Below are 261,534 nucleotides of genomic sequence, written 5' to 3' on the forward strand. Positions count from 1 at the left end.
GTAGATTTTCTTTTCTTTTCCCGCCCTGCTAATACACTTTTGGTAGGCATATGTGCACACTCAGGTCGCCACTGCTGGCGCCTGGGGCTTCCATTAGGCAGTGACTGGGCCATAAACTTTCAGGCGGTACCACGCGTTTAACACCTTTGTCTTTAAAGCGGTGGGCTGCAGCTGACGTAGACTCTGCGTTGTCCGCTTGTTTCCAATGGATCTGGGGTTAAAAAAAAAAAACTGAAATAAAGACAAACTATTGGCTCTTGGGCTTCAACATCTGTGCAGCCGGCGTCGGATCGTGCATTCCTCGTCGCCTTTTAACTGTCAGCTACGCATTACCTCACTCGTGGCCGGCCTGCCACTTACCCCTGCAGTTTAACTTTGGCGTGCATGCTCTCTCTCTCTCTCTCTCTCTCTCTCTCTCTCTCTCTCTCTCTCCTGCTATTACGTCCGCTGCTGGTAAAGACGCGGAGCGACAGTGGGAGAGGGTTGGGGGGGGTTGTACAATTAAGAGCACATTGTAACGTCCTTGCGTTGCCTGCCGTGGCGGAAGAGGAGTGTGCCGTGAACGCGAATGACCGTCGGTGGACGAGAAGAGGATAGACAGAGATATAGAGATAGGGTTGAGAAAGAGAAAGAGAGAGAGAGGGGAATCACTCAAGATGCCTCGTTTTAGCGTAATTTGTCCTGCAGACTGTGCCCTTCCGGCGTGTTGAGGGCTTGCTGTGAGCCTGTAGAGAGAGGCTGGCTGGCTACGCTATGCTGCCTGACCCTGCTGTGTTGTGATAGCGTTAGTGTCCGATTGTTTGGATTGAGGAAGGCTCCCATCAACCCAAATCAATGAGGATTCTGAGGCCATTCCTTCAGAAAGGAGCGCATATGCTGCAGTGTTTCTGTGGACAACGATCGAAGTCGACCACTATCACCAACGGTGAGAGACAAATACAGCGCCATAGCTTTGTAGCTACCTTTGCTTTGCATGCTTTCTCTCTTGAGTGATGTGGAGAGAAAAAAGAAAAGGGGGAGATATAGAGAGAGGTGATGAGGAGGGGGAGGGAGGGTGAGTGGTTTCATTGGCCACTCGAATGTGTGAGTAACATCTTCCGAGTCTGCAGTGGAGAGTGCCTCTCCTTGTGCTCCTCGCATCTGTCCCGAATGTTGTGTGGTGCGGAAAGCTGCTGGCAGTCGGCTCTCCAACCGCACCACTCCGGAGAGGGCTCCAGATACTTTGCCAGACCGAGCTCTGTTTTTGCAAAGCAGCGCGTTCCAGTGCTGCATCCGAAGCGGGCCAAAAAAACCGGACAATGCAGGGACCAAGTCATTAAACTTCAGGGGCCTTGGAGAGGCAGCGTTGCGTTAGGGCCCCAAACAAGCAGCGCCGTTCAGCACCACGGATAGCGCATAGCAGCAAGTATTTCAGAACAGGGGCTCCAAACTTTTCATGTTTACATTTATTTATACCAAACCCGGGCCCCAAGTTCACTACATTTTGTCCCAGGATTCCCATTTGACAAGACATAGTTTAATCTCAATTCCCCCCCCCCCCCCAACTGCCTCTACTCTTTGTGGAAAATTGTAATTGAATGTCAGTTGATAACATGTGAAAAGTCTCCCTTTCTTCAATTATGTCGATTAAATGAAACTAGGCTACTCCTTATTTTCCTGCCCAAACTCCACTTAGACTCTAACTACTTAAACGCATGTTGAAAATCAGGCGCAATGTTAAGTCTATAGTTTCAGGGCAACTGCATTTACTCTCATGGGGAATCAACATTATCTTTCATAGTGACTTATTTTGCCATCTGTCCAGTATAAAACATGCTGCGCCTAGAGATGTGAAGTCTCAGTGACACACACACACAAACACACACACACACACACACACACACACAAATACACACAAACAGCACTCAACAGTCTTTGGCAATACGCCTAAGATGCCAGCCATGTCCTCTAGTCATGTGTCGGCAAGTCACTGCATTGCTGCTGTTGTTTCGCTCATAACATAACCACATCTCCAAAGTCATTAAAAAAACATCCTTCCGCATTTCCAGCGAGACACAAAATGCCATTTTACTGGGAGACAAAAAACGCAACACCCACTCCTGTCTTCCTACTTGCAATACGTAGGATCTCCTGTAGTTTCAGCTGGAGCGGGCTCTCAAATTCAGGGCAGACAATTAGAAACTCCATTAAGCACAGTTGATTCCTCTGAGGTAGTTGGACCAAAAGCAGCACGCACACTGGGATCTGTAGGACTCGAATATAAAGCACCGCCAGTCCTTATCCTGCATCTCTGTTCACTGTTAGATGAACCTCTTGACCTCAATCAAAACTTTATGAGTCAGCTCATAGGTGTTGACACATGGACGCAAAGCACAAATGCACAACTCTATTTAAAGCTGTCTGAGGTGAAGCCATGTTGGCTTTGTTTGAAGTTTGTTCCATATTTGTCAGCTTGTGAGCTCATTTACAGGTTGAATCTTTATTTTCTATTTGATTCTATATGTTTGAATTGTTGTTCTTTTGCAGGAACTCCTAAAGAGGAGTTCTGTTGTGTCTCTGCTGCTCAGCCAAGACTGTAACATTGTCATGAATATAGAGCTACAGTATGATGAAGGCATGCTTTTTGGATTTTGAACAGACACTACCCCTGCTCATGGATGATTAAACAGACAAGATTAACTCGTACCTGCACGTGTCTGTATATTTTATGTCAGCAGACATGATTGACTCAGTGTGTAAATCACTCATCAGACAGAGAGCGATCACACACTTAACTTTTCAGAAGACAGGGGCCAAAACCCCGGCAGGTAATCTGACTCCATCATTCACTGCTCTGGTTTTTTTGAGATCATGCAAAGCAGGAAGAGCAGAAAGCCTTTTGCTCTCCAGATTCAGGCACCGTGCCAAAATCGCCTCCCAGGGATTTTTCAGTGAAAGATGTTTCTGAGTAGGCTTAAATGTTTGCACCTGCTCTCCTTTGTAATGTCAAGTTTGCGCCTGGCTTTTCTTGTGTTAGTGTTTAATACAGTAGTTGGGCTGTCTGGATTGCAGGATACTTGCATGGTGGGTGGCATTATGGAGAAACGACCACTAACAAAACCTTGTCTTCACCAGTGATAATACTTATTTCTTATAATGGTACTGTAATAGTTGTCATTTTTTCTGTTTCCATGTGACTGTTTAAAACATCAGGTTTCATTTGGGAACAGCTTTGTTTAAAGTCAATCCTGATGTCATTGTAGACTTTTTTTATCGAACCAAACACCCAAAACGGATGCATTCTTGTCAAGCACAATTTGTTTAAATGACTAACTTAATTAAGTCCTAAGTAGCAGTTGATTGTCATCTCTCTGCTTGTGTTTGTCTGGTCATGGCTTCTTGCTTATGAGTAAGAACAACAGTTAAGACTGGTTGCTGAAATGCAGCGCAATGGTAAAATGTTGAAAAATGATCTTGTTTGCAATGCAGGGACCTCGCTTTAAGAATCACTTTGTTTTTGTACATTGATACAACTTGGGCATGTTGTGGTAATGAGCATCGCACTCATTCTCACACATCTCTCCTCTTTGCCTCCCGGAGACTTGGCAAGATAATTTAGCAGACATTACGTGATGAAAACTAGTTCCAGCTATTTTGAGTCAACAAATGTGTCTGGTGTTTCAAGGACACACTGGAATGAGGAGATTCAGGGAATGGAAACACCCACTAGTCTCTCTCCAAACACCTGTGGTGCATTCTTTTTCCACAAGGGGGCAGCAGGTATAAAGGAATTACTGTGAACAATCAGTTCACCCTGTAGTGGTGGGATCTGAGAGTGCCACAGGGACGCTGGGTCTTTGGTTAATTTCTTTCAGTTTTCAGAGATACTTGGTTTCTTGTGGTGCAGTGTATGCAACATAGTTCATAACTTTTAATGAGAAAATACAAGAACTAGCACAGTCTGATCAAATGAAAACACAGCCAACTATACACTCTAACATGGAGACAAATGACACACACTGAGGATCAAAAACACTCGCACACAGCACTGTTTCTATAAATGAACTAGCAAACCTTTACAGGGTAATATAATTTTGATTGACAATTCAGATGATCGCAATATAGTGCACCCCCGTAGCAGCAGTGTTTTATTGCTTGTGGACATATCTCAGCTGGAATGAAGTGAACATCAATTCTTTCTGGTAGAAGGAGGAAGCCTAGCAGATCCTCATTAGGGAATACTTTATCTTTTCCTGACAAAGATATATGTCCTATGTCTCTATACCACTCCACACCACAATTCTGAGAAAGCTCACTTCATAATCCAAACCACAGTCCTGCATATCTGCTACAATGATGAATGTCATATTGAAGTTAGTATTGATATTTCTTTATGCTGCAATGACATATTCATTTCTACCACTCACTGGTAACTCAATAAGAATACAGAGCTAAATTAAGGGGTTTTATCTGCATTCACTCTGTCTGTCTGTCTGTCTGTCTGTCTGTCTCTCTCTCTCTCTCTCTCTCTCTCTCTCTCTCTCTCTCTCTCTGTCTCACATAGGAGCACACATTGTGCTTCACATTCAACACTTTCATGCATTATATCAAAATATTATGTAAGTGGTAGGGTGGTGGGGTGGTGGGGGGCAGACAGTGGTAGTCAAAAGGAAAATCATCTCTCGCCCTCTCTCTGGATCTCTCTCCGGGTTCGATTTGGAGAGAGAATGTCAAACCGAGTCCTAGAAAAAGCGTCTAAATGTTTCATACTGTTTCATCACGGGGAAGAGAGAGGTTTGCTGTGCTGCTGAAGACTCACATGTTCTTCCTCCCACAGTTTGTGTGTGTGTGTGTGTGTGTGCGTGCGTGCGTGTGTGTGTGTGTGTGTGAGTGAGTGTTGCCTGTTTGCTCCCCAGCCCATGCAATAATAAACAGTGAAACTAGATGCATGCTCACAGACACATGTTGGTACACATAGTTTGTGGCTTTGCATTGATTTACCTTCATTCTAATGACTTATCCTTAATCATAAGGTCCAGTCCTTACTGTAATTCTAATGAAAACATTTACTTTGTGCTGAATACAGCTGCAGTTTGCATTTTGTCCACAGATGTGATCTATGATAGACACACATGCAGCAGTATGTTCTCACTCCATCTCTCCTGGCTCAATGAGTGTTAAAGGGTAGTTTTCTGATCTTTGGTGTTGCAGTATTTTTTATGGTTTATGATAAGGACTATTGTGCTGTTGCTGAGGATGTTATTCGTAATGTTTTGGTGTATCATGGGGTAGACCATGTCATTTCCATAAGCCCTAAATCACATTTATCCATGTGTTGTGTCACTGTCTGCGTTGCAGTGTGCCATTTGGTGTTTTGGGTGTGTATTGAAAACTGTTGCAGGTAATCCTTTTAGCCAGATTTAATATATTCTTTATGGCATGTGTTTTAGAAAATAGGCTACAACTTAAATATAAGCGATGAGGATAAGAATGCTGTGCAGTATCAGCCAAAGCTGATTAAAATGTTTCCTTTGCGCGCTTCCTTCTAAAGAACGTAATGCGGAATCCCTGCTGCCGACGTTGTCCCAAATTGGCTTGCAACTTCTGATTTAAATTCATATAGACAACTACGAGATAATTCGCCCCCTTTTTAGATGAGAACATTATCCAGAAGGACTAAAAATCACACGCGCGTGCACCCACTCGGCATTTCCCCCTTTTTTGTTTTATATTCAAGTCTTTTCGTTGTGGAGATCATCTGTCTTTACACCCCTCAGAGAATTCCTAATATGAATCTCGATCACGTATGAGTGCGTTAAAAGAGTTAAAGAGGGAGAGAGGGGGCGAGAGAGAGAGAGAGTGAGAGAGAGTGAAGGAGAGGGGGTAGAGGGGGGAGGCTTTGGACCGTCCACTCTCGCTGTCGGCGATGTAACACACAGAGACAGCATCCACTCGGGACGCGCTGGAAATAATGCTTAGGCTCCTTTATTATTTGTGCGCTACCACAAAAAGCACTCTGGCGTGTGTTCGCCCCAACTAATTGTTGCTTTTTCAGACCAGCATCCCTCCCTGCAGGCTTACAGTAGGCTACATTTCTGCAGCGTCCTTGCAGAGTAGCCTCGGCTGCATTTAGAGGTGCTATCGACAGATCCGGAGACTGGGCTCACATAGCTGGGCTCCTGGACCAGCAGCGGGCGGTCTCATTCATCGATGTGCATGGAGTAAATAATTAGGGGTGGGAGGGGGGGCAGGGGAGAAAGTTAGGATCCGATTTTTTTTTCTCCAGCCACGCACGAGGTTGATGCGAAAAGGCGTCAGGAACCCAGAGGATAGGGCTCGTCAGAGGCGGCACTGTTCACCTGGAATACCTACCTGAAGCTCTCCAATGACACGCAGCTGCATCAACTTATCAATACTGTTGCATGTATTCACGGCTGATATGTCGGCCCCTGTGGCCTAGCCCGTAGTAAAAGATCAGTCGCTGTTGAGTCGAAGACCCGAGTGCCATAAACTCGCGGCAGCTGAATTAAACTGTCCCCACCAGAGGATGCTGCCCTGAAGTGCAATGATGGCCGGGACTCGGAGGATTATTCTGATAAGGATGACATTTGGTTGAAAGACTCGTGGACCGAAACATAAAATCAGCTCTCTCGGTTTATTGTGTTTTTTTGCGCCAAGAAGCTGCACCAAGATCCGATCTCTGCCGAACCACACTCTCGGTTTTCAGACTCGGTTCGGGGAGATGGCCGCGATCGCCAGCTCCCTGATCCGGCAGAAACGCCAGGCGAGGGAGTCGAACAGCGACCGGGTCTCTACTTCGAAACGTCGCCCCAGCCCCAGCAAAGACCCCCGCTCTCTCTGCGAGAGACATTTCTTGGGGGTCTTCAGCAAAGTCCGTTTCTGCAGCGGCAAGAAAAGACCCGTTCGGCGGCGACCAGGTCAGTGCTGTAGATTTTTTTTTTTTTTTTACTGATATGTGTTATGTGTGCGTATGGAAGCGGTTTCCCCCCAAACCCCCCACCCACCCCGCCCCTCTCTGGAGCAGCAGATGCATTATACTGCAGTCGAGGGCTCCAGTCTGAACCGTAGGAGAAGGTAGATTTTCTCCGCGGTGCAAAAAATCCACCTGTTCCATTAGGTCTTCTTGTTGTCTGTCGATCCACCGCACAACACAGCCCTCCCCCATATACAGAACAAGAGCAGCATTAATGTATAGGAAATCATCTAAATGCTGTGACGTTACCCCATTAGATATTATTATACTACTCTGATCAGAATAATCAATAACCCTGGAACAAAAGTGATATCCCAGTGAAAGCTTGAGTAAGGTTTGTTCCAACAGCTATATAGTATATTTAAGCATTCGATTTTGCACACTTAATATTTGCACCATCCCCTCCCCTGGCCTCCCTTTCGTACACACATAGCCTACACACACAACTTGAATACACCTAAAAATGCTGCTTTATATTTCCTAATTCAATATGACTGCAGATTATGGTACAGAGGGGAGATAAGTTGCACCGCAGTGCACCAAGCCTCATTTTGAGATTAAATGTTTTAATGGTAAATGTTTATTGCAGAGAGGGAGCTTCACTGCAGTGAAGGGAGGTATAGCTTTAGTGATTAAGAGCTACTGTGGCTGTATTGATAGACATAGGCTCCGTGGCTACTACACTCCACGGTGTAGCCTTCCCCTTTGTGTTCTCCTGGGTCTGCCCTGGTGCACAGATAACAAGCCAGCGGTGCAAATCACCCCTCTCCAAATCCAGATACATTTGTCATGTGATGAAGGACAGCCAGGTCCCCTCAGAGTGCTGCAGACAGACTGATGAGGTAGGAGGAAGAATAGACCGACATCCGTTTTCTAAGGCAGAAAGGCAGGACAACGGAGACAGGCACCCACTCAGCCAGACAGACAGAATTAAATCCCTGTCGTAGCACAGCCAGACAAACAGTCCCAGCACCAGTCAGGCCTCCAGACACTGTTGGGCTGGTAGGTAAATCCTTTCAACTGACCCATAGTCTAACCGGCTAGATACACAGCTCAGAGACAGGCAGGCACACATGCTGTGTTTCCTCTAATTGATCATCCTTATTTCCACTGATGCCTTTCCATATATTTGCATATAAACAGCCGATACACTGGAGAATTTATGAATTCTGCCTGTTTAAAAGACTGTTGTTTTTCCTTCTATCCCCCCCTCGTAAGATGCACCCTCGAAACCTCCACAGGTGTCCCATAAGGGCTGCAGGCTAGGTCAGTAGCTCAGCCTCCATCCGTGTGTGCTGTGTTTCTTCTCGTCTCCACCCCATCTCGCGCCCATGTCGACTCCCCCTCGGCCAGGGAGGTGGGGAGGGGGTGGGTTTGGCTTTGGGGAGGGACAGAAAGGGAGGGAGGGGCGGGGGGCTTCAACACCTGTCTGACAGCCGACGACCCTCTCCCTTGCTGATTTCTTCTTCTTTTTTCTTTCATCCCTCCTTCTCTGTGGCTTTCTTGAATTTATTTCGTTTTTTCTTTTTTTCTCCCCGTTAGCTATTAGCCAGTCGTTTGTTGCTCCTCTGTCTCTTTCCTCTCCTTGTCTTTGGCTCTGCCTCCTCTCATTTTGTTTCTGCCTCATTCTCTTTGTCAGTCAACGTCGGATCAGTCTTTATCCTCGCTCCTTGTTCTATGTCTGTAAATATGTGTCCAGTACTACTGTGTAAGTGTAGTAGAGGATAGTTACTGTAGTGTCTATTGGTGTATATGGATATGATGTGTTTCTACCTGTCAGACACTACATCAGAACAGGTGATCATTCACCATTTCATGGTCATGACGCCATTTGTCGACGTACTTAAATGTTTTTGTCCTTCTGTATTGGTATGAAGTAAATTTATTGACGTTGTAATAGCGCATACACACACACAGGATGATCTGCTGTATGTTGCCACTGAAAGACATTTTTCATGCACAAACACATGGCGTGAGCTCTGGAGTTTAGCTGGAAGCCTGTTCATGCCAGCGCACACATGAACACACACACACACGCACATGCACACTCTCTGTTAAATGAATGACTGATGAGCCGTCAGCGATTGCCGGGGTCCACATTCAGGCCTTAATTAATGGAAGTGTAGTTATCACATGTGATTTACTGATGTGCACGCTCCCATGTGCTTTCACACACACACACACGCGCACACACACACACACACACAGATGCATTCTCCTCACCCTGCCTGTGATGGATGATGAAGGGCTTGTCCAAGGAATTGATGGCCCCACCCCAGGGGTAGGTGAGTTGGGGACTGATGGTCACGATGATGCACAGTTGAGGTATACCCAGCTTAGTCATCCAGCAGGCTCTCTTCTCTGCACACCACTTGTCTTCCATATAATAAACAAAGCATATACACCGGTAATTATTGCAGTGATCAGCTTTCAAGTAAAGACTTAATATCTGCTGTTATTGTTGAAGACAGATCTGGCTAAAACTTGGATGTTTTTTTCTCTCTAAGTTTTGAAAATGTTTCTTTCTGCCAAATCATTTGGGGTTTTGTGTGCCTGACTGGACTGCACTGAATTGCATGACCTCCAAGTCCAAGTCTTATGACCTTGGAGGACAGTCAGGCTCACTCATATTGCTTTATTCCAATCACATCATTTATCAGAACACATTGCAAAGCAAGCATTTTCATTTACTGAATGTTTATTTAGGCATATAAAATGAAACCGAGCACCAATTCAATTGTGACAAAATGCACAATTTGTTTCTTTTGCCTGGCAGAGAATAAACAAAGGATTAGTAACATCCAGCATCTGAATTGTCTGATGTAGCTTGTCTCAAAATCTCTGCCATTGCAAAAACAACACGTTACTGTTCAGCTGTATCATTATTCACAGTAAAGCTTACTGTGCTGGTTACGTATACATATTCTCTATCTCTTCTTCTGCACTCAAAATGAGTTTCATAAATCTCAAAGCTTTACCTCCCCAGCATGTCAAAAGCCACAACCTAAGTCTTGTTTGCGCTAATGGTGTCACCTGACTCATGCTGCTGCTTTTACACAAAATCAAAAGACCTACGGGACGTTAGACAGACAGAGAAGACCGCACATACGGTTTCCCTCAGAAAAACACTGTTTTTTGGCATTGCCTGAGGCCGAGAGGCTTTCTTTGCCTCGAGCTAATCCTTGTTTCCACCTGCTTCCCTGAAGTGTTGAGTGCGTCGAGTAGCACTCTGGCCAGGCGCCAGATGTCACAGCCTCAAAGCTGGAGGTCGGTTCAGGGATATTGCAATGAAAAAAAAACTCTAGAAACTTCAGGTCAGTTTCCTTTAGGTCAAAAAAAGCACTGGAATCATTTTGGGGTGAACCTGTTGCCTTTAAAAACCCAGAATATGGTAAAGAGAGCATTTCATTGAATTTCAGTAATATCAACCCAAAAATGCACAGTTGCTTCATACCAAATAAAGAAACAATTGGCATGTCAGTGTACATTACAAAGCGATTTTAAAAGGGTTTCCAAATGATGAATCATTTTTCTGCACTAGATGCAGTAAGACATTATGAGAAAGTAACAACATTCTCATAGATTTTCCATCATGGTGTTCTAATTGTAAAGGCCTTCCAGTCAAACCCTATTACCGTATTTTGGCAGTTTGTGGTATAACAAATGCTCATTACAGACTGCCCATCATAGTTGTAGTGATATTCATCAGTTGGTAAGAGTTAAATAAAGGAGTTTTTGTTAGCAGGCAACTGCGGAGGCTGGATTGTGTCACAAGAACAATAAAACATTTTCAGTGTTCATTTTTAGAATGGTTAATTATAATTGAGTATTTCATTGATATAGTTAGAGAATCACTTCATACAGTCATCCAACACTTTTTATAGACTTTAAAATATCTGACTAAATGATGGAAAACACACCAGTAAATGTTTTCAAATGCATTAAGCGATTTAAAGGGTGAAAAGTCTATAATTCTTCTGCTGATACACTCCATCTTCCAAAGCCAACTTGCCTCTTGTAATTAATTAAACACACTGTGCATTTTATGTTATTTGTTTGTAAAACATTTTAGCATTTTAAAAGGCTTGATAAGAACAGCTGCGTGTGTGCAAGGTATTAGCTATTTTGTGTTTTTGTCACAATTATGAGAACGTTGCTCTGACATATTCTTGGTGGGGATGGGGCTGTGGCTTGGTCGACGGTTTGTGTGTACGCGTGTGTATCGTGTGTATGTGTGTGCATGTGTGTTTCAGAGCCGCAGCTGAAAGGCATCGTGACACGACTGTTCAGCCAGCAGGGCTTCTACCTGCAGATGCAGCCGGATGGAACCATCGACGGCAGCAAGGACGAGAACAGCGACAACAGTGAGTGGAGCATTATGGAAGCTGCAGCTTCCAGCATAAAACATTTAATGGCAATGAGTCACTTGGTTATATAATATATTACCATTTACCATTTTATGTGCTGTGCTTTATCATTTTTAATTCTTATATAACTGATGCCAGCCTAAAGCACTCCAAAATTAGAGAAGAAGCCTCTTTGATTTGGATTATCACTACAAACCCCCCACAATTTAAAACTATTCTCCAAATCCTCTTTTATGCATCTGGTTATTCAGTAGTATGCATGAGATATAACTGTCAACTAGTGTTAATTTTTTCAGCCATTTTAAAATTTAGTCTTAGTCTTTGTCCTGTGTCAAATGTCAAAAATCAAAAGTGTTTTAGTCTAGTTTTAGTCATTAACCGTCATTTTAGTCTTTTCTAACTCAGTATAATTTTGATTAGCATTTTGGTCAATCTGCTCTAACCAAAATAGAGATATGATTTGAATGTTAGCTTTGTTCTCATTTTTATTGCAAAGGAGACATTAACTGATCTCAATTCCCAGGTGGTTAGCCTTGATATGCCGTTCGTAGTGTTTTTTCCAAAAATCTTATAACCACATTGCTTGCCGTCTGATATAATTAGGCACTCAGGTTTTTTTGTCTGCCTCACAGTATTTGAAATGGGACAAAATATCTAAGCGCCTCTTTCTCCCTAGCATGTTGTGCTGCTCTACAGTACAGTAACGCTTTCCCCGTGCACCAGCCGTCGCCCCGGTCAGCCAGCATTCAAAGCACAGAAAGAAAAAAACACAGCTGAATGAACACTGTTCACTGAATGAAGAAATGAGAAAATATGGCCTGCAATATTTTGTCTCCTCATTACACTGACAAAAAGAAAGAGAGATTTTATTAATGTTTTTATTTTATGAATTACATTTTAGTGTCATCATTTTTCGTCAACAATATTGCATGTTAATATAGTCACAGTCAGTATTTAAGGACATTGTTGCTATCTCATGTTGAGGTGAGGGTTGTTTAGTTGTTTGAAACCTGCAACTTCACGTCTAGATGCCACTGAATCCTACACACTTTAAAATTCCTATCCCTAAGTGAAATTAATTCCACTATCTTTGCCCTTGTGTCTCTAAGTAAACCATTTCCCCTGAGTACACGGCATGGTTGTAGGTGTCGCGTTGTTTTGATTGATTCAGCTCTGAAGCATGTGTGATTATCACAGCATAAATTCCTTCCTGGAACCACCAATCGCCTGGAACAACTTTAGCCCCGCAGCTTCACTCATTGTCACAAAGATCCCTCCATGATCCACTTCTTTGCAATATTTCACCACCGATCGACTTTCCACAGTGGATAAATAGTCTCCAGGGTAGAGTCCCCTAAAGCCTACTATCTCACTGGAACAGAAAAGGGGGAAATCAGCAGAGCCTGTAGCGAGTCTTCTAAATTAAAACATATGGGCTTTTGTAACGGTTTCAACAGGAAGTGAAGTATCAAGGAATAGATATATATGTCAATGGAGAATGGTCACCAAAGCAATAATGACGACACTCTCAGTCTGGAGGGCAGCCAGACAGGAAACCAATCTGACCTTTCTTCTCTAAAACATTCTGCCAATCTTAAAGTTAGCCAGAGCCGAAGCAGCTGGACTGCAGCAATGATGTGGTGAAAGGACTGTCTCTTCATGTCACTCATCATTTTATATTTTACGAGTAGATAGATCTTCAGTACTTAGAGCATAAACATAATGCATTTCCTCTGTGCACCTTTAACTCATTGTGTTCGAAAAGGGTTTTGGCTGATGAAGTTTTTGTTGCATGTGAGGGTTTCCCCACCCTCTAGGTAATCCTCTTGTTAAGCAGTCCCGCTGGCCCTGGGACGGAGGAATGCGGTGAATAATTCAGCCAGAGGAAACTAAAAATACCACCTTCTCCGTTTGTACACGATGAATAATTCCCTGTATGAGATGCCTCGAGCTCAGAGACGGTCCGAAAGAAAACACTGAAAGACAGCAGAAGGGAGCAGGAGGTACAGCAAGGGAAACTGGAAGTGTCCTGAGCAGAAAGAGACAGAAAGAGTGAAAGACAAAGAGAGAGTGATTAAGAGAGACAAAAATGGATGTAGTAGATTTGGTATTCAGGTCTTGCACAGAGCTATTGATTGCCCGGCTGGATTATTAGAATAATAGATTACCCCCACCCTTGAACCACACCACCCTCTGACCTGCAGCATCCTCAGCAGCGGCAGATGGAATACAGTAATTTATTTTCAGGGGGAGGTTCAGTGGAACTGATGCCATTTTTGGAGCATGATGCCGCCTGCATACTAGGTGTGACCTGAGCCCGGAGTGCGCTTCTTTTGAATTTGACTTGTTTGACCCAAAATATTCAGTAAATCGCGAGAAGTAATAGAATAGACCTGCTTTTACGGTAAGTATTGCTGACTTACAAATAACTTAATTTACACCCATGTTAAAATTTGAGCAATTATTAATTTGATCGGGGGGGTACGGTGGTGCAGTGGTTAGCACTGTCGCCTCACAGCAAGAAGGTTGTGGGTTCAAACCCTGGTTGCCCTGGCCTTTCTGTGTGGAGTTTGCATGTTTCCGTGTCTCCCTGTTGCGTGTCTCCCTGTGTCCGCGTGGGATCTCTCCGGGTGCTCTGGCTTCCTCCCACCATCCAAAGACATGCAGACTAGGTTAATTGGTGGCACCAAAATTGTCCTTAGGTGTGGATGTGAGTGGTTGTCTGTCCTGCATGTGGCCCTGCGATGGACTGGCGACCTGTCCAGGGTGTACCCCACTTTTCGCCCGATGTTAGCTGGGATTGGCTCCAGCCCCCCGCAACCCTGTACACAGGATAAGCGGTTGACGATGGATGGATTAATTTGATCTTCATCAGTTGATTGCCTGCAGTAATTACCTGCACAGACTGAAGGTCTACAAAGATATTGCTGGTTATGACACCTGAAATATTAGGCGTTCGCACTCCATCTGTCTCTGATGCTCGGGGTTGATGGATGGAATGAAGCACGCTTCACTTTTTTATTAGTTGAAGACCCAGCCACTAATTTCAAGTACTACTACTATCAACTCTGGTGTGGGCAAGGAGTGTCGCCTGAAATTGAATTAAAGACATTATTAAACACACACCTACTGTACTGTATATACACCAGCTCTCCCATCTGTGTATTTGCATTTCTTTCTGGATTTGGAGACGTGTCCTTGGCATTTGAAGTTTGGCTTAGTGTTTCTCTAAACCTTTCCTGCAGGGTCTATTTCCTGCTTTGCCAATATCCCTCACATCAAATGCACTTCCTTTAGCCTACCTGCAGCATTTGCTTGTAGCCGATTACTGCTCCACTGGAAGCCGTTTCAAGGATTTTGCTTTATTGGGTTGTTTGAACCACTTTCACTCGCCATTTGACGATATAAGATCGCTGAAAATCCCTTAACTTTGTCCCTGCACCAGCCTATAGCCGCTCTCTTTCCTCTAGACTGTGAGAGATAGGACTGAGGTTATTAAGGGAGGGGAATCGCCTTCAGAATAGTCATCAGGTACTGTAATAGCAGTCAATGCAGCTGTAATTATGGAATCCATCAACGGCTGGAGCTGCAAAATAGAAGAGACGGACATTTAGAAGGTAGCTGAAAGATAGCTCCTGTCAGTTATGTATACAGAGTAATATTTTGGCAGGCGAATTAGAGCAGGGACGGCAGATCGTAATAATAGCAAAATTGTGTACCAGCATGCTATATTCTGTGTCTCTTTTGCTCTATGACTGCGTATGAGGAGGAGGTGCTCTGGGCTGGAACACACTTGGGTTTTAGTGACTCGTGACAGAACTGTGGACGGTGCCTCTGAGAGACACTCCCAGTCATTGGAGTGGTAAAGGCAGCGGCCATTAAAGGCAAATGGAAAGAGGAGCGGGGGAACAGACAGAGGGGAAGGAGAGACTTACAACAGAGCATCAGAAACAGAGAAGTGATGAAAAATAGTTTGGGAAGCCCGAGAAAACAAAATTTAAGATGCTAATGGACTCACATTCTGCCTTTACACCCCAAACATCCAGCTCTCAAGGGTATATTTAACTGCAAGTGTGGCCACTGTGTATCAATTGTCCCAGTGGCCTGAGGGCAGAGTCAAACCATTGGCAGGCGAAAGCAGCACGTCGATATTTATTGAGTGAAATTGAATCTGCTCGGAGGACAGACCTGTGTTGGCACGTCTCCTCTCATCCCCGCCAGCTTTATCTGATAGTCCCCATCGCCACTTGCAGAACAATCATCCCAACAATACAGGGAGCCTGCAGAACATTTAGAGTGTCCTCACACCGTCACCAAATCAGAGCCCGTGAAAGTCACAGTGCAGTCCACAGATTCAACAGAACTTACCTACAGAGATAACAGTAATGTGTTGAATAAAATTAGACTCATTGTTTACACAAACAATAAGGCCTCTTAGATGATTGGCCAAACATCTTCCATTGACCAAAAAACCTGTTTAATTGTTTCTTACAAACTAATTCTAGATCAGCCTGGATGAACGAAGAATCTTCATAGTCAGTAATTCGTTTTTTATCTGAGTCTGAGGTGTCGTCTGGTTCTACAGGGCTCTACATGTTGTGAAACAAAGCTTATTTATTTCTTTTCAAATATTATAATATGGTCATCTGCATGATTTTATTAGACATTAAAGGCCCTGAAAACAAATTTTCTAACCTTAATTAGCGTATTATTGTGATTGATGGGGCCCAACAAGAACACACACAATGTTCTGCCAAAGTCACAACGGTTTTGGGGTATTTCACACGGGAGATTTCTGTCTGGGCTATTTCATCAGTGCTCTTGTCAATGCTTTGAAGTGATCAGGGCTCAGTTGGAAAAAAGTGATGTCACAAATGTCCATGCACCAATCAGTACTCAGTGATGAATATATGAAAGTGTGATGAAAGCTGTGGGGTTCGCCACTGTCGCACCAAATCTGATCAAACCCCATCAACGCAGTCCTGATGAAGCAGATTAGCGTTTTTATTGAGCTCTAACTTTCACAGTTAATTGTTAAGTGATGGATATTTAATTTTACAGGGAAATACTTTTTTTATTTAAAACCAGGGGCTTTATGATTGGCGCTTTTACGGCTGTTCCTCTGTCTGTATTGGCTCGCTAATGCCAGTTACGTCTCTTCAGAACCAGAGCTGTTGCAAACAAAGTCACGTAAAAAGTAGTAACTGTATTCCATTACAGTGCAGAAAAAATAGACGTAAGCAGATTACAGGTACATTTTGTAAAATCGGGGGGTTACTCATAGGGATTACTTTAAGCAGAAAGTTTCCATGAAATGTATGTTTACGCCCCCACCTCGTCATGCAAACTCCGTGCAGACTGGTTTCAGCTCTCAGTGAGTGAACACGACAGCTGGACCAGGGCCGAGCACAGCCTCCAAGACTGACAGAGGCCAGTTTGACCACTGGGAATACAGTACCGAGGTGGTTTTCTTGTGGGGTTTGGCTCTTGGCACCCTGGGGCTGACTAAGCTAATAGAACTGCTAGCAGCACAGCTAACCGACCGAGCTAACCAGGAAGATAAGTTAGACTACAGTCAGCGGTTTAGCTCTGTGTAAGTCATCTCAGTATGGATCCCCTGTTGTCTTTGAGGCTGTGTTCGGTCCTGTTCATGCTGTGCTACGGTTCCCAATCAGGTGCCACAACCCGCAATCACCGGTTTCTAATATTTCTCCATAAAATATGATTCAGTTTCACCAAAATCAGTGAAAAAATATGTGTTTTTGTACAGTAATCAGTGGGGCCGTCATATGTTGTCCGATTGGTTGAGGGCATTTTTATTCAGCTAGCTGGGTAGCTGTTGACGCGAAACAATGATGCTCGTTGGATGCTCTGCCATCTGTTTTTTTCAGTTCATCACTTTCGTTATCTGTCACTAGAAAGTTTTGGATTTCTGCTTAAACGTTAATGCTTCATTGTCACACTGAGGTGCGTCAGTGTCCCCATTGTCCATGTCCTGTGCTGTTGACTTTAATGCTGACAGATAGCCAAAGAACAGATCAGAGAGGCTGTCGTGTCCACACGAGTTAAGTGAAAACTCAATTGTCCTATTCTGTCCTTTCTGTCTGATGTCTCTCTTTTGTCTCTGCCTCCTTGTATCTGTCTGTCTGACCCTCTCTCCCTATCTCTGCTCTGCTCCGCAGCCCTGTTTAATCTTATTCCTGTGGGTCTCAGAGTGGTGGCCATCCAGGGAGTCAAGAGTGGTTTCTACATCGCCATGAATGGCGAGGGCATGCTCTACAGCTCGGTAAGATCCAACCCCTTGCACCAGTCGCGCTGTTAGGTTGTGCATGTGTGTGTTAGCAGCATGTGTACTTGTTAATTTACACGTGTTGTGTTTTGCTCAATTTGTTGTCTCTTTTAATATCCCACTGCAGCAAACACTCAGCCCTTCCAAACCCTTTCATCTCTGCTCTATTCGAGAGCTCTTCAGATGTGCCTTTGTGTTGCTGTGCAGCACTTATTTCCCCCCGTTTGTTGTTGAAGCAGCACCGCACATGTTTTACATTTAATTTGACATCAACTGCACTGCTCAGCCTTTTTTAAAAATTGCTTCTTCTTCTTTTATGGGCTACTAATGGAGAGACATTCCACTAAATTTCATTGTCTTTTGATGTGGATGGTTTTGCTTTGTTCAACTTTAATCCTGATTTCTATTCAGGATTCTTGCTGTCACGAAACGATACTACACTGGAAAAAATATCCTTTTTAGATTAATTTAGTCTAAGCTGTGAAACGCTTCCACTTGTTTCTGATCAAGTGGTATTATCTCACCACATTAGAGATACTCCTTCGAGTAAAAAAAAAAACACTCAGTGGGGGAGTAAGTATTACGAAGACGGATATTTTATTTCCAGTGTAAGATATAAGAAGCATATGGGCTAGTGTGGGCAGCAGATGCACGGATGGGGATGGACACACAGCCACAGATGTCAGTTGGAGGAAAAATTAAGTCGTAGCTGCTTTGCATTGAGGATGAAGACATGCTTCCGGAGCATGTTTGTGGAAATGAGTTGCAGTGGGAGAGAGTGTGTGTGTGTGTGTGTGTGTGTGTGTGTGTGTGTGAGAGAGAGAGATGGGGTGGGTGCATGTGCAAAGATATGAAGACAGGAAGATATCCCTAGTTGGCATAGTTATATAACCTCCAGTCTCATGGTTCTTAATCCAGTTGAAGAAAGTGTTACAGAAGAAAGGATGTGAAGGATGCGTTACCCACAAACCTCTGCTGAGGGACTTTTGTGATGGCGGCCAGACAGCTATGATAAATGAGCACAAACTGCCCAATAAACCTTTTCTTTCTCAAAATACAAATCCTTGAAGGAGATGGTGAAGCTAGGGTCTGTCATATTGCAGCTTTCATTTATTGATAAGGGAACTGCTTTACTGCGAGAAAGACAGGAGAACATTTGGAAATAGACTAGACAAATGGCGTGCATGCTGCATTTTAAATGTGCAAAGTCTAGTAAATTTGGTGCCATTATTTCAGAAGAACAAGCATTCTCGCTCAGTACAACTTGAGCACAACTCAGTGACTCGACAGATGTATGAGCACTCATAAGTTCAGAGAAGGACGTACAATAAATGCACAGGCTGTTATGACTCACCCAGGTAGACGGATTCATTCATAACTAAAGGCTCATAAACAAGCGCACAATCCACAGCCCTACTACGAGGCTTAAAATAACCCTCCACCCACCTATCGACGTCTAAATAAAGTTTGATAGTGTCCAGACAGAAATCTTTTAATTTCTTAAATTAATGCCTATTTGCGTCATTTTGATCACTGTAAACTACTAGTGATTCAGAACGTCAGTGTCAAACAGCAGCTTTCAGCTCAACAAACAAGACTCTCTGTTTACCATTTTAATCATCATTTTTATAGGCGTGGGAACACATTTTTGACCTTTCTATCACCGGGATAGGGGTTGTGTGTTTTTTTTGCAGTAAAATTTGAAAGGCCATTTTAATTAAAGCCACGAAGTGAATGCAGTTCATGGCCATATGGAGGAGGTTTGGTATCTCAGATGTGAAGCATGGGAAATTAGCATGCATTGGCAGGCTGGATCACAGGGAGACTTGTAAGTCTTGGAGAGCCACAGAGTGCTCATAAAGAGGCTAAATTAACATGCAAACCACTGGGTCAAAGCACACATAGCCTCTGTTTTTCTCTCTTATTCCCATTATTTCCAAACACAGGTTATAAATGTGATAAACAGTGTGAGAACTACTGAAGCATTTCAAGAGGAATATAAAAAAACATTTCTATTCTTTATTCACACTTTTATGAGTGCTCTCATGGTGCAATCAGAGCTATAAAAGAGGTCCTTCACTTTCATTTCTCATTCTTGCTCACATTTACTTTTATTATTATTTGCCCAAGACTTTATCCTCTTCTCCCATCTCCCTCTCTTATTCGCTCTTGCTTTCCTCCCTCTTCTTCAAGGTCTCCATTACACTCTTTTGCGTCTTCAAGCTATAAAGTTTTTCACTGCTTACTTTGTTGCCTTGTTTTGTCTTCCTAACATCTGAGAGCAGAGATGCACGCCGCCCTCCTGGGAGACAATTACTGAGGGATATCCTCCTACGTCTAACACTCCCTGGTTTTCCTTTTTCTCTCCGTGCTTTTTTGCACTTGTCTTGTTAGTGAGGGAATGCGACAAGCTTTATCTTCTGTATGTTTGCGATGACTGTGAGACACTTTTGGAAGCCTCTATCTTTAGTCTTTCACATAGGTGTCAGGTATTTAGCCATTTTTTAGTGGTCAGTTTACTATTACTGTTGAGCAGTTAAGTGGAGCTGATGTAGCCATGGGTGAGCAGGGTGATAACGCTTGTGTGGAGTGTTTAGCAATGAAGTGCGTGGGGGCTGAACATCTACAATGAAGAGCTCCCTTCCATTATTTATAACACTTCCCAATATGACCTAGTTTGCTGCATGGCAGGAACCACTGTTCTCTCTCCTTCTATCTATCTAACTAATCTATCTCTGCATGAGAAACATCCTCACAAACAGTCCACAGCTGCACTCACAGGGGCCTCCGAACGGTCCTCTTACTCTTGCTTTCAATTGGCTACTAATTTTACTGCTTCTCATTTAGAAATCTAGTGTGTCGCAGTAAAACCTTCACTGAAGGCCCCGAGGGACGAGTGAGAGAGACAGAGATGGTGCGGAAGGTCAGGGAGAGCTTCAGATTCAAAAAGCTGTGGGTGGGGCTGCATTAGGGCTGCAGCTAATTCTTTTTTTTTTCAGTGTACTGCTTACTATTTAGTTTATAAAGTGTCAGAAAATTGTTAAAATGCCCGTTTCCAAAGCCTAAGCTGACATCTTCATGGTGAGATTTTTGGGTGAGAAGCTGCTAAAAGCCAATGACCTCAACAACAAAACGACTATCAAAATTGTTTGTGGTTCATTTTCTGTTAGTCACCTAAGTGACTGTTGTATTTTAGCAGTAGCATGCACATTATAAAGTTGCATGTACATGTTGCCAGTGCTAATGACAAGTAATGGATTGATTGCTATCTGGAGGATAAAAGAGAAAGTGAAAAGTAAAAAAAGGAGTACAATGGAGAGACTTAAAGTTTGGCTAATGAGGGTTTTTTCTCCAGAACAAGAGGAGCATTAGCATATGTTTATGATTTCATTTTAGACATTAACCATCAATGTCCTCTCCGGGGGAAGTTAAGGAAGGACAGAACAGAACCTTGCCCGGAAGTGATCGACTTTGAGACTGAAACAGAGAAAAAGATCAACTCAGAGGGGAGGAAAGGAATAGAAAAAGTGACAAAGTGAGTTTTTCAGTTTAAGTAATGTCTAGACAATATCCGACCTGAATCTCTCCCAGAATAATAATGAGCTCTTCGGGAGTTCCATGGCAGGCCTGGGATTCTCACTGAGATCAAATCTCTCAGATAAACCAGTAGCACAGACCCATATTGAAATGGAGACGCCCCCTCCACATCCTCCGCATCTTTATCCAAAGCCAAAGGACGTCTTAATGCAGAGCCGGAGAGCTGCCTATACTCCTCAGATGTATCTGATTTGGATTCAGGATGCGTTCAACCCAGTTCTCTTGGCAACCCAGTTTCATATCCATTATATCTTGCTTTGTGTTTCATTTTACATTTCCCTACACCTGCACCCCCACCTTACTCAATCTCCACAATGCACACACACACACACACACACACACACACACACACACTTGAATGTACTGTTTCATCTGGGATTTTTCTGTTGCTGTTTTTTTATTATGTCTGATGTATCTGATCACAGCCGGATACCTTTGTTGCACCCCATACCACTCTTTCTTTCCGCATTTTGAATTTACATTCAGTGTTTCTCACCAAGTACCTGTAGAATCACATTTGTGTATTTAAAGTAACTGTTTATGAATTCAGCCGGCAATGTTTGATAAAAATGTATGTTTAATTTTTGTGCGCTAAAACTGCTTAAACATTTATATTCTGTCCCTGGTATCATGGTGTTTGTCCACCGGCTCTCGGGTGGACCTCTGTGTTTGTTTATCTTTAGCTACCTACTGAGACCGCTAATGGTGGCAAGTGAGCAGTCTCACGAGCCCGGTTTCACCAACAAGTCCTTCGCCTTTCTCCTTCAGATCACCACAGAATATAAATAGGCGTCCTTGTAATCAGTTTACTATCACTAAGCACAGCCCGGAAATGTGACACGTCTGTATTTTCATTTTCCTTGTTTTGCCGCGGTAACAACTTTGGATGATTATGTATTCCTGGCAGAGGATACGACGGGGCAAACCTGTTGGCATGCATTCTAATGCATGGCAGCATGTGTGTTGCATTGAGTTTGTGTCCATTTGCCGAATGTGTACTTCAGATTTTTTTCCTTCCCTGTGTGGTTCTGTGGTTCATGCATGTCCATTAGAGAGACCTCATTAATCACGAGAGACTCCGACTCCGTCTCTTCACCGCATATTTCCACTCAGTCATCCACAAACAAGGCACTCTGTCAAAGACTTCAAAGTCACTTACATTCCACCCCTATCATTCCCAAGCCACAGCCAGGGTGCTTTCTAAACTGCTCCAAGCCATTGCACAGACAGTAACAGAGTGTTGTCCTTGTGGACAAATTTAGAGGGGATTATACAGCATGTCAGCAAAGCAAAGTGGCTGATTGTGAAGGGTAGGACAGTACAGCACACTTGTGTTTGTGTGTGCGTGTTCGGCCTGATTTGGGCTCCCGATAGATGAAGATGGGAAAAGGCCTGCTGGTGTGTAATTTATCACTGTCTGCCCCCTATCCACTCAAACACATATGTTCACACAAACACACACGCAGCCAGACAGACGCGACATGACCCCCAGTGCCCCAACTGAGAGAGGAGATGTCTGCTGTTTGACAGTGTGTCAGCAGGCACAGATAAACTCAGCCGCCAGCTCTCCACAGAGCTTGTCCTCCCACCTGCTGACCAGCGAGACGTTTCCACACCGCCGACCATGTGACCTCACCTTCCCCGAGTCCTTTACATAGCCTGCTATGCACCGCTGTGTCTTAAAATGGATGGTCATAAAAGCTGCAACTAGTTTTGCTTAACTGTGGCTTGCAATGCGAGCTACACACACAGATACACATACTCTTCAAACAGCATTAAGGGTTTAAAGCTGCACTATTTAATATTTTTAGGTAAATAATGGATCAAATTACTATCTGTAATGTAAAAGGTGCTGCTGATAGTGACAAACTCACAGAGAATTACCACCAAACTCTGCGGTCCCCATCAGCTCTATGAGCCTTTAAGTATCTTTCAACCATGACTGTACTGTTTTGATTCATCTCAGTTCTCCTCAACCCTTTATTCAGTCGCAGCGGGCAGCTGCTCTAATAAATAGACTGTATGCAACCTGCCCAGCACAAAATGGCAGACAGACAGAGTTAGCAAATAGCTCATGAAAGTAGTGTTTAGCATGTTTAAGATTTAGTTGGTTCACCAATACAACTTTTATTTATTCAGGAGAGCTTCACTGAGAGGAAGTGTAGGAGCAGTACTTTCTTCTTTCGCTAAATCTTACGCAACTGTGGAGTAGACAATCAGCTTCATGCGCATGCCCAGTGTATGTGAACGGCCACAAGATGTGTGTTTTCAGTTGTTTTAATAGAGACGGAGATCAACTCTGATACACAGCTAAAACACAAGGTTGAGTGGAGATCGTTTTTGTTTTAAAAATGTTGTATTGTGGATGTAGCCTTAGAGTTGTTTAATAGAAATGCAGTTCCTTTATAAGGGGCAATTTACCTGAATTACAAAAATACATATTTCCTCACTTACTGCTAATGTCTAACGATGTAGATGAGGTTTAACTTGTCTAGGTTCTGAGATATCTTTTTCTGAGATTTCTGCCTCCAACTCAATACAGTGGAGGTGAATGTAATTTAGTTTGTGGTGGTTTAAGCACTGGAAAATTACATTAAAAAAAATTTGTTTCAAGCTCAGTGTCATCCTTATTTTGGACAATCCATAGACCACACTGTGAGCAGTTTTTATTTGCACTATTTCCTCAATAGAAAGTAGTGGCTGAAAACTATCCACAATAATAAGTAACAAGCACTACATTTTTCTCCAGGGACAATGTCTTCACATTTTTAATGTAATATTCGTAATGTTTCATGCTTTGAGCATCACAACATAACACACTAAACAAACTAAATTCCTTTCACTTCCATTGTATTAGAGTGGAAGCAAACACAAAGACTGATACCTCAAAAGCTGGGTGAATAAAATCCAAACTATCGGCAGATAACTGCGAAAAGGTTTTTTTAATATATAATTTGGGTGGCCCGGCGATGGATTGGCGACTTGTCCAGGGTGTACCCGGCCTTTCACCCGATGTCAGCTGGGATTGGCTCCAGCCCCACGCGACCCTGTACGCAGGATAAGCGGTTGACGATGGACGGATGGATGGATGGATGGATAATTTGGTTGAGCCAACTCTGTAATGTATTATTTCTGAGCCTCTCCTCCAAGTATCATTCTTTATCTTTCAGTCTTTTAAAGGCTCTACCACTCTCTCTATCTCACACACACACTCTCACTCTCTCTCTCACACTCTCTCTCTCACACACACACACACACACACACACACGGTCACCTCCAGCGGGAAGCAGAATTGAGCTGTCAATCAAATGGACAACCCAAAAAGGGCACAGAACTCTGCAGGAGAAATGAAATGCAGCACCAACACCAAAACACACACACACACACACAGCACAAAGCCTGCCTAACGTGAGATGGCACAATATCCACCAAGCCAGCTGTTCCACATCACTCGCATCTATTTTTGACATGCACGACTTCCCCGCCCTTCAAACTGACTCTCGTTAGTTTCTAATTTAGCCTCTTGCGGTCAGGAAGCATTCAGACGAAGAGGAGAGCAGAGATGAGGGTTAAAGGTGATGAGGTTTGGCATCCACCTTGTCAGCGCACGTTAATCAGCTCACCTGCTTTATTAAGTATAGATTTTGTTTGAAAAAGTAAAGACACACATTTTCCTGCCTATATTTTAAAAGGTCAGTGCCACCATCTTATCTTCATTAAAATTAACAAATTACCCAAATGAATTCCTCATCAAGGGCATTTTTTCAGTCTGTTGAACTGTCATGGCAATAATTTGGCACCACACTCAGTCCCGACAGTGTATCCAATATCTGGCTCTGCCCATTTTTCCTGTCATCCCACTCCACCTCCTGTGTGTCCCCTTGATATTCTCCTTGACTTGCTGCTTTGATAATGAAGCAGAGAGATAAAAATCTTCAATTGTTCACCATTATTCTAATAAAGCCATCATTCTCATTACTTAGATTCCAAGGATATAAGTGTGTGTGTGTGTGTGTGTGTGTGTTGTGTGTGTGTGTGACTACAGTATGTTTACTGACCTTGGCAATATACACATGCTAGTGATGAGAGTCAATATTGGCAGAGTGAAACAGACACAGCTTTCTGTTTTTACTCTCTAATTACACTTTTTTAACACATTAAAATCATCCATCTGTTTTGTGGCTGGTTAGGTCTGCATGTGTCTTTGATATTTATGTGGATACAAACAAAATTTTGTGTGTGCGTGTGTGTGCATGCATTGATTCATGGATGCATTAATGTGCGAGCCTACATGCGCATATGGATATCTCTTTTGCAGGAGATGTTCACGCCAGAGTGCAAGTTCAAGGAGTCCGTTTTTGAGAACTACTATGTGATCTACTCGTCCACTGTGTACCGGCAGCAGGAGTCTGGCCGGGCCTGGTTCCTTGGCCTCACCAAGGAGGGACAAGTCATGAAGGGCAACCGAGTCAAGAAGACTAAGCCCTCGTCACACTTTGTGCCCAGGCCTATCGAAGGTATGAGTAATCTATTTTCTTTTTAATGCTTGGTTGAATCCTTTTTGTGCTTATGCCTGTACTTCCCATGTACTATACATTTATAAATTGGGTATAATACGCAATTACTTTGAAAAGATATCATATTTCCTATCCATTACATCACAATGTGGTATGAAAGTTGTTTAGTTACAATCGAAATTCAGTACAAGAAACATTTTGTAGTTGTTGCAGTGTTGCAGCGCATTCTAAGCCACAAGATATTAGAGATTTGACTAAAGCATTATATTCTCAGGCCTAGTTTTCATCAAACCAGCCCCAAAAAACAATCAAGAAGGGTACTGAAAAACTGTTTAATTCTTGCATTTAAAATGTTTTGAAAACCATCTACTTTCAGATATTGCAGTAACTTTTAGCGAGAAGGAGAGATATCTAAACAATTATCTTGTAACTGTGCATGTACTGTGATGGATAACCTTTCTGAACCAGGTTTTAATGTCTCTGAAAGTTCCATTATTGAAATTAGTGGAACAGTGGTCGCTCTGAAGATGGGAAAGAATAAACTATTTATGAAAATGGCAATAACTAAATATACTATAGGATTTTTCACTATTTTTTTTTCATGTTCTATGTATTTTATCAGGTTTTATGTACCTTAATCTGTGTGCCCAAATCTCTGTGTGTTCTATGTTCTACTTACCTGCAAGACAAATTTCCTCTCTGAGTTTAAAGGGTTGACAGTAATTTAAAGTATACACATACACAGTACATATATATGTGCAGTTAATATGTTAAAAAGCCCTCTGGTACGGTCTTTCTAAATTCTTATATTTACTATGTATAGAAATAAAACTGGAATGAGATATACAGGTATAAAAGGATCTGATGACTTATTAAAGGAATGGTTTAGAAATACCTTTTCACTTTCCAGCTGGGAGGTAGATGAGAATATCCACACTACTCCTTTGTCTGATGGCTAAATATGAAGCTACAACCAGCGGGTGGTTAGCTTAGCATTAGCATAATGACAAGAAATAAGATAGCCTAGCTCTGACCAAGGATAGAAAACAATCCACTTACCTGCACCGGTATCACAGGTTATTTAGAGAGATTTAGGGGTGCTGATAGGTGGAATATCCCCTTTTTAAAGATCCAGGCAAGCTTTCCCCTGTTTTCAGTGTTTACGCTAAGCTAAGCTAAGCTAAGCTAAGCTAGGACACTGATCTTCCCATGTAAATCTCAAAAAAAGCCAATTAGCGTATTTCCCAAAAGGTCTAACTTTTTTTAAAAGTCTGCATCTGTTGTTGGTTTTTCAAGTATCAGGCCTAAGAATTTTCTTTTAGAGCATTTCATTAGCAGCTTATTTTTAAATATTGACTCTAACATGTTTCTAATGAGAGCAGTGTTTGATAGATAGTATCATGAAAACCCGTCAAGCAACGTGATAAAAGAACTGCTGACACGGTCCTAATTCCCCATCTTATCCCTTCCAGCCTGGTATAATTGTCCCTCCAGCCTCGCACCTGACCTTGTCCTCTGTCTTCACATCCATCTCTTCAATCTGCTCTCCATTGTCCCCTTTCTGAGCTCCTCCTCTCTTTGTCCTCTCGTCTCCTCTCCTTCCGTCTCTTTCCTCTCTTTACATCCCCACTACAGTTTGTATGTACAGGGAGCCGTCAATGCATGAGATAGAGGACAAGCACCGCTCCAGGAAGAGCTCAGGGACTCCCACCATGAACGGAGGGAAAGCTGTCAATCAGGACTCCACATAGCAGCAGGGGGAGGGGCTTCCAGCAGGGGGGAGTGGCCTCATCCTGACTCAGAGGGAGGGGCCATAGGAAAACTCACCTCCCCCCAAAATACATCCCCTCTGGGAAAAAAAAGAGGGCGTTGCCACGACGTGGAGCTATTACAGTACACCCAAGACATCAAAAACAAAACTGAACTCTTGCCTGTGAAAACCTTTTAGATGAATTAATATGAAACCAGAGGATATATGGATATATATATATATATATCCATATATGGAGAGAAAAAAAACATTTTCAATCAGGACTTGACCAACATTTTATGCAAAAAAAGAGAAAAAGCTGTGATAAACAAAGGAATGGTGGTCTCTCTTCACACAAATACAAATATCTATCATTTCCAATTTATGCTGTGAAAAACAAGCTTTAATACATGTTCAATTTTCATACATTGATTTCTTTTTTAAATGCTATTGCACTCATATGCTTATTGTGTTATTGTCAGTATTAACTAGAACATCATCATCATTACTAATCTGTTGATCCTATCATAATTATTCTGGCTTTTCTTTTTGTTTTTGAGACTAAAGAAAGTATTATTTTTCTTTTCAATTACTCTTGTGTCTCTCATAGTTTAATCCTGAATGCACTGTCATACTACCTGCTCTGGTATGAGGGTAAGACTGAATGTATTTGATAGTTCTCTGTGTTGGACTCCATTGGATACAGAGTGCTTAGGGTGGGATGTAATTTACTCAGGTGTGTACTGTAAGTGTAACTAATGTGACTAATTGGACGGATAGGGCTGTTTGAAATACTCTAATGTGAACTTCCCTATGTTGTTCTGCTGTGACAGAACAGGAATGATACAAGCAATATAATAGAGAGCAGTCTAGCATGTCTCTAAATAACATTCATACCAAGCTGACGGCACATCTCTGTGGTCAGTGTGTTCGAAGGCTGACAGAAAGTTGCAGAAGTAAGTAAGTCTGAATCAAAGGAAAACTGTTTTGATATAGCTTCAATATACTCTTAACATTTGCAAGGATTAGTAGGTTTTAAATAAAGAGATGTTCATATTTGTCAAAAATGGCAAAGAAACTCTTCTTTGCCATTTTTGACAAATTCTCTCCAACAACTGAGAGCAATATAACGACCAGCATCAGCACTATGAGCCATGGCCAAAAACGGTCACTTCACATTTGCGCCTCAAGAAACACAGACCCCTTTCTCGGCTGTTAGCTAGGATATAACAACAACTCTCAAAATATATCTATATAACAGTATTCAGGCTTTTGAACTATATTGACAAATCATGAAATAATCCTTGATTAAAAAAGCATTCTGCTGTTTTTTCTAAGCAAAAGTAAGGATGAAAGTTGTTTTGGCAGGCCTGGCAGTGAAGATATGTGTTGTCTAGTTTTCAAGTTCTACTATTTCTTTTATTTTTCTTGTGAAAAGATTCAACTCAACACTGGTGGACAGGGTGTCTGACTGTTTAATAATTTACTGACCTGACTTGTTGATATTTTCAATATAATTTCACAATCACTAAGACTTTCCCATCACAATGTAAGCAGAATGTCTCATTGAGGAAACCAGTTCATCTGGATTTAGCCAGGTTCGGTGAGGATGATTTACTATCTCAGTGAGAGTATCTCACTGTTTGTTTTCTCTGACATGGTAATCTGTACAGCGTCCCCCCTTCACCCCCCGGTTTTGTGACCCATGAAATGAGCCATTTGCTGCATTGTGGAGGAAAGCTTCACTATATATAAATCAACATGCTGACAGGGCTGTATAAACAAGGTGAATTGACTGGTACACCGTTCCATTCCTAATCTCCAATTAGTTTGTCTAACTCAGGAAGTCCTACAATTGTTCCGTGAATGGGGCCAGAAATAAAGGCTGGCTGCTCATTGTCCAGCACCCATTGCACAAAGCCTGGCCACTGGTGTGGTGTTTAAGGAGGTCTGGATGGGGTCTGTGGTGTTTTTATCATTACAGGTGGTGTACAGCTAAGCCTAGCCAGGATTCGGAGGTTGTAAAAGGAATGACGGGAGCCGAGATAAAGCATGAACATCGCATGACTGTAAGAGTTGATTGGTTTGATTTTGAGGTGAGAGCTAATAAAAGATTGCTTTAAGTTTGGGGGAATATGTCCAAAACTTTTTTATGCAACGTTTTGATCAGTATTTTAGCGAGAGTTTGTACATGTCTACTATATCTGGTTGAAAATCATATGCTAAATTGGTGGTATGTAGAGTATATAGCACACATTCAGCTGCACAGAGCAAACCGCAGTGTTATATCATCATGGATCTATGAGGGTTTTCCACCTGGGGCCCGGGTCTATAGCTGGTGCAAGTTACCTGCAAGAGCTAATGGTAGATTAGTTCAACTTCCATAGCACCTACAGCATAACAGTGATACATACAGCATATTAGACGTGACACTGGAAGTCAGCAGGCAAGACCAGCATATATAGGTATCTTTTTATAGAGGTTTATATTGGTGCAAATGAAATATACATGGACTTAAAGCAGTGCATGAAATTGGATGTACTTGATGTCAACTGTTGACAGCAGAATGAGAGGATTTAAGAAATGGATGAATAAAGCAAAGAGGTAAAAATAGCTGATGTGGGAGAGCGTAAAGGAGAGCACTTTTTTGGGGGGGGGGGTTATTGATGTATGAAAGGGTTAGCAAAGGCTTTGGTTGTATGTGATATTAAGTATAATTTATTATTTTTATGTTTGCAGATTATTTCACTGCATTGGAACACGCTCATATATGCATTATGAATTGTGAGATGAAATTTAAAAAATATGCATCGAAAATAAAAATCAGAATGAAGTTAGTGATTGTTTAAGAATAAAGACTATGTTATCAAAAACGTTCACCTATGCCGTGATTGATTCCATGTGTTGTTGATCATGACTGACAGCTGTAACGCGTGCCTCTTTCATCAATGTCACTCTTGTCAACAACAAGAGAAGCAGCAGGATAAGCAGACAAACTAAATCCATCACCGTGGGTTTTTATGCGGTTCACATTCAGAAAATCCAATCCGTTTCCTCCGAGTCAATTCAGCAGAGGTGATTTATCTTCTCACTAGCCCCTAAATCCGATGTGTCATTTTGGGATGGCGCTCCTTCGCCCTTAATTCTCCCGTTGTCATGGAAACAGACCTTCCGTGCCGTCTGGAAGGAGAATGAGGAGGAGGAGGATGAAGGCTCCCACTGACTTTCAGGACGTGGCTTGTCTTCTCTCCTGTTGATGACTGCAGCACAGGGAACAGCAGAGTTGGAGGAGAGAAAGTGTGCAGAGAAAGAAGGGAGAGGGAGAAAAATACAACAAAAAGATAAAAAGAATGTTAAAGGCAAATGAAAATGGCAAAAGAAGCGAGATGAAAAGTTCTCCATCTCCTGATTTTCATTCTAAGTTTTTTTTCTCTCTCTCCATACAAATGCATATTTACACACAAGCTCACATATATTCCAATGGGTCTTCTCATGTGCACACTTGATTACAATTTATCATCTGTTTTGTTGATTTATCTTCACATCACAGGACTCTCCACTTCAAAGAAAGCTCCAACATATAATTGAAAAATCTACAGTCATAGTAGGGGATTTATGAGTCTTAGGCACAGCCGTGCTTTGAGCTAAATATTAATGCTTGTATGGCAATATGCTCACAATAACATGCTGATGTTTAGCATGTATAATGTTTACTAGGTTAGCCATCAGTGTGTTAGCAGGTAAACATTTGCTGATTAGCAGTAAACACAAAATTCAGCTGACGCTAATGTGAATGCCAAGTTTTGCAAGTCTGCCATACTCAGACCCATGCGTACATGGGCAAAAAAAACAACCTGCGGTTTCTGAGGTAATGTGTCCTCACAGAACATATCGTAATAAGACCCACATCATAGATTTCCTTGTTATCCAAATGTGTGTAACCCCAGAAACACTGAGCAAAAACGCCTCATGATTTTATCACAATCAATATACCATCCTGTTCACTGCATCCACCTCTGTAATTAACTTTTTCTAAGAGCAGAAACAAGTCAAGGCCAGCTATTCATACTCCCATGGGAGTTGGGTCATCTTTTTAGATACACATAGGGAGGGCAAGGGCTGCAAACAGCTTGAAGGCCGCTATACTCTCTTCTCAGCTACAGCTGTGGCCTCTGCTACTCCTCTAACATCTACCTGTCCTCCCCCAACTTTCCTCCTGTGTGGAAGAGGCAACCTTGGACTCAATTGCTGTGTTGCAATTTTACCTGGGAAGCAGATGTACTGTTCATAATAACCATGATAGCATTGCTGTGAAGTATAACTTTACTTACATGTATTATTCAAATGTATTAACATGTTGGCACCTATTTAGAATCGGCATAATAAAATAGTGAATCTACCACAATAATAACTTATCACTCACTAGAGTAAGAACATTGAAGCTTCAAAACAAAAATGAAAAATAATTTAGTAATGCATTTATCTTAATTTCAAACAAACATTTTCAAAACTAGGTCCTAGCAACTTCCATATACTCTTTGTGAGGTTTACGTCCAAACATATTCCAATTTAAAAAGATGTTCAAAGAAATTATATTCCACAGGTACAGAGAAACTTGTGGTATGTGCATAAATAGTGTTGTGTATGTGTAAACATATGTATGTGAATACAACTTTTGAATATGTATTTACTTTGATAATAGATTTATTATCTCTGTTAAATTATTTTGTAGCCATTTCATTAAATATGGTAGTACGGGTATAATGGGGTAGGAATATAAAAGTTTTACTTCTTCCTACTCCTTTTTGCATATGTAAATAGAGGTTATTAAGCTGCCAGATTAACTTGTGACCACACGGTTCATACACTTCATGCGATTTTGGTATTTTACTTATTTCCAACACAAATAATTTGCTGTTTAAAACAATTTAATTAAAAACAATTGTAGCGCTACAAATCAACGAAACCAATGTTGACGTAATCACGTGGCAATAGTGAAGTTGGAAGATCCCACCATCAGCTGCACAATAAAAAAAATCCTCCACTGCTTATGCTTATAACCCAGACAAGAACATAGAGATGTCAAACAGTTATTTTATTTAGGACAGGCCAAATCAAATTAGCAAAATCTGCAATCTGCTCTTGTCCCTGGCAGTCGTAGTAGCGTACCAGATGATGTGATGGAGGATGTGAGGATGGAGACAGGAACATAAAAGAACAACCATTTAATGTGGCAAGCCGGACTCAAAGTCCACATTGGGCCTTGCCACACACACCCCCACACCGCAGAACCACTGTGCATTCAGTCTGAAATGAAATAGATAAATTAAATTTTAAAAATAAAGAATGCACCCTTTATGAATTTTCATCCTACCCAATGATCCACATGTGCTGCTGAAGTGTCCCTTTCCCCGCTGTCTGTTTGTCCACAGATGCAGCACAGTTCTATTAAGATATTCCAATTTCACAGTGGGTTAAGTATTGGTAAATGTTTTGCCTCGTTTCAGCAGCAGCTCTGCTCCCTTAAAATACAAGTTAGTGTTATTTGTGTCCTTTACATGCTTACTAAAAGGTACATAATCTTGCTTTGCAGACCAACACACCACAGGATGTGGAATCCTACTGACTGGGATGGCAGACCATGTCACATATCCATCTTCATAAATTGACTTCTTTTACCCAATGACAGCCTTTAAGCAAACAAATAAATTAACAGAAATCATTAAACTTATCTAATAAATGCAACAGATGAAAATAAATCCTGATCTTGTTAAACCCCTTCATTGGTTTTAGTGGAAGTGGCTTCAAATGGGTCTGCAAACAGTCTGTCCTTCCATTTGATACATGGACCTTCACAGATAGGATACTTCAATGTAGCTATGTGATTCTCAGAGTTGTAAATACAGTTGCGTAAATTGCAGTGATCGAAGTGCACTTACTTTAAAAGTCCAATGTGTGTTCTTGCAGACAGCCCCAATGAGATATCCCACTCCATTACATCAAACTGCAAGTGATCATTTGAGTTTTTAAGACGCAAAAATTGTATCCAACACCTTTAAAAGTAACTATCATCCTTGTCTTTCTCATCCATCTTGATGTGCCATTCCAAATCGCTGTCATTTCAAGTGTGTCAATCACTGACACCCACATAAGGTAAGCATAACAAGCTACACAAAAAACAATATCAAATTAATGTGCATATCAAAGAGGAAAAACAGAAGCAGCTTACAAAACAAGACTTACCTCACTCTCCAATTCCCTCCCAGGTGCCAGGCTCTAGAGAACTGATGTATGCAAGTTATATGAAAGTATAGCATTATTACACACTCTCTCTCTGGCAGGGCTGGACGGTGGTTGAAGAGGGGCATAGGGGAGTTACGAACTTATTAGCTTGGCTGGAATCCTCTCCTCTGGCTCTGTGAAGGGTGTAAATTGTACAATACCAGCCACTGTATCAGTTATAGCACCTTATCTTAGTCTGTAAGTTATGACAAATGTGTTTCACAGTGCAATGAATTATAATGCGTTTCTGCAAACTTATATAACTTATCACAGCCAGATGATTTTAGTTGCTGTTATCAGATGTTTTGTTTTAGGACATCTCCAACTTAAAGTTGTCTACCCATCCTTCTTCCATCTGGTCTGTCCGTATTTTGTCTTGTGATTTGCGTACTTTTTGTTGTACGTTGTTGTACTACATGTTACTGATTTGTAACCCTCAAACACCTCCTCCCTAGCCATCAAAAGCTTCACTTTTTTCTTTTGTCACCTATAGTAAGACAAGGCCAAGTGGTGTTATATTCCAAGGCGCCATTTATCCAAGTAATGACCACAACTCCGACTCCAAACAAATATCAAAATCAAATCCCTTTGTCACCCAACCACATACACAAGTGCAGAGGTTGGTGAAAATCTTCCAGAAATCAGTTCCAGCAACATAGCAGAAGTTAGTTTAAAAATAGAATATAGTGCCACTTACCTCAGTCTATAGTCAGATGGTTATCTTGCCTATTCCTGCAGTCTACAGTTAAGTTATGCCGTCGAGGCAACTTGGAAATTTCCAGCCTCCAACTAAAAAGGTAAAAAGTGGTACCATGGATTACCACTTGAAGTCAGAGTTCCTACATGTGAACTCTGAGAAAAAATATCAATGCCCACTAAACCAGAAGCAGCTGAATGACATCACACAACAATGGCAGTTCTGTTATAGCTGATAAACTGATATATAAATTTGGATGTATTTATTTTAATACAGTTTCATATAGTGTTCTCTCCGTGTGCTCCAGCTTCCTCCCACCTTCCAAAGACATTCAGACTAGAACAGAACCTCACCAACCCCAAACTGAAAATCTAAGAGGGCTGCCCAAAGCATCAACAGTGAAAGCCGTAAAAATATACTGTATATCCCACTTCTGTCTTTGTGTCTCATTAAATCAGTTGTAGGCTACACATAGTACTGTCCAATCTGTGGACATGTTGCTACAGTGTATGTGCAAAATAGGTTTGTTGTTGCATTTGTAACCAAGTCAAATAGTGAGGGATTCAAATCCCCAAATAGTAAATCAGCAATTGCCATGGGTTTCCCACAATAAAATCCAAAGATGTGAGTTTCGACCGGAAGGAATATTTATTTAAACAATTAAGATCAGGCTTTGGGCAATTTTATTCGCTGCACAAGCACAACAATAAAAACAAATAAGCCAGAGATGCTAAGGGATAAAAGCACACGGTTAAAAACGCCTCAGCATCTGCAGGGACCAGACCTACCTGTGGGCCACCCAGGTGCTTTAACACCACCACTCACACCGGCGCGCAGCCACCTAGACACAGCAAGATACACACAAACGTCACAATAAAACTAAGTAAAGCATGCACACAGCTGTCATACCCACCACCACATGCATTGAAGGGGAAAGGGGTTCCCACAATCCACCAATCTTTCTGTCCAGCAGAACACTAAAAGGGGAAAAAAACGGCTAAGAAGCTGAGGAAAATCATACAGCCAAAAACAGGGACAACCGCCACACCCCTAGTAGACCCCGGCAGTTGGCAACCACATTCACAAGGGCCCATCCACCTGTAACAATTCTCATAAAATAGACATTACAATTCAAACACAAATAGCAGCAGTTGATCGGGCAGGCAAAACAGCAGTGGCTAAACAACCCTAAAATTACAAGAATTTAATTAGTTCAGTTGTCTTAACACATACTGCCAAAACATACTTGCTAAATACCTGACAATATTTACCTCACACATTGCAGTTAGTAGTCAACCCAGCTCTGACGCCACCTCGGTTATGGATTGGATGTTTAGGCCCACTGCAATGTGAATCATGTTATCAAAAGGCACACAAACTAGTAAACTTGGATAACTTTTAGACAACATCTTTTTACCTCAACGTTAACCACTGCCTTCTCTGTGGTGGACCTTTAGCACGACAGGCTATTCAGCTGACGAGGTTTGTCAAGCAACAATTTGGGTTTGATTTGTATCAGTTAGCATGCTGGTAAGTGTTGTATTAAGGCAGATGCAACCTTTTTTTTAAAACTATGCCGAGGATGCCAAAAAATACCCATAACGACTTCATCCTTAATTTTAGTGCATTATTGTGTTTTGTAGCCCACTGAGCCAGTGAAGCTCTCTGGAGCTCAGCTTCAGACGGAGAGACAGACAAGTGAACACACACCAGCAGCTTCTCCTGCAGCTGCTGATTTAACACCTTTCTTAAGTGTCTTTCTGTTATCACACTGTTTATCGGCCAAGATATGTAAATTATCTTTCCTCTAGTTCCATCACTGGGACAAAATTCCCACTTGCAAATAAGAAATATGAGAATCTAACATTGCTAATGAACACATTTATGCTCCCTAGACCCCAGAAGATGAACTATTTCCATTTTCAGCACTCCATAAGCCTCCTCTAGTGCCACCCTCAGGTCAGAATATCATGTTTGTATACAAGATAGCTTACATCTTACTGGATTACAGGAGCTGTGAAATTTGATTATCCCAGAAGGTTGCCTTTGAATACTGTTATCATGCTGTGCACCTAATATAAATCGGTTCCCTTGAGTTGTTCATTTAACAGACAAAACAGGTGGTGGTTTTAAAACTACACTAAATTACCTTTGACTGATTATATGGCTTTCATTGCATTTCAAAAAGTTACCGCTGGCACAGTTTACAACATCTCTGCGGTACAAAAATCCCTTCACCAGGATTATGTCAAATGGATGTCTGTGTGTTGTCTATGTTACTTCTACACTAGTTCTGTGTCAACTGTATCTGCTGTTCTTTGGGCTGTGTACAACACTGTAATGTCTGCAATAAGTATTTGGCTATAATAAAGGTAGGCTATAGCTCAAAGACAAAGTTTAGATTTTGCAGTTGGCTGGGTCAACACCACAGACATCTATTTATGGCCCCAACTGTTATTTAAACAGACTTGTACATGCGTTTATTTGACTTTTGCAGACTTGGGAGCACACAGAGTAATAAATGTTCCTGATCTTTTATCCCAGGCATTTTTTATTGCTCTCTGTGTACCTCTTTTTGTCCTGTTGTGTTGATCTGTGCCTCTGCCACTGGGACTCCACTTGCTTCTCTTTTCTCGTTCTCCCAAGGAGAGAATGAGGGAACTCCTACTCAGAAGTGGGGCATTCAGTTCTACTCATTAAAAATAATTGGTCTCTGTTCAATTAAGGCTCAGTGATGCTTCTTTGATCTCACTGGCTCAGAGTTTTTTATCTGCATCTTTTACATCGAAATCAACTGCTCAGAGTTGGCAAAAGTATTGGATAATTGGCTCTAATGTGTTTACCTCTGGACGATGGGGGAAGGGGGGAAAGAGGAGCTGCTTGGGAGTGGTTATACATGCTTGAATGAAATGAGTTCTGATGGTTAAAGAGACGGAATTCAAACCTTTAAGCCTCTGCTGCAGCACCTTGTGAGACCGTCCACTATCCTGAGATGCTAACAACAGATCACTTTACCTTCTCTTTGCCTCTTTTTCTCAGTGATTTGCTGCTTCTGGCTTCTCCTGTCTGCAGATGGGTATTGTGAGAAATACTGCAAGCTAACTCGCTCATATACGAGACACATACAGGTTCATGCACAGTGCACACATGCACCCACACACACTGTAAGCCCACTCACCCAGCCACTCGCCCACTCACACACTGGTTTTATTGTAGGAGCTCTGCAACATGAGCATGTTAATGTGCTGGCAGAGGGAAGCTGTTCTGATGAATCCCAATAACCCAGGGACAGAAAGGATACTAAGCCAAGCTTTGACTGCAGTTATGCTCAAACACTTTTTCCTTAATAATTTTCTCTCTCATCTCCTTGTCCATCCTCTTTGCCTCAATCCTACTTTCTCACTTTCCTAATCTCTACCCCCTCTCCACCTCTCTATCCAATTTGATACATTTCTCCTCAATCTACTCTTCTTTTTCCTTTCTTCCATGTTCCACCTACAGTCTTCTTTACTTGTTGGAGGTTATGCGTTAATTTAATTCTTACCAAGTTTACCTCACAGTTCTACATGCATGCATAATACATACATGGTGGAGATCGATGCATTTTTAACAGGAAGGCCTCCAGGATATGCATTGCTGCTGAGCTACTTTAATGCATGCTCATCAGTGCAATAATGTGATGTTATAAGTAAATATTTTATGCAGATCAGCACACATATGTACGCATGAATCAGGAAATATGCAAAAACAACATATGGATTGCATGCATGCACATGTGGCACACACAAAAGATGTTTTGTCTCATTACAGATTGCAGGCAAAACTACAGAACACTTAAAGATGAAAAAAATATGCTTCAATCATGGGAATAACAATTGAAGGAACATCAAAGACAAAATGAAAGGATGTCTGTAAAGTTGTTGGTTTATTGCTTTGCTAGGCAAATCTTTGAAGATCACTTGAAAACATCAAACACACTGCAGACATTTATTACATTTAAAGTCTATCTGGATTTAACAAGGAGGAGTACAGCCTCTTCTAATTGAGTGAAAATAATACTAACAAAAGTGGGTCCATATAGAAAGATTTTTTGATGTGTTTGGTGACTGAATGTGGGTGACCTTGACTGATTTAAAATTTAAAACAGATGCACAATCAAACACAACACTTCAACAGGCCAGTGGAGCGAAGTTGGTCGTTGAGGACGCCTGCCGAGTTTTTCGGCTCCCTGTAGGGCTCTTTTAACTACATCTCTTTGACAAGCAGTATACGTGCAGCTGCTTTTTCCACTGTGGCTGTTGATTTTTTGATCATTAAATATTCAGTGCCCACTTCATTGTGTCCACCTCCTCCAGACTGTCAGGTGTACTGCAAACAATGCAGGCATGCAGTAGTAAGAGGGTCAAATATTGTTAAACTAACTACAAAAATGAGAAGTGGCTTTTAAAAAGACATGAATGATGGCACAGTTCTAAATAGTTCCTGCGCCCCAGATACAGCCAATATGTTGAGATTCACCACATAAAACTCTGTAAAGTTTACTGTGAATTTTGAAATAAAACAAAATGTAAAGGGAGACTATGTAACTTGCTGGTCAATGGCCGCTGTGGCTACTAGTGGTATTTCTGGGATAACGCTAAAACATAGTGTAACAGTAGCACAAGTACTTCGAGTACCGTCATTATCAGCAAACTGACTCAGTAATGTCATGTACACAGCAATACCATTCCAAAGTTTGCTAGTATTAACCATTATATGCTGTTGGCCATACCAGGCCAAGTAAGGCTGTAGCAAAACCCCTGAGAGTATTGAAATGAACAAGTTTGTGTTTCATTGCTTATGAATTCAACTTTATATTTATTAGCAGAAGGATGTGGTAAATGTTCTTTCACATGTAGTCTAGCTTTAAGAAAATAAATGGATAGCAGGATACAAACAAGCCAGATCAGTGCAGAAGCTGTGTTGCTAATTGTGGTGAAGTCATGCTTCAAAGAATTTAGGCTTTAGTGGCTAGGTATATTTAATAAAATGAAAGCTGTGTCAGTAAGTAGTCATCATATACATTCTTACATAGTTTGCAACAGTGGTCCACTATTTTTACATTCAGGCAGTACCATTGAAGACAGAAGCTAAGCAATGTTCACTGAAAATTATGAAATAATTGAATATCCTATAAACAAAAAACATTTATCTGAGCATGAACAGCACAAAGCACTTGTTTGTTTTCTTTATCTTGAGACAAAATGCAGTTGAAAACGATTTTATGTGACCGTAAAGCAGCAACAAAGAGAAGGCTATATCAAGAGAAAACTATATTAGCTATAATACTTGAGACTTCAAATATCCATTTCATGATTTGACAATCTGGGACTTCAGACAGAACATAGTTAGCAGGCAGTCCAGGATTTCCAGAAGAAGACTCTGCAGCCGGGTCTCCGAGTGTGAGTTGTATTGCCACTTCCCAGTTCTCGTCGATTCTTCTCCTGTTTCTCTGTGCCTGCGGGTCCTTCCAGGATAATTCCATTTTCGGATTTGGAGAGTTTAAAAAGCAAGTCTAATAAATTCTGTTTCTTTGTCAATTCCTATGAAGGAAAATAGTAACATGATGTAACATTTACAGACTCTTACATGTCAGTAACTATACAATTTTACTTCACCATGTTTGCACTTTCAGGCAAATGGGAATTTCTACCAAACTGTAAATCAGTTTATCTTTTGTTACAGAACTTTTGTTGCTCAAAGCCAGAAAGGGTAGCGCACTCTAATCTCTAATCTGTAATTTCATGGAGGTGCAGTGCCGAGGATAATCAAATGACAGATATTGAGCAGGTTAGCTCTGACAGCATCTAGAATGACTTGCTGAAAATAAAATTAAATTTTTACTGGATCAAGATCAATAAAATATGTGTGCATAAGCAGAGACTTTTTGAAAATCTGTAGGCAGGGCATTCTGTGGCCTGCAGCATAATTGTAGCTGGGATTTGGGACCTGGTTTCAATCACTGGAAGGACAATTCTTCGATAGAGATGTTCAAACAAAAATTCAAACAAAATAAAAACTGTATCAGGTAAAAGTAAAGACATCTTACCTGGTTGTCCTGTAATTTGTCGAGCCACGACAATGAGTTTTGCTGTAGTTGATGGTCTTTAAACCCCTGCTCCGTTTCTGTATTTTCCGCAACACATGATGCAAAACACAAAAGTGCCAAAATGCACATGATATGGGCCATTCTTACAATCTTGGGTGTGTGCTTCTTGTTGGGAGAATTCTTCTTGGTCAGACACCACAACATCTGCTGCTGAGGTGCACCTTAACTGTACAGCACAGAGACATGTCTGTTTTTAAAGTGGCACCTAGGCCCAAAAAAGGAGGAGGAGGGTGCAGGGTATTTGACTAAAAACCATCCCCAGTTTTGTGTTTGCCCCCATCAATGCACTGAAGCATGTCCTATGTAATTTACAGCAGTCATTAGGAGTGAGACAAAAGGTCTCAATAGGGACATTTTCACCATCCCGGTCTCCATCATTTACATAAACACACTGTAATCTGGTTGTATTAGTGAAGGTCATCCCGATGCTGTCATTGGCGTAACTTGTAAATATGAAAGATCCTCTCTGCCTCCTTGTTTAAAAGCAAAGCCCTGTAAGCAAAGTGCAATGTGCATTCATGTAAAATAAAACATTAATGGGGGAAACAATGACTTCATTAACCTTGCCGTGCCATAAAGCTGAATCAATGTGCAGCTCAGAGACACTGGGCTATCCAAAGGCCATAAAGGTCAGCTTGTCATTTGTTACACCCTTGTGAGTCTGTTCTGGGCATCTTCTTAATGAGATTTCTGCTTGGTTTAATTTAACAGTTCTACTGTTAAGTCATATTTGTCATAGGCTATAATTATTTTGTAATGGTACAAGCTGCAAATGTGCAACTGCATAATGTGGACAGAAAATTTTGTAACCCTTCCATTTAAAATCATGCTGTTTTAATGTTAAAAGTTTATTAGGTTATACATGTAAAGGCAAAGTGGGTCAAAAGACTTAAAATGGTAAATTGTAAATTCAGTTTACATATTAATATAATTATATATAATTTACATATGCTTCACTTCTCCTTCCGTTACTAGTAGCGGAGTGTAGTGTTAATAAGTAAAGTTGATCTCAAATGATCAACAAGGCGAAAACAACAAAAACGTTAACTTGGCCGGAGTGTTGTAACAGCAAAACAACACTTTATTGTTCAGTCTTGTTTAAGTTAAATAAACTCTTTCCAGGTGGGTACAGCTGCGAGCAATTACTAAATAAGAAAAAGTCACTCACAGGAAATTGTTATCTTTATTCTTTACAATTAAATCTGGGCTATCCCTCATATCGATCACCATTGGGTCTCTCTATTAAGGTGCAGCTTAATTCCCTATAGCATTAGGCTTAAAGGTACAGTAAGCAATTCTGGAGCAATCCGACGGCATGAAGAAAATCATGACATCAAGTGAAAAACAAACCAGCAAGTTTCAGTGCACACACAGAACGGTAAGCAAGTGGACCATGAGGAGATATTCACTGAATATAACAAAAAGAGATATTTTGGATTAGAATCGCTTACTCCAGCTTTAAGTAATGAGTTTGAACAGTGGTTCCAAAAGATTATACCAACATACATACAGCCAGCCAGTGGCGCCCCAGAAAATCCTGGGGTGGCATACTAAACCAAAAGCCATAACTGAATTTCAGGACTTCTATTAATGGAGTTATAAACTGAGGTTCAGGAACAGGACCACGCCTCTCTCACTTATTCGACCACCCGTGCTTCACTCATTTCATCCACCCCTGCCTCTCGAATCCAATCACATGCACTCACGTATATAAGCTGTCTAACCCCTTTTCTCTCCTGTTTCTCAGTTCTCACATCCCTCCCACCCAAACCCTGCTTGCTTATCTCTTCTAACGGGTGTTGCGATGGCCCGGTGGGCGGCGCTGCGGCCTCACAGCGGAAAGGTCCTGGTTTTGGACCTGTTCAGCCCTGGCCTTTCTGTGCTGAGTTTGCATGTTCTCCCTGTGTTTGCGTGGGTGTCCCCCGGACGCTCCAGTTTCCTCCCACCATGAAAGACATGCACGCTAGAATCTATAATTCTGCCAATCATTTTGTCTTTTTCTACAACAGGAACCACAGGGGGGTTCATAAGACTTGCCACTTATCGAGATGAACCCCCACCCTGAATCTCAACCCCTCGGGTTTCTAGCCGCTCCGGCTCCTTCAACCCTCTTCTCTCAATCCCTTTTCCCGACCCCTCCTTTCATAACTATTCATCATAATAAACCACTATAAAATCTAACATCGCGCAACCCTGTACACAGGATAAGCGGTTTTAACCACCAATTTGACCAGTGTCATATTTAGATGTAAAAATGGTGGGGCACCAACCATTTCAAAACATAGATACCAGTAAAATTACAATACTCTCTCTTGCTACTGTGTTTTTTAACAACAACAAACAGCATGGCTCCACAAAACACTTAACATGAGAGAGCGCGAGAGAGAGAGAGAGAGGAGTGCATTGACACAAGTTACAGTACCACTGTCACAAACCTAAATTAAGAATACATTTTTTAAGCGACACAACCAAGCTCAGAACAAATGAGCCTACAGGGCCATAAGCAAACAGCAGTGATCTCAACACCACTGCAGTCAACAACGACGCGCACAGACAACTTTTAAGGATCCAGACCCTTTCTATAGCCGCTTTCCACAGAGATCCTGCAATCAAAACGGAAAGACTGTGCGTCAATATATATCCCATTCCCAGCTCCGTACCATTCATACAGTGCAGCAAGCCAGCAAACTGGCCTAATAATCCCGAATAATAAGGCAATATGAAAGTGGCTATATGATAACAACATTATGACAATAATCGTAATCCGTAGCCTAGTCTCAACCGATCCAGCACAACACAATTAGCCCATGCAGGGACCGCTGAGGCCTCACTTGAGGCCTTTGAATCTGCTTCTTCAGGATGAATCTGCTGCTGAGGTGTCAAGTGAGGAGAAAGGCGACACAGCGGTTTTTCCTCTGGGCAAACTTCTGGATGACTCTGAAGTTTTTCAGACAGTCCGCCGACTTGTTATGGTCCCACAGTGTTTGTTGTGCTGCTCAATGGAGCACCTGTTGGACAGCGATGTTTACCCTTCCAAGTAACGTTGAGCCCAGTTTCACAGCATCGTCCAGATGACTCTCGCTGTTCTCATGTTTAGTGATCCTTTTAGAAGGATGAAGATCAAAACAGACACAGGATGGTCTCGCTCGAAGCATAGCGTTAACTGCCAGTCACACACGGCGCTGTCAGGGGCCCCAGTGTTTGTACGACGTTAGCTTGCTGTTAGTGATGGTGCTAACCTGTTGCTATCTGCAGACATGGGGGGCCGCCAGGAATTTTGGGCCCCATGACAAAAAAAATTTTATTGGACCCCCTCTGCGCAGCTGTTGTCACCACTTCTCTAGGACTTAACTGTCCCATCAAAAGCTTTACATAACTCTAATTTAAGTAGATTTAGTAGTTCTAATTTTAGTAGTTCAATATTAGTACTAGCACAATATTTACTGCTGGCGATTTGTACATGCAAGTCTGCATACAGGATGTACTTCACTATTTGCTTCTTAAATAAATTGCCCTTCATGATGGGAATAATAAAGTCTGTATCTGTAGATGTCATTAATGGCCATAATTCAATCTTAAAAATTTTTTTTTTTGGTTTGAATTTCTGTCATTAGGAAATATTTCATTGTCTTTTCTCCCTTGAATGAAGCTAACTTGCCTGTAATTAACACCATGCTGCTCACCTTCTTCACTGGGACAGGGAGGCTACAGTTATGGGGAGACTGGGGTGCTGCTGACTCCTCTGTTGTTAGTCTGCTAAAAGGGGCAGGGACAATGATTTAATATGAACATCTTACTAAACGTTTCCCTGCACTGATTAAAAGTTGATCAAATGTTGGCTAACACTAGTCTGTAGCTAGCTTATTTCATTGTGGACATTAATGGTGCGTTCCAGTTAACAAGTCAGAAACCTCGCTCGTGGCCAGCCGTTTACAACTAGCCAGATTAGCTATCGATACGCCGGTTGATTTTTGATGTGGTATTTACTCATACTAAACACTGTAGCAACACGACCACATACAGCTGCTGGACAGCACTTTGTGTACGAACATTTCTATGAGACAAGTACACAGAGCAGTATAAACTAGAGCTTTCACTAACTGTTGATAACATAGACAGTATATTACTGGACGAAGCCACCCCGCTGATTTGAATAGAGAGCAGTGAAGCCAGTTTTGGACCAATAAAATACTACTACAGGGCCACTTCCTGTTGGCACCAGCGTCTACTGCGCATGATCGCGCAGCATAACCGTGGTTTAATGATGTAGAACAACTGTAGAAGCACCGTAATTCCGGTAGCTGTATAAATGCGTCAACAAAAACTTTCATGGCTCAGTGTGTTTGTCTGACTTGGATCGTCACTGTTTAATCAGCCCACCTACAAGGTTCACCTGTCAAACACCGAAGCAGCGTCTCTTATTACTCTGAGTAAAAAGTAAAAACAAAGCTCTCACACAGTACAATACACAAAACTGTGTAGTAGCTTGACAAACTTATTATAAGCTAGACAGGCTACTAACTGTCTCTGTACATTAATTAAATTACTCTTTTCTTTTTCTGCAGCTGGTCACTACCTCCACAGAAAACACACACATTCGGCACAACACCGGTGTACTCCGATGCCACCGATTTGCTCTGTCTGTTAGTCCCGCTCCTTAACTAGTCACAATTTTAGAAACGTGATTGCCCTCTACATGGATGAATCAGAGGCCTCTCCTAAAATAAACATCATAGTCTGTCACACCTCAGGGTCAGAGGTTACCCTCTTAAAGTGACAGAGCCTAATATGCGAGCACTTTCTGCTTTTCACCTTTTAACTGAAATCAAGGGGTTACATAATATATACAGTATATAACATTCTATGCAAATGCTTCTTGCCGGGGGGAGGGCACTGAGGTGGCCACCCATTTTCTTGGTGGCTGTGGTGGCGCATCTGCATACAGCATACAAAAATGAATTATGGTGCAGTAGATAAGACACATACCTTTAGTGTGAGAGACCCAGTTTCAAATCCACTGTGAGACACCAATGTGTCTCTGAGCAAGACACTTAACTACTAGTTGCTCCAGAAGCGTGCAAGCTCTGACATATATAGCAATTGTAAGTTGCTTTGGATAAAATGTATGACATGAATTGATGCCTATAGTAATCATTGAGAGTCTAACAGGAAGAAGGATTTCTCTGTAGTTTGTATGGAAATTCCCTTGTAAACCTGCAATGAAATGTTCTTAATGGAAAGTTTCTAGAATCTGATTATTGACTCTGCCTGTTGCAATTCTGAATTGAGATTTGACCTGAAAGGGGCGGGGAATCTGCGTTTAATGGAAACTAAAGTTTTTTTTTTCTTAAATTCACAGTATAACACTATTCAAAGCAATTACCCTTCAATACATAAAATACCTGTAAAATATGAACAGATGTCTTTCTAGTCCATGTAACGGATGTGGTTGGATTCAAAGCACATATGTCCTTCTCAAGTGGGAGACAACCTTGAAGTGCATCAAAATTTCAACAAGTCGCCATTCTAACCCAATTAGAGAGGTGTAGAAGCCTAATATAGCTGCCTAAACAATTAGTAAGTGCACTGTCGGGAGCAGAATAATCCTGTTAAGAAAGCTACTGAGAGCACTTTAAAGCAAGAGTTTTTCTATCTATGCTGACAACCGTCTGTACCAGGCCATGTAAGACTTATTTAATTCAAGGTGGCATTCAAGGAGCGGCTGCTTGTGGCCTTTCAGATGTGTTGGAACTAGAGTCCTAATGAATTGAGAATTTGCCCCAAAATGTCAAAAATTAATTAATCAGCGTGATACTTTCTCACACGTTTTTAATTCACACTAGAGGGTTCAGTTCTTCTTCAGCTGTTACATGTGTTAGCAGGCTTACTTACATAAGCATATGAGGCTGTTTGTTATTTCTGACTCTGAGCAATCGATATCTTGGAATATCTGCGTGCCAAAAAGCAACAGTATTTTGAACACAGTGTTGTTTCAGGACATTATTGTTCCCTTTTGCATCTAGCTATATGGGGTGTTTGCATCTATTGATCACAGTGACAGATACGGATGAGTGGACTTGAATGACGTATTGCTCGACTGAGGCTGAGTGAATACTGCAGAGAAATAAGATGTTGAAATGAAAAAGAGGAATGATTCTGGATGGAAAATGATTTATTATCTAGCTTTTGATAATAGCTTCTTTCAAACCACTGGTCGCATGTAGAATCAAGCGGCAGATTATGTAAGAAAACCATAAAAATAATAATAAATTCTGTTTATTTGTATTTTATTTTTAATATATTTTCCTCCTACTGACAAATCAATGAGAGTATGGGATGTAAAAATCTTTTTTCCACAATATGTCCTCTCTCAAGATCTTAATGTGCATTGTTTTGTCCTGAAGCCACAGAGGCAGCAGCATGATTGCAGTGTTGCCTCCCAACAGTTCATTTAGAAATGTATTGGAAAAATTTAGTCATAAAATGTCATCTTTTCCATGCACCATTTAACAGGCTGAATAGCTTTTAGACTGAGGAAACTCTTGAATTACTTGATATTTGCGTGTGAAAACACAACAACGTAACAACTCCAAAGCAAAAGTGTCTCATTTACAACGTGCTGCTTCTCCAGAAGTCATAGGAACATGTGTGCCGTTTGTTGTGCTTGACCTCGTACTTACGTCATTCATTGACTGGACTGCACCAGTCTTCTCAGGTTCTTTGGAACAAAGCAGCATGTCAGTGGCATCAGCACTGTATAGATTGATTAATTATTTCACAGTAGCCTGGCTGTCATCTGCACAGATTAGGCCATTTAATGTATTAACCCACAAGTAGAGTGGGCGTTGTACTTTTATCAATAAAAAGGTATACATGGTCACAATCTAGGTTTGTCTAGGTCAGAGATAGCTTGTTTTCAAGATATCACTGGATTATTTTTAGTATTGATACCTGTAACATAAAAGAAATTGCACAAAAGAGAAGCATGTAGGATGAAACTCTGATGTTTTATTGATTTTAATGTACATTATCATCAGATCTTATACAATAACTGCCATTAAAAATAATTGGAGAGAGAGTTTTTTTTTTTCAGAGATAAGATTCATAAACACAGGTTTGTAACATGAAAGCAGTAGTTTAACAAACAGATATGCACACTAGACACAATTTTTTCTCTCATTGATCATATTTTCATAATTACATTGAAAAAATGGATACTTAATGTTAACAACTGTCCCCGCGTCTATCATCTGTCCCAGGTTGCCATGGTTTCCTGCAGACTCGACAACGGCTGATGACACTTTGTAAAGAAGGTGCCTTCACTGTCTGAGGAACGGGTTTGCTATAGGCGAGAATACACACAAGACAAATGTTGGAAATGTAATTATAAATCCTGAGTGGAGTTTTGGATTTGCTGTATAATGGCTTAGTATAAACTATCATGGTAAAATGGTTTATTTCCAGAAAGTTACCAAATACAAAAAACACATCATTTCTAAGACAGAATAAGAATTTGATTCTTAGGGTGGGTTAAAGTCCGCTGACAGCATTGTGATTATTATTATTTACACAGATGGGAACAGCTTACCTGAACATGTTGTTGGGGTCTATGGAGGCTAGCCAGTAGCTATAGGAATCAGGGTAATAGTTACATGTTCCCCTGCCGTGACATTCGATGAAGGGCACTTGGTGGAACCTTTCCAAACATGAGCCAGGAGAAACCAGGGGCTGGGAGGAGCCCTCTGCTCCAGCACCCGTTTGCTAAAATGGATGAAAGGATGAAAATGACATGAAAGATTGCATATGAGTAGACAGGGTTTCAGGAGAAAAAAACACTGATTTCTTTACCATGACAAATGAGTATCCAGCCCATAGGGACTCCCATCCTCCGGGACAGTCAGGTATCAGAGTTGTCTGGCTATGGACGGCTATGACATTGGAAGTGGTTTCACACACTGAGCACCTAAACCGCACATGCATACAGATACCGATGTTAATATTGCCATGATAAATTGTAAGAAAACATTTCAAGTTAATGAAAATCAAACTGAATAGAACTGAAATTACATTTCAATGAAAAGAAAAGCAACTGTATTTTGTATTTGCCTAGGAAATATACAATAATATAAATTAGTCTGAGTATTTGTGTTTGAACCACCTGCTGATGTAGGAGGCAAGCTTATCCCCTGTGATGGCAACCATGTTGGTAGGCATAGGCGTGTCAGTGGACAACCAGTAGGAGTAGTCGTTACGAGATGCATAGCGGCAATTACTTTCTGTGTCACAGAACAGGAAGGGCATGGTAGAGAAACGAGGGAGACAGCTTCCCATGGTGCCTGAGAGACAATTTGTCAGAACTGTCATCAAATAACAAAGCAAAGAAACAGGTTTTTAAGGTACAGAATCTACCCAGTGTTTCTGTTCGTGAAGGTTTCCTTGCTCTTACCAAGGTCCTGACCATGAGCTCTCTCATTTCCGTTGATGAAGAGGAAGGAGTAGCCAGAGTACATGAGGCTGGTGCCAATAGGGCAGTCAGGGATTTGGATGCTCTGGCTGTGTCTAGCTATCAGGAAACTGTCCACAAAACCTAGACAACCTCTGCCTGGCAACCCGGGAAGACCCTTCCGGCCTGGGACTCCACGTCTGCCTTCTGGACCTGTAGAGGAAACACATCATTAATTAAGAAAATAAATCTATGCAATGAAGTGTCAAGTGACATCATGTGGGAGGATTTTTTTTGGTTAAGCCGGTGTACTTCAGTCTTGTGTCACTGCTAACTCTCACTGGTGGACTGTATTTTAGTAATTTATATGCTGGCAAGGAACTTGAACGGGAGGGTGTAACTCAAGGTTCAGGTTTTCCCACTAAATCCCTCATTGGTTTCCACCCTCATACACAGGTACATTTGACAACAACCTAGCCAGGTACTGCTGCTGATAGTTGAACCTGGGTTCACTTGAATATTTTGCCATTGAACCAACCATATGCCCGTGATGTGTAGACACAGAAAGATATCAATGGGAATTCCTGTCGTCATCATCCTAACAAAATATCAAGCAACTTGTGCAGTCCTGCACACACACACACACACACACACACACACACACACACACACACACACAAACTTTAAGCCTCACACACGCACACACCTGGCAGTCCTGCTATTCCTTTGTCTCCTTTGTGGCCAGTAGATCCTGGCTGGCCGACTGGGCTGGTACCACGCTGTCCTTTGACACCTGGCTTGCCTGGGACAGAAAGATTCAATATCACATAAATGTAAAGATGACCAGCTTGGTGGAAGTGGCAGGATTTACAAATACTGCAGATCACACACCTCTACAGTTATTCATTTTCATAATATAGTTTTAACAAGCAAGAGATAAATGGTCCATTTAGCAAACAGACAAAACAATAAAAATCTGGTACTGAGCAAGGGTTTAATCGCTTGGTAGCAAAAATTAGGTGCGGTATCTTTGGCTTTGAGGAGTATGAGTAACTAGAACTAAAGCATCTTAGCGCATCTTAGGGACCTGAATGGCCTGTAGGTCCTGATGGTCCAGTACTTCCTGGGGCTCCTCCATTGCCAGGGGGACCAGGTAAGCCAGGAGGTCCTGGTTCATAAATCACTTTACCAAATGCTGGTTCCCCTTTGAAGCCTGGAGGGATAGAGCATGGGCAATTAGAAAGCTATTTCCCCAAATATATAATACCTGTGGTCCATGGCTGATCTTCTGGAACGTCTAGAATTTGTAAATTCTAGAGTATTCAAGTGCAAGACGGGTTATCACAGTGATGGGCGATATATTGCATCTCTGCTGCTACTCATAACTGATTGACTGGATTAGGTTTAGAAGATATTAACATGGCTCATTGTTATTGTTGTTGTGAACAATAGTATGACAGACTTTTGCCGCACCAGGTCGTCCAGGAAAACCTTTCTTCCCAGGTGGACCATGTGGACCTGGGATGTATCCAGGATCTCCCTCATTACCTAAAACACACATGTCACACGTAGGAAGGAAATTAGCTGAAGTCACACACTTTTTATCAGGTATCATAGAAGAAAAGCGGAGAAAAAGAACAGAAGAAATTCAGTCTTCATAGATCTTCTTTTACTCTCTGTCCCATTTAGATTTCACCTCAGTTGAGGGAACATAAATCAATCGTGGACTGCTACTCTTCTGTGGTGACAGATCTGCCTTTGTCTGGGGATGAATTCAAAGAAACCTAATCTGTAGGCTAAAGCTGAAATGAAAGATTACCAGGGGGCCCTTGGATTCCAGGTGGACCAGGATCACCTCTTGGTCCTGGGCCTCCAGGTCTGCCTCTTGCACCCTGGGGAGGCAAATGAAACAATGAAAGGTCAAAGATTAGATTTTAAGTATTGCAGTAAGATTTTGAAGACTCAGCATTAGCCGTTCTGTTGTGATGTAACTGCAGAGAATGCTCAAAAGTAATCTCATTTTGGTTAATATGCTGAAAGAAAAAGCCACACTGTAGAATGGATTGTCAGATTTTTTTGTGTGTTGAGTGCATTTTTAACAGCACAATTTTATCATACACTTTGCTTGAAAAGAAAATCACACCTTTGTTGAATGAATGCAGAACGTAGGGACTTTATTTTCCTTTGTTTGGACTTTTTTGTCAGACATTTGTAAAGTATTCATTGCTGGGGTCACTTACAGGTGGTCCTTGAAAGCCTGGATCTCCAGGGGGTCCACTATAGCCTGGGCTTCCTGTAAGACCTGGGTCCCCTCTGTCTCCTTTTAACCCAGGCACTGTGGGACCTGGAGGGCCAGGTAGGCCAGGGGATCCTAAAAATACAGCAGGGAGGAAAGCGATTGATGATTGCTGATTGCAACTGAGAACTGAGCAAAAAAATAAGAACGATACTATAAAGTAAGAACCACTAGCAAAATACAGTATCTTTCTGACTTAAAACACCTTTAAAACTATTGATGTTTGTACATAATGCAGAAAAATCAACACCAGAACAGCAGGTTATTTCCCACTGCTCATATACCTAAGAAGTCTGCACCATAAAGCAAACACTTGAGGCCCCGCAGCTAACCCTGAGTGGGTCACTTTCCTGCAGCACAGAGCATGCAAACATCTGTCATAGTGAGGATACTTATCAGTTAAAACACAAAACAACATTTTACTTCAGAACACTGATTATCAAGTTAATTCTATAAGTGCATTTGACATTTGACTCCACATTGCTCATTGTAAATTTGATTTCATTATCAAAATTATTAAAAAACCCACCTGCCCACTCAACTCAGATTGTTACACAGATGTACTGTGACAATAGTTAAAATAAGCGTATCTTTTATCCATCTTATCTATTATTTATATTCTAAATTGGTTTCTCAATAAGCAAAACAGATGACATTAATAGTGATTACACGTTTATCTTAGCAATAGGACTACAGTATCTTTTATCTTACAGGCGAGTATTCATCTGTTTATCTTTTGGCATATGGATGAGCTTTATGAATACAGGCGGGGCCTGCAGGGGTATACTTTACAGACTAGTAAGAAGTGTTCTATCATGGTAGTGAGCTACTGAGTTCTGAGTTCATGGTTTGAATAAGTGTAACTTTTAGAAAAGGGTGTGTGAGACCCTTAAGTCCTCCAGCATTACATCCTCACCTTGGTAACCAGGTTTACCAGGAAGGCCACGGTCTCCTTTTGACCCAGTAATACAAGCCCCTTCTCTTCCTGGCAGTCCTCTTGGACCAGAGACCCCAGGTAGACCAGAAATTCCTCTGTCTCCTTTCGGTCCAGGACTCCCTGTAACAGACAAGCCAGGGGGTCCAGGGTTCCCAGGGGGACCTACAGTACAGAAACACATACATGTGTACTGAAAAGTGAAGAAGGTGTTTTGGTTGGCTGTTTTCACATACTTCATCATTGCATCGTGTCTGTCTTTATTCACACACTTTTTGTAAAGATTTAATATGAACGATCATAATTGTATTATTGTTCATTTGTTCACACCACAATAATGCAAATACTGATGGATATGAGTAATACATGAGAAGGTGGATTTTACCTTACATTTTTTTCATTATTCAACTTCTAGCATGTGGTGTGGTGTATTGTTTGTATCTTTTGAGTACAACAGGAGACCTCAAGGTTTAGTTAAGTGCAAAACCCAGACCATCATTCTGAGGTTTATCAAACACTGCTTTTGCAGACTGTTCCCAAGTGCGAAAATGTCTTTCACCAAATGCACAAAACTTTCTAAGGCAAGGCAGACACATTTGGGGCCAAACAACTGTGGGGAAATTCTCCAAATGGACCAAGTGTGAAAATATAAATGTGACACGATTGGGATATTAGTAAAAGTCTTGAAAAGGATGATGTAATTTACCTGAGACTCACCTGGTTGACCTGTGTCACCAAGCCTGCCAGGCACCCCTTTCATTGTGACTGCAGAGGAGAGATGGGAGGACAGATGAGTTTTGGCTGCAGCCATGATTTTGAGAGTACTGGTAGATATAAAAGAGACAAATGTTCAACAGGCCAGTAATTCTGACAGAAGAAAAATTCGTATTTATAATACTTATTGGTTTGTAATATAAAGGAAGCTAAATGAGCTCATAGAGCCATACAGAACTTTTCATGCAGGATTCTACTTACTAGTATCTCCTTTTTGTCCTTGCGGCCCCGGAATCCCATCCCGGCCCTTGTTGCCTTTAGAACCTGGATAACCACTGACACCCGGCAGACCTGGGTTACCTGAAGGAAAAAAATATATGAAAAAAGTATGGCTGGGATTAAACTTCAAATAAGTAGAAATTAAATTAAATAAGTACAAATAAAATATAGCTGTAAAAAGTACAAAAACTGACAAATGCAGGTCTATTCTACAGTAAGAGTTTCACAGTGGGTTGTAGTTTTAAAATATGTTGATTGATTTGGTGAAATGGAAGGCATCCCACACAAGTATTTCAAAGGACTTTGCCTGGTGGTCCATTAGGTCCTGGGTGTCCTTTACTTCCTGCCGGCCCGTCTGAACCTCTAGGCCCTTGATAGCCTGGTGAACCTGGAAGAGCAGGGTGTGGACAGGAGTGGGTTGGAGATGTTAATAGAGTATGTGCAAAAAGTACAACCAAACATAAGCTGCCTTATTTTTGGGACTGGTGGTAGTGACCATTTTGTCCAACAGGTCCTGGGTTTCCTTTCTCTCCAAGGTTTCCTGGTAGACCTACAGCCCCAAAAACACCAGATTCACCTTTCTGACCTTTCTTCATATTGGTATTACTTAAACCTGGTTCACCCTGAGGACAGAAAGAAGAATAAAGAGAAAACAAGAGAGATTATCATCATTATTTATAATTAAAATATTTTTTTGACTGTATTCACATGTTAGTATTTTACTAGATTGAACGCATTAGTTACAAAGACTCAAACTTTGTTCAGTCAGTCATCAGTACCTTTTGTCCTGCTAGTCCAGGCCGACCATATCCATAGAAGTTAGGCTCTCCAGTAACTCCTTTGTGACCAGTTGGACCCGGTGCACCATTTGGACCTGGACCTCCAGGGATTCCTTGATCTCCCTTTATTCCCTTTGGGCCTGTAAGAGTTAAGCAAATCAATTATTTTATTTAAGATACATTAAACGAGGCCTCATAGCTGTACAACTCTTGTTTGCTTTAATTTGTGATTGTTAAAGGTGGGAATATGTATGAAAGAGGGAATGCCCGTAAACCAAATTTAGGTCTTACCTGGAAGCCCTCTGACTCCTGAATCACCTGGGGCTCCAGCAGGTCCTTGACTTCCTTCTGAGACCACTGGTCCATCAATACCTGGATCACCTGGTGGACCTGGACACATAAACAAACAGTACAGACATGCAGTTTCAAAAATGGTTAAAATGGCCAGATAGATTTAATGAACCAAAATAAATGTATTGTTACAAATGTGAAACTAATTTCAAACCCCTTTGTCCAGGGCCCCCTAGTACTCCATCTATCCCTCTCTGCCCTTTTGGTCCAATACGTCCAGTCTCTCCACAGACACCAGGAAGACCAGGGTAACCTGATAAAGAGAGAAATAGAGTTAGAATATCACAGTTTAACAGCAAGACTTGCAAAGGATGCATTTATGACTTTTTACAAAAATCAATTGAGTTATATTTTGTGAAACAACACTATCTCACAGTAAGTGGATGTAGAAGGTTATTTTTACAAGTAGAGTTTACTGAAATGCTTACCTGGATCGCCGGGGTCCCCTGGTGGCCCTGAGATGTTGATTAATTGTTGAGGGCCTCGCGGACCAGTGGAACCTGTTTCCCCTTCCATACCTGGAGGACCCTGGGAACCTTTGGCTCCGTCTCGGCCAGGGGCACCTATAAAAAATCATGGGGCATTAACTCCACATAATTTACCACATATACAATTATAAGGACTTACCAACAACTTTTTGAGATCTGAGGAAAGACTTGGTTGATATATAAGGATTTATTTGTCTGGGAAGGTGTGTTACCTATTTCGCCTGGGGGTCCTATAATTCCAGGCAACCCTTCTGGGCCATATCCTGGTATCCCATCTAGTCCAGGGTCTCCTCTCAGTCCTGAAGAAATCCAAGAGGAACATTTATAGAGAGGTGTATCAATTCATAAATTATTCTTCAATTACAGAGTACTTTTTCACAGTCACATTGAATAATTTTGATATGTACTTTGATTGGACATCTTTTTTTGTCAATACAGTACATGGTTAAGGCAGTTACTACTAAAAAGTATTCAAAGTTGTTTAAAAATATCATCAAAAGAGAGTACTGGCCTCTCAGAGAAACGATACCATACCAGGTTGACCAGGTAGGCCGCTTTGTCCCTTGATCCCTTTTTGTCCAGAAAGCCCGCGTAAACCTGGCACCGATGGCCCGATGGGACCAGGATCACCAGGGGGACCAGGGCGACCAAACCCTGGCAAACCTGCATTCCCCTTCTCACCTGGCAAGCCATTGGTTCCTAAGAGAGGGGACGCAGGGAAGAGAATGATGAAAAGGCACTTATTTTTTATAAGATGAAACAGTTTGTTAGACAGTGTTTAACTATGGGGGAGATGTCAACTGACATTTCATCTTTCATCTTTCACCTTCTGCATTCATTGTCCCTCTGGAGTTGACAGTAAAGTACATCACATGACTTCATTATACACTGACCTGGATGTCCTGTATGACCATCTGGTCCTGGTGGTCCCCTTTGTCCAGGTAAACCACCTTTACATGAATCTTTATTACCAGGTAGCCCAGAGGGGCCTACAGAACCTTTGCTTCCTGTATGTAGCACACAATAAAATGGTAAATAGATGAACATGTGTTTGTAAGAGTATGTATTCATGAATGCAAATTTATCTTTGTGTGTTTGGATGAACCATACAAAATTATTACTTATTACGTTTTTCTGTCTGTCTGCGGGCTATAGTTCTATATTTGATTTATGAGTACTGTACCTTTTTCTCCAGGAAGACCCAGTTTGCCAATAAGTCCTGGGCTTCCAGGTAGACCAGGACTCCCAGGATCTCCTACAGGCCCCTGAGCTCCATCTTCTCCTGGAGGCCCTGGGGGGCCTATAGGGCCAGGGTATCCAGGGCCACCCTCACCCTGACAATAACAAATATTCAGTGTGCTTACAGTATGACATTGTTCAAGTGGTGTGCTGTGCCAGTGCTGTACTACTATATATCATGACTTCTCAACAGTAAAACACACAGGGACTCTAATATCTGACTCTGACTCTAATAGGTCTGTGAACAGCTGACTGTTTTTGCAAAAACATTCTGTACTCAATTTAATTCCCTTCAGGGCTACACTTTCATTATGTTTTCATAAACAAGTTATGGATCAGAAAGTGCTTCAAATACACAAAATCTGCTTCAAAGACACAATGAACACTTGAATGTCCTGGAAAGATGTTAATTCATTAAAAATAGTGCATCTTTAGCGATTCTTTATTTGAAATAGTAAATAAAAGGTACAACCAATAAAGTAATCACAAATTTATTTAACAATCCCACTTTTCTGCTTTTCTTCTTAACGTTTGGTTTAAGAGAAAAAGCAGAAAAGTGGGATTTTCTCTTTTCTCTCCATAACAGATGTTCCATTGGATCACTCTTACAGGAGTAGTTTGATGAGACGATTGATACTACTCTCATGTCCATATGATAAATATGCAGCTAGCCAGCAGTTGGTTAGCTTAGCACAAATACTGGAAACAGGAGGAAAGACCTAACCTGGCTCTGTCTAAAACTAAAAAACAGATTTTGAGCCAGGCTAGATCCCTGTTTCAAGTCTCTAAGCTAAATGGCTACAGACTGTAGACCGTCTTTACTGTACAGAGAGATTGGTATCAATATCCTTAACTATCCTGCCAGAAAGCAAAAATGCCTGTTTCTGTAAAAATAACACATTTATGCTGTACGCAAAAAACTGCATGGTTTTTGCCCAACATTCATGTAGATATCTTGAAGTGAGAGGTCAAGGAACCCCTTTGAAAATGGCCATGGCAGTTATTCCCTTGACAAAATTTAGCCTAATGTTGGAGTGTTTTTCAGTTCCCATGACATGGTTGGTACCAATGGATGACTTAGATTTGCTACACCGTCTGACAGACCTAGTGTCCTAGTGGAGTTTAAGAGGTTAAGACAGTAAAATTATACAATTTCAGGTAGCTTTCAATATCACTTCATTGTCCTGTTTTTCAATGGCTTCTATATGACCTGGAGTATTACCTTTTCCACATAATGGCCAATAAAGTGCTATATACACTATATGATTATGTATACTACCGTATGGCAGACTATATATAACAGATTTTGTTTGTGTCTCTGACCTTCAATCCTGGAGGACCAGGAGCACCTGGTTGACCTGGCCGACCAGGCAAGCCCGTACCTGGAAATCCTGGGAGACCTGGTTGCCCCTTGTCACCTGGGCAACACACACACACAGACAAGTACACAGTGATAGAAACATGAATACTTTTAGCTGTTCCACACTATGTTAGGGAGGTACCAAAAACATCCAAACCAATAAAACTGCAATACTGATAATACATCTTATGTTCTCAAATACTTGAATCTGAATGAATGTTTTTTATGCTGGAGCTCACTAGCACTGGATTACCTTTCTGTCCTAGGACCCCCGGCCTTCCAGGAAATGACACATCGCCTCTTTCTCCTTTCTGTCCTGGAAAACCTGGTGTTCCTGGGATACCTGACACTCCTTGATTACCTAGATGTTTGTTGGTAAGTGTGAGACACTTCTATCCATCCCTCCATTAATCAATCCATCAGTGATACTGCCATGCTCACCTCTGCTTCCAGATGACCCAGGCAGACCTTTAAATCCAGGTGGTCCAGGAAGTCCTTTGGCGTGGATGTGGCTAGGTTCACCTTTCTGGCCTTACAAATGAAGGAGGGAAATAAGAAAGGCCATAAGTCTTTCTGGCTATCTACTTGTGTGTTTATGTATAAATATCTTTGGCAACTTGTATTTTGGTCAATGTTTCTTTACCTGGAATTCCAGTCTGTCCTGGCAGGCCAGGTACCCCAACGTCTCCCTTACTTCCTGGAAATCCAGCAGGGCCATATCCCACTGGCCCAGGGTAGCCAACTGTTCCCGGTCTGCCTAAAGGCCCTGGAGGACCTGGTAAACCACGGTCTCCCTCTGCACCTGGGAAGGGATACTAGAGAGTGGATTGAAAACTTGTTCCAACAACCACTAAACCACTGGCTGAGAACTATGAAGCAAAATATTCTCACCGAATCCCCTGGAGGCCCACGATTGCCTTTGCGACCCGGACGCCCGGGAACCCCAGGGAGGCCATCTGTACCAGGCCCACCAGGCCGTCCTGGATCTCCGTTCTCACCCTTCATCCCAGGTATGTCGTAAGAAGTTTCCCCCTTTTCCCCTGGTGGGCCTGGAAATCCCATTTGACCAACAGGACCCTTCAGAGAAGAATGATTGTTTACAAATACAAAACACCAAGAAACTACCATTTTAAAGACATCTTTCTTACTGGTCTTCCAGGTAAGCCTTGACGTCCTGGAAAGCCCGGATCACCTTTATCACCTGGTCCTTGATTGTAGCCTGAGTGGCAGAAACATATAATATATATATATAATACATATAATACATATAATATTGATGTAGGACAGAGTGGGTAGAATGAGTGTCTTTGCATGCAGTGACTAGTTTTACCAGGGATGCCAGGTGGACCACGGGGACCTGGAGGTCCCGGGGGTCCTGATCCCAAACACTCATAACAGGGCTCCCCCTTCACTCCTGTAAAGAGCATAAGCATAGGAATATTTTCCCATTGTCCCATGTTTTTTTTATTCTTTGTAGTCCAGACTGTGGGAGTGACTTCAAAGGACATAGTTAAAGGGTTGCATAAACTGCTATGTATCAACAACTGCACGTAATAGTCTACAGTTTATGTATGTATGTCAAACAAATATGAAACACATTAAATGGTAAAAATTAATTTAGGAATAACATAATACTTTCCCACCTTTCATTCCAAACGTCCCATTATATCCCATAGGTCCAGGTGAACCCCTGATTCCCTTTATTCCTGGGAAACCCTTGGTAATCCTGTTTACTACAAGAAATGCCAACCAAGCAAGTCCATCAGTTTATTAGTTATATTTTGCCGTATTTTTCTTGTCATCATTGGTGCATTTTTATGCCTACCATAGACCATATCAGATTTACAGGACAAACCTCCAGTAAGGGTCCCTAGGCTTAGAAATCAAGCCTACCTTGGAACATGTTCTATAAATGTAAGTCGCTTTGGATAAAAAATGCTCTCTGTTGAAGAGAAAAAATAAAATGTTCTATAAGGGGACCATATAAATATGAACATTGTGCAGCATTAAAGGCCCTCACAATAGTTACAAGCACATTTTAGCCGATAGTTGTTTCAGAATTTCAAAAATCCATGTAGACTAATGACTGCCTCTGCCCTATAAGCTCACTATGACAGAATAAATTATATAAAAAAGGAATGATTTACATTACTGAAAACATACAGCACTATCACCTGGTGTATTACAGAATTTGAAAGCAATATCAGAAGTTGTATTAAAAGCAATTGTAGTGTTTAGATGAAATAACTTCATAAAAGGAAGACATTTATACATACTTCTGTCTTCAGGAGGTCCAGGGGGGCCCCTATCTCCAGGAGGCCCTTGATCACCAGCATCCCCATTAAGACCTGGGAGTCCCATATATATATCCCCTGGCTCCCCAGGGTCTCCTTTGGGGCCTGGAAAGCCACTGGGACCCTGTGCGCCTGGAACATAAATCCCAGACGCATGGCCTGTATAATGTGACAGAATGTGAGCAATATATCTGGGGAAACCAAAACTCATACCTCTTTGTTCGTTGCATTTTAAATACAATTTAATATTAAAAACCATATGATGTGAATAGCCTCTTAACTGCATACCTGGAGGTCCATCAGGTCCAGGAAACCCCACAATACCTGAGAAAATAATAGTGACCTGTGTTAGTTTTGTATTATCTGCAGCAGGAAAGACTAGTTCATAGAGTTATAACCACCACTACCACTATAGAATTTGTTACAACTTAATCGTGGCAGACCCTGACTTTGGCCATTGCTGTACTGGTCTCTGTCTTTCATTTATTATACTATACAAACTATTTGGCTTATTATACAGCACTATTTTTCTCTACCCTGATTTCCAGGAAGCCCAGGTGGGCCTGGGGGGCCAGGATCTCCACGGTATCCTTTGAGTGGTTCAGTTACAGGCCCAATTATCTGTAAAAAAAAAACACAAGGAGCATTATAAAATCATGGTGGAATAGCTGGATTGACTTACACTGTAGAACAGTGGTTTCAAAACTTGTTTATACATTGGCACCCCATCACACCAACTTTATACATCCCCCACACATATAACACATGTACGCTTGTCATTCAATCAGCTCCAATCATAACAAAAGTTATCTCATTGCACTTCTAACACAGACTAGGTCTAGACCATACTCTTTGTAATATTATTAACAGAGACCCAACAATTCCCACCACAAGCAAGCACTTGGCGAAGGAGGCAAGGAAAAAATCGCAGGACCATGAACAGGACCCCCTAACTCAGAAAAATTATTGAATGATTTAGATAAATAATAAAAATTCAATCAATTCATCAAATTATCTTTAGAAACAGGTTTTTCTGTTTCCTATGCCAATGAAGCCCTACTGAACTAATAAATAATATAAAGCTGCAGCATCCAAGTGTGGGGTAGCTACTCTACATGAAGAGCTGTAAGCCGAGTAGTTTTCACTGAATATACTTGTTTTGGTCATCTTAGACTGTAAGAGTAGCCTTTGTTAGACTGCAGGGCTAAGCTGTATCAGTAGTTCAGTTTACAATGAAAATCTTTGCACTGCTATTTTTTTTATTACAGTAAAACATGGAAAAAATACTCTTATGGCACCCTTTGCCCCTCCCCAAGGCACCTCAGCGTGCTGAGGCACCCACTTTGGGAACTAATGCTGTAGAACATACTTTTAAAATGCACAAGAATAATTTCTCATTAGTTCAGGTTTCAAAATAGAGGACAAAGACTAACATACCAGCTTGGCTTGCTGGATCTTGCCATTGCTTGCATTAACACAACAACACAGGATTAATAAGAAGAAAATGATGATAAAACTCACATCTCCAGATGGACCAGGCAGACCACGATTTCCCTTTTCACCCTACAGATTACAGTATACACACAAAGCATGATTATATAGTACAAAACATACCAACTCACTAAACTGGGTATTGCTTTTAGGACTAAGAGATCTCTGACCATCCCTCCTGGTGTCCCTGGATATCCCGGATCACCTCTGCGGCCAGGCCTTCCCTAAAGAAAATTATATTGTATTCAGAAGTCACACACACACACCACGTTATACCTCTGCATAACACATACACATAAAAGAACAGTACCCTCAATCCAGGGTGTCCAGGATCACCATCCTTCCCTGACTTTCCCTGTAATGACAATTAAGGACAACAGTGAGGAACTGATAGGTTCTGATTTCTGTATAGAAAATTGGTAACAAAGGGCCTCAGATATCCTTTGATTCACGTGACTTTATATCATAAAAACAATCAACTGTTGTGATTGAGGGTAGGCACTTCTTTCATTATGTATAAATAGATGTGATTGGCCCTTTTTGCCCTTGTTGTCCTCATGTTAAATAAAAACCAAAAAAAAAAAAATGTATCTAGCTAGCTACATGGCACACAGAATTTCAGGCCAGGCTCAAATTTGATATCCAATGAAATCACAGTGAGCACACCCTTTCCTTTGTTTCAGCGCTGCCTTCATTGTAAATATGTGATAATACGGTGCACTTTAACTTGGACTGAAGCTATTTTCTAGCAACACAATTATCATGAAATTGAGTATGTAGAGTGATAAGGTAACTTTATTTTTCTAACACGGGAGGTATTTGTCCTGGTTTAAAGGAGTTGCTGCATCAAAACTACACCTCACAATAAAACACATTAAATAAGAACACATGTGGAAACACTAGCCTGAGATAAGATAAGAAGGAACATTACTCACAAAGCCATTCATTCTGTGAATCACATACAATTTTATGGCATACACCCCAAACCATACACACCTTAGTACATAAATTACATGCAAACAAACACGTCTCACTTTACATGCTGATAAGCAAACACACAATTAGAGAAAACCTGCAATACCCTCCTGTCTACACTCTAGGAGTTTCCCATTAATAAGTCTAAGGGACAGAGGGACAAATGAACAATGGTCTTCACAGTGAGTTTAATGCTAAATTACTGCCCTCTGCTGGTCATCCTTTTTATTGAGCTATTCCCAATGTGTTATTGATGGCCCTTCAATGCAAAGTGAAGTGGTGAAACACCTCTTGTTTGGAGGGAGAAATATATGGTGCAGCAACAGACAAATATATATAATAACACAGCATTTCTTTTTATTGTGGGACACCACTATATTTCATATGTATGTGCAACCATTAAGGGAGGCTTAAAGGTGATGGCAAATGGAATAAATGGTATGAAGTATCTTACTTCTGGACCCTCCAATCCTTTGTCCCCCTTTGCTCCTTTGGTGTAAAAGCCATAACCAGGGTCTCCCTGAGAACAGATTGAAATAAGGACAGGAATCAGAGCGAAGTACAAAACGTTAACAAGGCAGAACAAATGTCGGCGAGGAGCTTTGGACATTTAAAAAAGCGCATTAATAAAATGTGTGATGTTTAATGCTAAGTAGAGAGTTGCAGTGGTGTGAATGTTAACTTACTGGTGCGCCCCTGCAGCCCTTTCCCCCTACATTTCCTTCGTCTCCTTTGACACCCTGAATAAGAAATAAATCTAGTCATTAGTTGCAATGACAACAGCTGCCGGTCAGCCTGTCTGTCTAACATTTTTGTCCAAAATAGACCAAGATATTTTCCCAACAACTAGCCAATTTGCCATACGATTTGTAGTAGACATTCATAATATTTTTGGTGACCTTTCTTCTATTGCCACCATCAGGCCACAATTTACAGCTCTACACAAGAAATATCAAACTATAATTGAAGGATTACAATGAAATTTACTGAGCACATTGTCTTTCCATTTTGGACACTTCATGAGCCACTTTCAGGTCACCTTGTCAACAGCCTCCAAATCAACTGATCTTTTCCTTTCCTTAATTTTACTAAGAAAAATTTGCATGGAGATTGTGTGAAAGCCTGCTGCTTAATCAGTCACTAAAAATTTGAAGGCTGCTGTTCCAACTTGTGTGACACTATTCACTCATGCACTCATGGCAGTTGCAATAAATTGCTATAAAAACAAGATGAGAGGATTAACTACAATAAATGTTAATGGATATTACGTAATACAGCACCACAGATGGATGTATATAAAGATGGACGATACATTATTGATGAAAACCATTATGCATATCACCTGAAACTATAACTTTTTATTGCTTCAATGTAGCCATGATACTGCATTACCCCCATTCATACAGGAATCACCACTCTGTGGAATATGTAGCTGCTACAGTGATTTGACCTCAGTCTGCTACTGTACCTTTAACAAGAGAATCTCGGAGAAAAACTCCCTAATCCGACCTGGTGGCCCTGGTAGGCCTAGTGGTCCCGATCTCCCCTACATCAAACAAATTGAGATCATCCTCAAACATAATAAACACATAATGCACACAGAAACTGTTACAATCATGTCACAGAAATGGTCAGAGGTAAAGAAAAAACAATAGTGCAGTGTTATCAATGCTATCAATGCTACATCATCTTCTCTTAAATTAAATGTAATCTTATTAATATACTGCAACAGTGTACTTAAGAATACCTTTGGGCCACGTGGTCCTGGGATACCGCCTATGCCTTCTTGACCCTGTAGGATGAGAAAGCATTTGTAACTTGTTTGTAGAAATAAGCTGGTCTCTCAGTCTTTCTCAGCAACTCCCTTTATTTAGCATATTTCTAGGTTTTCTCACAGTTTGGTTGTGCTCCGGTTCCCACATTTACTATCCTTGTTGCTGCAGACTCCCACAGATGGGTATCTACGGCTGTGACCCTCCTCTAATACACTACATCCTATCACCACCAATTTCACCTGTGTGAGAGGAGTTTCACAGGAAACCTGGAGACTCTACCCCTTGCAGATGTTCCCGCTACATTCCAAAATATTGTCCTTCCAAAGAACAAGCACTTCGGCCAACCAGTGGTAGTCACTACAGCAACAATTAGGAAATGTTTCCACTTTCCCTGATAGTGTGAACACCGCCAACTATGATAATTACAGAACCAGGCCAAAACAAAAACCCTGCAGCTGTGGGTTTCCTCTGTGCCACTGAGACACGCAGCAAATACTCACACTCGTTGTCACTGGTGTAAGCTGTCATGTATACACGAGAAATATTTCTTAGCATTACCTTAGATCCTGGAGCCCCTGGACGACCAGGAAACCCCTGTTCATAAAGAATGCGGACAGTTATATCAAGCATCACATAAAAACTTTTCCAGAGTGCTAAATGTACTCTGTGCAAAGCAACCACAAAACTTTACTCACGACAGAGCCCCGTGGTCCAGGATCCCCTGCTGGCCCATATATTCCAGGGGAACCTGGATCTCCCTGAAATATAAGGGGACATTTCCTCTTAATATAAATACATATAGAACAAACATATTACTAATCTATTAGTTTTATTTATTTTTAATTTATTAATAAATCTAGTTCTACTTTTTATCTATCAAATTTATGGAAAGTGTCCTGTAATGGAAAATATTGTACAAACAAAACTGTATTGGTATTAATGCAAAAATAGTTACCGGCAGTCCGTCCCTCCCAGGTGGCCCAGGTGGCCCTGGTCTTGCGTTCACTGATGCCCAAGATTCTCCCTGTGAAATGGAGGGAGTACATTTATTTAACATTTAAGTTACTGAATTTTGTGTTAAAATAGATGTTAAATGCAGTTATGTAGTAATACTGCGTGGAAGATGTTATACTTGATAGTTGCATATTGTTATTGAATTATAATGACCACATTCAATTTCTTGGGGGTCATCTCTATAAAATGATCACATAAAGCAGAAGCGAAAAATAAGTGGAAAAGCAGACTGAGGGTTTAGCCTGGATTTGTAGAACAAGGGTTACAAAAAACAAACCTATTCCACATAGGCTTTGCCTTCTAAAGGGTTTCACAAGGCCTCAGAAGCCAAGCTAGTTAAAAAGTTAAAAGTATCCACAGCCATGACAACACAGCATTAGAAGTGTCAATGGCCAGGAGTGAACTCGCACGCAGTACTGTCTCACCCTCACAAGTCTAGTTCTGTGAATGGGCCTGAGGAGAACCAAGTATGTTTCCAGTGAATATCTGAACCCTGACTCTCCTTTGGAGTCATGCTCCAACTGCTGCAACTGCTGGACTCAACTTGCATACTCCAATGGAGGTTTCTATGAGCAATTTCTTCCCAGAAGTATTTATTCTGCCAGGACTTGTAGCGTGGGCGTTTCTCCAAAAGTCAAGGTACAGTACTGTTGTGATGTCATAGGTCAAATCTGAGAGTTTTTAAAACAATTCATAGTGACAGCCATAAATGTGACCGATAATTCTGCAAGTTACGTGCTTCCATATGTTTTTGGCACATGGTCTACCATGATGGGGTTTTTTTTACTACGGGAACCACACAAATATCACAGAAAGTGCTCCTCAGGTCTATAATGGTACACCAGATGAATCTACTTTGTTTAGACTTAACATCTGGAGAGGATTCTGCATATGTAGTGTTTGAAGTTTTGGGAGATGTCTCATGTCTGTATGGGTGGGTGGTGGCACAGTCAAAACAAACTGTCCATCCGCCATGTTAAAACACATAACTCCAGTGGGCATCATAATCAAAGCTGAAAAATTGGAAGAGTGCAGTTGCATGCATAGTGTGTACAGATACCCAAAGATGACTGGGTCTACTGATGTAGTAGTTCTCTAATGTATACATTAGTAACACTCAATGCTAGCATTCTTGAGAATGAACACAATAAAAGTGGGATGACAGACTTGATAGAAGGAAAAAACAAAGGGAATGTTCAAAGAAGTTGGTCTCACATGGACTAGGTACAAAATGAGCTCTGGAAGCTTGGGAAGGTAGAGAGGGCAGCTGCCAGAATGTTTTTTTTAAACTTGGGGCATCAGGATCCCTTTCATACGACGCGCTGCCAAGGTTACACGCTCGGCCCGAAGTTAACTTCCGTTCTGTTTGTTTATCACTGGGTTTGTGTTCACTGGCTAATATGGTGAGTGATATCCAGTACAGTGTTTCCCATACATTCATTTATTTGTGGCAGCCTACCACATTATCAGCGCTGACCGCCACATATTGATTTCCGTTTTTTTTTTTTTAATATTTAAGATTGGAAAACGCTGCACGCAGCGTATATTCGCTTAGCACCTCCTCTCACTCGCTCCCTCTCTGTCTCTCTCTCTCCCGCAGACACACCCCGCCGCGCTCGCCACAGTTACGCTGTCTTCCTGTGGGAAACACTCACTGCAGTAAATCAGACAGGTCGGTAGAAAAACATTCTTGTCTCAAATTTTTGTTCAACTGGTCTGGTAGTGTGACCTTATCACATTTCAGTTTGGCCAAGTAACGTTTCTTTTCTTCGACTGGCAGCTAAGGTTATTTACTTGTTAGGGTTTGCCGAAAGTTAAGTTTGGGCCAGAGTAATGCACATGCGCAGTACCGTTTGTTTATGTTGTTACAGTTGAAAGCGTCTTGTCTTAAAAGGCAGTATTTGCTGAGCAATTTTGCAGTTTCACCCTTCCTAAATACAAAAAGTACTTAACAAATGGCCCCAGGCAGCACAGTATTATTACCTTAGGTCCAGGCAGGCCAGGTGGGCCCTGTAAAGTAAAGCCGAAGCTGAAGCAAATTTTGAACATATTCATTAATGTTTCATTTTTAAGGACAGCACCAAACAACAAAAGACTGTTGGTTGAAGTGTAACATATCAGAACACTATATTTGATTAAAACAAAATGTAACATTACAAATAAATTGTTTTGATTTTGTCTTACAGCATGTCCATCAATGCCAGGGGCCCCGGGAACACCAGGAGGTCCATCTTCTCCCTAAAAGTACGTAATGTCTTCAAGATATATATCTCACAAGCTAAAAATATTACATGGAGGAACATGGACATGCTACAATGTAATATTTTCTTACATCTGTTCCATTGCAGCCTGGGGTCCCTGGGGGTCCTGGAGGACCTTGTAAACCTGGGAAACCCTGTAAGAGAATATCAGCAGAAGTTCAAAAATTAGCATATGCAGGGATATGTGCTTACGCAATACATTAATCAGATGTTGAACAGAGTAACATAGATGTATAAGAGAGTAAGACACCTCACCGGTAAACCATGAGACCCAGCAAATCCGTCTTTGCCCTGAGGTCCCTGTAATGAGGATATCAAAACCAGTATCCTTTTCAAAAGGCACATGAGCTAATGAGTGGATACTTGCTTTGCACTTTGTCTACACACATACAAACACATATTGTACAGGAGTCATTTTAACCATAACATCCAAACAGACACAAGCTTGCATAGCACAGTTATGTTACCGGATCGCCTATTTGTCCCTCGGATCCATCAGGCCCAGTGTTTCCCTGTCAAAGAAAGCAGCCTTTAATTAATCTTAGTGTACACAAGGAGAAAGTGTAATTCATTACGGTCTATACACAGTCATTGCTGCCCTTTGACAACGGTATTGGATTTGGGGATGTAGAGAAGCCAGGCTGAAATTCTACCTTTAGTCCCATAGGCCCAACAGGACCATCTGATCCTGGACGGCCCTCTGGCCCTGGGGGACCTGGTACTCCTGGAAAACCTTTGTCTCCCTATGTGTGTGTGTGTGTGAGAGAGAGAGAGAAACAGAGGGAGAGATAGAGAAAATGAAACAAGGGGGCAGACAAACAACAATATGAGATGCAATTTCAGATTTTACAAATGTTCTTTTAAAGATATTACTTTGTTGAAATACCGCTGCATACTTAAATAGTACTATGAGATGGTTGCTTAATCAATAACATACCTGCTGCTGAATAGCAATTCAATTCAATTCAAATTAGCTTTATTGGCATGAATGTATAACAACAATATTGCCAAAGCATCATACAAACTACATAAGAACAATCAACCCTATATATTTCATTAACAAGTAATTAAAGCGTAAAGTAATTCAATAGCATATCATTTCATTTCACTGATGATGGCCAGTGTCCATATACATTTAAGTTATATTCACATACATAATATGATCACGATTTTCTGTGTTTTTCAACTGACCACGGTTGACATAAGCTTGCTTACTCCTGTGTTTCTAAATGTTACTACTATAAACAAACATTAAAAATATACTTTAAATTGTTGTCTAGTGTTGGTCCCTGTTAATCCATAGACTAGAATGTTTAGCAAAAAAAAAATTAAAACAATTTCCCTCTCAATCACAGTCAAAGGTTAATAAACAAATTGAATAAATATAACTTGTAGTTTTAATGAATGTTTATTTTCTATAAGTGGACACATGAAAATTGACATAATCATTTGATTTGATTTGTATTTTCTCTCTGCCGTGTATTTTGAATGGGCGAATCTAAATGTCTTTCCTGATTGCATTTTGCATACTTTGTTGACTGCCTTTCGCTAGTGTGAAATATCAGTCAACACCTCAAATAAATGGAATCTATAGAATCACAGTTTGCAGATCATTGCTGAGTGTGAACTATACAATACTAAAGAGGTTAGTGTAATGTGTGTTCTGCTCGCTCTGCTTGGTGCTCACTACAAATTGATTTAAAATGAAACATCTGGTCTCGCTTGACAGGGTTAAAGTAATTATGAAGAATATTGAGATATCTAGTGTATAACTGGAAAACTGCACCAGAAGCACATGCTGGCATTTGATTGCTGTACAGTGTTGTGTTTTTAATGCGATGGTGAGGTTTGACAGAAGCACCGTGCCCCTATTTCCAGGTCTGTTTTGAAAGCTTTTCAAAAACAGTGAGACCTGGTAACCAAAGAGTTTAAATGAAAAATAGTACTTATAACAAATACAATAGGTCTTCTTCACAGAAGACACTTTGACATGTCACAGTAGGAGAAGCACAAGTGTAAATAATAACATTAATGATGGTTGAATTCCATTTAGCTGCTTCAGTTTCAGGGTCCTGGTAGTGTGCATGCTGGTTCACTGTGATATTAAACACAATAAAGCCATTATTAATGTTATTAGAAACACCTGTGCTTTTCCTGCTATGACTACTATTTAATGAAATACACTATGTATGTCACTCAGATTATTTAATATAGTTAGGGGTTCATACATTTTATTTTAATTACAATAACATATTGAGCTAGTACACCGGTTCATACTATAGTACATGTACATGACCTGCTGTGTAATGTACTTGAATCATGGGTATAAACAAAGTAATTGTGACTAGAAAAATGAAACAATTTTGTAGAAAGTTATGTTAAGTTTTAAGATTTTTTTTTTTCAAAACTGCAAGAGGTAGAATTATGTCCAAGTAAATCTGCAGCATTGACGAAGTGTTTGACAGAGACGACAGATGATCTACTCACCCTGCTGCCTTTCACTCCTTTACAGTGGCACCTTGATTTTCCAGTGCACACACACTAAAAAGAAATGATAACATTGATCATTATGTATTGTGTACATTTTTATCTTGTATTGATTTAGAAAGAAGTAGTTCTCAAAGCAAACCCTGATTCCTAATACCACTGTAAACCAATTTCATTGCTATCAACCATTAACAATATTGTGGAAACTGGTAACAATTCAAAGCAAGCTGTACACGAACCACAAGTTCACCTGAATCTCGATTTTGACCTCTCTAGGGTGAAAGCACTCTGGTTTTCTTCCCTGTTAATCAGATTCCTCCAACTTTAGTTCTCTTTACCAATTGTACCCCCATGGTCATGTTCAGCCCAGCCCCACCCTGGTCCGTGCTTGTAAAATATCCACCGCGACACGTAACGTCATTTCAAGTTTTTAACCAAGTAAAGTCTGTGCGAGTGAACCCATGCACATAAGACGACCGCTACACCCCTTCGCCATCGTCCATCCCAATGTTTGAATGTAGACATCGTCCCAACCCTACTGAACATAGTATTTCTGCTGCTCCCTGATAAAAGATACCTGCTAATAGGCCTACCTGTTCAGAAAAAAATATATATAAGAAAACTGGACTCTGATGGTAACTTGTTTTAACAAGCTAGATAAAAGGTAATGCCCTGGCAGTGGCAAATAGCTTTGGTTTAATATTTGATTACATACATTTTTAGGTAATATTTTATTGCTGCTTTGTAAAGGGAATAGCCTACTGCTGGTAAAAAGCACATTATTTGTTTAAAGTGTTTGCAAACCACATGTTATTGCACTTTTTTGTATATAGCAGTAGGCTACATTTAAATTACAAATGCCCAATACACTACTTTAGAATTCATTATTCAATTTTGCACGTAACAATGCGATTTATCGCAAGAAAATCATGCAATTAATCGTGATTAAAAATTTTAATTGTTGCCCAGCACTGATAATTACTTAACAAAAAGTTGTTTCAGATGCATTACATTTCCAATTCACCTTAGCCTTGTGGCGATCCAGCCATAAACCAGAGTGCTCCTACAAAAAGGGGGAACAGTGTCTGATACCATTTTTCTTTTAAAAACTTTATTTATTTTTAATAGTTGCCTTTTACTGTAATTAATTAAATTTCCTTAAGCACATGAAATGATATGATTGGACAAAATTATCTTGCTATGGCTATAACAGCAGCTGGGCTCTAAAAGCAGCTAAATGTATATTTCCATGCTGTTTAGCTGATGCTTCATCAATCTAGTGATGTGCAGAATAGTTTAAATATGTTAACTATTAAATAAATATCTCTGCTACCCTCTCCATCTAGTGCTGAATGCATGTTTTGCTTATTTTCCTCCTACCATATCCCGTCCCTTTTCCATGGCCTTCCATAAAAAAGCCCACCAACATAGCCCCGTGAAGAATACTGTATACAGTGAAGTACATGTGGTGCAAACAGGCTGCAAAACCACCCAGAATCTCTTCAGGATACAAGATGTTTGCAGATAAGCACAGACATTGCAGTTACAAACAGACCACAGTGTTGTATATCAGAGTTAAGGATGTGGAAAATGAATGGTGCTAACATTATCCACAACAGGATATACACAAGGAACATGCTGTTACAGAAAGAGACATGCTTTCCTCCAAGAAACAGTGATTTAATGAGTTTTTGTGTGGGACCTGGGGATTACAGCAAGAGAATGGTAAAGTTATACTAAACAGCATTATCCAAAAAAAGAAAATGTTACTGACGCATTGCTTGAAAGGGCAAGGTGAGACAGTTATGATAAAAGATGAGTGATAAAAAATACTGATAGTTTTTTTTTTAACAAAGCTCACCAGTAAATGCTCACCAATCAACCATCATAGCTCAGCAACAAACTTTAAGTCTACAATAAAATAAATAACAAACAACAGTATGAACCTGTGAGTATTACAAAGACTGTCCAATTTATGTACAGTATATGAAATAAAAAAAACAGCCAATACAATGTTTCTGTTTCACAGTCTACCTTAAATCAGATCTTGCTACAAAGTTATGTCAGTAAGGTAAAATGAAATATCTTACATTGTTGGCCCCAGTGCCCATAAGCATCACAGCCAACAGGATCAGAGGAACTATGAACACTGGCCTCCCCATGGCTTGTCTTGTTCCAGTTGCATCAAAAGTTCACGAGTAACCACAGATACCGAATGTCAGCGTCCTCCTCGACAACCAGCCTTCACATTACACACATCCACTGCTGCACTATGGGCGATGTTAGGTCAGGGCTTCAGTTAAATTAAAGTTCTCCGCCCCGGTACAAGTAGATAGACAGTAAGTAGACAGGGCATCCCAGAGAAGTTGTTGATCTTGACCCTGAAGAAGGAGGCGGTCTGAACTTACTGTTGATGTCAACCCCAATCTCCTCATCCTTCTCCTCCCATCTCATTCCATTTTCTCAATACTTAACAAACGGTGGCAGTTACTCTGTTTGGTTTGTACTAATACAGAGGCAGGAGATTAGTTTGAATCGGCTTGGGATGCACTGAAGCGTTCGTGAAGATTCACTTCAGCTTCTGAATTTGGGTGAGTTGTGAAACTTGTTTACTGTGCACGATGGACTGCTATCTATAGACTACATGGAGAGTAAACTTTGCCTACCGAGATTACCTATGTGAGAGTACAGCACAGGGAATTTCTTTGTCAGTTGCATATTTAAATTTTTAAATGACAATGGCATGTACTACATTTAATCTCAAATGAAGCCATTCTTTACTGTCACATAATCCCCTCATTGCTATGGCTCAGAGGTGTCTAAGGTCTTAGTAGATGTTTCATGCCTCCATTTTATCCGCCACAGGGGGCAGCACTGAGGCCAACATTCACCTGTAACCAGCCTGATGAGATGAAAGATGGGATCCTCAGTTTTTGTTAAAGTGACCCTTTGCCCCCTCAGGTGAGTCTCACTGCAACATCAGAAAATGTAGATCAGTGTATCTTTTCAATTTTTAAATTCTGATCTTGTATCAAACAAAATGATCTGGACATTTTATCAGAACAAAATATATGATTGGGTATAGAAAAAATTACAAAAGAATACTGTTGTACTGAGCCATGATGAACCGGAAACATGTATGAGATAGCCTATGTCACATAACGTTTGGTTGGATTCGCATCCCCTACTTTGTAAATCTATTTACCTGAAGACAAACACACTTCTTGCCTGTTTACTCAGATATTCAACACATCTACATACTTGCATTCCAATATGTAGACTTTGTATAAAAACTGACCTCCACTACACTGCAACACACGACAACAGTTGCACTCACTCAGACTGTGGTATCACCTGCAGTGTGAAGAGAGTTTGGACAACATTCTTGTTGCTTTCATACTCTAGGCAAATTCATTAATAATTTAGCAAGTTGAATTGTCAGATTTTTATCACACAGTTTATGTGTGTTATGTGTGTTTGACAGTCATTTATGGTTGTGTAAAGGAAGCAGTTAATTTATTACCACTGTTACATTCGCAGGTGGATCCTTGTCTTGGTCATCTTGGTGCAGCAGCTCAATGCAGTAAGTGAATTCATTTGAATTTAAACCTTATTTCACTACTATGACAACCTTAAAATCTAAAAACCTTGTAATTAAAAATTTCAATAAAGTTTTATTGCACAATATACTGGCAATAAAATCATACAGTTTGATCAAACAGTATATTTCTGAAAATAACCATTAAGCATGGGCATTGTAAAATGCAGCAGACAAAAACAGCAATCAATGTTCTCTTTGTTCTAGATTTTGTTTTGAATAAACTGCAGATCATTCAAAACAAGAACAGATTTAAGACTATGTTTAAACTATTTAGTGGAAAGCACCTCAATAGAATAAACATGCTTTACAAAGTACTCTGAAGCACATGCATCTGCTAAGCAGTAAAATAGTCCTGACATAAACATGAGTTGAGATTTACAATGTTTCAGATGTTTCCAATATTTCGTACATATTGAGAAAAATATTATATCCACTTTACAAATATACCCTGAGTTGCCATTTTATTACAGTAAGTGTACACTACAAGCTAATGCCAACCCAATACATCAGTGCACTAAGAAGGCTATTATTTTAACCCCTCAGTGCAGTTCACTAACACAAACTGTAGATCAAAATTTACTATAGAGTTAAATCAACACTTCTATGGCACATGCAGTGGTTTCAACTTTTAATTTATCTTGTAAAGTTTAATTAAAACTTCATTTTTGTAAACACTGTTGCTGCTACAGTAGCCAGGAATGTAGTTTAGGCCTGTCATAAACAACAATCCATCAACAATCCTCAATGCACACTGACTGGCTAGTTCTATACATGAGTGTGCTCCTATTTGTGTACACAGCCAGACTTGCTACAAAATATTTCTCAGAGAAATTCCTTGATGTACTTGATGCAACTGGAAACTCTACGTGTTTCTCCCTACGTGTTTCTAGTATTTGTCGCCATGTAACTTTTGCCTGCACAGTGTAAAGGACTGCTTGGTGTTCTTATGGTAATCAGCTAGACCGAAACATTGGCCTGGCTGATAAATTGGCCAAGTAGGTTTATTGCGTATATCAGTATTGGTTTATATGTCCTGTGTCAGCTGATAATTAACAAGAAATTGCAATATATAAATGCCAAAAATACACATTTAAGTAATTTAGAATCAGTGTCAGTATTACAAAGTTTGTACACAAAGAGCAATGAGTTAATTTTTTAACTGCAAAATGTCCTGCTCATTATATATCAGGGTTAAAATTCTTTAAAACAAACACACAAACAATCATATTTATTTGAATAATGATCACAAATATTTGTATTTTGAAAAAAAAAAAAGGCTGATAATATTGGTACTGTTGTTTTTTTTGTGTGTATCTAGTTGCGGAACACTGTTAGCTGGATACTAGAAATAACTGAATGCTTAGATATATACATTAGCTGTCAACATACATATTCTCAGCAAGCAAGCTAAAATTTATGTTAGAGACCAACAGGAGGGGGGTAGGGGCGTGGCTACCAGTATATTCAGTGTCAATGATCATTAACATGCCTGAAAATCAAAACACAACGCTAAAATTAATTATTTTTGTTTGTTCATGAAGTCACCTGTCTGTCATTAGGAAAAACAACTATGGATATGTAACAGTGGGTAAATCATGATTTTTTTCATGATTCATTTTTATTTTATTCATGTGCAGTGTCACATGTGTCTGCGCAACGAGCATGTTGGATGTTGGGCTTCTTTGAATAATATCACAGAGAGTACGGTCTAGACCGGGAATAAGTATGCGCATGTGCAGAAGGGATTGACTCTGCTGAAAGGGGCATAACTTCAGGTGACAGCCAATCATAACAGACTCTACCGCGAAGGTGGGCGGCTGAGGACGTGTGTGTGCAGACCAAACAGTGTGTAGTGCCCAGGCCGACACCACAGTGTACGGTGCAAGCTACTATTAGCCTTTTTGTCTAAGAAATAAATACACAAAATGCCAAGAAATACCAATGTTCCTGACTAAACTGAAAAATACAACTGCACACCTGAATTCAGGTTTAAGTTATCTCTTCTGCTGAAGTAATTGCCTTATCAACTGATCGTAAAACAACAGACTACAAAAAATAAAACTCACCAAAACTATCTTGGTTAGTTCCCTCTTGCTCTTCTCCTGCTTGACACCTCGCCTGAACCCAGTCCTGTTCGGGGCTGCTGTAAATCATTTCCCCTGTCGTCTGTCTAACCTTTATTGTTGGGCTGTGTTCGGTCCCGGCTCCGGTTCTGGTAACTTGTCAGAAAATAGGACTGCTAAGTTAGCTACAGGGCTGCCTGAGCTAAAGAGTTCACAGCAGTTAGCAGCGGATATGACCTGATATGCTATTATCTTCTATCTTGGAGTATGAACTTGACTGCTGGAGGGTAACATTAGTATTATTCTTACACATTATAACTTCAAAAGTCAATAACGTCGACCTGATATGGCAGTGATATTAAACACTGTTACCTCAAGGGTTTGCCAAAGTCCTAAAGTGTGTTGAAGCTGGACTGGACATAGCCAACTGTATTTTCTGCTGCGAGACATGAATGTTTGTTTGGACTAAAAGAAAAAGTGGATGTGCGATAGAACACATCAATTTCACCAGCAAAAACTCATCCAAATATTTAGTATACTTTGAGAAAACATCATACACATCTCTGCACTGTACTTAATTAGTAATACTCGGCCTCTGGAGGTGTCGACTCCAGAACTCGTACTCCAGGTGTGGATGCTTTGAGCATGATGAAGCGCTGTGAACTTTCTCCTCAAGGTCATAGCGCTCATTACTTATTAGTTTGTGTGAGAACACTGATTTGTTTAAAGCTTTCTAATCAGGACTGTCCAGTTTCCACAGGGGCATGTGTTAATTCTCAAGGCTTATTCTCAAAGCTGTAAAATACTCCAGTATGCCCAAACCCCACCCTGCCTGCTGATGTCCTCTGTCCTCTTGGACACAGCCTTAGCCAGTCTCCACCCCTCTCTCAAATGTAGTATTGATCAGTCTTACTGCATATGGCATATGGTTTGTCTCTGTTTGTTGTTTCAGGGGGGGATTGAGGGCCCATGTGAAGGTAGAGACTGCTCTGTATGTCAGTGTCTTCCTGCCAAAGGTGCACAGGTATGAACTCTTTTCATGTTCTTATGTATTGGCAAGTTATCCTTAATTACTCTCCCAATAGTAAAGATGATATTTAGAATATTGGGTAATATTCAGTTAAAAGAAATTCAGCTGTGCCCCATCTCAATTATGGATGAAACAAAAATGTGATTTGAAAAGTAAGAACCAGAGATTATTACATGACATTGTACCTAATAGGTACAGTATCTGTCACATCAACTTATAGTACCTAATAGTTTTTTTCCAATAAAACACATTTGTACAGTGCAACAGTTATTCAACCATCCAGGTACAGTGTCCAGAGGTGTATACAAGGCATAGATAACTTAATGTTCCTTAAGGGAAAAAGTGTTCTTTATCCTATGCTACGTGTCACTCACGAGAGCAGTATTTTATTTTTATAGGGTGCCCCAGGGAAGCCAGGCCAGCAAGGCTCCCGGGGACCAATGGGCCCAAGGGGACGTGAAGGGCCACCTGGAGAGAAAGGCACGAGGGGAGCAGAGGGATCACATGGGCCACAGGGGCCCAAAGGAAGCCGTGTTAGTATGCATGTTCATGTGCATGTTGTGTGTTTGTGCATTGTGTCTAAGATAGAAACAGACAGAAAGCACAGCTAATCATCGCAATAAGACTACAGTATTAAACTTTTTCAAAATAGTGTATTGCCCGTGATACAGAAAAAAATAAGTGAATATTGCAATCTAACCCTGTAATGAATGCATGGTGCCTTTATTTTTTTTTAATTCAGGGCAATACCGGTGCTCCTGGATTTCCTGGTAATGATGGCTCATCAGTGAGTAAACCACTGTTGTTGTTATTGTTATCTACAAATCAGAAAAATACACATACAGCTCACACTAACAACCATAATCCCTTAGAGGTGAGTAACACACTGAGGTAGGGCTGCATGATATGGTGAAAAAAAAGAAAAATCAATAAACATTGCAATTATTTTGACTGATGTTACGTTTTGTGTTATGATTCACTATTAGTGGGAATGACCATTTTTGTATCATAATTGTCATTTTCACTGAACCCCCCCCCCCCCCCCCCCCCCCATTACAATCACAATCATGTGACGTCTGTTGGAGTCTATACCAAACAAACATGTTTTATATAGACAATTTGTAAACACTTCATTCTAATACTGTTTTTCACACATTTTACCTTCATCAAAAAAATTTCAGCTCCTGTGTTTTTGGATATTGCACTTGGCAATTGCGATATTAATAATATTTTTTTAATAATTGTGTCGCCCTATTCTGAGGGGATTGTACTTCCCAAACCTTGTACAGCTCAATGTTGAGTTGACATACTTGCTTAATTTTCCACAATCTCCCACAAAGAATATAGAACCTATCCTTGATAATAAAGTAAGACATAAAACACCCTGTAACTGACCGGTCCATACATTTACAGTTACAATATTAGAGACTATATGGGTCCTGGTTTCCTTCTATGTGTAAAGCAACTCCTCACTCCAAGTGTTTGTGTTTAATAAAAATCTAATAAAAGTTGCTCATCTTAACCACTATATAAACATTTTTAACATTAATTATCAGGCAGGTCATAATTTTGACTTCCTCTGCTATGCAATTATACCACCATAACTGTACTATATTGTTCAGGGCCACCCTGGAGCAGGTGGAGAGCCTGGATTGCCAGGAGTGGATGGCTGTAATGGGACAAGGGGTCGACCAGGAGTCCCTGGTATTTCTGGTTTAGATGGTCTCCATGGGCCGCCGGTGAGTAGAACTCCCGTTGTGATATTATATTCTGTAGCCTTTTGAAGAAACCTAGGGGTTCTGCAGCACAGGATTTATCGCCAGTGCCTGCATTCAGTGGCAATGCAGGATAGTGTGACAATCAAATATCGCAGAGATAAGTAATGTTATGAAGGTTTGTGTGGTGGTTGGACATGTACACGAGAGGACTGAGTGTCCTACCTCCTACCACCAGTTATACAATATAAAACAAAACGTGTATATATATATATGTAAAATACTGTATCTGGTCTTTAAATTTCATTAACTATTAAATCAAATCAAGTTTTATTCATCACATACACAATGATACACAGTGCAGCATGTAGTGAAATTCATTAGTGTGGAGCTCTAATGAATGGAACAATAGAAACAGTATAAATATAAACACATTTCCTGTCTCTTCTTGTCAGGGATCACCTGGACCTAAAGGAATTAAAGGAGAACCTCTGTATGGTGCTGCCCTTCCAGGACTTCCTGTAAATTCCCCTAGTCTAGAGAAGCTCAGATTAAGACTGACTGGCCTTCTCCTATGTCAAAACCCATTTGTCTTTGAGCAGTTTCATAGTTATGTGTAAATATCCTCATCTTCAATTCTCATCTTTGTTTCATTTTATCTTACAGGGGGACCGTGGTAGAGATGGGAAACATGGTCTACCGGTATGTTTCCTGTTGTTGTATATTATGCTAATAAATGAAGCAGGGATTAAGTGTGTTAAATCTTCCACTCCATGCTTGTTCTTAAATTGACTCAATTTCATGTTTAATCTTATTCTTATTCTTATATTATTATTATTATTATTCATTGTGTGATTTCTTTAAACTCAGGGAAGACAAGGAGACATTGGGCCTAAGGGCCACACTGGCCCTCGTGGCTTTCCTGGACTTGAGGTGAAAATGTTGGAACTTTTTTTATATAGATTCTTTGTATGGGTTATTATTAAGACATATATTTCTGTACACGTATAATGTGCCCAAATATTTTAGACCACTTAGTAATATTTGTGATCTATAATAAAAGAAGAAATATTAAATGTGAAAATGTTTCTGTGTGATTCCATTTAGGGCTTGGAAGGACCTAAAGGTGTGAGAGGACTACCAGTGAGTCAAAATCTTTGCCAGTGCATGTTGTTAAAAGAAAATCCTTGCGTGCATACACACATACACATCCAGACAAACACAAAACCATACTAAACTTGTGGCTGTTGTGTAGGGCAACCCTGGAGGATCACTGGCAGGCGATAAAGGTGACGATGTAAGAAACCATTTTGGCCTTTGACAGCTATGCACTGGTTTTGTGCTGTGTCTGTGTGTGTGCATAAATATTGATGCATTCAATTTACAACCCCAGCAAACATCTTCACTCCTTTAATTCCATATACCAGGGTGAACAAGGCCTACCTGGCCCACAAGGACCAGAAGAAGTCATAGAATTTCCTCCAGATGTCCTTCCACACAAAGGTTACAAGGTGAAGGCAAAGCTTTCTTTTGTGTTAATAAAAGGCTGCTGATTTTAAACTACTACATAGAGCTGTAAGATAAATCCAACTTGATTCATGTATTTAATGTTTCTGTGCCATCCAATTAATTTAAATCAATCCATACAGCATCATTGTGTTGCAGTGCATTCTAATTTAAAAGTTGCAAATCAGACCTTCTCCATGCTGTCATCTTGTTTCTCTTTTCTGCTTCTCAGGGAGACCGCGGTCTTCCTGGACCATGTGGACCAAAGGGCATAAGCGTGAGTTTTATCCTGTATGTTAGCATACAGTATGTCTGAGAGAAATTAAACGGTATTTGATTTATTGTATTTATCAGGGTGGTAGAGGAGACTGCTACAATCAAGAAATTAAAGGAGAACAAGGAATCCCTGGTTTTCCTGGTGCTCGGGTAGGTGACTTTGATCTGACTGCATCATGCTTTTAGTCATTCACATGCATACACACGTGCAATATTCAACCCATTATTTCCATCTCTAGGGTCTTCCAGGATTTCCTGGTAGAGATGGACTGCCAGGACTTGAGGTATACCTACATTTACTCATTTAACTGATGCTTGTGTCTTATCCACTACAACTTGCCACCCGCCACCTACAACATGATTAAAGGGATTGTTCACTGTTGGAAAGATGATATTTTAATATAACGGCTGTCTATGCAGTTAAAATATTGGTAAAAAAATTGGTACTACATGACCAGAAAAAAGAGTTAAAAGGGCTGTGGTATTCTCTTTTGCTCAAAAGGTAGAAAACCAGAATGCACTGGGCCCATTGCCTTCTAAGGCCACTCCCACTCCTAAACTTCCCCAACTCCATCCAGCCAATCAGAGCTACTAACATTAGCCTAAATTCTGGTAACACTGCCAGTATATTTCACACTTTGACGTTGCCATGTTTTTAACAAAACATTGACAATATTGCACTTACTGTTCTACCCTGCTTGCTTTGGTTGCCTTTTCCAGTATCTTTTTGGGATCCTGAGGTATGTCTTAAGCACTCCCCAGTCCATATGTTGTCCAAAGCTTTGGTGAAACACACAGCAATGTTTGTGATTTGACGTCTGTTTCCATTGGTGCATATTTACCGCAGAGGCACCACCAGTTGTCCCTGGCACAGGCAGCTCTCTGCCAGGAAGCGCTGGGATGTTAACCATTGTTCATTTGCAGATATCCACATTGTAATAATACAAAGCTGCTTAAAAAATTGTTTTTATAAGTTTTATTTTTTTTATATATATATTTTCAGGGTTTCCTTGGGGAGAGAGGACTTCCAGGTCTCATTGGAAGAATTGGACCAAAGGTGAGCTTTGCATAAACATCAAAGGAATCTGCATCACAATTTGAACAAAATTTTTACTAACAAGCCAGTTTTCTGTAAAAGTGGGCTACTATATTGAAAGCTTATAGTGCTACTGGGAGGAAAACGTGAAGTTTGATAATGATGACATGAAGCTACATACTCCAGAAGGAGAAATGATTGCTGGCATCTTTGTGACACCTGTCTTCCCCTTACAATTAAGTTCTTCAAATATAGTAAAAAGTGAAGAAAAACAATCTTTCCTCTGCTGCTCTCTGGTGGTTGTTCTGTGGTACAAGACCAGTAATCCTTGATCACTCTTCTCATCCTCAGAAAAAATACATACATAAATAACATTTTTAAATTCCTGACTGGTTTCCATCTTCCTTGTTTCCATTTCATCTTTACATCCAACAGGGTTACCCAGGAGATCCAGGTCTCCCCGGTCCTGTGAACTTTCACAATGGAAGTGATGCCAGAGGTGAGACCTTTGCAGTGAATACACTCTCCTCACTGGTTGGGCTACATGTTGCCACTATACAGTTTTTATTTGAAATATGCTTGAAATACTTACCTAGGCAGATATTTTAGGCATGTGCTGACCTGGAACTAGAATTACACTCAAGCGGGGTGATTTAAGTATACTTTAAAATAGCATCAATATGTTAAAATGTATGAACTACAGAAACGTCTCAACCACTCCTGCAGCTGCAGTGTTTTTGGTATGTCATATTTTCACCAAAATGTCTGAAACAGTTTTTCTTGTAAATTGATGCCTAAAATTCTTAAACCCTCCTGTTAAGTTAGTAATCAACTAACTCATGTCTATGTACCAGGTGCTAAAGGTGACCATGGGCATCCTGGATTGGCTGGACTCCCAGGTGATCCTGGGTTAATGGGCATGCATGGACCTCCTGGCCCACCAGGGTTAATAATCCCAGGTGAGAGTTCAGTCTTTGTCTCTGGTCTTTCAGGTTACTCCTGACTTTTTATATACTGTATATCAATGAGGATGTCGTTGACTCTGGTCAGGATTTAATCTATTCCTCTGCCCTGTCCTCCACCTCCACCCACCACTTATATTGGCAATCATAGTTCTCATCAGCAGTTTATTATTGCCACAAAGTTTCAAACGCAAATGAGAACCCAAGCAGACTTTAATTGGAATTAAAGCAAGGAAAACACAAACGCTATTCGCTCCATGGAGGGAAAATACCAGTTTCAGAGTCCCTGGCACATTACTTCCAGGAGTTACTTTCGATGCTCACCTGTCTCCAGCAACAATTTCTACTTTTCTCTCTTAGTCACTTTCCTTCAACCTGACAAACATTCATGACAGATGTGGTGCTGTTGCAGATTAAAGTATGGTGCTATCAAACTCTCAACTACATTCCCGGCTGTAGGACTACTAGGCACTGACCCAGGATCTGGGTCTCTTTAACCTCAAAGGTCTGTGTTTTCGTTTTTTTGTTCCTTCCTAGAGGAGCCAGGTCTGCCTGGTCCACGAGGGCCCCCCGGTCCCAAGGGCTATAAGGGAGAGCCAGGAAGGTACAATTACTTTGAAAGCGTTCCGTTTCCAGGACTAAAGGGAACTAAAGGACCCCCCGGACCTAAAGGTGTCACAGGCCTCCCAGGTCCTCCAGGTATATTATCCTTTCCATCATATTAAACACAAAAAAGATTCTTATATGTGTTAGTTAATCTCGCAAATATTCATTGTTTGAATAATTGTAAACGTTTTTGCGCATGCTCATTTGAATGTGGACTTACCTTCTGGCTTGTGTCTGGGTGTTTGTCTGTGTGTGATTGAATCAGGATGTGGAGGTGAGTTCTCAAAGACTTTGAATGACAAAAGTGCACTAATATTTTTGTCAACTTTTTATAGCTTTTTTAACTTGTTGGCTGATATTTATGGCTGGTTGATCCACAGATTACTACTGTGAGCCTGGAAACCCAGGGAACCCTGGAGATCCAGGCCTCAAAGGATCTCCTGGATACAAAGGACTCAAAGGAATCAAAGGTGATGCGGGACTGTTTGTATGCATTAGTTGGTCTTACAAGCAGAGACTGTTTTCTTCTATGTGCCTACTGACCTCTGGGAATTACTGGAACAAATGTGTGATGTGCTATATTAACACAAATCAGCTGGACCAGAGGTTCCGTGTCCTAGGACAGTCACTAACGTCCGGCCCAGCAAAGTGTTGCGATGAGACAGGACTCTCATGGGTGAAAAGCACTTCCACTAGTACTTTTTCACATGTGCACAGGAGGGAGAAACATATGGGCTCATTTGAAATCCTATTTGGCACACCACGTCCTGTGGGAGTGGCCAGCTGCACCAAACTCTGCTGGAAGTATGGAGTGGTACATAAGCGAGAGCAGTATTGGCATTGGATGTCCTCATCATGCCTACACTGCCCATACTACTCTCGCGCATGTACCTCTCCATTCGTCTGGAGATTCACTCTCACTCTGGACCCACTTGTATGTTTACAAGTGGATAGAGGTTCTGCAAATCTTTAGGTACGAGATTCAAGATACTTCCTTCACTCTGTTCAATCTCACTCTCTTTATCTTTTAACTCAATTATCTACTAATTTCTCACTGTGTAAGTATTTATCCAGGACCGGAGCGATGACCAGGGCTCAGTTGAATGCATCTTCTCACTCACAGGGAGGAATCCACTATCTAAGTTGGCCTCCGCATTTCATCAGAGTCCAGATCATGCGTCCATCCCATCTGGGGTGCCAAATTGTCTTCTCTGTTTATTCTTTTTTATTAATAAATTCTTCAAAAGACAACGGTTTGTTGTAACTCAATTATTTGCTCCATCCCCCACCGGGAATATACAAATTTCACGACACTATAGTATCATTTTATCAGCGTGTGTGGGTGGGTGAGTAGTTGTACAGTATACAAACTTGCTGCATCATAGTCATAAGTTTTTGCCATCTGTGTGTCTTACAGGCTGTCCTGGGGAATGTCATTGTCTGTCTGATCGGGGAAGCATAGGGCCCCCTGGTCCAACTGGTTATACAGGACCTCCAGGATTTCCTGGAACTCAAGGAGTTAAGGGAGACCCAGGACTGAAAGGAGATGAGGGCCCAAGAGGACCACAAGTAAGGATAGCAGGACTGAAACTATATGCATACAATTTTCTTAAACATGTTTAAAAGGCTGTTTTTTGTGATAGCCACAGAAACACAGTTTTGTATTTGGCTTTGTGTTTTCTTGTAGGGCCTTCAAGGAAGTCCTGGTTTAAATGGACAGAAGGGTCAAAAAGGTGACTATGTGACAGATGTTAAAGGTGAGCACCAAACAAATATTTTATTGATTTTTTGTTAATGTTCAACACTACAGTCAGTTAAGTACAACAGTAGATAGAAATAAAAAAGTTTAAAAGTAAGTTGGATTTGTTTGTTGTTAGCTTTGTGCTTTTTGCCAAATAAGAAAACCAAGTTCTCTGTTTTCTACATCACAATATCAAGGGTTTTTTAACTTGATAGTCTAACGTCTACAGTTTGTTTTTGTTTTTGAAGGTGCCAAGGGTAACCAAGGAGTACCTGGACATTCTGGTCCTCCTGGGGTAACAGGCAGGCCAGGACGTGATGGCCCCCCTGGCCCTGCTGGAGACCCAGGACCACCTGTGAGTTTATACATTTCAATCATACCAGGTTATTTAAACTGGAGTTATAATATCAGGTAATGTTTTTGCAGGGTGCTGGATATGCTGGATTACCTGGTCTCAAAGGTGAGCCTGGTGCTGCAGGACCCAAAGGGTTTCCAGGGCTTGTAGGGCCCCATGGTCCTGATTTCCCAGGCCCTAAGGGGCTACCTGGACCAAAAGGAGATCAGGGACATCCTGGCCCCCCTGGAATTCCTGGGCGACCAGGCCCTCTAGGTCAGAGACTGGGTTGAATTCAGAGATTCTCAGTTGGTGTTAATATACCCCTTCACACATTGAGCCATCAATGTCATGTTCTCAGAAATGTTGAATTTGTGTTACCAGGTGAAACTGAGGTATGCTGTCATGAAGATGCAATTGGATCACCTGGTCCTAAGGGTGAATCGGGTGAGCCAGGTAAGTCTTATGCTTGGGCCACAAAGCCTGTGTGAGCAGCGCGTGTGTGTCACAGAATCTCTTGCTTTTCCTTTCGGCACCAATGTTTACAGGTTAAAGCAGTAAGCCACGTTGCTCACGCATGGCTGCAGTGACACTTTAACTAGAGAGTCTGCATCTCAACTATTTTCTCTGTGTGACGCACAGTTCTCAGCAAAAGTAGACAGTGAAAATGATCTGTTGATAGTCATATGGACAAACATTACATTAACATTATACCTTTCACACCAGTTTCAATGACTATATCTGTAGTGTTTGTCATAGACATGAAAAAATTTATAAATATTTCACTCAACACCTCCTGCATCCATTTCAAATTAAACGCCCTCTACCGTTTCTATGGACGTAATCCCTTAATTTGTTAAGAATGCTTTATTGTATTGTATTCATCCAAGGCAAACTCAACGTAGAAAGATAGGGCTGGCAGTAACTGGGTCTGTGTGGACACCATACGGCTGCGAGCTGCAGCAGTAGGTAGAGGTAGGCAGTGTGATGATATCTTGACATCACTGCGTCTGGGCACTGTAAAAAAAATGACATCTTTTAGTCAACGGTGATTGCTACATTGGTGGACAGTCTAAATCCCGTCTCTATCTGACTTTTCGGCGAATAGTTACATCTCACTGCTATCTACTGTCTTCTATCGTTTTCAGAGTTAGATAGAGTGGGCCATACAGATAATATTACAAGTGATGTATTTGGAAATTATTAGCTCAAAATTTGATCATAGAATTGGTTGGACATATTAAGCCAAGTGTCAAGAGAAAAACATGGTTTTAAGACTCTTGAAAGACTGTCAGTCCATGTTGCAAGTCGACTTAAATTTTTCTTTGGCCCCTTTTAGGGATTCCAGGTGAGCCAGGAAGACAGGGTCTCCCAGGAGCTCCAGGATACCCAGGCCAGAAAGGCATGAAAGGAGATGACGTTGAAATTGGAGGGATCAGCCTGCCAGGTAATGTCTAAACTCAAATGTTATTAAACTAAAATTATGCAAATCATGCATAAGATCTTTCTGAATTGGAGGGCCCAGATTCAAGCTTGTGTATCATCAAGCATCCACACTGCAGGACAATGGTCAGTCAGTAATTAATAAATTATACAGTTGGGAGGGTTGTTTGTGTGCTTATAGGTCTCTCTTGTTTGTAAAAGGACCTCGAGGTTTAAATGGGGATCCAGGTGACCCTGGTCCCAGGGGAATTAGCCTGGATGGCCCTGTAGGCGCTCCTGGGTTACCAGGACCCCCAGGCTGGAAGGGTACCCCAGGAGATGTCTTCTCTGCCAGGCCAGGTGCTACTGGCCCACCTGGCCGCCCTGGGGCTGTGGGGACTAACGGACCCCGTGGCATTCCTGGATACCCAGGGTCTCCAGGTAAGTTTCATTTATATTTAGTTGAACACAAACAAAACACTCAACAACCAGATTTCTTCAATTTATATTGAACTTCCTATTCTTTACTGTACATTGGAATTAGTTGACCATCGGTGACTTGGAATTACAGGAATACAGGGCCAGCCTGGACCACCGGGTTTTAAAGGAGAGCCAGGAGTCAATGGTGACCCTGGAGCCACTGGTTCCCCAGGCCCACCCTGCACTGTGTGTGACCTGTATGGACCTACAGGCCCTCCAGGACTTCCAGGAAACCCTGGACTGAGGGGAGTACCAGGTGAGCACACAGCAGCTGTAAAAAAAAAAAAGAAGATGGATATCCAGTATATTCGTGAATATTTTATTGTGAAGCCACCATCCAACCCTCCATGAACATATTTTCTCATTTCATTTTATAATATTGCATAGGCAACATTGGTCAAAAGGGTTTTAAGGGAGATGAAGGTCTACCTGGTCATGGACAGTTGGGTCCACAAGGTATCCTTGGCCCTCCCGGTTTGCCAGGCCCAACTGGACCAAGAGGCACCAGTGGTCCCTCAGGAGATCCTGGGATAGATGGCTGGCAAGGACAGAAAGGTGACCAACTGGCCTGTTTTGATGAGAAATGTTTATGAAAGGTGTTTTTTTTTCCCATTTAAGATCATGTAAAATCTTTTCAGTATAGAATGTGAAAGGTGCAACACCATCTAGTCAGTTAATCATATGACTTAATCCCCAATTTCATTCACACACAGCAGCTGGTTGGCAGTCAGCATACTTTTATTGTCTCAATCAGCTTCACTTGTTCCTCTGAACACACTACCTCTAGATCCCACCACCTCCAGCTTTAGACTCCAAGATGCGGGGGTTATGTCACTGACCAATTACAGGGTTCATGTAAATTGTATTAATTGTGAACTAGTCTGTCTTGATAGAAATATGACTTTCTTTTAAATTCATCTAGGTGAAAGAGGATACCCTGGCAGGCTTGGGGTCCAAGGTTTACCAGGTCATCCTGGCCCTCCGGGACCCAGAGGTAAACAGGGAGAGAGGGGGTTTAATGGTCGCCCAGGTGACACAGGAGACCCAGGACTCTCTGGTAATAAAGGTAAGTCTCTGTATACATACCATGTATCTGATAGCTATACTCAGTCTTGCCAGGCACAGTGGCCTAGTGTTTTAGGCTGTCAGAACTCTTGGCTTTATTGTACATTATCATTGTACATCCTTTTTAAACAACAGTTTTAAGCCATCATAAGCCCATAACATCATGTAGCTAAAAGCCTATGCAACTACTGTTTATAGCTTTATTATTCAATTATTTTACCACATTTGTGACCAAAAGTGAACTAGCTACAAATGCAATTAACAATCAACACTCATCAGCATTCCCTGTGCTTCTACTTAACAAACATCAGATTTGCAAATACATTTACCACCTATTACCACCTACCGACAGTATAATAAAAACTAGACAAACCATCTTGCAGGCAAGAACACTTAAGTTGAGTTCAATTATCGAGCCACATCATGTAAATGGTATACTGATCCCCGTGACGTAAAGCTAGCGCGAACCCAAACTGGTTTGGTAGCAGCAGTGATCTTCGCCAGAAAAAACTACTTTCATGTTCTACATCTTACTGGCTGCCTTCTTGGATATACAGTATATATTTTAATTTCAAAGGTTTTATTTATTACCCTCTGGGTCCCAATATTTTCTAAAAAACTCCAGATTGACCTGACAAGCATAGCAAAAGACATACAGTACCTTTTGTATGGACATTTTAGGAGGATTTGTTGTAACATTCTATTCATTAAATATTAATGCCTTAAATCATAAATCACCCAGGAGTCTGTGTAACACTGGATAAGGATGAAATAGGAAGGCAGAGAGATTAGCCAGTGTGTTTTCTCTTTTATTTAGGTTATTGCATTGTACTTTCAGTTTACTTTATGAATCAGACTGGCATGCATTTCATCTCAACTCAATCCAGGTTCACGTGGTCCACCAGGATTACCAGGACCACTTCATTACGTGAATATAACAAAAGGCCCAGAAGGACTTACAGGAAGGATGGGGCAACCAGGACTACAAGGACCTGCAGGCAATGGAACTCTCACTTAACTTGTGCATCTTTTTTAAACAAGATATTTGTTTTTTAAAATTCCCAGTCACTTCACTACATACTATAGATTGTGATAAACATTATAGGACTACATCATTTTTGTTTTGTTTGGTCATCTACAGGCTTAAAGGGCTCAAGGGGAGTGCCAGGTGATTCAGGGGCTGATGGATGGCCTGGTCCGCCTGGGTTTAAAGGCAGCACCGGTGCTCCAGGCAGGGCAGCAATACCAGGACCTCCTGGATACCCTGGAATCAAAGGTTTCCCTGGTCCAAGAGGATATCTTGGACAGCGTGGAGATCCGGTACTAATTTTTAAATTTGTCCAGTAGACAAGCACATACACTGAAATAGCTGCAACTTCAGTCCCATAGTGCACCAGCAGCATATCATTCCACTGTAATGCACAGCCACTTTGTGCCAGGACATGTCTGTCATCTTTAGTGAGGACTACCGCATGGCACGGCTAGTAATATATTGCTTATGTTATCATCTACCCTTGAATACATTTATTAGTGGCTTTACTGTACATCATTTATTATATGTCAGTCTCAGAAGTGATGTCAAATAGTTTGAATATGTTGATGTCTGTTAAAGGGAGATCCAGGGCCTAGGGGACATTCGGGTATCCCAGGGTTGCCGGGATTTCCTGGGCCCAAGGGTGAGTCAAAAGAGAGAGAGATAATGTGGTTTAGCTGATTTTGAGGTCCCAACTTTCATGTCATTGATAAAAATCCTATACAACAGGATGTGAATCCATAGCAGATTGGATCATATATAATGTTGTGAGGTTTATCAAAACAATATGATGCAAATGCAGTTAATTATGTAAAATAAAAAATCCCAATATCACAGGATTTCACACCTGTCATTCAATTAGACTGAACCTGATGGAACCTGCCCATATCTGTTCCAGGTGAGCCAGGACAGTCTTATGGACAACCTGGTCTACCTGGACCTAAAGGATTGCCAGGGGAGGATGGACCAAGTGGTGAGTTAAGAAAATACCACACTGAACAGAGGAGCTGCATAGAAAATACTTAAAGAGGTGGTATTATGCTTTTTGGCTTTTCCACTCTCCTTTATTGAGTTATATATCTTTTTTGTGCATGTAACAGGTTTGCAAAGTGAAAAAGTCAATTACCTCACCTCCATCCAGGTTACAAGGGAGCTGAGGGATACTAAAATGTAATATGAAAATGTGACAGACTGCTGATTGGTCAGAGAGAATCCTCACTATTCACTGCATCATTGCGTGGCCAGACAGAGGCCAGCAACAGAATTTTTTTTAAAGCAAACATTCAAATTGTTTGGCCAATTTTTATGTACAATTGAGCAGAAATATGGTGATTTTTGTAGTGGAACAATGATGTTGTGTGGCTGTGAACTTGAGTAACTTATACCATCTGCTAGGTTACGGTCGCAGTCTGAAGTGGATTTGATTTTGGATCACACTACCTTGTTTCTTACGACCCGCCCTTCTCTGCTTCTGATTGGCTAGTAGTTCTTACCTTGGAACTGCGCATGTGCAAGTCCCAACAAAGATTTTGTACAAGTAAGATGCATCACTCTGTAGCTCAAGAGCGGAGCGTACAACACATAGGGTGAAAAGAGGAGCTGCAGCAATGTGCAATATGAGAAAAGTATGGTGTTTTTTGAAAATTAAACCATGTAAACCTGTTCTGGTACAACCCCTAAATAAACCTGAACCTGAAAATGAGCATAATACCTCCTCCTTAAAACGTCTCTTAATTAAACTTGTCTTGAAAGACGTTTATCAGTGTCCTAGACTATATACAGTAAGTGGATATATTACTAGATTTATATCCACAAAATTATTCCTCAAGCACCCAGAGGGAGTCCAGGAGATCCAGGTGACCCAGGACCCCGGGGAAGGTCAGGACAGCCTGGACAACTGGGCATTCCTGGGGAACCAGGAAGACGAGGAGAACCAGGTGATTTCCAGTGAAAAAAAATTAACCTTGCTGATCTTCACCTTTTGAATGTTGGAATGCTAACTTATGGTCAGATTCAGGAAAAGAATCAGATCATGCACCCTATCCTGAGATGTCACACAATTGTTTATCAGAGAGAAAAAAAGTAAAGTGTAAGCTACATTGTGCCAGTAACCAGGACCATTTGTTCTCCAGTAATATCAATAAATAAATCAAGTAATTTGAATATTGTGCTTATAAATGTTGGTTTGAACTCTTTTATGTGTCTGTCTACAGGTTTCCCTGGGCCTCGTGGCACATCAGGTCGTCCAGGTCTTCCAGGTCTTCCAGGTCATCATGGAGGTCTGGGACCACCAGGCCCACCTGGCCCATATGGCCCTCCAGGTATTAACATAATGTTATTTCTCCTATTATTAGACAGGCATTGTTAAGTGTGAGTAAATAAAATTTCAGAGGATACATGGAGAAAAGGAAAACATGCAGCAAAGAAATCTGGATAATGTACTAAAGGGAAATGCTCTTGAATGCTGAAGACACCCAACAAAATTATGTTGTATTGTAATTTTTTGTTAGGGCCCCCTGGGGAACCAGGCCTGGATGGACTGAATGGGCTTAGAGGGACAAAAGGAATGGAAGGAGCAAGCGGTAAGAGGGGTACCGCAGTTTATCATAATTTTCAATATAGTTTAGTAATCAAAAGCAAATTAATTTTCATGTCTTTTAGGGTGTGTCTGTTGGTATAAGATGTTTGTTTATATAGTAAATATGTCTGTACTGGCCTAATTGCCTTAAACAGAAAGGTTAATTTCAGCTGAAGTCTTGGAGTTAGTGTTGTAAATTAATTAGTGTAATTTTATTTATTTGTTTAGGACACATCAGAGCATAATATGTTATGATATTTTACTCTGTCACTTAAATGTACTAATTTATTACTTCAAGGCATAGGTATCCCTGGCCCTCCAGGACCAGATGGTTTTCCAGGAGTAAAAGGTCTCAAGGGCCAGGGAGGGCCTTCAGGAGCCACTTTTCCTGGGGATAAAGGACAGAGGGGCCCACCTGGCGACACAGGTATTATATCTATTATTATCAATGGTGCATCTACTGGTTTAATTTCAGAATCAGCTTTATTGCCAAGTATGTGTATACATATAAGGAATTTGACTCTGGATCGTACAATGCTCACAATGTGCTTACTTATTCAATTATATAATAACACAATCATACAGTAATACAATCAAAGACAGGCCAAAGTATAGAGAACTCATATATATATATACACAATATAAACAAAAACAAAGTAGACAGATTGAGACAATAGTGCAATAAGCAGAGTGCAAAGGATGCAGGAGTTAATTATTATTATTACCATTATTATGTACATGTCTGAGGTGGATTTGATGTCCAGGGTGAGATGGATCTGCAGTGATGTTTCCTGCTCGTTTCCTAACTCTGGAAATGTAAGTCCTGAATAGAGGGCAGGTTGGCACCAATTATTTTTTCTGCAGTCCTCACTGTCCGTTGTAGTCTGCTCCTGTCCTTTTTGGTGGCAGGTTGAGCTTCCTGAGCTGGTGAAGGAAGTACAACCTCTGCTGGGCCTTCTTAATGATTGAGTCATTGTTGGGTTCCCACTTTAGGTCCTGGGATATAGTGGATCCCAGAAACCTGAAGGATTCCACAGCAGACACAGGGCTGTTGAGTATGATGATGGGGGGCAGGGTGGGGGGGGCTCCTCCTGAAGTCCACGATCATCTCCACAGTTTTGAGCATGTTAATCTCGAGGTTGTTCTGACCGCACCAGAGAGCCAGCTGATCAACCTCCCGTCTGTAGGCCGACTCGTCACCGTCCCGGATGAGGCCGATGACCGTTGTGTCGTCAGCGAACTTCAGGAGTTTGACAGATGGGTCTCCTGAGGTGCAGTCGTTGGTGTAGAGGGAGAAGAGGAGGGGGGAGAGCACACACCCCTGGGGGGCGCCAGTGCTAATACTCTGACAGGTGGAGGCTGGCACAGTGAGATGGGTGAGTTTGGTGCTGACGATGTCCTGGATGATGGTGTTGAACGCCGAGCTGAAGTCAACAAACAGGATCCTTGCATATGTCCCTGGAGAGCCGAGGTGTTGCAGGATGTAATGAACTGTTGAAGATCTGTGTGAAGATGGGGGCCAGCTAGTTGATGCAGATTTTCAGGCAGAAATACAGTTTGTGTTCTTCCTTTGTCTGCGTGTGTTCTCTATGGGGGCTCCGGCTTCCTCCCACCATCCCAAGACATGCAGGCTAGGTTAATTGGCGGCTCTAAATTGCCCTTAGGTGTGACTGTGAGTGGTTGTTTGTATATGTGTGGCCCTGTGGTGGATTGGCGACCTGTCCAGGGTGTTCCCCGCCTTTTGCCCGCTGGGATTGGCCTCCCCACGACTCTGTACACAGGATCAGCATTTGACGATGAGTGAGTGAGTGAATACAGTTTGTCTTACACAGGTGTTCAATTCAGAAAACATACAATTTAGCTCATTTTCTGTTATCACAGCACCCCCAGTGTACATCCACAGTGATATAGTGATTTCTTACCATGCGATAGTCTGTTACAGTCACTTGCTGTTTTTCAATAACACTGTTCCATTCATTACAGTATGTAGTCTGAAAAAAGGTATACAACTTTCTGTATTTCTTTCCTCAGGTCTTCCAGGCCTCCCAGGCGAACCTGGTTACCCTGGCAAAGAATGCTCTGTGCCTTTACCAGGACCCTATGGAGATGTAGGATATGAAGGACCTCCAGGACCTCCAGGTGCGTGTGTACATTTTCTTAGCCTTCAGCCTACATCTTAAAATTTTTTGCTGATGAACTGACTCCAGTATGGCTTCCTATATTTCAACAATCTCTGGACACTGGTACTGTTCCTAGCCTCTGGAAAAGGGCTGTAATCATACCGGTAGCCAGGCCCGTAGTAAATAATGATTTTAGACCGATCGCGTTAACGTCTGTGATTATGAAATGTTTTGAAAAGTGTATTGTGTCAATGTTAAAAGCAGAGGATAGATCCTTTACAGTTTGCCTATAGGCAGGGGAGGGGAACTGAAGATGCTATTATTAGCATTATGCACCTAATTCTGAAGCATTTAGAGAATCACAAAGCCTATGCTCATTTACTTTTTATCGATTTTAGTTCGGCCTTTAACACCATTCAAACACCCTTGTTAATCTCAAAGATGGAGCAGTTGAGTGTAAACCAAGCTATCATAAAGTGGTACTCATCTTTTTTAACTGACAGAATTCAGTGCGTTAAAGTAAACAATTGTCTTTCACAACAAAGAAAGACTAGCACAGGTGTCCCACAAGGCTGTGTCAGTTCTCCAATTCTTTTTACTTTATTTACAAATGAATGTTCAAGTAAGCATTCAAAAAACTATATTTTTAAATATTCAGACGACACAGCCATCTTAAGTCTTCTCGATGAAGACAATAATATTAGAGATGTATACCTGCCAGAAATAAGTCAGTTTGTTGAGTGGTGTGATAAAAATGATTTAATAATAAATATAAAGAAAACAGCGGAGATCATATTCGATCCAAAAGGTATTGGGGACCATCATCAAGTGGTCATACATGACCAAAACATCACCCAGACGCAGACTTACAAGTATCTGGGTGTTTATATAGACAGCTCACTTATTTGGAAAACTCACACGGAATGGGTTTGCACATGGCTGCACCAGAGACTATATTTTTTACGTAGATTAAGTTTTTATGGGGTGAATAAGAAAATTATGATGCTGTTCTACAAGGCTGTTTTAGAAAGTATTGTTAAGTATGGTGTTACAATATGGTTTGGGAACCTATCTATACAGCTAAAATCCAAATTGTCACATCTGGTGTTGACAGCACTTAAAACAGTTGGAAATGAGGAATCTTTGAATCTCCAACAGTTATTTGAGAATAGCACTTTAAATCAGGTGCAGAAAATTGTGGGGGACCAAACTCACTTTCTGCACTCTCAGTATGAATTGCTCCCCTCCGGCAGAAGATATAGAGTTCCACTGTGCAAACTAAACTGGTATAAAAATTATTTTGTTCCTGTGTCTACACGTATGTTGAATAACAGTCTATCTTATTAATTTTAAATTTGTAAATTAATTGTCTTTCCTCTTTTTATACTTTTTATACTTGTATATTGTATATTTCTATGTACATGCAGCAACCATGCAGTCCAAAACAAATTTCCTTTCGCGGACAATAAAGTATACTACTACAACTACTATGTATGTTAATCTGTTTGTTTATGTTCAACTCCATGAACATTTCCATCAGTCCACAACTTTCATTTTGTGTTTGGTTTTTCAGGTCCTGTTGGGGAACCAGGCCTTCCAGTCAGCAACATTTTCAAAGGAGATCCAGGCCCAGTTGGCCTTCCTGGGTTACCAGGTCATAAGGGGGTTAAGGGCCTCCCCGGGCCTCCTGGATCTCAGAATTACCCAGGCTTTACAGGACCAAAAGGTACATTAGAGTGCAAGGCCGCTGCCATTAGTATTTACAGTATTTACTTACTCTAAATGTTGCTGCACTGACAGGTGAGAGAGGTCCTGCTGGTCCCGGGGGTCCTCTAGGACCCAAAGGTCGGAAAGGTGTCCCTGGGCCTTGGGGCCGCAAGGGAGTAACAGGCTCAGCGGGAGATGCAGGTGAGTGACACCGTAGCTAAGAGATATGCCCGGTATTCTTATTTTATTTGAATCTTTTTTGTATTTTGGCTTTAATGGACTATTCATAGTAGAAAGTGACGTGGGGAGAGGGAGGCAGGTCTCTGGTGACTAAAGCCGAAAACCTCACCGTTTTTTGTTTCACTTTCACACTGCTGAAATGTTGTGGTATTACTACAGTACATCAATGTATTTATTTATTTTTTAAGGTGTCAAAGGTGCTCCTGGTGATTCCATCAGTGGACACCTAGTGTTGGCTCCCCGTGGACTTCCAGGACCACAAGGTTACCCAGGATCTGTTGGATTCCCTGGTGATGTGGGTCCTCCTGGTTTTCCAGGACATAAAGGCAAGCATGTGTACTATATTCTTTGTCTATATCTGTGCCTGAATTAATTAATTTTTTATGTTCAGCATGAAAAAATAAAGGAACACTTAATCATCTCAGTATAAACATCGTGTCAATTCAATTTCAGGGAGATCAATCTGTCTAGTTAGGAAGCATAAGCAATTGTGAATCAGTGTCACTTGTTTTTGTGCAAATGAAAGTGAACAGGTGCCCTGGAGATGTAACAGCAAGATAACCCCTAAAAAGGGAATGGTTATGCAGGTGGTGGCCACAGACAATTGCTCTCTCCTCTATCCTTCCTGACTGACTGTTCTCTAGTTTTGCATTTTTCTAGATCTGATGTGTGATATAAGTGTTCCCTTAATTTTTTGAGCAGTGTATTTGTCCTTGTTTGTTTGTATCTTTGTGTTCCAGGAGAGAAAGGTCCTATAGGGTCTGTGGGCCTCCCTGGTGTACCAGGTCCTCATGGTCTTGATGGTCCTTTAGGAGATCCAGGAGATGTGGGTCAGCGAGGATTCACTGGACCTCAGGGTGAATAATTAGATTCACAATCTTAATCCCTGCCAGAAGCGTTACAGTCTCCTTAAACGAGACACTGAGTTTATGTAGAAAGGTCTGGATAACGTTTTGGCCATTCACTCAAGGCTACAGATGAAGTGATTGACATCCTCCAATTGATAGCTAATTTCATCTCTACTAACTGTTATCTTCCCTCCCTGTCACCCAAAATGCTACTTGTTCAACCCCTCGATCCACCAGGTATCCCAGGTCCACCAGGGGATCCAGGTGAGCAAGGCCACAGGGCGGCATTGAGGTCAAGCTTCCTTTTGGTTATCCATAGCCAGGCAGTTCAGGTACCACGGTGTCCTGAAGGCAGCAGTCAGCTTTGGGTGGGCTACAGTCTGGTCTACTTGGAGGGACAAGAGAAGTCTCACACTCAAGATCTGGGTAAGGGTCTGCATAAAATTATACTTTGTTGGTGTCTTAAAATAAGTCTGTGTGTGTATAGGGTTGCCAAAAAAAACCCTCTTCCTGTTTCTCTTTTACTTTCTCTCTACTCTTTTACCTCCTCTCCTGTAGGCCAAGCTGGCTCCTGCCTCAAGGTTTTTTCCACCATGCCTTTCTCCTACTGCAACAAAGCTGCCTGTCACTTCTCTAGTCGCAACGACAAATCTTATTGGCTCTCCACCACCGCTCCCATACCCATGATGCCACTCTTTGGCCAGGAGATTAGCTCCCACATCAGCCGCTGTGTGGTGTGTGAGACTGTTTTGCCCGCAGTAGCTTTTCACAGCCAGGATCACACGGTCCCTGCATGCCCACCTGGCTGGAGGAGTCTGTGGACGGGGTACTCTTTCCTCCTGGTGAGTGTGATACAAAGCTAGGTTGGTGTGTATGAAAGCAAAATGCTATCAACTTACCAAATGCTGACTCTTTTCTCTTCAGCACACAGGGGCTGGTGATGAGGGTGGTGGCCAGTCTCTGAGTTCTTCTGGTAGCTGCCTTAAGGACTTCCGGACTCACCCCATCATAGAGTGCCAGGGTCCCCGCGGTTCCTGTCACTACTTTGCCAATCTCTACAGTTTTTGGCTGACTACTGTTAGTCAGACAGAGCAGTTTATCACCCCGAGTCCTGGCACCATCAAGGCAGCCGACCAACAGCGACGCAAGGCCAGTCAGTGTCATGTCTGCCTCAGAAAACAATGAAAGACCTCTTGTCAATTTGAACTTTAATGACTTTTAGTCCATTTAAGCTATTCCATTTTCAAACTCTAATTCTAATTACCACGCAAGGGTACAGATGGGGACAAACAAAATGTGGCTTTGCAATATATACACTGTTAGCTTCATCTGAGCAACTGTTTTAAACCATGTTGCAGTCACTGTGTGTTTTTTTTTTCTGTCATTACTTTCAATGAGGTGCTATTTCTAATCATGAATAATGATAATGATGTTTGATAATCGATCACCTACCTGCTGTACCGTAACATTATGTGATAACCCACCTTTTCAGACTACTTTTGAAATCCTATCTAAATCATCCTTTAGAAACACTCAGAAGACATTTCTTCTTAAGTGGTGCTCCTCAATTAAAATGCTTTAAAAAGTTTTAACACTACAAGTCATTCAGAGTTGAAAAAACGACCACCTAGATGCAAAAATCCCAAGATAGGAGAAAATGAATAATATCAACAGGATGCATTTTTTCATCGCAGGTTTCAAGTTCATATTTATTTACTTCTCTCAACAGAACCCAAGTGACAATCAGAATACAGTACTTTTATCCTCAAACATGTTTTTTCCTTTTCTTTTTTTAATACGCAAAAACAAGAGAACACTCAGTGCAATAAGACAGAGGACTCTGACAGTGCGGTGCTCTCTCTACCTTTTCACAGTGCACATTTATACACACAAAAAGATTGTACATCATCAGTATTACATTTCCAACCTCCACCCACCAAACATCATGGATAGGGTAAAGTGAATGTCTTAAAACAATCATTTTTAAAGATTCAACTTGCACACAGTGTAGCTTGGCACACACAAACACACACAGCTCTCTCCCTCACGCACACATACAGGTACAACACAGAGAGACCTCTGTAGCATTGATTCTCACCAGAGATGGGGGTACTGCACTTTTACTCCAATCTGAGGGCTTGGTCATTTGTCAAACCCATACTATTTTGGCAATATCAACATTGTATTTTAATGTGCTAAAGAGAACTGATTTAGATGATGTAAGAAGGAGGCTGAGGTAGAGGGAGAGAGCAGGGGGAGAGGGACCTGTATGTAATCAGCCTGATTATATGTAATGGAATATGATGGGTAGTGCAGTTTCTTTTACTAATTTTTTTTTAGTTTTTTTTTTTACAAAGCCTCAAAGATTTGTAGGCTCTTGTGCAACCCCTGTCTGCTTGACTAGGTAGAGCTGTTGCCATGTTATAGGTCCTTAAATGATTTGATCACTAAAGTGGTTGCCAGCCAATTGAATTGGGAGTATTGTCAGAGGCAACCAATCATGGATGACTGCATGTCACACACAGCCAGCCTCCTGAGGCTTTATCTCCCCGCCAATAAATTCAAACTTACATGGCACAGCTACCTTTTAACATTTTCAAAAATATATATATAAGCATAATCTTGAAAGTTATTCCTTAAGCAAGTGCATATGGCTATTATAATCTGCAGTTAAATTAAGAAATGTTCTAAAAGCTCAGGTGTTGATTGTACGGGCTGGTTGGCATCAAGTATTTACACTGGTGTCATGGTGCTCGCAGTGTGCACAGCAAAGTAAGGGCGCTGGTACTCGCCAGCTATTGCCCCCAACCCCATTTTAAATAACCAACTGTCCAAAGTGCAACCTCACCCATATCTCGCTTTAACAGGCTTTGGCTGGTTTTGGAAATTATACAGTTAATAATGTATGTTCTAATTTACTACCTCCCCAACCCACCTTCATAGTGTGTCTTTGAATACAACAGAAACATTTCACACTTTCCCCGCCCCCTAAAACATGCCAGCCAACAGGTTTTCCTAAAAAACGATTCAACCACTTCGAAAGGCTTTGACGTAGTGACTACACAGTTTCATACTGTAATATACAAACTGAAGCACACAAAGTTTCCTGTTTCTGTTCTAGAAGCAACTGTTGTACATTCTAGAACATACTGGACCAGGCATGGAGGGCGCTGGAATCTAAAGCACGTTGACGTTAACTCCTTAACTTACAATACAACAGTGATGTAAAGTATAGACAGAATTGAATAGTCCATTCATTTTAGTGCTTTGGGCACAAAACAAAAAGCTGGGCATAAGAAAATTATGCTACTACAGTACAAGTATTGATAGATTATGCTTTAAAATGTAAAATAACCAAAACAAAAATAACATAAAAACAAACATTAGATTGCATCTACATCTACTATACATAATTTAAGATGCTTTTTAATCCCCATCTCATTTAGAAAATATCTATTCATCAAATATCTATTCTACTAATTATATTACAAGAATCCAATCACAGGAAATAGAAAAATATCAAATATTACCAGTGATGATAAGAAAACATGACAACCTGAACGAGCAGAAATATTGCTATGGTAACCACCATTGTCCTTTGACATCAGCGAGTATCATCCCCCTGGTGCTCTTATTGGCTGTCCTGATGCCCCTGATGTTGCAGGGAAGAATCAGCACAACCCAGAGGAAAGATGGAGTGGGTAATCAGGGGTTGTGTGGCGGGGAGGTGTAAATGCGTTGTTACTGTCAGATGGCCGTGTCCCAGAACACGGTTGTCTGTGTAGGGTAAGGGGGAGGACGGATCTTTTTGGCCCCACTGCTTTTCCCCCAGCCCGGGAGGACAGATGCACTTTCTTGCTTACACTGACTCCGCTCCTGGTGCCTGTCCTCGTTCCTGTCCGGAGGAGGAGGCCTCTCCAGAAATTTCTGCAGGTGTGGATGTTGTCTGGAGCGGATTTCCATGCAGAGGGTGCGTTTCCTCTCGATCTGTTCTAGCATGGTGGTGTCTCCACAGATCCATGGCATCTGGGGCATCTGAGGGACAGAGTCAAGGCATTAAGCGAAGCGAATATAGTTTTCGAAATTAATTGCCCACATTAAAGCCCCTAAACTCAGCTTATAAGTATTTCTTTATAAAATTATAAAATTTTTCATGACTAAATATGTGATGATAAGGTAAAGAAAAACATGTTTAGCTATTATTCAATGAGAGTTTAACAGTCTACTTCATCAAGACTGTGTGGGTTCAGTTTGATCAAATTTGACTGAAAGTAACCAAACAGCCCACTTTAAATGTAGCTAAATTCTGCGTGACTGAGCTCACTGTGCATTCACATGCTCCTCGGATGGTCCCATTTCCAGAGTTGTGAAGTTGTTCTGCTGACTTCAGTGTGTGTTCATGTGCTCTTAAATCAGAATGTGGAATGAACATGGACGCTACTACAAAGATGTGTTGGACTGGCATTATCAGAGTAATAAATAATACATGTGGTCCTATATTTGTCCAAATTTCACTTCTCTCCTTACTTCTAATAAACCAGACAGCTACCACAACTACTTGTTCTTGTTCTTCGTACGTATTTAACGTGGTGACGAAACAGGCAATGTCCATGTAAGAGGACCTGTGGTGTTTGTAGATAGAAATGGCTCATTCTAAGGAAATAAAAACATAGCGGTTCATTATTTAAGGTCTTTCTACCCCACTGAAAACATAGTTATGTATCTTATATTGCATTTCTGTCAATAGATCCCCCTAAATATTACAAACTGAACCTTAGAGGACCTGACATCACTTTTTTCTAAATCGGCCCAGCCCAATTCAAACCAGTGAGAAGAGCACAGGGGGAAAAAATATTTACAGAAATGTGTCTAGTGAAATTGAAACCTGTTCTAACATGTGTATTTATGTACTGTAGGACCCAATTACTCTTAGTAAGAAGCAATAAGTTTTCAGGGCCTGTAACAGCATAAAAATATAAGTAAAGAAAAACAAGAAACTCTGCATACCTGACTTTGATGTGTCTCTGCTGCTCTCCTTTGTGGAGTTCCCACTGGGGAGGGGTTAGCAGGCATAGATGGTGAGCGGCCATACTTAGGTGCTGCTTTCAGATCTACAATGGGAGGGAAAATCACATATTTGTCATATGTAATAATAATCATTAAATGCATTTAAATCAGCTGGATGCTTTATGCCACATACAAAAGGTTATATTATCAATCCTAGATTCTGTTATGAATTTGACATCTTATGACTCACCATTTCCTGTTCCCGTGGTCATTGGTGGACTACCAGATGATCTCCCATGGTGAGTAGGTGTTGTTGTGGATGAATGCTGCCCTGACATTGTGCTGCCATTCCTCTCATGTGCTTTCGATTGGTCCATGTTGTAATGTGCTCTGTTATCTCGTCTGGGCGTACCATCTGATCTGTATCCTCGTTCTTTACTATCACACCTATACTCCATAGCAGAAGGGCTCTTTGTGCTCTTGACATCACAGTGATGCTGCTCTGAGCCATTCAGACTTCTGTCTTTGCTGTCCCGTCTCACTTCAAGCCCAGTTCTGCTCAGATCTTTACTGTCTTGTCTGGGTAAAGGAGGAGGAGGAAGATCTCCGTTGTGGCAGCTCCGATCTCTCCCCTCAAGCTTGGATTCAGAGCTGTAGCCAACCCTGTCCTTGCTATTGCTGCTTCTGGAAGTTTCTTGTCGGGGTAGGATCTCAGGCGGCTGGTCTATTCTACCTTCGTGTCTATATTCTGTGTCATTCCTTATTCTCTCTTTGCTATCCTGTCGGGGTAACAAATCAGGACGATGGTCTTTGCTCTCATGCCTGTATTCTGCTCCGGTTCTAGCTCTATCTTTGCTTTCTTGTCGAGGTAGAAGCTCAGGTGGCCTGTCTCTACTCTCATGCTTTGACTCCACGCCGTTCCTGGTTCTCTCTTTGCTATCCTGTCTTGGTAAGAGCTCAGGTGGCTGATCCAGCAGTCTCTCTCTGCTTTCATGTCTACATTCTACACTGTTCCTTGCCTTTTCCTTGCTGTCTTGTCTTGGTAACAGCTCAGGTGGCTGATCTAGCAGCCTGTCCCTGTCTTTGCTGTCCTGTCTCAGCAAAAACTCCATTCCGTGTCCCCCACTCCGATCTTTGCTGTCTCTCCTTGGCATCAGGTCACCATTGCTGATCCCTCTGTCCTTGGAGTCTCTTCTTATCAATGGGATGTGCTCTACACTGCTGTAGCACTGGTCCCTGCTATCCCTGCGAACAGGTGGTGCATCTACACCACTAACCGTACGGTCTTTACTGTTGCGTCTGTGCGGCAGTGCCTCTACTCTTTCTTTGTCTTTGTCTTTGTCTCTGTCTTTGTCTTTGTCTCTGTCTTTATCTCTGTCTTTGTCTTTGTCTCTCCGATGAGAAGACTCTTTGCTGTGCCGATCCTTGGAGTCTCGCTTGGAATCCTTGCTGTGACTGTGGCGCTCCTTACCTTCGCGTTTGGATTCACTGTGAGACTTGCTTTTGGACTCGGCTGTAAAAGTACAAGGGGGAAAAAAAGCATTCAAAATTCTTAAATGATGTAGTTGATAATACATTGAAAATATTAGCTAATAACTAGCTAATTACATAATGCCATTGATTCAAAATAAAGTAAACTGGATTGTCAATTGCATGTTTGTTGTTCTGCTTCAAGTTTTTGCACTACCATCATATATCCTCTAGGTGTCACTCACTTCTCACTGTGGCAGCTGCAGTAAACGACAGGAGTTATATGAGTCAATAAGAGGAATAACAGGCATTAGGATTGTTTTCATTGTGGTATATAATAGTATAATATTCATTGTTTGTTCAATCAATTCAACACATCTTTCGTTATTAATATATTTTTTCACTGTACTTTTCTTTGACCTTGAAGTCCATAAAATAATACACATGAGTGTATCATGAAATAACCATGGTTACCAATATAAAACATATTCTTAAACATTAACCACTGCCATCAGATGTGTCTGTGTTTAACTTTCCAATTGTTTCATGCACAACTACATTGTGTGCCCTGACTCTTCTTTATGTGAATACATATAATATTCCATGCTGTGTGCATAGCAAATGCTAATATGAAACTGTATGTATGATTCATTGTTCAATAAAGACATTATAGATCATCACGGTGCAAATAAAAAATGTATGTGGATGATTGATCTTCATGTTGGCTGTGTCTCTATAGGGTTTCTATATGGGCTTTAACATACAGTACCATACACATCCCTTGTCTTGTCCTGCTTCATACATGGCTTTTTAGTGTCTGTGCATGCATGCACGTGTGTGTTTGTGGTACGAGAGGGAGTGTGGCGATTAACCAGTTGGTAAGTGGGTCAGACTAGCTGTTGCTGCCACAGAGAGGAAAAAAATTTACCACAATTCATGGTGTTAGATTTGAGTGCTCATTACACTGTGTGTGCTTGTAGCCAGTCACACAGCAACAAGCACAACCTGTCAGTCCTTTAGCCACATGTGTGCTCATACACAGGTTGGGATAAAAAAGTTAAAAAAGACCTGTCACTACAGCCCACCTGTGATTTATAGAAAGCATATGCATACTGTTTACAAACTAAATGGGCTAGGGAACAAAATACTGTCAAAGAACTGGTATGACAACACTAGGAAAACCTAGCATCTGAATGTACCCCTGAACAAACACTCTAATCATCATTTAATGTAAACCAGTAATTTGACAGATGTATTAAAGACAATGCACAGAAATAGCAGGATTGAATGGCAAATATGCACCAATTGGCACATGTACACACCAACTGGAAGATATATTGGTGAGTCAAAATAGCAAGAAATCATATATTGCCTCAGCTTCCACTGTCCACATCAGCACAGCTTCCACAGCTGATTGGTTTAATCGTGTGTAGGGTATGTGCTGATTGGACAGAAAAGAGAAACTGAAATCCTCTGATCAGGTGTAGATTCGATTTCGTAGCCATAGCCATTTCCCTTCAGGAGCTCATTACTCCGTTGTAGACCGGCATGCCCTAAGCTGTGATTGGCTGCATTACCCATGGGGAGGGAATCTGCAAATAAGAAACAGGGATTTCTCCTCCTTCCACTGTTGCTATGTTGTAGTGGCGAAGAGTGTTGAGTAAGGATGGATGTGTGGACTCTTTGTAGTTCTTTTATCATTTATGTACAAAATGTGTTTAACACATCTATGTTTTGGAGCATTTAATTAAAGGTTTTAGTTAATTTTTTTTATTCCTTCACATTGTAAAGCCCATCTCTGAAGAGGAAGTAGAACTAGAGTTCTATGTCAACTAACTTAAATTTCATGTCAAACCTCACTCCAAATCATTAGATACTCTATATGAATTTATCAGTGAGCCTTTTCAAATAATGCATGACATGCCTCTACATCAACTACACTATCCTTCATGCATTTATGAAACACCCTATTACATATTTAGTTTGGTTTAATGCCTACAATCTTGATTTTTTTATTTGTTCACATCAGATTTCAAAATATGCAGGCTTAACGTGGTTATTTTAGCAAAAAAAATAATGGTTGCATTATGCATGAGAACGAGAATGTCAATTTGTGGCTGACTGATAATGCTGCTGACACCAGACTTGAAATATGAAGCCATGATTATGTAACCATAAGTAAGAAACTTGTGCACCTATATCATGATGAGCAAATTATGTTTTTCATTTTGGCAGAGTCTTGAGTGTGGCATGGCTATCTGTATTTAAACATGATGTTTACATATTTTATAAGTAATGCTGCCTGATGGCGTAATGCCATGACTAAGTTTGAGGGACCTGCTGTCCGCTTTAGCCTCTAATCTCCTCAGATTAAATCATACGATCTGTATCAGACTTGGCTCGCTGGGCCTAGATTAAACAAACGGAAGGTTGCAGAGAGCACCACAATCACAATGCCTGATACTGTAAAAGTCATGCATTCTCTGCACAGCCTCCTAATTTCGCAGGTTTAAACCCACATAAATTGCACTCATCATCAATGATTAATTATTGCTGTTTGCTGCAGAGTTTACTGCAACCAAAGCATTTAGACACAGACACCATCCATGTTGAGTTTCCAAAGACACTCTAGGATGTTATCCCTGCTCTCCCCTTTGTTTTTCTGAGACTTTACAGCTTCTTTCTAGTGTTGGTAGGGTTGCTCTATTGTCAGCTCTCTTAACTAAGTCAGTCTCTCTTATGAAATGAAGATATGTACATGCAGGGTAGAATAACTGAAAGGAGATGTAGTCTCCTCTCTTCAGAAATCAAAGACATAAATAAATAAATAAATATATACACAAATGTTTGTGGCCTTTGGTTCACTATGTTCCAAAATGATGAGACAAACGGGTGAAATAACTTACTCTCTCCAGGCTCTTTAGACTTCCTGCCACTGGTGTTTTTCTTCAGCATGTTTCTGCCGGTGGTGAATAGGTTGGTTAGTTCGTCCAATGGGCTGGTGGGTGTCCGTGACCTCCCTGTTGACACATTCTGCATAGAGCCATGGAGTCGACCCACACCGTCTTGAGGTGGCGAGCCTTTACCATGAGGGGTGGCGGACGCGCTCCGGGGCAGACCCCCAGGGAATGGCATTGGAGCGTCAAAGGGAGGTGTACGCATGAGGCTCAGGGGGGTGAGACAGCGGCCCATGCTGACCGGCGATGGGCAAGCAGAGTGGCTGCGCTGATAAGAGGATGAGGAGGAGGATTTGTAGAGGGTACAGGGTAGAGGAGGCGCAGAGGAGCGCCCAGATACGGTGAGGGTTGGCGTGGCAGTGAGCTCCCTGCGGATGTGTGCAGAGGAGGGTGGCTCGGTGGAGGATGTTGGGGATTTGCTGTAGGATTGGTTCTCCAGCATGGGCAATTTGGTTACATCTAGAGGGGTGAGGGGAGACTCATCTGAGTTGGGCGAGCACTGGGCTGGCGCCGGTGGAAACACCAGTAGTGGAGGTCGATGGGTGAGTAAATTGGGAAAGGGTGCAGGAATTTCACAGAGGGGAATGTTTCGAGGTGTGGAGCAGCGACTGAGAGGTTCAGGGTCATAGGGTGCCGGGGTTGGGCATGCGGAGCGACACCCTACAGGGTCAGTGCGGTACTCCATATCATCCAGAGCTGGGTACTTCATCTCCTCGTACACAGACTCTCCCGGCTCCTCATCCTCACTCTTCAGGGGTTCTCGTGCTCCGACATCAATCCCACCCATCTCTATGTAGACAGGTTCATCTTCACAGTCGTCTGTAGGGCTCTCATCACTCTGTGGAGGCGAGGGGTTGCGTTCGCAGGGGGAGGCGACGTGGTGGAGGGGTTTGGAGGGGCAGACCCCGTTGCCTCCATGGCTCTTGATGTAGGACTCATCGAAGGAAACACTCAGTTGTGTGTTGGGATTCCTCTTAGGTTTGGGTGGTGGCACCCTCCTGCAGTCCTCACTGCATCCTTGAGCTGCTAAAGGATAGGGAGAAAGAAAGTCTAATAAATCCACTGGGGAAAATTACATAAACAAGCACTACCTAATAACAGACAAGTTTACAGTATATCATTTGTTTTCTGGTTTATTCATTTGTTGACCATGATGCATAATTGTGTGTCATTTTGACAGGTATTTGTTTGTTGTATAACACTTAAAATAATGCTGTCCCATGACTCTTCCGTTGCTGCTTTCTGCACAGATATGGTACACAACACAATAGTGAATTTGACAAAAATCTATTTTGGACAATAATTTAACATTAATCATTAAGTGAATCATTCATATAAAGCCTATGGGTCAGATGTAGGTCACCATGTATAGTCATGAGCAAAATCTTGAGTCAGATATGTGGAAATAGTTGAGGCATATGCATATTTCTAGGTCACATATACGGCAGTGGAGCAGTATGTGAGTATAGTATCTGGGTCACACACACTCTGGAGCTTCTTTCTGATAGTGGTGACGTAGCATTGCAGTGTGAATCTCTTTAGATGTGGCGCAGTGGACTACGATGTTCACGTTGACTAGATACTACTGTACAGTACAGTCCTAATGCTAGTTTACTTACAGTAGACAGCGCTCTATACTACTGAGTTGCTCACAGTGTATTTCTAGGTCAGACACTGAGATGTTTGGATAGGAGTGTCCCCTTCTCTGATGGGCAGGGGGAGATAAGTGTAGTTAAGAGCCGGACCCTGTCTGAAATCTTCAAACTGCAGATTTTACACCTTTAATAATTCAGATGCCAGATGGTCCAGACACGCGCATACTTCCCATAACTGTATGACTCACCACCACAACTACATGCACGCACGCACGCACGCCTACACATTCTGAGAGAAAAATTAGGACAGGCATGTACACATTATATAGCACACAGTCGCACAACCTATGAACTCAATTTTTCCAGAAAAATGGGAGTCTGTATGGGTGTTGTCTGCCTTGTTTTCTGTTGTGTACAGCTTTGCAGAATATGTTGCAGAAAGTTGTATACACAGGTTTAGATACAAAGATTAGAGTATTTTATCTTTGTTGAGAAAATAACTAAATAACTAGTGAAAAAACAATTCCTTTCAAAGCCAAGAAAATCCAGAAGGTGAAACAAAACTTAAAGACTGGAACTCAAATCAGAACATTTCATTTTGTTTTGCACAGACATTTTGGATTTATCCAGGTTGATGTTGATGATGCTACTTTGAGCTGAGGATGAAACAAGCCTGTTGGTTCTACATTTCATCCTCATTACCGCTAATTAATAAGGTGTTAACCAAATCTTGGTTCAACCCAGATGTGTTCCTGGTATGTGTTTAATTGGACTACTCACATTCTCATGTACGCTCTCCCCCTTTCTGTGTGTGAGTATGTGTATACAGTGGTGTAAATATGCCTTTTGTGAACAATCACCAAATGCATTATTACACTTACAATGACAATTACATTACAATTACAGGTTTGCATCGCGGACCTGCTGCAGGATTGATGATGAATCAATCCTTCCAAACATCTCTTACTCCCTGTCACTTCTCTTCCTCTCTCCATTGCTCCCTCTTCTCCCCCTCCCCCGTAGCGGATGTGTTTACCCGCAACCCCCCTCTTCCCTCTCCTCCTGGGGAAAACGAATCTAGGTCAATCGCTCCTCCTGAATGAATTCTACTCTGACAAGCTCCTCCCCTTCCCGCTACAGCGCCAGCTACAGAGCACGCAACCCTCCCATCAGCCAGGGACACCCCCACACTCTCACTCTGATTGGCTCCAAAGCCTCAGACCTCAGCATCTCTAGTGCCCCATTGGCTTGAGCTGCTCAGTGATTCTGTGATTGGCTGGGCTGCAGGGGGTCTTGTTTCTGTGGGATGGTTGCCGTGGTGCCCAGGAAGATCTGTGTGCACATAGAGAGATCCCCACCAATCTGAGCCAGGCTGGGCGACTCCCTAAACATCACGTTGGCGACTCAGCATCCAAACTGAAATGGATTCAAAGCATCCTGCAGCCTCTATATATTTTTGCTCTCACAGCCTCAAAGACTATTATTATACTTTAAATGTAATTTTAATTTTGCAGCGCATGTGTCATTGTGCTCAGCACATGTACTGTGGGTGGTTTATTTCTAATACAATTGTTTGGCTGTGTGCATTGTTCATTGTGCAACAGCAAGGATTGTATCTGAGGCTTGTTCAGAGAAACATTCCTTTAGCTTAATTAATTCCTGTCCCATTCATTAAAGCCTTTCTTACACTGAGATGATGAACTATAATATGCCCTCTTTTTCATCCATGGCCAAATGGGCATATTGTGTTATTTTGCTTCAGAAAAATGTCTGAAATTGCTGCAGGGTGCTTCTATTGGATCTTGATCAAGGCATCTCAAAATTTTGGCCTTGCCAGTTTTAACTGGAAGGAAGATTGTTTGGCCTTTATTGGTAATTTGCCTTGTAGAAATACTAAAAGTATGTCAGTTTTAAATGAGGTTATAGAACCATCAAGACAATTCTACCTTCTTTATGTGCACTGTGAACTTCTACTTCATACACACAACTTTATGTATTATATCAGGACATTACAGGAAAATGCAACAGTATTCAGCCTGGGAAATCTAGACCATGGATAATAACACCTGATGATTAAATGCACATGCCAAAATAAGCAAAAAATCCTTACATTCATACACATTAAATATTCGTTTCCGCTGAAACTGAACATGCACCCAAAATCTTCTTTTACTCTTCAAGAGTCTTACAATAAAATGAACATTAAATTCCTGAGTAAATAGAATCTGCCAAGGCCTTAAAATGCAGCTATTACCAAACACAAAAGGATGTAGGAGGATCTATTTTACAAAGTTCAGAAAAATGCACCAGTTATTTATATGCATCACAATATGATACTTTCACACCTGGCTCAACGTGTTAGCCAGATCTCAACCTTTTGCTATCTGATATATCTGTGTGGCATGGGGAAATATGTGAACAATCTGTATAGCTGTTCGTCTGACAGTAACAGTAAGTAAAAGAACAAAATGAAAACTGAAATAAAATTACAGCTGAGCCTTTATTTTTGCAACCTATATTCATAGATTTTGGCATCTACAATTGCACTAGCCTGTGTACTCAGTTATTCTGGATTATACATATAAATTGGTCCACTGTCATTCAAACATAGTAAATAATGTTTTTTCCTAGCCAAATGTGTCCAGACAGTCAGTGTAGTGCAGCACAAATCTAGTCAGACTCTTAGTCAGTATACTTTCATACATAGTTGATTCAGCTGTAGTTCATCATATTTTTATTGCTGTCTAGTGCACCCCAAATGTTTTAACCATGGTTTAACCCCATTGTACTTATAGCTCATTATTCTTTTTACATCTATTTGCCACTGTGGTACTTAGTGTGAAGTATGCAGTGAATAGCTAGATGTCATGTCATTGTAGGCGAAACAGTGTTGAGGAGGGCACTGCAGAGAGTAGCTATATATAGCGCAGCAGCTTGGTGTGAAGTGCCACCACCACTCACCGTCACATCTCTCCCCACGGCAGGTGGACATGGGATTGTGGTCCACCGCCTCAGACGACATGCTCAGCTTGGTGGCTGGGTCCCTCCTGGGCTTGGGTGGGGGCTGCTTTCTAGAGGTTGGGCTTCCCACTTCCTCCTCTCCTCCACCCCCACTGTTCCCACCACCGACAGAGTGGAGGGACTGGGAGCGTACGGAGAAGCCCTGCCCACAGGCGAGGGCATGCGGGTGGGGTAAGGGCATGCATTCCTGGGGGTCCGGCATGGTAATGGAGCCCATACGTAAGTGCTTGCCTTCAGTTGCTATGTCCTCACCTGTCCTAAAACAGAAAGAGACGAGGCAAGAGAGAGAGAAGGTAGAGAGGAGGAATAAAGGGTCAAGGGAACAGAAATATCTATGTAAATATGAATTGTAAAAATATTATATATTTGATATATTAGTTTACATGATTGGAAAGAAAGAAAAGGGGAGAGACAAAAATCTTGACCCAAGTTTACTCTGACATACACAGTCACTATGGCATGTCTCCACTTGTGTGTATGTATGTGCATTTGATTTTCATTATGAGAGCACTAAGTTAACAATAACAGACATACACTCACCTAAAGGATTATTAGGAACACCATACTAATACTGTGTTTGACCCCCTTTCGCCTTCAGAACTGCCTTAATTCTACGTGGCATTGATTCAACAAGGTGCTGAAAGCATTCTTTAGAAATGTTGGCCCATATTGATAGGATAGCATCTTGCAGTTGATGGAGATTTGTGGGATGCACATCCAGGGCACGAAGCTCCCGTTCCACCACATCCCAAAGATGCTCTATTGGGTTGAGATCTGGTGACTGTGGGGGCCATTTTAGTACAGTGAACTCATTGTCATGTTCAAGAAACCAATTTGAAATGATTCGAGCTTTGTGACATGGTGCATTATCCTGCTGGAAGTAGCCATCAGAGGATGGGTACATGGTGGCCATAAAGGGATGGACATGGTCAGAAACAACGCTCAGGTAGACCGTGGCATTTAAACGATGCCCAATTGGCACTAAGGGGCCTAAAGTGTGCCAAGAAAACGTCCCCCTCACCATTACACCACCACCACCAGCCTGCACAGTGGTAACAAGGCATGATGGATCCATGTTCTCATTCTGTTTACGCCAAATTCTGACTCTAACATCTGAATGTCTCAACAGAAATCGAGACTCATCAGACCAGGCAACATTTTTCCAGTCTTCAACTGTCCAATTTTGGTGAGCTCTTGCAAATTGTAGCCTCTTTTTCCTATTGTAGTGGAGATGAGTGGTACCCGCTGGGGTCTTCTGCTGTTCTAGCCCATCCGCCTCAAGGTTGTGCGTGTTGTGGCTTCACAAATGCTTTGCTGCATACCTCGGTTGTAACGAGTGGTTATTTCAGTCAAAGTTGCTCTTCTATCAGCTTGAAACAGTCGGCCCATTCACCTCTGACCTCTAGCATCAACAAGGCATTTTCGCCCACAGGACTGCCGCATACTGGATGTTTTTCCCTTTTCACACCATTCTTTGTAAACCCTAGAAATGGTTATGCATGAAAATCCCAGTAACTGAGCAGATTGTGAAATACTCAGACCGGCCCGTCTGGCACCAACAACCATGCCACGCTCAAAATTGCTTAAATCACCTTTCTTTCCCATTCTGACATTCAGTTTGGAGTTCAGGAGATTGTCTTGACCAGGACCACACCCCTAAATGCATTGAAGCAACTGCCATGTGATTGGTTGATTAGATAATTGCATTAATGAGAAATTGAACAGGTGTTCCTAATAATCCTTTAGGTGAGTGTATTACTGCCACTGATAACAAACTCTCTTTCAGGGCGAAGCATTGATTTGAGTTTAACCCTGGATGTCACTGATGCAGCTCACACAACCACATACATAATGACACCGTGGAAGTCCTCCAGCCTGTACACAATCAATCCCTATAAATGGATGATTGGCCTGAATGGAGCGTTAATGATGTCTGAGTGTTGTGTGGTAATAGGGGAATGGATCGAGGTCTGTCTGCAATACACACACAAACACACACTTGTATGCACACACAAACACAGTAAATGAGCTCAAGATCTGACTGTGTTCAGGGAAAATGGTTTGTACAAAAGAAAAGTTTTCAGTGTATGCACACTTGATCTCTGCAGTTGATGTATTTACTTTTTCTCATTTTAGAGAGTCACAGTTAAGCTTAATGTCCGAGATTTGTTTAAACAAATGACATGAAATAGGATGGATTTGCATGTGTGGCTTCACAAATGTCTATCTTGTGTGTGAGTGTGTGCACACATGGGTGTGTATGAATGTCTGTGACCCCTTAATGTGTGACTTTGCTGACATTGACTCCCTCCAGGCCAGCTGCTGAACAGAAGGTGCTTGGTGGGGTGGGTTCATTGGTCAGGGGCTTATTTTTGCCTAGCAACAGGGTATCCATAGAAACCAGACACAAAACCAGCTGCCGCTGCACAACAATAATAAAAGCACATGTTCACATCATGAGCATATTATAACCACATCACATTTTGTTTAAAGATGACAGTAGTGATACAAAAATGCCTGCAGCAACCTGTGGAGCTATACTGCCAATATTATTTTAGTTAGAAAATCTTGCTCTTCAGCATTCAGCCACATGTGTCAACAGTCTCTCCCTTTCATATGTTTTGGGTGTGTGTCTGCTGTAAATGTGTGCATGCACACCCATACACATGGGTTGTGTGTGTGTGTATGTGTGGGTGGGTGGGTATGACTGGAGTAGTGGACTGGATTATTTATAGGATATTTGCCCAGTGATTGGCTAGAGGACAGACCACAGGTGCATTTGGATCAGTTGGTGATGACTTGTCGTCGGGCAGCTCTGGCTCTCTCACTGTGACACCATGTGACAGGAAAAACAACATCAGAGAAACAAGCAAAGCACTAAAAAACATAATGAAAAGAGATGTTTGTCTGTGAATACCTGCGTGTGTGTGTGTACAAATGGTAAAGAAAGGCGTAAGCAGCCGTTTAGAATTTGCAAGCATATGTAAATATAAGTAAATGTGTGTTTTTTGTGAGTGTGTGTGTGTGTGCGTGCGTGTGTGTATATATGTTTGCATACACTTGCATGTTTAAGTGAATGTGTTGGCATCTGTGTGTGTGACTGTGTGAATAACTTTGTCTGATGAAATACAATAAAAGAAACCCAGAGTGCCATAGCAGCAGGCAGGAAGACCCGCCTCACTCAAAGCTAATGTGCTGATCTGATTGGCCTGTGGGTGTTCCAGCTGTCACTAGGCAGAACACATCTCCTGCAACTGAGCTCACACTTAATCTCTCTAACAGGTTTTTTCTTCCCCCCAACACTCTTAAACACATTTGTTCAAACAAGCTCTTTCGCTGTCACACAATCACACAGGCCAGTTCTATCCTACCCTTTATCACACACTAATGCATTCTATTTTCCTGTTGTTCATGTCGATGCATGCACATGTACACAAGTATGTATGTATTTACTTGTGCACATGCAAATGCAAGTATTCACATGTGAACCCCAGCACTCACTCACTCTCAGTCAGTTACTGTAAAAATGGGTCGTCTCATTGACCTACTTATAGGCTTCATTAAAAATCCAGTTATTTTTTAGACTCTTCCTGCAGTGACTGTGTATTAATATTTTAACTTCAACAACAACTGAGACACAGTGGAAGGATAGCAGGACAGTAGATGCCACTTTCCTAAGGCACCGCCTTGTCCCATTCACCAAGTTACTGTACAAGACTGTCAGACTTCTAATAACAATGGCATCAGGGACATTTTACGGGCAAGTGATAAAATAGAGTCCAGATAGATTTCTGAGTCTTTTTTTCCCCTAATGCCTGAGGTATAAAGTTGCACTTTTAGTCAGCTTTGATCATGCAAGTGATTTACAGTTCATATACTGTACAGTGCACTGCCTATCACAATCACAGTGGCAGTGAAGAATCAGTTCTTTTGTAATTGTATTACCCTTTCACAGAAATGTAACAGGGTTCAATGGATTCCTGAATAAATCAATTAAGAAGAACCACATCTGGTCACATATGTGCTCAGCCACCAAAACTACATCAATGTAATAATCTGATGCACAGTAAAAACTCCCAACAGCTGCTAAAATACTTTGTACCATATCATACAGACTGACCCAACAATGATTTATAGATTCCATGACAACATTGGACAGCACTTCCCATAAGCCTTTCCACTGCAAACTGATGTTTGTTTAGCTTCCTGCACCATTTGATTTATTGGTTGATGATTAAAGTGGAAAACAAGTGTCTCTCGTCTTACTTTATGGGTATTCTCCGATAAAATATGCATCCATTTGACTGATGTTCTCTTTAAAAGTTGCACAGCAAATAATGCTACTTAGGAGTACTGTAGACTTGACAAGACAGTATGAATGTAAATAATAATTGTACTTTATAAAAATGATACATGAATGATTTTAAGATGGATCATCAGTCCTAAGATAATAATAATAAAATAATATTATTCCATGTTAGAGCATACAAAAAACAACTAAAGCAAATGTATGACTTATGATTATTCTTAAAGCAAAGCCCAAATCAGTGTTAACAGAGTGTTTCTTGGTGTTTCATACATCTCTCCGTTTTTTGGTGGGGAAACAAAGCAACACAGATGTCCAAGTCGTCGCACCAACATATTCCAAACCCCTTTGCAGTGTCCTGTTATCACCCCAAAGACTCACGGCGACTTAGTGCCCACTATTCTACCCCACAACACAAGCACGCCGTGTGCAGATGCTAGTCACGTTGTGAGTGCGTGCCTCTTATTCGCTCAAGTTTCGGGATGCCACACAGTGGTGTTACTGCTTGCTCATCATCACACCATGTGGAACAGGGTGCAGCTGCACATGTGACTGATCTCTGATGAGGTCAATTGGAAAAAAACTAGAGGCGTTACAACAATTTCTTGACAATGATACATCATTCTACACAGTCGGAAAAACTTTTTCATGCAAACAGAAGTTCAATCACTGCATAACCAGAAGTTTCCTAACATGTCTCCTTTCCACCCTCACATCGTAACACACTTTCTGTCACAGCCCACCCCATACCTTCTTAATTCTAATTGCTCTTCATCTTAAAAACAGCAGTGATGACCTCCATCCAAGGACTAGTCCCAAATAAGTCTAAAAGTGAAAAATGAATTATCCTCTATAGATCATGGGGTGCACCCCCAACATATGGCAACCTGCCATTGCCACAGGGATCCTCTGGCCACTTGTCCCAGTTCCTTACATCCTTGCATCCTGCGAAAGTCTATCACTATCTTATCCGAACCATATTCTTAATGTATGTTTTTCATAGGATAATTCTGTGCAAAACTTTTTTCAATGAGTCTGCTGTTTTTTCCTTTTGTGAAGAACTTTCTTTGTTTCTTCCTACCTCCTTATGGCTTCCTCCTGTTTTCTCTTCTTGTCGTTTTTCTCCTGCAGGAATGTCCTATTTCTCTCATTCCTGGCGTGGTCCAAGTTCTGAGCTACCAGGCCATTGTAGGCTCTCAGCCCATTCTCCTCAACATACTGCAAAAAACGGAGAGTTTCCTCTTCTTTGGAGCTCATCATTCTTCAAGATTCCACAGCATCCTGAGAAAGACATTGAAAATGTTAGTGATTATTGTTTGCCTTAAAGAGATACACAAAATATGATTAATAATGTGGACTACTAGGGCATCATATTGGACGAGTATGGTCTGGATACAAAACAAGCATGTGGTTATGTCAGTATTTGTTCTCTCAACATTCATTTTTCAAGGTCAGCCTTGGTGAGATGAAGAAGGATGAAGCATAATGTCACACAGTTTAGTTTGTGTGATGTTGCTATTGTTTTTAATGTTCCTGACTGTTGCTGTGGAGTTGGTCTGTGAAAGATTCAGACCTGCATCATGCCCGTGTCCACAAGAGTAAACATTTTCCCTGGAGGATTGCAACATATTTCTCTACACACATACACATGCTCAAAGCTCACATGCACATGTAAATATGCAAAGTCAAGTTACTCACTATCTAGCTACAGTCACTCATAACCTTCCGTTTCAGTTTCCTTATTGGCTGAGGATCAGTAGTGGCTGCTCATTTTCTCAGTTGTTTTTGCACATTATCTGGCTGAAAGTATGGGCTGTAACCAAGTGAGTGTCTGAATGAAATTAAAAAAAGGCTTTCATCTTCTGCAGTTTAATATGTGCTGGGCTCAGATGTGAATATAGTACTGCTGGGACCGACCACACCGATTAAATGAACCAATCTTACTAGACTGCGATGCATGGTTTTGCATATGCGGATATCAGCATCAATTTTATGTCGAAGATCTAAAAATAACCTCCTCTTGAGTTGCTCATGGTCGCCTTTTGATTCTGTAAAAAGACTGTCACTGACAGCAGCATTGTCACAAGAAAGAGTGTGGCTGTTTGTGTGAGGAAAAGCCTCCTCAATGAAACACCCATGCCGGTGCAATCATACTTTGATTCACTCCTTCCAAAGGGAATCATTTTAAAACAACATTGTTTGCAGCCACTTAAGATCCATACATAGCATAGAGCAGCTACTGATGTGATTCAGTGTGCATGCATGTACAGTGTGTATTTGCAACTGCACGCAACATACTATATACTATGTGCAACAGCCGGATGTGATATTGGAGAGGCCAGTGGTAGAAGGGAAGAAGACAGGGCATGCTTTTATGTAGGTCAATGTTTTCAGATCAGCCCAAGACTCATGCTTGTGTGAGAGAAGCACTGAGTGTGAGTATGTGGGGAGGGGGAGGATGATGTGATAACTATGTATGTTTGTGTGTGTATATGTGGGTAGAGAGGCAAGGGCAGCAAAGGTGGGGGTGTTGGGGTGGGGGGTGCTTGCCAGATGGAGACTGCATGGCCAACTGAGAGACCGGCCATTGTCTGGCCATCCTCAGCATCCCTCTAACTCGTGTCTATCTATCAATAAGTCCAGCTTGGGGCGTAGGTCAGTGGGTTTATCTGCTAGTTCCCCTCCCTACGAAACATTCTCAACACTCCTTAGCATAGGTTTTGACAGGCACGAGGAGAGGAGTGATAAGAGCCAACAGAACCACCACATCAGAGCAGAGTTCAAACGAGGGCACAGAGTCCTGGTGTCAAGTGGAGATTTTTTGCCCCTGATTATCAGGTCTTATCACTGATGAACAGGCACAGCCAGAAGCTATGCAAAGGAAATATATTTTGGTTTCTGAGGAGGAAGAAGGTGAACCAGTTAGATGTGTTAAGGGTGCAGCAATAGGAAGGCACAGTTCAAACAGTGCTTGAGCTGAATTAAGCCTGCCTGCCTAATCCCTGTAAGCCTGCAGCAGCACTCCGCACTAGAATCAGCTTGTTTATCACAGTTTTTACCAACCAAGCCTTTCACATTGGATTGTCCTCCCATAACTCATCGATGTAAAATGCTATTCTTATTTGCTAATCTCTATAAAATTTGTCAATTGAATAACACTTTTTTTTTTTTTTTTACAACAAAGCTTTATTTTCCTCTCCATTCTCACTCTTTCCCTTGATGCATTTTCTCTTTTTTCCCTATCTCATTTCTTCTCTCTCCCTTTGCCCCAGCTGACATGGGCTGCAACAGTTGGAACACAGAGGTCCACTTTGCTTTAAAAGTAAATGAAAGTGGCACACCGTTTCTGTTTCCAGGCAACCATGTCACAGGAGAAGAGCGGCATGGATATTCTAGAGACACATTGTCAGAAAGATTGCAGGGCCAATTGTCTGGTGACAACCCGCGTGGGCACTCATGCACGCGCACACACGCACACATCAGTGCAGAAAGGGGGACCAAGTAAAAGTTAACCTGTACACCCAGGCACAAACAGGTGCTACACTTGGCAGCTCTGCTTTTGAGATTTTATGTGGACTTGAGTAGAGAACAGAACACTTTTGAATGCTTAATGATGTGCAAAGCATGAGCATTTGTTGGCATATATATTTGTGGGTCTGTGGGTCATTGTTGTGTATAAGCAAGTGTTATGATGCATACTTACAATGGGACTGTGTCCCTGCTGGTTTGTGGACCAACGTGTCTTCTGTCTTCCCCTGATGAGTCCAGTGCACGCTAGTGAACTCTGACCTATACTGTAGCACCAGTGCACTATTCCACTTAAATCCACATAGACTTCCATCCATTGTATGGTCCAACTGACTGACTTGCTAAAAGGAGTCCCTGTGACCCAGGATAAGGCTGGTGCTAGAGGGGAGGTGGGCCATTGGGTGCCCAGCCCAATGCTCCCTCCCCTGGGCACAAAAGGGAGATGCGACCCCTCCAGTCCAGATGGTCCCGAACTCCAAGACAGGTGCCAGCTTCACTGTTTCATACATCTGCACATGTTAGAGACAGAAGGAAGGGGCACGGTAGCAACAGACCAAAACCGCAAGCATGACACAAATACACACTAACAGTTCAAACTCCCCTTGCAGTTGCAGACCAGACACTCACAGTCTTTCTAATTCTTCTTCCCCAGAATGTCTCTCCTTCTGCTTTAATATGTCAGAATGCACAAAATGTCTCAGAGCGCCGTACAGGTGAAAGGAATCCTCATCCACAGTGCCGTGAAGGTTGAGACTGAGGCGTGCGTTTCCAATTATGGTATTCCCTGCCGGCGTCCTGCTCGTCCACACAGGTCTGTACAGTCAGTCTGTGCCTAAGCAGATGACACCAGGCTTCCCAACTATAGATCACAACAAGAACACGCCCACTGCCTACTGTAGCCACCTTCTACTACAGCGTCATCCTCTCTCCCTCTCTCTCCTTCCTTTTCCTACATTCCTGTTTCTCTCGCTGTGTGCTTCTCAACTCCTCTTCATAAGCGCTCATACCTCAGTCTCTATCGCCAGGTAGTCGTTTTATGTTTTTGTCTCGTGTGTCTCGCCTGCCTTTCCTTTGCAGCTGCACTGTAACTGGAGCCTGAATGTGTTTTTCTGTTTTCAGCACCATGGAGAGCTCTCTCTGTCAGAGGGTGAGGTGGGGGTTGAGTGGGTGGGCACACTCAGAGGGGGCCAAGTGGAAAGATGGGGGAGGGGGGAGCTGAGTGGGAGGAGTCACCGGGTTGCCAGGGTGTGACCTCATTAGACACAACCTCCTCTTCCCCCGGCAACCACTGCGCTCCCCTCCCCTATACCCCCCCTCCACCATCCCCTCTCCCTTACAGCTCGTAAACAAGACCACGACACAAAAACACTTGCAGTGAATACACCGTGTTGCTCTCAAGTGCATTCATTACATGTACAGTAGCCAAAACAAAGCAGAACAAGACAAAGAGGAGCAAATGCATGAAAGCAAAACACACTGAAAGGGAAAACAATACTTTGCAATATCCAATAGACACATACTGATGCAAGATTTAAATATGTTTGCATAAACAAACAAAGCAAGCCATCCAGAATAGAGACTTGTTCCCAGTGGCCACAAAGATGAACAGGATGAAAGCAGGGACAAAGTTGAGCCTGAGTTGCGTGTTTGCCATGGGGGCTACTGCGGCTGCCGTGTACTTCTATTTGACTGTCTGGGGGATGAGTATTGGTTTCAGCGTTGCTGTCGGTTGTTTACGTGGAGGAAGCGCCTGGTATGTGGTGCAGAAGCAGGGGTTGAGGGAGGGTGAGCGGTGCGGGTGGATTAACACCATCGACACAAAAGGATTAGGGAGCAGAGATCTGTTGTTTTCATCAACCCTTCCCTCCATTTCTCTTAACCCCCGCCCTTCTCCCCCTCACTTTCCCCCTCCCTCTATCCCTGGCTGTCTCGCACTTTGCGGGGGGAAAAAAGTGTGCTGGAGTAAGAGGTCGGAGGCATCAAAATCAGTTTTCACAAACAATGTGGTGGTCACTTTCGAAGGAGAGACGGGGATAATGGGGTTGTTAAACATAAAGCAAGGGGAGGGGGAGCCAAAAAGAGCAACAACACACTGGCGAGTTCAGGAGAGCTAAGGATGAATCACTGCGCTGGATTGCTTATGGTTATCAAAAGAGGCATCTGTTTTGGAGTGAGGAAAGGAAAGTTAAAATAGGGTGAAATAAAACAGTATTTCTCTGCACCCAGTCCAAACACTCCTCCCATAACAGCATGCCGCATGCCATAAAAAGCCAATTGCTATGATCTCACTGAGATAAAATGCTCAGTCAAAAAGGTAGTCAACCCCATTTTTCTGCCTATTGTGAGGGATGTGGTTCACTGGTCCCGCACAAAACAAGTTGTTCTATCCAGACCAACTCAGCACACGCACCCATGCACATTCACACATACACAAAGGTCCCAGATTTGACCTCAGTACGTGGGCCCATGCGCACAATCTCAAAGGAAGTATTTAGATCCCATCAGAGTTCAATAAACACAGACAGTGAGGAAATCTCAGGGGTGAATGGGTTAAACAAATTCTTCCACCTATGTGCGCAACAGTACTTTGTTTTGTGAACAGTGGAGGACACTCCCTCAGGGATGAAATGGAGGGTGAAATAAGATACAATGCCTGCAACTTTTCAGTTCACACACGCTTACAGACAGACAAAGACTTGCATACAGAGAGGAAAGCCAGCCATGCTGCCTGAGTACAGGATTAAAAGTTTTACTGTATTCAATTTAATTTGTAGCTGGATTTTGACAATGCAATTATTATTTTTGTATTTTGCGTGCTTATTGAAGCTGATTAAACAGACTGTGGGAAGATACTACTCAATATGGTACATGTGGTGTGATTATATGGGCTGCAATGGGCCAATGGCCTCTTGTGAATATAAATGTGTAATGCGAGAACTTAGAACCAAGCCTTGCACCTTCTAAGGCCTGTAGTATTAGGCAACAGTTGACTTTGAGTTGGGGCTGGTCACAATACGGCTGATCAATTTTGTGGTTAGATCTCCCACATTGATGTACTACCAAGCCAATAACATTTAATCAGTCAATCAGTCTTTTAAGTTACTGGCAAAGTAACATGACCTTGACAGTTCATGTATGTAGTGGAACACTGTGACAATAATTACTGTTTACAAATACAAAATGCGCCCTGGAGCAGATGCCTGGTACTCGGTTCAATCATGCAAGTAATGATGTTGTATTGATCCACTGCTCTAACAGGCTAATGAAGAGTCTATAATGAAGAGTCTATAATGAAGAGTCTATAAAAAACATTACACCAATCAATTAAATGCCACTGAGGAAACATTCATTATGCATAGAACAAGGACTCTGCTTCACAAAGCACATACACAAGGTGCTACTGTAAATGGCATCTGCTTCTTAGGCGGGTGTAGGGTGGCATTAAGATTCTTGAAAGTGTCTGTGAGGCTTAGTGGCATTCTCTGTTTTCTGTCCTCCCCGGGAGTGCTATGCCGGTGAGGATGAAAGCGGCACTGGCAGGACAGATAGTCAGACGGTGGAACTGAAGATGTCAGACTCTCATTAAAGATGCAGCACGGCTTACTTCCACTCCTCACATCTCCTCTCCAAAGAAATGGAGCATAAGGTTCTTTCTCTGACCAGCAATGTTCAGACATTTGACCACTCCATGTTTCATGTATGCATGCACGACTGTAAATTTCTACACCCCCTTGTTTGTGTGCAACATATTTAGGAATTCCTGAATGAAAGATGTTCCGTTACTTTTTTTGCTAAAATCTTATCCACATGTTCCTTAGAATTCAGCTGCACAGCATGATAATGTTCTACTTAATCAAGCTTCTCTACACTCATTTACCACCACTTCCTCCCTCCAGAGATGTCAAGCTGAGGCCTGCAATGGCCATCCTCGACACTTCCCGCTGTCCCACCAAGCCAGGGAGGTGAAAATGGGAGTCTGAATAGCGTAATCTCTCAAACAGGCGGTTGAGGGCTCCAATCTTGGGGGTTTAACCCCCTGTAAGCCCCTTAAATCCCCAGTTTAGAGGGCCAGAACTGATGGGCTAAAGCTCCCAGAGATTGTCTACTAACTACTAGACTCAGACACAGCATGAGGACCCAGAATGAAGGATCCTCTACCACGACAACTTCATCCTTCTGTAGTCCTAGCCAAAGGATTGGATGGGCTTAATTGGCATCAGAAGTCCCAGAGTAATGTTACAAGATACAAGGTAGTTTATTTATCCTTATACAACACAAGGTTGTATATGAGAAGATAAAAGACAGGTTTCTGAATATGGCTTAACTATTGATACATATTGTTCTTCTGTAGTAATAAATTGATGCTGTTTAAATGTCATGTTTTATGTGACAACAATAAGGATGCTAGGGGTGACTGATGACCTATACTGCCATCCACTAACTATGGATAAAGGTGGTTATTTTAGTTCAATATAAGGTCCATACTGTTTGGAGAGAAAACAGTGACTCACCTGTCACCCCTGACAGGTTTAAATTACAGAAAACTAGTGGTCCATGTCACCTTCTATTGACCTTATTTATGAGGTACTTATTTAGGTACTTCATTTGGAAAACTTTACCTGCATAAATGAGCATCAAGGGTGTCTGAGTGAGAACTCTGAAAACTAGGTTTTTTGGCGCCACCTAGTGACCGAGTTCACCAACACTTAAAGTGCATCTTAAAAATTCTCTTCCCACACCTGGTTCCAAATTGAAATTTTCAGGAGCATTCAATAACCCATTTTGTCTGTAATTGGGACATCAAAGGCATGCACAGTAGAAAAACAAAGCAAAAATAGCTTTGCAGGGCACATCTTATACAGGTCCACTTCACTGAACTAGACTGAGAGATTAAAGTCTCAGGAAAGACCTGGGATGACCCCACGACATTCTTGTGTGAAGCGACAGTGCTAACCACTGTACCACCATGCTGACACTATATAGTTTAAATACTAAATAACATATGTATTTTATAACTATGTGTTTTATGAGGACAACTTGACAAACCTTTGATATTGTAATACCACAATATGGTACGTTCCTGCACTCTATAAAGTGGGCATAATCCTTGCATGACACAAAACACATTTTTGTAGTAAATGTCTTCATAAACGTTCATTAAGGATTATGCCCTCAGACCTTAAATTAGCAGCAACATCCTTAAGGCACAACATGTTTCTAAAGTGTCAACGATAAATGAGCGTGATACAACTCTTGACAGAAAACCAATATCTAATGACAACTGAATTGTCCCTAGCAACAAAACAAAGATTATGTCCTCCCCCTCACAGTGGTTTGGTCTACTGCCTACCTTTTTCAGACCCTCAGCGACTTTTTTTCTAAAAATGTTCCCCACCAGCAGTGAAAACAAATGTGGTGTTTTAAATAGGAAAACTATTCAACAGTCTGACAAAAATTAAATTTGATTTCTGAAATGAATATGTCAAGTATGATACTGTAGACAAGCAGCCATATCAATATTTATTAGTCAATATTATTTCTTAAGCCAATTCAATCAGTATTAGTTCTTAAACTTATTTCATAAAAGGTAGGTTGAGGAGGGTTTTTTTTTTTTTTATTATTGTAGGGTTTCCCCAGGGTGCGAATTACACAATGACACCGGGGACTTTTTTTCCAGGTCATAATAAAATCCAGTACATCGCAGACGTGTGCTTCTGTGAATTAAAATCTTATAATGCTTACAATATCCTTGCTTATTTAAGGCTGGCATGTCAGTTAGACTCACACACAGACCAACACAATGCTGAACCAGAACCAAAGACACTATCATAAAATGCAGGTTGCATTATCATCTCTAATTCTTATCATTTCAAGTTTTATGTTTCAATTTACTCTTTTTAGCAAAAATCTCCTTTCCTCTTGCTCATGTTGACTGTAAATGAAATGTAATCTGCGTTCAAAAGCAGTAGTCATACATTGATGGGGATTTGGGAATTGTTGTGTCTCTGTAAATAATGTTAAACAGAGTACGGTCTAGACCTGGGCCCGTATTTATCAAGCTTCTCAGAGTTTCTCATGAGAACACTGCTAAGAACTGACTTAATAGTAAAAAAATTCTTGGCTCAAAGTTGTGCTTAAAAGTTAGTTATCAAGCATCATAGCCCTAATTTGAGTAAAGTGACGGTCAAATTCATCTGCATTGCTGCGTTTGTCCTGTGGCAAATAAACGAAGCGTCATCTCCACCTTCAATCTAACTGAAAACGCATGACTGCGTAAAGTCAGTGGTGAGATGACGTTCCTCACCAACTCGCTGACAAAGTTTATGCCTGGGCTGTCCGACCTGTATTCGAAACAGCCTACTATACTAGTAGTACGTACTGATTTGGCCCACATGTAGTATGTAGTATGCAGTATGCAAACAAAAGCCAAATCTGCAGTATGCCAAAAATACCCGGATGGCGTACTGATTCGGGAAAAATCTCCAGTATGCCTCGGACCAGTTTACCTTGCGTACTGTGGCCCATAATGCAAAGCGCTAGAACTGTAACGAAAACGTCTCGGGTTATGTATGTAACCCTTGTTCCCCGAGAAGGGGAACGAGACACTGCGTCGGTGACGACACTATGGGAACGCCTCTGGGCGTGGCAGGGCTGAACTATGAATGAAACTACTCCAATCCTATTGGTGTTACTAGAACGGTAGTGTGTGACGGCGTAACTGGAGGGGTATATAAGCACGCCGGCACACAGGACACATTAGCCCTTTCTATGAAGCAAGGCACTCCAGGCGGGGTGAGGTGTGGCGGACCGACGCAGTGTCTCGTTCCCCTTCTCGGGGAACAAGGGTTACATACGTAACCCGAGATGTTCCCCTTCGAGGGAACTCGAACTGCGTCGGTGACGACACTATGGGAACGAGATACCCACTTAGGCCGCGCCGAAACCCCGCCTACCCCCCAGTGTGCAGAACCTGACGGCACAATTAGGAGGAGAGCGCACGGGTGCCGGGTGCACAAGGAAGGTCCAGACCGGATAAAAGTGTGAGGGGTGGCCCAGCCAGCCACGTCACACAAATCCTGGAGTGACGCCCCTGCGAGGAGGGCCCTAGAAGCTGCCATGCCTCGAGTAGAGTGCGCCCTTACGGCCATAGGTGAAGGCAAACCGCGCACCTGATAGGCCAGGGAAATAGTCTGAACGATCCAGTTGCTGATGGTGTGTTTAGAAGCGGGGAGCCCAACCTTGGGGACCCGAAACACACCAGTAACTGGTCTGCTTTCCTCTACCGGGAAGACCTCAGAGTGTAAATACTCAGTGCTCTGACAGGGCAGAGCAGATGAAGTCTCCCGTCCTCCGCCATCACATGAGGTGGGGGATGAAACGCCTGCAGCACCGTGGACCCTGCCAGTCTGGCCGGAACCTTAGGGACATAACCTGGACCAGGGTGCAGGATGGCCCTTGAAAGTGCCTCCTCAGAGAGGTGATAGCGAGGAGAAAGGTTGTTGAAACATTAGAACTGTTTGTTCTGTTTAAATAATAACTTTGCTAAGTGAGCAGCGGCGTTTGCCTCTGAGTTTAGTAAGTAATGACCCCGTTGTTATCCTTTTAGTGATGTTTGAAGACTAGCAGACCCATAAGAAAGTAATCTTGAAGAAGTTCTCTAACCTCTTTCTGTTTTGTCTTAATTCATCCCTATTACTCCCTAGTAATCACTGTCTGTTCAGTATTAACTAATGCTTTAGTTAAATGTTTCATATAAGTTACAATTTCCTACTAAAATATCCATTGATATGCTCGTGTGTATCACCAGCCTCTCAGTTATAGTGGAATGTCTACTGTTGTGGTGTCCGAACAATAATGCTGCGATGATGTGTTGAGAAGAAATCCGCTTGACACTGTTCTTGATCATAAAAGTTTATTACATCAAGGAGTTCAGCATCAATTACAAGCTCTGCAGCAGCTTGGAGAGTGACCCAGCCCGATGGCCACTCTGTCTCTCTGTACATCAAACACAGCTTATATAGGACATGTTTAGGTATCTGCTAAATACCATATAAGGGTCTGAGTCTGCAAACTAAGGCTCCAATCCATATAAGAGCAAAGTTCTATAGGATAAGTGTAGACATCTTGTTGGACACCAGATAAGGGTCTGAGCCTCCACGTAACCACTGACCTCTGGTCTGCCATGCTTACATCTAAATTGTCTCTTGAGTTAAAACCAGTAACCAGCAAGTATACTGAGGACAGGTTATTAAGCTTTGTTACATTTTATATAACCATTATAACCTTTTTCCATAGTGTTTAGCCTCGTTTTAATTGTCTTTATCCGAATGTTTAGAACTGAGTATTTTTCCAAATGTCTAAATCTGCAACCTAATTTCGGTCATTCTCTCCCTCTACAATATGAACTAAAATTCAATCGAGCTTTACATAGGCTACCCTGTTCATCACCTCCTGGTTGTCATATTGACTGTTGTCCCTGTAATATTACCACATTTACCCACTATTGTACTCTCTTTTGTTAGTTAATAAATTCACCTTGAGCACAATGTTTTGTGTGTGTTATTAAGAATCTAGAGTCCCTATACATAGAACTCATCCTCAGATTTGAGATTGACTGATTGACTAGAGTTTACAATGACTAGAGTTTACAATTTCAGAATAACTGAACCAGTAACAACTAATGAATTACCAAATTGTGTAATTCTCAGGCTATACTCAAGGACCTAAAGCCTTGGGCGGACAAGCAAATCTTTAGGTGGTGCTCCTAATTTCGAGGCATAAATTAATATTCCCGGAAATATTAATTTTCATAACTGTATTCAAATTTTACGTAGCCTAGACCTGCTACAAGGTCATCTTAAGGGTCAGGTGCTTGGCCTCAGCCAACTCCAGGGCTTCGAAGGGGGCCTCAGCCAGCGCTTCGAGAACCACTGCCAGGTCCCAGGTGGGAACCCTGGAACGAGTCACGGGTCTCATCCTCCTGGCTCCACGGAGGAAGCGCACGACCAGTGGAAGCCTCCCCAAGGGCCCATCACTGAGACGGGCGTGGAATGCTGCAATGGCAGCCACATACACTTTGAGCGTGGACGGGGAGAGGCCAGCGGAGATACGGTGCTGGAGGAACTCCAGTATCACAATTACCGAGCAGCTGGGTCCACCGCCCGTTCTCTGCACCAGGTGGTGAACACATTCCACTTTAGGCCGTACATCCTTCTCATGGACGGGGCTCTGGAGCTGAGCAGTGTCTCGACTGCTCCTGTTGTCAGGCCCGCCTCTAGGAACTGCGCCCTCTCAGGGGCCAGACCCATAGCTACCACAGTGCGGGGTGTGGGTGAAAGATCCGGCCCTCCGCCTGGGACAGCAGGTCTCTCCTCAGAGGGACCTGCCAGGGCGGGCCCTCGAGGAGCGATATTAAATCCGAGAACCACACTCGTGCTGTCCAAAATGGGGCTATAGTAGTAGACTGACGCCGTCCTGGCGGAACCCGCTCCAGAACGCATACAGACGCAGCTCGGCCACGTCTGCACCATGGCATCCAGCCTTAGCGGGGCTGGGGGCGAGAGGGAGAACCACAGGGGACACTGCGCCGTCTCTCGGGACGCAAACAAGTCCACGTCTATGGGGCCGAACTCTTCGCATAGTAACTCCACCACCTCGGGGTGGAGTCTCCATTCCCCGGGCCTCAGCCCCTGTCTCGACAGCAGGTCTGCTCCTTGATTCTGGGTCCCAGGGATGTACATCGCTCTGAGGGACAGCAGTCTCTGCTGGGACCACAGGAGGATCTGATGTGCCAGTTTGCATAATGGGCGCGAGCGCAGACCCCCCTGGTGATTCAAATAGGCCACCACTGTCGTATTGTCGGTTCTGACAAGGATGTGGCGACCGCGGAGGGCGGGCAGAAAACTCCTCAGAGCTCTGAAAACCGTCAACATTTCCAGGCAATTTATGTGCCCAGAGAAATGATGCTCCTCCCAGGAGCCTCTCGCGAAGCGGCGGTCCATGACCATGCCCCATCCCGTGAGTGAGGCGTCTGTCGAAATAATTGTTTGGCGACAGATCACTCCCAACACAGGACCTTGGGACAGGAACCAAGATTTCCTCCATACAGACAGGGAACGAAGGCACCCGCTCGTAACCCATATCAGATGGAGCGGTTTCAGGAGCTGCTGCCAGGAGACCCAGTACCCTCTGAAAGTGTTTTACAGTGATGGCGCGGCCTAACTGCACTCCGGTCACCGTGGACAAAATGGACTCGATGGTTGCAGGAGACAGGTGGGCCCGCATCGTCGTTGAGTCCCACACCACCCCTAGGAATGTAGTCCGTTGGGCGGGCGTCAGCACACTCTTCTTCGCGTTGAGCCGCAGCCCCAAACGCTTACGAGGACGAGGAGGCGAGGACGACATCTCGATGCCAAACCACTAACTCTCGACACTGGGCCAGGACGAGCCAGTCATTGATGTAGTTCAGTATGCGGATGCCCTGGAGCCTCAATGGGGCCAGAGCTGCATCCATGCATTTGGTGAACGTGCAGGAGCTAGGCCAAACGGAAGAACCCGACACTGGTAAGCCGTGCCCCCGAAGGCGAACCTCAGGAACTTCCTGTGAGAGGGACGGATGGAGATGTAGAAATAAGCGCCTTGCAGATCTATTGTGACAATAGATAATGGTATGCCTGCAAGAAAGCCGTCATGTGCAGGCTAGCACCAGCTCGACCAAATCGGACGTCATCCGACGCGGCTTGGTGGGGAGCGCCGGCGTCCGGAGGGATGAGGCGAGGTTGGGAGAGAGGTAGCTAGCCAGCGCCTCCTCCACTCGTGGCATCGCTCCGTAGCCGTGCTATCTGATCTCTGTCACGTTGCCGTAGTCCAGCCGGGGGGGACGTAGACAGCCGTGCAGAGAAGGGTTTGTTCCACGATCAGCTGTAGCCCTACTGAGACATGACTACTGGCAACGCGAGACTTGAAAGTTAGTGAGTTGCCAGATCTCGCGATAAACATATCCGCCATTTTTAAACGAGGGATACGTTACGATTTCGGCCTTTCAGCGAGCAACGGGCAAGAGTTTACTGAAAACACTGGAAGCGAAAAGACATTTACTTTGGTCTTGTAAGTATCTGTGTCTTTGTTTGACATATCTCCATTATTTATCTAATATTATATGTTAACGTGAAGGAATCGGGACATTTCTGCGGGTAACAGTGTAGAGTAAGGCACGTTGTGGTTAGCTTAACATGCTGCATGCAAGTGTAACTTAACGTTACTGTAACGTTAACTCCATGATACCCACAGGTTTCCTCGTGCCCTTAAAAACTCTTGAATTCAAAGGGGATGAACATGAAACATGTGCAACCTTACCTATTATAATTTTGTAATGAAAACCACACATATATTTTACTCACTAACGTTAGATCATTAAGATATGAAAATATGAGTTTTTGACTTTTGACAAAAAGTATTTATTGCAAATTATCCAGTATACAGTCAGCAAAGTAACGTTACAACAAAAATTATTCAGAACAGAACACTTACATTCACAGCACATGGCTCTCTCAAAAGAATAAAATCGGTTTTCCCGATTGTCTATTTGGTTGGTCCAATGCAACATGATGGCTAAAACATAGGGCTTTTAAATAAAAATAAAAAAACCCGTTATAAATGAAATTTTCGTCTTTTCTTTTTTTTTTTTACAAATATACTATATGTTTTCATTTAAACTCATTTGTTGATAGTAGTCATGTCTTATGGGAACAGTGAACATAGTCAAATTATGATGTTTACTTATATTCATATTCTACATTACATTACATATTCAACAGTTATGGATCCCATTTACCTGAGAGACTGGCACCAACCGAGAGACCCATCTGATGCTCCTGCTGCATCAAGTAGCAGCTTAGATGAAGATCTAGATTTGGATGTAGCAACCAATTTATTTTCTCATTTATGTTTTTATTACCGCATGTTGTTAAAATTGTTTATTTGTATTTATAATAATATTGTATCAATAATTCCTTTATATTTTCATCATGTTGTATTATCTTGTCTATGTTGTAATCCTTTTTCTTACTAAAATCTTTATATTTAATTTGTTTGGAGAGATTACCATTTATGAGAACCTGTTATGTTAAAGTAAAAACAATCACTATTCTGAACCACTATTCTGTTGTCTATTAGAGGTAGATTTGTAGTCATTCAAAAGCTGTGTATTTGGTCTATTCTTGGGCTATGGCTAGACTATTAACTTTTCACTGACAGCCCAAATTCAACCTTTTTAGCCCAGACCCATTTTTACCATCTAATACACGTCTATATGTAGCCGTTCAATGGTAGTGTAATTGATGACTAGACTGTTTTTGGGCTATAGTTAGACGTCTACCAAACCTTCACTAACAGCCCAAATTCAGCCCTGTTTTAGCCTAGACCCATTTTCAACGTCTATTAGACGTTTATATGTAGCCGTTCAATAGTGGTCTAATTCATGACTAGACTATTTTTGGGCTATGGTTAGACGTCTACCAAGCTTTCACTGACAGCCCAAATTCAGCCCTGTTTTAGCCTAGACGTCTGGGCACTGTTCAGACGTCTATTAGACGTCTTTTAACCGTGAAATTGCTTGCTGGGCATATTCATGCCTTATATTCGAAAATCTTGAATGCACTTTCAGACACCCTAATCGCACCCTAATTTCAGACACGTTCAATCAATAGTCGAACGTCTTGTCTGTCAACATCACTGGCAGGGTTAACCGGTCGACATACATATAATCAATAACTTTAGCCATACACCCTGTGATGGTTAGGCTAAGGGGTAATTGTCAAGAGTAACAGTACACCTAGAGCTCTCAAATCTGGACTACACTGTCCCAGAGAGACTTGTTGCATTTTCATATAGAGCAGCGCCGGTATTTACCAAGCTTCTCAAAGTGCCTTAAGTGCTGAAAATTCATGACATTTACTCCTACTTTTAAACTTTAGAATAGAAAGTTATCAAATTTCTCAAAGCTGAGAATCACTCTTACTCTCCCAGTTATTTAAGACTGCTTGAGAGGTCTCTCAAATGGTTAGGAGTAGTCAGTACGGCTTGTGATGGCACTGTGGAGACAGAGACATGCGGAGAGGAAGAATTCTATTCGGAACAGCCTACTACATACTACTGGCAACCGCAGTATGCAGTATGTACTGTACTAAACAAACAAACAAAATGATCCCTACTTTCAGTGAATTGTGGGTATTTTTTTCAAATTTGTTCCAATTTTGGTATTCCCAAAAAGTCAATTAATCACACTATTGTGCTTTCCAGCGAATGCGCACGCATGTAAGCACACCCGCATTCTCTGAAATACCTTTGGAGACAGCTTATGGTAGAGAAATAATTCAATTCATGGGCAACAGCTCTGGTGGACATTCCTGCAGTCATCATGCCAATTGCACGCTCTCTCAAAACTTGCGACATCTGTGGCGTTGTGCTGTGTGATGGAACTGCACATTTTGGAGTGGCCTTTTTATTGTGGGCAGCCTAAGGAAAACCCGTGCAATACCCATGCTGTCATGCATGTGATCAGCATCTTGATATGCCACACCTGTGAGGTGGATGGATTATCTTGGCAAAGGAGAAGTGCTGTTGACAGATTTGTGAACAATATTTGAGAGAAATAGGCCTTTTGTGTACATAGAGAAAGTCTTAGATCTTTGAGTTCAGCTCACAATGAATGGGAGCCTAAACAAAAGCGTTTCTTCAGTGTAAGTACATCTCTGGAAACGTGCTCCTACCACTCCTTTGATATGCCTTTCACAAAAACAAAAGTTGATAAATCTGAGCTTTTGAAGCTTTTTATCCCTTTTAGTCTGAGACAACACGATAAAGAGGCCTCCCTATCATGCTCTACCATGCTATACTGTGTCAGAGGCTCTAGATATAATTTGGAACCCTGTTGAGGAGGAGAGAGACCAGGAGGAATCTGCAGAAGAAAAGGATTTATGAGGAGAAGAGCACAACTGTAAAGAAGATGAGGAATATGCTTCAACAGATAAGATGTTTTCTGCCAGAGCAAATTGAAAAGATAGTGCTGGACATGACAAACAACAGGGGCATTATGTGTACAGCAACGATCGATCAAATACTTCAGCAGGCATACTTGGGTCTGTTGATGCTCGCTGGTTCTAATCCAGTAAAGAAGCCACGGCCAGTTTATGGCATGCCCAGGCATACTTTTTATATAAATTAGATTTTTTGACCCTGATTTCCAAAAAAAAAGTGTAAAAATAGTGGGAATGAGTTGAAATGAAGCTGGCTAAGAAGGTGTAACACAGAATTTGGTGATAATTTATACATTATGCTTTATAAACAGACAAACCTGACCGGGTCAATTTTGACCCGGGAGGACAAAATGTCTGATTATTTGCTGCCATTAAAAATAATGAAATGGTTTCAAACCAGTATCCAGACCAAACTTTGACATATACTAGTCTGTGATAATCCATCAACATATAGTCCTCTGATCCTAACTATTAGTCAAAAGAATTCACAATTTCTGTTTTTTTTACCTTTAAAAATTTGGTATATTTTCATATAAATGAGACATATTGACCATGAATTCCACCAAGAAGTGTAAAAATAGTGGTAATGCGTTGGAATGAAGTTGGCTAAGAAGGTGTAACACAGAATTGAGTGATAATTTATACATTATGCTTTATAAACAGACAAACCTGACCAGGTCAATTTTGACCCGGGAGGACAACAAGTTTGATTATTTGCTGCCATTAAAAATAATGAAATGGTTTCAAAACTCTATCCTGATCAAACTTTGACATATACTAGTCTGTGATAATCTATCAACATATAGTTCTCTGATCTTAACTATTAGTCAAAAGAATTCATAATTTCTGCTTTTTTTAGCTCATAAATTTGGTATAGTTTCATATAAATGAGACATATTGACCATAAATTCCACCAAAAAGTGTAAAAATAGTGGTAATGAGTTGGAATGGAGTTGGCTAAGAAGGTGTAACACAGAATTGGGTGATAAGTTAAACTGGATGCTTTAAAACCAGGCAAACCAGACCAGGTCAATTTTGACCCGGGAGGACAAAAAGTACATGGTCGATGTGAAGACAACAAGGCAGGAAAATTCAGTGCGCTTGCATACACGGCAGGGTGTTCAGGGAACCACTGTTTCCCTTGAAAAAAAACCGTTTTGCTACGTTTTGTCTGCGCCGAACTTGGCCCTTAGAAGTGGTAATGCCCAAAACGGACGCCTAAATAGGGTGTTTGATGCAGTTTTTAATTTAATATATATTTTTTAATGTTATTATACAGTCTATGATTTTATGTTGACTTACGACGACCATAGCTTACCTGGTCGCAGCAGGAAAAAAACGTTTCTCCTTGTTTCTGCTGGTAATGGGGCAGTGGATAAGACACAAGACTTCGGTGTGAGAGACCTCGGTTCAAATCCTGTGAGATACCATGTCCCTGAGCTAGGGACTTAATCCCTAGTTGCTTCAGAGGCGTGCGACCTCTGACATTTATAGCAATTAGAAGTTGCTTTTGATGAAAGCATCAGCTAAATGAATAAATGTAAATCAACCAAAACTGTATTGTTTGAATCAAACTCATTGGTGTAGAATTTAGTAGGGACCAGGTTATCCAGCAACAATTGTCTTTAGCAATAATTTAATCAAACTAATTAAATATCCACTGTTGTCCATCAGGGTCTGTAGTCAATGTAACGTTATCTGGTACACACAGTCTGCCCTTGCTGTCGACCTTTTGACAGATTACAGCATGAGTCCAGGTGAACGTTTGATCTCTTCATGCATGCATATTGTCGGGGCAATTCTGTAATACTGCTACCTTTAAATGAAAGCCCAGTCAAAAGGGTCAGCCTCTCTACAGGAGGGTCACGGATGGCAGAGAGTTAACAGTTGTTGCCTCTTGAGTTTTAGATGTAGTTTCTGGTTAGTTTACTAGCTAGCTGTAATTAAAGTAATTAGCTATTCTCCCATAGCTAGGTGTAACTGGTTTGTGTCAAATTACCTTGTACAACGTCAGTAAAATGCAATGACCAACCACAGCATTGCTGTGCTAGCTAGTGTTGCCAACTTTGTCAATATGAAATAAGGGACAAAAAGTGGCCTGCTGCAGCTGTGCGGGTATGGTTTTGTGTGAATATACAGTGTATTGTTTCAAGGAATTTGTCATAATGATACTTAATATCTTAATTAAATATTGGGTAGGTTTAAAAATAGTAATAATTTACAGCAGGTACCTTTAGCACAGTCCTTTTATTGAACCACTACCTGTTACCTTTACTATTTGTCTAATACAAAACACTTGTGACTCTTGCACTGTCGGTTAGAAAAGATTATCCCCTTCATGTAGATATGACAAACTAAAAAGAACATAGCTTCTATATGCTGGATCTTTACTATTAAACACTTGTGATGTGTTTTATTCCCAGTTCATGCTTTGTCAGGCAGTTCATCAGAACTTGATGAATAGTCTACCATTTGCAGTTTTATCACTATTTTCATAAAAGTCAAGTAACTTGCACCGTACTCCATCAGACACAAAAAAATATCTCACTCACACTGGAAAAAGTTTTCTGTTTCCCTTGTTTGAGACGTCGGTGGTAAAACACAGGCTCACCTTGAGTCGGGGATAGATCATTCAGGATATCCCGCACAGTCTTTGGTCGTAAAACATTCATTGTGGTCACCTCGGCTTTTGTTCTTAAGTGCATCTTCTTCACAGCATTCGAGTCATGAAACAACACACTGTTTAGCTTAACAAGACAGTTGGTGCTGAAGTCCATGTTTGACAGTGTGATACACGTACGAGGCTTCACTTGCAACTATTTTGTCAATTTCACAGTAGCTGCATTTAAAGTATACTGAGCTTGCTGTATCAGTCATTGGATAGATCAGTGTAGTAGTCAATAAATGGGACAACAGAGGTCACGTATGGGACAAATCAATTAGGCCTAATATAAGGGACATCCTGGCTAATATGGTACAGTTGGCAACCCTAGTGCTGGCACAAGTGTCTTGCAATTCACACCACGATATGAGTAAGCCCTTTTTGCTCCAAAAGTTGAAACACCAAATATATTTCTGCCCCAAGCTCCAGTAGCATGCTGGTATTAACATGGGGTCTTTGGTGCCTGCAGAATGAATGGAGAATAACTTTGTTCAAGGTCACAAGCAAAGGTCAAAATGTGATGTTAATACCAGGTGAGAAAGTTCACAGTTCACTATATTTTTTGCGCAATTTGACAATTAGAGAAATTGGTCTGTTTCATGCTTCCTGACCACCACACAAGATATTCAATTGGACTTCCACCATGCACATATTGAGTATATATAGATATACTATATATATATATATAGTTTTGTAATTGGCTGTATAGAGCTTTGTCCCTGTTGGTCTAGTCCTGCTGGAACTATGCATAGCATAGCTGTTGAATCTGACAGTAACTTAAGTTACACAGATAGTTGATTTTCCGGCAAGTTTATATCCATGTCCCAAAACCAAATTGCTGCTGGCCTCCTTAAGGTAAGTGAAGACTGAGCCCAGACTTAGTACAGTTGGGAAGGATACAGCAGGAGAACCTTTTTGCCTCAGAATCATTTAATGGACCGCCCTTTGTAGGTTTACCACTTTGAACTGACTACCTGTTCAGTCAAGATGCGCTGGCATACACCTGTCCAAATAGCCTTCTACTCAGCTGTTCTAGATGATGCTACGCAAAACAAACAAGAAGAGCCAGTGGTGCTGGTGAATGCTTTGGCCTGTCCTACAGGATCTTCTGTCATAGGGGTCTTGTGGCTTCCCTGCCCAGATTATTAACTGGTATGTTTTACCTCTGCAGTAACAGAATCGCTTGGGTAAATCAGAATCACAGTGATAAGGCCAACACTCAGACTAAAAGTAACTCAAGATCGCCCTCTACTGGAATGCTTTATATCAGTAGATAGATGATTGATGAGGAGTCATTTTGTGACCTTACCCCTCATTAATTCCTAAAACACCAACTCTCAAGTCTTGCCGTGTTTGTTTCCAAACAACTGGAAGAATAGCAATAGTGTTAATGTCAATCTCTGCCCTGTTTAAGTTCTTAAAGTTTATGGCAGCAGCTGACATTATAACTTGGGCTTACACACTCAACGGTTTGCATGTCCATAAGCTATCATTCGACCAGGGCTGCTCTGAAAGGTGTTTCAGCATGTGACAATTTCCCAGCTTTATCCTGTGCTTTGAAATGCTTTCAGTATGGTAATCAGAATTACAGCCAGCATGTTCTTTTGTCTGGAGTGATGTGCCAAAAGGTTGCATATAGTAGAAGTGTATTATACATGTGAATAGCAACCTGTTAAGAACGCACTGCTGTCATAGATGACAACAATAATTTTAGCACCTTGATTAGTAGTAGATCTCTATGAATGAAATGAAATGAAATGAAATGAAATAAAAATTATGCCCTTGGTTCAGATGAGGATAAGGAATGCAACTTCCCCCAGACCACATGATAATAACTTCATACAACGTAATGATTTATTTACATAGCAAATAGGAAAACAACAGATTGCATTCTTCTATTATAGTCTATTATAAACATTTGGCAGCTGTCCACAGATGTAGCTTCGTGTCTGTCCAGGAGAGGGTAGTATTTAACATGGAGCACATTGGAAATGTGGTGATGGACTTTCAAAATTAATGAAAATCACTAAATTAAACACATTAAATGCATGACACACCTAAAATGGCCTTGGCATGCTGCATGAGAAAACACATTGGAAAACACTGGGGTGTGGGCTTTTTGCATTAAGATAATGTGTCTGGTTTTTCATTGTAATGTCTATAGTCTCATAATTAATAAGTGAATTCACACATTGGGCAAACCCTCCAATGCTTCCTCTTAGGGATTGTTGACTGCTGTTACATTTTGAATCTGAAGTGAATCTAAGTTATTAAGCAGTAAATCATAAAAAAAACATATCATCGGGATAATAGAAACTAATTGATAAATTACCTTTTGATTTCATTTTTTGACTCTCCAATATTTATTTACCTACACAGACATTCTGTGTAAACCTTGACATCAAAGGCTGCAAAGCCTAAAAAGAGCACAATACTTCTGGCAGGGAAATCGGTCTGGAAAAAAAAATGTTGCATGGTTTGTTTTTTATTAAACATTTTCGCCAGTAGATGGCGGCAATGTAAATCAAATGACAATATCAAGTATTGCTGTGCAGATTTCAGCAACATTAAGCACAGAATTCTCCCTGTTGCAGGGAGAATCACTTTCAACTCCAGGATCACCATACTCTGAAAACGAAATAAAATGGCCTGTCCTGTTTAATCCCATCCCACCTCATACATATGTAACTGTCAAAGTATATGGCTTCCAATCCATTTTCTCATTATACAAAGTCATGAGAAAGAACCAAATAGCAACACAGTGCCCTTTTAACATATGGTCTCTTACTTGTAGCAGTGACTGTCAGTATCTCCTTTAGTAGGCTATAAAATTATATTTTGCTCTGTTACAGAAACAAATAAACATAGATATAATTAAACAATTTTAATTTGTAGATTAGAAGTAGGGCAGTGGAATTGAAATTACCTAATCTAAATGGTTAATGTTAATGTAATGTTATGTTCTACGTTATTCTGCTGTAACACAGTTACTACAAAAAAACTTAACAGTTAATTTCGGGGTCACAAAAAGTCTCAGGAAAACGTTCAATTGTGCTGCAAATGCTGTGGGTAAAATATATAGGCCTAATGAATGTTTGTTTGTTTTGTTTAGGTTGATAAGACCACGGGCAAATGTTTAGTGTTTTTTTTTGTAATAAGGATACTGACACTGCCAGTCCCCATACATATGCAGTGAGTTTTAGTTGGGGCACTTAGCTGAAGTAAACAGAAAGGGAGGGGAGTGTGCGCAAAGCTTTGGGAAGGGGCATGCATGCAGACAACCGATCACTGCAAAGTGCTGAGCGCGGTACAGACTGGCTGTAGCCCACACCACTCTTTCCTCTGTCCAAGAGAAGACCCCAAACCTCTGCTGTGAGGCGCTCACACTCATCACAATAATGTGAAAATCAGACGGAAACGTTTGTCAGATGTTCAAACTCATCGTCGCTTCATTGTACTTCAGTGCCGTCCTTTTTCAACACTGTCACACAGTTTGCAGTCAGACTACTGTAGGCTATCCACGAGGCTACCTGGTGTGAGATGCGGCAATGTCCCGAGGAATATGCCCACGCGTAAACTCCTGCGGATCCTTTTGGATATTGTCAGCGGTCGTATTTGCGGTGAGTGTGATCGACGCGGACGCATACAGCTGTCATGAAGTGAGGACCGCTTTCCAGCTGCGGCAGGTCGGACCGCTGAACCGCGTTCCGGAGACACCTGGCACAGGTGAGCCAGTGGGTTTGGCTTCTAGTGAAGAGTAGCCTTCTTTGATAAGGGTACCTGCAAACATCAAATGTTTTGCTCATAGATCTGCAGACAGAAGTCACACATTTAGGTTAGACTACAATCATTGCGATTTCAGCATATGCCCTGTGTGTGTATATATATTATGGTCCAGTGCTTCTAACTATAATGTGCTTCTGTCAAAAACACACGTGGGTCAGTACACATGCACTGTGAGAGGTCTCCAAAAAGCAAAAGTAAGCCCAATCAAGTGACAGCAGCAAAAGTTTGAAAGGCTGTCTAGGCTGCAGATATTGCTTCCTTTGCTTTTGTCATATTGTCTCTCCCGTATTAGTCCTGTTAGTTGAAGAGACTTTTAGAGGGTTTTGACCATAAAATATCTATTTCTGATGAAGTGTATTGTAAACTGCCAAATCTGAGATGATCTTAAAGTAACATCTGAAATGTGTCTGTCCCTTTTCATCAAATTCCAAGGATCTGTCCATCATTGTACATTCTGAGCATCCTGATTTTTTCCACCCACCAAGAATCACAAATCTCTGTGTTAGTATGTAATATTACATGTTTCCCATATCTGATCTGTCTGGTTTAAAGCATCAGAGCCTCTTGATTTACTCCACAATTTGCAGCTTCACATGGTACCCAGCTGCTTATCTTACAATCCAGCAGTTTGGAGAGATTTAAACAATTATTTAGCAAATTTTTTTGGCAGAAAGCCACCCAGCGCATCCAAAAGCTGCTGAGACAGGGTTTTTGAGCTAGAACAAGTCTACTGTGATGTGGAGGTCTGGTGTGGTTTAATCTCTCTGGATAAAGAGGCTACAGTGTTGTGTCCACAACACGGGGAGGTGATTAATTTGCAGAAGTCAGTCACCACCAACCCTTTTGGCCATGAGTCTTTAGATACTTGGGGTGGTATAGGCCCTTAAGCTGACATGTACTTCAGCTCAGGAGCCACAGTTTATGAGAAGAGATTCTCCAGACTCCTACAATATGCCTATAGAGTCTTTTGGCACCTATTAGATTTTTTGTTAGAGTGATGCTTGAAAGCAGCTTCAGATGCATTGAAGGTTTTGTGGAATGTGCTTTCCTCCTGCACTCAGAGGAAAAGTTATTTTATGAGGATAAACATTGGTTCCAAATCTGTTTTGGAGGCAAAACACATTTTGAGTGGGTTTAGGCTTTGGTTCAACTATGCTAGTTTTGCTTGAAAGTCATTCTGCAAGCATAGTAAGAGACTTCATCTCTTAAGTGATTATGTCATATTTCTTTCATGTGGGGTCATTTCAATTGTCATATATTTCAACAACTCAACAGCAACTCATATAAAACTCAACAAATCTGTATATTTAGTCGGCATTATAATTATATTTTTTCTCCAGTCTTTAAAATCTTTTAATAGTTACTTTAAATGCCTTCTCTTTTATTGTGATTCTTTTAGCCTCAGGGTTATCTAAGATTTAAATGCATTTTTCCTCGTAAATACTCAAATACCAGTTGATATGTGATGTACAACTATCTAAATGACTACAGACCAGATTGCTTGCTGCAAAAGTGTCACATGCTGGTTGGTGGGAGCTTAAGTATCGCCCAGTCTGAGTCTGCAAGCTGTAACAGGGAGAAGAGCAATAGATAGCTGTGTGGGAAACATACCTACGGGTGCATCCAAACCACTTGATATGTTTGTTTAGTAGGGTGTCACTACTAGCAACAGAGGACGTCAATTTCATTACAAGCAGTAGTTTAGGGTTAGCTCTTAAAGACAACGGAAGGACCTTGGTCTTCTGAGGATGTTAGCAGTCTGGAGCAAGGCTTGCGTGACATGCTTTTACTTCTGCAGTGCATTGGAAGCTACATATGAGAATCTTTGGCGTGCATTTGAGCTTTTTACCTGACAGTGAGCAAACAGAAACATACACACACGCAGTATATTGTGAAAGATATGCAATACTCTTTCCTTTTAATGAGTTTTCTTCCCCCACCTCTAACCCCATCACAGTAAGATATTTTATTTCTTAGACCCACTCTCTATCTATAGACATTTTTAGAAAACGGGGCTGATATGAGCCAGATACAAGCTGAGGCTTCTTGGTCTGGACTATTAATTGATATAAATATTTGTGTTTGTTTAGAAGGTGTGGTGAACTGCATTTTTTGTGCATTTACACTCCACCACCTCTCTGCTGTCCCTTCCCCTCACAGCTAATCAAACATTGCTGTAGCTTCCCCGGTACATTTTGGGCTTCTATCTTATTTTGCTTTTTATTTGTACTTGTCCCAGAGAGGTTGTTTTGGGTCAGGCGCAATCTTGTCTTCAAAGCGGTGACCAATGAAAGGGGGTGTTAGAGTAGGAGATTTGGTGTATATGTGTGTGTGTACACAATTATGCTACTCTGCTTCAGTTCTCAGATCAAATGCCAACAAAAGTAACTCTCGAAATTTGAAGTGGCAAAACTTCAGCCCTTTTCACAGTCTGATGTTTGTTTTAGGATACAGTGCTGCGTTTCATTCATGTGTGGTGAACAGATTTCTCACTAAGCGCCAGGAGTTTGGCAGCAGAGCACTTGGCCGGCCAATTGGATATGATCTTATACAAAAACAATTGCACTTTCACAGTACATATTTAATGCAATATTTCTTTGTATGTAATCCTTGTATCCTAATAAAGAGCAATAAGTAGTGATAGTGTCTTATGATTATTAAGAGCAATGTAATCTCATGTTGGGAAGCAGTGGTTGTACTTAAAAAAAATACAGTACTTGCAATAAATGTAGCAATAGCTCAATTAGTATGAATAGAAATTTTAGGCTATAAATTAAAATTCTTTATAGGTGAACCCCACACCCCAAACTACAATGTGGTTTAAAGGCATTTTATTTGAATTTATAGTAAAAAACAACACTTAACATTTAATTGCAAGTGTGTTAGTGAATGACCCTTAAAAGACTCTGGAGTATTTTACCACTACTATGTCCTAGTAGTATGTCCTTGTATTAAATCATTTTCTATCAAAATATTTGCTTTGACATTAAATGTTTGTTCCCTTGGCTATACTTTATAAAGAGTGACTATCTCCATGCCAGATCCGGCATCAAGGGAACTTAGATAATGAGTGACATGAAGTTGCTTATCCTGTGATTATTTTGAAGAGTTATGACCACTTTGGTACAGTGGTACACAGCCAAACACTCCATATTGAGATTACTCCGGGGTGCTGATATAGCCCTTTGGAGGCAGATCATTTGGAAGGCAGACGGCTAGCAGTGCTGTTCGCAGACACGCTGCTTCTGCAGTTGGCTTCTGGGATAATGTCCTCAGATATGATCAACCTATTTTACAGCTCAGTGAAGACTATCCCGTTGAGCAGGGCTTATCTGATTGTGTACATACCACCACACATAACCCCTTTTTTCAATATATTACTCTATTGCCGTTCTCTGGTTTACTGAGTCATTAACAGCTATTTTAGAGTGACAAGAAGTGTCATATTTTGAATACAAGGCAAGCAGGGTCATGTGTTAATAGCAAGGGAATGGGAACACAGTGTGTTATCACATGTCGCCACATCCTTAACCAGTTACAGCGTCAAAAGCCTTGGCAAGCTCTCAAAGCTCAACATGGTCTTTGATTGGCTGTATAGTTATTTTGTTTCCTTTTTTAACTTGGCCGTTCTCACTGAGAGAGCATACACATGGTCCACACCTAATCCATACACACTTAAAATCATTGAGCGTGTCTGTTTTCTTTTGCTGGCCATCTGTCAACTTCCTACTTCAATCTAATGTGAAATTCACATAAGAACATTTCCAGTTTAGTTTTACAAAACTAAAGCCTTTAAACATCTCTGACAGTGTCTTCAAGTAAAAAACACCGTACAGATTATTGAACTGACAAGCACCTCGGATGTTCTTTCTCCAGTCCATTCCAAACACTCCAGCCTTACCAGTTACCAGCTGCCCAGTTTGAACCAGATTGCTCTGTCTGAGCTGTTTCCTACACAACAACTCTTACTGGCTTTCAGCCTAAGTCTATCTTGTGTTTCAGTGGATTGTGTCCTACCTTACACTCCTGGGTTGTGATTGTGGTAGATCTGGTTGTGATTTTATGAGGTTAGTAGACTGCAAGTATATCATCTACCTCTCCAGTAATATAACTATCTAGAAAAAATGAACCTTCTCGCACTATAGATAAAGAAATAGTACATGAGATGAATACTGGTTTCTGAGAAGGAGAATAGATTATCTATGTTAACATAATTACTCAGTCAGTCTGTGGCTGGACACCCCTCTGGTATAATGCTGCTTCATCAGGTCTGCATATATCTGCTCACCAGTCATCCACTTCTCTCTTTAAGCTTTGTCCAACCTCTGCCCTCTGGGTTGGCTTTAGGCCTTGTGCCAATCACTGGAGGCAGTTTCATCTTGGGGTCTGGGGGATCTAAACATTCCAGTTCAGTTTCAAGGTTGTCCAAAAATGCAGGTATGCGGCAAAGACCCTTAGAAATGTATTTTCATTCAACATGGTCCATCCAAAATACTGCCAATCTGTATAGAGTAAATATCCTGTATGTTCAGTGGATCTGGGAACATCAAAGAGGAACCTGTTTCCTGAGGCAGGAGAAGGGTAACTGCATTAATTGCCTACTTTCTAACAAAGTTATTCTTGTTCTCAGAAAAATATCAAAACAGCAGAATCAGGAAACCGCAGCCCTCCGAGTCATCAACACATTCCAAATCAAAACAAAGTTGCCATACCATATTGAGGAGATGTGAGATATAGATCATTTTGGAGTGCAGGAGTGGGAGTGAGTTTAAAAAGGATGGTAATAACATAAGCATCTTCTCAGCAGTATACTTTATTCAGCTCTGCTACTGTTGTACCACTTATTGAGAATGGCATGTGAGTTAGCAGGGTAATTATACAGTGGTAGAGTTTCTCCGCTCAGCAGTTTTGACTTGTGCAATGAAGGGCACTGAGGTGTTGCTGAAGGGATTGTGACTAAGAAGTCAAGACCCCTGATCCATTGCTTTAATACGGCAAATTACTCCAGAGGTGTTTGTCACCTGAGGACGATTAAGCGAATTAGGATTCAGAGTTGACACATGGTCTGTAGTGCAATGTGTGTTAAGGTGTAGCCATGCAGAATGAGTAGCTTACACACTGGGCAATCACTAAGGGCCTGGAGAATTCAGTCTTCTTGGACGATTATATTAAGTCACATTGAAGTGTAAAATAAAGAGTTGTTATTTTAAATCAGAAGAAAAGCCACAGCTTGTATAAACTTTGAAATGTGTAAAATAAAATACAATCACCATAGCAAATGCTGCTAAAAGAGTTGGTCATTGCATGCCAACTAGCTGCATTTGTCAACTCATATATTCTGCATACTGTTCATTGTATCACTGTAGCCCTCATTGCATCCCAGGCTGGTTAGTCCCAACATTTGACTTATCTGTTCTCATAATTTTCAACATATATAATAATAATAATAATAATAATAATAATAATGATGATACAAATCCATGAGTAATCATGGTGTGCTGTCTGTGAAATTCACCAGTATCTGGAAGCTCCAGAAACGTATTAGTTAATTTTTAGTGCAAAAACTATATCATGATGAACTCCACAACAAAGATATTTAGGCCACCACAGGACACTTGTGTGACATATGGAACCCAGAGCTTAAAGTTCTCCGGCGCTGTGCCGGAATTCCGCCTTGAGGCGTTTTTGTATTCGACAATATATAAATATGTCTGGAAAATATTCTTGCATATTTTTTTACTGTAACGTGTTAGGTGTGTGTGAAGCGCCAGTCTTCCTCTGCACAATTGGTGGCTTGGTGTAGGTGTATACCAAAAGAAAGGGGACTGGCACTTCCTGGCGACGTGGACACTCTTTGGCTATTGTAGGCCGTGAACAGGGCATGGAAGTTTCTATTGGGTCAATTAAGGTGTCACTCAAAAAGTCAACGTGTAGACGCATTTTGTTTACATGCTAGCTGTAGTTAGGCTAAATAAAGCGACACAATAGCAGTCCGTGTGTATTTAATCATAATTGTTTTGAATGTATTACCTCAGATTTGTTAAGTGATCCCAGTGTTTCCCACAGAATGACAGTGTAACTGTGGCACCAGCTATAAACAATGTGGTAACCTCGACAACCCAGCTGTATTCTAACGTTAACTTAGCTCTTCTTATTAGCTAGGCTCCTTACGTGCTTGCTAATAACTTTTTTTAAGCTGGGCGTCCGACAGCGTTGTGTTGGACAGATTTGTGCAGCGGTGTTCATGAGGGAGAGAGAGAGAGGGGGACGAGCGAGAGGATGTGCTGCTTGAATGCACTACGGCGCTCTGCAATCAAATACCATTTTAAATATGCCTAGTAAAAAAGAAATTGAAAATCAATATGTGGCGATCAGCGTTGATATTGTGGCGGGCCGCCACAAATAGATGAACGTATGGGAAACACTGGATCCACTGTTTGACATTAAGTGTTTGTTCTGATCATAAAAATAGTTTAAAACCACAATTTTATTTTCCAGCAAGATTACAAGCCCAAAACATAAAATCAAACCTATACAAGAATGTCTTAAATGCAACAATGTTGATGTCTGGTTGTAGTCAAGTCAGTGACCATTCCAAATGAATGTTTGAAGCAGGACTTGAAAATTGTTGTTAAGTCATGGTCCCCAAGCAATTTGTCAGAGCTTGAGTAGTAAAAAATGTGTCCACATGTTCAAAACTGTTACTGTTTTGAAAGGTGCCTACTAAACTTTGACTGGAATAGGGTGACAATCTATACAAATATTTGGGATTCTTAGATATTTATTTTACATTGACATTAAATTCTTTAGAACCATCATTAAACCAAATGCTTTAATTCAATAAAACAATAAAAGGTGACAAGTGCAAGCAGAAGTCACTGTCTTTCAGAGGTGTATATAGTCAGTATTCCATGTACTGAAAATGTAAATGGAGTATGGTTAAAAATTACACGTTACTTAAAAAAAAGCAGGCAGTCAGATATTAATAGATATGTCTTACATTGTAGACTTCAATGACTGTTTGAGTCCTTGGAAGACTGCAGCTCGGAGTCCTCAATACATATTTTAGTTTAGCCTTCAGGCAGAAGCCACTATAATGCTTTTTGTTAATAAACGATATGTGAAATATTTTCAATATAGAAGACTTCAAGATACAAAAGAATGCACTCAGCAATATGTTTGTTGTTGGACACACAAGTAGTGACATGGCTACTAATGATTCCAGAAAACAGCCTGGTACATTCGTGACACATTCAGCCAATCCTGACTGCAGTGGTGGCTTTAACAGCCAAAGTCCTTCTGAGTATCACTTACTCCATGCAGCTACTCGCAAGGGACGGAGAGGCCAGGCTGAATTCCAATGTGAGTCCCTGGATATTAGTTTCATATCACAGATAACACACAAACACAAAGGAGAGAAAGAGCCAGCCAGTGGGGAGAACAGGGTCAGGGACAGATGGGGAGAGAGGACAGACACCATATATGGTGAAATGACAACATTAAAACAGAATTAACATTAACAACATGATTAAAACAATATCATACCTTCAAAGAGTAATGACTATGTGACAGGGACATCTTTTCCACGTGGCCAACAGTATGCTTTCCAGGAGCCACATTCATAAAGCATTTTGCTTTACCACTTAGGGTTCTAATAAACGGCACTAAAAATTTCACATTAAGACCTAATCACCGTCCTGCTGAGAGAAGAAGTTTAGCTTGTGATAGTGTTTCATGAATTGGCATATTTAAAATATCTACAATGATGTGGTCCCACTTGTGTGTAGACACTGCTATTTTTTGTTGGTGGTGGAAATTGAAAGGATATGAATTGATGGATAGATGCATAGTTGCACTTAGCCAGTAAAAAGTAGCTGAAATGTGTTCTTGGATTGCTTCTTTTAGTTGATGAGGTGGGTGTGATGAGCTCTGCTCTCACTAAAATACTGTGAAATTAAAAGTGAACAGTTTTAAAAAGGAGGGTGTCATTAAATATTTGATGGTCAAAGATTTAATGTCATTTATGCAAGGATATTAAGGATGAGCTGGACCTAGACTAAATACATAGAAACTACGTAACCATTATTTTTATGGGAGTTGCCCCTGATTAATTTAAGTATAATATATGTTTAGACCTGTAAATATCCATGGTTTGTATGTAGAAACAGACTGGGTTTCTCATTTTTATCACACTCAAATTTGTAAAAATGCACTATTAAGCCCGGTAGGTTTTACATTGGGATATAGAAGACGTAAGCCCAAAACAAACATGTATTGTATGCAAACTTTATACATTGATCGTCCAGCAGGTAAGCGACAGAAATAGCAGTATTCCTCAACACACACACGCACATACATGCGCACACAAACAAACAGGATAGGACTTTGCAGAAAGGGTGTCAACAGGGAAACAATGTCAACAGGGAGACAGTGTCAACAGTAAAAGAGTGGACTGAGATGGAGATAATGCGCTGGAAGGGGCGGGACAGCCAGTTATGACTTCACTCGTCTGCTCTAGGATGGGAACAAATGGAGCCTCACTGGGTAATTAAGAGACACCCAGGCCTCGCTAGGATATGCCAGGCAAATGGGAGAGAGGGAGCAGAAAGGGAAAGAGAGATTGAGAATGCAACCCTATTGTGTTTCATGGAGGGATTTGGACAGTGAGGCACTGGTCTTGCGGTCTGTCAGGCCATGCTTTAGGCTCTGGTTACAACACCTGCCTCCAGCCACCCCCGTCCAGCCCTCCCCTCTGTAAAATGAGTTTTCATATCAAACTTCAGCATTATGGAAATGTCCCTGTGCATGTGAATTTGTGCAAGGAAATTTGTGGGAAAGGACAATTTTAAGAGCCCATGCTAATTGTGACCAGTCTCAGTGATGTCATGACAATGTCTATATGTAGCGATGGTGAGAAGCAGGTGTCACTGGGAGGGCAGGGTGGACTCAGCTCAGAGGTTTCAGCTGATGTAATTGTGCCTGATTGAGCTGTTCTTTGGATCATAGTATTTCCAGTTAGGTCATTGCCTTCATGTGGTTGTTATGAACTGCAGTATTATGGCTAATGACTAGTCTAAAAGGTGATTTCACACAAATTACTGTGTGTATGATTGACAGTAAATTTTGCATTGCAAAACGCTAGTGCATGCATGTATTTTTTGTGTGTTTATGGGACATAAAGTCTACATGCAAGTACAAATGTATATCTTGACGACATGTGTGCAATCATATGAGCCAAAGATATTTATATATTTTGCGGAGACAGTATTTATAGCAGGAAACGTGGATGAATTCTTGATCTACTTTCTCACCCTCCCGTGGTGCCTCTTCTGTCTCCCAGTAGAGTTATGGCCTATCTATGTACATACACAGGACACTATACATATACTCACACTATGTATGTACATATGTATGTATGTATATATATATTTATGACATTTGTTTACAAAATTTATAATTTGCACTAATCAGTTATCATAACTCATCCAAACTTAAATACCTCAATTCTTCTGCACTTATATGTGTCACTGTATATGTTACCACTGACTGGAAAAAATATATATATATATAAATATATAATGTATATAAATGTTTGTCATTAAACATTTCTACTTGTATGTCTATTTCTGCTTGACTTTCCTAGATGTGGATCTATTGGTTTGTAAGCACCAGGGTCCGTCCTGCTGCACCCGGAAGATGGAGGAGAGCTACCAATTTGCTGTGAAAAGAGAAACCCTCCATAACATTCACTCCTACAGCTATGAGCTTGAGCACCTCATCTCTGGCCACTTGGATGCCTTTCAGGGTAAGTGCTAGGACAAAGGGTAGCTTTAAGCTTAGGTTAGAAGGGATTGGCCTGAGACACTGTGTTGGTGTTTATGGATAGGAAAGAGATGTTACATCTCTACCATTGCATGAGACCTTATATGTCTGAATGCTTCTACAAAGTATTAAATTTAAAAACTTGACCCAGCTTTAAGCTGACGTGAAACTAACCTATTGCACATTATTTAAATCCAAATTTAAAGAGGTGGTATTATGCTCATTTTCAGGTTCAAAATCTTATTTAGGGGTTGTACCAGAACAATTTTACATGGTTTAATTTTCAAAAAAACACCATATTTTTCTCATACTGCACATTGCTGCAGTTCTTCTTTTCACCCTATGCGTTGTACGTTCCGCTCTTGAGCTACAGAGTGATGCATCTTACTTGTACAAAATCTTTGTTGGGAGTTGCACATGCGCAGTTCCCAGGTAAGGACTACTAGCCAATCAGAAGCAGAGAAGGGCGGGTCGTAAGAAACAGTGCGATTAAAAAAAAATAAAGAAAAGAAAAAAAAAGAAACAGTGTGATCCAAATCAAAGCCGCTTCAGACTGCGACCGTAACCTAGCAGATGGTGTAAGTTACTCAAGTTCACAGCCACACAACATCATTGTTCCACATCTTACCATACCAGCTATAACTTTAGCTGTGTTAGACAACGTTTACAACAACTTCGCACTTGAACAGTCTGTAAAGTTACATTGCCGTGTTTATTTTAAATATAATTCACAGCCAATAAAGCATACTTACAGGTTGTGATTGTGAATTTCCAGGCCCAAACAGAGTCAGAGTTGCATCGTCTTTTAAGACTAAACGTTGAACTGTTGCCGGTGTTCTGACGATCTATGCTGTCTTGCCGAAAAATGCTACCATAGCGCAGATCGATAGACTCGACTCTACTCGGCCCTGCTCCGTTTTCCATTGCAGATAGTACCTAGAGATAGTAAGTATCTTGCCGTCATAGCGACGCCACACACAACTGCCGCGACGTAATGTTCAATGCGACACACACATCAGCGATCCACACAGCTTTCTCTTTCTTAAGTTAAAATGTTTCAACATTCCTCAGAATGTAAAGACATATAAGCGGTATGAAAACCTTCCAGTTGTGTTTACCTCTGCTGTTGTTGCTGCAGCGGTCTGTGTGACGGCGGGAGCAGAGGGCTCTGTGAGCGGGCCGCTGGCCTCACACACTCCTCCGGGTTGGCACAGGCTTCCCCGCAGCCACTTGTAGAGCTCCTCAACTCCGAAAATATTCAAGCACATTTTTGTTTGTCGCCATCACTTCACCTCAAAACTCAGAATTGGATTTTGTGATTAAATTCCATACAAAAACTGTAAAATATAAAACTTGGCCTCTGTCTGGCGCACGCAATGATGATGCAGTGAATAGTGACGATTCTCTCTGACCAATCAGCAGTCTGTTGTGTTTTCACGTTACATTTTAGTATCCCTCAGCTCGCTTGGAACCTTGATGGAGGTGCGGTGATACCAAAACAAAGCTGAGTCGAGCCAAAGGGGCTCCGCTCAGACTAGCTTGGTTTGAGGGCGTGCCTGACCACCGCTAGCCGCTTGGCAAGCTTTATGACGAGTTTTCATTGTGACGCCACAAGTAAAGGAAGTGAAGGGCTGGACTACAAACGAGCTGTTTTGAGGCAGTTCAGAGCAGAGCTTTCTGTGGGAGATGGGAACTCCCTTTGGACTGGACTTTGGGCTTTTTCACTTTGCAAACCTGTTACATGCACAAAAAAGATATATAACTCAATAAAGGAGAGGGGAAAAGCCAAAAAGCATAATACCACCTCTTTAACAATAAAAACAAAATTACTTTGTGTTTGTGTTCTTGCTTGCAAAGAATATTTATTTGTCCAATATTTGTTGAAAAAATGTCTACCCCCAGGATCTCGGTCACAGACAAGTGTCTTCCTAGGCCTGCGTACTTCCTGAGGAACACAGGCCATTGACAAAAGCACATCATCCCCTTTTTCGATCCAATTAACAGCCCCTTAAGCCTTAACCTCTTGTTCTTTGCTACTTCACCACGTCACTCTAGGTCTTCCTCTGTTTCTCTTGCCTTAAGGGTTACATTTTAATGCCTGTTTGGTGATTGATTTATTTTGTCTTCTGAGTTTGTGGCCTATCCAGCTCCCCTTCCTTTTCCTTCTAATTTAAAGTTCAATGGGTTCTTGCCTAGTGCATTCCCACAGGTTGGTGATGGTGTCTGGCCAGTAGACTATGAGGCGTCGAAGGCAGTGGTTTATGAATGTCTGTAGTATGTTGGTGTAAATTTGTTTTGAATAAAAAAAATTGGTTTAGTTTTTGGTTTAGTTTTCAGTGCTAGTGCTAGTGGGTTTCCCAGGTGTTATTTAGGATGTTGAATGCTGTTCTTGCCTTTCCCATTCTGGCTATGACATCTTCAGCCATCCCTCAATCCACAGTAATTATGCTCCTAAGATATGTAAAGCTGTCTACCTCCTCTAGTTGGTAATGATCTATGATTATTAGTGCATTGTTCATATTATTGATGAGCCTTGAGCCTAGGTGTAACAGCAGTCCTTTCTAGTTTGTGTGATATATATGTGATATATATCCCCCATCTGTTGGTGAGTATATGCAAGTAGTGCTATATCATCAGCAAAATCTAGATCCACTAGCTGTTCAGGCAAGTGTGCAGCTCAGAAAAGGGGCATGGCTTAGCCCCCCCTCCGCATTCCCTTCTTCTGTGGGTTTGGCGGCAACAGAACTGTGGAGACGGATAAGTGAGGGTAAATGGGAAAAGGATGGTATAGAGTCCTTTCTCTTAGCCTTTAGTATTTGAAAGATGGTTTTGCTTTGTCATTATCTGATCCTGCTCTCAGGATAGAAAAACAATTACTGCAACTATTGAAGAAATAACAGTAGTTTTGGAGAGTGAAACAATCTGCGCATGAATTATTTTAGTTTGTTTGGTGTTTACTTTTGGGTGTATTTTTTGGTTCCGATACCTCTTTGGTAGCCCGGTCAGTTCAGATTTCTGAGTTCCGGATAAACAAGGCTCTGCTGTAGATACAAAGCCTGTTTCAGCGAGGACTTGCCTGCCAAAGGGTTTTGTACTAAACCCAACTGAATCAAGCAGTGCACTAGTTGCCCAAGCTTCCCCTTCCTCTTCCTCTAGTAATTGCAGTGCCATTTAAATTTAAACCTTTCTGAAACAGACACATTTTTTTTCACCTCAAAACCTCCAACACTATCCCACAGTATGGGAGAAATGCTTTGGATGTTTTTAGTGTTACAGGAATTTCAGTACCATACAATTAGTTTTATAAGACAATGGATGCTTAGACGCTATGTTGGCCAAGTCCTGTTTTACGATGGATGTAAGAACACTACTGGTCTTGATGTCCAATATGGAAAACTACAGACAGTGTACAAACAGTGTAATTGGCACAGACATTCATGTCAAGGAAATCATGGAAGTCATTTAACATGTAAATGTCTCCTAGACAGGATATATTACTGTCACATAGTGTTCAACATACTACACCACCAAGATATGAAATTCTAGTCCCTTCCTAAATATTACTATTTAGGTGTTCACATAGTGCTGGATATATTGCAGGTATTTTACAAGCATGTTACATGAATAGAAGTAACTGTGTGTCAAATAATGTTCCTGGTATTCATCCTTTTCATCATCATTAAGATCTTTCCCTTCTTACCTCATGTCTGAGCCTGTCTGGAGAATGAAGATCAGGTGTTCCACATATCCAGAAAAGGCCAAGATGGAAAATAACAATGGAATAACAATAGAAACTGGAGGATGGTGGTGCCGAAAATGATGATGTCACTAGCCCTGAATTTGCAAGGCCTTCTAAGGACAGTCTCTGTGCTGTCTGAGTGCCTCGAGTGGAATGTGAAGTAGCAAGTGGCTCATATACCGCATGCAGTAATTAGAATATGATTTAGGCTGATACCATTGGTGCTGCTATGCACTCGCTGGATGTTGGAAAATTGTTTGTGGTAGCTTTCTTCTCCTACCCCTTTATGTTTCTACTGGATCTATACAATTGCACCACATGCAGTACACCGCAGACTTGTCTACAGGCTAAAAACGCTGCTGTTAATGTGTGTTTATTTGACAATTCTTTCATGATGTGGCCACTACTTTCTTTACAGCTTTTCACACATGTATACATGTCTGTCATATAAGTCATACCGTAAACGTCAACTCCGACCTTTGTGTGTTTACTTTATAGACTGTAGCTTTTATTGTTTCAACTCAAAATCACTCCTGCTGATTGCTAAAGTTTAGCCAAAAGGACATGCCCGTTAAAAAGGAGATGGTGTGTATGTGTGTGTGTTTTCATTGGCCTGCCTTTGTTTTGACAGCCCTAAAGGCCCTACTGTGCTTTGTCATGTGTGGGAGTTGTCATGTCATGAGTATGACCCCATAAACACAGACCACATTTATGAATGCTGAGAGGTGTTTCTGATACTGTTTAATATGAAGGAATATGTTGAAATTTATGCTGCAATAACAAAGCTTCCTAGTGAAACAGAGCCAATACTTGGGATTCTTCTGATATTACAGTCCAGATTCACCTTGCGACTGCCACACCCTAAATCACACAGGCAGGTTACATCTTTTTACATAACAGCCTACTTCCCCCGTAGTGTATCCTCTCCTCCATCTTCCCTCCTGCTGTCGAACTTTCCCAAAACCTACACACAGATACACCCAGCCCTGCCCCTGTCTTTCTCTCTTCCCCCAACACACACAGACACACTCTTCTAATCCATGCCATAGTTGATAGGTAATAGGTCTGATGGTGGGTAGGTGTCAGCCACAGAGCCCAGTCTAAGCTGTTCCAGTTTAGGACTGCCATCAAGGGCTTTGGCCTGTCAACCTGTTCTAGCCAATCAGATCTGGAGTGATCTTACTGGCTGGACACCTCTCTGTGGAGTCCTGATTGGCTGAGAGAAAGGTAAACAGATGGACTGGCCACTTGTTGAATATTTTTGTATGTCTGTTTGCCCATCCTACTAGTAAAGCCGTAGAATTCTTGGGTTAGAGCCTTATTTTCAAGCCCTCACATAAAATTCTTGTTCAGTCCAATATGCAGCAATCTCTTGTTGGCAAATTGTTGCGCAGGCAATCCAATTTGCATGTGTGTATGACAGGTGGGAATGATGAGCAAGAGAGTACATATCTGCGTATACTGTATACTCACACTGCTGGGGAGCAGATGTCAAGAAAATGCTGACACTTTCGATCACTAGTGTTACCGATATGAGGGAGACGTGGCCCACAGCTAAAGGCCCTGACATCTGTGTGTGTGTGTGTATGTAATTTAGGTGTTTGCGCATTTTGTACATGTGCATCCATTAATCTGTTTGCTGAAAGGTTATAGGCTGGGGGATTAGAGTACATGTGCATCTTGCTTATTGTGTGTGTGTGTGTCCATGTGAGCAAAGACATGTGAGCATGTACAATATTTACCACCATTGCAAGTCGCCTTGACCTCAGGGCTCAAGTTGTCCTCACAGGAGTTGGCAAATGCTTTTCAGAGGACTGTATTCTCCTGGCTTAGATAGGTCTCTATCATCAATGAAAGTGCATCACATTTAAAACTTTAGGTGCCCTTTAGTGAAGGGAGAAGGAATTTATTTGAGAAAGTGCGCCAGCAAGAGAGAGAGACAAGAGAGAAAGAGTCCACGGCAAGGACTGCCTTTTCTCATTGAGGCGACATAATTAGCTGATCCTTGTCTCATCATCCAGGAACTCTTCAGACCCCCTGTCCTGGGAGACAGCATGTGCATGAGTGTTTGCAAGAGACAAAGGGATCGAAACTCCATGACCTGAGAGATACTTGAGGGCCTCAGCTGTTAATGGCAGAATACAGAATAAGAGTACACAGAGACGTCAGAAGTGAAGTGAGAAACACTGACTGTATGGTTTGTTGGTGTGTCTCTCCCTGCAACGGGTTGTCTCCCCAGGCTTTCACAGGTGGCTGATTTCAGCCTGTTGTAATTGTCTCTTTGCCCCTTGGGCATTTGCAGCCTCCCTGATTGCCTGCTTGGAGACAGTATTTTCCACGTCTGTTGCTCTTTGCACCCCTACTCCCCACTGCTTCTCATTCCCCTTGTAGGTATAGACAGTCAGACAAGGACATCTAGCCTAAAGACTTTTTATAAGCCACCAAACAATTAAAAAAAATATTTTGCTTTCTTCACCTTGACTGTCAAGATCTTCCTAGGTGGCTTACACAACACAGCCCATGTAAAGACATGTGCCTTTTTTATTAAATAGTGATGATTTATATCTTATGGATGCAGGCAGGTGTGTGTGCAAGTGATAGGAATGATAGATCGCTTGGCTGTGTCCTATCTTCATTCTTTCGTCAGACAGAAGTCCTTCTATCTATGTTGCAATCTATCTGCATTTGTTTGGAAGTTCTCTCACTCATTTTAACTGTGATCTTTTTAGCTCGTCTACTCTCATGTCCTATTTTTTCCCCCTCCTCGCTTCACGTCTGCATGTATTTTTCTCTGCAGATGTTTTGACCGACAGGGTTATTGCTCTAGAGGCTGATGCTTGGACACTGGATAACATTGCGCTGCACCATGAGCTCATACTCAAATTAGGGAGGATATCCGGAATCCATCCCTTCACGTCTCATTTAATCATACAGGGCGGAGGGGAAACGTGTTTATGGACCTAATAGTGGTGTGTGTGTGTGTGTGTGTGTGTGTGTGTGTGTGTGTCCGAACCATGTTGTGCTTTAACTACACATTTCTAGTCTTCTGAGTAGACATGACACATAAGGTCAGGATGTGTTCCCTTCTGAGTTTGCAGGACTCTGGCTCGCTTGGGAAAACAGGCAAACAATAAAGGGAAGGAGGGAAAAGAGAGGGGAGAAAGCTCAAAGCTTCTCGCAGTCATAAAGTCACACTCAAAGCTTCCCTAATTACCCCTGCTTTTCATCTGCCCCTCTCACCTCAGCACAAATGTGTGGGTGTTGGGCCTAGAAAGTGAGGAGAGAAAGTGAGAGCTGATGGTTAAAGCAAAGTTTCAGTGCAAGTGTGCACAGGTGTGGTTCTGTCAGGTATGTGTGTATTGTGGTCTGCCTTTAAAGGTTGTTGAATCAACAGGTTTTTTGCCCTGCTGTTCTCTGACAACCCTCTTTCTTCCTGAGTGTCTCTCTCTCTCTCTCTCTGTGGTCCATGCTTTGTCAGCATTGGTTGCTTAACAAGAGCATGCTGGGTGTAGGTGGGCACCATGCCAGCTGCTCGCATGCTGGCGTGTGCGCTGCAGGGAACCCTCATATCTCAAAGATAACCCAGCTGCCAAGAGTGCTCTCCACAGAATGAAACCATAAACACAAAATTCTTCCCCATCGTCTTCTTCGCTCCAAAAGTTTCCTTTCATTTTTCTGCATCTTTGTTATCCTGCTCCCCAACGGCCCCAGTCTTCTTTACCAACCATCCATGCTCCCCAGTATTACATCCAATGCCTAAACAAATATGGGGTCTGTGTAGAGTAGACTGCCGCCAGTCTCCACAGCCACAATTTGAAATAAGAGATAAATACCCCTTTATTTCTTGCCAACACCATCTCGTCTCTCACGGAATGATTTTCTGTTTACAAATACTTTTTCTGACACTGCCTTTCACCTAGCTTCAGCATACATTATTGGTGTAGACTAAGCTTCATCAGTCTCACTGACATCGTATGAGCACAATGAGCTTGATGTCCAGGAAGTTTCGTGGTAATCAGACAAAGTCACATCTCCCAGGGCTTGTTCTCTGTCCAAGAGAATTTGGCTTTTCTGGAACACAATCCGTATGTCTGGCTGATGGGATTTGTACTCTTTTGCTGCTGATTGGTCCAGCTTGGCCTTTTCCTGTGTCCTGTCTGACTCTGCTGCACCCGTCCTTCCCAGACTGATCCCACAAGCCATAATATGTGTGTGCTAGTGTGTGTGTGTCTGTGTATAGCAGTTGACAGTCAAAACCTTTATCAGAAAATGTCTGATAACCAACAATATTGACAGAATAGTTCCATTTTTGGTAAAAATGTATCTTCCACCTTCATACCTTCATTCAATTTAGAGAGGAGTTATTGTTAAGAGAAATGATGATGGAGTTTGACCAAAATAAGGTCATGCTGGGAGAAATGAGGGAGTGTTCATAAGACGTAATATGAGGGAAAGAGGGGTGTGAACACTCTAAATTGGCCAGACTTGTCTGTGAGGGAGAGCGGCTTCCATCCGACGCCTGTGGGAGATTAGGGCGTGTGCTTAATATATGCTTTTAATTCATAAATGGATGAGCACCGTGATGTACATGTCTCTGTGTTGTGACTCACAGTGTTACTTAAGCCTAAAGTTGTGGAGTTGGCTGTCATACTCCCATCTCTCAACACCAACTCACTTCATCACTTCCCCGTTCAAATCACTTCACTTTACTCATTACACCCTGTGTTGGACCCTCCAGATCTGCTTCCTCTCCTTCTTCCTCTTTGCCTCTATGGCTCCTAGCACACCATTAAGGAGTCCCCATGGCTTTATTCACTGAACCCCCGAGTCATTCATCCATTGTATTCCAGGGGAGGAGGTACAATAAATGAGAGAAATGGACTGACAAAAAACATAAAATGTTGTTCTGACCTTGCCCATCTGTGTGCTGTTTGTATGATCCATGATGGATTATGATATCTGCTGTATTGTCTGCCAAAATGAACAGAGGGCTTACATGGTTCTGCTCTTAAATCACCCACAATGCAGTCTGTCACTGGCAAACTCTTCATACTTCATTTGGCTTTAGTAATATGATGGGATTTGTCCTTCACAAATATTTTTATACATTTATCTTGATTATCTAGTATTTTCCGCTGATTTTTTTCAGCCCACAAAATGGATTTTAAGGGTTTCTGTGTTTTTAATGGCCTAAGCATAAGGGCTTACAGAGAGTAGATTTGGCCCATAATTGAAACAATGCATAAGTGACCCTCTATGCTCGATTCATTGTAAGCTGAAAAATGAAAACAGGGGCCACACCTGCTAAGAAAAGTGGAAAATTCTTCATTAGACGTCCTTTCATCTTGGATTCCTTTCACACCTCAGAGTCAGTTCAGGGGTCTGTTTCATGTTAATCTTATGTTAGGCTAAATGTTTCCTTTCCTTTCTTTTCATGAAAATCTGGAGTCCAGTCTCTTTCTTCGGCCGTCTTTAGTTATCACCAGTTTCCACTTATATAATGGGTTATTTCCATGACAAGGCTTTTTTGTTTATCCCTAAACCACAGACTGTCGTATAGCCAGGTTTTGGAGAAAATGCCTCAATACTATTAGACTATTTTTACCATTTACTTTTCTGCATTATGCAGATAAAAAAAACAAACACTACTGAAACAAATAAACATGCATGGAGCAGTCCCTCTAAGATGTAAAAAGGATGTCATCTTACATGCTGTATGCGCATGCTGTATCCAAGAGTCAGGAGTCATTCCTACTTATGCAACTGGCATACTTTTAATTGTAGCTGTAAGTAGTTATCAATGAGTGCATTTTTTTCATGTATGACACTCTGTGCTGCTCTTTAGCGCTACACTTTATCAAAGGAGATGATGTGATTTATATACCTATAAACAAAAGGGAAATGGGGGGTGTCTGTAGATCTGTGACCCCCTTAATGCGTAGGACCAGAGGTGCTGTCCATCAACCTGTCAACAGTCTGCCCTCAGGCTGGCCCTCCATATCTCCCCTTTATGGTATTAGCCATTTGAACAACCCTTCCACCCACCCTGCTCTTCCCTCAGCCCCTCACCCACTGCCCCTGTGATCTGTCTCCTCTGTCCCTGTCCTTCTCTCGTCTGCTCATTCCCCTGCCTTCAATCGCGTTTCCCTACTTTGGCCAGAGCAGAGAGCAGTGATTCCCCCCACCCACCACCGCCACCACCACCACATTATAGCGCACCTTGAATGTCCCTGGCATCTGTGGAATTGTTTATGTTTCAGAGTATTCATATAGCTTTGCTGCCTTTTTAATTACTGGAATGCTGATAGAGAGATGGAGAACTTGCCCCCTTCCCCCCACCTCCTCCTGTCCTCCCTCTCAAGCTCATTATCCCACCTGTTAGCCCCCTGATAGGACAAGACAAGCAAATTAGGATTTGGGGCCAGGGTTCTTTGGAATTAGTGCACACACACATTTGTGATTGCATATGTGGGTTGTCCAAAGGACGTGTGGAGTCACAGTGGTTTTGGCAAACATGCAGCTCCCCAGTTCTTTCAGGTCAAATTTGTGTGACCAGCACATATGCGCGTGTTGTCAGACAAGTGAGTCATGCTCCCAGTTTAGACTTTAGACGTGTGATTTTGCCACACAACTTTGATGAATCAACAGATTGATTCATTGACTTATTAATAGTTTATTACCATTAAACTGTTTACTGAAAGGTTATAGGCTGGGAGATTGGGTGACATTGCAGCTCTCCCCTGTAACCTAAGAGGACCAGTGCTGAGTGGGAGATGGCCCTATGTACAGTATTTCGACTAATTAAAACAAGGATATGTAATCTACATGTGTCACTATGTCATATCTGTGTGGTGACCTGTCTGAAACCCAAGCCTGTGGTAGGATTAAAATGCTTTGCCTGAGAAGACTGTTGGTCAGGTCCAGTCAGGACTGTTTGCCAAGATAAGAAGGGCCCACAGTTCCATGGTATGAGAACAGTGTCTCCTACCTCATTATCACAATATCACTGCATATTCTAGCACGAGCGAGCATACACACATGCACACTGACCTCTGTAGGCCTACGTGCACATACTTAAAAATACACACATACTCATAGATGTGCATATTAAACAGTTAAACCCTCTAACCCAGGACTATACAATTGGTTTAGCATGGGGAAAGTTCTAGGTCCACACATAATGATTTTTTTCATTTTTTCTATCAAAATATTTGCATACACATGTGTAGTCGAGATCTCTACACCTTAAATTTTCCTTACAGTGCATTTGCAAGGCTGTTTGTTCTTATAGTTTGCCCACTATCTGTTATTGCTAACCTCAGTGTATACATTTTGCTTTTTATTGTAGTGTTTTTAATTATTAATCATTTATTAATTTTGCTGTATGTTAAAATGCAAGGGTTCAATTGCACTGCTATGAAAAGCTGACGGACCATTTTATAGAGCAAATGTCATAGAACACCTTTTTGGCCACATCTGAAAACTTTGATATCTTTATCTAATGGGGCAAAACACATTTCTAGGATTTTTACATGAGTAGCAAAGGTGGGCTCATATTTGTCAGCGCAATGCACACAAGACATGTTATGATTCCTTTTGAAGAAGAAAAAAATATAGTTTAAAGGAAATGTTTTCTGTCCTACACTTGTTTCTAACTGAGTTGGACATACTAGCATTAGCTGATTCTGGGAAATTATGACTAGGGATTTTAGAAATGCTGCATTTTTAGACTTCAGGAAATGCTTTGTTTAGTTGGATGGATTTTCTCACTTTCATAGAATATTTTTATGCCGTGAAGTTTAACCACACGGAGCTCTGGTGAGCTGTACTGTAAACACTGCGCACATGTGTAACTGAAGTAATGTTTAGTTGCTTTGCGGCTTGCATTGCTGTCTGCCACAGTGTCTTTTTTTTTCATACCCCCACTAGGAGTCACCAAAGTTAAAAATTGCTATGCTAAGTGCTATGCATATCGGGCCTTAAATAGTAATTGCAAATAACAATAACAAATACCTTACTACCGCAACAACAGCAGCTACCACTAGAATAACCACTGGTGATGCAGTATTAATCCATTTGTCCAACTCCTGTACACACACTTACCATGTTGATTTGTGATGGCTGCCAACTTTGATGCCCTGGCCTTAAATACGTAGTCAAACTGTGCATACATCTTTCTCTGTGTGAAAGTGGCTTAGAAATGAGGAAGACTATAGTTGTGACTTATATCATAGCGCTGCCACTGTGCTTGTTTCGACTCCGCTATTGTGGCAGCTTCACCATGGTGACACTTGAGCTTTAATTCTGCCAATAAAACACTGGGTTGCCATGCAGAATGTAAAGTGGAAATGGCTTCTTACGATTAAACCCAGTGATCTCAGAGAGTGGCCTTGGCATAGCTTTGGTGGAAACATATGGTATAATATCCCATCCCCAGGGACATAAATACATACTCAGTTTAGGCTGCTACAGGACAAAGGCCTCGTCTGCTTTGTCACTGCTGCTTTTTCATGTGTTTAATACCTTGTTTATTCTGAGCAGAGAGCTTGTCAGCTTGGCCACACAGGGCCACAGACAAAGCAGACCTATTCATTTATTCCTGTGTAGTTAGCTTGACAATTATGTGTTTTTAATTTTGGACTTCCGTAGAAATTAAAGATAATTGCTTCATGCATAAGAGTCTTACTTATGGGGAGACTGTGACATGGTAATGGTAGCCACCCACGACTGTGTGTCTGAATGGAGTGTGGTCAAATCCAGAGTCAGACTCAGTGGTCAGACAGAACAATCAAAGCCAACTGACTATCATGCAATGATAGTTAGGATTTAAAAAGCTGCTGGTTTCTTGTTTTTTGTTATCACCCTGTTTCCCAGTACGGGAAAGTGCGGAGAAAACCACAATGCGTGTACTTGATTTATCACAGAATGAGAAACAGGGTCTGTTTGAGCGTGGGAGAGAACTTGATTGAGAACAGAAAATAGCTGATGTTGAAAATGAATGATGGGATCCAGTTTGTTTGTCGGAAGGAGTGTACAGAGGAAGAAAGGTGGACTCTTGCTCCACTTCTGTACATTCAAGATGAGGGGGACGTGTTTGAAGTAACAGCCATGTAGAGACAGGGAAGTGCTCTGGATCCAGGGGCCAAATGATTCCAGATGTCAGAACATGTTCACAAGGTGGAGTCCACTTGTACAGTAGTTGTTTTTCCTTGTTCAAAAGTTCAGTCGCTTCTTTTCATTCCATTTTTCCTGGCTGTCTCCCACTCTTTTCCCTTTTTTTCCTCTTTCGTGTTCTCCCTCTTTGTGTCACTCTCTTGGCAAATAAAAATAAGATTTTTTAACAAGTACGGAATGTCTTAAGGATTTAATGAACCTGTCATAATCCCTTTGAAAGATGGTGCTCTTGAGAAGTATAAGTGATTTTTCATCTTTATTTCACCTCTTTTAGAGAACTTAATTGTCTTGATATGTAGACTGGTCTAGATTTGTGTTTACCCCCACCAAGCCTCACAGAGAGTAATATTAAACCGTGGTATTTCTGAGCTTGATAATTTTATAATAACATTATGTAATGCCATGTAACCCAACCCTCTGGGTACATCTTGTATGTGTGGCTATTGAGCTTTGTGGTCTGACTGGCAGGCAATCAGACAGACCTCACACTGGTACCATCTCTGCAGCCCCAAGAGTTTAGGAGACATTGAAATGGAACTGAAACTGTACAATTTTTCTGCTAATCTAATGCTCATTATGTGTTTCTCCTTTTTTGTGCTGTTCTTGGACTGTCTCTTGCTGGAAATCTCTGGAGGTCTTTCTTTCAGCCTACAGGCAGACTGCAACTCGTCACTCTTTGCTTTACAGTAATAACCCCTAACAGACTGATGACTTGTCATGTCTGTCTGCTTTATTTCTGTCACATGCAGTCACGCTCTTCAAACCCTAACAGGCTACAACTTTAAATGTTATGTGTGCGGTAGCAGCTCTGATCATGGCGATGGTGTTTTCTGCTGCATTATAAATGAGTTGTGCCTTTTACTGGCCAGTGGGGAGTCCCTGTGTGTCACAGACAGCGGTCATATTAGTGCAGCTGTTGAAGAGGACATGGCTGTTGTTATCCTTCTGTCTGTAGGCTGGGAGGGGTTGGACGCATACACAAACACACACACATACTCCTTTGGTAACAATCACTGTGCTAAGATAGATTCGCTATGAGAAAGGTACTCTTTATGAATGAATATGTAAGCGTTACCATCAAGCAAACAGATTTATAAAGACTTAAGCCCAAAGTGCGTGATAAATTACAATTGGTTAGCAGTTAGTACCATATGCAGAATTGTCATATAATGTGGGATTATGCTTAGATTTTTTTCATTTCATGTATGTACTGTGTGTGTGTGTGTGTGTGTGTGTGTACAATGTGGCGGGGGTATGTTGGCACCCTCCTTCTCCTGTCTCAATTTCTGTACAGTTGCTACTGCTCCTTCATGTCCTGGCATGCTTTTAAGCTGACATCACACCCGAGAGGAGAGTGTTGTGTCCAGGACACGCATACACAAACACACACACACACACACACACACACACACATACATGTACAGTCCATACAGTCCCACACAGTTGCATGCAGAAGAGAATATGTAGAGAGTTGCTGAGAAGGAGGACAAGACAGAGGGTTACAAGAATAAGTGAATGAGTATAGTGGAGGGGACGGTGGGACAAAAGGATGTGTTAGGTTGCACGGTGGTGTGTGATGATAAGAAAGAATGGCCATTTTTTTGTTCCTATGTGGTCATTTTCGATCAAATTAATATTTGCATAATTTTGAAGTAGACTCTTATTCCACAATTAACCATTCTCATAGGCAGAGGGGTATGTTGGAGAAATGGGAGAGAAAATGAACTGGGAATAGAGGCAGCTGTTTTTCAAAATTTCATGTATTTTTCCCCCTCCCCCGCTTACCCTGTGTCATTTCTGTCTCTCTACTCTGCAACAGTACCTTGAAGTGGCACTTCATTGGGACTACAGCTTCACTTGCTCACCAGGAACTGACATAAGAACTGGATGACTCAACTGTTTTGTGTGTGTGTGTGTGTGTGTGTGTGCGTGTGTGTGTGCGTTAGGCTGGTAGCACTTCAGACACCCCTGTAAAATCTGGAACATACAGTATTTGCCACAAAAAATGTGAACTTCAGGACGTTGAATCTCTCTCTCTCTCTCTTCCCCCCTCGCTCTCTCTCCCTCTCTCTCTCTAGGCAAAGACAGTCTACTTAAGTCATACTTATTGGTATGAAGAATTCATACACAATGATCCAACTGCATGATAAGGGAAACTTGACACTGGTTTCTCAACCCAACATTTTGAAACACACAAGCCACACTTTTAGGAGAAAGGGTTTGAATATTTGTTTGCATTTTGAATGCCTTACCCACTTCCCGGAGAGCTTCCAGATTATGTCATGGATGATTCCCAATTTTAATGTCATCTAAAATGTCTTCCTTTGTCTTTTCTTCTATTTCTGATGTATATTTATTTTTTGCTCTTCTTGCAGACATGTTCCAGTACCTTCTATCCTTCTCTCAGGGCCACCTTAGCTCTCTGTTGGAGGGAACCTACTCATCCGTGTCTCGCCATGCCCTACCCCATGTTAATCAACTCTTCTCCTCACTCTCCCTCTACCTCCGCGGAGCCAACGTCTCTGTGGAGGTGGCAGTTCACCAATTTTTTAACAACCTCTTCCCACTCGCCTACGCACGGCTCATCAACCCAGGCATTGATGGCAGTATGATGATGGGCGGTGAAATGGGTGACTGTCTTCGTATGATCAGGCAGGACGTCAACCCTTTTGGGCCCCATCCAGCAGTCATGGCCCAAGAGCTGGCTGGGGCGCTGGGAGCCGGGCGGCATCTGGGCCTGGCCCTGGAGGAGGGTCTGGAGGTGATGAATGCCACCGAACACATCAGTCTGAGCAAAGAGTGTGTGAAGGGCCTGGTGAAGATGGTGTACTGCTCCCACTGCAGAGGTTTGACCCTGATCAAGCCCTGCGTGGGCTACTGTCTGAATGTAATGCGAGGCTGCTTGGCCAGTGTGTCAGAGCTGGATCAGCCTTGGAGGAGGTATACCAGCTTGTTGGAGCAACTAACCCACGCCATGGCTGGGCACCACAGCCTGGAACTAGCCCTTCTGGGGGTTAGGGGGCACGTTAATGAGGCCTTGCTCTATGCGCAGCTCCATGGTCCACTCATCACTGCCACGGTGAGTACATACTAGATTTAGCTTTAATGGCACTCGCAAAAAGCCTCCAAACCTTTTTGTTTAACATCTTTGTTTTATTCATATACCTTGGCTATGGTCAGTGTTTTGATTGGAAAGATTTTGCAGGCTGCTTGTGGGTTATGGTTTTACAACAATGCAACAAAGAGCCCTGCACACTAAATTAATATTTGCACAGTGTTGAAAAACTATTCATAGAAAACAAAAGGTTCAGTCAGTCTCCTCCAAAGAAATGCAGGCTGAGCTGAGGCTAGAGAGGGAATAATTTTCCAAAATGGCAAGACAGCTAAAAATCATTATTGTTGTTTAGGTTCTGACTGTAGGGGGGCTATTATAAATTCCTCATTGACTATGATGAAAATGAGAAAAGTCATGGCTGAAATGGGGATTTGGTGCTCTTGCATCCCATGAGTACTACCATATGCCTTATGTTAAATGCGGTTTTAAGTCAGATGTTCACAACATGAAGACAGTTTCATGAACGACTGCCAGACAGGTTACTGAATTTAGAATTTGCGATTGTGTTTAATTTTTTATATTAAAACATTGTACCGTGGCTGAAAATGTTAATAGTCCTCATCTTACACACATCCCTGCATTCAAAGTAACATATCTACGATGTGCTGTCGCGGTGAAGTAATTTCCCCCACGGTAATTTGTTGGGGCTATGCGGTATTATTGCCATTTTTGATCAATGAGTCATTTAGTGCCATACAGCATATTAAATGTGTCTGTGAATCTCTTACAGCAACACTTACAGCTTCCAAGTTTTAAGTCGGGTTGCGTACAGCCCATGGTGATCTATCCTTGAACCATTACAGAGCTCCTTAGATTTGTGGAATTTTTGAAGCACTAATTTATTAATTTAACACGCACTGAAGTGTAAAGTTTGAACATTGTTGTGGTGCTTGCCATCCTCCTTGGTAGGCTTGGCCAGTAGCGCGATATTTCAATTTTGTAGTTGTCACGACAGCCCTAGATGCGATACTGGGTAGTATTTCTGTTTGCATGTCTGTAATTTATTTGATCTAAAAGATTTGTCAGTAAACACAGTGCACTGCGATCTTTATATTCATAGTACCTTATTTTTACCAAAACCAAATGGTGGAGGCGTGCATGCAGGTCATGTGACTCATACACAGCAGAAGGTGATTGGCCAAAGATTTTTGTAGATCATCGAGAAGAATGGGACTAAATTCTCACTGGCATCTCTGTCTCTCCTCTAAATGTCAGCCATGGTTGTCGGTGCAGTGCATGTGTATACACTGTTTTTTTAAATAATAAAATCAATCTATAGGAGCACTTATAAACGTGTGTCTCCCAGGACATGAGCTGGATAGTTCTGGACATCATGCTTCCACTACCTCTAGTGGCCCCCTTTACTGTGTAGGTGCCGGGACTTCCCCTGACTTGTGTGAATAATACTTGTGTTATTTCTTTTTATTCTCCCAGTCTGTGTCTCTTTTATCCTTATCCCCACCTCTCCCCAAACTCATTAGTTGGCCATGACAGGTAACAGATATGAGTTTTTATGATTCACATCCTGTCAACACCTTGAGTTACTCACAATAGCTTTCAATGATATGGACTGTGTTGAAAATGGGAAGGGAAGAACAATGCTTCAAATATTGACAGGGTCATGTAGGGTGCAGTTGTTCTCTAATATATTTAATGGGACCACTTGCAGTCTACGCTGGAACTGTTCCAATAACTGGACTGGAAATGTAAGACGACACTATAGAAGCCATAACATGCAAGCTGTTAGTGGATTAAATTAGCTATTTTGTCATGTATAGTTCAGATCTCTAGTGAACGCAATCAGACTCTCTAGTGAACGCACAAAAACAAACAAAGAAGTAGTAGTACCCCCCGAAAAATGTCAAAGTAGCTAATAATAACTGGCGATTACTAACTGTATTGTAATTACTGAATTTCAAGTTGTAATTAATAATACAACAAAAATACTTACATAAGTAAGTATAGTACTGTAGTGTGCTATAATGCTTGTCTGCCTTACACTGTGCATTAATGCTAGGCATCTACCAAAACATACCGTATCTTAGTTTCTGAAGTATTTTACAGAATTCAATATTTTTCAGAATAAAATATTCAGGTTATACTTTCTCTGTAAAAGTGTGTTGTCGGCTAAAATGCCTTCAGAACCTATGGCCATTTGATACTGGTTGTAATTTGTTTTATGTTCTCTCCTGGGAGAGTTCCTCACTTCATTACTTTGTGAAGACAGATTACAATGTTGTGCCATTACTATTATTATTGTTGGTCCTTTGGGTTTAGTTTCCTGACAACATACCTTGTGACGGCAAGCCAAATCTCAAGTCTTCAGATTCTGATATCTCATTCTGAATTTCCTGCATACAAATGCAGTGATCAGCATGCAACAATGAAGTAAGTTTGGCAAAGAATATTTATGACAAGGTATCCTTTGTGACATACCGTCTTTGTCAAGCAAGTTTAAATTCTCCCTGCAAGTAAAGTTTCATAGTGTACTAGGATAAACATAACGAATGTCTGCCTGGAAGGTGGAAAAACACATTTAACATGTATAGCAATTCTAGTGAAAAATGGTTGGCAGTAACATAAAATGGAAGTAATTTGTAGTTAATGGGCTTAAACATGTGAAACCACTGGTGTGGTCTCTTTCAAGTTGGGAGCATCACAGAGCCTAAAGAATTCTACATTAAACACTCATTAAAAACAGACATCGAAATGCGTAGACACTTACTGTATGCACACATGCACACGTAGACAGAGGAGGGTTGGTTGCCAGGCTTAGAGACTGGCCTAATACAACTATGCAGAGAGAAACCCAGCCTGTATTTTGGGTGTGTATTTACGTGTGTGTGTGTGTATGCCTGCTTGGTATTCATGGGGTGGCAGGCAAGGGAGTCCAGCACGGGGACAAGTGGGACAGGATTGAAAGGGTTCCAGCTAGGCCATACAAACTAGACCCAGCCAGCTGCGGGGAGGTGGGGGGGGGGCAAAAGAATTGTTGCTGATAAAGGAGGTGGACCCCAGCCGGACACTGGTGGCTCCCATTTTCTGCGCTCTCTTTGATTCACGTGGGCATTCACCCAGGCTAGAGAGCAAACATGATCAGCTAAGTCTACTGACTCACTTAAGCACGCAGACACACACAGACTTACCTACACACAGAATAACACAGTTCTATTACCATGTATTATCTAGAACCTGGGCCTTTTTAAATGTGTGTTTTTATAAAGCCACAGTGGCCTGTCAAGAAAAACTGTTAAGTCACAAGTGCACAACTACTGTGTCAGCATAGCCACCTTCACCCCTACACCTCTATATACCCCATTCCCAGACAAACACCCAATTTTAAACACCCATTTTCTTAATTTCTTATATATTATCCTTACTATCTTACTGCAGAGCAAATAAAGTACCTTGCTTGACCTTCTGTTGATTTTAAGTTATGCTGTATATATGAAGTCAAGCACAAAGAAGTAACTCTTGTTTTTTGCCGAGTCAGAATATTATATGGAGTTATTATTAAAGGAATTATTGTGACTGTGTGGTTTTACACTGGGATGTTATCCCAAAACCATTTTGTGGTCGCTCTCTCTCTCACTTAGAGAGCTGCAGACTTCTCAGAGTCTGCACTATATGTTGCAGTACGTCATAGGGTAGGACCTGGGTCATAACACATATACTGTACATACGCACACACATCCCCATGGCATGTGCAGGTATCAGGTTTTAAGAAGTCCTGTAAGGAGCCTAGATGTGCGGCCCACCCTGTGACAATACTAGTAGCGCACGTGAGACTGAAAGGCAGCCATTGATAGTTATGTGTGGCAGCAGAAGGATAGGTTCTGTTCTTACACATTCCTGCTCTTATTGAGATGGAGCGTGAACGAGGGTCAAAGGGAAGTGGTTATGGTTATGGATATTGGGGGAGCCTTGGGCTGGATTATGTCGAGTAGGCACAGTTAGGAGAGAATTGGAAAATATCCAGTAAAAGTGGCTACTCTTATTGGGCCCCAGTGGAAATGGTAGCTCCAATTTTTTGTGAGGTTTTCTTGTTCTGAATGCTGCCCTGTTGAATTCATCTTATACCTTAATTCCACTGGGTACGGCTCAATAATGACTCATCTGTGACGTGATTTTATTCCATCCTCTGTACGGCTTCATACCTCGCAAGGAGTGTTTCAGAAACGTTTTTTGTCTTTTATTGACTTGCTCAGATTTAGTTGATTTGATTATTTTCCCTTGATTTTTGTGCTCCTACAATGCATGAGTTGGCTACATATTTAAGATGTTTAGATCTGTTTCAATTGTATTTATTGTTGATATATAATTGCGAGTCGGTCGAGTGTTTATTTTGAAAATTGACGTATTCTCTACACCGTTTCTGTGTCTGACTTTCTGCCCACTTTGATCTGCTCTGTGCTGCTTGACGCGGCTTCCATCAAAAATAGACTAGCCATTTATTCTCGGCTGAGTAAAGTGAAGAGCCACTTCTGAAGAATGTCTGCAATCAGCTCTAGTTTCTGCTTCACAGCCACAATGGGACAGCCATCCCCGGTGGAATCCAGGCTTTAGAGTTTCTCCATCCAGACTGTGCTTGAGAGGCCACAAAACTGCTGTTTAATCACATGACCATAAAAATTATATAGATTATAGGACCTAGCGATGAACTTTATATATTGCACTTGCTGAAGATGAGTAGACTTAGCAAGAATTCATGTAAGCATGTATTCACTCACAACTTCACTCCTTTACTTACTCACTCACTGAGAGCTTTACAGTCTGTTTATGAGAAAATAGTACCAGTCAAGATTAGAGCAGTTTATATGCAGGTCTACCTTATCCGCTTGTTGGTTTTACCCCAGCTTCTCATTACAGTCTTATGGAGGAATGATAATAGCAGCCTGGGCCTTTAGATAATGGAAACAAGGGCCAGTGGGATGAATGGAAGGTTTCCATTCACCACGGCGGCACCTCAACAGACTGCAGTGGCATACATGGCAAACGCTTTTTCTTTTACTCTATCCCACAATAAAATAAAGGAATACCGTTGGTGTGAAAACAAACTTGGTTGTCATCACAGTTTCTTATTTTACATTCCCTGTGCAATTCTCTGCAACCCTGTATTTTCATGGTTTCAGCAAAATGGCAAAATGATACTGTGTATAGATCAGATTTTGTCATACGGTTAATACTGTGGCCTTTTAGGTTTTAGGGCAATATTGGATTTTTTTTGCATTATAGATAATAATAATGTTACCTTTATTGGTTAGGTATTAAATTTTGTGAATAGACAAACATAAACAAAAAAACATATTGCTCACTCTAATTTAGCATCAACTCTCACTAACAAAGTTCTTAAAGAGGTGGTATTATGCTCATTTTCAGGTTCAAAATCTTATTTAGGGGTTGTACCAGAACAGGTTTACATGGTTGAATTTTCAAAATACACCATATTTTTCTCATACTGCACATTGCTGCAGCTCCTCTTTTCACCCCATGTGTTGTACGCTCCACTCTTGAGCTACAGAGTGATGCATCTTGCTTGTACAAAATCTTTGTTGGGAGTTGCACATGCACAGTTCCCAGGTAAGGACTACTAGCCACTCAGAAGCAGAGAAGGGCGGGTCATAAGAAACAAGGTAGTGTGATCCAAATCAAAGCCGCTTCAGACTGCAACTGAAAAATGCTGAAAAATGCTACCATAGAGCAAATTGATAGACTTGACTGCTTCGTTTTCCACTGAAGGTAGTACCCAGAGATAGTATGTAGCTTGCCGTCATAGCGACGCCACACACAACTGCCGCAACGTAATGTTCAATGCGACACACACACCAGCGATTCACACAGCTTTCTCTATTTTAAGTTAAAACGTTTTAACATTCCTCAGATTGTAAAGACAGATAAGCGGTATGAAAACCTTCCAGTTGTGTTTTCCTCTGCTGTTGTTGCTGCAGTGGTCTGTATGACATTTTTGTTCCGCCATCACTTCTCGTAAAACTGTCAATATTCGAAATCTACACAGCTGATTTCTCACCTCAAAAAGTGGATTTAGTGATGAAATTCCATACAAAAACTTGGCCTCTGTCTGGCGCACGCAGTGATCGCTTGGAACCTCGATGGAGGTGAGGTGATACGAAAAAATGTACCTGGAAGCAGGTACAGGTAAAACTTTCTACAATGGAAAACCAAACAAAGGCGAGTCGAGCCAAAGGGCCTCCGCTCAGACTAGCTTGGTTTGAGGGTGTGCCTGACCCCCGCTAGCCGCTTGGCAAGCTTTATGACGCGTTTTCATTGTGACGCCATAAGTAAAGGAAGTGAAGGGCTGGACTACAAACAAGCTGTTTTCAAGCAGTTCAGAGCAGAGCTTTCTGTGGGAGATGGGAACTCCCTTTGGGCTGGACTTTTTCACTTTGCAAACCTGTTACATGCACAAAAAAGATATATAACTCAATAAAGGAGAGAGGAAAAGCCAACAAGCATAATACCACCTCTTTAACACAACAAAGTTTTTGTGTTCCCCATTTAATTAATATATGCAAGACAAGGAAATTGCTGTGTGCTATGTTATGCTGTATGATAACAGTGGTACTTGAACAAAAACATGGACATTGCTAGTACTGTAAAGATGAAGTTGTAATTGCTGTAAAACATTACTTACCCTTACAGATAGATAAAGTATTTATGCATGTGGTGTTTATTGTCTTAATTCATCTGTTTATGTTTAAATAAGCTTTCCCCAGATAATTAGCTACTTTTGAGCTATTTTTTGTAAAGAGATAGAGTCTATGGCATACACTGCCAAATGAATTCAAGCAAACTAAGATCATTACACATACAGCTAAAATGTAACTAGAGCTCATGCTAGTCCTTATCACAGTTATTTTAAGGTCTACTGACAAAAAACATTATTGAATGCTAATAATGTTTGACCAGTTACTATTGTGACCATTCATGGACATTGCATTTTACAGGGCACTTTGATGTTGGACCACAGGGATGATATATAATGTATTTTTACAGTATGTGTGACTTACTGCACTGTGTAATTCAACTGACATTTTAGATTTTGTACTTTTGTGCAGGTTGAAAAAAAACATGCTAAAATGTCTACTATGTTTCAATACAATATTAATTGCATTGTCACTATCAAATAAACAACAACTTAAGTTAACAAAAACGAATGATAACTTAGTGTGCAGGCAAGAATAGAAAGACGCAGAAAATTTTTTAACTTTTTGATATATACTCTGACATGAACTGCTGAAAACACCTCTGGAGGTCACCTTATATAAAATGATTAGCTATACAGGCTAAGGTCTTTATATATGGTTTCTGAATCTAATATGTGCGACTGTTAGCAGAAAGGTAGCTGACCCAAAATGCGCCCATGGCCAATCTATACGCTTAACCCATCTTTCTAAGTTGTGTGCGCCTTTGGCACTCCGTCTAACACTCAAGCTGACTGACTGACTTACTCAGCAGTCCATTAGCTAATGATGGTGGGTGCAGCGTCTGTTCTCCTCAGCCACCCTCACACATCTTTTGCTGTCCTTCTCATTCTCCCTTGCTGCTGATAATATGCAGCAGCCCTCAAAGACAACCAAAGTTCCTGCATTTCTTCTGTCTCAGCAACCATATGATTGGTTGCAGCAACCATCAGCAACCATATGATTGGTTGCTGGGACATTAAATTTGGATCTGAACACAAAGCAGTGGTCGTCAGTATATTATTTGTTTTTGTGACCCATGACTTGGATTGGTGGAATCATGTAATTCCAGAAATCATGTAATTACCCAGATATGTAGTTGATTATAAGTTGATGGGACTCTAAATGATGGGCGGGGCTTTCCCTACTCAGATGGACTGTTTCACACAGAACAAGAAATGACAGCAGAGAGAGAGATGAAAGGAAAAAGAAAGAGGGTTGACGGGCAAACAACTATGTTGATGCTGTCGTTTACATGACTAATATAATAATATAAATAATATCAGCTACAAATCTCTTATTCATAGGTCTTCACTATATGGGTCAAAGTCTGTCACGGGAGCAAACTGCACCTTTATATGATTAGGGCAATGCATTTAATTTGTGACAGAGAAAATTGCTGTGACATGGCGCAGAGTTTGTGCCTCCACCATGTCCGTTATCTAGTAAATCAGGACACCTCATCCTGTAATATTGCTTCTGTCAACTACCAACTCTTTCAAACGACACTGCATCTTTTTCAGAAAAAAAGACGCTTCTCTGGGATTGCTGATGAAGTCTTTTTTGATAATTTGTTTCTAAATAATTGTGCATCTTTGCAAATTCAAAGAAACTGATATTTGCCTGATAAGGCAGGGGGAGCACACCTCCCTGCCCTCCCACGGGCCTACGTAGAAAAGCCATAAGGCAGGGAGAGTATGTCCCTGCCCATCCATGTGCATACATGGAAAGGTAGAGTGCAGCAGTAAAGACCCCTCAGGGAACAGAACAGAGCAGGCATTACTAACAGAATGACATGAAAGGAGGAGCTGGGGTGGCGGCGCATAACAAGCTGCTTGTAGAGGAAGCAGCAACATTGTGAGCTGAGCTTGATTTCGTTGCCTACCTGAACTAACGCTATGCTTGATATGTTGTGAACCACTGTAGATATCACTAGAACGTAATTTCTCAGTAAAACAGGTCACCTTTGGGCTTTCTCTGCTTTTTCACTGTGGTTTCTCAATCCATTGCATCAGTACACTTGGCAACGTGGCCTTTTTACCCTTTTGTAAGCTGTCCTTCTTACTCCTCTATATTCCTCCCGCTCCCTCTCTTTCACCCTTTATGTGTCCTTATACTCCCAACAACCTCACCTGATGACTGGGTGCTCACGGGCCTGGCCTTTGAGCACCTTGCTCTGGCTAGCATTATAATATCATGCAGCTGCTGCTGTGAAGTGAACACGAATACCTACTGCATCTGTGTTATGATTTTAGTGGTAATCGCTGGTTCATTGGAAGGCTTCAAATGGACAGGTGGGCTCTCGAAGTTTCTATCCACAAGCTTATTTTCTTTGCTTGTGTGCGCATGTTCCACCATATCGCAGACACAGACGAGATGAACTCACTTGACTTTCCTCTGTCTCTTTTTCCTGCGCCGTTTCCTCCATCGCTGTGGTGTAACACCACTTGAATCCTCTGAGACCTCTTGCTACATTTTGTGTCTGTAATTCTCGTAAATTTGTTTACAGAGATGGACAAATGTTGTCAACAAACTCCAAAGTTGACACCCATTTTTACAAGGAAAAAGCCTCTCATTTTTAGATCATCTGTGAGTGATTTAATCAGGGTATACAAGCCTCAGTGTGGAGAGAGAAACTCAATGTTCTCTTTACTGACTGGAATCTCAAGGACTTTTTCTCTGTGATATATGAGGGACTTAGTCTCTCTTTAATTAGCGCTGACATCATTCGGATAAGAGAGAGACAAAAAGACGGGAGGGAGGGTAAGGGCTGATTGACAGAGACTGCAGAGTAAAGACTAAAGAGAAAGATGGAGACACAGTTATTTAGAAAGAATGAAGAGTGACCTAAAAATACGGCAATGAACTATTGGCTGGGAGAGAGAGAAAAGAAAGGGAAGGGGAGAGTAATGTTGTAAATCATCTATACTCTCTCACTCAAGACTTTCTGGGAGAGGCCATGTGGAAAGCTGTCACAATTAGCCCACAAGTGGTTCAGGGGGTGTTGTATACGTGTGCTGAATGTTTTGGTGAAGTGAATTTGGATTAAAGCTACAACACATTATCATCTCCAGCATACATAATGTTAAACACCCATAAACTAATGATGTTTGCTTTCTTTTATATTTAGAAATTAATTAATTGATAATGAATTTTCTTTTTACAGTTCATATGACACACACACGCATTTGTCTTTGAAGCTGTTTTTCTTGTAACCGCCTGCTGTCATGTGCACCAGCTCTTAATCTTTCCTGACCATAAGAACAGAAGCGTTACTGAACACACGTGAAAAGAATAAGTTAAGTTGTTTACAGCATAAAGATCATCAGCTACCAATCGAATCAACAAGTCTATTGGCCTTTTAATCACACAAGCTACTCGTGCCATCAGCCTTTACTAATGATACAGATTTCCATCATCTTAAGATATTTGTGATGGCATCTGTTACATTGTGCAACATGTAATGTATAAACTCATTTCGGGACATAACAATTGACTAAACTTTGTGTTCTTTTTTTGTCTCTTACAGACTTAAGTCAGAATTACTTCCAGTAAAATTGTGTATATTACAAATATATTTGCAGCTGGGTAGGCAATATATTTTATTATATTTGTTGAAATTCTGTTTACATCCGTGCAGCAATCAACAATTGTCTGACACAAAATTTAAAAAAGTCTGTGACTGTCGCAGGACTGTAAAAAGTATGGCCAATCATTTCATTCAGTACGAATGAAATGATTGGCTGGCCTACCTGCCTGTCTACCTACCTAACTGCCTATCTGCGGACACTCATGAAAATGTGTTCTGGGAGAGTGGCTTTGGAGGGAGACTTGAAGGGAGGGGGTGGGATTTTTTTGGTTGGATACTTTCAAAATCTAGCTATCTCTTGCTAGATTTTCAGTGTTGCCCCAGCTGTAAGTGAGTTAGTTTCATAAAAAATGTAAAATGAGACTCAAAGAGAGGGACTTAAGAGGTAAGACCTATGCCCCCTGGAGAGACGTTCTGGGATTGATGTAGTCATTTATCTGCTGTAACATTGTTCTTAAATTGCATGAGTGCATGAAAAAATTGTCCGGTGTCATCACCTATTTCCTTTTGTACTATTCTTGAGTCACACAAATTCTGCTTTCTGTCTGTCACTCAAAACTAGCTAGTTCACTATGATCAACAAGTCTTATCACAGAGAACTCTACCTGTCCATCATTAATGAAATTGATTGTAAGTCTTAACCAGCTCATCCTCAGACATGTGCATTTTTTAATTGATGTATTCTTATTTACAGTAAGTAAATAACCTGCTCAGTTACAGTGTAACTCTCCTATTATAGATAATTAGCAATTGATAGAATCTCTGCCAACTCCACCCTGACCCAGATCATCTTTGGAGACCCGGGCATGTTGTTTTTTTAGAGTAGATGCTACAATTACTTTTGTATCTATTATCTATAATGTTGCTGTCCTAATCCTGGGTTGATCACTGTGTAAGGCCAAACTGGTTAAACTCAACACCTTAAAGCCTACATCTGTCTCTTTGTGTGGTTTAATGTTAAACAAAGTTTAACAGTGTTGTTGAATGAGGAGAGAGACTTCTTTATTCCACCCCCCCCCACCAGATTTCCCCAGATGGTTCAGGGTTTGAACTGGCAACTTTCCAGTCTCAAGCTTGCTTCCTTAACTGCAAGGCCTTCACCTCAACACTGCTATTCCTGCAAAATTCAAGTAGTCACCTTAATGTGTAAATAATGGGGAAATTGTTTTTTATTTGGCTGGATATATTATATTTGATTATTTGATGGCAGTATATTGTGATAACAAACTGTTAAGCATAGTATCCTTTTTTTTGGTCATTTGGATGGTACAAAAACAAAAGACTACCTTTATAGAGTTAATTGTGCCTGAAACAGTAGGTCTAAGATTGTTGATGATTTTTCTTATTTAAACTTGATGGAAAATGCACTAGAAAATAGAGATGGAAACCCTTCTGCTGCACAAGTAGCAGTTTCTGTTTTCATATGTGTTGCAATTAGATGGAAATTGTTACTTGTTTAAACACAATTATCATAATGCTCGAAGGCAAAACTCCAGTCATTTGAAATAAAATTGATGCCTTGGGTTTTCTTTGGAGAAAACATCATAAACAACCATGTTGCCAAAGTAAGAAGGATCTTCCTGTGCAGTGGAATAGAGAGCCCACCAGGATGTGAACCAGTGGCCTGGTGTTCTCTTTGCGTTCCTGCTACTTGGCTGCTGATCAGATTTTTTGTTTCTTCTTTAGTTAGTAACCGCAGTGAAGTGAAAACCAAATAAAGCTAATTGCGTTTGCTCTCAGTCACTTGTTTTTATTCATTCTGGTAGTTGGTTACTGTACATAACTCTCACTGAAACATTCATATTGAATGAAATTTCCATTTCAAACATGGCATCATGTATCTAAACCCAAAGAGAAGGAGATCACTGTTGCCACTTTTGATTTCTGTCTTTGAGAGCAGTATGTTTCACTGTCATTTACAGGTATATGTGATCTTATTTCCTAATTTTTACTGGTTAGTGAATATTTTATGGTTATGAGTAAAGAATGTCAAAAAATATCTTGAGATGACAGTGACTGTGGTTTGGATAATGGATGTAAGCAGCAGTTGCAAGAGCTATTTGCAGGGACATGAATAGCAACAGACACAATTTGCAGTTTTGAACTTCTTGCCAGAGTGAAGTAAAAAATTTACATATGTGCACATATGCTTGCACACTTGCACAAATGTACACCATTGAGACAGTGCAATGAAGCTTGAAGTGAGTTCCTGCGAATACAATAGTACAACTAATGGCACAGACCAAGTGGTTTGTAGTAGTCCTATGAGCTGAATTTCATTTCAGATATGGTCAGGGACAGTTAATATAACACACTCTCAGTATGTGACTATTTTTTTTTTCAATTTTAGTATGCTTGACCAACTGCTGTAGAGGAAATATCTGTGTATCTTTATTGCAAATGGTAAGCATTTCTGAGCTCTCCTAGAAAGTGTATTTAGTTGTTCACTTTGGCAGAGCTGACAATTATAGTACTGTTCCTAGAGTTAAACAGGCTGTAGCAATATGCGATCAGACTGTGTGTGTGTGTGTGTGTGTGTATGCATGTTTATGACATAAACTATGGAAAAGCAGAGGGGGGGGGGGTATACTTCTCTGACCAAACAAGCCCACTTCATCCCACAATGCAATGCACTTGGGGTGAGAGGAGGCTGAGAAAGTTCCCTTGGCTTTACAGGGTAATCCCTTGATAAATAAACTCGGAAGACAAGACCACCGCTGCTATCTGTAAACCAATACTCCCCTAGAGGCGGGATGGCCCTTGCTGTGTTCAGATTACACTCCCTTGCTTCAGGATGATGACACACACACATACACACACATCAATTTTGAGTTAAACAGATCCTGGTACAAACTTTTTTACGGTTAAAATAAAGTACGTAGTTAAAAAAATACTGATCCATCCTGCCTTCAGCAGTAGAAATCTAAATCTAAATTTGTATTTCCCTAAAGTCTCCCCATGTGGACAACATGCATCCCACCAATCTGCTCCCTCCATTAGTCTCTGTCCTACAGCAATCATATAAGGAATGCTCCACAAAATAACTGAATTTGTGAAGGTATAACAAAGATAAAATGGTGTTCACACACACACACACACACACACATACAAAACCAAGTACTCATGCTATACCCAAATGGGATTTTCATTCTCACACCATCATCAGGTCAGGAAATTTGATTTATGGCCGTGTTTTAGCCCATGTCATTTATTCAACCACTCGTCTGATTGGCCCTCAGGATTATGTGGTCATAAGATCCAACTTATAAGAGCATGTCTCCTTTTCTCAAGCGGATCCATAACGAGGATACTGTTTGTTTTCCCTATAATGACTTTGTGTACTGTTTACACTTTTGTATGCTTAGTTAAACATAAGAATGCTTTGGTCAGGGTTTTCTTTCTCCAATCTCTTCTGGCCTCCTCAAAAGTTGTGCATTTTTGAACCTCTTCTCTGTGGTTTGGTTGTAAAAATAACGGAGTAATGCAAACAGAACTGTGAGTGAACTCCTCTTGATGTTTACATTTTTGTCTTGGAGAATAGCTAAGTGTTATACAAAGGCAGGTGAGAAATGGCACTGGATTTAAAACTTTAGTCTGCCTCTTTGAAAAGTTCCCAATGACTGGATTAGATCCTGTCTTAATCCTCCATTTATCACCACTGCAGCGAAGTGATAACCTGAGCTCTTTTTGGTTGTTTTTCATGTGCTAATTTAAATTTATCTTTGGGTTCATGAAATGTATTTAAAACTTTATATTGACCTTTTGGGAGGCTGCTCGTCAGTAGAAAAGACATTATAAACACACTATTTCCATAACAATAAACAGTAACTATTGTTACTGACTTTTCTCAGTTTCATCTCAGCCCTTTGCACACCTGTCCCTTGCACAGCCTGCCAGCTTCACCACTTTCATACAAAAACGCACTCTCCCTCTTTTGCACACACTGTACTGTAGACCTCCCAAACACTGTGTCTGGACATGATGTCATGGAACTGTACAATGTTTGAAATATTTGTTTTGAGTCCTTGGAATGTATTTACCAGAAATGTATTTTTGCTAAATAAGGAAGCAGCATATGGTGCAATTTAAGCACATCTTTCATATTGGCTAAGTAGTAGTAAGTAGTAAAACAGGTTTAAGCAAGTTTACATGGTAAAATGAATCAGCCTTAGCATTTATAACTTTACTGCTTTAACTTTAACACAACAGTCCATTTTAAAGGTTTGAAATTTACAAGTGTTCTAATATGAACACACCATGTGGAGATGACATTAAAATGAATTAAACAATAATTGTCCACAGAAGCATTGCAGCACATGCAAAGAGCATTTGGCTTAGTGTGTTGAAAAGACAACAGTTGCGATGTTCTATCTTTTCTCACCTCCACAATGTAATGTGTGTGTGTGTGAGTGTGTGTGTGTGTGTGTGGCATGTTTGCATATGTATGCTGCAAGCTATGCGCATGTGTGGCTGTTAGCCGCTCTACCACATGTGAGCATGTTTTATTGGTCTACGGGGAGTTAAGGTTAATGCAATAAAACAACCTTCCCCGTGCCCAACGTCTGCTTTAAGAGAGAGGATTTAAGACCAGAATGTAGTAAAGCTAAAGTGGGAGAGGAAGGCCAGAGTGAAGTGAAATGTTCAGGTAGTTAGTTTTGCTGTTAGAAAGCATCTCTTGGATTCCTGAGCCACTAACAATCCCACTGCTAAAGCTAGCTGTTATGTGACAACTTCAAATTAAACTCCATTTATAAGGCACATGAGATGACGTATTTTTAGCAAGCTGGCGAGACACATTTTGTGAACATTAACACATATTTCAGCTGCTTCCAGACTTACTTATCCAAACTCTCCCCAGCATTTGGACACACCCCTTCAACCAACCATTTAAACACAGGTGCTTGATAGTTCCCTCCCAAGTGAAGTTTATGTATTTGTTTGTGCATTCCATTGTTTTGGACCCCTCACAGGCCATCCTAAATACTTGCATTTCTGGGGCACTGTGTCTAACAAGATGAGAAAAGTTTGTGCAATTGCTTAGATGTTTTTACAAGCAGCGACGTCCGGAGCAGAACCGCAGGATTAGTATCGTTGCATCAGTTATATGAAGCTCGACCAATTTCTGATCCTTTTTTGAATTGTAACTCACTGTACTCTAGGTGTGCTAGTTGTCAAAACTCCCCGCTGTGTACACATGAAAATTGCGAGCTTTCAAAAATAAAAGTCATTCAGCCTTAATTCCAAACAGTGAATAAAATGATAAAAGAGTGTTCTCAGACAAGGAAGCAATATGATCATCTCTTCTGGGAAAAGACTATGTTTGCTTTACTGAGTGCAGGGAAACATCAAGAATGAGTAACCTTCCCTCAATGAAGTCAAACGCTGCTTCTTACTGTAAGTCTCCCTTTTCTAAACCAGTGAAGAACAAGTAGAGCTGTATGATGCCCTTACATAGTAGAATGACTCATCCCTCTAGACAAAGCAGTGTATATACATTGATCACTATAAGGAGTTACTCAGTCCAGCATGCAAGATCCATTACACTCTGTCTCTTTAGCTAATTGAGGACCACATAATAACACTGGCCAGAGGCTTTTAAGCCAATGAGATGTCATTGATTTTACGTCCTGGCTTGTAGCACACACCCCTTTTATTCTTGTGACCCCGCTGTCTCCTCCTCTCCACTGCTTTGCTTTAATAGCCCACTGGAGATACTATGCACACCTGCATTCAACGCCATGAGGTAGTGGAATGTTCTACATTTACTGTCAGCCCTCCTGGCAATAACTCACTCATCGCACCATTTTCTGTCATCACATCCCTCACTTCACGCCCACCGTTTTCCCATGTTGTCCGTTACTCTGAAGTTCTCTGTTCCATAATTCTTTTTAACTCTCCTCACCCAGTAATCATTCAATCATAATGTAGGCATTCCTCATTTGAAATGGATAGCATCACTGTGATGAAAAGTGACTTTGAATGACTTATTTGCGTGTATGTGCTTTCAACTGTGCAGGTGTCAATTGGAGGTTTATGGAAGTCACCCTGCAGGTCCACCCATGCTTGTATATGTTTTCCTAGCTTAACAGGTATGTGTGTGTGTGTGTGTGTGTGTGTGTGTGTGTGTGTGTTTGCTCTATCATCCCCACAGGTGGACAAGGTGTGTGGCCTGTCTACTGGGGAACCTACAGGCATGCAGCCAACTAGCCCAGAGGTCACAGCCTTTACCTTAACCCCATCTTCTGCTCTTCCATCTGCTGTCCCCTCCCAACCTCTACCAGAGCAGTGGCTGGGACAGTTAGCTCACTTGAAGAGGTAAGACTGCTGTACTGTGAAGTTTACTACTGCCTTTTGTAAATCCAAAACAAAGCTGCAGCTTCAGCTTTTTTTGCTCAATTCAATTAGTGTACTGTTATATCAGGTCAATAAAATGTAAAGTAAATTTGAATTAAAGGAACACTCCTCAGGTGTGCATGACATAGTCTGAGGGGTTGGTCAGTGTATGTTCACAGCTACCATCACTTCTCTCTTTCTTCAAATGGTTAGTTGGACACAACACACACCCACACCCACACACACACACACACACACACACACATAGTAAATTTAGAGCCTGGCACTGAAGTCCATGCCCTCCACCTGGCCTCTGAGGCAGCCATCCCATGCCCACAGCAGCTGGCAGTGATGCCAGGAGAGGGGGAGTGTGGTTAAGATTAATCTTGACTGACCAACAATTTCCTGTTTACCCAGACGGCCATACCACCAACTCTGCACACCAGCCGGCCTCAGCTTAAATAGCACCACACACAGAAACGCACACACACACAGACATACACTTGCAGCGTTGCCTGCCTGACCTCGTCCCAAACCATGAATCACTGCACTGATGCCAGCCTAGCTGACAGGTCTGGCCTGGCACTACCACCGCCATTCATGGCAGCACAATCCAGCTCCCTGCCTTCTGCCAACCCTGACCAGAGCACATGTGAGCGCTGACCACTTCAGAGACATGGCAGCACCCGCTGCAGTAAAGGGAGAGTAGTCTATAACACAAAAATATGAAACATGATAGAGTAAAGCAACATTTATGTTTTGTTTTAATGGAAAAAAATATGAATCAAGTAGCTCAGCAGAACTTGGTTGTCCTGTGAATATTTAACTATTTGCACACGTAGAGATGTTTGCTTGTGTGTTTGTTTTCCGACTTAACATATACATTACATATCAGAATCTGTTTCTTGGTGTGGTGTGGGGAGAAAGGGTTATTCATTTATGTGTGGTGTGGCCAGTCTCTGCATGTGCATGAATAATCACTCTCTTTCAGGGTCAACTGACTGTCTTTTCTCCCTCCTCCCCACGTGTCTTGTCTTGTCATCCTTTTGTTTCTGTTTCTTTTTCTTTCTCTCACCCCCCCCCCCCCCCTATTCCTCACATCCCTGCATCCTCCTTGCTTGCAACAATATCCCCTGGACACCAACTCCCATCATTCCCAGCTCGTTGCCCCTGAAACCCTCCAAGAACAATAAACATAATCTGAGAACGCTCTCTAGGTAAGCATGAACCCAGGGGTCTTATTCCTCTCAATCTCTCACACACTTTAATCAGCCGTGAGCTCATTTTGTGACTAGTCAAGATACCTGTGACATTTAATTTGCAGTTAATTAGGTTTGTCTTTTGAGTGACTGAGGCATTTTTTTTTTTTTTACAAAACCCTTCATATTGTCTTTTGTTCTTGAACAGCGATTCCTGACACCAACCGACTCAGCACTCAACCTCTCATTACCCCCGTTTTTTTGCTCTGCCTCATGGGTGGCAACAACGTGTGTCCGATCAAAATATTATGCCACTGTTTTGCTCGAGATGACAGCGTCTATATTGATGACATGTGTTAGAAGATCCGGTGAAGCAAGCACATTGCCGCATAATTGAGAAATGCGCTGACTTAAAGAAATGGTCACATTCAAAGCCAGTTATTTTCTCCTACCGTCAATATCATCATATTCATTCATCACATACATGTATTGTTGAATGGAATGGAGATACTGTTGGTGGTATGGTACCAAATAGTTGAGAAAGAGTGTTCACCAACCACACCAGGAATGTTGCCACAATCTCACAATGCATTACAACTGTATGTTTTCTAACATGGCTAGTGAGTCAGAAAGATATGCTGTATGTATTAAAATTACTCTGTCTCATTTGCCTATGTGTCTGCTTTTTTTCTTAGGGAGTTCTTAATGTACCTGCAGCGCTACAAGTCTTTCTTTGCAGCGTTGCCAGAGATGCTGTGCGAAGGGGAGAATGTAGTGGATGACTCCACGTGCTGGAGCGGAGATGATGTGGTGGAGAGGTAAGGGTTAACTATACATTATAAGCTTTAAAATGGCTTGAGATTGTGGAAAGTAAAGACTTGATAGATGAGACATTCATTCCTCCTGGATAATTACATTACATGATGTTACTTTTTGTTAAAAAACAAACAAACCAGATGTTCCTGCAAATCTGATATTTTGTTTTGTTGAACACAACTAGATTGTTACTTTGGGTTTTTGAACTGAAAATAAGTAAGACTTTCACTATTATGCCCTTCTTGACTTGTATGCACCAAAATCCATTGTTCTTTTCAGATTTAGGAAGAGCAGTGAAAATTTATTTATATTTAGACTTGTACTGCTGTGAGAGCTGTTTGTTCCTTGTGATTAGGCAACGTTTTGTATCTTGTTACACCACTTTGCCATGACCAGTTGTTGCATAAACATGTGTTTCTGCAGCACTGGAGTTTGGAGATGAGAACTTTCATTTTCTCCAGATGGCACGGCAGTAGAAGCTGGCTTGTGTGCATTTTTTTTTTCAAACATGTAATTTAGTTTCACCTTTAATAACTCTAACACTTTGCTTTGAGAAGCATGAGTTTTGAATACATTCAGATTTGAGAAAAATTAACTAACCTCTGTGCATTTGTTCGTCTGTGAGTCAGTGTGGCTGGCTGTTGTTAATCAATGTGAAAATAAGGAAGTTATTAAATCCATCTCAACATTGAGTGAATGCAGGCAGAACAAATAGTTGCTAGGCTCCCCTCTCCTTTGTATTAGAGTCAGTTAATGATTTGTTATCTGTGCCTCTCTCTCTTTCTTTACTGCATTCTGTTTCTTTCTTATATTTATGACGTTTTTATTTTGTACTGATTTATAGGTGTGTCCCTGGAACCCTTTTTCTGCTTATGGTTTTGGGTGCATCTCTCAAAGACTGAAGTACTTGCTGTGTGTGTGTGTGTGTGTGTGTGTGTGTGTGTGTGTGTGTGTGTGTGTGTGTGTGTGCGGTTATGTGCTCTCTCTCTGTCAGCATGAGAAGAACAGAGAATTGCTGCAGATTACTGAGCCAGTGCGAGTCTGCAACTGATTCCCCCTGCTGGATCTGTTTCTTAAATGCTCTAGAAACTCAGTCCACAATTATGACAAGGTTATGCTCTCCTTCTGCTGTGGTGGCCCTAAACTGGCTCCCATTACCATAGCAACCTCAACTCTTGGCACTGCCAATATTGGCATCAACAGAGGAAAACAGAGATCCTGGGATGTCTTTTCCCCACGATCCACCCTGAGTGTGTGTCATATCATTTGGCCCTTGTCCGTTTTGCTGGATTAAGCCACGCATTAGGCTTTACATAACTACATAGGAAGACATTAGGCACATGAACAGATGTCTCGGATTCCGAAAATACATTTTTATTAGTCCCAGTAGATGGCAAAAGCATTTTGTTAGAGATTTTCATGAACAAGTTAGGCTTTAATTTGCTTATAAATAGTTAGCTTTCAAAATATCATTTTTGTTTTAGTTTGGATCTCTTTTCATCTCTTCTCTCATTCTCATCTGCTGACTAGTACTCTCCTACCCTTCCCAGCGGCAGAGGTTCTGCCAATGGCTTAGACATATTGAGCAGACCACCCATTCATCAAGGCCTGTGACAGTGTGTCACATTCTCAGCCAATGTGTGTGTGCAAGGTCCATGATCAGGAGCATATGAGGGAGTAAACACAGGGAGGAGCAATCGTTCAGCACCTCCAACACAAGAAATATCTACTCTTGACAAGATACGGCTTCTTTGTCTCTATTTAAAGTCAGTTCTTTATTTCTTTACTCTGTCTGTGTCTAAGCAAGTGTGTGTGACTTTTACTACCAAGGGCGCTGGTTTTTCAGTGCTAATGGGTTGTAACGGTGTGTTATCACACACTCCCTGGTGAGAGCCAGGTCTTTGCTTGTGGTGTCAAGGGTTCTTGGGTTGGATAAGAAAACAGTACCCTACTGAAACATTTGGCACCACTCATAAACTGCCCAGATTGGCCTGTGGCTATTCAGCAAACCTCCCTCACTGTATCTGACTCTGTTGGCATGTATTAGAGAGAGAGGGACAGGGCAGGGCATGAAAAGGGTTGGCGTTTTGGTGCCGCGGTGCCCCCTGTGCCTCCCTGTGCCCCTGATGAGGGAATCATGATGGAGTGATGCGGGGTGGGGGGGGCTTGGCAGCATAAAGACCCATTGTGGAGTCAGTGGAGTGGGGCAGAGCCCTGCCGTGGGGACCCCCAAAGCCTTGAGCTGAACAAAGACCCTCCTATGAGGCTGCATGGGAAAGACTTGGACATCACTGCGACTGCTACTGCCACTGCCTGCACCATGCCTGGGAAAGTTGCATGAGAACAGGAGATGAGAGAAAGGTAGATAGTGAGAGGCAAAGATGAGAAAATATGAGAAGAGATGAGAAAAAGCGTGCACGGAATAAGATACAAACAGTATGGTTAAAAATGGGCATGTGACGCCGCTATGGTGTTAGTCCGTGCCATACTCTGACTTCCTGTATGGTGGGCACACAAAGCCTCTGAGGGCTTGGTGCTTCCCACGAGAGGCCATAGAGACATAAACTCAAGCACACTCCCATATCTATCCACACAGCATCCATATGCTACACAGCAGCTGGAGGGGTCATTCATTCAGACACAATCATACTGTGCTCGGCAAGGATACACATATCCACATGTGAGAACACACACACACACACACACACACACACACACACTTGTATAATACTTCAAAGCACATCAAAGGCGTTGGGGATTGAAATTCCCTTCCTGTCTTTATTCAGCATCTGATGACGGGGGGGCAGTTGTACTTACAACTAAAAGTGCGTGTTGGCATGTGCTCAGACATCTCTGAACATTTACAGCATCACACGCGTGAATACTTTGCACCATCTTTTCCGGAAAGATAAGATCAACCAAAATTACCACGTTCTTTATCTTGATTAGCCAGTTACTGTATATCTATAGTCTCAGCACAAACTGTAACTGATTTATCGCCATCTCTCTACACTTTAATTATATTATATATAATTACCACCCCTATTTCTGCTTGCCTTTTTAGAAACCTTTGACACATATTTAGAGATGCAGGTTATGAAACAACGCTGCAGGCTATAGCCACTGTGAAGACATCATAACGAACTTGATTAGCCCTTTGACTGAAAACACATGAAGAGGTAACCTCAATGAGACTTTCATTAGTCAACAACTTATTGTTAAATTTCTCCCAGACATAATCAGACCCAAAATTATTGGGTACGAATGACAAATCAAGGGGAAATAATATTTCAAATCAGGACAGGTTTCAAATGTAAAATGATGGCAGGTTATTGTCAGGATCCTGAAAGGAGGTAGGTGCTGCTCACTGGATTGAAATGAGTAGTGGTAATTAGTGATTAGTCCCCGTGTTGGTTACTCTAGGGTAAAGCCAGACTGCAAGTTAGGTGTAGCCACCTCCACCCACTTTTCGATGGGAAGCAGAAAATCAGGTGCATAACAGGGTCACAGGTGGCAAAAGAAAGACAGGTGGAGCAGTTTAAGTGAGTACATTGCTGACCTGGAAATGGCGAAAAACCATGGCATGTTATCACAACTTAGATCTTCAATGTTTTTAATCTAAATACAAATTGCAGCATGCCACTTTATTGCTTAAATTTGACTTATTTCACATGCATCTCATGCATTGATCTGTTTTCCCAATGAAAGTTTATTGAAATAGCTATGGAAGCAAATAGTAAACATCATTTGGCTTTACAAAATGATGGTTCTACCTACAAGCAGCTGATTCTGTGTGGCATTGCTGTAGCTTTAGACTTACTTGATTAAATGGAGTTGCCACTTAAATCCTAAGCTGATGGTATAAGTAATGAGGTATATTTAATAAGTAAAAGAAATCGGGGAGAGTCGATGAAGAAGCCTTCCTGTTTGAACCTAACCTACAAACTCTTTAGGGACTAACTTTGTACTGAGCTGATTTACACACTGATTTATACAGGCAGACTGTATATTCTGAAGGGGGAAAAAGAAAGAGCTAAGATCTTAGCATGGGTGTATGCACATGTGGGTTTGTAGTGCATATGTGTGTACATGTTCTTTAATGAAAAAGGAGGACTACTAACTCATCACTATACTTTGGGGATGATTCTAAAGTTTTGGATTAGCACGAGGCAACAGACAATTTAGCAGTGTAAGTGCTTCTGAATGCCTTGCATTTTTATAAGGTTATGACAATCCATTTGTTTATCATTTTGACATCTGGAATCCATTCTGTTATTGGAGGGAGGCGCAGGAAGAGCGCTGCACCGGGCAAAGCCCTCACCCCTCACACTCTCATTCACTTTCTCTCCTTCTTCCACTACCATCAACTCATAGTTTTTTTTCTTCCCTGCCTTCTCTGTGTCAGTCTCTTGGGTCAGAGCAGCTCGGTTTGAAAAATTTAAGGGAATTTAATAATGAAATTCTATCAGAGGGAACAATAAATTCATTTCTATATGCAGAGGAGGGACATTCCCTGCTCCGAGTTTGTGTGTGCTGTGTGTGTGTTGCTAAGGGCTTTTGTTAGCAAACGCAAGCAAAACACCAGCAGTCAGTTCAGTCCGTTAAGTATGTGAATTCTTTAAAATGTAGACATTAAGACAGAGATGATGGAATGGTGGTACACAGAGTCATGACCATTGACATCAGAGAAATAATGAACAGTAATGGAAATGAATAGTTTTCCCCCTTTGCTCCTACCCTTTCACCTCTTCCATTTGCATTTGGTGCCTGCGACGAACCTCTTAGTCCTTTCTCTGTCCCTCCCACAATCCCTTCTCTTCTATTTCTCCTTAGCTCTGATTCACGGCCCATCCCTTTCCCATAACCCTGGGCTGCTGCCTGGAACCTCAGTGTGACCCACTCCACATTACTACATTGCTTAGTATTTTCTCTCTTTGGGGCTGCATCTTTATGTTGTGTTGTGTTGTGTTGTGATGTGTTGTGTGTGTGTGTGTGTGTGTGTGTGTGTGTGTGTGTGTGTGTGTGTGCGCGCATGTGAGAGAAAGAGAAAACAACTGCGATCATATTGCACTAACTATGAGTTATTTATTTTCTCTGCTGAAATGCTTGGATTGTGAGAGCTTGGAGTTATGGTATTTATAAATCTGTAGCTGTGCACGGGAAAATATGGGGAAAAGGTAGTTTGCGTAGATGGTGTGTAAGCAAATGTGATTTAGTTGGCCTAAGTGTAAAATTATTTGCCAGTTTGGGACTTAACATGCCTCTGAGTGAAGGGTGTTTATGTGTTTCGGTCTCCTCAAGTTTGTATGGATGTGAAATTTCCTTCAAACTCCTCTCTGTCGTACTATAATCACTTTTATAGTTGGAATACAGTTTTACTGCCTCCTCCCTTCTGTTCTATGTCCAGCCTGTGAAGTGGGTTGAGCTAATACAATTAAAATGCCACAATAGACCAGCATGTTTTACTGGAGCAGTTCCTACCGGGCGAGGAAGACATAGTGTACCCACCTCTGTGCTTGCCCATTGGCAAGGCATCAATCTCATAGCAGGAGAGGATGACGAAAAATAGAGGGATCGACATGCTGGGGAGGGTGAAAGGAAGTGTGGATGAGAAAACAATGGATAGAAGGAGAGATGAACTGATGAAAAATGAGGGATGTAGGTCAGTGGCAGCAGGAAGCAGTGGCTTTAGGAGAGCCCTCTGTCTTTGTGGCTTAATTGCCTCTATGAGCCTGTTTGAAGTCCTCTCTGCTAGCATGTCTGGGTGCCAGCCAATAGTGGTGTATGTGGCCTGTGTGTGTGTTTGAGAGGGTTGTGTTAGCCTCTCAAGCATCTCTGTATCTAAGTGTGACACACATTCTGATGCACCACCGCAGTGAACAGAGGACAAAACCCTAAAAAATGTTTCCTCCTTGATGTCAGCACTGCTGATTATATGCAGTTGCACACATAAACGCCACACCGCCCAAAATATTACGTGTAAAACGAAACAGTCTTGGACGAGTCCTCCAGGACGAACCCTGCATTTTAGAGGCAATTTTATCTTGTGTCATAAAATTGCTCTTGGAAGACACCACAGCCATGCAATGAAGTGCTCGTTGTTTCTCGGCACACGCTCTGTGATGCTTACCATGGTGTCGCAATGTTAGAGCTGTCTCTCCCTGTATCAACAGTCTGGTTCCTAATGGACCTAATAAAGGAATTTCAATAACATTTCTATTTCTTTTAACATAAAAAATTAACGGTTACAGTGTACATCACATTTCTGTGACTTCTGTATAATGGCAGCCTGACTGACTTTTACTGTTTTAATTTCTGAAAGAGGGAATTTGAATGGTGGAACATTACCCACTTGCCTACCAAAATAAGCCACACATTTGCCTCAACTTCAATGAAATGATGAAGTGTAAGTTTTAGTGCAGTTAAACCAAAGAAAAACTAAGTTCTCAGGTAATACTAACTTACTCACTAACATACTTACTGACTCACTCAGTTTGGTGTGCATTTTAACACTCTTCAAAGGCAGAGAAAATCCACTTTCAAACCTCTGCTTTGATCCAAACACGCAGCTCGCACTGTAGCCGTGTGGACATGGGATTATGGTCTTACTGACCATCACACTATTTCTGTGTGCTACAGACAGCGCACGCTCTATATGCAACACATGCACACACCCAACACACATCAACACTCACACAGCATGATCACATCTGACTTACAGAGTTGAATCTCTCTCCGCTGTGACTATTTTTAGGCACGGCAGAATTTACGAATGTCAGTTAAAGCTTGATTGAGTATAAGTTTTATGTCAGAATTTGTGCCGAATTTTGTGTGATGCAATGTATACCTGTATGTCTGAATTTGGGGCCCATAGCAAGCATTGGCAAGATTCCATGTAGCGTTTTAGTGTGAATGTGTGTACCAGTTTTAAGTGTTCAGTGTGTGGTATTTACCATCAAAGTGAGATTCTGAACAAGACGTTTGGTTTGAATCCAGTTGCACGTTTAAGCGTTAGTCCAAGTTGTTGTCCAACCCGAGAAGTATGTAAGTTCAAAATGATAATGAATGACAGGCATGGGAGGAGGGAGGGAAAGCTAACAAAACCAACTCTGTACAAACAACAAAAGTACAGTACACTACTGTGGATGGTGTTGTGTGTGCCTGTGATCTGTGCTCGCTGTGTGTGTGTGTGTGTGTGTGTGTGTGTTTATGTGGTAACCTGAAACCACAGGGAAAACGTTCCTTGAATTCCGGGTGGGTTTGGTGTCATGGCTCGCTCACTGGAGCCCACTGAGTGGTGCTGGGAATGCGGCCTCCGCACGGAAGAGCTACAGAATGAAGGGAAAGTCCCCCCCACCCCACCTTCATTCGTCCCTATACACTTCACCCTGCTGCCAAATATTCACATACAGACACATATTTTACCAACTAACCAAATAATGAATATGTAGGCAAAATACAGGTGTAGAACAGTACCTGTGAAGACGTATACAAGAACTTGTGTTTACTTTCAAAACAACTTTTTATTTTGCCTAACCCTTGACCTAGGGTGCTAAACTTAACCCTGTTGCCCTAATATACATATTGTGTCATTTGCTATATACTGTATTTGTGTTATGACAGAGAGCCATATTTAATTCAAAAGTCTACACCTCATGGGTATCTCATAACCAGAAGGGTCAGTCATATTGTGTCATAGTGATGATGCACAGAAGGAGCCAGTGTGAACTGGATCTGGCTCATATATGGCTGCCAGATTTGGCTAAACTTTGAGGGTGCAAATTGAGAATCAGCTCTATTTAGCTGCACTCTGTATGCCCAAATGAAATAAACAGGCACATAAATAATACATTGCACAAAAGCACATGTACATGGTCATCGTTGCTAGGTAATACTGGCACGTCCATCAGCTGACAGGGACATCCCACAGTCGTATACACTGTAGGCCTTTAGCTTTTTCTGAGCTAAGCATCTCAACAAAACAGGTAATTGAATATGTTGTTTCCTAAAGTGTAGGTCAACTGAACATATAATAAAAGGCACCAGATTTACATTAGCAGCACTAGACTGAAACAAGAATAGGATCTATTAATTGATGGGATATTTAGGCCTGCATTTTGCAGCCTGTATGCATTTGAGAGAGACAGGAGAAAGACACACAATTTACTGATGCCTGTAAGCTGTTTAACATAACACATCCACCCAAGGCTGTGGCAATAACAGTAAAGTTGTTGTTAATTACACTGTACAAAAAAACCCATATAGTGTAATTGGCAGTTTACAGTTCATTTGGAAAGACTAACCAATTAACAAGCCCCACAAATATAAATAAATGAGTGCTCACATGCTGTGTTTTCCAATCAAATCTATTGCTGTGTTTTATACATGAAAGGCAACCAAAGTAGAGAGCAGTAGTCCATATATGGAAAGTGTTTGTGACTTAAACAAATGCAATTTCGGAGTTGAACCAGACAATAGAGATGAAAAGATAAGAAAAAGTACAGCAGGGATTTGCTTAAAATGGTTGATGTCATTTTTTGGAGGTGATGACAATGCCAACAAAATTATACATTCAAGAATGTGACTTTCCTATAATTTCAAACTATCACCTGTTCCGTTAATAATCTATGTAGAAGAGAAGCCTTGCAAAATCACAAAAGCACTAAAGAAGCTTTGTAATTTACTGGAACTGTTTGAGATATCACAACAAAAAGAAAATGCTAGAGAGCGACTCATAAAAGTGACACTGTCAATGACTCCTAATGCAAACCTGGACTGTTCAGATTTACCATACTGACTGATTTAGGATGATGTGTCCAATTTCCAACCTGTGGCAGATTGACAGGTAAGCCTGCTCATGACAAACATGCTTGTTATGGCTTGGATTCCTGCCAAGAAAGCCATTTTGGCCATGTGTTTGTCAGTGCTACCATCTGCCCAACTTCATTTGGATAATAGCTCCCTAACCTTTGCCCTTCTTTTCTCTGACTGCAGTACAGTCACTCTCTCTAACTCCCTGACCTTAACAACACTGTGGTATATGTAACCCTATATATGTTATTCTGGTGTTGAGTAGCTGTAGTTAAGCTTGCCTCCTTATCTTTTTATCTACAAAATGCTGTCAAATTTCCATCTTGCTGTCTGGGTACCATTTCTGAGTGTGTGTGTGGAGGCGTGCCTATATTCTGATTGCACATAAGCATTGTAAATGTACTTTGTTACTTGGTTGTCTGTGTGTGCCCTGTGTGTTCATGGCAGAAGATGGGAGTGAGTTATGCTCCCATGTGCCCTTTGCAGCAGCAGAGAGTCTGATCCCTGACCCCCCCATTCAACACCCTCGCAAGCCCTCTCCACTCTCTATTCGGGTATGTCTGAGTATGTGGATGCCTGTGTATGTTTGTTGCCTTGAGTCAGACCTACTGTATGTTTAAGTTGAAACTGGACTGTTTGCACTGAGCGCTCTTTGCTTACAGAGGCAGCATACACAGTTCAGTCCAGATGTGACATCATGCCTCGCTCTTTCTGTGTTTGTCCATGTTTATGATACACTTTGTTCAAACGGAGCTATTCTGTGATTGTAAAGCATCTAGTACAGACAGATTTAATATAAGTACAGAAAATCATGACATATAGTATATTTAGTTTTATCCAGGGTTAGCCCCTCGACTGGTTTTTAGTTTACACTGGAGCTGTCAACCTTAAGCACTAGATCACACCATTCTGGTCTGGATCAGTCAGACAGACAGACAAACAGGTGGTCGTACCACACCAGAGGATCATGGTCCACTCCACCCGTCTGGGCTCCAAGGCATAGTTTACTGTCCTGTCTCTGCCCCTGCCTGCCCTAGTCTGCCTTCCACACACCAGCTGCCCATCCAGTTCCCCCCAGACCTCTGACCTCAGTTATCCATGCCCTCCTTGGCATTTGCGCATGTGGCTGGAAGGGAAGATAGATTCATCATACTAGCTCTTGTAACATTTTCTTTCTATCTTTTCTTTCTTTCTTTCTTTTAATCCTCCATTCTCACGTTTCAACTAATGCTCTTTCTTTGTTTGTTTTGGTAGTGTCATGTTTTCTATTTTCCTTCATCAAACTTGAGCTAGGATGCAGTCTCTATCTAACTTCCCTTATCTGTGACTTTCTCTTAAATACATCCTGTATCCCTTTGTCTCATGTATATTCACACAATATGTTATCTTTAGTTGTCTGGTGGAACTTTGTGGAATTTAAATTGGCTAATGCTGCCACCTATTGGGAAATTAGTGTAATTGCAGTTTAGTAGAGTAAATCGAGATATATGCTTAATCAGTATACTCAAAGTTATGGGGGATTCAAATTCACTTCCATGATGGAAGTCTGTGAATTTTACTTGAATCTTCCCCACTAGGATTGTTTGTGCTATAGTTATATAGATGCTATAGCTTCAGTAACTTGCATACATTAAAATCTGAGTTTGAATTGAAAAAAACACAAGTAGCACTTGTTTAGAGCACAATATATCACTATTTTACAGTCAGAAATTAGGTCTAAAAGGGTTAACCATTACTAGTTCTAATTAATTCTAATTAAATTCCGCTCTAGCAATGGGTTCACTGTCAGCCATGATTACTGCAAAGAGTGGCAGAAAATTAAACATCCTCTTCTAACTTCTAACCCTGAAATCTTCTCATTCACAATCATTGGATTTGGGGGGGGGCAAGAGAAAAAATGCTGCCTTTGTCAGGAAATGATGCTTGTCTGCATGTGTTTTGCGTGTGTGGGCAAGGCGGACATGACTTGTTCTTGTTTCTCCCATCTAATGGAGCCACATAGTCTTTTCCCAGAAGTCTGTGTGGTCTGTTGACTCTGCCTGCAGTTCATCTGGCTGGTACATTGAAGCAGGCGACACAGAGAGGTGGGGAACAGTTACACCCAGTGACAGACACAGATGGGACAGTCAGTCCTGGGAATGTCCTCAAAGCAAACCACGGGCCAATTACAGTTGTTATCTATGTAACTTCCACCAGAGACTATTAAAGCTTTAAGCACTATAGCTATATTGTATGTTTCCATTTGTCTATCTCTAGCACTTCAGACAACCAAGTTTTAATTACCAGTGGGCATTCTATCGTTTCAGAAGAGCATTAGTCTTTACTGTGTAATAACCAAAGTTAGAAAGTTTTACATTGCGTCCTTTTTGTGCAAAGTATCAGACCACTGTACAGCAGATGAATGTCACCATTATGAAAATAGGATATAAGATTCTATAATCACATTAACAGTTCTACAAATGGGGACTTTTTCAACTAAGGTGAATTATATTTAATTGAATGAAACTAAACTGTTGAAAATGTTTTTAACTGAGACACACCTGGTCAAAAGTCTGTGGACCCTTACCTGTGACTAGTTTAAGTGCCAAAAGTGATAGACATAACTATCAAAACCAAGACTAAGATGATGAGGGAGGCTTAGTGATCTTAGTGATCTTTCTTACTTTGCAATTTTTATCATGCTTTGTTTGGGACTAATATCACAAAGATCTGCCTGTGAGCTTCGTGAGAGCCATGTTTTGATTTGCTTAAAATGAACAAATGCTGTTAAAAGCCTATAATACTCAGTTCAGTATTAAATTCAAGCTCACAATGACCCGATGCCTCTAACTGTGGCATTCAGTACACAATACTGGCCACATGAGTGCAGTGTTGAAGCATATTTTCCTCTCTTGTCAGTCTAATTGTATTGTCCTTGTAGAAATTGAAGTGTATTACAGTCATTTATATTTTGTATTTTTTTCTGTATAATTAAGAGTGCCCTTCATCATTATGTCAGTGTTTGGAGGTAGTACTAAGTATGGAGAGAACATGTTGGATCTGGTGGCTTCATACAGAGAGTAGAGGACTATATACATGACACTGAGTTGCAAGTTTGATTTGCTAATGTCAGGATTTGCTTACACAGCCACAGGGATTAGAGAGAGAGAGAAAGTGAGAGAGAGAGAGAGAGGGAGAGAGAGAGACAGAGTGTGTGTGTGTGTGTGTGTGTGTGTGTGTGTGTGTGAAAGAGAGAGAGAGAGAATGTGAGGAAGAAAGTGGAAGCAAGAGCAGTTTGTTGGCAAGAGCGAGTCACTTACACCAAATTAATTCAGCTCTCTCAGTTGCTGTGATTGTTAAATAAATCGATACCTGTTCATTAGCCTGGAGTAGCGTTGAAATGAAACATGATTGGCTGTGTGTAGGCTTATAATGGGCCAATGAGCCAAACTAGATAATGAAGACATCACCTAGCCTGCAGACAGAAACAGAAATAGATGGGTAGAACAACCCTAATGATGACTATCAAACACCTCTTGGGTGGGTACAAGGTAACCTAGTATGTGATTACCTGTATGTGTATGTGCATGCTAGGTGAAGCACTGTCCCTATTCCTGTCTCTGTTTTTTCTCTCTTTAAGCTAACTGCCAGCTGGGCTTGTTTGCCGACACAAATAGGGACTTGGGAAACACCTACATTTTTTAGGCTTGATGTATCCAGGAAGTATAGTGTAAGTGTAACCTTGGTCATCAGTTCATGCTCAAAACTAAATCTACTGAAACCTGCTAAATGAGAGCACTTTTTCCCTCTGGAAAAAAACGTAGTTTATATATTAATTTGGCACGGAGCATTTTGGAAATCCCAATTCTAAAGAGAGTTCCAGCTGCTATTAGCAGTGGGCGGCATCTCCACAAGACCATGGTCTACTGGCTCAGAGGGGACTGGGGTCAGCTTTCATCTGCATCCACTCAACAATCTGATAGGACACATACAGTCAACAGCTACCACGCTGATTACACAAACAAACAAGACAAGCAAACATTCAGAGAGGCTGCTTTGCCTCCCCACACAGAGCTCTAGTAAAAAGAGAGAAATGTGCACAATAAATATGAAAGGGAATCTGACTTTAATGATTGTGTATGAAAACTAGATGCCCCAACGGAGTAGTCAGTGAAAGAGAGAACTGTTGGCAGTGATGGGTGAATTGAAAACAGGATGGAGGAGAAATATTGATTGGATACTTGACCTGACCCAATACAGGCCATGTACATATATTTGATAGCAAAGGAAAGGATATAGAAAACAAACATACAGTATAAAGGGAGCCATTCATAACTGCAGTAACACCTTTTATTGCACTATAGAGGACAGGCTTTCAGTGCGTAATAGCCATGAGTAATTTGAGCCATTGGATGTTCAACCATATAGCTGTTACAGTACAACCACTCAATAAACCAGCCCGGTCTCGGTAAAATCACCCTGGGACCTCTTAAGAAGTGGCAGAGCAGTTGAGACCAACATAGTGGTGTGTAATTCCAACCCAACCACACAGCAATAAACAGGCATATTTCACTAGCACACAGCACCACAAAGACAGATATACAGCCAGCTCAGCACAGGTGTCTTGCCTCAGGTGAAGTCCAACACAAAAACAGTCAAGATTAATAAGTGTAAATGTCCTGGACTAAAATGTTTCATCTTGGCTGAAATGACATAACCCTGAAGTTAGTGTAACTGGAGTTTGAAAACAGCCCGTGGATTGTTTGTGTTTTAGTGTGGAGCCCCATCATTAATAGTAAAAGGACATGTCTTCTGCACTTACTGCTATTACTCTGGGTCAGGGGTGGGGGGCAAAGAGGTGCAAGATGATTAACAGGATAGGAGTGAAGAAAAACTTCTACACAAAATTAGGGTTCTTTTTCCTAGAATTTGTGAAAGTCTTTTGATTTTCCTTGTAATTTTTTCACAGGAAAAATCACTGTTTGGTTGACTTGGTCACAACTGGTTGATGTATGAAATGTGTGATAAGGCTTTGCTGGAAGACATTGCATTGTTTTAATGGGTAATTGGTCAAAAGGTTGGGTTGCTCAAGGCAACATACTGCAGGTTCAAGGCAGTCTTTGACATCAACATTCCCATCAAGAAAAGGACACAGATGAATGAACTAAAGATGAAAGATTATGTAGACAAAAAAAGTTTAGAGAGTTGCACACCATCTCGTGATTAGTTATGCAGACACTTCCCAAGCACAAGGAGTAACTAGTCAGTATGAAATCATCAAAACAGTTTCCAACTAACTTCAAAACAAGAGCGATGAGAGATTGCTGGGTTCAGCAGCTGACTGTGTTTTTGATCTTGTGTGGAGTTGCCAACATGACTGCTGTGCCTGTGCTGCTCTTTATATGCCTGACCCTCCCTGTTTCTGCCTACATGTCTGACTCATCACTCAATACAGAAGCTTGCCAGGCTGCAAAGAAGCATGACAGAGGGCCCACTGGGCTACCGGCCAGGTCTACAAAATTGCACAGCACCCTTGACTTAGCTCTTAAGAGATTAACTGGGAGCGTCACAAAAATTTTGAGAAATAAGTTAAAGTCTCATTGCTTAAAACCACAGTCAAAAGTTGTACTTCAGAGGTGGAAACCAGAAATCCGATCCTTAATGAAACCTAACAGATGCAGTGCATTTGAACAGCTTTTTTTTTGACTTATTAGATAACTTTTCTCAAAGTCAGCCTCATCATCCACAGTGTCATGGTGTTTCTGAACACCCATTAGGTCTGTGTCTCACTGGGACAAGACTCGCCATAGAACTGTTTCATTTCCAAATCCCCAAGCCGCCAGCTGGAACGAGGAAGAGGCGAGGTCAAAAGATGGGTGGAGACAGATAAAGAGGGGAAAAACACAGAGCTGTTGGGAATAGAGCGAGAGGTAAATTAAGTCAAGACTGCATGCCATAGGTACTGCTGAGACTTCCAAGTGACTGCAGCTACTGGTGGCATTCAGTGTGTTCATGTGGTTACCAGCTGGGTTACAAAACACATCAATGAGAACAAAGAGAGAGAAAGCAGGATTTAATGGAGATTGTGGTAGTGGGCAGAGAAATCAAGAGGAAGAACAAAGATGACTTGAACTGAAGACATGGCCTCTTAGTGTACTTTGAGATATCTGTTTGAGCCTGCCTGCCCTGCAGATGACCTCTCCTGATTTACTTTCTATTTCATTTTGCACTTTTTATGATCTGAGTATTTCTTCTCAACAATGTCTTTGAAGCTCAGCAAGCTATAGAAACATACTGCCAAGGGTTTCACATCTTCTATAAAAGCAGTAAAAGATTTTGCCAGTGCTTCATTTTGTATATAGCTTAATGTTTAAAATATTTATTTTCACTGTGTTTATTGTTGGGAGCCTATGATAAACTCAGCCCTACCACAAGGGTTTGTGGTACTTCTGAGTGTGTTGTGTGTGTGTATGTTCACATGGCATTACGGGGCACGCAGGCTTGAGAAACATTTGTATGTGTTTGCACACTTTCTGTTTACTGTCTAAGGGACAGCATGAGCACATATATCATGTTGATTAAATGTTTGCGAAGTGGCTTTTGACCAGTTGCCTGTTCATGTGCTTAGTGTTAGTACAGTGAATGGCTGCTAAGCTCAAAGTGTGTGAGAACAGACTGGCCTTTCAGAACAAAACCTCCTGTTCATAGTATTTCAACATGTCCAAGCATTGCTCGTAAATTTAGTTGGCTACAAATATCTACTCAACCCTCCCTTGCGCTCACTACTGGCCTCACTTGTGACTTAAGGTCCTCTTGTTTCAGAAAGAGAAAGTTGCAATGCGATATTTTACAGTATTTTGGGTTTAGTGTTATGACGAGCCACTTATCAAATCAAATTAGCAACAGACAATAAAAGTGACATAGTTTTAGCTTAAGAAAGGTATGTCTGAAAATACAGGTAGAACGTATACATGTGATATTAGTGCATCTCCACAGGTTAGAGTCACAGGGTGGGGCAAGGCTTTATTAATCATGATCATCATGAACCAACAATTTGCTGTTTATCCTGACAGCAGTACCACTAGCTCTAATCCAATGCCATATTCAGCTGAAATAGTACCACCCACATCCACAAAAATACGCACACTCACTCAGATAAAAACAACCTTGTCTCCTCTTAATCGTTAATCACTGACACGTTCCCCCTCCTCAGTTTGCTCTGATTCATCATGATGTTTTTTTCAGACAAATCGCTCCTCCAAATCAATCTACATGCGGGAATGTGACTGCCAAACATGGAACCATAATGAATGTCTAATATTTGGGATAGGTAGAAGGAGCTTTAGTCCAAATAATAAAATAAACATAAATCATTCAGTATTGCCCTTTTTTATGATGACATTGTTAAAAGTAAATTAATTATTCATGTAAGTTATTAGTAATGGTACAAATTTGAATGAGCAGTTAGTATGTTATGGTTTTTAGTTGTAATTACACCTAGATACCCATATACAACCTTCTGGTATTTCTTCACCTGCCATGTTTCCAGAGACTTTGCCTCAAGTTGAGTCTTTCAATTTGAGCACTTGTCTATGAATATTTGCATATATTACAGGACTGCTTCCGTAACACAAATTCACATTGATTTACACTACTTGTCTGGCAGAGACCACTCCCTTGTCTCATTATTATGTCACAAATATGCAGGGTTTCAAGGATCCTTTAGGACCTGCGTAGTTCAGTCTTTCCAAGCAGCCAATGGGAAATAATATTAGTCTCTGCAAGATTGTAATAGCTGTAGATTTTAATAGCTTGTATATCGTATTTTTATATAATTCAATGGGGTTATCCTGACGATACGATGCATCAGGGAATTGATCCAGTAAACCACAAGATTTCATGAAATGTCTTTTGAGCTGTAATGATTATTGATTATAATTGCTGAAGCAAAGATCTAGATAACTTAACATTCATGGCACAAAATGTCAAGTTGCACAAGTAGCACGGCACATAACCTTGGTGTACTTTAATCCTGATGTGGATTTTGAAGCACAACAAAACTGCCTTTAATCATGTCAGAGACGATGTACAACCATTTCTCTCCCTGGCAGATACCAGTGGATAATCTCATTAACCATTGGGATCCTGGCGAAGATCTCTGCAGACAGCTTGCTTATGCAATTAAGAATTAGACAAATTACAATCCAACAGGCCCACCTGCTGTATTTTAATTCATAGTGTCTGTTCATCATCTTGTAAGTCTCCAGTAATCATGGTACTGTAGGTTAAATTTTGTGAGATTAAATAAAAGGTTAAATAGAAAAAGAAAGACTCAGTATAGCTTTTGGTTGTTTGTTGTGCTATGTTTGTTTTAAAGGGAAACTTGACCAGGCATAAGAACGCGGAGTGCTCTGATTAGTTTCACTAGAAAAATTAAATGTAGGGGGAAATGCAAAGATGCGCCCCTTGATTTAAATAGAGACACACACACATATGCACGAACAAATCTAGCTAATTGAATCCCTGGTGAGTGTTGCGGGCTCATTAAACCTTCCAGCCAGACCTCGATGATCCGTCAAGAGCTGAGCACAGATGAAAGACAACTAGAGTCTACTTTACCTGGGGCCAATCTACTGAACACCCCCTCACTCTGGCTATCGCAGTCCTTCTCTAAACCCTTCATCAAATGTTTACACATCCTTGAAATGTTATTATTTATGTTGTTGCTTAGTTTACTGCATATAACTGGAAATGTTAAAAGCACAGGAGCACTTTTTTGTTATCTCCCCATACACCTTGAAAGATGAATATTTAATTTCTGTTTTCTGCCTTACAACCCGTGAGCATTCCTGCAGGCCTTCAAAAGATAAAGACAGTTCAGTTTGGGGTCAGCATCAGGGAGTGGAGGTCACTGCTACTCTGTACTCCAGGCAGATGGAAAGACGAGAACAGACAAAGCTGCCTTTAAGAAAGTGCATCAATCGGGCATTCACAGTGGGATGAGTCAATTCCATAGAAAGGAGTTTAAAGAGCCTGAAGTCAGAAGCCATACATGTGTAGGTAGTCATTTTGAATATTTGAGGTTGAACGTTCAAGACCACCAGAGGAGAGCATGAGAGGAGAGTTGATTGCAGAAAGCTGTTATTCCTTTATTAACCACACAAAAGAGAGATAACATTTGGGTGATGCAGTCTTTAATTTTTCTTATACAATCTTCTGCTCTTCGTTCACAGTGAGATATATTATAGTAGTAATATAGTTCATAGTGAGATCTATTTTGAATCAGCACATTATTGCCATTGGCAGGAATATTCTCATAACATTTAACGTCCGCTCCAGATCCATCCAGAAATTTGCCGCATTCATTTTCTGTCTATCAGGAAATCAGCTCTGGTATGTCCTGCTGTGTGACTTGTCACATCCCCTACATAATATCAAACATACCCTGCAATGAAATGTTCCTGGCCTTACACATTGCCAAACTCACCCTGACACTTCCCTTTCATTAGCATCCCATCTGATGAGCTCATTTCCGCGCCAACACTTATATCCCGAGCCAAGCCTGGAGACAGACACGCATACACTCCCTTACACACAGCCCCCACTTTCAACCACTGCTTAGGGAGCTGTTTGATTCTTCAATTTATCATTTATGTCAGAGGGGGCAAGTTAAAAGTCCAAAAGCTATCGATTGTTTCCATCTTGACAAGAGAAAATTCAGAGCCGCTGGCAATTAAGAGCTTCAGTTGTTGTCAAAGGAGACTCTGTCTGTGTGTGTGTGTGTGTGTGTGTGTGTGTGTGTGTGTGTGTGTGTGTGTGTCTGAGGCTGGGGGAGGGATTGGGGGGGATCCACTTTGCAAATACACTGAAGTGAAGCAAGCAATTGAAGGAGGGAGCAGAAATATACAAGACAGGGATGCAAAGTAATGTGTAGTTGCAAAGAGTTAAGCGAGAAATGTTTGCATTTTTATGGGCCCAATCTGTAAAGCGCTGTTTCAGCAAGTCGAAGGAGCCGAGACCTTATCAAGACATTGCTTAGATCACAGGGCCGAGATTCTCAAGTTCAGCACTTTTATGATTGCCTCTGCTCATATTCACATGAATATGTACAAGTGTGTGCATGCGCAACTACATACAAATGCACACACGTACCCATGAACACATCCATATAAACACATGCACTTACAAAATCCATAATCACTTCATTAGCCTTGTATTGCCTGTGGAAGCATCAATTGATTTTACACCAGTACATGTCATTCCTCTCCAATGCCGTTAAATACTCCATGCATGGAAGATTAGCATCAACATATCATTCTCAAATTAATTTAGATAACAGTATAATGACTGTGGGGGGAAAAGGCAAATCTTAAAAGTCTAGGTATGTCACTCTCACATATAGGGTTAAGAGCTTTATCGCTTTAGGTAGTAACCAAAAGGAAAAAAGATCACTGATACAAATAGCCTCCATGAGTTTCCTCACAGGAATATGGATATTTCGGATGAGTCTGGAGAAGAAGGGGGATGAGTGAATGCATGTGTGCCTTATATGTCTGTAGCAGTGGTGGTATGAAAAATAATTAAGTGAAGGTGAGTAAGTTTTAAAGGCCTCTCTGTAATATTAATGGATTTGGAAGTGCATGTACTTTCACTCTGTAAGGCACTGATGAACTTCTAAAGGTTATAGTGTCTCAGCACTATGACAGGCGGCTGTCTTATTATTTCCCTAAAATCAGGAGTAAGTAGTTTCTAGGATGTTTTTACTCACTAATCACTATTCGATCAGTTGCAAGTTATAATTGCTATAATCAGTATAAATTAATTTACTTGTAGGTTATACACAAATTAGTTATTGGCCAATTAGTCTTTGATTTAGGCTCAATATGATGATTGATTTCCAGTAACCTGGTAATTACTTTATTATATTAGTAACTATTAATAAATGGTGTGTTACAGTTTGTTTTAGGCAGATCGAGGATTAGACACAGGGCTGAAAAAGGCAGAGGGCATGTTGGTAGGAGATGGTGTGGTCAGGGTTGTGTTTGCAGAGGCGTCAGGTAGTGAGCAATGAACTAAGTGTGAGCACTAAAATCCTGCGGCACAGGAAAAACACACACAATGTTAAATCAACTGTACATAAAACAAAAGCATTAATAATTATTATTTCCAAAGCTCTAAGTGTGGTTATATGTGTTGTGATACTTTGGTTATTTCAGCCAAAACAACATTTGTGTCTATTTTATGCAATTAAAACACTCCCCTCCACATCAGGCAGTTGCAAGAAATGTTAGCCTTCCTGACATCAGCTCAACAACAGCTCCAACAAAATCAACAGCTATAATCCCTGCTGAGCTGTGGGCCCACGGAGCATGCCAGGGATTAAAGAGTCTGGCTCACCATTTCATTTTTACAAGACTCTGCTTACTCATATTTTCAATAAAAAATATTTTCAATCACAGAAGAACATAAAAGCAGCATTAAGGGGTTTTTAATGTTTTCCATGGAACATGCTCTGTTTTGTCTTGACAAATGAGGCCCTAATGGTTTTCAGTTTATGTTAAAGAAGTGCTGTGGTACAGTTGGCAGACTTCTAAATACTGTACAGACATTGATGGACTACATGGATGTTTGTGTTTGGCTTTTGGTTTCGTTTGACTGTACAAGCAAAATTACATCTCCGATTATTTTTCGAGCATAACTCAGTTACAAGTGTGGTTTCTTGATGTAGTGTACTGTAATTAAACATTGTTACGACAATAATAAATCCCAAAGTAACGTATATATACATGGCTACACGTTAAAAGTCAGAATGAAGCAAAATCACTAAAGAATATAGCTGGTGATTTGTCAGTCAACCAAGTCTTATTAGCTAAATGGATATCTACCTCTATTTGACACGGTATTTGGGTATTTCTTTTCTAAACTCCCCCCTTTATTTTTCTCACAGCTACACTGGCAGAGTTGTGGGAAATGGTCTGCACGCCCAGAGGCAAAACCCAGAGGTCAAAGTTCGCAGCCCAAACCCTACACTGGCTGAGGTCAAGGAGAGGTTGGAGCGCTTTAATCAGGTATGAGTACTTTTGTTCACACATGATTCTGTGTTTCAGCATTTAGAATGTACAGTGACTGGCCTAACACAAAAAATATTTGAGAGACCACTGAATGCCAAGGGGCTTATTACAATTACTGCACAGGTGCAAACAAGGAGATATAGTGTCCTTGCTGATTTACCCATTGTTTACCTGACTGATTGTTTAATGTTGCCTTGGCTAAAAACAACAGTTAGTTAAATTTATAAAACATCAAGCGTGTATGTGAGGAAATGGGGCACATTGATGTTTGGAGGATCACACATCCAAGAGAGAGGGACTTTTCGTTTCATCAGTGTTCACAAGAGTAGCTCAAAAATAGATTTTTTTTTTTGTTCTAAGATCCAATCTAAATCTGAGAACCTCTTGCTCTATTGGAAATAATATAATCTCAGACCATTCCCCCATATTCCTTCAGCTCCTCCACAAGGAGGGCACCCCCCTACTAGGATGTGGAGATTCAACTCTTCCCTGCTTAGTGAACGTAACTTTATCTTGTTTTACCTTGAGTTCAGTATATTTTATGCAATTAACAATACACCTGATGTGTCCCCTTCAACTGTCTGGGAAACAAACAAGGCATATGCCAGAAGCCTAATAATATCACATATGAAAAGTAAACGACGGAAAGCACTTGACCATCAGAGAGAGTTGGAGATGCAGTTATCAAAAGCTATAAAGGCTTATGTTGAGACTAATTTGGAAACAATGTTGGCTGTTAAGGCCTCTTTTAACTCCTTACTTACTTAAGAAGCTGAACAGAATATTAGATTCCCTAAACAAAAGCTATATGAATTCGGCAACAAACCAAGTAAATACCTGGCTAGACTCGTGAATAATCAGTAATAAGCTGATTCCCATAGTATCTCAGACGAAGAAACATAAATAATAATAAACCAATAACCGAGCAGGAAGTTAAGGGGGCTTTACACTCACTACAAACAGGTAAGGCACCAGGCCCAGATGGGCTGGTTTGTGAGTTCTCTAAAGAATTTAAATCCTTACTACTTCAACCCTTGCTTATTATGTTTCACGACTCATTGAGGAGTGGTTTTCTTCCCAGGTTGCTGACAGAAACGGATATTAGCCATATATTCAAAAAGGGTAAGGCTGATGATGATTGTGCATCTTATAGGCCTATAAGCCTATTGAATACAGACCTTAAATTGCTTTCCAAAATCCTTGCTTTGTGTTTAGAAACAGTATTGCCTTCCATTATAAATAATGACCAAACAGGATTTATTACCGGCAGGAATTCATGTAGTAATATGAGGAGGCTTCTCAACGTAATCCAGCTTTCCTAGTCCAGCAAACTTGACTGCATAGTGGTTAGTCTGGTTGCGGAGAAGGTTTGGGTCGAGTGGCCCTATATTTTTTCCACTTTAGAGACATTGGGCTCAGGAAAGGTCTTTATTAGTTGGGTGAAGTTACTATATAATGATCTGTTATCCACTGTTCTAACTAATGGCCGGATTGCATTATTTCCATCTGGGCCCAGGTAAAAGACAGGTTTGCCCTTGTCCCCCGCTACTATTTGCAAGTGCTATTGAGCCTTTGGCCAAGGCTATCAAATACACATCCTCTATTACGGATGTCTCAGTCAGGAGTAAAAGTCATAAAATTTCTCTGTACGCTGACGACGTGTTGTTATTTCTCACTAACCTGAAATACTTTATGTATTTCAGATGCTTCCAATTTTGTTCTCAAGAAAAGTAATTAGTGAAATAAATAGCTGGTTTACTACTTTTATCTGGAACTGAAAAAGACCTTTTATGAGTTTGGCCAAAACTTATGAACCCACAGGTGGCCTATCTGCTCCTAATATAAGGCTGTATCAGTTGGCATCACCGCTGCGCTATATTGCTTATTGGATTAAGAATGATAATGATTCTGTGTGTCTTGACTTAGAATCTTTGCAGGTTAAAAGAAGACAAATGGAGATTAAAGCGTCTTTTGGTGACAATATGATTATTAACACAACCATTAAACATGGTGATATTTAAGGAGACTGGAAGGACGGGACGGACAGCTATCCTCCCTCTCGCCACTATGGGGTAACATAGATTTCCTTCCTGCTACCACAGATAGGGGCTTTGAGCTGTGGGATGGTAAAGGGATTGTTACTATTGGGAATTTGTATGAAAGGAAATATTACTTTCATTTGACCAGATACAAGAAATATAGTATACCACAAAATGTTTTTTAGATATCTGATATCTTCAGATACGGAGATTTCTGAATAGTCAAAAGGGCACCAACCTTTATCATCAGCTTTCTCCGTTGGAGAATATAATATCTTTTGGAAAGGACAAAGGTATTTTGGGGCGTGGATATAAAGCATTATCTAAATATGATAAAGACAATGATCTGAATATAGACATCGATAAAGCAAACTGGATTCAAATATGGGAAATGGCAAATAACATTTCAGCTTGCAATAGGATGAGGGAAACCCAATTCAGACCACTACACCATTTGCAGATTACGCCCTATCTTAGTTAGTGTATTGCTGAGTTCGAGAATTTTATTCATTGTGTCTGGAGTTGTAAATATGTTGACAAATACTGGAATAAAACAGTGGAAAGACTATGTCTAATTTTTTGTATTAAATTGAGCAAGGACACTTTATCCTTATTGTTCAATCTACCCCCCAAACAACTTAAAAGCACACACTCCAAAAGACTGTTTCGTATTCTCACTTTTTGTGCAAAGAAGAAACTGCTGAAATGGATTGACTGCAAGCCAACAACATTAGCCGGGTGGCATGACGTCATTTTTGGAATATCTGATGTACTGGTCAAAGTGTAGATTTAGGTATTTTATAGTATATGTTTTTGGGGGGCACGGTGGTGCAGTGGTTAGCACGGTTGCCTCACACCAAGAAGGTCGTGGGTACAAACCCGGGTTTCCCCGGCCTTTCTGTGTGGAGTCTGCATGTTCTCCCCATGTCTGTGTGGGTTCTCTAAGGGTGCTCTGGCTCCCCCCTCAAAGCCATGGGGTTGGTGACCCTAAATTGTCCTTAGGTGTGAGTGTGAGCTTGAGTGGTTGTTCGTCTATGTGTGGCCCTGCAATGGACGGGCGACCTGTACAGGGTGTACCCTGCCTTGCGCCCTATGTCAGCTGGGATTGGCTCCAGCCCCCCCGCAACCGCAATGGATGGTCCCCGTTTTTAGACTACATGGGTACAAGACTTGTGTGGGTGTTGTCCTCTCTTATATTTATTTATCTGTTTTATTGTATTGTATCATTCCTGATCCACTAAAGACAAAAAGTCCAGGGAAACACTGAAACAGGTCAAAAGTTCTTAGTCGACTGAACTGAATCAAGTTCTTAGTCAACAGAAGTATTATGCAACCAACAACATTAAAGACTTAATTGATAAGGCTTTTGTCTAATTAATATGCCTGGAACAATATTACACATAGCCAGGACTATTGAAATGTCCTTGATTTTTCTCAGATCCAAAGGCTTATTTTGAGCGCAGAGGCAGATATCAAAGATAAATGAAAAGGATAGAGGGTGAAAGGAAGGCGGTGACAAAAAAAAGTGAATTACTGTGGAAAGAAAAAAAAAGAAAGATGAGAGGCGGGAGCAAAAGGTCAGAAATGAATGACAGATAGGCAGAGATGACACAAGCAGCTTCAAAGTGACACTGTTTGTCATGTAGATGGGGTTTAGCGCTGAAAAGGACCAAGAAGAAAAGGGCCATTTCACACAGTCCCTAGAGGCCATTTGAGGAGACAAACGGAGCAGGATTTGGTTCCCCTCTGCCTGCCTGCCCTTTTGTTGCCCTGAAAATTATGCCCACAGATAGGACACCAGACATCTCTCATTTTCTATCTCTATACCTCTTTTTTTACCCTGTTTTTTCTATACCTATTTGATAGCTGAAGCATGTCATTAATATGCCTAAAAAACTAAACTTTTTCTCATTTGTCTTTGTTTCTCTCTGTTAATGCATTCCTTTTTGTGGTCATTCCACTCAATGGCATGACAACTCTTTATCATTATCTGCACACATCCTCTTACCTCTATCTTTTCCCTTCTTCCACACACTTATTTTTCTTCTCTGTTCATGGGTATCCTGTATCTCACAGATATCTCCCCATCAGCCTGTCCACCTGTCTGCCACTGACAGCTCAAGATCATTTCTGTCAGACCACAACATCCCATTGTGCATGGTCGCTGTCAAATGCCCTGTTGTCATGGTAACCATACAGAGTTGAGCGGGTGTCCTGTTGACATTTGCAGGGCTGAAAAGCCTAACTTGAATCTAGACCAGGTGGCAGAGCTTGGCTGAGCTTTGTGTTTATGCAAGATTAGAGTAAATGATCACAGTGTGTTAAACTGAATAATGTGGCAGCCTTTCTAAATTTAAACATCGACAAGTGCTGAAATATAATCACTAATGCGCTCGGACCTGCATGCACACCGACAGCTTTACATAGTTGCAGTATGCATACATTAAACTTTTTAAAAAAGCATCAAACATTGCAAAAACTGTCTAATTTCTGAATTTAAACATTTTAACTTTTAACTTTTGACACACCTATGACTGCTAACCAGGGTTCCTTCCCAAACTGATTCATATAGATCAAAGTGATTTTGTAGAGTTAGATCCTCTGCCAACAGCTGTAATAGGCTAATAGCATTTCATGCTCAAAGGCCTATGACAGGCTTAGAGGCACGCTCCCTAATTTTATTATAGCTCCCCATAGCACCAAATTTCTTCCCACATCACTGTTCTGTTCAAGTTCTGACACTCAACATTGAACTGTGAGAGGAAATTTCAAAGGTACTTACACAAAATCAGCAAGTGTTCCTACCTATTGAAGTTTCTTGCTTAAAGTAACTTGAGCTTCTCTGCTAAGTAGGTAGTTTTTAACTGACTAGTTGCTCAAGTCAAAATCTCTCTCTCTCTCTCCTCTGTGTCTGTCCTTGTCTGTAGTCAGATATTCAGTTAGATAATTGTCATTAGTAAGATGGGAGGAAATCACATCCCAGTAAAAAATGCCCAGATATAAGGCATAGTACACATAATGTCATCACCTGTCTTGTTGTCTACTTTTTGAGCAAACAAGTCGTCACTTGTACCCAGCTGTCTTTGTCCTTGATACACAGGACTTAACAGATGTTTGGAGACAGGGTCGTTATATAATAGTCATCCAGGTGGGTGAGTCAGTTCACAAAATAAGTTCCTTTTCAGATTGATTTTGGCAAGCCCATCTGGGTCCCTCTCCAAATTACAAACTTTAGACAACCTCGGTGCGATGTAAAACGACATTATTTAGGATGTTTTTTATTTTGATGGTACACTGACTAAGTGTCTCTCTTATTGATTATTGTGCTATTTAACATTTAAATCTCTGGCAGGAATTTTATCAGGACAATGGTGTAGTGGTTTACAGCACCAAGACGACTCTTCAGCGAGCAACGTATAAGAAGAAGCAAAAAGTATGTACAACGTTTTTTGGAAGAAGCTAGCTCAGTATTCTTAGTATGGATATCATGACAGAGGCTGCAAAGAGGCCAAAGAAGATAGAAGAAGATAAGAGGAAGCAAGGAAGAGAAAAAAGCAAGCGACCAGACAAGTGTAAATGTAGGACTGGCTTTTACTTGTTGGCGTGAGCTAAAAGAGCTCAAAGGATGCAGGACAGATGCCGAGCTGGCCTACTTTCTGTTGGACTAGTAATAACTTATTAGCTGGCTTGCTGTTTCTTGTGTTATTGTGCTTGCTTGATGTTTGCCTGTTTTAGCAAAGTTGTCGACATGAGCAATATCAGCCAGAGCAGAGGATTTCAAAGTTGGAGGCAGAACTCCCCAGGGGGGCTCCAAACTGTTTCAGAGGAGGCTTAATGAATGAAAGTGAAATGTTATTACACTCATTATCAAAAAGAGATCACATAAAATTTACTAAATGTGTGTGATTTGGTTAAAGAGAGAATTCAGACATAGTAGTTTTATGGAATTTAACTGTTTTTCCTACTTTGCCAGAGTCAGAAACCAATTAATACCTCTGGTCAGAAATGTTTTTAGTGCATTGTGAATGTACCAACAGTACCATCAGGCTCTCTTGGGTCAATTGTTGAGTGTCTATAGGACCAAATAACATAATTATGATCCCATAGGCATCCAGGAATTGAGTGAAACAACTAAGAAAGTAAACTACTCTTGCGTCAGTTGGTGTCTCACTTTGTTGGTTAGCTTGCCACCCAAGTTTCAAGCAACATTATGCTGCTGCTGGTGAAGAGCACTGCCGGTGTTGTGCTGGAGCTGGGTCTGTGGGGAACACAACCAGGCTCAGAAGCCCCTATGGACATAACATTAGCAGAGGCAAATAGACAGAAGAGGACATTGAGGAAGAAGAGCATAGTGACAAGCATGAGGCTCCCAGACGTTGGCGAGAGCTTCGTGAAATAAAAGGCTTTGAGACAGACGCTGAGCTGGCATTCTTTCTGTGGACTGAGTTGGACTAGTAAGTAATATTGCTGTCTTGTGTTGTCGCACTTGCTTTAAGTTTTTCTGTGTTAGCAAATTTGGCAACTTAGCTAGTTTTTGATTGTAACGTAATCATAACAAATGCACGTGTACAGCTGTCCTTTACGACAGTGGTGATAATAATAATGTTGCTTTAAACAGTAAAGTTAATTGCAGTTCAATCAGGAGGGAGTATTTTACAGATATTATAGCATTGTTGATTCCTGCAGTTTAGATTTGTTTGTACGGATTCTATAGTTAGGCGTTGATTTAGCTCAATGATTGTGAACATGAGCTCCATAATCAGTCAATAGTATAACCTTAAACTACATGACACTATAAGTCCAGCTAACTGGATGATAGTGCAGTAGTGATTAGCAACCAGTGTGTGGATCCTGTGTGAATAATATTGAGAAATGAAACCCAGTACACTGCACTCAGTAGGTAGTTCAGGGGGCCTAGGAGTATGAAGCATTCAAATTCATACAAAACTGGCCCAGCTCGATCTGTTCAGAATGCTTAAAATCTTGACAGCCAATTGAAGTAACAGCAAAGTGCTTTGCATTGATCAGAAACACCTGCGACCCCCTGCTGATATGTTATGGCTAGTTGGTCAAATTATTACTCATTACATAAAAATAAAATAAAGTAAATATAAAATAAATATATTCTTTTGAAAATCTGATCTGTTTTTATTAAACAGCAGGACAATTTCAAAGTCTGGCAACCCCACACTGAGTATCAAAAACCTGATCTTAACCAAAAAAAAGAAAAAAGCTTAACAGAAAGAAACATTGTTAAATAATGCATTTGCTGTGATGTCTCCCATGGACTGGAGATAATCAAACTTATGTCTCTACAGTTGTTAATTTAGTTTCTTTGTGCATGTTTTCCTGTACTTTTATCTTTTTGAAAGGCATTTGAGTTTCAGACGTTCACAGTGAGGACATCTTAGAGAAGTTAGTCATTTTGAAGTAGTGAAGACTGAAATGATCAAATGACAAATGATTTATTTAGGATGAAGATTTGAATTTTGTGTCAGTGTTAGCGGTACAATTAGGCACATCAGTGTGTTGGTCTTCTTTCATCCTTGAAACTAGTTTGGGTTGTTATTTTCAGTTAAAAAAATAAGAAAAACCTATGCACAGTAGACTGATTTTAATTTGCATGCATATTCTCTTTTTCGATTTAAAAGGTATTGCAGGTATTTCAATGAATCCCTAATCTGAGCTTTTGCAAATTTGAATAACCTCCATTTCCAGGATTAGTGAGGTTAAGACGTGTATATTTTTACCTACTGGAGAGTAGTTAGACCCAGAGTGCTGTGGCACTAAGAGGATTGGGAAACTGCCGCTGATGTATCACAGACTCTGACCCCTCATCTGCTCATGGCATTCTCCTCTTAAAGCACTCAGAACCTCATACAAAATGAGTGTGTGTGTTGGTATGCACACAAGCTTGCAAATACAGTACACATGGGGCCTATTTTAGATTCACACAGACATACACATAACCTGTGGTAGACAGGTTTGTAAGGTGGAAGAGGACAGAGAAATCATACACAGTTGCACATATAAACACCTCTAAGTAGAATCTAATATGTAAAAGCTGTAAACACACACACATACACACACACACACACACACACACACACACACACACACACACACAGGAAAAGCCTAATCTCTTGACCTCCTATAAAAAGGGTCCATAAGTGAGTAAGCCAAGTTATGGCTTCCCCTGTGTATCTCCTCTGACTATCCTCTTTCTCCCTGCCTGTAAATATTGCTAATGTGGACAATAAATGTTTCAAAGTGGATTTTTGATTGCCGGCCATGAGTCCAGCTGTTTTTGGGTGGGGATCCTTTTACAATGGTCTATCTGTTTCCATGTGAGTGTTTAGGCTGGATCATTTGTCAGTTTGTCATTTTGCACTTTGGTAAATGCAAAGTCAGTGGCAACACGCAGTGCAGGAAAAAAACACCAAGACGCTCATTCTCACGCTTTTTTACACACAAACAGAGAAAACATCATTAGAAATGGTGAAAGCTGTGGTGAATGGAGAGTTGGAAAGGCTCAAGCATAGCAATCCGGTACAGAGAGGCCCGCTGTGTGTGTGATTGATGAGACTGACTACTGCTTTGCTGTCTGGTTTGGCCAGTGGCCCGGTCAGGTTCCACATCAGAGAAGCCTTACTTGTGTTTAACACACACTCAACACGTCCCCTCTGTGGATGCATTCAACCCTCGGATCTATCAGCTACAGCAGGGACAATTTCTTTAGAAGACTGTAAAAATAAACAAAATAAAATGTTTTTATTTTTACTCTTATAAGCATATAGGTTTAGTCGTATGAGACAACCATGGTTGGTTTTGTGGCTTCAATATGCCTTCACAGTATAGCTCTCTTTTATGTTTAGCAATGCCTGCAGCAGTCAGAAAGGGTTTGAGAAAAAGTTAGTGGAGTGCAGGGAGGAAGAAAGAGCCGGGGCTGAGCTGGCAGCCCGTCACAGGGAGGGGACAGATTCTTTCCACTTGAAGATGATGATGGAGCTGGCCTTCACAGGAGCTCTGCTGCTCCTTGCTGCTGCTGTGGCAACAATAAAGCAACAAGTCTTACTGCCCAGGGCTCTCTGGATGCTTGGCAAGCAGACATCATGAACCCAGACTCTAATTTAGGCATACCATTTTTTTTACCATCATAATCAGATGCAAAGCTCATAAAAATCCAGTAAACTGTGACTGTTTTTCCACACTGGGTCATATCTACTCTCCTTGTGGGTTTCAATTCCATGAAGACAGTGATTCTTGTCATATGGAGAAAATATGTGAAGGGTTCCTGGTTATGGCACAGAGTTATGAAAATTCTCCTATTCAGTGTAATAAGGTGTGCATTTGTGTAAGTCAAAGCACTTTAGTTATCTGCAACAGGGATTAAAACTCCTGTGACTTCAAATATTTAGTAAATATCATTGAAGGAAAGAGGTTGAAAATATTTGAAGGGTGAAAATATTTGAATTGGGATAATGGTCTTTTAAATTTGAAAATATAAAAGATAAACTCTTTACATGGGTTTGTTTGTCTGAACGTTACCCTCAGGCAACATTGTACCATTGTGGAACCGCCTATAGGAATGAAGTACAAATATTGACAAAGTTTACAATCAAAATCTTTAAATCCAAACTTCAAAAACACACTGAAAATCAAGACAGAGTTACATTCCATCATTTGTGTTTGATTTAAATGCGTGTCTTCAGTTTTCTGGCGTTTTTTCTGATATGCCTTGCGAGCATCTTTGGCTCAATACTTATGGAAGTTGACAGAATATAGAATGTCAACAACATGCAAGTCATTATCAATAAGTGAAAACAAGTTATTTAATGGATTTTCCTCCGTATCTTATACTCGTACCTGTCACTGCACTACCTGTCATATCAGAGAATCATGTGACAAATTTTAACACTGCTATTGGTTTCCATAAAGGTCTAGTGTATAATATTTAATGCAAAATAGGATCCATAACTATGTTTTTGGTGGTGTAAAGACCTTATATAATAAACCTTTATGTTTTTATTACCTTAGAATGAGCCATTTATAACTTTATAACCGGCACCCCTTTCCATGGACGTCGCCACGTTGCATCGTCATGTTTCTACAGTAGCTGAAAACGGAAAAACAGCGCTCCTGAGTGCGTTTCATCACTACGTTCTTGTTCTACTTCTGGTAGAATTCAGGCAGTGCAGACACTCATCACTAAACTGAATACGTATGTTAGAAGAAGAAGAAGGAGTAATAATATACTGCAGGCGTCAGCAAATAGGTTTTGCATCAGAGCAATATTTTCAACCATATTGCTGCAGTGTTTGTGTTTCGGTGTTTGATCCACAACCTACAGACGCTTTTTCATATCATGTTTTTCACGGAATCACGTTTTCTGACGACTCTTTCAGAAGTGTGTCAAGCAGGCTACAGACCTTCCAAAAAGCTCAGTTCAACTCCAATTACAGCATTACAGTAAACAAGCTTCTCACGCTTTTATTTATTTTTAAATCACTAAAGAGGAAGTGATTATGTGAGTAACTGTTGCTGTCATGACTGAGATCTATTTCAGCACCGCTATCAAAGTATTTATTATTTATATATTTTGCCACTATCAAAGCACCATAATCTGACCGCAGGCCAGATGTTATTGCTGGCGAGTTTTGGCGAGGGTCCATCCTGCAAAAAGGTGCGTCTTAAGCAATGTTTGTAGGGTCTGTGCAGCTTTAATATGCATGGGGATAATGTTCCATAGGATGGGGGCGCCCACTGCTAAGGCTCTATCACTCTTATTTTTTTATCTTTCATCTGGGGACATCCAAGAGCAGTTGATTTGTTGACCTCAGTGTTCTAACTGGAGAATGGTGGCGTAAGAGATCAGCCAGATAAGGTGGTGCCAAACCATTTAGGGCCTTAAAAACAAGCAATAAAATCTTAAAATCTATCCTTTAACGGACAGGTAGCCAGTGGAAAATCCTTAGTCTATCTCTCAAAAGCAAATCTTTATGTCATTGAACATGTCAGTGCCATCAGAATGACAAGTCCTTGTGTCATTGTTTACGAACAAGATAGTCTGAATGTTTAGTCATGTTATCAATATAATAGTGTACTCTGTAAAGTGTTTTCTGATGTAAACTATGGCTTAGGTTTTGATGACAATGATTGAAAATACACAAGGCTGCACCTTTTCAATATGTCATATCAATTTCAGCAGTATAAAGTTATACATTGCAAGAGTTTGGACAGGATTCACAGTTACTTTTTTACTGTTTGTACTATAATTTGTTGACAGACCATGTCATTGTGATGCAGAAAAGAAAAAGAAAGCACTGACTGCATAGCATGACGGTAGAAATTACAAAATTAGAAATGTAAGTATGTGAAACACTCCTTAGGCTGATGTCTGTCAGGTCACAGATTCATTCAGATACATACCGATTCATCAACTACACTAAGGAGATTTTTATTTAAAAAAAAGTCTAAGTGACATGTATAGAATATATTATCAACAGATATGGATGATCTCTCTCTCTCTCCATATATACATACATGAACACATATACATCTACTGGCGTACATTATATATATTGCACTATTCACTACTCACTGTGTATTTTTGTATATTGTATGTTGTAATTTGTTGTTATCTATTCTTATTTTGTTGGTCTGTACGAAACATTTTGTTCATCTGTATACTTGATTGTGGAGAATGACAATGAAGTTTGACTTTATTTAACTTTGATTTTGACGTGTTCAGCCATTTTGCATGTAGTGACATATGCAATGAACTTGTGCCTAGATGTTTTGTGGGGTAAGACTATTAACTATAACAGAGACTGGTATTGTTGTGATTGTGATCAGCAGGACATAACCAATTGATAATGTAGGAAACAGCAGACAATTGTACATAATAATTTGCTTCAGTGTGTCAAAGCATTTGCAATTTGTTCAAAACAATGAGAAATTGCTTTTATGATGTGCACAAGTGACAAGATGATGTGGAGGTTGAACAAGAACTTTTCATTCATTCAATTCTGATCTGAGAAATGCACCAAAGCGGCTGAGAAAAACTGAAATAAATATATCTAAAGAAACCTCATTTCTTGACTGGCTACTCTCTGCTGTCTCAGAAGAGACACCTTTTGTGCTGTGTCAGCCACCGTAGCTGTCCTACGCTCTTTAAAAGGGTAGGGGGCAGTGCTAGACTGGAATGTTGGTTGCAATTCACAACCTTCAGCACTAGATGCCACTAAATCTTACACACTGAACCTTTAAGGCCCTGCAACTCTTTTAAAGTAATGCATCATATTTTGGGATGTATGGTGAGAGTGTACGAAGCCAAAAATGGGTATGATGCCCATACCATAGAGGGTTTTAATTAAGTATGGATATTGGCACTGATTTCCTTATTTGATCCAATTTTGATTCAGAAAGTGCCATTTAAATTCAATTTAATTCAACTTGTGTCCACAATTCAATTCAATTTCTGAACAACTATGACATGAGACACATTGTGAATCCCTGACCGTACCCTTTTTAACAAGTAAAGACATTACTATGCAAAGATTGATCTTGGGATAGATAGATAGATAGATAGTCAAAGAAGAAGTAAGATACCATCTCTTCTTGTTCTCTGTATCACATGCACTGTTTTAAAGTTGTGTGAACTGTAGAACCTGCATTGAGAAAGGGTTGTGGGTTGATGATGACCATAATGATGGACTTTGATGGAAAGTGACTTGGAGTGGTGCCATATCGGGGGGGCTCTTTGAACCTGCCTTATAAGGACTTCTGTAGCCCAGTTTGAAGTCTGGAAGGCTTCTGCTTCCAAGCAACACAACAGAGGCCTTCATTGTCTGATGACCGATACATCTAACAGACCAGACTTTTCATCAGCTAGGTAGCTGTTGGAACATGCTCTCAGAAAACCACTGATGTCACTCAAACTGTCATATATTTTTTTAACAACATCTCCATCATTTGCCTGACAGAAGCCAAAGTTTATTCACTTGTACACACATTACACACACACAATCTGCCTCAATCTGTGCTAGACAGGAGTAGGGTGTGACAGGCCAACGCCACAGCATGTTGCTGTGATTGACTCATGGGGCTTACATGAGGTCATGGCCAATAATGTGTCACTAATGGTTAGCAACAGAATCAGCTTGTACTAGCTTGCAGTGCATGGGTGTTTGTCTCTGCCAACGTTCTCTCCTGAGAAATTGACTTATTTTTAAAAGTACAAGTGATTTTTGTTTTTGATGTTTGTTTCATGTTCATTTGTTGGAAATTAAGGCCATTGGCAAACGAATAACAGATTTTTTTTGGTTGCAGAAAACACAAGCATGTGAAAACATTTAGCGTTAGCTCATAACCCCTAGTTTTCCTGCATTCCGTGGTTCAAGACAAACCTGTCAGGAGTGTACTCAGAAGCAAGACTCAGAGACAGGCAATATACAAACAAAGTTCAAGTTTACTTGGTCTAGGCGGTTAAGGGTCAGAATACCAGGTAAATCCAAAGAAGGCAAACAGACAGGTAGACAAGAGAGGGAAAACAAATAGCCATTTTAAACAGTTTTTCTTCAATACTCCACTAAATTATGTCCAACCTGCATTTTGTAATTGCAACCAAACTTGCATGACCGTAATGTTGTTTTACTCCAAGCAATCTGGCAAAATTTGATGGTGCTATACACATATGATTAATGTGATTGGCAATAACTTGGAATCGGAAATCATGAGTCTGAAAAACATGGCCTTCAGCCATTAAGCATAATTGCCGTTATTTCTACATTGATGCAGATGCAGAAATATAAAAAAAAAAAATTTCACCAAAATGACAGAGTGGAGGTTTGCGTGGCATTTGCAGAGGTGCATGTGGTCGTTGAGTGAGTGTGTCCACACATATGATAATAAATGTATAATATAATAGACTGATAATAGAATTTCCTTTCTTTTGCCTGAGCTGATATGATGTCTTCATTAGGTAACTGCATGGAATCTAGATGTTTTTGTGTGAGGTGGTGGTCAGCGATCTTTTTAGAATAAAAACTTAATCTTTTGTGGGATATCATATTTCACATCTAAAAGTCAACAAAGCAAAATATCTGGCTGTCAGCTTTGGATAAAGAGTTTTTATTGGCTTCATCCTTAGCCATGGAAAAGGACAATAGCAGAAAAGTACTTGGCTCACTGTGTTGTTGCGCCTTTGATTTTAAATTCACTTTTGAATCTGTTTCATTTTCCATGTTGTGGATGGCAATGCAGGCTTTTGCTCAAGTCCAGATCCTGACAGCTACCATTGCTGTCCAGTCCAGAACTTGCTTAATCTGCCAGTCAAAGGCTCTCCATGTCTGGAAACTGGTTGGCCATAACAGACACCATTAATCCACACAAAGGATACGTCATATCTGTTCCAGAATCAGCAGCACTGGATGGCTGAGCAGTTACTTTTGTTTGCAGCCTGTCACTCCATCTCTGTCTGTTACTTTCTCTCAATTCAGTCGCCTTTTGTTGGTCAGGCAATCTGAAATGTAGAGAGAATTGTAGCTATTTCCTCTGAAACCAGGGATGTATACACACACACACACACACACACACACACACACACACACACACACACACACACACACACACAGATGTAGTACATATCTCTCAGCTGATGTTTTTTTTACACAAAAGCATTGTGAGCCTCTACAGTATGTGAGACAACGGAGAGAATTTTACTTTAGAAGTTGGAAGGACTTTTAGATATTACCACTGTCACTTTTTCCTTCAGTCTCCTCCAGGCTTTCCTTTCCTTCTCCTTTGCTCTATCCACATATGCAGTTTTACCACGACTGCGCTCAGTGAGGTGATACTGTTTCAAATAGTCAGGGAGGAAAAAGAGCACATGTCTCAATGTGGGCATACAAGGTTATGACTTATGATCCTGGTTCGCTGGTTTGACAGTAGTATCCCACATATTATACATGCATAGACGTGTGTACTCACATGCTTACACAATGACTGCAACAGTTGCAGTATCCATATCCAATCCCTGTTGACCACCTTTCACATTTTTATATTTCATAGTCATATTTTCTCTTTCCACATAAAACTGGAAATTGTATCCACAGTAGCCTCCTGGTTAGGTTACACACACACAGTCTCACTCTCACACCCTTTCAGCCACATCTTTCTTTCAAACTTCTTCAGAAGGTGATTGGTTACTTCTGGCAGTACAGATTTTAGTGTGACTAGGATGCAGTCAAATACATGCAGGAATTCAGCCCTTGATGCTCTCAAGCCTGCCCCACCATCCTCTGACTGAAGAATGCTTTTGAAAAGAAAGAGAGAGGAGAATGGGTTGGCAGGGTGAGATGAACACTAGAAAATATTTCATGATTTGGGATTTTATTCAAAGCCTTATGGGCATACCTGATTTGTCTTCGGATGCCAGGGTAATTTCAGTATAAATATAAAGGCTGGCATCTTGTTGTTTCCACCCTTCCACTCTCAGTCGCCTCACCTGCTTGCACATCTACAAGCTCAGTCTTCCTGTCTGAATACTTTCAATAAATATACACGATTTCTTTCTCTTAAACTCTTCCTCTGCTTTCTCCCCTTTGCCTTTCTTCTCAGTCTCTCAATACCTGTTTGTTTTACTTGCAGCACATGCAATTGCAAATATTAACTAAATGTTGACCTGATCTTGCAACACGTTTACACATTCCAGTCTTGACCCAGTCCTCATATTGTTAGTGAATAAAAATACTAAATCTATTACAAAACACCAGTGCGCTTTGTACTACAGTCTCACATTATGTCACCTTGATATATTTATAAAGGAATAATGTAACTGAAGACATTTTCAAATTATCTAAAATGAAAAAAGTTTTTTGTGTCTGACCCTGAGCACCGAAGAGAAATGGCTTCACTTTACACTTGCCAAGCAGAAAGAAAGCAGGTCTTATAGAAATGTTTTATTTTTGTGTGTGTGAACAGAAAGAAATACCATAAATCCATGGCAGTCCTAACTTAGTCAAAACAAACCAACAAACTGCATTGGACAGCAGCCAACCAGCAATTCTACAGCGGCTCGACTTTGGTTTCCACAGCGACAGCGCCTTAATTGATTCCTTCCCTAATTAACATGCTTTAAGGACAGCTGGGCCAAGCAGCATTGTGTTAAACGTCCCCTGAACGGCACGGTTATTAGCTTAATACCCAAATGGTACACAACATTCTGCTGTTCAGCAGAGTATTTCCTTATAAACTCATGGAATGTGCACTGAATTTATTTAGCTGCTTTACATAGAAAAAGGTTAATGGGTTTCACGGTTGCTGTCCAAAACCAAGGAAGATGTTTTCTCTCTTTTGCTGTCAGTCTTCCATTATCCCTCTTCTTGCTTCTTCTGCTAAAATATTTGCATCGATGCATTGGCTAGTTACTTAAATTGTAGCTTATTTTTTGCATATAAATTATTGTGTATCATGGTGTGATGAGAACAGTACAGTGCATGGTGCAGCATAGATAGGAAATGGGATTTTTAATGTGTCTCCTATAAGTCCCCTAACCAAAGTTTCTCCTTCTTCAGCATAGCACATTGCAGCCTCGAAACAGGTGGAACAAGTACAGGACACACAAAGAACAGGTTGTAATGTGAGCCAATCCATAGCCATAAAATGCTGTAACCAGCGTGGAATATTGTTCACAGTAATCCGCTTGTACTTTTGTGTCCTTCTGGGAAAACTGAGCCACCGAGCTATTGTCAATGGCTTTCACTTTTGTGGTGACCATAAGTGATATGTTTTACCTGCTTCTACTAAAGGGCCCACTCCAGTTTCATGAAGCCCGGCCTTGTGTTGTGGTTGTACATGACTCATTTCACTGTAGCACTTGTTTCACTCACTCAGGCATGAGTGAGAGGGCAGCGCATTTACATGACATGACAGCTGAGTTACAATATCAAAAGTACTGGTGTTTGAATTGTTTTCAGTCTCCTCTTCCACTCTCAAACGGCAATCACTACTCTGGTAAGAAAGACATAAAGAATACCAATATGCTCTTGTAATGACTTTGACAGAAGTTGAGCTGTAGCAGTATTACTGCCAACAGTATATTATTACAGTAACTAATCCAAGTAATACTGCGTTACTGCCTTACTGAACGCACCATCCTTGGTGTGAATGCGTGATTGTACGGCAGCTCAGTGGCACTGGACTTTGCTGTTCATGTCAACTGATAGCCAAAAACTAAAGGAAGAATGTAGAACGAGGGAGAGAGGTGTTCTTTCCACAGGTGTAAGTATTGGCATTATTGTGTCACAGTCTAAGATGCAAAGAGCACAATTCTACATTTAATTTAATGAAGCATCTCCCAAAAACGCAGCACAGCAACGTGAAACTTAGGGGGCATTCACACCTGAAAGTCCGCACCAAGGTCTGAACCAAAGTTCAAATGGGGTCAGACAAAAGGATCTCAAAACCACCTTCAAGTCCCATGGTGGCACTACAGTGACACCTGATGGTCTAAGCCTGGGATGAGGTTGCATGGAGAGGGAGAGAAAGAAGAGGAGAAAGGAGCTCAGTGCATCATGGGAAAAGGCCATATTTCAAAACCCTGCCCCTCTGAAAGCAACCTAGGAGCTGCTGGATATCCTGTACCCTCTTTGGGGTAAGGGAGGCTCTCATTAACTGAAAGTCGAGTGCCATACCCAGGTAATTTACCCTCTGACTTGGTGTAAGATTGCTCTTTGTGTAGTTCACCGTAAGGCCCAGCTAGTTCACATGGCCAAGGAGCGTATCTACGTCCCTCACCACCTGCTCTGCAGTTGGGGAAATGATTAGCCAATCGTCCAGGTAAGGCAAGATAGTCAATCCTGCGGCTTGCATTGGGGAAAGGGCAGCTGCCATGCACCTCGTGAATATATGAGGGGCCAGTGAGAGACCGAACGGCATCACCTTGAATTGGTAAGCCTGTCCTTGAAAGGCAAACCTCAGGAACTGCCTGTGGTGTGGTGCAATAGGCACGTGAAAATAGGCATCCTTGAGGTCTATTGACACAACCAGGCCCCCCCGCGTGACTGACTGGATGACATCTGCCATCCGTAACATTCTGAATGGAAGCACCTTTAAAAACTTGTTCAGCCCCCTCAGGTCCAGGATTGGGTGAAACCCGCCATCCTTCTTCGGAATTGGCCCGGCAGGAGTATGCCGGTGCTGATCACAGTGCCCAGAGTAGCAAGACGCTCTTGGGTATCCACCTGGGTGAGCAGGCGGATGAGTGAAACTGGGACTAGAGCTGAAGTTGGGCCCCGCCTCAGGCCAGCAAACCGCTCCCTGGCTTGATCTGCCTGCACACTGTGCTCTAGTGCCTGCTGAGCCGCTGGTCCAAACATTTGACCCGGCACCACAGGATGGGAACAAGGGTGTGACAACACCCCTCTGACGGAGGGGACTACGCCAGCCAAACCTGGCGGCGTGCCAGGGTCACTGTTGACATCAACCTTCCAAGCTCCCAAGACATGAATGCAATGGCCTGTAGGGATGCATCACTAAGAGTCTGAGCCGAGGAGCCCAAACCAGACTCCTGCAGGGTCTGAGAAAGAGCCAGAATGAGGTGAGAAAAGGAATTACCAATAAGGCCCATGATCGGCCGTATGGTCAAAACCACAGTTATCTGCATCCTGCATGGCAGCCAAGTTCCTGCAATCACTGGTGTGATGAGAGAGTAACTTAGGGGTCTGACCAGTACCTTTGGAGCTCTTCAATATAGGGCTTAGAAGGAGGGACTGAGAAGGCAGAGGGTATCCACCTGGGTGAGCAGGCGGATGGCCTCCGACCCACATAATGGTCCCCCCTCAGATCCCTGAGAAAAAACATCAGAGGCCCGGGAGAAAAAGCTAAAAGCAACGAGCTGAATTTACCTGTGTTGTTTCCTCAATGCGAGAAGACTGAAGGAACTGATTGTGTGATGACGTGAGGTTTTTATACTGGGGCATCCGCCCTACGTCATCGTATAGTCACAGTTGACTTTGTTGGTATAATTACTTGACCTGCGCAAATGCGGGATGGAGACATCCAGTGCTAAAGCACTGCCGTCTGGCAGTCAGGAAGAATGAAATAGAACTCCGGCAGCTACTGTCACTCTCGCTCCCTCTCTCATGAACAGTGCTGCACAAACCTGTCCAAAGTTAGAATATAGCTGGGTTGTCGAGATTAGCAGCGACCCACACCCTGCGCCATTCTGTGGGAAGCACTGGAAAGTAATATAGTAACATAACGAGTAACGCAACTAGTTACTTTTAGCACCCAGTAATAAGTAAAGTAATATGATTACTTTTTAAGGAGTAATGAGTAACTAGTAATATATTAAAATTTTTGAGTAACTTGCCCACTAAGGATGGATCTTTTTGACTTTGGTCGTACCCTGATTTTTGATCTTTAACTTAGTGTGGTCATGAGTTGTCCAATACACTGTCACTGTAAGCATGCTGATGCAGATAAACATAAGCGCTTTAGTGCAGGCTCACAGAGCTGCTAACATGGCTAAATGTATTTATTTACATTTAGCTTTGCAATGTTAGCCTTATATACAAGTCTGGCTGCTTTCATGAAATGTTTCTTTTGGGATGCTGAAGACTTAAGAGACAAGTAGTTAAAGGTCACCCTTGCTGTCAGGTGTGTTGAGTGTGAGAGTCTGGTGTCAATGGCAAGAATATTAGTCATCCCTCAAGACCCCAAGCCCCATCCCCATTCCTCCCACGCACCTCTCAATATGTCTTTAGTGGTTGTTCCCCCATATGAAGGTCAGCTGTGTAGCAGGATTGATCTTGTCAGCTTTCTCATGAATGTTTAATTGTGTATGTGTGTGTGTGTGTGTGTGTGTGTGTGTGTACGTGCGTGCATATGCATATAGAAATGTATATATATATATATATATATATATATATATATACATATAAACTGTGTCTCTATAGCTGTATATGTTTTACAAATATGGTATTCATGCTACTTTCTTATCTTCAAACTCCAAAGGATCATTTGTTGTTGAGTCAGAAGAGCTTCTTGTCAGACATGGTGTGATGGAACAAAGACTACCTTGATGATAGTGGACAGCAGGAAGGGCCAGCAGGTGGTCCAATTAGTTGGCCCCATGCTGAGCTGGAGGAACATCATAAAGGGTAGTATTTCATGCTCCAGGCTGAGAAAGTCTTCATGCAGGACTGTGGTCACTCTGGTATGCTTCCTATGGGTGCAGGTTTTTGATCACAGTTAGATGCATGAGTGAAGTGAAAATACAGATGATCTATTCTTTTTATCAGTGAAGTAATCTTATAGTGTATGCATTTGACTGATGCTGCACTGAGGGGAAATAAACAGATGTCAGTAGATATTTGCAGGTTGCATGTTTGACAGTCAAATTGCCATACGAATAAATCATTCAACTAAATGAGGAGTGTTACAGCATTGGGTAATGTCTTTGGTGCCGTGTAAACTTTACCAATGGAAGAGTAAATTGAGCTTCATCTAAAACAGTTGGAAATGTAACATAGTTGTAAAACTCCCTTTTGTTTTGGGGATTCTATGCTTGTAACCAATGCTTGTCTTAAAATGTGGTTTTAATTATAATTGTTGTAAACACATCATCTTACCACCCAGGGCCCTCACTTTACACCACCCAAACTGCTCCTTTGTTTCCCAAGGATGTATCATCTATTGGGCCCTTGCTGACATTTCCAGGGACTGATATCTCAGAGCAGGAAAAGAGACACAGGGGACACAAGAAAACACAATATTCCACTTGGAAACACTCTACAACTTACTGGTTGCAATATCTATAATGTGCAATACAAATGTCTTTTAAAGTGTTTCACATACACATTTCAAATTGCCTCTGTCTTTCACAAAGATACCTATGGAGTAGACCCTTAGCTTAGTATATGATAACCAAAGAATTCTTGAACACCAGTGTTGAACCAGTGAGAATCAGGTTTGTTTTCCATTACACCACTCAGTCAGTTACTTCCTATAAGGATTGGCCTACAGTGTTAGGAGGCATTAAGATGACATTGTGAAATGAGTGTTATACATAAACCAGTGTGTAATAAACCTTGTATCACTGTCTTTGTGGTTTAGGAGACCCATGAGAAGTTTCCAAAACTGGACCAGATGGAGGCCTGGGATGAGCTGGGCAGTGGTGAAACAGAGGGCAGCACGACAGACTGTGATGATGAAGACGGATGTCAAGCCTCAGGAGACAGTCAAGGCCAGACCTGTAAGTACTACATGCCCACCTCCAGATGCACACTCTAATTCACACACAAAACCCCTTGCCTCTATTCCCTTTACCAATTACAATATTGTTGGCAATAATAATAATAATGTGCAAGTTTCCGCACTAAGGACCCTACTCCTTTTACCACAACACCTAGCACATGATGTTCACACAAGTCTTTGCGAGGATGTACAATATCACTGTTATATTTTTTATTGTGCTCTGCCTTAAATCATCTAATTTTGTGCTTTGAATAACCAAGGACAGATCTGCCTCTGAAAAGGCGTCCTTTCTCTTTTTCCAAGCTCAGTGAGCCTTGAATTGTTTTCTGAGAATTGCCACAAAGTCACTCTTTCATTCACCTACATGGCAAAGGGAAATTCACTTTAAAACACATTTTCACATTCCGCTATCCTTGCCAACTGTGTCTCCTTGAGACTACAGCAAAGGTGGTGACACAGGAGGCTCTTCAGATCTTGAGACAAGAAGCCATTCAAAAAGCCCTTTAAACTTGTAGGGTCCAGCATTTTGGTCTCCAGAAAGATGTTGGACCCCACAAGTATACCCCCCCTCCACATACAAACACACACACACACACACACACACACACACACACACACACACACACACAGTGAGGAGGTGTTGGGGCTTGTGTTGGCTTTGATGAGAATAACTGTATCTCCTGCAGAAGCATTTTGTTAATCATCCCTAATTATCATGTTGGTTTTTTCCACCTACAAAGTTAAACAAAGGAGTCTTGTGTGAAGCATTGTCTTACTAGCATGGAGGGAGTAGAGAGGAATATGGAGGAGCAAAAATTAAGGTCCCAGGTTCGGTATAAAGGTTGTTTTTTTTTTTCATGTGGCTGGTAAATAGGCCATCAGCACATACTGTAAGCTGAGACATCCAAAGCAAACAGGCAGACACAATGAAGGCAGGCCCAGTGATAAGATCCTCCCTGGAGTAATCTGAGCCTATTTGGCTTTTTGGCCAAAATCTTTTACAAGACTGCAGAAATGCCAGATGCTGATTCAGCAGTCTCTTCATACGTAACATGTACCATGTTGGCTCAGTTCAAGGCAAAGGCACACAAGCACAGAAAGCTAACCACATACATTTACAGGTGCCTTATGATGAGTACCCAATTAAATACAATAGGTATTTGGGTGTCCTGGTGGCCTAGATGTTTAGGATTATGACCATGTAATGACAACATCCCCATTTTGAATTTGGTCAAGGAGCTTTGTTACATGTCATCCCTCCTCTCTTTCCCTTCATTACCTGTAACCTCTCCAGTCTCTGCTGTCAAAATAAAGGCTAAAATGCCCCAAAATGTATTTGAAAACTATATAAAAGATGGTCTTTTCACATACCAACAACCCTTTTATCTCTTTTTAGTGACTTGGGTCACAGCATTATATATTTTTGCTAGTTCTGTTAAATGTAATTTTGACCATTGTCAATCAATTGGTTTTTGCTTGCTCTTCAAACATTTGGGAATTTTGCCCCATTGTGACATTGATCTACATGCATGCACACTTTAACGACACAGTTAAATAAAAAATAATAATTTTCCTGTCTTCTCCTGTGTTAACTATTCATTTCTCTCACATGCTAAATACAGTATGTGTCAAATACATTGTCTTTATAACCCTCCTCCTGTTCTAACAGCTCACGTAATATACAGGTATAGAGGCATACAAACCAAGACTGTGGAAAAGACGCTATCACTTCTGTTTTTCTAGTGAGTTCCATGTTGCTGCAAGGGACAGCAAAGACAAAAACAATAAGTAGGTCATCAGTTTTCTCCAATAATGGCGACAATTTCTCATTTGGTAATCTAATCCTTATTTTATTTATGTAACATAGTGCTTGATGCAATTTTACCTGACTACTTGCTGCAATACAGTCAATGCAAATATTTTAACACAGAAATGAATCCCATTATGAAGTACTGGCCACTGCAATGGCATATGTGCAAAATAACACTCACAACGCAAAATGGTTCAGTCAAAGTCAGCATACTACGGATGACAATGGCCAGTGGTGAAACTACTACTACTACTACTGCAGTAGTAAAAATATTGTTCTAGTTTCAGAAAAGTGTAGCAAGAGAGCTGTCCACATGACAATACAGCTAATACACCAATCAATAGCCATTACATACACATACACACAGCTCTGGACAGGTGCTTTTTGCCCTGCTCTTTGTTGTGATGTGGATAAACATGCCAGCCTTTCTTAGGGCTCTGACAGCAGCAGCAGTATCCCAACAGCAGGGGATAATCAATCAAAACCACTGTCTGAGATTTACAGAACTTTTTGAGTGTGCTTAAAATATGTTGCCTGTACAACTGCCCTTTAGCTTTCAAAAGAAGATTTGTCACCCAGTAACCAAATAATGCTAATGGAAAAAGGTGATTGGCCTATTGTTATCTATAAAACAAATAGCAGCATTGGCAACATTATTAGACAATCGTCCATTTCTCTGAAGACTGATGCCAAGAGCTGGGCAATACTTGTCGTGTGACGCGTGGACAGTCCATTTTTGGCGCATCATTCATTTACACCAGCCAAGCCTGGCTTTGAACTCGGTTGTGGGTAGCTTTTTGCCAATTTCCTCAGCTTTCAGGCGGATAAGGGTTATGGTAATAGGCATTCTTTAATTCCAGTTTTCAGTCACATGCTGTACTCTTTGAAGGGTGACCAGTTTGGGATCAAGGTTTCTTTTCTAAATATCAGCAATTTTCAAGTAATTTAGTAAGTAGTCCAGTGTCCATCTGACATTGTGTAACATTATATCACTTGGCCTCAAGAAATCCAAATGTTATGGTTGTTTTTTGTTGTTGTTTTTTACATATATCTCATTCTCTTTTGACTTTGCAAATATTGGTTAAACTATTATGGATAATGTCTGCAAATATCTAAGTTGGGTGAGGTTGTAATGCATTATAGGGCTAGGAGGCATATTTTACCTTCCATCTGTCTGTGTATTTGTTTGCCTCTGTGTAGCTGTGGCAGAGCTCCCAAGGCCCATGTTAAAAGGGGGCATGACCACCCACAGTTCTGCTAAGAGAGACTTCATCACCAAGCTAATGAACAGCGTTAATCTGCAGAGAACAGACTCGCTGTCTCTATCATCACTCAGATGTGATGGAACTGCTGGAAGTCTTACCGAGGACATAGGGCACGAGCATACTTACCCCGATGCTTGTACATACATAACGAAGTAAATAATTACCGACAACCATGTGAAAACTAAACTATGAATGTGTCTTTTCACATACTGCATGATGCATGATGTCATGACTTGTTGAGCTTGGTTCAGATCCCACTCCTCTTGCCTGGAGACATGCTTGTGCCAACTAAACAGGGTTTGGTCATGACCACAGCCATGAACAGGAGAATAAATCAGTGAATCTGTAATGAACCATATCACCCATCTCGCCTGCAGCTATAAGAGCCTCTTCTGTGGTACATTTTGTGGCGTGTCTATGGCTTATTAACTGTATTAGCCCTGGAACACTATGGCTGCTCCTTCCAAAAGAGCTATTCATTTGTAGCTAGCTTATTAATGTATTAATCTCTAAAAGACCCACAGTTGCACATTAGACCACTATCTTTCCATTAGGAAGAGAGAGGAGACTCCAAATGTCTGTGGAACAAAAGGTAGAACAGTACTTTATTTGTCTGTCTGCTTCTTTGAGTCCAGCAGCCTCGCTCTCTGTCCTCATCTCAGTGGCAGTGTAGGCACAGCCTTTTCTGTTTCTGTTTTCTGTTGCGGCCTTCTGCAGATCTGGAAAAACAGACAAATCAAGGAGAAGAGATGTTATTTTATATATAATGAAAGTGCAGGAAAATATACAGTTTTCTCTTAGCTTTTATAAAACTTTAAAAGACTTTACGATTGAAAATGCGTGATAAAAGGTGTGACAAGTCATAAAAACAAAAGGCGAACCAAGCAGGTTATTCATCCACCAGGAGAAGTAGAAGTAAATGCATGGATAAACACTTCCTGTGACTGAGCCGTAGGGATGTGCCGCGAAAAAGTGTGAATTGTAAAGCCATGAAAGTACTATTCTCATTTGGTACCAAACACCATCTGTCTGACACTGGTGAGCTTATCAAGAAAGTGAAGACACCCCCGGCGTTGCTCACACGGTATGCAGTTAAGTGACTAAACCTGTCTATTAGAATGAAGCCACTGGCAATGATTGTTTTGCTTTGCCATCCTGTCAAAGAACATACATATCTAAATAAGACAAGATTGAAAGATTTAAGAGTGGATCAGTGTGCTTCTGTTAGTCTTGAACAGAAGGACAAATATATTAACTTGTATTGTCACTCCAAGCATACACTCACATACTGAGGGAAACAGCTGGTCGAATGTGTGTGGGGGGGTGTGTGAGTGTAAACGTGACCCCAAGGGAAGTAAACTCCACAGCTCTGAATCTACAGCTGCTAGTTTTGTGAAAAAAAGGCTTTGTAAGAAAATGGAGTACAGTGAATTCTACTCTATGTGGAAACACACACACACACACACACACACACACACACACACACACACACACACACACACACACAGACTTTTCTCTCCACCTTGGAGAGGTCTGTCTGTATGGCATGAGAAGGCTCCAATCAGCAGATTTTGAATTTAAGGCTGAAGGGCACCAGAGCAAAATCTATGGTCCCCATTTATCAATGTCCAGTGTAATATGCAGTTTATATTTTGCTATCCACAGCTGTATAAAAACCCTTCTATAGAGATCTAGTTTGTACCACTTGAATGTTCAAAAGACCTGGAACCTGGCCTTGATATAGTGATTCAACTTTGAACATATCAGTCTCATAATGTTCTTGGGTTGCCGGTGTTTTTGTACCTGAATGTCAAAGGCAAACTTCTGTCCAAAGCCTATAAGGCCGTAAAGGTGTGCAGCAGCTGTTCGCTCTGGCAGAAAAAGCACATTCCTGAAATGAACTGTGCTTGTGCAGGATATATATATATATATAAACCAGTGTTAGCAGGATTACACTGGATGGGCCCCAAGCCCACTACAGCCTGCCGTTGCCCTGGACCCAGCACACACCTGCCTTTCATGTTAGAAAACATGCAAGATGGAGAAAAGTATGGTGAAGGGCGAAGTGCTGCAAGTTGGGTTCTGAGTGAGGATACAAGAGCAGAGGTAGAGGAAAAGGGGAAATTAAATGGTTTGAGACAGTTAAAATAATGGAGAAGTAATACCATAGAGCTATATGATGTGATCTTACAGCACAAGAGGTAACAGAGGCATGGAAGTACAACTAACATGGAAAAAATGTTAAGGGCTGAGGTTCAGAGAAGGCGATTGCAACATATAAACCTATGATTCAATATACCGTGAGAAAGGGAGGTTAGGAGGGTGGATGGGGGATTTGGTGCTTGTATTCTCTGCCAGGCTGGGTAGAACCAATCCACCCCTTGATCTTCCCATCCTAGGTCCTGGGGACTGGCGTGCGTAGAGGCCGGCTGGCCAGCAGATGCGGTGGCTGTATCCGGGTGCGGATATTACCAGTAGGACTGCCATTTCCCTTTGCCTTTCATCTGGAGCTCAAGGGGCTGAGTGAGAGCTCCGCAGGGCAGAGGAGGGTTGGAGAAGAAGGAACACGAGGATCAGAGATGGCTTTGGCTAGGCAGAAAGATAGTCTGGTTTGCGGATGGATGTGAGAGGAGTGAGTCACATTTTCACTCAGATATGCAGAGTCATCTATTTGTTCTATCTGACTTTGTCAGTAACATTGCATAATTTTCTCATTACTTTTCTTGGCAAAATCTATGAATGAGTTTGAGAAATTGCAGTATCATTCCCTGTGAAATGAATATGTGGAAAGGCAACCTTCAAAGAGCACAATTACAGGGATAATCCTACACTAATATGTGCTCATACCCATTTGTTAGCACTTAAACTACCTGACAGATATTCTGTTTTATTATAATCACCATATCACACATTTTTTATTGTACACATCAGCATTCTGTCTCCCATTCCCTGCTGCCCCCCATTTATCCCTTTTTATACCATCTTCCACCTTTCTTTTCAGTAGTTTCCTTTTTCATTCTAGCTTGGCATATTCTGCCCTGTGTTTTTTATGGCACTTTGAGAGCATTAGCTTGAAGGGCTCCCTAGGCATGTGGCCATCGAGGAGAATGGTTCTCATTAGCCAGCATCATCATTTCCTTTCTAAGCAGTGTCAGTGAGGTCTTTATGATTGAGCCTCTCCAGCACACCTCTGGGACCCTGCTTGGGAAACACCAAGATTCTGTGGTGTGGCAACAGGTTTTAAACTAAAGGAAGTGGTGGGAGTTACTACCTCTGAAGAATTTAGAATGTTCGAGTTTAGCTAGAATTTAGTTGCTATGAAGTTTATAGCAGAGGAACAAGGAATGCTAGTGACTCAGAGCTGTGATATTGTAGCCGCATAAAAGTCTTAACTACAGTACCACAGATGTGCTGTTATTCATTAATATAACAAGAAGTCCCTACAACATGTGCAGGTTTCCAAGCAGTAAATGGCACTTTAAAGATGGTGTCCAGACTCATAAAGTGTTCTTTATTGAAAGCTGCAAATCCAATGGATATGACTTTTATTGTGTTCAAAACACTCTCGAACACAACCATTCCATCCTGGACCCCTGTCAAGCTTAGACTAAACATTTTGATTGTCATTGTGACCAGATTTAATCACCTCTGAATTAGCGGCAATATTTTGTTACTGGCTACACACTAAGAGACAGACCTAAAGCTGAGGTGACTTAGTGATAGCTCTAGTTTATTTGGGCTTCTTTATTAATGCACATACCCAGGCTTCTCTGCTGGGGGTTGGGATGGCTATTGGATGTGTGTGTGTGTGTGTGTGTGTGTGTGTGTGTGTGTGGGTGTGGGGGGGGGGGCTGGAGTGACCTCCTTGACTTTCTTGACTTGCCTGGAGCTTAGCCCTGTCTACTAACACAGAAACTGGCATTCCTGCACTGCACTGAGCAAATAAAGGCAGACATTCCATTGATATTGAAAACTACAGTAGAAGGATACGCAGGGATGAGTCTGATCCTCTTTGTCTCAGCTCAGCCTGGTATGCAGGGAGAAATACAGACTAGGTGAGGGTAGAAGGACAGAAAGCATGAAAGGATTCTAACTCAAAAGATGCAAACTTTTGTTTTAAAGAAAAAACACCATCAGAGTATCTGCTTCAGATAGCAGAGGTGCATTAGCATTGCATGAGACGTTGGATAATGAGAGGTTGGTAGCAATGAGCCATTTTTTGTATTGACTACCTGCAGTGTGAGTCTGTGTGTGGCTTTATATATGTGTATGCATCAAGAAAAGTCACTCCATTAAAGGCCTATCGTATTGACCAGCGGTGAGCGCGACAAAGCCCTTCTCCCTTATTCATAATTGATGTGCCAATTAGAGCTGAACCTGGAACAGACTGTCAGGCCTGGGCTGGGCGGGGGCTGACCTCTCACTGCTTCAGCTGATTACAGATCAGATAGGATTGGCCACTGAGAGCGTACTTACTGCACCGTTCTAAGTAATTTGATTCTAAAACTACAGTCAGTTATGCAGCCAAGAGTTTACATCAAAGTATTTGACTCACCCCCACAAAATCAAACATTTATAACATCACAGCACATTTTTTTTCTAACCCACACAAATTTCTGAAAACACTTTGAAGTTGAAGTATCACTTAGATCAGATAAATTCAGAGGAGGCCGGTCACATGGAGCACAGGAACAGGAACACAAGGCTGCATTCATTTCTCTGCATCTTACTTTTGTGTGGGCACTGCTGCTGCTACTTGGTGTCACTTAGCAGGTAGCACCTTTAATGACAGTTTGCTCACACTGAAGCCTCTTTTCTGTACAGCCATGACATCCCCTTGTGCCTCTTGAATATCGACAGCAAGCCCTGAAGGTTTGAATGTTTCGTTGGATTCTCAATACTCAAGACAAGACTGCACACAAAATCAGAGAGAGAAACTGCAGAACAGGTGAAAGCATGCAATGTGAGACTTGTGTATTGCTTGGCTGACTACAGTGGACAGAGGGAGGGATACGTGTGTGAAATGTTATGTCAGGAGACACACGGTGACAGTGTCTCTTGATTGCTACCTGATGTGCACTTCCTCTTGACTATAATGGATGGAAGGCGAAGAAGTGTGTATGTGTGTGTGTGTTTGCCTGTGTGTTCAGAGTGAGAGAGCAAAAGAATATGAATGTGAGTTTATCTCTGCATCCTTCACGCTTGTCGGCTACAAGGACAACCTGACACCTGCCAATGCAATGAGGCATCTGGTATTTGAGTGCACACAAGTGTAGTGCTAGATATGCGTGTGTGTGTGTGTGTGTGGCTGAACACTATCATCCAAAATCAGTGTTCTGTTGGGGAATGTGATGTGTTTGCATCTGTGTGTGAGAGTAAGGAGTTGTACTGGGCCTTGAACTTCTCTATTGCATAAAGGCTGCTTTCTCCTCAGGATTCCCCTCCATCTTGAGAATCTGTCACATTGCCTGGTGGAGGTCACTGTCCTCCCAGGGCCCCTTTTGCCTATTTGTTTCTGTAAGTGTGTGTGTGTGTGTGTGTGTGTGTGTGTGTGTGTGTGTGTATAGGGGAGTAAATCTTAATCTTGCCAAGGAGTTTAATAGTCTAGTACGGCCAAGAATCGCACTGGGCAGATTCCATTGCACTGATCCCTGCTCTGGAGTTGCCATGCTGCTATGCCCGTTGCTAGGTTAGCTGTAGGCTAAGACGTGTACCCACTGGTGCCCCTGTATTTTTGCCCTTTTAGCTCCTCGAGTGGCCTGCCAGACACCCTGTACCACTCCTGGATTCCCTATATAAGTTGCCTGTGAACCAGAGGGACAGTTCCCAGAGAAATGAGTTTGTGTATGTGTTTGCGTGCGCAAATTTAGTGTGTTACTAACAATAAGGAGTAGGGAGATTAGTATGACGGGGTGAGGAGCCCCGGCTTGACATGTCACCACATAAAGAGTGAGTCGTGGACAAAAACAGCACAGAGATGGATGACCAGTAATGAACTGTGTGAATGTATTCTCCCCTTCTCTCCACCCTCTAACCTTACCATCCCTTTGTAAGAAAGTGTGTGTGAAAAGAGATAAGGGAACCTTGTGTCAGTGCTTGAAAAGGTAAATGTCTATGTGTAAGACAGTGAAAGAGAAGCCTTAAAAAACAAAGTGACCCCGAGAGTTTTAGTATGGGTCAGCTGTGCCAAACAATGTCAGGACACCCATGATCCATAGCCACCAAGAGCAGCATCAGTCTTTTATTGGTGTCCAAAGGTCTGATCGGAGGCAGACTGATAGCTCTGTGTCTTAGTAATGCTTGCTTTACCCAAGAATAAAAAGAGACTTGTACGTACCACTTTGAGATTAAGGGACTTCACATGCAATTGCAATTTGTGTTGTGATGATAAAATAATGATAATGTTGCAATCAAGCCCTCTATTTATCAGTATTGCATAACCTAATGTTTTGAACCTCAAATGAGGGCGATCACACAGCATATCTACACAAAGTGGCATAAGTATACAAAATTACCTGGGTAAAATCTACAATCATGAAATGTCTTTGTGAAAAGCGCTCCTCTTTCCTCAGTTGGAAAACAGAGAGCCTCTGTCTTTCAAAAGGATATAGCAAATATCTTGCAAAGGTCACAGATCAGGTTGGATCATTGGAGAATGCTCTGTCACTGTTAATAACAGAAACTAATGGTACAAATAAGGATTTCTGACTTCACTGTATCTGAAAAAATGGTGAGTTGGCGCTTCAAAGACAGGCTATTTTATAAAGATCTTTTACAGCATATGCGGATTTATCCACAAAATCAGCAGTGTCATTATTCAGCCGCTTTGCAGAGCTGTGACAAGAGTGAACAGTTGGATAAACTTTACTTCTGTGCAGACGTGAACTGGGAAGTAATGGAATTTTCCCAGTATTGAGCCATGAGAGCTGGTGTTTTTTTCTCCGGCTCCGGCATTATTTAGCTTATAGAGCTTACAGATACTCAATAGGTCATCTTAGCTGCAGCGACATGGCTAGTGTAATCCGAAATAGCTGGTTCAGATCACAACTGAAACTGAAAGCATCTAGCACTCGGTCAGTTATATCTAGCAGTATGTAAGCACTTGTTGGCGAAACATGGATAGAAAGAGAGGATGTCCGGTGCCAAAAAAGGAAAGAGGCTTTAGTTTCCAAGGGTTTAACTATTCAGACTCTTGCACAAATGTTTAGACAAGTTTACGCTAAATTCAAAAAGTGTTCAAAAATGGTCAACAACTTCAACTGTAAATGGATAAAATAAAAATGTGAATTTTATAATTTTCTTCTAGACCACAAAAGCAAAATAATATATAGCCAGCACAGCAATAATAATGATTTGTTAAATACCTGAAATAGAATGATTGACAAGTCTGTTGCATAATACACTCTGTTTGCCCATGTCAAGGTTGGACATGGTCATGAATTTTATAAATACAACTATATTTAATGCTCATGTCAGACATCAAAATGATGTTTTATGCATTTTTGACAAACAGATGGCCCTGAGACAGACAGGAAAAGTTTGGAGGAAGTCTCTATGGAGACAGGTATGTGTGATGACCAGCCAATGCCACTGAACAACAGTTTTCTTTTTAAATAGTTTAAGAATAGATGTGCTATGCGCTCTTATGTGGTTGTACTGATTGAATACAACTTATTACTGATCATCTGAAAATTTCCGAAAGAGAGTCAGACAACTTCGAATTTGTGCTTTTGGTACACATACATGGGGAGGAAAACCTTGGACAATTAATGCATTTTATATCATTTTATAAATTAGTCTAACACATACAGTACAATTAACATTTGTTTAAATTAATGATTTGTTGATTGACAAACATGTTGGGTCAGTTTGAATTCAAATTGTGGCCGCTTGACAACATATTCCCGGGCTGCTTTTTGTTGCCAGTCAAACCCTGCTTCTGTGTGTCTCTGAAGCATGTTCTCGTGTCTTGAACTTGAACACACACCTTGAAGAGCGGTGACTTACTCATCACATTTCATCTTACTACTAATTTCCATCACCTTATCTCTGTGTGTGTGCATGCACCATGAGCCTGCGTAAATCTTTCTGCCCTTGCGCATGCTTATATTTATGTGTCTGCCTGTGTGAGTGGTAAAAAAGAATGTGTCAAAAATACAGTAGCACCATTCCTTAGTGGATTACAGTTCTGTGTTCAGCCAAGGCTTGCACACACACACACACACACACACACACACACACACACACACACACACACACACACACACACACATACACGGCCATGTGCACAACACATATGGACCTTAGTTTCCTGCGTTCACTCATCGGATTCCATGGAATCCCTTAATAAACTCTCTGCCTGTTACTGCTTCTGTGTAGGAGTGTATGATTTTGTACGTACATGTGTTTGTGTGCATTCATCCAGTCTGTATGTGTGTATTCTTGTCTGCAGTATGTACGATGCGCTGAGGAACACTAAGACTAAATGTTATCAGTTGCAGACAGAGGGAGGATTGTTTGAGAATAGTTTTCTTCTTTTCATTGCATAGGTTTGGGGATTTAATCTGTGTGGCAGCAGTGGCGCTGTGCTGGCAAACCAAAAGAAACACAGAGGAGAAGAGAGAAGGAAAGTGAGAGAGAGGGAGGAGAGAAGCACTAGAACATTTACATGGTTGCCCAGAGAACCAAAGAAATGATGGCCCAGGCATTTGTTATTCCTCCCACTCACCTTCCAACCCTTATTCCTCCCTTACTCTCTGCCTCCCCTCCCATCCCGCCTTCCTCTTGGCTAGAGCGTGAGGTCCACCTCTTCTTTAGTGCTGTGGGCAGGCTTGTTAGAAGCAGCTGTTGTTGCTCCTTGGCCACTGGGAAATGGAGGCTCCTCCAAACACATAAGCTGCCCATTTGGAGAGGCATTAGTAGCAAAGGACACTATGAACCATTTCTCACACACTTAGCCAACACAGAGGTCAACAAGGTGGTAGATAACAGAACATCCCTCTATAAGAAATTATAGGCTTGGGTTGAGTCATTTATACTGTATGTGTAGTTATGAAGGTAACACAGTCACTATATATCAGTGATATGATCCTCTTCCTTCTGCAGGACTTAATGACAAATGACAGCTACCCCAATCTATTCTTTATACTAGTAAAGAGCCCATATATTTGCATATTTATACACTTCTTCCCAGATATTAAGGTCTATGATCTTGTACATACTTCTTAGCACTCCTGTTCTATTTGTCTCTTTTTGTTTCTCTGGCTGTCACTGTTCATCGCCTATTATAAAGCTTTTTACCAATCAAATCACATTTGTCTTTTGCTGTTGGGGAACATATGTCACTGACTGTTGCTTTAATGGGGGAAGCATGTCGATGTGCCATTGCATAGCCTTGATGCCGACCAAGGTGATTGATTCCATCTGCTTTGATATGAGTGATGATGGATCGCCATTCTCATACTGAAAAGCCAAACTAACTGTTTTCCTCTTCTAACCCTCTATGTCATCTTTCACTCCCTCCCACCCTCTGTTTTTCTGTCTTGCTTATTCCCCCTTCTTTTCCTCACCATATTTGGGGGATTTACACATGAGCCAGCTTATGAAGCACGGCTTATGTGCTAACATTGTCTCATTATGACAACAACATCACATTCCATTATCCTCCTGCCCTCCAGGTTTTTCATTTCTTTGTACTTCAAGTTGTTGCTTGTTTTTAAGGGATTTTAATACACGTCTTTTTCTCAAGATTCTGGTGCTTCATTCAACTTTATTAGTTTAATAATCAAAAGCTTTTCAGATGTTGCTAAGGGATATGGCTGAAAAAGTTATCATGGTAAACATTTCACTAGTATGTGATAAATATTTATTATCAAATAATATGTAAATATTATCATCACATAAATAGTTCCAAACTATGTGACAAGAATACTTATCACAGTATCTCTTTTTGCTTTACCCATGGGAGATTGGTGGCCAAGTTTTTTTTTTCCCTGCCCATGAAACAGTTTTACCATATTAACAAACCTTTTTGTAGTAAATCAATATTAATAGAAATAAATAAATTAATAGAAATACTCCAAGGCAAATATAACAAAATGCATTATTACATTTCAGTATAACTGAAGCCAATGACAAAGCTATGTTTTGGAGCGCTTCACTGTCCCCATTCCACAACAGATGTTCATCTGTTTGCAAGACTGCACGCCACTGACAGTATTGCCAATAATGTGACCTTTAAGAATTGCTTGAAATCTATTTATAAAACGTATTGTCAGTGCAAAATAGATTTCAACATTTATCCATCCCTCAAATTCTGGCCACTTATTTGGGACCAGATCACAACAGCAGCACATGAGAGCAGCCCAGGCGTACTTTTCCCCCACCATGTCCTCCATCTTATTGTGGAGGATACTGGAGGATACATTCCCTGGTTGGGATACATAATCTCTTGTACATGTTCTGGATCTTTTCCCGGGTCTCATCCCGGTCTAATGAGCTCAGAATACTTCCTTAGGGAATGTGTAGTGTAGTGTGATCTTTGGTTCATTTATAGTTTATTAAAGTTTGCTGCATCAGCTGCAGATGATAGGCATTGTAAAGGAAATAACACATGATATAAATTACACAAACCTTTCTTTCATTTCTTCTTTTTTATGCCAGCTGGTGGCACTTCTTATATATTTCAAACACCATGCATTCTAAAATGTCTACCTTATATGAAAAAAAAGACACTTTGGCAGTACTGTTGTCTAATTGGTTGTTCTGGCATGGATCTGCTACATTAATTAGCCAGTTGGTTTGCCTGCAGTGGAGTAGTATTAGTGTTGTGTTGGCTCATTCAAATGCTGTTTTCTGACATCTCCCTGATGACATGCAGCACATTTCCATTGAAACAATAACAGCAATCTGATTTGGGATAAATGATGTCTTTGTCTATTGTCTACTGGAACAACAAAAACCAGTGGCACGGGAAACACTTCTCTCTCTAGAGCCCCGCCTAGCCCCATTCACACATGCATACACATGTGGGCATACAAACCCAGTTGCACAGTACGGGTGGGTTGATGCATTCTCAGTTCTACAAAACAATGAATATTTAGATATACGCATTATATGGCAGGTGTGAAAGGAAAAATTAGTATTGGAAGACGCTTTAAGAGAGAAATACATTTTGTTCTTTTATGTCAGTGAAGAAGTGATTTAGTTAGGTATTCAAAGCTCTTGCTTGGAGTGCTATGAAATTTCAGATTTTCTGTGGGTGTAATGTCTGATAACTTATAACACACGTTGCTGTCAAGAGGAGGCTATAACTGTATTTAATTACACAACTGAATTCTAGACAGATCAGTTTAACTGGTGGCAATCATTGTAAAAGTGGCCTGTTTTTTGTGTCAGTGACAGCTGACATTTTCACACTGGGCTTTGGCACTGTCAGTATTCTAAAACTAGGTACCATACTCTCTGTCACAACTGTGACATCCGGGCTAGGGAAGTGAGACAACTAGAGGAACTAGATACGTTGAGAGCCAGGGCAGTGACACTGTATGAGGACAGAAGTGATCAAGTTTAAGAGAGACTTGTGACACAGCAAGTGTTAGAGACACGAGGGTAGTCCTCTTTAAGGAAAGCAGGGATTTCACCAATGTCAGCAGGAAAGTGTTTGTGTGTGTAATTTTGTATGTGTGTTTAATGTCTGCCTCACAGTCATTGCTGATTTTTCTCTGATTGGCTCTAAAGACGCAGCAAGGGCTCCATATCATCTGCTGCAGGAGATTTGACACCTAGTCAGTCGTCCACCATGATATGTGTGTGAACATGGCAGCGAGAGTTCATTTTTTATTTTACCCAATTGGCAGAACTACACAGTATATAGCGACACATGTACAGTATATTGTGTGTAATTTAGACAAAAGGATATAAAAGTGAGCTGGTAGCTGAAAAGTAATACATGTGTTACTGTAAATGCATTTGTGAAATATTTTAAAGCACCCTTTAGAAATAAATGGTTGGTGCTTTCAACATAAACAGCCACAGCTGTGCTTCTTCTGGTGTACATATGAACTCACTTTAACTGTAACAGACATAATCATACATCATTTTTATGTCTGATTGTTTTTGAAAACCCTTGGAATGAGGTGATGGGAATGGTGATTGGATGATGATGAGCCCCTAATATACAATTTTACAAGCCCAAAGGACTCAGAACATTACAGCAGATTACCATGATTACCGTGATGAGCCAACCCATTTATCTCTGTCTGTTTCTCTCTTCCTTTCTCTCTCTGTCTGTCTGGTTCTGTCTCTCGTAGCACATACAGAAGCCTCCAGTGAAGGAAAACCCATTGGGAGACGGCCTGGAGGAGACAGCCCGCATGAGAACCCTTCCAAGCCCCCCTCAGTGAAGGTGATAGGGGGCTCACCGTCTGCCAGCTGGGCACGTCCCTGGAGTCTTGCACTTCTCTTTGCTGCACTCTGCTTGCAGTGGACCCTATTCTGATGCCAGCCCCCTCTGTGAATCTCCACACCCAACCCTGCCCCTTTAGGAACCACATACATGTGCACAGACACTCATATCATATACATAACATGCATAGTATCCTTACTCATGTCCTCAATGTACATGGACGGATGGTATTGATAGAAAACATGACTGGGGTGTGGAAAGGAAGAGGACAACACTGTAGGAGACTTGACCTGCAGCATCACCAGTGTAGGTGTTTGCACAAGCTAATCTCAAATGCACGCTCATCTACAAAGATTAGGCCTGCTGCTTCTTCTAGGCTGTTCTGGGGCTAGACATTTGGGTATGCAGACACAAACACAGCCCTACCCTTTGTGGTTCAGAACGGGACTGCATCATTCTGATTTTGCTTAAAAAAATGCTTACACATATACAGACTCACATACACGTTTTTTACATATACAGTACAAATAAAGAGGTCTTCTTTTTCTGCTGCTGGTTTTTACTTAAACTTTCAGGCTCATAACCTCATCACGGCCACCGCACCATTTGCCAGCCAGGCAGAAGATTTCAGCTCATTTGAAAACTCACCTCATTTTCTTTTCAAGGATTAAGGAATGCATGATAGATTGATAGATCAATCCCAGGTGTCCAGCCCAGAATAGCAGATTTGATATTCTCTAATGACTGTGTACCTTGGCAGGGATTAGACTGTAATGACTTCACAGGTAGAGAATGGGCACACTTGCACGGCTGAACACACTGTGCAGACAAACTAGGTGTGTATAGTATGTAACTGTATATATGTGGAAAGATTTGACGTATGTATGAGGTTCTGACTCAACAAAAAGCTCTTAACTGATTGAGCTGAATGGGATTTTCTTTTCTTTTCCCTTACCTATGAATGGACTTTGCTTGTCTGATCCATGTTAGTTTAGTGTGGTGATTTAATTTCTGTAACAAATAAAGCAGGAATGCACATAATTTTCCAGCTCAAGCCCATGACATAATTGGACAAATTTAGGACATTTAAACATTTAAGTCTGTACATTGTTGATTTTACTAATATTTATTGTGCATCCTGTTTGTGTGTTTGCTCGTTGAATTGCACATAAATGCATGTATACCTACCAAGTTATCACATTTGTCATGATAGGATCAGGCCCTTCCTCAGGAAGCATCACAAACTCATATATTGCCTTTTCCATCACATCTCGCTGATGGCGTGACGTCACATTTTAGCTTCCTATCTCAAATGATGGTTTGTAACTTGAAAATAAGAAGAAAGTTGGAGCTGCAGATCCAACACATTCAGATTCCAACACAATTTAACGCACACACAAAAACATGTACAATATTTTTTCCAGAGTTGGGCGTATCTATTGCTTGATCCAGTACAGTGGTGGCCATTGTGTACGTCCCTCTTCATGGATTTATCAAACATTTTGCAAAATAAGCTCTAATATTTCTCCACCCAATCTTAAGCAGACCATTCCTTGGAATTCCAACAGAATAAAAGCAAATCCTTCTTTGTTTGACGTATTATTATTATTATTGACTAATGGTTTCCTCTGTATACCTTTTTCTCACTTGTGTAGATATGGATGGTTTATGAGTGAATGAGGATGAATGTATGGTCAATGCTATGCAAATACAGTGTTAAACCTGATAATGCCTAAAAGCTACACATATTACAGTATCTAAGCTAAATAGGTTTACACATTTACATGGGTCTATGTGCAGTGAAATACCTCTTTCATTAACTAGCCTTTGTTGTTCCTTCCTCTCCCTACTTAAAAGTAATTCACCACTGACCCAAAGGAGAAGACGGATGACCTGCTTAACTACTACTACTTGCAAATACATATTGTACATTAAAGCCCCGCAGTTAACGAAGAATGGAGATGACTGCGATTATGCAAGGTTTTGGCAGTTTAAATGTGTCACATCGGCTGCGTTCAGACTGCAGGCCTTAATGCTCAATTCAGATTTTTTCCCGAGATCCAATTTTTTTTTGTTTGACAGTTCACATTATAATTTAAATGTGGCCAATATCAGACTCCAGTCTAACCTGTCCGCGGCCTGAAAGTGATCCGCATGCGCAGAAGAATAACACGATGTCACGTACGCAGCACGCCGTTGCAGGCTGCAGAAGTAAACGAGGAGCAACATTTCTCCGGTTAGCTAGCGGGAGACTCCCGTTTTTCATTGTCCTCTCATGGGTCACATTTCTCCCGAATTATGACACGTATGCACAACTTTCTGTTCGTTTCATTACGGTTTCTGGCGCTGTACAACGCAGCTGCCCCACAACCCACTCTCTCCGTCTCTCTCTCCTCACTGTGTCCGCTCGGACAAGTAGCATGCATGTAACTCAGAAGAGAGCCCCGGTGCGGTGGATTTTAGGTATAAGAAAGGGAATTTGTGAGCAGATGATAGCGAGGTAGAGAAGGAAGAGAGCCACATGTTTAATTACGGCTTTTTGTGGAGCTTTTTCGTTCACCGCGGCTCCGTCTACAGCAGAACAGCTGCTCAAGTTTCATCAAATGCGACCCGAGTGTCCAGACTGAGGTCGCATTTAAAAAGATCCGATCTGTATCGGATTTGGACAACATATGGAAGTGGCCCAATCCGAACTGGGAAAGATCAGATTCCTGTTCACACTGTCATAAAAGATCAGATCTGAGTCACATATGGGCAAAAAAATCTGATTTGGGTCACGTAGGCCTGCAGTCTGAACATGGCCATCTTGTGTTCTGTAACTATATGTTTGTAGTTCATATGATTATCTTTATTTAGCCTATGTTTTGTTCCTGACTGTCGTTCACTGCAGGCAAAGATCACATACAGCCTTGCATGTGTTTAAATGTACATATTTTAAGTCACTTTTTTGTGTCTTGTTTCCTCTCTTTTATATCAGTATGATACAGTGGAGCTGAGCTCTATTAAAGGTGCTCTGCTTTTTTGCTTGTCTCCCTAGCCTCTCCTTAAAGAGTATCAGTCACTATAGACATTGATAAGAAAAGATGTTTATTAAATGCCCTACACTGATGGCACACCCATCCAAGTGTTTATTTATTTTTGCTTTCTTTTTTCATTATGAGAAGAGGTCAAATCAGCCATAGTAAAAACACCTGTTTTAAATAGGCCTATGTTAGAATATTGCCTCACTTTGTTCTCAAAACAGAATATTAAAAAGTCAGGTGACATTATGCACATGCCGTGATGCTTTGAGAGTCTTTTAAAGGAATAATTTGACATTTTGGGAAGTACACTTCGCTTTCTTGCCAATAGTTGCCTAGTAGCACCTCTAAAGCTAAACATTTAGTTTTAGATACAAGAACCCGGGAAGTCGTTGCACTCAACCACAGGCTGCCAAGAAATAGTTCAAGGAGATCAGCAAGGTGAATTTGTGAACTTGAGAGAGTCAGGCTAGCTGTTTCTCTCTGCTATGCTAAGCTAATCACCTCCTGGCTCAAGCTCCGTAGTCAGCGCACAGACATGGAAGTGAGATTCATTTTCTCATGTAACTTGGCAAGAAAGGGAGTAGGCTAAGCTTTTTTGTTGAACTATTCCTTAAAACCAAGCAGACATAGTAACTATGATTGCATTGCACTGGCTTGCTTTCTGTCTAAAAACACATCACTTTCATTGACCATACTCATCTGCTGGTGAGCAGTGGATGAGGACTGAGTTATGAGGGCATAGGACATGTCTTCTAAGTCTGACCCTGTCTATTTGCATCCAGGAAGCCTCTTGCTAAACATATCAGTTAATGTCTGCACCAGGAATAGAGGCAGAGGGGAGTGTGAGAGTGCAGAAGATATGGAAAGGTTTGGTGCTGGAAAGGACCACGGCAGACAGTCAGTCGTGATGACAGCGGCGTCGAAAGTGAAAGTTTGCTAGCTCAGCTGATGTGTGGCTGACCCATTGGCTGCTCCTGCAGGGGAATCTCTGCCTATTCACAGGCTATAATTGCACTGAATTAGTCTGTGCTGTCAGCTGCAATGTTAGCATCACTGCTAGCCTAACATAGCTACTGTGAGACATCTATAAACACAAAGGAAGCATGAAGGCTGCCACTGTTGGTGAAAGCAGACACATGTTTGTGGGATGACATGCAGACTGCTACAATTCCCTCCTTGAGATTAAAACAAAGTTAGGTTGTCATGTGGTATCACTGTTTCATGTATTTTAGTGTTCAGATAGTGTAATCTGAGAAAGCCTGATCCGTCATACAAACGGGCCGAAGCAAAAAATATTTAGAAGTCATGTTTAAAATTGCTCTTGAGGGTAACAGTTCTTTTTTCCTCCATAGTGATTATAAAAGAATTTAATGGCAATGTATCAGGCGACAGTGGCCCTCCAAGTCTCACCACACCTCCCACTGTTTTAGCCATCAGCCTGGGAGCACACTAATAGTACTTTCCTGGCTAAAGCATACAATGTCCACAAGCTCTTTCTCACTCTGTCTCTCTCTCTCTCTCTCTCACACACACACACACACACTTTTATGAACACAAAAATCATCACAAATACACACCAATGATCTCATTCACACGTCCTGTCCCACAGTTATACACTTCCAATTGTCTGTATTTGATCCTTGGAGTCTATTTCATGCTTGTTGCTGTGAAACTGAGTGTCTGACTGGCTACAGATGAGAGCAGAGACAGTGCCCAGTGCAAGGATATCGTGCCTCCTCTTTGCCTGAGCTGTAATTGGACTGCATTGTCCCTGCCTGACAAAACCAAAGCCGTCTGTCGTCCTTTAATAACCTCCGCTGACTGACGCAGAGAGCCATGGATGACTTTAAAATATGGACAATAATGGGAGCAAACTCAGACACTGAAAGAGAGTTAGTGTGAAAATTACTTTCAACTGCGCTTTCTTTTTTAAGTAAGCTTTTTCAAGACACTTTAATTGTATTGAAAAGGGGTATGGATGATTCAGTGTATTATACTGTAGGCACAGACATACACACGCATTGCAAGGAGCAGCGTGGTCACTGAGGGTAACTGAGAATTCAGGGGACCTGAGGTCACAGCTGCTCAGCTGTCTGTCTGGTCTATTTTAAACGGTAGCACACATCAGCGCTTCTGTCCCTCTGGCTTGGCCAAGTCCACACCTAAGCGTCCACACACACACTGAAATCTTTCTTGTATTAGTAAAGAGTACTGTAGGTCTAACATTAAGTTTCACATTCAGAGATGAACCACAGTCGCATCACACCATGAAACGATCCTTAAGATTCATAACTGCATCTTCAGATGTTCCCTGAAGTCAACGTGATTGCAGATTGTCTTACCTTTACAGCCTGGGGATCAGAGTGACAAGCTTGAACTAGGAGGAGGGAGCAAAGGAAGGAGGGAGTGGTGGTGGTGGGGAGGGGGTCGCGTCCTATAAGCTTGCCCGGGGCACCGAATGTGCTAAGCACTGGAAATAGCTTTTCAAACACCAACAATTGGGTTAGGTAGAGGAGAAACGAAGGGGGACCTGCAGCTCCTATTAACCACAGCTCTCCTTAAGTTTCAGTCATCAACTGTATCCAGTCCCCCCTGCGCAGTGCTCCCTATGCCCTCACAACAGGCTAACACAAGCTGCCACTGCCAATTCTTCCTCTGTCACTCTGCTCCACTGGCCAATTAGCATTATGCTCAATGAAGTCAATCAAGCTCAAGAGCTGACTAATTGAGTCCAATTAAACACATTTTCAACATGACAGACTATCAAGAAGAGCCTCAGCAACACTGACAGAGATCAAATCTGTAACAGGGACACAAGAACTTTTGCTTGAATCTTCCTATTCACTGATTGGCCTCACATGTCAGTTCTATTTCCCATCATGCACTGTGCAGCTGGCACAGGACAGGTAAACAGTGTTAGGAAGTGTTATCCTTCTGGCAGCTACCGTGAGGTTGTTATCACTTTCTGTCTGTCGGTAGGAAAAACTGTTGCAGTGCACACCGGCTTGTTGCTGAGTGAAGAAATATTATAAAAAAACAGCATGTATGTACAAAACCTTTATGTATACCAACCTTTTTTTCAAGTTAAGCTGCATTCAGTAGACAGCTCCCTCTGGCAAGTCATCCTGGATTTGTACGAACAGCGCCGAATATTAACGCAATAATGCAGAACAGCCATTCAGCTGTGCAATAATCTCAGATCCCACAAGAATCCCAATTTATTCTATCTGTTATGAAAGACAAATAGAGACAGACGTGAACCTCCCCAACACACGCCAGAGGACTGGGTGTCTGGCATGGACCCCTTTCTAACCACTCTAAGGACACCCGAAAGGTGAAGAGGTTTTCTGGACTTCAGTGCCCACTGGGTAGGTGGTCAGGTAGGGCTCTGCTCAAACATGTCCCTGAACATGTCTCAAGCAGATGAGAGGGAAGAGAGAAAGCATATTGGCTAGAGCATGACAGAAAACGTTATACATGCCCTGTATCTTTAGGGGTACAACCTTTCTATATACAGTCTATGGGTACAACAGTATTACTGTCAATATGACATATGGACGCTGTTTATAGTGCAAAAGTGTGTGCGCATTTACCAGCTTTTCTGCTCCTTAAACTGTACACTCTAATGCAGGTTCTAAAAGTAAACAACCCGCCATTACGGCATTTATCCTGCGCAGTAATACTGAATTTAAAGCGAAGGATTTAACTTTTCAATTGCATAGCTTTCCCCAAGAAATATGAACAGAAACTCCTGTAGAACCTTACATGTAGAATCTTACATGTAAAAATGAATGTCATTGGAATCGAGATGAAATTGGGGTTACATGTAATCCAGATGTCTAAAAGTTAATTCCAGTTTAAAAGACACCTAGATGTCTTTTCGCCTGGAAATAACCAAACAAAGTTTACTGGGTGGTGTCGGCTGTAGCAAAAATAAACTGTGGCTGTCTGCTCTGTCAGAAATCATGCTCACTGCATTGTTTTCTGTTGCAAATAAGAGAATTCCACTTTGTTAATTTCACAAGTTTCTGATTTTTTTAAATTATGTATTTAATTTAATTACTATAAAATAAGACATGGATTGCAAGTTTGTTGAAATCATAATCACAAACTACCAAATCCTGAAAATTCTGGATAGAGCCTATTTAATACATTTAGGCATTATAACAAAGGTTATGATGTTAATGTTATTTATTTCCCCTAAATACTTTTATACTTAAGTAATTTCAGACCTGTTTTTTTACACTGCTGATGTTCAGCCATCTTCATCCTGACAGTGATCAATCCAATCTTTTCACTGATCCCAGTGTGACTATGCAACCACAGTAGTGCTGGGTGAGGACGACATTAGAATGTATTGTGTGTTAATAAGGCTGTGCAGAGGGTCTGAACATTAGCCACCATGAACGTCTGGCTCTTAGGAAAACAGATTAACTATGTCGCCACATGACAATGGCCAGCTGGAGAGAAATGTCGGCTCGCTAGCAGGACCCCAGATTCAAATTAGACTGGAAGGGGTCTGCATCGGAATGGTGTGAGGTGTGATTGAGAAGGTTAAGAGGGAGTTTGCGTGTGTGTGTGTGTCTGTCACACATGTCAGGCTCGCTCTGTTTGGCATGCTACAGGCAGCCTCCTTCCTCATGTCCCGGAGATGGATGCGCATTGGTGTGAATGTTCCATGGCTCCCATGGGTGCCATTCCACCTTTCCAACTCTCTCTCCCTCTCTCTCCTTCTCTTTCTATCTCTATCAGGCTGGAACTGAATTCACACATTTACCTGTAAGATGTTTTGTCTTAGCTGGTCTCATACTACCCGTTGTCCTGTCAGGATTTTTCCCCATACATTTGTCACATGAATGTGTTATGTTAGAATGAACCCAACATTTGGAGCAAGAATGTTAACTCACTAATGTGTTGGTGTATGTGTGTGACCGAGGATGAATGAGTGTGCTTGTACACAGGAGCATCATTGATTGGCTCTGATTACGGATTCAAGGACGCCTGCTGCTGTCCAATTGTGCGATTATGGGAGAGGGGAAATCGATGTTGCAGAGCTTTTAGCCCTTCACCCTCATACTTATAACACATATAATCTGTCCTTCCTCATACCAGACAGGATTTGGATTACATCAATGACACTAAAAACACATTGCTTCACTTGACTACTGTTGGGCCAACAGCTTTCTTTACTATGATTTCTTTTTTCAGACATTTTCATACACATACTGTATATTCGTAACTATAATATGAAAACGATATGTAGAGGGTACATAGGCTATGTGACATACAATACCTGGTAACTCCTGGTAAGAAAGCAAACATGCCAAAACCTTTTACCAAAAGTGATACTGGAATTAATAAATGTAATTACTGAATTTTCAATTGCAGTGCCCTACGCTGTTACTGAAAATGTAATCACATTAATGTGTTTCCAAGCAATACGTTACTGCCCAACAGTTTGGTTCAGGAAACTGTTTACAAATTCTTGATTTCAAGTCCATAATCCTACTTTCCAGCTGTTTATCAATGGAGAAATTAGTTTTTCACTACCTTTGGTAAATTAAAGCTTTCTTCCCAGCAGAATACTTGACTTATCATATTTGCTTCAGTGCAATTATGACATTTTAATGTTATTATTTATGCCTGTGCTTGCCTTCTGTTACAAGTCAAAATGTCTATTGTTCAAATTTTGAGACAGACTTCCCATGGTGCAGGGTATAAATTGTGTAGATTTTTTACTATAGCACGAATGCAGTGATGATATCATGTTGAAGTCAATTTTTTTTTTAAATTATTTGACTTGACCTGATATTCATTTTAGGGAAGAAAGTACTGATTGCACACTGACTCCAATCTACAAATGTAATACTAAGATGGAAACCATTTGACCTGATAAGGCTCTATCAGGAATCAGAATGCTAAATGCTGTCAAATGATTCTTTCAAATAGTCTTACAATTACAAATTAATAGTTACAGCCCTTTCCTTTTTGATGTCCACAGAAAAAATGCCTCTCACTGCAGGCACCTTGTGAAATATGTATGATCATTACAGTGTTACATGCTAAGCACACCCTTGTTAAATTCGCTGCTGTAAGTAATGCTCCACTCGGTGAGGCACACAGCATTCTTCCACTTGGGGCTGCGGGAAATGTGCACACAGAATTACAGCTTCATTTGACATCCTACCAAAGACAGACTGTTTCTCAGCTGACAGATTTACAGGCTAGATTTGTTTTATTATTCCAGTTAACAAAGGCACATGAAGGGAGTGCTAAGAGAACCGTCAGTCTAAATGGCAATTCCCCATTAGCAGCTTCAGGGCGAAGGAAAAGGCCTCAGACAAAACCATGCCAATACCAAAGCTAGGCAGCTTTCAGAAGTGGGTTGTTTAAAATAGGAAAAAATTGCATGTGAAAGCTTGCAGCTTATATCAGCGGTAAAACGTTGTACTGACACAGTTACTTACTGTATTTGTGTCAAGGTGAGTCAGCACTGATGCATTGCACTTTTTATGTGGTCTCTCTCATTAAAAACAAATTGGAGAAATGTGAGGAGGAATAATGATAAAGTCCTTTTCTGTACAGGGGAGGGCTGAGGAATGTTGAAGGAATGTGTGGATATTCTAAAGTGGCAGTGGGAAAAGAATGAAGGACTCCTCACAGGGGGCTGAGAACCACACAGAAACGTAGCCTCCCACTGTTTCCAAGGTCCACGTGAAGGGAGAGATGCTGCCAATCTGGATCAAGATCCTCCATAGAACCACATAAAACCTGAGTTGAGGTTAGCTGACTCTGAACCATTTTCATGCATCAGAATTCAGAGAAGACTTGCGGCTTATTTCAGCGTTTTTAATATCTGTCATGAATCCAAGGTTAGCTGTCAAGGTCGCAGGAAAATATTATCTACCAACCTTATTATTTTTGTAGCCCAGAATGTGGAGCTTACCACCATGAATTTAATTATTATATGGATATACGTATTATATAAATACATGTATTGCCCAGGAAACAATTACTGCCGTGCGAGTTGGTTGTAAGAGGTCATCTGAGTCTTGCAGTTTTGTCATCTCTTTCTGTGAGTTTATGAGTTTTCACTGCATGAGGCAAATGAGGAGAGTAGTTAATTTATCCTCGAAGACATATGACAAATAGAGGAGGTGACATATCTATATGAGAGAACAGCATGCAGGCAAATGAACAGAGTAATTGGATGAAGTTGGTGCAGGACTGAGGAGACGCCACTGCCAGATGGGTACAGTCTGCCATTGAATATGAGAGAAAGCGATAGGAAAACGGGCAGTGTTTGAATCAGCACAGTCCACTTATTTGATATGTCTACATAAATGAAATATGTGCTTTCGTTTCTGTCTCAATGACTACATAAGCCTCTGTAAATGAATATGTATTAAAACACATTATCCAGCTTTAAGTTGTATTTCAATTAGAATGTACTCTGCCGCATCCCATGGTAATTCTGCTTCAAGTAGTTTGTGGGGTTTACGAGTTGGATTTAATTTTATTGTAAGATGTATCTACGATTTTTCTCTCCTCCCCATGTCCATGCTTGGAGAAAACTGGAATGTGCTCAGATTACTGAACAGAAAAAGTGCCAGGATGCCCACAGAGACATACAAAAGCACAACGCAACACACCACAGGGGGCATTTTCATCCATGACAGCGGCTGTTTACAAGAGCAACCGCAAGAATTCAAGGATCGCACATTGGCCATTAGCTGTTTTCACTCAATTCTAACCCTTTTCTTTTCAATTCTCTCTTTTGAAAACTGTATTTGTTTTATCTCCAGCATTTCTGGGAAAAAGTTTTTTCCCAACTCACTTCTCTGTCATTCTCCCCATATCATCCATCATCATATTCTGTCCTTATCTTGCCTCATAACCCCCCCCCCCCCTCCCCTCCAATCCATTTTCTGTCATCATCTTTCTTTGGCAACAGGGGAGGGCTCCATGTGTGGAGATATACAGATCTCCTGTTTTTGGAGGCTGAGTTTGCACAGACAGACACTGGGTAAATGTGATCAAGGGATGATGTAGCACTGCAAAATGGCAAAGAGACAGGCAAGAAGAGAAGGGAAGCACTACAACAACTCTGAATTTAAGTTTTATGCATGACTGTGTTTTAACAGGCAAGGATAAATGCACGATCATATGTTCTCATGAGGCATAGACAGGAAGAGGAAGACAGCAGAATGTGTTTACAAGAAAGAAAATAGTAACAAGATGGACTGAAGAAAAGAGACCATGAACGAGGTACCAGAAAGGGAAGCGATAGACCTGGTGAGTAATGTGTACACACTCGAGCAGTCTGGCGAATGTGCTGAACTCAGGCTAATGGCTGACATAAAAACCCAGAAAAGAGGCAGAATCGATGCTATCTGTAAGAGCCCAGGATGAGACCGGTGTGAGGGAGAGGACACAATGATCTCCCTCTAAAGGCTGATTACATCTGTTGAAACAGCACACTGATATTTACATGGAAACCCGACAGAGGCCCGGCAGTGGGCCCTGTATACGCTGGCCAGTCCTGCTGCTTCCTGGTGTGTGTGTGTGTGTGTATATGTCTTCTCTCAGATCTGGCTGTACTCTGCTCTTTTTGTCATTAATGTCTTCATAAAACCGTACCCTTGAGCGTGGTGGGTGTTCTGTTGTTCTTGTGCATGTCAATGCCACAGTATGAAAATGATAAAAATGACAAGATCCTCCATTGCACAATTTTCATATGGTTACTTAAGCTGACCTGAGATTGCCTCTATATGTGCGTGTGTTTGTATACATTAAATGTTGTAAATAGGTCTGTGAACACATGCAAAATCCTCGAATGTCAAATTTCCATAAAGGACACCTGAATTACATTATAAAAGCTTCGTCTGTCACCTCTGTGTGTTAGCATCTGCTTTTGTCTCTAGTTTGACAGCAGTGATTTGATGCAATCAGTGATTAATCAGCAAGTGCTACATTTAGGTGTGGCAATCCTGTGTGTTATGAATATTTTCACCTGTTGAGTATTGTACTGCTTACTGTTGATGAGTAAAATGACCTCCTGATGCTTTCATAGTACAGCAACACAATAATCAATATGCTTAATTGTTCCTCTTATGCAGAATCGGTTAAATAAATCATCCTGTAAATACTGTAAATTAGTCAAATTGAAGGTGAAGGAGATGTGGTACTTCATTTTTAAGATGCTTTGGGACCCAGTGTTTCCCCTTACCCTTCTCTTCATCCATGTGTTTAGACAGTGATGATTTGTTATTTGTAAAACACAGGGCAGAACCTAGAACCAAGACGGTACAGGTTCTTATACGTTCAGTTTATGGGAAGCTCCAGGTTACAGGTCTTCAAGTTCATGTAGTGGATAACAGCTGGGTGCATATTAAACATACAGATTTCAGTGTGCAGCACATTTAGAGAGAAAGGCCTGTGTTATATTAACATTTTCTTCCATCTATCTACTTAGGAACTAAGTGTGAGTGTTTTTGCCTGAAAGGAGTGGAAAAACATCTGTAGTATTTCTGTACAGAAGCAATGTAATTTTCACTAGAAAACTTCATCACGCCCTGAAAATGCTCACCACATAATTACTGCATGTGTACACTAAACTGACAGTTGCTTAGTTGTACGGTCTCTCACCCCATTCTCCCCCATCTCTTTGCTACCATTCTGCCTCCCCTATTTTGTGCTCCCTGGTCTCCTGAACTTCCCCTAGCATCCTGCTCCTCATTAGAAGGCCTTTCATGGTCAAAGCCAATAAAACTTCAATGGGAGGCAGCTTGAAGAAAACATGGCTCTTCTGTGGCTTTACTGAGCGTTAATTACATGATCCCTGCACCAGACAGTGGAGGGCCAATCAGTTTCTCCAACAGCCCTGCCGACCTATGGCCACATGTGGGACACAGTCAGACACATAAAATCACATTACACACAGACTGCCTCTGACACACAGAAGAAGTGCGCACAGACACACACGCATTAAGGTCATACATAAACAAAACCATATAATACTGACAGACATATCAAACACACACACACTTTGCTGCCACTAGACTTATTAACCTCTGGCCACATGTGCTTTACTTTGCTCTCACAGCAACAAGAAAAGTGAAGAAACAGCATTATACATAATTAGAAAGTGATGTCTGTCTGCTGTGTGGCACAATTACACAATTTTCAACTTTTAGCAGAGTAACTGCAATGGTGTAGTGCCAGATTTGCCCATGCACAGGTGCAAATGAGTGAGACACTTGACATTGCAGAACGGAGGTGTAAATCATGCCTGCTCATTTCAGAGCTGCAATAATGGGAAGTGAGTGTAGCCATTTGTTAGTAAGTGATATGTGAAACGCTGTCCTCTTTGTTTGGACTCATGCAGCCACAAGGAACAGACTAATTATAGAGTAACATTTCCTGATTTATTCATAAACAATGTCTGCCTTCGTAAATATAATGACTGGGAGGCACATGGCTCTCTCCTTCTCTCTGTCTATTCTTGTTTCTTCCTTTGCTTCTCAGTGTTTGTCAATCTGACGTGCGACGGCTAGTTATTTCAGGCTGCACTGGAGTTTTTCCATGTGTCACTGTGATAATGCGTGGTGGCATCTCCTTCCGCAAACAATCCTTAAAAAGCGTCTCCCACAGGAGTGACACCATCAAACGCCGTCTGATTCAATTTCACACAAGATAACTAAAGAGACATTATTATTATTTTTATGTATGTGAGAGAGCTATATGTCTGTTTACTGCTGTAACACAACACAGTATATAAGGTTTACTTCCCAGGAACGCTACACATCGGCTGAATCTTTTGTGGGTTTGTAATGCCACATGAAACATGTGAGGTAATTTCATGTTTTTACCTGAATTTATGATTATATATGCTCATATCCATGTCTAGGGGACACATGAGCCTTACACTTGAAACCAGTGCAATACTCAAAGGGTCATCAGCTAGCTAGCACAAGACCATTGAACTCAATTGTTGCTTCATAGGAAGAGGGCTCTGGGTTTGCACCAACCTGAGTGAACTTTTTCCTCTCACATACACCCTTCTAAACATTAGTTATGGACTTATTGTTGCCATTCGCCATGACAAGGCACTGGCTTGCTGGATCTGGAGCTGGGAGGAGCAACTGATTAGAAGTAATGAATAAAGTGAACAATTAAAAGTGTGTATGAAATGTACCCTGGTTTCTAAACAAAGCAGTTCCTTTAGAGACATTAGAAGAAATGGCTTTCACCAAGCAAAGCCAATTAGATAAGCAGCCTTCATACAGGAAAAGATTGGCTACTTGGACAGTAAAGAAAACAAAACAAAAAAGGGGAATTAATGTAAGACAACACAAGTAGGTGAGCATAGTTCTTGTTTCTCATCCCTTATTGTCGGTGCTTGCTCAAGCCTGAAATTATTCAGGAACATTTCACACTTGAGATACTAACCAACACATACAGGAACAGAAACTCACATAATGAATGCATTCGGCAGGTGACAGGTAAACTGGCAACTCCTCTGGGCAGGTAGCGACTTGTTTAATTGCACATCGACGTGCGATGTGCAGCATGTATGCAGAGACACTCTACAGAGTGGAGAAGAGTACTCAGCGTTGGCCTGCATCGGTGGGTGGGTACCTAGGGTCGAGGGCACGCCCACAGTTCACCGGTGACACCTGGCTGGAGGAGCTCAAGCTGTCAGGACGCGTACAGCACATTCTTTCACAGCGATCCAGACCCCGTTATAACACACTAAGGACCACATAAACATTTATACTGATGAAAAGATGATTTCAAAACTAATGCCGGGAATCAACACTGTTAGAAAGTAGCTGATGCTATTCTGAAGCATGTCTAAAAATACCTGTTTAGATGATAATAAAAAGGGAATAGCAGAGGGGAAAGAAAGAAAGAGAGAGAGAGAGAGAGTGCCTACTCTACTCTCTCTCTCTCTCTCTCTCTCTCTCTCTCTCTCTTTCTTTCTTTCTCTCTCCCCCGCCTCCTCCTCATTCCACAAAGTGGCAGCGCTGGCATAGAATCGTTCAGAAAACCCTAAGCTGCAGCTGCCTGTGCGCACCTCTTAACTCAGATCCCCCCGGGCCGTCATAGCCGGTAGGCGTGCGGCAACAGAACCTGGCTGCACAGCGTCAGCGCAATTCAGTGCTATTTCTGACACGACTTTCAGTTATTTCAGCTGTACATGCGAAACCTAATTCTTTCATCTCTTGCCTCTCCCGCTCTATGTGAGCCAAAGCAGTGGATATAGGAGACAGGAGATTTGCACACATCCTGGGCACAGCGAGAGCAGATACAAGTATTTTTTTCTGTGGGGGGGAAACAATACAGCTCCTGTCCTGTTTTCGCATCGGCCCTACGTTTGGAGTGGAAAGATACGGGACCTCTGTGCTGTGAAGAGTCGCTCCTGTGCCGTGCAGCAGTGCGCGGAGAGCAGCCACAGACGCACCAAAAGGGCAGGAGGGATAAAGGAAGGTGGAGGATATTTTACGCACAGCAGCACTCAGTAGCCCTGTTTGACACGCGGCCACTTACTGGGAGTCTACTGCTCCGTTAAGGACTCAGCGCAGTCGCTTCGCCTCTTGGTCGGATTTGCACTTGACTAAGTCCACGAACAGCAGTCGGCCGGGATGGATTCCTTCATCATAGCGGCTCTAGCTGTGTGCTCTCTTACGGCACCAGCCTATGGTGACAAAGGGACCAGCAAAGCCCGGAGTTGTTCGGATATCAAGGTGTTTTATAGCGGTAAAGGATTCACTTTGGATGGTGTCCCTCAGTCTGAAATATCAGGTAAGCCACAATTTAAAATAAAACCTGGCCAAACGTCTGCTGCGGTCGTGTTGTGCGCACTCTTAATCTGGACCAAATCTGATCTTTACCCCTGAACCCAAGCACACTGTCAGGATCATCTAGCTGTCCAAGACACTGCAGTAATCGTTTAAATTGTGCCATAATATGTTCAATCCACTGTGAAGCACCATCCAGTTGCTATAAACTCATTGCCACTGAGAACCATTATCCCTCTGCAAGTCCCCCTAGGAATGTTCGTCTATTTTGGGGCCAAAGTCGCACCTGCAGTAAGACCATCTCTTCTATCTTCAGCAAGTGTTAGTGTGTAGCTCTGACACATCCTGTACAAAAGAATGATGCTGAAAATGAATGGCTGTAGGTTTGTGTGCAGTTTGTTTTGTTGTTAGAGTGAGCAAACCCACTTTCTAACTTTATACCCTTTTGAACCAGTAGTCACACTCACTTCATGTCACACGGTAAAGCAGGGGAGCTCTAGCATCTCCCAAGATGAAACACTGCTTTGAAAATATGTTAAGACAGTACAGGCATGTCACAGACAATCTGGCTTTCTGATGCCTTATCAAAAATATGAAAAGCGTCAAAGTCTCTGATACTTGACCTTGTTGAAAACACAGATGCAGGATAAGCACATCTCTTTCTGTTCTCATTTCTCATTTCTCATTTTCTAATTTTCTCAGTTCTCATTTCTTTCTCTTCTCGTTTTCTCCATCACTCTTAACTTAGCAGCTACTCCTGAATAAACTCCTAATCGTTTATCTTTTTTAAGCCGTCTAGTGTTTGTTCTGGGAATTCTGCCTTATAAATTGCCAGCCAGTCACTTGACCATGTAGCAATGCAAATACAATGTTGTTCACTGTGTCATTCATGGTCTGATGTCAGTCACAAGCCCCTCTGCAGTTCAGATGATTACACGTGTGCCTTCCCTGGAATTTGGTGCAACACTTACACACAGGGGCACACGCACACATACACGCACACAGAGTTTACTGCAATTTCAGGTTCTACAGTTACAGTACATGCATGGACAAGACAGGGGACTGTGATCGTGCATGCTTACACTATCACTTCCCTGTGCACAGATTCAAAGGAAATATAACAAAAACTTTTAACTCATTAGAATAATTGAATTTGAAGAACTATTTGCCGAAAGTAAAGAGCAGATACTCTTTTACCAACAGGAAATGAGTATAGATGTGCGCAATGTACTTCTCAATTCTGCTACAATGATTCTTACTGGAACACTACTACAGTCCTTTCCAATCTGATAACACACCCTCTCCTCAAAAAGCCCCTCTAGACTTTGCACCAGTCACCTTCTCTGTTGTCCAATTCATTTTCCACAGAGTGCTACACTACTGTGACAGCAGATAAACTGTCCTCCCCTGTAAAGACAGCAATGTTTGTACATTAGTACTGGCTGGACGGCACTGAGACATACAGGGGTGACTTTCTGCAGTATTCACCAAAAGGTCACACACTCAGGATGATCCTAAAGTAGACACTGTTCTATTTTCTGATAGTATATGGGCTCTTTCACAGCACAGCATGGTTTCAGAAAGAGTATTGTTGACAGAATTGACAGAAATAATATGTGTATAATATGCTGTGGGTTTTGCTTTCCACCCTACATATTTTAAATGTTTCCTCATGATTTCATTCAGGTTTCTAACTATCTAGAGCTCCCACTAAATGGAACATTAAGAGTGTGTCTATATGAGGAACATGATATTCGATGTAAAGAAATACAGTAGATCTTCCCTAGTGATTGCACTGATAGGATAGACTATAAGATTTGAGGGTGGGGCAGTAATGTGATGAAGCTGTTAGCTCATGTCATCGAGCCATACATCATAAGGTAGTGAGGGGGCAAAGTAGTAACTGGACACTTCTAATTTAATTGATTGACCACACTGAATAAATCATTTGACAGAATTAATGCCAGCCCTGGTCCTTTAGAATTCCCCTTTTCTTCCAAATGCCTGTAATCCATAATGCTTTAAAGAGTAAATCTGTCTTGTCATGACACCACCTATTCCTCTTGTTTCAATCAATGATGTGGAGCTTACTTAAGGCTGGGGTCAATGCATTCTCAGTAAGAGGGAAAATAAGGGAGGGAGACAGACGCTGATGGCCAGGAAGAGATGGAGAACTGAGGGAGAAAAAGAGAGATGCAGAGGAGGATGGATGTGAGACGGAAAGAGAGATAGAGGAAAGGGGAGATATGGCTTTGACAATATTTCTCCCCGTGTCCCTGTCTCTTGGCTCTCAAGCATAAATAACCGCTCATCCGCTCCAGTCTGGCATATTAAACACCTTGGTAAAATATGAAAGCTTTAATTTATACCTCCAAATTATGAGTGACCTGAATGTTGTGGATGATCCCTGACATTTTCAGAAGGATATTTCCTGCTTTGACACCAGGGCTTGATGAACCTAATGTATTGGCTGGGCCTGACTCAAGGTCGCAGGTTGAGTACATCACCACGATTCAGACATGCAGAGACATGATGTTGACTTGCAGCACTTTAAAATCCTCTTCAATGCTACTGCACAAAATATTATTTTAAAAAAGTCCTTGGCATACAAAGTACTGAATATACTTCTGAAACTCAAAATTAAACTTAATTTTTGGAGACACAAAACTTGTATAACCAAACTTAGAAACATATGCAGGATATGCAAATAAAGTCTCAGCAAAGTCTGCAAGTCATATTTCTTGTGCTCTTAATCTTATTCAATTCCAAGATTTTGGGTTTAAAATATATGCTTATTACTTTTATACCTCTGTTCTGTGCGTTTGAGTTAGGTACTTTACTGAACATGTGAGTTAAAAAAAAAAGCAAGACATTTCCAACCAACTGAACGCCCCCATCAAATCTCACAGTCCCTGTTTGATTATGCTCAGCCAGCAGTGAAAGGAGAGTCCCTAGATATTGCTTTCACATTGATACGCCTCATATAACAACTTGGATAGTCCCCTGATCTTAAGTAATTTGCCCTGGAGAAAAAGCCACATGGAAGAAAGCTATTGAGTTATGGGTGAGCCGTTTGTTATCATTGTGTTGAAGCTGTGTTTACTAGACCATGGGGTCAGTATCAGATGAGCAGAAATGAAAAGGGATGGCTCGCAAGTAATCAAGTGAACTGATTGATGCTCTTAAAATGAGTGTGATGATGATAGTTTAACTCCGCCGAGTGTAATCAGTTTTGGAAACAGCTTTTTTTGTTGGTGTTTACCAAAAATGCATGATTGATTTTTATGAGGCTCATCTGTCTCCTCCCTGAGCTGCCCCCTCCCAGTCCCACCCCATCATTACAGTCTTGATGACTTATCTTTTTGTCTTTCAGAGAATGACACTCTTCATCTCTCTGTTTCTCTCTCTCACCGGCTCTTAAAGAGAGAGGCGCCAGACGCTTGTTGAAAGCAGCTGGCAGCCAATAAGTGTTAGATGCTCAATGTCACATAAGCCCATACAAAAAAACAAGCTGCGTGAGACATCTGCAGGAAGGCCAGTCACATTTTGGTATGGCACTGGCTTTCCCATGCTGTATTTGTGTTGTTGTTTATCACTGGTTGCTACAGGCTGACTGTGAGTCGCTGAGCGCTGTGAAGTGTCATCTCTAACCAGTGTTTTGCTAATGATACAGTGGGATTGCTGCCCACCAGGCCTGCGAGAGTCTGTTGTTGACTAAAGACTGACTTGTGGCTGGAAATATGGGTTGATCAGTATGGTAGCCCACAGCGAAAAGTATGGGAATGTCTTGAACTCAGCAGCTTGACTGGGAATTTGGGTATAAGTCTTGAAATGTGTAATATTTGTAGCGTTGTAGCTAACTGGCTAGAAAATCTCCCTGGGCAACTCTTTTACTGAGGGTAATGATAAGGTAATGGCTGCTAGTGTGTTTGCTGCCCCCTACAAGAATTTCTGGTCAGAAGTTAAATGGAGATAGGAGTCCACGGCCAGCATAAAACATAACGTCATTATAATACATTATGCACAAAGAAAATAGAGACCCTAGCCTTTAGTTCCACTATACCCTTTAAATTGTTAAGAATAATCTTCCCCTCACACGCAAAGAAAAATAAGGAGAAAAATCCCCCCAAAAGCCCTTGTACAACCACACCTAATACAAACAGACTTGTGCAGTTCCTCCTATATTTTACATTTTCATTCATGCCAGCTGCATGGATGATTGAACTCATATCCAGCAAAGCAATAACAATATTTACAAATTGCACAACTATTTCTGACTGAAAAAAATACATTATTTAAACACGTAATGCCAGCAATGTTACACAGTCCATGTCAGAAAAGGGCTCTACACAGGTAACCATAAATAGCAAATACTGTGTGCGTGTGGAGATAAGCTTGCAGTGTTGTCATCGTGACTGTTCTGGACAGTAGCTTCTTATCTCCATCCCATTAATATGCCTGCGGATGTGGTGTCCTTATTCTCCATATAGTGGATAACTAATTGATCGCACTGAATTACATACTGCAATGTGAATGGAACTCATTAACGGACTTCGAGATAAGAGGGCCGAGACTTATTTGAAGGTTAGTGTCAGCACAAAGCCTCATGCATCTGTTGGTCTTGCTCTGCAGACAGATTAAAGCAAAAGCAACAGTTGTATCTCTATCACAGAGTAAAGGCTCATAAGTCAGCTGCAGTTTAAAGTGTTTGAATCCCTGCATCTCGGCTCCTGCCTGTGCCTGTTTATATGTATGTGTGTGTGAGTTTGTGAGAGTGCATGTCTCTTTGTGTATGTGTTGTTTGCCTAACAACTGAATATGCTGGAGTTGTTAAAATGCTGAAGTCAGTAAGAAGCCTCTTGAAGCATTAAGCCATAATGGGTTGCAGGGAGCATGAAACAGACCACAGTGTTTTTGATGTGCACCATATAGAGAGAGAGAGAGAGGGAGAGAGAGAGCAATTGGCCTGCTGTCTATGACTTGGGCTGCCCTGGTCTACTTGGTTTTGCTATTCCCTGCTCCACCCCGTGACGGGCTATATGTAGGAA

General features: G+C 41.3%; 7 protein-coding genes and 1 long non-coding RNA gene across 14 annotated transcripts in view; 4 read left to right on the plus strand and 4 right to left on the minus strand.

Annotated features, from left to right (window-relative positions):
• Nucleotides 1-544: 544 nt before the first annotated feature.
• Nucleotides 545-30,366, plus strand: fgf12a (fibroblast growth factor 12a). 3 transcript variants are annotated; one of them, XM_038718134.1, is made up of 6 exons: nt 5,924-6,917; nt 8,192-8,239; nt 11,227-11,337; nt 17,523-17,626; nt 25,545-25,743; nt 27,379-30,366. In XM_038718134.1, exons 1-6 carry the CDS (start codon nt 6,722-6,724, stop codon nt 27,492-27,494), a joined length of 774 nt encoding a protein of 257 aa, XP_038574062.1. In that variant the 5' UTR covers nt 5,924-6,721; the 3' UTR covers nt 27,495-30,366. The 3 variants fall into 3 exon arrangements, with proteins under 3 accessions (XP_038574064.1, XP_038574062.1, XP_038574063.1); XM_038718136.1 differs by lacking the exons at nt 5,924-6,917; nt 8,192-8,239 and adding an exon at nt 545-925; XM_038718135.1 differs by lacking the exon at nt 8,192-8,239 and having other exon boundaries at nt 5,929-6,917.
• Nucleotides 30,367-30,439: 73 nt separating this feature from the next.
• Nucleotides 30,440-34,672, minus strand: LOC119902157. 2 transcript variants are annotated; one of them, XR_005444302.1, is made up of 4 exons: nt 34,473-34,672; nt 33,737-33,909; nt 33,433-33,497; nt 30,440-30,753 (listed from the first exon to the last, which is right to left on the minus strand). It is a non-coding gene; the product is annotated as an uncharacterized LOC119902157 (long non-coding RNA). The 2 variants fall into 2 exon arrangements; XR_005444301.1 differs by lacking the exon at nt 33,433-33,497.
• Nucleotides 34,673-38,460: 3,788 nt separating this feature from the next.
• Nucleotides 38,461-40,766, minus strand: LOC119902156 (somatostatin-1-like). Its single transcript, XM_038718139.1, has 2 exons — nt 40,561-40,766; nt 38,461-40,054 (listed from the first exon to the last, which is right to left on the minus strand). Exons 1-2 carry the CDS (start codon nt 40,762-40,764, stop codon nt 39,860-39,862), a joined length of 399 nt encoding a protein of 132 aa, XP_038574067.1. The 5' UTR covers nt 40,765-40,766; the 3' UTR covers nt 38,461-39,859.
• A 6,842-nt stretch (nt 40,767-47,608) lies between these two features.
• On the minus strand, nt 47,609-72,095 carry LOC119902146 (collagen alpha-1(IV) chain-like). The gene is made up of 52 exons (XM_038718117.1): nt 71,891-72,095; nt 69,801-69,854; nt 67,967-68,056; nt 67,781-67,825; nt 67,569-67,613; nt 67,385-67,447; nt 67,237-67,290; nt 67,036-67,062; nt 64,994-65,062; nt 64,734-64,796; nt 64,597-64,632; nt 64,011-64,055; nt 63,732-63,809; nt 62,950-63,003; nt 62,718-62,783; nt 61,599-61,643; nt 61,459-61,512; nt 61,319-61,360; nt 60,334-60,418; nt 60,086-60,121; nt 59,780-59,956; nt 59,147-59,236; nt 58,834-58,917; nt 58,652-58,722; nt 58,395-58,580; nt 58,147-58,318; nt 57,945-58,034; nt 57,757-57,864; nt 57,467-57,561; nt 56,088-56,238; nt 55,798-55,911; nt 55,439-55,603; nt 55,117-55,203; nt 54,845-54,979; nt 54,571-54,669; nt 54,357-54,455; nt 54,066-54,205; nt 53,783-53,909; nt 53,594-53,674; nt 53,269-53,367; nt 53,011-53,058; nt 52,276-52,458; nt 51,304-51,434; nt 50,883-50,955; nt 50,537-50,611; nt 50,151-50,276; nt 49,770-49,865; nt 49,067-49,276; nt 48,779-48,956; nt 48,469-48,583; nt 48,209-48,381; nt 47,609-47,962 (listed from the first exon to the last, which is right to left on the minus strand). Exons 1-52 carry the CDS (start codon nt 71,960-71,962, stop codon nt 47,845-47,847), a joined length of 5,019 nt encoding a protein of 1,672 aa, XP_038574045.1. The 5' UTR covers nt 71,963-72,095; the 3' UTR covers nt 47,609-47,844.
• Nucleotides 72,096-72,320: 225 nt separating this feature from the next.
• Nucleotides 72,321-97,751, plus strand: LOC119902144 (collagen alpha-4(IV) chain-like). Of its 3 annotated transcripts, XM_038718114.1 has the most exons (48): nt 72,321-72,391; nt 72,666-72,761; nt 73,341-73,383; nt 76,417-76,488; nt 76,893-77,027; nt 77,237-77,281; nt 78,117-78,233; nt 78,665-78,730; nt 78,876-78,911; nt 79,080-79,142; nt 79,317-79,352; nt 79,465-79,506; nt 79,637-79,720; nt 79,948-79,992; nt 80,070-80,141; nt 80,231-80,275; nt 80,995-81,048; nt 81,463-81,526; nt 81,882-81,986; nt 82,527-82,688; nt 82,861-82,869; nt 82,976-83,065; nt 84,013-84,164; nt 84,283-84,352; nt 84,585-84,691; nt 84,763-84,946; nt 85,055-85,126; nt 86,010-86,117; nt 86,315-86,533; nt 86,664-86,828; nt 86,960-87,127; nt 87,495-87,638; nt 88,525-88,635; nt 88,779-88,957; nt 89,250-89,313; nt 89,569-89,643; nt 90,500-90,607; nt 90,884-90,991; nt 91,181-91,252; nt 91,547-91,675; nt 93,280-93,387; nt 94,942-95,094; nt 95,169-95,276; nt 95,504-95,641; nt 96,056-96,172; nt 96,401-96,589; nt 96,722-97,005; nt 97,088-97,751. In XM_038718114.1, the coding sequence occupies exons 2-48, from the start codon at nt 72,718-72,720 to the stop codon at nt 97,346-97,348; spliced, it is 5,022 nt and encodes a 1,673-aa protein (XP_038574042.1). In that variant the 5' UTR covers nt 72,321-72,391; nt 72,666-72,717; the 3' UTR covers nt 97,349-97,751. The 3 variants fall into 3 exon arrangements, with proteins under 3 accessions (XP_038574042.1, XP_038574043.1, XP_038574044.1); XM_038718115.1 differs by lacking the exon at nt 72,321-72,391 and having other exon boundaries at nt 72,643-72,761; XM_038718116.1 differs by lacking the exons at nt 72,321-72,391; nt 72,666-72,761; nt 73,341-73,383 and adding an exon at nt 75,614-75,751.
• nyap2b (neuronal tyrosine-phosphorylated phosphoinositide-3-kinase adaptor 2b) lies at nt 97,532-116,398 on the minus strand. The gene is made up of 7 exons (XM_038718137.1): nt 115,601-116,398; nt 110,150-110,470; nt 107,527-107,537; nt 105,547-106,623; nt 101,421-102,683; nt 101,171-101,274; nt 97,532-100,198 (listed from the first exon to the last, which is right to left on the minus strand). Exons 1-7 carry the CDS (start codon nt 115,777-115,779, stop codon nt 99,911-99,913), a joined length of 3,243 nt encoding a protein of 1,080 aa, XP_038574065.1. The 5' UTR covers nt 115,780-116,398; the 3' UTR covers nt 97,532-99,910.
• A 21,542-nt stretch (nt 116,399-137,940) lies between these two features.
• Nucleotides 137,941-243,780, plus strand: gpc5c (glypican 5c). 2 transcript variants are annotated; one of them, XM_038718141.1, is made up of 9 exons: nt 137,942-138,471; nt 148,175-148,336; nt 163,642-164,345; nt 180,823-180,986; nt 182,165-182,221; nt 182,899-183,021; nt 203,757-203,877; nt 225,039-225,177; nt 240,566-243,780. In XM_038718141.1, exons 1-9 carry the CDS (start codon nt 138,294-138,296, stop codon nt 240,751-240,753), a joined length of 1,836 nt encoding a protein of 611 aa, XP_038574069.1. In that variant the 5' UTR covers nt 137,942-138,293; the 3' UTR covers nt 240,754-243,780. The 2 variants fall into 2 exon arrangements, with proteins under 2 accessions (XP_038574070.1, XP_038574069.1); XM_038718142.1 differs by lacking the exon at nt 182,165-182,221 and having other exon boundaries at nt 137,941-138,471.
• An 11,938-nt stretch (nt 243,781-255,718) lies between these two features.
• The window catches only part of gpc1b (glypican 1b), an 80,137-nt gene continuing 74,321 nt past the window's right edge, over nt 255,719-261,534 (plus strand). The window contains exon 1 of the mRNA XM_038718143.1: nt 255,719-256,490. Within this exon, the coding sequence (XP_038574071.1) occupies nt 256,331-256,490 (160 nt within the window). The 5' untranslated portion in view covers nt 255,719-256,330. The remainder of the gene's footprint in view (nt 256,491-261,534) is intronic.

The sequence above is a fragment of the Micropterus salmoides genome, unplaced genomic scaffold, assembly GCF_014851395.1.
Source record: "Micropterus salmoides isolate LMB-PRFRI ecotype aquatic unplaced genomic scaffold, ASM1485139v1 Ms_hic_scaffold_14, whole genome shotgun sequence".
NCBI classification, from domain to species: Eukaryota; Metazoa; Chordata; class Actinopteri; order Centrarchiformes; family Centrarchidae; genus Micropterus; species Micropterus salmoides.

Bases quoted from the DNA above. Each gene is read 5' to 3' on its own strand.
- fgf12a (XM_038718134.1), top strand. From the start codon at position 6,722: ATGGCCGCGATCGCCAGCTCCCTGATCCGGCAGAAACGCCAGGCGAGG. The intron at 8,240-11,226 runs GTCAGTAGCTCA...TGTGTGTTTCAG, and splicing joins CCATAAGGGCTGCAGGCTAG to AGCCGCAGCTGAAAGGCATC. The intron at 25,744-27,378 runs GTATGAGTAATC...TCCCCACTACAG, and splicing joins TGTGCCCAGGCCTATCGAAG to TTTGTATGTACAGGGAGCCG.
- LOC119902156 (XM_038718139.1), bottom strand. From the start codon at position 40,764: ATGTTGTGGTGTCTGACCAAGAAGAATTCTCCCAACAAGAAGCACACA. The intron at 40,055-40,560 runs GTAAGATGTCTT...TTTCCTTCATAG, and splicing joins ACAAATTACAGGACAACCAG to GAATTGACAAAGAAACAGAA.
- LOC119902146 (XM_038718117.1), bottom strand. From the start codon at position 71,962: ATGGGGAGGCCAGTGTTCATAGTTCCTCTGATCCTGTTGGCTGTGATG. The intron at 67,063-67,236 runs GTAAGACAAAAT...TTTACTTTACAG, and splicing joins CTGGCATTGATGGACATGCT to GGCCCACCTGGCCTGCCTGG. The intron at 47,963-48,208 runs GTAAGCTGTTCC...TCTCGCCTATAG, and splicing joins GACCCCAACAACATGTTCAG to CAAACCCGTTCCTCAGACAG.
- LOC119902144 (XM_038718114.1), top strand. From the start codon at position 72,718: ATGGGATCCTCAGTTTTTGTTAAAGTGACCCTTTGCCCCCTCAG. The intron at 83,066-84,012 runs GTGATGCGGGAC...TGTGTCTTACAG, and splicing joins AGGACTCAAAGGAATCAAAG to GCTGTCCTGGGGAATGTCAT. The intron at 86,534-86,663 runs GTAAGTTTCATT...TTGGAATTACAG, and splicing joins TGGATACCCAGGGTCTCCAG to GAATACAGGGCCAGCCTGGA.
- nyap2b (XM_038718137.1), bottom strand. From the start codon at position 115,779: ATGATGAGCTCCAAAGAAGAGGAAACTCTCCGTTTTTTGCAGTATGTT. The intron at 101,275-101,420 runs GTGAGTCATAAG...CTCCCATTGTAG, and splicing joins GACCACGGGAACAGGAAATG to ATCTGAAAGCAGCACCTAAG. The intron at 100,199-101,170 runs GTATGCAGAGTT...TCTGTCCCTCAG, and splicing joins CAGAGACACATCAAAGTCAG to ATGCCCCAGATGCCATGGAT.
- gpc5c (XM_038718141.1), top strand. From the start codon at position 138,294: ATGTCCCGAGGAATATGCCCACGCGTAAACTCCTGCGGATCCTTTTGG. The intron at 148,337-163,641 runs GTAAGTGCTAGG...CTCTTCTTGCAG, and splicing joins CCACTTGGATGCCTTTCAGG to ACATGTTCCAGTACCTTCTA. The intron at 180,987-182,164 runs GTAAGACTGCTG...CATCATTCCCAG, and splicing joins CAGTTAGCTCACTTGAAGAG to CTCGTTGCCCCTGAAACCCT.